Consider the following 205,189-nt stretch of genomic DNA (forward strand, 5'->3'; position numbering starts at 1 on the left):
AGATGAAAACTTTGCAGTTGATTAGTTTTTATTTATTTAGCCTAGCTCTCTAGTTTCAAATGCCTAATGAGTTAAGCTGTATTAATCTGTTGTATTGTGAAACTTATGTTATCTGTCATTACAAGGGAGAACTAGACCTTCTGTATCAGTAGCCAGAAATCACTTTTTTGTTTGATTTTTTTAAAACGGAGAAAAAATCACTTGAGGTTTCTCTTAAAGCTAAAAGTGAGGGTTGCATAGGGTAAGAACAATCATCGTGCTTCAGGGTTATAAGACACTTCAACCTCTTTGGAATTTTTATAAGTACTGTCACCTCTGCTTCATTGGAATTGATTAGTACCTTGGGAGGGTGATAATATGCTTTCTCAATTCAAGACACTTCTAATTGTGAGGGGGCACTAATTCCTTGAGACCCCAGGACAATAGGTATATAAACTGGGCCTGTCCTGACAGAATCAGGATTATAGGGTCTCCCTAACTTTAGGAAGTGGCAGGCTTCTGCTGTTTGTTTTTGTTTTTGTTTTTTTTTTTTTTGAGATGGAGTCTCACTCTTTTGCCAGGCTGGGGTGCAGTGGTGTGATCTCAGCTCATTGCAACCTCCGCCTCTGGGGTTCAAGCGATTCTCCTGCCTCAGCCTCCTGAGTAGCTGGGACTACAGGCGCCCACCACCATACCCAGCTAATTCTTGTATTTTTAGTAGAGATGGGGTTTCACCATGTTGGCCAGGATGGTCTTGATCTTTTGACCTTGTGATCTGCCCGCCTTGGCCTCCCAAAGTGCTGGGATTACAGGCGTGAGCCAGTGCGCCTGGCTTTTCTGCTCTGTTTTAACATGCCACCTCTAAATTATTTGTCCCAACCAGAAGGTAGAGGTAATAGTGAATTTAGCCTAGATAAAAATCTGTCAAACTCAGATTCTTTCTAAATGTAAATACGAAGTGGCATCCCTGTTTCAGGTTTTTTTTCCTTCATAATTTAGAAACACAAATGGCCATTTACTTTGGTCATAATACAGCCATGGTATATTAAACTTCTATTAAAAAATGTAGGTTTTGTTTTGTTTTTGAGACGGAGTCTAGTCCTATTGCCCAGGCTGGAGTGCAGTGGTGTGATTTTGGCTCACTGCAACCTCCACCTCCCGGGTTCAAGTGATTCTCCTGTCTCAGCCTCTCAAGTAGCTGGGATTACAGGCGCCCGCTACCATGCCTGGCTAATTTTTGTACTTTTAGTAGAGACAGGGTTTCACCATGTTGGCCAGGCTGGTCCTGAACTCCTGACCTCAAGTGATCCACCCGCCTCAGCCTCCCAAAGTGCTGGGATAACAGGTGTGAGCCACCTCGCCTGGCCCAAACATGTAGGTTAAAGGTTTTATATTTAGTTACTTTAGATATTGACCACATACAACAGATTATTCAAGAGTCATGTAGAAAAATGAGGTCCAAAACAAACTTTATTTACATAGAGATAATAAGGATCTCAATAACTCAAATGCTGAATAATTAAGCTGTAGGTTGACTAGAAGTCCGTGATTCACCAATCCTGTTTTATGGAAGTAGTATAAAACTACATTTGGTATTTTCCCTCAGTTCTCTGGTATTCTTGAAGCTTGACAGATTCAGAACACTTTAATGGTAACTTGTTGAACAGCAATAGAAAGGAGATGATGTACTTAGAAGTCAGTCTCTCACAAAAAAGACATTATATCCGAGTTCTGTTAAAGCCCCAGCCAGCAAGGCCCATAAAGGAATGAAGACATAGGATAGATTCATGGTAGTAAACTGTTCCAGTTTAGCACAGAGTGCGAGGCAGAAGGCTAATTTAAGTAACATTGCAATGAGGTACCAGGCTTTTTTTTTAATATTGTGTGATCCATGTCGAGGGTCAAAGCCAGACTTACACCGCCCAGCCATTTTCACAATCAGCAGGACAAGAAGGATAGTATCAAATATCCAGACTGGAATGAATATGAGGAACCAGTTCCAAGGTGCTTTCTCATCCAGTTTCAACACCAACATGATCAAGAAGAGTAGTGTGAAAAGCCAGGTGAGTAGTACTCTCTGAGCCAAGGACATTCTCATTTAAACAGTTTAAAGAGGCTGTTGCAGGATCGGAAAAAAGGAAATATACCCTAAGAGAAGGAGAAAAAGTCAAGATTGTTTTGATACCAGAAAAAAAGTATCACTTCCATTCCTAATGAACAAAACTGGTTCTTTCCCAACTGACTTCCTAATTTTGAAAACATTCTACTATTCTTCCTTTCAAATCCTCTAAAACTTAGTGATCATTGACATTATATCCACCATTCCTTACAGCCCATGACAAAATACAATTTTTATTATATCTACTGTATAAGCTCTATTCAAAATGTCAGGTGATTCCTTTTCAGTGCTATCACTCGAGTCCAGGCACTTACAACTTTATTCCTGCACCTCAAAGATGTTCTTAATCTTCCTATACATTTGCAAATCTAATTTTTAATTCAATTTCAAGGGGTACAAAGAAAAAAGCATTCAAAGTAGTGAAAAAGTGAAAGGTGGGTATCAAGCTGAGAAGAGAGAGAGTTTTAAAAGAAGGGAATGGGAAGGGTGCGTGGCTCATGCCAGTAATCCCAGTATTTGGGGAGGAGAAGGCAGGCATATCATTTGAGCCCAAGAGCTCCAGACCAGCCAGGGCAAGAGTGAAACCCTGCCTCTACAAAAAATAAAAAAATTGGCAAGGCGTGGTGGTATGCACCTTGTAGTCGCAGCTACTGAGAGGCTAAAGTGGGAGGATTGCTTGAGTCCAGGAGGTCGAGGCCGCAGTGAGTGCCCCGTGAGATCATGCCACTACACTCCAGCCTGGGCAAAAGAGTGAGATGCTGTCTCAATCAGTCAATCCATCAATAAAAGGAGGGAATGGTTAATAAAAATCACAAGAATATAAAGTAGAATTAATATTTTAGTGGCTGGGTGCAGTGGCTCACACCCACAGTCCCAACACTTTGGGACTCTAAGGCAGGTGCATCTCTTGAGCCCAGGAGTTCAAGACTAGTCTGGGCAACATGGCGAAACCCCGTCTCTACTAAAAATACAAAAAATTTAGGTGCAGTAGCACGTGCCTGTATTCCCTGCTACTCGCGAGGCTGAAGTGGGAGAATCACCTGAACCCGGGAAGTTGAGGCTGCAGTGAGCCGTTGCACACTGCACTCCAACCTGGGCGATGGGAGTGAGACCACTGTCTAAAAAAAAAAGATTGTAAAGAGGTTGTTGGGCTATATAATATAAAAGGCACTGATAACACTGGATTTTCATATAATTTGAAACATATTCTTAAATTCTCACTTATTTTCTCATAAAAATTCTTACAAATATCTTTCTTGGTATAATAGTTTTTTTCCTTTTAACAATAGTCTCACTGATTGGTGGTGTATATATGTATTTTTTTAAGCTACTTGTTATCCATTCAATAATCAGGACCACCTAATAAACTTTTGATGTTTTGTGATTATTAGATGCTAAATTTTGGGGGCTATTTCTTATATCACTATTCTGCCTCATTGATCTATATGTTTCTCTTTTGCACTAATACTATATGACTTAGTGTTGCTCTAGGAATGTATTAATATCTGGAAGGCCTAGTATCTACTCGTTGTTCTCTTTTCTAGAATTTTTTTTTTTTTTGAGACGGAGTCTCACTCTTGTCACTCAGGTTGGAGTGCAGTGGCACGATCTCAGGTCACTGCAGCCTCTGCCTCTCGGGTTCAAGTGATCCTCCCACTTAAGTTTCCCAAGTAGCTGGGATTACAAGTGTGCGCCACCACGCCCAGCTAGTTTTTGTATTTTTAGTAGAGATGGGGTTTCACCATGTTGGCCAGGCTGATCTCGAACTCCTGACCTCAAGTGATCCACCCACCTCAGCCTCCCAAAGTGTTGGGATTACAGGTTTGAGCCACCACGCCGGCCTCTTTTCTAGAATATTTTCTATTTTGCCCTTACAGTTTTTCAATGCTAAATTTGCTGATTCTTGAAAACCTAGAATTTTGATTATGAATGCATAAAACTTAGCTTGGGATAGCATTTATTATATTTAATCTTCACATATAGGTTTATGATATGTTCCTCTACTTAAGTTTTTTATACCAACCTTTATGGCCACTTGGAAAAAGGATAAGTAGAATGGGAAATCAGAAGCCAGACTGCATGCAGCTGGGTAAGGAGTTAACAGAAGACCAAGAAATGGAAACAATTGAGAACATTTTATTCCTTTGAGGCATTTGGAGAAGAGAAAAATGAAAGATAGGGTATATGAAACTGAAAGAAGAAATTTTCAGGAAAGGAAGAATTTATGACTATAAACAGAAATAAGCCAATGGGGAATGACACTGAAGATGAGAGAGGATACTTGATGGAAAGAGAAAAAGATCAGAAGGTGCTAGGGATAGGAACAAAAGCATGCGTGGTAGGAGGAAAGATGCAGGAAGATAACAGGGAAAAGGTGAAGGAACTGGCTAATTGAGCCAAATACCCTAGATTAGCGTGCTCAATTATATTTTAGAACTAACTTTGATGTACTGTGCAACATCTCTACTACTTTAAATAGTGGGTGGCTATCACAGTGCAAGAGGACACATCTGTTCTATTTCAACAGTTAAGTATTAGTCTCCTAACTCACCTCTTTTCCCTTATACCCATCTAGTGGCACTTAAACTTGTTTACTTAATTGGCAAAGGCTTCATACTGCAGTAATTTTGCTTCTAAGGAGGCATTTTTCTGTGTTGGTTTCCTTTCCCGGCCAGAGGCTGCCATAGAGTGGGATGTGGGACTGAATTTGGAAGCAGGGTTGGAGGGGTGTGTGTTGATTAATAACCATGGATGGATTTCATCCCGTAAATTGCACAATCCCCACCTCCAATCTATCAGGCCGTTTTTGTGAACCTCTGAAAAACGGTTTATGATTATACACTTGCTTAAACCTAACTGTTCCATCTGCTATCGGATAAGACAAGCTTCATTTTTTTCTTACATTTGGCTGTACTTACCACAGGTGCTTTAGGGCTGGAGGTGAAAGGATGCAAGTAACAATCTTATTGTGCCTACAAGATTTATAATGTGGGATGCAACAAAATTCTGTTATGTTCTTGCACGGAAATACCCTCAATGGGGAAGCACTGCTGATACTTAAATGACGATTGAAGGATTGTACGCCTGTATGCTGAGCTACAACGATGACATACGATCCCAGTTTTACATTTACGTCTTCATCAATTTGAGCAGTCGTTATGTTTCCTACTATTCTCTCCACAAGAAAGGGGGAGGTGCGTACTCCAAAAATGTGCTCAACTAAAATGTTTCCCATTTAAGGTGGTTATTTCTGGCACTAGGAAGACAGTTAAATATTTGTTAATGATTCCTTACTCATTTTTAAAACCTTCGGAGTTACCCCTGTATGGACATATATAGAGCCCCACCCACATAGCCCACGGCTGGGTATCAGCCCCCATTTCCCTTCTCTCGCCACTGCCAGTAGTCTACCAAGTGAACCTGCCTCATCCCAAAGATAATTTTGCTTCATGAGCCCACATATTTATTCTTCTTCATAATGAGTCGCTTTTGAAAAGCCCGTGCAGCAACAGCCTTGGCCAAAGGAACAGCGTTCTGCTTACAACTTAGCTCATCTGGGGGCCTATTTGCCCCTGGAACTTCAGGACGCTCCTAAACTATACTTGCCCTTCTGCAAACACCGACAGTCGGCTCGCGGCGCCCCACCGGGACGCTCCCCTTTCATGGGCTGTAAGCCCAGCACATGCTGGAGTTTAACACGGTTCCTGCTGGATGCGCACAGAAGCCCTGGAGCCAAGCAGGCGTGTGCGCGTTTGGGGCTGGCTGTGTGATGGGTTGAGGGTCGGCCGCACAGCCCACGGAAGCATCAGGAGACCAGCGCCGGCGTACGGTGCGGGCTAGGGCAGAGCCCCAGACTCACCTGGCAGCGCTGCCGGCCGGAAAGCGGAGAGGGACGCGAAGATCAGCAAATTCGCCAGTTTGGATCCTTGTCCTTTTCCGCCCTTTTCCCCCCATTAAATCCAGAACCCGTCACATGATAATTAAGAAAAAACTTCAGTTCCGCCTCCTCAAACGACTGCGGTAGAGGATCTCTCAGTTCTACCTCAGTGCCGCGCCCACATCCGGGGCTGGTTCTCACCGCCCCTGAGCCTACCCTATAGGTAGAGAGGACGCCAATCTGGATTCAGAGGTCCCTTTTCCGCGGTAATTGGACCATTTGTCCGCCAGTGCAAACCAACCGACCTTTCCTTACTTTCGGGTTCGACAGAAAGGCGGCAATAAAAAGACCCATTGGTCCCGCCTCTCTACTGTCACGGGTTAGTAGGGAAGTCAGTCCAAGATCAGCCTGGAGTTTCCGTGCTCCCATTGGGCCCACAGATGTTAATCAGAGCAGCCGGCGCTCAGCTCCGCCCTCTCGGGACGCCCCGCCCCTCCTCCCATCCTCCCTGCCCGCGCGCAGTGACTGCAGGCTCCGGCGCAAAATCCTGCGGGAGAGGGGGTGGGGCAACCCTCTGGAGGCAGCGCGCCCGCGGGCAGCCTCGTTGTGGCTCCTTGGGCTCTGTTGGCGGCGGCGCTAGCTTCGGAGTCTCCCGCGCGCACCTCAGCCGCCTCCTAGCGGCGCGGCGCTCGCTCCTACGGTAAGAGCGGCATCACCTCCGCGCTCGGGTGGGCAGTGTGGAGGTCGTCGAGTTCTGACAGAATTTCGAGGATGGATCGGGACGAGGGAGGAGAGCGGTCGTCGGGATGGAGGTGGGGGCTCCGGGGCCAACGCGTCGCCCTCCGTCGCCGGCGACTTTCCCGGCAGTCTCCCGTACCTGAGGGCCGGGGTCAGCCGCGACCCCTTCTCATCAGTCGGCCGGTGGCGGAGGCTCAGCCGCCTTCCTCCCGAGCTCGCGCGGTCCTCAAGTCTTGATGGTGACGGGCCGAAGCCCAGCGCGCCACCCGCCCCTCGGGCCCCGCTTCCAGGCCCCTGTCCTTTGCTTCCTTCCCTTGGCGCTGTGCTGAGGGGTCGTCGGGTCCTGGAAGGGCGTTCAGGGGTCTCGGGTGGCTAGCCCGGCTGGCGGGGAGATGTCAGCTAGCGGCCGGAGGAGCGGGCTCGGGAGGGGGCGGCGGCTCGCGCGCTGGAGGAGGTGGAAGGAGGGTCGCTGCCCTGCCCCCTCTGAGCAGGCGGCAGTCGAGTTTTCTGATCCCAACACGGCGGAGTGGGTGCTTAAGGCATGGGCCTTAAGGGATAGTTCCCGTCTGGAAACAATACCGTGCTCCATCAGCATGCTTCAGCTTTTCTTATTTTTATCTGCCCAGTGTTGACAGCCAGCATTCTGGTATTGTCCTTCGAGTCATGGCTTTCTAACTCAGCACCTCCTTGTGTAACTTCAGGGATCATTCTGTCACTAATCTGTCACCCTTCTTATTTTTAGCGTGGCGAAAACAAGGAACTGCCTTATACTAACCTGGGCAGTGCAGAATCTGGAACAATTTATTAATCTCAGTGTGTACTTTACATGCCAAGTAATTTTGAAATTCATGGTGAATATTAAATATTTTGTAGTTTTCGGTTGCTTTCTTTGTTAATAGTATATCCTCCTTGCTTTGAGACTACTTTTCAGGTGTGATACTTTAATCTTAAGGTTTTTGGTTAGCTTTTGCCATTTTTAAACGTTTCTTTCATTTTTTTTTTCTCCAAGACTTTGGCAAGAGACTTAGTATTTGATCTTGTTTTCAGGTATTTTTGTAAAGTTTATTTTCTTTCAAACTGGGCTTTTTTCACCATATTTTTAATATTGGAAGGGGAATTCTGAAAGTCTGGAAACTGCACACTTTAGCCTAAAGAGTCACAAAACAGTATAACAATTTGAAATCCTAACTTGGATATGGTGTATGGACTGCAAATTTTAAGAGAAGGAAATGGATATGCGTTATCAGTTGTAGTGGCTCCACCTCCATAACGTAGAGGAGAGGAATCTGGAGGTCTGCGGAGAATGAGCCATGTCTGGGGCCAGAAACAGTGGTTCCAGGAAATATTTTTGCCCCAGAAATAGCCTGCCTCCCACACAGACTGGCTGTCTGAATGCATCTGATAGTTTTAAGTTAGGTGTTAGTGAGGTGGAGAGTTTTCGTGTTCCAATTTTGACCACTTTCTGGTGGAGCATGAAAATGTGGTGAGTAAACAAGTATAGTATACAATGGGGGCACTCTTGCATAGATAGTCAAGCCTCCAAGAGTAAACTTTTTTTGAGCCCAAACTGGCACTGGACAGTTGGCCCTAAAAATGAAGAAGGTGGCCCACCCAATTTTTAAACCATGAACTTTTTTTGGCTGGTCCATTTAATGCAAAATTGCAAGGAATATGTAATGAAAAAAACCTTCACTAAACTGAAGAGAATTTAGGGTGTCATGTGGATAAAATGAAACTCGAAAATAGTTGGACTACTTGTATATTATTTAATCATTTTAGTCCTGTGAGATGGGTACTGATTACTGTCATTTTATAGATGAGCAAACCAAGACTTAGTTTAACTAATTTGTTCAAGATTTCTTCACAAATGAGTCAGTAGAGGTGAGATTCACACCTAAGCAGTCTGATTCCAAAGCCTACATTCCAAGCCATTATACTTTATTACCACAATAAAATTGGCTTCTTGGAGACTTTATAGTAGGAGACTACTCAGTGGAAAATAACACTGCAAAACCGTAAATTGAATCCACTATTGTACACAGTAACACTTTGAGATCATTGTATAATAGGCACTGTTGGATTTTGCTGAAGATAAAGGGATGGAGTCACCTTCTCTGTGTTTGAGGAGCATTCATTTGATGGGAGAAATAGATATTTGAACAAATGACGATAATACAATATATACAGATTGAGCATCTGTAAACTGAAAATCTGAAATGCTCTAAAATCTGGAACCTTTTGAGTGCCAAGATGATGCCACAAGACACTTGACTTCATGTGACAGGTTACAGTCAAGCTGGGTGCGGTGGCTCACGCCCGTAATCCCAGCACTTTGGGAGGCCAAGGCGGGTGGATCACCTGAGGTCAGGAGTTCAAGACCAGCCTGACCAATATGAAACCCCGTCTCTACTAAAAATACAAAAAAAATTAGCCGGGCGTGGTGGTATGCACCTGTAGTCCCAGCTACTCGGGAGGCTGATACAGGAGAATCGCTTGAACCCAGGAGGTGGAGGTTGCAGTGAGCCGAGATCGCACCACTGCACTTGGCCTGGGTGACAGAGCAAGACACCGTCTCAAAAACAAAAACAAAACAAAACAAAAAAACAGTCAAAACTTAGCTTCATGCACAGAATTATTTTAAAATGTTATATAAAATTACCTTTGGGCTATTTGTATAAGGTGTAAATGAAACATAAATGAATTTTGTGTTTAGACTTGAGTCCCATCTCTAAGATATCTCTTTATGTATATGCAAATATTACAAAATCCAAAATCCAAAATGCTTGTGGTCCCAATAATTCTTGAGACAAGAATTCAGTTAAAGTATAGACAGTCTGGATTTGAATTCCTATCAGGCTTTGTGACTTTGAACATAACACCAAACCTCTTTTAGCATCAGTTTCCTTATCTGTTTAATGGAAAGGGCAATACTTCAAAGAAGACATTAAGCCTTAAATAAAATATATAAAGTACGGGCACATAGAAAGCAGTGAATACAAAAGAAACAATAAATAATTTTAAGAGAGAACTAGTTGGGTTTCAGGGGAGCTACCACTGAAGCCTTAAAGGTCTGAAGGTGGTGTTTGTAGGTGGAGAAAGAGGGCATTCCATGCAGAACAGGAAGAGGCAGAGTCTCAGAACAGAAATATGGATTGTTTAGGGAATGGTAAGTAATTGTAGCTTTGTATAAAATGTATGTGTGAAGGCCAGCTTTAAATGATAATGGTATGTAAATGTGGTTGGGCAAAGTGAGTACTACCCAATTTTGATAATTGGAAATTGCATACTTAGATACTAAAATTATAGGAAAACCTCAGCAGTTTGTCCATTATTACATGTTTATTTAATATTCACCTTCCAATACTTACTTTCCCAGTTCAAATTAAGACTCAAAGAAGAATTCCAAAATGATGGTTGCCATCCCTTAACCCCTTTACCTAGCCTGTAGCCACATGGAGTCATTATTGTGAACTCCCCTTTGCATATATTTTGACTGTCTTTTCTTAATCCCTACTTGATACATGATAGTGGGACAGAGTTTTTTTATTTTGAGACAGGGTCTCATTCTGTCTTCCAGGTTGGAGTACAGTAGTGTAATTACTGTAACCTTGAACTCCCAGGCTCAGGCAATCCTGTTGCCTTAGCCTCCTGAGTAGCTAGACCTGCAGGCATGCACCACTGTGTCCAGCTAATGTTTTAATTTTTATTTTTTTGTACATACAGGGTCTTGCTATGTTGGCCAGGCTAGAGACCTCAAGTGATTTTCCCATCTTGGCCTACCAAAGTCCTGGGATTACAGATATAAGCCACCACTCCTGGCCAGTGTGTTTTAAATTGGGACTGCCCTTGAAAATCTGAGAAAGTCTCGTGCTTCTATCTTCTTCTCAGATTAATACCAAACCATAAATACGTTAAATTTACAAATCTGAAACATCACTTGATGACCAGAATCATATGACTAAGTGGAAAATATTAAGTGACATTTAGGAAAACTGCATTTTTAGTCCACTTTGTTATTCTCATGAAAATTGCTAATGTGACACAAAATATAGAAGTGAGTTTTCAGATGAGAACAACTGATTGCTTCCTGGAACAGGTAGTTTTAGAGCACTAGGAATGAAAATATGCTGGATTTTATTCTGGGTACTGAACAGGAACTGGGGCAGGAAATAGCTGTGGCTGAACCACTACCTGATAATAATCATAACATGATTAAATTTGACATTTAATGAGAGGAAGTAAAGGGAAAAGTGCATAGTATGCAGCTTTCCAGTTGCAAAAACAGTACAAGAAAGGGGCTGTTAAAAGTATATCTACAGAAATTTTAAAGACATGTAGGCATTCATATTTGTTGCATGAATGAAAGTACTTTTGTAAGACCTTTTGTATAGGATTTGTTACAGATACCAGAAAATTTATGAAAATTAGGTGGCACAAGTTTTGGTGCTCTGTAGACCTAGGTTCAAGTCCTGATACTGCCATCACTGGTTGTGTGACATTGGACTCATTATGTAATATTTTTGAGGTTCAGTTTTATTTATTCTTTAAATGGAGTTACCTACTTTGCGAGATTTTAAGAATTAAATGAGATAATGTATGTAAAGCACTTGACATATTCTTGATTTCTAAGACTAGCTCAAAAAGTGGTTGTTGCAGTTATTTGACTGAGTTGAACAGGCGTGTGTGTGTGTGTGTGTGTGTGTGTGTGTGTGTGTGTAGGTTTTAAAATAACAATTTCCAGATAGAATAAGAGAAGCCAGAAAATGGCAAACAAGCAAATAAAACCTTAAAGGGAGGCAATAGGATTCAACCGGCAGAGTTGAATAATCATTTTACCCACACAAAAGAAGGGAAAATATAGGAAGAGAGCTTCACATTATCAACTTTTTTCTGAAGAAAGTACATCAAACTCATTAAACCAGATGGAATGCATAAATAAGGTTTTGCTATTGGAAATGACAATGAAAAAAATAAATGAAGTAGGATTTCAGTGCTGTGAATTAAGTGTATAGGGAGAGGAACTTGTTTTCTCAAATCTCTTGACTACTTTCTTACTTATTTCTAAAATTCTTTGACAAGGAAAAGCTATTAATTGTATAGTTATGGGAATGCTTTAATGGCAAGTAATCCTGGGGGATAGAGCAAGCTGATTTATCTACACAGATTTCTTGTGTGTTCATTCCATATATCCCATTGTCTATTGTGTGTCTTTTGGGTGCTGAATGTATGAATATATCATTTGTTGAAAAATAAACCTATCTTCTTGTTCCTAAATCTATTTTACTCTTGTAGTCTCTGTCTTAATGAGGGGTTTTTTGTTTGTTTGTTTGTTTGATACGGAGTTTTGCTCTTGTTGCCCAGGCGGGAGTGCAGTGGTGCGATCTTGGCTCATTGCAACCTCCTTCTCCTGGGTTTAAGCAATTCTCCTGCCTCAGCCTTGCGAGTAGCTGGGATTACAGGTGCCTGTCACCGTGCCCGGCTAATTTTTGTATTTTTAGTAGAGATGAGGTTTCACCTTGTTGGCCAGGCTGGTCTTGAACTCCTGACCTCAGGTGATCCACCCACCTTGGCCTCCCAAACTGCTGGGATTACAGGCGTGAGCCACTATGCCCAACCTTAATGAGGGTTCTTTTAGTGTTCAAGCCAAGAGTCATGTGGTGTCCTTACTCTGTTCCTCTCCATATCTTTAATTGCCATTCAATCACTTCATCTGGTCCTCTATCTACTAATATCTATCTTTCAATCATGCCTCGTCCCAACACCCACAATTAAGAAAAAACAAAACAACCATTGGCACTTAGTTCAAACCCTCATTATTGTCCCCAAATTATTGTCATTTATTTCCTTTTAATTTAGCCTTATACGAATCAGTTCTTCCCACAGCTTCCTTCAGAATAATTTTGTTGAAATACCAACATACTGATATCAAAATTATATCCTCAGTGTCTGCACATGATAATTAATAAATATTTGATCCTTCCATGTATCTTAAACTTCAGACAATACTAAGTGACTTGCACATGTAGGCTTGGTAGGCTCTAGTTTTTCTTTGTGGGGAGGATTTTAACTGCAAATTCAATTTCTTTAGTAGATAAAGACTTAACTCAGTTTATTTCTTCTTGAATTAGCATTGATAGTTTGTATTTTCCTAGGAATCTGTTCGTTTAATGTAAAGTTGTTAAATTCATTGGCATAAAGTTACTCATGACATTTTCTTATTAATCTTTTTAATATCTGTAAGACATATAGTGCTGTCCTCTCTCTCTTTCTGACTCTGATGTCTTTTCTCTTTTCTCTCCTATTCTCCTGGCTAGAGGTTTATTGATCTATTTTATTGATCCTCTCAAAGAACCAGTTTTTCGTTTTCTATGTTGATTTTCTATCCTCAATTTGACTGGTTTCTATTCGTCTTTATTATTTTTGTTTCTACTGTTTATTTTGCATTTTATTTGCTCTTGATTTGCTAGAATCTTAAGTTGGAAGCTTAGCTCATAATTTGAAACATTTATTCTTCTGGAAAATGAGTGTTTAATTCTATAAAATTCTCCCCAAAATAGTGTTTTGACTACATCTCACGAATTTTGATATGTTTTCATTTTCATTGAAGTTCAGAATCCTTGATAAATTCCTTTGTGATTTCTTTGACTCCACTGGTTATTTAGAAGTATGTAGATGAGTTTCCAAATATTTGGGGATTTTTCAGATATTTTTTCCTTAGTTCTAACTTGATTTCGCTCTGGTCAAAGAACATACATTGTGTATTTTGAATCATTTTTAATTTATTGAGACTTGTTTTATGGCCCAGATTATGGTCTGCTTTGGCAAATGATTCATTCACACTTGAAAAGAATATTGGATGGAATAATTTATAAATGTCAAACAAGGTTGGGTGGAGTGGCTTACGCCTGTAATCCCAGCACTTTGGGAGGCCGAGGCAGGCGGGTCATTTGAGATCAGGAGTTCGAGACCAGCCTGGCCAACATGTTGAAACCTCGTCTCTACTAAAAATACAAAAAGTGGCAGAGCATGGTGGTGCGTGCCTGTAGTCCTAGCTACTCAGGAGCCTGAGGCAGAAGAATCCTTTGAACCTGGGAGGGGAGGTGGAGGTTGCAGTGAGATCGCACCATTGCACTCTAGCCTGGGTGACTCCATCTCAAAAAAAAAAAAAAGTCAAGTCAAGTTGGTTGATAGAATTGTTCTTCTATATATCCTTGTTGATTTTGTCTACTCGTTTTATCAATTTTTGAAAAAATGGTATTGAATCTCTATAAATGTGGACTTGCTGATTTCTCCTTGCGATTCTTTAAATTTTTGCATTATGTATTTTGAAGTTCTATTGCTAGGTGCATGCATATTTATGATTGTTATAATTACTTGGTCAATTGGATCCCTTTATCATTGTGAAATGGACCTCTTTAATCCTAGTAATATGTTTTGCTCTGAAATCTACTTTGTATAGCCATTCAGACTTTCTTTTCATTAGTGTTAACATGATATTTTTTTCCATCTTTTTACTTTCTACCTTTTTATGTTTATATTTAAGTGAGTTTCTGACAGATACACGTAAAAATAGGTCTTGCTTTTGGGTCTTGGGTCTTGCTTTTTAATATCCAGTTTCCTAATCTCTGCCTTTTAATTTAGACCATTTATATTTAATGTGATTATTGATATTATTGGGTTTAAGTCTATCGTCTTGCTATTTGTTTTTTGTTTCATCTGTTCTTTTTACCTTTTTTGGATTCTTTGAGTATTTTTATGACTTTATAACCTTTTTTGACTTGCCTATAGCTCTTTTTTCTTGTAGTTTTGTTTGTAGTAGCTAGTATACATCATCACAGTCTACTTTTGAGTAAAAAAACTACTTCATATATTTTATGAGAACCTTTTAACAGTATACTCTGTTTCCCCTTTCTGAAACTTTGTGCTGTTATTTGTGCTGTATATTATAAATCCCAAACAATATTGTTGATCTTTTGGCTTTAGTCAGTTCTCTTTTAAAGAGATTTAAACACACATACACACACATACATTTTATATACATATAATTTTTTAAAGACTCTTAGATTTGCCCCTTTTAAGGTTGAATAATATCCTGTCATATGTATGTACTGTTTTGTTCATCCATTGATGGACATTTGGGCTGCTTCCACCTCTTGCACATTGTGAATAGTGCTGCTATGAATATGAGTGTGTAAATATCTCTTTGAGACTCTGCTTTCAATTGTTTTGGATATATACACAGAAATGTGATTGTTGAATCTTATGATAGTTCTATTTTTAATCTTTTTGTACCATTTTACAGTTGCACCAACAGTGCACAAAGGCTCCAGTTGTTCCACATCTTCATCAATATTTATTTTCTGTTTTTTTTTTATGATAGCCATCCTAATGGATGTAAGGTGATATCTTGTGGTTTTGATTTGTACTTTTCTGATAATTAGTGATGTTGAGCATCTTTTTGTGTGCTAGTTGGCCATTTGTATATCATCTTTGGGCACATGCCCATTCAAATCCTTTGCCCATTTTAAAATCAGGTTATTTGATTTTTTGTTACTGAGTTGTAGGAGTCATCTATATATTCTGAATATCAACCCCTTACCAGATTTCTGATTTGCAAATATTTTCTCTCATTCTGCAGGGGAGAAAAATATATGCCTTTTGTGTCTTTTGATGAACAAAAGGTTTTAAGTTTGATGTAGTCCCATTTGTCTATGTTTGCTTTTGTTGCCTATACTTTTGGTGTTACAGCCAAGAAATAATTGCCAAGTCAGATGTTATGAAGCTTTCTCCTGTGTTTTCTTCTAGGACTTTTTTAGTTTTATTTCTTATGTTTAGGTATTTAATCCATTTTGAGTTAAGTTTTGTAGAGGGTGTAAGATAAAGGTCCACCTTCATTTTTTGTTGTATCCCATTTTCCCAGTACCATTTTTTGAAGAGATTGTTCTTTTCCTGTTGAGTGGTCTTGGTACCCTTGTTGAAGATTATTTGACCACATATATGAGGGTTTATTTCTAGGGTCTTTATTACATTTGTTGATTTATCTTTATACCAATATCACACTGTTATGATTACTGCTTTGTAATATGTTTTGAAATCAGGAAGTGTGAGTCCTCCAAATTTGTTGTTCTTTTTAAAAATTGCTTTGGCTATTTGGGGTCCCTTAAGATTCAATATATATTTTAGTATGAGTTTTTCTATTTCTGCCAAAAATGCTCTTGGGATTTTGATAGGGATTGCATTGAATCTGTAGATTGCTTTGGGTAGTATGGAAATTTTAACAATATTAAGTTTTTCAATCCATGAACATGGGATTTCTTTTTGGGTCTTTAATTTCTTTTAGCAGTGTTTTTAATAATAGATGTTTCAATGTGCTTGTTTACAAGTCCTGTCATCTTTGTCATTTGTGGGTCTGATTCTGTCTCCTCATCATGAATTATATTTTCCTGTTTATTTATATGCCTGCTAATTTTTGTTTGAATGCCAGACATTTTGTATTTTATGTTGTTTGAAGCTGTAATTGGTCTTCCTGCTCCTTTTGGTGATTCTTTCCCTTGCTTCAGGTAGTTTTTCCTACATTGCATATGCCAATCAATATTCAACTGAAGACTTAAGGGGAATCCTCTACAGAGCTACAGCACTCTCTTTGTGCAGCTCTCTCCTCTTTGGATACTTTGCTCTAGTAATTCTAGCCACCTTGGTATCTCAATACTCAAATCTGGCTTCTCAGTGTAGGGGTACTTCTGGTCTTTGGTTTTCCCCTTCTAGCACTGCATCCTGGAAACTTTGCAGACAGCACACTTGGACAATCATAGGGCTCACTTTTTGTTTCCACTCTTTCGGGGATGTGCTATCAGTTACCCAATATCTGAAAATGTTTCACTTTTTTTTCTAACTTTTTAGTTTTTAAATGGAGAGGAATAATCTGGTTCTCATTACTCCCATCATGTCTAGAAGTGGGAACTCTTGTATATTGAGTTTTGAAGTAATAATTTAAATGGAAAATATAAAAAGTACCATTTTGATTTTTATTATTTTTAAATCCCAAATTTGTGTTTAGGGTGCATAAGCATTGTATAGCCAGAACCAGAGTAGACTATAGGTTTGATTGGCTGAATGTGTTTAGGTTCATTGTTCCCTTGAAAGAAATGTAGGCATGTATGATGAGTTAAAAGGTAAGCAAATAATTGCATTTTCCTATATAAACCCAGTTCGTTGTTTTTTTTTTTTTTTTTTTTGAGATGGAGTCTCTCTTTGTCACCCAGGCTGGAGTACAGTGGAGCGATCTTGGCTCACTGCAACCTCCGCCTCCCGGCTTCAAATGATTCTCCTGCCTCAGCCTCCCAAATAGCTGGGATTACAGGAACCTGCCAACATGCCTGGGTAATTTTTGTATTTTTAGTAGAGATGGGGTTTCACCATGTTGACCAGGCTCGTCACGAATTCCTGAGTTTAGGTGATCCACCCACCTCAGCCTCCCGAAGTGCTGGGATTATAGGCATGAGCCACTGGGCTCAGCCATAAACCCAATTCTTATTGACAACAAAACTTTGTGTGTGTGTGTGTGCGCAAAATATGTCTGTATAATTTCTAAGGGAGATTAATAGATTAATGAGAAGTGTTTATTTCCTTAAGGGTATAATAATTCAGTTTTTATCGTCTTTGGAAAATATTTGCAACATTGACTGAAAATACTACTATGATCATATATTGAATGGTAATTTAACTTAACCTTGGACATAGTAGATATTAAGGACTGTTGAAAATCTCTGTAGGTGAAATGGACTTGAGATGGGCTTAACCTGTCTCTTCATTGATGATAGGCAACTGGAATGACCTTTAGCTTTTCTTCTGATGGAAGCAGATTATATGAATTGGTAAAATTGAAGCACCGGGCTAGTTTTCTTATTCCCACCCATTGCAACCACACTAAATGAAATTATGAGAGGAAGGTTGTATGTGTATTAAGTCAATAGTTGGTATATAGGAAATTAACGTGATAAAGGAGGTATTTTAAAATTGAGTTAAGCTTATCATTTATGTTCTTTTTATTTTGATGTAATTTTAGATTTTAAAAAAGTACAATAATAAGGAATTCCTGTATACCCTTCACCCAGATTACCTGTATTTTAACATTTCACTATATTTGCTTTATCATTTTCTTTCTCGATATATATATAGGTACATATGTATTACTTTTTTCTTGACTCATTTGAGTCATGATACTCCTTTACCGCTACTGAGTTTTTATTTCCTAAATATAAGATTATTCTTCTTCATAAAGACAGCACAATTATCAAAATCAGGAAATTAACATTTATAGTACTGTTTTCTAATCTACAGGTACTCACATTTTACCAGTTACCACAATACTGTACTTTATTGCAGAAGAAAATTCAGGATCACATTCTGTGTTTAGTTGTCACATCTCTCTAGTTTCTTTTACACAGAAACACTTGAACCTATGTTTTATTTCATGAAATTGACATTTTAAAAACTGTTGAGGCTGGTTATTTTGTAGAGTGACCTCCCATTTTTTTTCTTTTTTTGAGACGAAGTCTTGCTCTGTCGTCCAGGCTGGAGTGCAGTGGCACAATCTTGGCTCACTGCAACTTCCACCTCCCTGGTTCAAGTGATTCTCCTGCCTCAGCCTCCCAGGTAGTTGGGACTACAGGCACGTACCACTGCACCTGGCTAATATTTGTATTTTTAGTAGAGATGGGGTTTTGCCATATTAGCCAGGCTGGTCTCAAACTCCTGACCTCAGGTGATCCACCCACCTTGGCCTCCCAAAGTTCTGGGATTAAAGGCATGAGCCACCCCACCCAGCTGAATGACCTTCAATTTGAGATTGGTTGATTTTTTCCTCATAATTAGATTTGGGTTATGTAATTTATTTTTATTTTTTATTTTTGGGATAGAGTTTTGCTCCTGTGGCCCAGGCTGGAATGCAATGGCGCCAGCTTGGCTCACTGCAACCTCCGCCTCCTAGGTTCAGGCGATTCTCCTGCCTCAGCCTCCCAAGTAGCTGGGACCAGACTCCCACCACCATGCCCAGCTAATTTTTGTATTTTTAGTAGATACAGGGTTTCACCATGTTGGCCAGGCTGGTCTCAAACTCCTGACCTCAAGTGATCCACCTGCCTCAGCCTCCCAAAGTGTTGGGATTACAGGCGTGAGCCACTGCACCTGGCCCTGGGTTACGTACTTTAGGCAGGAATACCACAGACATGATGTTGTGTACTTTCCAGTGCATTATATGAGGAGGCAAATACTGTTATTTCTCCTGTTACTGGTGATGATAACTTTTATAATTTAGTTAAGGAGGTATCTGCCAGGTTTCTACAAGGTAAAGTCACTCTTTTATTCTCTGTAATTAATACATACTGTGGCTAGATACTTTTAAATTATGTTAGTATCCTACTACTCTCAAACTTACCCATTAATTTTAACATCTATTGATGATTCTTGTGTGAATCCATTATTAAGATGGGTGCCAAATGGTGATTTTTATAATTTTGTAATTTCTTTTATATTTATTAGCTGACTTCTGTGATAAAGAAAAGCTTCTACCTCTTTATTCACTTACTTATTCATATCAGTATGGACTCATGAATTCTTGTTTTATCATTTTGCCAATGTCTCTATGATTCTTTGAGCATTTTCTTACTTTCTGATCCAACAAGATATTCCATAATCATCTGGTACTATCTCTGTGCCAGCCCTAGCATAAGACATTTCTCTAAGCAGTGTTGATTTCTTTTACTATGAAGTGGTATTTAGAGATCTAGGTGTTAGATGTGCTTATTGCTACTGAGGAGTCTTTGTTTCTAGGCCCTCTCAGTGGACGTAAAGTATATATGTATACGGATGAGTATATATGTGGTGGGTGTGTGTAATACAGCTTTATTTTCAGAAAGAATATTAACTAGTGTCATGGCTGCTAAAAATAAAAAAGTGAATATAGGCATAGGCTACATGACCATGTGATCATATCCTTATCACAAGAAATTATAGCTCCAATGTTTTGCATTCTTCAAATACATTATTTTGTTGACTAACTGGATTCCAGGAATTACTTAGATCTTATCTGATGAGAAAAAGAACCTGGATGGTGAGGGGCCTGGAAATCATGTTATATGAAGAACAGGTGAAGGAGCTGAGAACATTTAGTCTGGAAAAAGATTAATGACAACATATGCTGATTATATTAAGTTGTTTGAGGCAGAAGAAATGACACACATTTATTCTGTGTTCACTTAGAGTATGTAATTAATACAGATGAATGTATTTGAAGAGAGATATAAATTTAACTCTGCATAAGGATAATTTTGAGGCAAGTTTTCCTCTAATGCAGTAAAATGACTTGAATACCTCAAACCCAATTATTATCTCTAATCAGGAGAAGCTTGCTTATTTTTACATAATTTGTGTGTACTGTAAGAAGTTAGAACTACTTGAGAGATGTCTAAGTATGCTATATTTAGTGGCTTAGTCAGTAGTATGCTTCACAAGATGAATCACAAGGAAAGGATTCTGTTCTAAATAAATGTAAGAAATAATGTGTACATAATCTTCTTTTTTTACTTTTTTTTTTTTTTGAGACAGAGCCTCGCTCTGTCACCCAGGCTGGAGTGCAGTGGCACAATCTTGGCTCACTGCAAGCTCCACCTCCCAGGTTCACACCATTCTCCTGCCTCAGCCTCCCAAGTAGCTGGGACTACAGGCGCACGCCACCACGCCCAGCTGATTTTTTGTGTTTTTAGTAGAGATGGGGTTTCACTGTGTTAGCCAGGATGGTCTCGATCTCCTGACCTCGTGATTTGCCCACCTTGGCCTCCCAAAGTGCTGGGATTACAGGTGTGAGCCACAGCACCCAGCCAATAATGTGTACATAATCTTCTATTGGATATTTATAATGCAGAGTAACGTGTTAAAAGGCTCTAACAAGTCCTCAAGTAAGGAAACTTGTTTGACTTTTTCTAATGTAGTGGATATAGGAACAGGTGAGGTTATAGGTATAATCTAATAGTAGTCATACAGTAGTCATCTATAGATGCATGGTATTTATTTATTTATTTAATTTTAAACCAGGCCTTCAAGCATTTTATCCTTTGAGTTACAATCCAATTACACTGATTTATACATGGTATTTAAACCAAGATATTAGATGTGATCACCAAGGGACTGTGTGAAGATAAGAGATGTGCAAAAACTGAGCTCAGGGAGAAGAGGAAAACTAGCAAAGAAACTGAGAAGGAGTGAATAAAGAGGAACAAACTGAAGAGAGTGGTTTCCCAGAAGCTAAGTGAATAAAGTGTTCCAGGAGAAGAGAACATAATCAGCTGTGCTTTATACTACCCGTAGATTGTATAAGATAAGCAACTGAGACCTGACCATTGCATTTAGCGACTGGAAGTCACTGGTGTCCTCAAAGAGAACTTTCAGTGGAGTATTGTGAGCAAAAGATGATTGGATTAAAGAGAGGAGATGGAGAAGTGGGAGTAGATAGCAGTGTTTTGCACTGTGAAAGGGAGAAGAGAAAGGTACTGTATTTAATGAGCACCTTGGGAGAAGAGAAAGGCATTGTATTTATTCAGCACCTTCTGTGTGTTATATTGCTGAAAATATTTAAGCAATAATGAAATGTATGAGCTATACATAGCTTACTTAGCTCATCATTCTGGCTTAAATAGTAGTTGCAGTATGTTTATTAAGTACTTTTCTCTGTGATGTGGAGTTGAATAGACTACAGATTGAAACATTGGTTTCCTGACTTACAGAAAATTTCTTCAGATTAAAAGAATGTTAGAGGTAGTGGCTGTTAAATTGTATTGCATTCTCCAGTTTCTAGGTGGTTTAGACCAGTTGGCTTAGTAGTTTTATCAATCATGAATTGATGATCTGGACATGTTGATAATGATGTTACATAAAATCGTAAGATTTGGTGTCCAGTCATATGTTCCTCATTTTTAAAATGACCTGGTATCAAGAATAATATTTAAAGCCACATACCCTAATTTTAAATTGGCCTCTGTAACCATAGGAGGAGAAAACTCAGGAAACACAATTCAGTCCTCATTTCTACTTCATTAACTTTCCATCTACCTTCTTGTAGCTAATTGCAAGCCCAGGCTGTAAATCCAATTACAGCAAATTCTCATTGTTCACAGCTGTGTTAATATAAGGTCGCTGCTAACACTGAATTAGCCAATAGTGAAGTGTTGCTCTTAGAGGAAATACAGAGTTGAGTTCCTGTGAGCCACTGGTCACAACATTTTTGTCATCAGTGATCAATACATAACCTTGTTTCATATGTGTTTCTATTTAAAGACACCTTATTTAATTTTATTGTTTATTTTGTTAACATTGAACTCACAACCAACAGCACTATAATTCATGTCTGAATGAAACTTACCTAACACAGTATTTTCTCTGTAAGACACATTAAATCGTTCTTGCACTTAGGAGCACTAGGCCGCACTTCAGCACTACACTTGGGGGGCATTTTTTTTTTTTTTTTTGAGACAGAGTCTTACTCTGTCGCCAGGCTGGAGTGCAGTGGCGCAATCTCAGCTCATTGCAACTTCTAACTCCCTGGTTCAAGCGATTCTTCTGCCTCAGCCTCCCAAGTAGCTGGGATTACAGGCACGCGCCACCGCGCCCAGCTAATTTTTGTATTTTTAGTAGAGATGGGGTATCGCCATGTTGGCCAGAATGGTCTCAATCTCCTGACCTCGTGAGCCACCGCGCCCGGTCTGGGGGGGCATTTTTAAACAACATCTAGGCCGGGTGCGGTGGCTTAGGCCTGTAATTCCAGCACTTTGGGAGGCTGAGGCAGGTGGATTACTGGAGGTTGGAAGTTCATGACCAGCCTGGCCAACTTGGTGAAACCTTTTCTCTACTAAAAATACCAAAAAATTAGCCAGACTTGGTGGCGTGCACCTGTCATTGCAGCTGCTCAGGAGGCTGAGACAGGATGATCATTTGAATCCGGGAGGTGGAGGATGCAGTGAGCTGATATCACGCCCCTGCAGTCCAGCCTGGGCAACAGCTACACTCTGTCTCAAAAATAAAATAAAATAAAACAGCAAAATCCCAACAAAAAGAAAAAAAAAGCCAAAAACAGGACACTACACCACAAAAAGGACCCTTGTTTATGGTATAATAGCTGTCTTATTTAAGAAGATAGTGTCATCTTGTTCAGCCTTTGCTGGGAACATGCGTGTTGGGAACCTCAGATTTTTCTCTGCTTTGTGCATATCTGTAAATGACTGCAAAAGTACCAGGAGTATTGATTTTAGCAAGCAGGCAGATTTGCATACGAAATCTATGAAAGTGGCTGTCCAATATGTTAAATGGAAATGTTGGAATATATTGCATAATTCCATCATATTTATGATGGTAAGAATTCCAGTTTACTGAAGCTATAACTATTTGGAAATTGAAATTTAAAACTGGTTTCAATTTGTAGTTTTTATCAAAGTTCTGCAGATAGATGTTTTCAGAGATAGTTATACAAAATTTAGGAAAATAGCGGCCATAGAGCCCCTTTTCCACAGTTTCTGTTTCCCAGGGACAAACAGGTTCAGCTCTTTCAATTGATATTTTATTTACCATTCATAATGATACATGTTTGACTTCCAGTCATCTGCAGGGTCATAGAGAAATAGTCACTCATTGGCATGGTGTGAGAGAAAATGGATCTTTTATTTTAACAGCTTTCAACTAGTCTGCCTAAAGATGGGACTAACTTTATTCCCGTTTCCAGGGGATGCTTAAACCATGAATCCCTGAAACTTTGTTTTATTGCATAAATTGGGTTAATATTCTCCTTTCTCTACTATTGCTGTCTGCTGTCTCGGATCTGCTAGGTCAGTTACAAGTCACATATCTTCTTTCAAGCTTCATTTTTGTTGTTTTTTTCCGTTCTCTCTGTTCTCATGTATGTATGCGTTTGCTGTCATTTCAGTTAGATATTGTAAGGTAGTAAAGTTAGATGCTTGTGTTTAGTCTGGCTTTTTGTATTCTCTTGGAAATTTGGTTATTCTTTTTATATATTGGAATAACTTTTTTTTTTTCTTTGAGACAAGAGTCATGATCTGTCGCCCAGGCTGAAATGCAATGGTGCAATCTTGGCTGGCTGCAATCTCTGCCTCCTAGGTTCAAGTGATTCTCGTGCCTCAGTCTCTCAAGTAGCTGGGATTACAGGTGCGTACCACAATGCCTGGCTAATTTTTGTATTTTTAGTAGAGATGGGGTTTCACCATGTTGGCCAGGCTGGTCTCAAACTCCTGACCTCAAGTGATCTGCCTGCCTCGGCCTCCCAAAGTGCTGGGATTTCAAGAGTGAGCCACCATGCCTGACATGAAATAACTTTTAATAGTTTGCCTGTTTATAGTACATGGGTCCAGGACAGATACATGTTTCATTTTGCTCAATTCAATTACATTATTTTAAAAAACTACTTTTATTAATTGACACATAATGTACATATTTGAGGGGTACATAATGATGTTTCAGTACATGTAATGTATAGTGATCAGATCAGAGTAATTGACGTATACATTATTTCAAACATTATTTCTTGTAGCTATTTGCAACTATATATTATTGTTAACTATAGTCATCCAACAGTGGTATAGAACACTAGAACTTATTCTTCCTATCTAACTGTGATTTTGTAACCTTTCACAAATCTCTTCTGATCTCTCTCTTCCTTATGCCCCTCCCAGTCTCTGGTATCCTCCATTCTACTTTTTACTTCTATGAGATCAGCTTTTTAGCTTCTACTTATGAGTGAGAACATGCAGGGTTTAACTTTCTGTTCCTGGCTTTTTTCGCTTAACATGATGTCCTCCAGTTCCATCCATGTTGCTGCGAATGACAGGATTTGATTCTTTTTATGGCAAAACAGTATTCCACTGTCTGTAGACCCCATTTTCTTTATCCATTCATCTGTTGTTGGGCATGTAGGTTGATTCCATATCTTGACTATTGTGAATAGTGCTGCAATAAACATGGGGTACAGATGTCTCATCAATATACTGATTTTCTTTCCTTTGGATAAAATTCCCAGTGGTGGGATTGCTGGATCATATGGTAGTTCTATTAGTAGTTTTTTGAGGAATCTCCATGCTCTTCTCCATAGTAGCTGTACTAGTTTACATTCCTACCAAATGTGTAAGAGTTCCTTTTTCTCTGCATTCTCATCAGCATTTGTTATTTTCTTGTTTTTTTGACAGTAGCCATTTTAAGTTGATGAGATGGTATCTCATTATGGTTTTGATTTGCATTTCCCTGATGATTAGTGTATTAGTTCGTTCTCACGCTGCTAATAAAGACATACCTGAGCCTGGGTAATTTATAAAGGAAAGAGGTTTAATTGACTCACAGTTGAGCATGGCTGGGGAGGCATCAGGAAACTTAAAATCATGATGGAAGGGGAAGCAAACACATCCTTCTTCACATGGCAGCAGGAGAGAGAAGAATGAGAACCAAGCAAAGGGTGAAGCCCTTTATGAAACCATCAGATCTTGTGAGAACTTACTATCACAAGAATAGCATGAGGGAAACCACCCCAATGATTCAGTTACCTCCCACCAGGTCCTTCCCATGACACACGGGGATTGTGGAAACTACAATTTAAGATGAGATTTGGGTGGGAACACAGAGCCAAACCATATCAATTAGTGATGTTGGGCATTTTTAAATATGTTTATTCGCTACATGTATGTCTTCTTTTGAGAAATGTCTTTAGATTTTTTGCCCATCTTTAAATTGGATTGTTTGTTTTTTGATGTTAAAAAGTTTGAGTTCCGGGCCGGGTGCGGTGGCTCATGCCTGTAATCCCAGCACTTTGGGAGGCCAAGGTGGGTGGATCACGAAGTCAGCAGGTCGAGACCAGCCTGACCAACATGGTGAACCCCCATCTCTACTAAAAATACAAAAAAATTAGCCGGGCATGGTGGCGGGCGCCTGTAATCCCAGCTACTTGGGAGGCTGAGGCAGGAGAATCTCTTCAAACTGGAAGGTGGAAGTTGCAGTGAGCCGAGATTGCACTACTGTACTCTAGTCTGGGCAATGAGAGCAAAACTCCGTCTCAAAAAAAAAAAAAAACAACAGTTTGAGTTCCTTGTATATTCTGGCTATTAATTCCCTGTCCCATGAATAGTTTGCAAATATTTTCTCCTAGTCTATAGGTTATCTTTTTACTCTGTTGATTGTTTCCTTTGCTATGCAAAAGCTTTTTGTTTTTATATAATCTCATTTATTTTTGCTTTTGTTGCCTATGTTTTTGAGGACTTATTCATAAAATCTTTTCCCAGAAACCAATGCCCTGAAGCATTTCTGCTGTTTTCTTTTAATAGTTTTGTAGTTCTGGGTTTTACATTTAGGTCTTTGATTCATTTTGGGGTTGATTTTTGTATAGGATGAGAGATGGGCATCTAGTTTCATTCTTCTGCATATCCAGTTTTCCCAGAAGTATTTATTGAAGAGGCTATCCTTTCCTCAATGAGTGTTCCTGACACCTTTGTCAAAAATCAGTTAACTGTAGATACATGGATTGATTAATTTCTGGGTTCTCTATTCTGTTCCACTGATCTATGTGTCTGTTTTTATGCCAGTACTATGCTGTTTTGGTTACTACGGCTTTGTAGTATATTTGAAAGTCTGGTGGTGTGATGCCTCCTCTTTGTGCTCAGGATTGCTTCAGCTATTCAGAGGCTTTTGTAGTTCCATATGTATTTTGGGATTGTTTTTTCTGTTTCTGTGAAGAAAGTAATTGTTATTTTGACATGTGCATTGACTCTGTAGATTTCTTTGGGTTGTGGGGTCACTTTAATAATATTCTTCTGATCCATATGCATGAGATGTCTTTCATTTGTTTGTATCCTCTTCAGTTTCTTTAATCAGCATTTTATAGTTTTCCTATAGAGGTCTTTCACCTCCTTGTTTAAATTTATTCCTAGGTATTCTTTTGTTGTTGCTGTAGTAAATAAGATTGCCTTTTTTATTTCATTTTCAGCTAGTTGATTGTTTGTGTTTAGAAATGCTACTGATTTGTGAATATTGATACTGTATCTTGCAATTATACTGATTTCATCTATCAGTTCTAAGAGTTTTTGGTATAGTCTTTAAGTTTTTCTATATATAAGATTGTGTCATCTGCAAATAGACATTTTGACTTCCTCCTTTTCAACTTGGTTGCCTATTATTTCTTTCTCTTGACTAATTGCTCCAACTAGGACTTTCAGTAGTATATTGAATAAGAGTTGTGAAAGTAGGCATCCTTGTCTTGTTCTAGTAGTCAGAGGAAACACTTTTGGCTTTTTCCTAGTCAGTATGATGTTAGCTTTGGCTTTGCCATATATGGCCTTTATTATGTTGAGATATTTTCCTTCTATCCCTAATTTGAGAGGTTTTAATCATGAAAGAATGTTGACTTTTATCAAATGCTTTTTCTGTATCTATCAAGATGACCATATGGTTTTTGTCTTTTATTCTATTGGTGTGATGTATGATGTTTATTGATTTGTATTTGTTGAACCGTCCTTGCGTTCCTCAGATAAATTCCCCTGAATCATGATGTATTATCTTTTTGATGTGTTGTTAGATTTGGCTTGCTAATATTTTGTTGAGAATTTTTATGTGTATGTGCATCGAATATATTAGCCTGCAGTTTTCTTCTTTTTGTTGTCTTCTTGTCTAGTTTTGGTTTCAGGGTTATCCAGGCCTCATAGAATGAGTTAGGAAGAATCAGTCTGCTTCAATTTTTTGGAATAATTTGAGAAAAATTGATATTAATTCTTCCCTAAAGGTTCAGTAAAATTCAGCTGTGAAGCCATCCAGTCCTGAACTTTTCTTTTATGGGAGACTTTTTGTTTTGTTTTGTTTTGAGATGGTGTTTTGCTCTTGTTGGCCCAGGCTGGAGTGCAATGGTGTGATCTCGACTCACTGCAACTTCCGCCTCCCAGGTTCAAGTGATTCTCCTGCCTCAGCCTCCTCAGTAGCTGGAATTACAGGCATGCACCACCACACCCGGCTAATTTTGTATTTTTAGTAGAGACTGGGTTTCGCCATGTTGGTCAGGCTGGTCTCAAACTCTCGACCTCAGATGATCTGCCCTCCTCGGCCTCCCAAAGTGCTGGGATTACAGGCGTGAGCCACCGCACCCGGCTTGGGAGACATTTTATTACTGATTCAATCTGGTTACTTGTTATTGGTCTGTTCAGGTTTTCTGTTTCTTCCTGGTTCAATCTTGGTAGGTGTTACGTGTCCAGGAACTTATCTAGTTTCTCTAGGTGTTCAAATTTATTTGTGTATAGTTGTATGTTTTTTTGTTTTATTCTGTTTTGTTTTTTTAGACAGGGTCTCACTGTCTCCCAGGCCAGAGTGCACAGGCGTGATCATAGCTCACTGTAACCTCAAACTTCTGGGTTCAAGCAATCCTCCTGCTCCAGCCTTCTGAGTGGCTAGGACTATAGGTGTGCACCACCATTCCCAGCTAATGTGTGTGTGTGCGTGTGTGTGTGTTTGTGTATACGTATATTAGAGATAGAGTTTTGCTTTGTTGCCCAGGCTGGTCTTGAACTCCTGGAATCAAGTGATCCTTCCTCCCCAGTCTCCCAAAGCAGTGGGATTACAAGCATGAGCCACTGCACTCATCCCAAGTTGTTCATAGTTCAGCATTTCTGTGGTATCTGTTGAAAAGTCTCCTTTTTGATTAAATGGGGAATTTAATCCGTTTACATTCAAGGTGATTATTGATAAGTGAGGCCTTCTCCTGTCATTTTATTGATTGTTTTCTTCTTGTTTTCTATTTCCTTTTTTCCTCTCTTATTGTTTATTTTTGTGGTTGGGTAGTTTTCTGTAATAAGATTTGGTTCTTTTCTCTTTCTTCTTTATCAACTCTACTGGTGAGTTTTATAGTTTCACATGTTTTTATGATGGTGGTTATCATCCTTTTACTTCCAACTGTGAGACTCCCTTGAGCATTTCTTATAAGGCTGGCTTAGTGGTGATGAATTTACTGAGTTTTTGCCTGTCTATGAAAGGTTTTATTTCTCCTTCATTTCTGAAAGATAGCTTTGCTGGATATAATATTCTTGGATGGCAGTTTTTTTTTTTTCTTTTCAATATTTTGAATATATCATCTCATTCTCTGCTGGCCTGTAAGGCTTCTACTGAGAAATCTGTTATTAGTCTAATGGGAATTCCATTGTATGTGACTTGATGTTTTCTCTTGGTTTTAGAATTTCTTTGTGTTTGTCTTTTGACAATTTGAATATATTTTGCCTTGGAGAGGATCTATTTGGGTTGCGTCTATTTGAGGTTCATTGAGCTTCCCGGACCTAGATGTCCATCTCTCTCCCAATATTTGGGAAATTTGCAGCTGTTATTTCATTAAATATGTTTCCTTACCTTTTCCCTTCTCTTCTGCTTGGCTGGCCTGTGGATGTATGTATCTGCTGTAGATGGCCCGTGGGGCTGTTTCTCAGGTTTGGGACATGGGTACAAGGCTGCTCGGGGAGCTCAGGAGTGTGTCCACCATAGATGGCCCTCAGAGCTGTTTCTCAGGCCCTTGACATGGCTTCACAACTTCTTGGCTGGTGTGGGACATGCCCCACATGGAGCTGTTTATAGGCCCAGGAGCAGGCACAGGGCTGCTCAGCCAGCCTGGGAATGAATCTGTCTACCGGGGGGGCCCACAGGACTTTCTCAGGTTTGGGATGCAGATGCAAGGCTGCTTGGCTGGCTCAGGGGTGTGGCTCAGGAGTGAGCCCTCCATAGGCCCACAAGTGATATGTTTGCTAGAGGTGGCCCACAGGGATGTTACTCAGGTCCAGTCATGGGCTCATGGCTGCTTGGATGGGCTGAGGGTATGCCTACCAGGAGCAGCCTGCTGTGCCCAGGGACAGGACTGTTTCTTAGACCTTGATTGCAGGTGGAGAGCTGAGGGCATGTCTGCAGTGGGGGAGTGCTGTAGGGCTGTGTCTCAGGACCTGAGTGCAGATGTGTAGCCTCTCTGCCAGCCCGAGGGATGTATCAGCTGCTTAGAGACGTGGGGGGCACTCTTCCACTTGGAGGGCATATAGCAGTTTTCTCTGGCTCAAGGGCAGGTTTGCCTTAGGTGGGAGTGCCAGACTGTTCCTCTGACTGGAAGTGTGGCAGTGGCAGCAGAGTGTTGGGGAGCAGAGGGGAAGGGAGGTTGGTTTCCCTGCTGTGCAGGACTGGAGTCACAGCCGATCCTGGGCCCAGGCTTTGCATAGTTGGGGTTGTGGTTTTCAGCCACCCATGTGAGTGTGATGGAATGAAGATGGAGCCCCAGTGCTAGAGAAGTTCACTGGCTACTAACCTCCAGAGCAGGGTGCACTCCAGAGGTGGCTCTGGTCTCAAGATGGCACCATGCTGCAGCAGCTTTTCTCACAGGGAGTGGTTGGGTGGGGGAGGGGAGTGTGCACCCTGTGCTCCTAATCTGGGGCAGCGCAGCTGCATGAATTCCTGGCAGCTCTCCAGACTGGGCTTGGGGCTTGCAAGGACTGTGGGATTCTCCTGTAGTAAGGATTGTAGGTGTTTGCAGTGGCAGTGGGGGCTGGTAGGGATCTTCTGCTTACCTTTTCCCTGAAATGGGAAGTCCCTCCTGACTCTGGGCTGATCCAGTCTGGGTTGGGGAGACAGGGCTGCAGTGGCCAGGTACTTCCATGCTGCCCTCCAATCTCATCACGTGCATCTCCAGTTTCTCGCTGCACCCTAGTACTCTCCCATTGACACTCAAGCTGAATCTTAGCTGTTTATGTGATGCCTAGGTTCTTTCTTATTGGGGGGATGAGTGCTGGGTGTCTCTAGTCAGTCATCTTATTGATGTCACCCTCTGAAATTAAAAATATTTAAATCTTTTTTTTTTTTTTTTTTGAGACGGAGTCTCGCTCTGTCGCCCAGGCTGGAGTGCAGTGGCGCGATCTCGGCTCACCGCAAGCTCCGCCTCCCGGGTTCACGCCATTCTCCTGCCTCAGCCTCCCGAGTAGCTGGGACTACAGGCGCCCGCTACCACGCCCGGCTAATTTTTTCTATTTTTAGTAGAGACGGGGTTTCACCGTGTTAGCCAGGATGGTCTCAATCTCCTGACCTCGTGATCCACCCGCCTCGGCCTCCCAAAGTGCTGGGATTACAGGCGTGAGCCACCGCGCCCGGCCAAATATTTAAATCTTAAATTACTCTCTTTTTTTTTGGAGACGGAGTCTCGCTCTGTCGCCAGGCTGGAGTGCAGTAGCATGATCTTGGCTCTCTGCAACCTCTGCCTCCCGGGTTCAAGGGATTCTTCTGCCTCAGCCTCCCGAGTAGTTGGGACTACAGGCACACGCCACCACACCCAGCTAATTTTTGTATTTTTAGTAGAGATAGGGTTTCACCATGTTGGCCAGGATGGTCTCGATGTCTTGACCTCGTGATCCACCCATCTTGGCCTACCAAAGTGTTGGGATTACAGGCCTGAGCCACCGTGCCTGGCCTGAATCTTAAATTACTCTTTAAGTAGTGGAGTTATTTGAACACCATGGCTTATATGTTCTCACAATTTAATTTCCTTAGAAGGAATTGAGGTAACTTTTCAAATAGATCAGAACAAGGAGAAAGTTATTTTAGACAAGGAATATTACCTGGAGTAGAAGGCAGGCATGAAAGTATATGGTATATTTGTGAACCTGTGTAGCTAGAATGTAAGGTATGTGTAGCTAGAATGTATGGATGGGAGGTTGGGGAGGGCGGGTAATTGAAACTGTGTGAAACAAAGTAGAGACGATAGATGCTACTGACTGGAGAAATAATAAATCTATGGTCAAATTGTAAAAGAAGGGTTTTGAATACAGTGTTGATTAAACTCTTTTCTTTGGCAGTGGGAGACTAGAGATTTTTAAGTGATGAGGTCAGTATTTTAAAAAGATAAGTAGTGAAAGTAAAGCAACAATAATAGATTGTTAGTGTAGTCCTGGTATTAGATATCAGCTTGTACCAGGTGTATGGTAGTGGGGCTGGAGAGGGATCATATGAGAGAAGTTTGGAGGTATGACAAATACGTTATATTAATTTATTCCTTCATAATTATTGAGTGGTTTCTGTGTGCCAGGTATAGAATTGATAGTGGTGGGAGGTGGGAAAGGGGAGGAAACAAGAAAGATTCTAGGGTTCTTTGTTGGAAAATTGAGCAGATAGTAAAAGATAAGATTTGAGGAGGGAAAATACATCCTGGTTTGTTTTTTTTTTTTTTCTTGGAGGTAGTTGTAACAAATTCACGGAAGAGCTTAGTTTATGATCTTGTGTTTTTTGCTTAGTATCTTGAGTTTATAAAAAGAATTGAAACTGGGTATCCTCCCTTTACTTCCTTTTGTTAGAAATAGCAGAAGTAAAAGTGCAGCTGTTGTTAGTTTAGAATCTCATCTTAGAATATTTAAATTTTACTTTTAGGCTGGAGTGCAGTGGTGCAATCTCGGCTCACTGCAACCTCCACTTCCTGGGTTCAGGCAATTCTCCTGCCTCAGCCTCCTGAGAAGCTGGGATTACAGGTGTGCACCACCATGCCTGGCTAATTTTTGTATTTTAGTAGAGATGTTTCACCATGATGGCCAGGCTGGTCTTGAACTCCTGACTTCGTGATCTGCCCGCCTTGGCCTCCCAAATAAATTTAACTTTTTAATTGAGTCAGTAATGTAAAAGATTAAGTACTTAAATGTTAAAAGAAGTAAAATGGCAAGCACAGTGGCTTACTCCTGTAATCCTAACATTTTGGGCTGCCAAGGTGGGAAGATTGTTTGAGACCAGGAGTTCAAGGCCAGCCTGGACAACATAGCAAGACCCCACCTCTACCAAAAAAAAAAAAACGTTAGCCGAGTGTGGTGGCACACACCTGTAGTCTTAGCTACTTGGGAGGCTGAGAAAGGGAGGAACACTTGAGACCCCAGGAGTTTGAGGTTGAAGTGAGCCATGATTGTGCCACTGCATTCCAGCCTGGGTGACAGAGCGAGCCTCTGTCTCTAAATAACAACAACAACAATAATATAAATGAGAGATTTCTGAGTAAAAATGAAGTGGGGTCACAGATTTTTTCTTCACTAAAACCAAATTAAGGAAAGAGTAGATGGTGGGTTGAAGAAAGAGGGCAGAAATGGAAAGAAGCAGACAAAAAAGGGGTATCTGTAGCTTTATACCAAATACTTCAAAAAGTGGAAGGTAAAGAAAGAATGAGAAGATACTAGTTGTATATGACAAGGCTTCTAATCCCAGCCCCGTATCCCAGAAACAAGACAAAGGAAAGAGGAAGCCTACAAAATATTGCGATATCTCATTCATACTTTTAGAGAAGTAGACCTAGGAGGTGAATAGGAAGCAAAAAGTCAAGGAAAAATCCTTGAGAAGACCCTACATACCAGCGCTGAGCCTCAGCAGAGGCAACAAGCACTGGCATTTTGAATGGTACTCTGAGTTAAGGGCAAGAGCCAAAGCCCATGAAGGTAGGCTAGATCCCTAACTAGGGAGATCAGTCTTGGTACAGGACATTTAAGGACACCTCAGCAATGCCTGTGCTCAGTCCAATTTTAGCTCTTCCTTTTCTGTGTCGTTGGATTATAGAAAAGTAGATTAAGAGTAGTTCCTGATTCTCAAACTGAAGTTTGTGTGTGTATGCATAAAGACGTGTACACAAAAATAAAAATGGCCCCAACTAAGATGAGAAAGGTGTTAGGGGTGGCCGAGCAGAATCTTGGATATCAGAGTGAATAGGAGCTGAGGATAGCAGTTTCTGTATTAAACGTGATAAAAAAAATAGCATGGCAACTCTACAAATATAGGAGAAAAATAAACGAAAGAAGTAACTCTGAAAAGACTGTCCTAGGTAAGAATAGCTGATATCCCTAAAATAGAGACTTCAACAAATGGAACAGAAAAAGTATTGAGAAATAAAATCCAGACAAAAGCTTTTGAAATGAAATGTGTATTTGCAGATTGACAGGCACACTAAATGCTAGGAAAAAAATATGAAATGATTAAAATTGACCATATCCTAGTAGTTTTTAACTTCAAAACTAAGGAGAGAATTATTTTGGTATCCTGGCCAAAAAGAGAAAAACATGACCTATATACAAAGAGAAAAAAATTCAAGATGGAGAATTATTTTGTTATCCTGGCCAAAAAGAGAAAAACATGACCTATACAAAGAGAAAAAAATTCAAGATGGCTGAATTTTAATTTCTCAATTATTGTCAATTCCAGAAGACAATGGAAAAATGTTTACAAAGTTTTGACGGTAGGAAGTTGTCAACCAGAAGTATTATACCCAACAGTATCAGTTAGATTTCTTTTGGCTGCTAATAACAGTGGCTTAAACTATAAGGATTTATAACCTTGGGTACAAAAAGTATGGAAATAGTCAGTCTAGAACTAGTATGGTGGCTTCACCCAAGGCAACCCAGGATCTTTCCTATCTATGAACACACCTGGTTTCTAGTCTCAATGTCACTGTCCATGGTGGCTGCTGGAGCTGTCGTCATTAAAATAACATTGAAAGGATCAGGAAAAGGGAGAAGAGAAAGAAAAAAAGTGCTTTTCCCAACTACAAGTACTACCCAACACTTTTGGTGGTGTTTGGAGCAGAACTTAGTCTTGGCCACATCTAACTGCAAGAAAGGTTAGGAAAGGTCTTTATTTTGGGCAACAGGGTGCCAGCACAATTTTCAAAGAGGATGATGGAATAATGGGTGTCAATTAGCAGTCTCTGCCATGCCAACCAAGTGGTTAATCAAATACACAGGAAGCAAGCAGATGTTCTCTAACATGTAAGAGCACAGAGAATATAGCACTCCTTTCTTGAAAAATACTGCTTGATGATTAAATCAAGTCAACCTCAAATGAAACAAAATTAAATAGTGATGACTTCAGGTATGGCAAAGCCATCTTAAAAGAATCGGGGGTGATCATCAGATCCATTTAAATACAGAAGAAAATGGAACAACTTTGAGAATGGTGGCTGTGGAATAAAATCTAAATGTTAGATCTTTGGAGAAGTATAAGCATGTTGATTATGTCTGCTTTCATAGCAGGAAGTCATGGATACCATGTAAAGTTGAACATGTAGATAAAAGTTAAAATCACTGTGGATTTATTAAAGAATGATTTTTGTCACTTTTTTCTTTTGTTTTGATGGCTCTATAAGCTAAGGAAACTTTTTTCTAAATGTTAGGAGGAACTTTTAAGACCTAAATAACTCGTGTGGCAAGACATCTGAAGTTCATGAGTTCTTCCAGTTTTCATTTTCTTTTCTTAGAATTCGTGGAAAATTAAATTAATATTTTATTTTTATTTATTTATTCTTTTTGAGACGGAGTCTCACTCTGTCACCCAGGCTAGAGTGTGGTGGTGCAGTCTCGGCTCATCGTGACCTCTGCCTCCCGGGTTCAGGCAGTTATTTGCTTCATCCTCCTGAGTAGCTGGGATTACAGGCACCTGCCACCACGCCCGGCTAGTTTTTGTATTTTTAGTAGAGATGGGGTTTCACCATCTTGGCCAGGCTGGTCTTGAACTCCTGACTTCATGATCTACCTGCCTTGGACTCCCAGAGTGCTGGGATTACAGGTGTGAGCCACTGCGTGCAGCCTTTTTTTTTGAGATGGAGTTTCGCTGTTTCACCCAAGCCAGAGTGCACTGGTGTGACCGCAGCTCACTGTCTGCTCCTCCCAGGTTCAAGCGATTCTCCTGCCTCAGGATCCCAAGTAGCTGGGATTACAGGTGCCAGCCACCATGCCTGGCTAATTTTTGTATTAGTTTTTAGTAGAAACTGAGTTTCACCATGTTGGTCAGGCTGATCTCAAACTCCTGACCTTAAGTGATCCACCTGACTTAGCCTCCCAAAGTGCTGGGATTACAGGTGCGAGCCACGGAGCCCAGCCTCAATAGTATTTTTGATGATGAGGTATTGTTAGCAAATTTTAATCTCTAAATTAAGTCATTTTTAAGGTCTGTTAACTCTTTAAGCCGTTTAGTTAACTCTTTAAGCCATTTAGATATCATTTAGTCCATTACTATTTTGATAAAGAGTACTTGGAACACTAATTTAGAACGTTTCTGCTGAAGACCAGTAATAACATGTCCATGTTTGAATTGAGCCTGATAGGTTGGTGGTAAAACTTTCCTGTGAGTAAATGAGGAAGTTAAACCATTTAAATGGATCATATTTCATTACTGATTTTTCTAAGCAGCACAGCAGTCAAATAAAACAAAAAGCCAATACATTATAATTAGCTATTTAAAGGACCTTTAAGTACTTAACAAAACAAAAAACCCAAAGAATGCTCAAGGAATGGTAGAGTAAATTAATTCATCTGTGGTGGTACTTTGGTTGGTAATAGTAATATTGAAGTTAAGGAACCCTGAAATTTAAAAAGTTGCTTTAAAAGACATATCAGGTGGGTTGATTGTGCCCATCAGGAAATTCTGCAGAGGGCTTTGTGGTTAGTATCAAGATTATAACTCTAGGCTGGGCGCAGTGGCTTACATCTGTAATTCCAGCACTTTGGGAGGCTGAGGCAGGCAGATCACTTGAGGTCAAGAGTTCAAGACCAGCTTGGCCAACATGGTGAAACCCTAAAAATTCAAAATACAAAATTTATATAGGAAAAAGATAGCAACATATATGTTTGGTACTATCTGCTAAAAATACAAAAATTAGCTGGGCGTGGTGGTGCGCACCTGTAATCCCAGCTACTCGGGAGGCTGAGGCACAAGAATTGCTTGAACCCAGGAGGCGGCAGTTTCAGTGAGCCGAGATTGCACCACTGCACACCGGCCTGGGTGACAGGGCGAGACTCCATCTCAAAAAAAATAAAATTATAACTCTAGGCTGGTCGTGGTGACTCACACCTATAATCCTAGTACTTTGGGATGCCAAGGCAGGAAGATTGCTTGAAGTCAGGAGTTTGAGACCAGCCTGGACAACAAAGTGAGACCCGGCCCCACAAGAAGTTAAAAAATAAAAAATATTAGCCAGGTGCGATGGTGTCCACCTGTAGTCCCAGCTACTCGAGAGGCTGAGGTGGAGGAACACTTGAGCCCAGGAGTTTGAGGCTACAGTGAAATATGATTTCACCATTGAACTCCAGCCTAGGTGGCAGAGTGAGACCCTGTCTCCTAACAAAGAGATTATAGCTATAGGGATTCACTTAGATTTTGTAACAGCACAAAACACTTTTATTTAGTACGGGTATAGAGAGATGTTACTTGCCTGTAGTTTTTTCTTCTTAGATTATGTATCATCTTCTAGCCCAAAGTACACAGACTATGCATTGGTTCCATTAAGGAAAATAAAAATTACAAATATTCTTTTTATGACTGGTATAATAGAAAATGTATAGCTGTTTATTAGACCTTATTTTGCATTTTGTTTAAAATTACAACTTTGACCATAAAACGTGTGGTGTTTATTCTTTCAAATATTTCCATGAAATATTATCCTCCTTCCAGATGAAGAATTAAAATTGTTCTTATAAGTTGTAATAATTTATAGATCACATGATTACAAAGTAGGAACCCTGAAACTAGTAGAAGATTTCATTCTTTTTGTTTAGCTTTTGTATCATTATGAAAGATGTGATTTGAACCTTAACATTTATTACCCTTTAAGGGCAGAGCAACTTTGTTCCCAGTTTTCAAGGTCTAAAAATTTCTTGTTTTGGTTGTGGTGAAGGCAACTGAGTTATATTTAACTTTAGCATTTAGGAATGGTGTTAGACTAGACTTTAACTTATTTTCATTAGACCTTTTAGATCTGCAATATGTAAAACCTTTTAAATCTTAATGTATTGGTGACTGAGTGACATGTCAGTAAATAAATGAACCATGTTTATTATACTTCATGATATCTTTGTACCCTTTAATGTTATGAAAAAGTATGTTTGTTTATGTGCATGTTGGGGGAGTACAGGAGTTGGACAGGTAGAGTTTTCAATTCTAGCCCTCAAATTCATCTGTGGTGGTACTTTGGCAACTTTTTAATATGGTGTGTAAACATTTGTGTTTAATATAGGCGAAAAGTTTTAGGAAAATTCAGAGATAATAAAGACATTGGACTGCTCTCAAAGAACGTGTGGGTGGGAGGTGGGGGCACATACAGATAAGTACACTAAAGTCTATATAAAACAATATAGTAAGTACACAGCAGTCCCCCTTATCTGTGAGGGTTATATTCCAAGATCCCCAATGGAAACCTGAAGCCACAGATAGTACCAAACCTATATTTGCTGTGTTTTTTTCCTGTATATACATACTTATGATAAAGTTTATATTATAAATTAGGTACAGTAAGACAGGGTCCCCAACCAGTTGGTCTGCGGCCTGGTAGGAACCGTGGGCTGCACTACGGGAGGTGAGCCAGTGGGCAAGTGAGCGAAGCTTCATCTGTATTTACAGCTGCCTCCCATCACTTCCATTACCATCTGAGCTCTGCCTCCTGTCAGATCAGCAGCGGCATTAGATTCTCATAAGAGTGCGAACCCTATTCTCAGCTGTGTATGTGAGAGATCTCGGTTGCATGCTTCTTATGAGAGTCTAATGCCTGATTGTCTGAGGTGGAGTTGAGGCAGTGATGCTTGCGCTGGGGAGCAGCTGCGAATACAGATTAACGTTAGCAGAGAGGTTTGACTGCACAGAGATCATAATAAATAAATTGCTTGCAGACCCATATCAAAACCCTGTCAGTGAGTTGAGTGCTTCATTTGTACAGCTGCATCTGGTGACAGGCTTTAAGTCAGAATCCAACACTTAATTTTAGTCCATGCATGACCCGCCCATTATTTTACTTACCTTATCCGTCCACATTTCTTTGTCACACTGGGCACTTACCTCAGTCACAGATTTGGTTAAGCCCACAAGCTAACCTTAGCCAAAATGAGTAAATAACAAAACATTACTAGAGAGCTTCTTTGTAAAGGGGGAAGACCCAATGATGAGACAGCAGAAGACTCTTAAGACTGCCAACAAAAAGAAAGCTGCATTTAAAAGAAAACACCAAGAGTCCCACTTAAATTATGGGTTCATTGCAACAGGTGATTCACATTCTCTAGGCCTGCTTTGTGTATGTGGTGACTGGCTATCCAACAAGCCATGAAACCTTCAAAAGTGCTTTGTCACGTGGAGACCACTTATCCTGCATTGAAAGACAAGGCTTTGGAGTTTTTCAAAAGAAAAAAACGTGAACATGAAGAACAGAAGCAATTATGGAAGGCCACCACTTCATCAAGTGTGTCTGCACTGAGAGTATTATTCTTAGCGGCTAAAGCATTGCTAAAGCTAAGAAGCCGTTTACTATTGGTGAAGAGTTGATCCTGCCTGCTTGCTGTTAAGGACATTTGTTACGAACTTTTAGGAGAGGCTGCAGTTCAGAAGGTGGCACATGTTCTTTTTTCAGCTAGTACCATAACTAGATTATTTGATGAAATAGAGGATATTGAGGCACAATTGTTAGGATTAATGAGTCACCATGGTGTGTAATCCAGGTTGACAAGTCTACTGACGTTGACAACAAGGCAGTAATGCTTGTTTTTGTGTGATACACTTCTCAGGAGGACGTGCATGAGGGTATGTTATGTGCCCTTTTGTTGCCAACCAATACCACAGCTGTAGAACTGATTTGGTAATTTTGTGTTGGTATATGCATGAACAGAGCACGGCTGCCATGACTGGACAGCTTTCTGGTTTCACTACTTGGGTCAAAGAGGTTGCTTCTGAATGCGAGTCTACGCACTGTGTCATCCGTAGAGAAATGCTGGCTAGGCACAAAATGTCACCGAAACTTAACCAACATTTTGCAGGATGTGATTAAAATTATCCACATTAAAGTACGTGCCCTTAGTTTATGTCTGTCTGTGCAGCTCTGTGAGGAAATGGATGCAGAGCACACACAGCTTCTCTTATATGCAGAAGTAAGATGGCTTTCTAAGGTAGATCACTGGCCAGAGGTTTTGAGTTACAAGGTCTCTCCAGAGATTTTTTTTTTTTTTTTAGAAAAATAGTTATCACTGGTAGCACATTTCAGTGATGCAGAATGGGTCACAAAACTTGCTTACTTGTGTGACATATTCAACCTGCTCAAAGAACTCAGCTTGTCACTTCAGGGGAGAATGACAAATGTGTTCGAGTCAGTAGATAAAGTGGCTGCATTCAAAGCCAAACTGGAATTGAGTGAACATTGAGGGATTTTTTTTGACATGCTTCAAACATTAACAGAGATTTTTAAAGAGACTCAGCCAGGACCTTCTTTCTCCCAGCTGGTGCATGATCACCTATCTCAGCTTTCAAAAGAGTTTGAGCATTACTTCCCAACCACAGAAGACCCCCGAACTGGGAAGTAATGGATCCACAAGCTGTTTGTGAATAAGCCAGCTGTATCGACTTTGTCCGTGCTAGAAGAGGATCAACTGCTTAAGGTCACAAATGATGGTGGCCTTAAAAGTATGTTTGAGACAACTTCAAATCTCCATACATTCTGGATTAAAGTCAAGGCGGACTATCCTGAGATTGCCACAAAACACTGAAAAGTCTGTTTCCATTTCTAACATCGTATCTTTGTGAAGCAGGGTTTTCTGTAGTATAGTTAACAGCAACCAAAATGAGATTATGGAATAGACTGGACATAAACAATACACTTTGGGTGTCACTGTCTTCCATCATCCCCAGATGGGACCATCTAGTTGCAGGAAAACAAGCTCAGGGCTCCCACTGATTCTATGTTATGGTGAGTTGTATAATTATTTCATTATATATTATAATGTAATAATAATAGAAATAAAGTATACAATAAATGTAATGCTCTCGAATCATCCCAAAACCATCCCCCCTACCCTGGCCATGGAAAAATTGTCTTCCACAAAACCAGTCCCTGGTGCTAAAAAAGGTTGGGGACTGCTGCAAGTAAGAGATAGATAATAACTAATAATAAAATAGGACAATCGTAACAGTATACTCTAATGAAAAGTTATGGAATTTGGTCTCTGTCTCCAAATATTTTACTGTACTGCAGTTACTGCAGTAACTGAAATGTGGAAAGCAAAGCCTTGGATAAAGGGAGTGCTACTCTAAGGGGAACACAGAACAGGATGAGAAATATTAAATGGAAGAATTTGGGAGAAACTTATGGAGAAAGTGGAATTTTGGAAGTCTTGTCAAAATCTTCCTTGTTTTAGAAAGAGAAGTGTTAATTTTGGCACAGAGGTAGAAAAATGTTGAAAGTATGGGATGGTTGAAACAAGACATATGAGAAGATGATGAGCAATAATGTTGGACAATTAAGGTCAGATTGTAGAGAGTCTAAATACTTGTGGATTTTATTTTGTAAGCAGCAGAGAATGATACAAGGTTGTTGGAATGGAATAATAATATGAGAGTCTGAGGAGATTTATAAAAACTACCTTTAAAAAATTAAAAGCTCTTTAGGGCCAAGCGCAGTGGCTCACACCTGTAATCCCAGCACTTGGGGAGGCTGAGGTAAGAAGATTGCTGAAGACAGCAGTTCAAGACCAGCCTGGGCAGCATAATGAGACTCCATCTCTCTCTACAAAAGATTTAAAAAATAGCCTAGTTTGGTGGCATGCAACTTTTTGTGTGATATACTTCTCAGCAGGATGTGCATGAGGATATGTTATGTGCCCTTTTGTTGCTGAGTCTAGCTACTTGGGAAGCTAAGGCAGGACAGTCACCTGAGCCCAGGAGTTTGATGTTACAGTGAGCTATGATCAAGCCACTGCACTTCAGTCTGGGTGACAGTGAGACCCTATCTCTAAAAATAAATTAAATAAGATATTTTTTATTTAGTTTAACAGTTTCTACTATGTTAAATTCCATATATGTAACACTAATTTAAGTAGTAATATTAATGTTTTTGGGTGTGTTAGAATTCAGAGAAACTTCTGTACATTATTGGAATTGGTGACCTGAAAGGAAGAAGCTGGAGCAAAATTAATACAATTAGAGGGTTTATTTGAATCAAGCTTGAGGATTGCAACTGGGAGCACAGATTTGAGTTGCTCTGAATATACCCTCTGATTAGCAGCAGTTAAAAGTGCATTTTTCCAGCCTGGACAACATAGCCAGACCTCGTGTCTGCTAAAATTAAAAAAAATTAGCCAGGCATCATGGTACATGCCTATAGTCACAGCTATTTTGGGGGCTGAGGCAGAAGGATCACTTGAGCTGGGAAGTCGAAGCTGCCGTGAGCCCTGATCGTGCCACTGCACTCCAGCCCGGGCAACTGAGTGAGACCTTGTCTCAAAAAAAAAAAAAAAAAAAAAAATTTTAAACGGAAGGAAGAAGCAGTTCCTGAGTTGTTTACTGAGAATTTATGTTAAAATAACATAAACTGTTGATTGGCTATACATTGTTCTTTGTATCACAAATTCCAGAAACATGAAGATAAATGAGTGAGGCAGCTAGTCAGGAAGAAAATGACTTTAAACAGTTGCCCCCAGGCTTGGGTGTAGGGGCTTGACTCAAGTCCTATACTCACGTGTCTGTGCTTGCCTACCTCACATGGCTCAGACTGCTCGGAGCTCTTTTTCTTTTCACACAATTGTTATTTAACCTTTATTGAGTTGTGGAATATCTGGCTAGATGGCACTTGGGGAAAACTGAGGTCCAGAGAACTCAGTAACTTATTCAAGAGCACACAGCTCTTAGTATCAGAACTTGGATCTAGAACCCAATTATCTTGATGCTTAGTCATTGCTTTTTATCTGCTGTACTTCCTGTACCATATATTACAGTGTACTGAGTACTTAGAGACAAAGAATGTTGCCACATTTTTTCCTTAAGAGTGTTTACATATGACCAAGTGACCTGTGTGGCCACATACTGCTTTACATTTCTATTTAAATTACAGATTTTTGAGCATATGTTGGTGCTAGAAGAGAGACATTAAGCTTCAGCATTTTTTAGTCCAAAGGAAAGCTGGCCGGGTGCGGTGGCTCATGCCTGTAATTCCAGCACTTTTGGAGGCCGAGGCGGGCGGATCACCTGAGGTCAGGAGTTCGAGACCAGCCTGGCCAACAGGGTGAAACCCTGTCTCTACTAAAAATACCAAAAATTAGCCAGGCGTGGTGGTGGGCGCCTGTAGTCCTAGCTACTGAGGAGGCTGAGACAGGAGAATTGCTTGAACCTGGGAGGCGGAGGTTGCAGTGAGCCGAGATCACACCATTGCACTCCAGCCTGGGCAACAAGAGCAAAACTCCGTCTCAAAAAAAAAAAAAACAAGAAAAAAAAAAGAAAGCTTCATCTTGGAGGAAGTAGGATTTGAGCTGATTTAGAAGGATGTATGAGTGGAGAAAAGAATGGAATAGGAATAATAATAACACACGCAAAGTGTCAGGGGTGGAAATACATTGTTTTCTGAGCCTAGTGAGAGTCATGCCAGAACAGACAAATTTGTTTCAGAATAATGAGAGATGTACATGGTAACATTTATGTAGTATTTGATAGAATTTCTGTAACATGGGGATTGGTTAAAAATCTGACAATGTGGGAGACCATATTTGTACAAAGAATACTCATAGGCATTATTATACTGTTGACCCTTGAACAATTGGGGTTAGGGATACTGACCCCTGTGCTGTGGAAAATTTGGCTGTAACTTTTGAATCCCCCAAAATTTAACTACTAATAGCCTACTGTTGACAGGAAGTCTTACTAATAACATAAACAGATAACACATATTTTATATGTTATATGTTTATATACTGTATAATTACAATAAAGTAAGCTAGAGAAAAAGTGTTATTAAATTGTAAAGAAGAGAAAATAGGCCGGGCACAGTGGCTCACACCTGTAATACCAGCACTTTGGGAGGCTGAGACGGGAGGATCACCTGAGGTCCGGAGTTTGAGACCAACCTGACCAACATGGAGAAACCCTGTCTCTACTAAAATTACAAATTAGCCGGGTGTAGTGGCGCATTCCTGTATTCCCAGCTACTCGGGAGGTTGAGGCAGGAGAATCGCTTGAACCCTGGAGGCAGAGGTTGCGGTGAGCTGAGATCACGCCATTGCACTCCAGCCTGGGTAACAAGAGCGAAAACTCCATCTCAAAAAAAAAAAAAAAAAAAGAAGAGGAAGAAGAAGAGAAAATACATTTACTATTCTTTAAGTGGAAGTGGATCATGATAAAGGTCTTCATCCTTGTCATCTTCACACTGAATAGGTTGAAGAAGAGGAGGGGTTGGTTTTCCCTTCCTGGATAGCAGAGGCAGAAGAGGTAAAGGAGGTGAAAGGGGAGGCAGGAGTATCAGGCACACTTGGTATAACTTTTATTGAAAAAATCCACATGTAAGCGGACCAGCGCAGCTTACCCACCATGTTGTTCAACTGTATTTGATTGAGATTCCGTAAAGGCAGACTTAACATACCATCTCTTCTGTACTCATCTTTTCCCACCACCCTGGTCTTTGGCATTTTGTGTGGAAATCAATACAGCAAATAAAGACACATGCACACATATGTTTATTGTGGCACTGTTCACAATAGCAAGGACTTGGAACCAACCCAAATGCCCATCAGTGATAGACTGGATAAAGAAAATGTGGCACAGGTACAACATGGAATACTATGCAGCCATAAAAAAGGATGTCCTTTGCAGGGACATGGATGATGCTGGAAACCATCATTCTCAGCAAACTAACACAAGAACAGAAAACCAAATGCTGCATGTTCTCACTCATAAGTGGGAGTTGAACAGTAAGAACACATGGAGACAGGGAGGGAAACATCATACACCAGGGCCGGTCGGGGTGGGGGGCTTGGGGAAGGATAGCGTTAGGAGAAATACCTAATGTAGATGACAGGTTGATGGGTGCAGCAAACCACCATTGCACGTGTATACCTATGTAACAAACCTGCACATTCTGCACATGTACCCCAAAACTTAAAGTATAATAAAAAAAGCAAAAAAAAAAAAAAAAGAATTTCAGATATTTTGTTAAGGTGTGACAATTAAATCTATGTCAAGGATAGTGTTAGCTTAGAGTTAACTGCCTAATGTTATGCCTGCAGTTAGCCCTATGGTTTTAGGATTGGATTATTTCTAAATAAATAAAGATTATGCATCATAATACCCATCCTTGTATCAGATCAGTTGATCAAAAAAGATTAAGATCCTCTATTAAAGGTCCCCAGTAGGTTTTTTATGCTTTTTTCTGTAAATAAACTTTAATATGATCATTTAACATTAAACCTGAGCTATCATGACAATACAGTCTATGAACCTGTATTCCTGGACTGTCATAGAATCAAAGAAGTTGGAAAGGCTTTAGAAATAATCTTCATTATTCCTGAAATAATTTGACTTGTTAATCCTTGTTGATTATACCCACGTGTAATTGGGTATCTTTGAGTGCTTTGTCAGATAGCTGGTTCAGAAATCTATCTTAGCATGCTGTAAAACCTGTTTTAAAAATAGGTATGAGCCATTCAGTGTGACTGAAAGGTTGTTGACACAATGGAAAAACTATTAAATGAGTTTGCACAGAAAATCACCATTACTGAAGAAAGGTTTTTTTATTTTAAACAGAAAATTCGTTGAATTTTTATTTCTATAGACCCAAATAAATACAGTTTAAAATATTTAGAACACTTTATATAACTAGAATACTGTTAGATTTTTGGTATTTATCTAAGTGTAGCTTGGTAAACAAATATATAAAGTCTTTGCGATTATTTTCTTGTGAGGCAGGCAGTGTTTTTCAAACTTTCATTTGAGCTTTTTCTTTTAAAAAATACTATTATTTATATGTGAACATTTAAATATTCCCTAAATATATTAAATATCTGATATGTTTAATAGAGTGATAAAATCCTTTCACGTTTTGTGTATGAAATGTATATTATTTACATTGTTGGGGGTTAGGAAAGAGGATCTTTATTTTGTTAGATAATCTGGAATATTTGTCAATAAAGATTGGGTAAAGTGAAAAGAGGGTAAAGTGAAAAGTTGATATTCTCATATTTTTGTACCATTTTTCATAGTTTGCTTGAGGGGATAGGTTATAACCAATCTGGAAAGCATTCACAGTTGTCATGACAAACAAATACAATGAAGGTGTAGTGTGTATTGAATAGTCCCCTAGCAAAATCAGTGGGGCAAACCTCTGGGATACAAGGTGGTTGAAGTTAATAAATCATACTCAAAGGCTTCCAGGACAGAAAAACAAAAATGGGAGATTTTAAGTCAGTAAGGGAAAGCTTCCTCAAAAAACCCTCGTGAGAGAAATGAAGATAGCCACACCTGACTGAGAAATTAAGTGGAGGTGAACTTTGAAATCTGTAAATAATCCATGTGTATGTAATTGAGAATTGACATTGTGACCTTATGATAATTGGATAGCTATTTTTATTTTCAATGTGAACAAAAACTGATTGCATGTATTTCTCCTTAAACTGCTATGTTTAAAAAAGGAAATATAAATACTTCTAGTTCCTAGATTGGGGAATTTTTTATATGAAAATTGATGTTAAAAATAATTATAATTGAAAACCTACTGTATGTCCTGGACTGTGGCAGGCATCTTATATATATTATTTATTGGTTACAAAGATCCTATAAGGGGTGGGGAGGTACAGTTATTTCTAGTTTATAAGTGAAAGAAACAGGTTGAGAGAAATTCCGTGACTTATTCAATATTACATAATAGATAGTAGAGCTAATATTTGAATTCAGGTATTTTGACTCTAACCTTCTTTTCTTTCCATTATGTTAGGCTGTTTGTCAGGAATTTCAAAACATAGTTTGCTTGAATTTGATCAGTTAGAGTCACTAATATCTTAGGAAAGGTTATAAAATAATTTGGTTTATAACAGTCAAAAATACAGGCATTGAATAAATTCTGCTTTAAATTTTAGAGGTTTATCGTCTAAACATTTGAACTTGTTGATAATTTTTATTGTATCTGAATCTTAATATGCTCAAAAAGCATGCATGCTCCCACTCATGCATGCTCCCACTCATCATGCATGCTCCCAAGAGTGGTATATAAAACCTCCGGTACTTTGTTTACTGAGGCAAACTAGTGGTAGCGTTTCTACAGTTGCAGATCTGTATGTGCTAGGATTGGCTCAGCAGGGTGCTTTACCCCCAGGATTTCCCTGAGATCATCCTGTGTGTCCTTGGATGATTTTGGTTTGTAATGAGTTCTGCAGCCAATAACTGCTTTTGAACCTGTTTTAGGCTCATCCTTAACACTAGACCAGAGGTAACCTCTATGCCAGTGTCATCTTGTGACTAAAATAGTATTCTGGAGTTGATGGGAATCAGTCTCAAATAACCTCTAGGGTTAAGGAATCATTAAGTTTAGTACCTATCCTGTTTTAGACAAACACAGAAAAGATGCTTATGAAATGGTTTTTGGTATTTGTCTTAGTTTGATTATTTTTAAAAGAGATTTGCAGAGTTATAGAACATATCAGCAGTTTTAATCTGTTTCTTGTAAGTTACAATTCAGTAGCTTAATTTTTTTCAATAAAATAAACTTTTAGGGACTGTATTTTATAAACTGAAATATTAAAGAGTTTTTTTGATCTTTGAGGATTAATTGTCATAACTACTTAAATGACAGTTAGCAAACTGTGATATCTGGGAAGTCTTTAGTGTTAATTATTCCTGTGTATTAACTCTAATATTGGCTTAGTATTTAACATAAATACTTTTTGGCTCTTGGGTTATTTTAATTCAGTTTTGTGTTTACTGAGTGTCAGGGAAAATTAAATATCATTATAAATTCTGTCATCTCTGTTAAGCCATCCTTTAGCAATGGTAACTGACACTGGTTTTTAGAAACAAACTACATTACTGATTGAATGAATTGGTTTCTTGTATGTGGATTTTTAGATGAACAATTTCTGGTATAACCTAGGAAATTCTGAAATTTCTTTAAAAGATTAAAAAAAATTCAATCTATTTTGTAAGAAAACAAGTGTTATTTATTCATGCAAATAGAACTTTCTATTATTGTGGCAACTGATTTTTGTTTACTTAAGAGAACCTGTTGCTAAAATAGTAATGAGGAAGAGTGTAATATAAGTCTCGTCATACACCCCTTGCTCTGCAAGTAACCAGAGTGCTATGTCTGCATGCTGTTCAGTCTCCTTTTGGAAGGTGGGAAATAAAGTCATTTGTATGTTTTTCTCTCTTGCACAGCCTAAAATGACCAATGTGTGATTTCAGTGGAATAAATGGCGTCCAAAGTCACAGATGCTATAGTCTGGTATCAAAAGAAGGTAAGTTGATAGTCAAAACTTTTAGCTTTCTAAATGTTTGAATTTCAAAAATACATGTTTATTTCATGCTATAGATGTTAGGATTTTGAGTGGGAAAGGAAGATTATTTTTATTTTTCTTGTACTTATTTTACTTCTAAATAAATTGGAAAGATGATGCTTAAACATATTTTTTCTCTACTTTTTACTCTACAATAGCAAAGTAGCTAGATTAATTATAATAGAAAGCAAATCTCCAGGAGTGGATAAAATTAGCATTTTATAAAAACATTAACACTTTCCTTAGTTTAATTTTTTAAAAGAAAGATTAGCAGAGCTGTTACATAACTTATATCAATAGTTTTTAATTTGTTTCTTGTAAGTTACAATTCAATAGCTGAATGTTTCAGTAAAATAAAGTTTTGGGAACTCTATTTTACAAACTGAAATATTAAAGTGTTTATTTTGATGTTTTAGGATTGTCGTACCTACTTTAAATAGCTGTATCATCTTATATATTTCAGAATAAGCTTTACCAATGTAATGTTTTTCTTTATAAAGTCCAAAAGAATATAGGCATTTTTTGACAATACAATAAACTGTTTGCTCCTAATGAGTGTTGTTTATATTCTTTAAAATTTATGTTGTTTTGTGTAATACCTTAGATCTTTTGTGTACATAGTGGATTATATTTGTGTTCACATTTTAAAACATTTTTATACCTTATTCTTCAGGTCTCTATTAACAAAATATAATGATACATTTAAAGCTTTTCTTATATAGGAGAAAAAACAGACTTTTTTTTTTTTTTTTTTTTGAGATGGAATCTCTCTCTCTGTCACCCAGACTGGAGTGTAGTGGCGCGATCTCGGCTCACTGCAACCTCTGCCTCCTGGGTTCAAGCGATTCTCTTGTCTCAGCCTCCCAAGTAGCTGGGATTACAGGCATATGCTACCATGCCTGGCTAATTTTTGTATATTTAGTAGAGACAGGGTTTCGCCGTGTTGGTCAGGCTGATCTTGAACTCCTAACCTCAGGTGATCCGCCCGCCTCAGCCTCCCAAAGTGCTAGGATTACAGGCTTGAGCCACCGCGCCCAGCCAAACAGATGATTTTTAAGTTTTGTTCAATTGAAAATAAGTGATAATTAAAACACTTTAAAAGTTAGACAAACTAAGAATATGGCCTTTTTAAAAATATTTTTTGAGACAGGATCTCACTCTGTTGCCCAGGCTTGAGTGCAGTTGCACACTCATGGCTCACTGCAACCTTAACCTCTTGGGCTCATGTGGTCCTCCTACCTAAACCTCCCTTAGTAGATGGCATGGGATTATGGTCTGTTTTTAGATGTGTTATTTGTTTTCTGGGTAGAACATGCCATAGGTATACAATTATATTTTTCATATGAGGTACTTTATTGGAAGTATTGATATTGATATACTATTAATTGTCTTTTGTGTTTGTTAGTGCCTCCTTTTAAACTTTTAAACTTCCAATCAAGTTAAAAATCAGTCTGCTTAGCTAAAGAGCTAAAGAAAATTGTAAGTTAAGGAAAACAAAACAAAACAAACTTTAAAAATTTTCCTGTCTATATCTTTGAAAGTTTTTCTCTTTCCTAATTTCTATCTACGGGAGTAATAAACATTTTCTCTGTTTGGCTTTTTACATTAAACACTTTAGACTTTACTGAAGATCATTTATAGAACATACTTGATTGACCTTTCTTGGGATCAGAGGGTTTGAAATATTATACTCAGATTCAGTTAGCCCTGTAACTGAAGTTAGCCCTGTAATTGAAATGACCCTCTTATCCAAGGGTCATTTACCTGACAGCTTTGGATACATGCAACCAAAATATTCTCCAGAGCAACTATAGGAAATGTCATAAAATATACTAGCAAATGTAATCACATATTCTATTATATATATATTTATTTATTTTTGAGACAGGGTCTCACTCTGTTAACACAGTCTGGAGTGCTGTGGCACAATCACGGCTCACCGCAGCCTTGACCTCCTGGGTTCAAGTGAACCTCTCACCTCAGCCTCCCAAGTAGCTGGGACTACAGGCATGTGCCACTATGCCCAGCTAGATCTTGTATTTTTAGTAGAGACGGGGTTTTGCCATGTTGCCCAGGCTTATCACATAAATTAGGGAGTTGCCAGAACCATTAACTGGATTTGATTTGCTCTATTTTTTTCCTTTTGCTTTTAAATTTAATTTTATTGAAGAAATACATGTGATACTTTGAAAGATTAGTGTTTCAAGGATTATTGCAAAAAAAAAGCAGCCTGCAATACTATCCATCCCTATCCTTACCTAACCTTTGAGTTTTGCTCCCCCAGAGGCAATCATTTTAAAGTCTTTATAGCTCATTGGTTCTGAAACCAAAGTTCTCCCACTCCTCATCCTAATAACTTTTGATGGAATACTGGCATTTATGGGTGGGAGTCAGAGATACAAAATGTCGTACAACATTCTAAACTAGGATTGGATTGACTGACTTTTTCTTTAAAGGGCCAGATAGTAAATAATTTAGGTTTTGAGTCATAGGTCTCTGCTGCAACCACTCAACCTTGCCTTGCCATTGTAGCACAAAAGCAGCCATAGACACTATATAAAATTAATGAGCATGGCTGTGTTCCAGTAAAACTTAATTTACAAAAGCAGGCAAGGGTCTAGATTTGACCTGTAGGCCTTGATTTGCTGACCCACACTCTAAGACAGCCTTTGTTGAATAACACCATTTTTAAAAATGATATTTCATGTTTTGAAGCATGCCTGCCTTGTTTTTTCTTGGTCATTTTATTGTAGATGTTACTTGTTGACTTCTGACTATATGATTAGGATTTAGCTTTTTTATAAGCTTCCCCTAAGTTTCCCCCCTCTATCATCCCAGTGACTCCAAATTTTGGTAAAATCAGTATTTGGTGCTTACATTATTATGTTTGTGTATGTATCATTTAAAGATATGTTATGTTGTAATATTTCCAATCTGTGTAACTTTTTTTCCCCTTTGCTTGGTTTTACGAATTCTTTTTCTAAGTCTCTGATGAAATTGTAACACTTCTCTTATTGCAGTCAGTCATATTCAGGTTTATCTCTTCCCTTTTTCCTTTCTTGGAACTGACTCTCCTAGAATTCTCTGTTCATCTAGTCCATACTGAATAGATTGTTCTTAAGTCATGTCTCCCGGCTGCCATCTTAGTATTTTCTTTTATCATTAGCCTGAGGGTTCCCCTCACTGGCTTAGGTCACACAGATCTGTTTTTCTCTTAAATATATGCTTACTAAAAAAAATTTTTAGAGGCATTTGTACTTCAGTGAAATGAAGGCAGGAGAACTGCAGCTGTACTTACTGATTATTTAACCACAGGTGAATAACTTTATTTCTTTGAGTCTCAATTTCCACTTTTCTACATTGACTAGCTAATGGTTCTCAGCCTCTTTTCAATCATGGACCCCTTTGTGTTGAAAGCCAAGGATCATATTTTGAGAAAAATGTATACAATATACATATACAGAAAATAACACATCTGTCTTAAAACCCAGGTTAAGAAGTCCTGGATTATATGATTTTTAAAAGTTTTAATATTATAATGTTCTTTGATTTTGTGACTATCATTCAATAGTATCCAGCTTATACTGAGTAGTATCCTTGTAAATAAAAACCAAAAACATTTATCTTCATTTTCTTGAATATTTGTTTGGTTAGTAACTCACTTCTTTTTATTTTTGAGGGAGGGTCTCACTTTGTCACCCAGGCTGAAGTGCAGTGGTGTGAACACGGCTCACTGCAGCCTCGACCTCCTGGGCTCAAACGATCCTCCTGCCTCAGCCCCCCAAGTAGCTGGAACTACAGGCTCATGCCACCACACCCACCTAACTTTTGTATTTTTTTGACGGGATTTCACCATGTTTCCCAGGCTGGTCTCAAACTTCTGGCCTCAAGCGATCCTCCTGCCTTGGACTCCCGAAGTGCTGGGATTGCAGGCCTGAGCCACTGTGCCCAACCATAACTCACTTTAGAGTCACCTTTCTCCACTAGAAAATTGTGACGTTTTTATATTTATGATTTGAATACTGAATGGCCAAAAACCATCACTTGATTTGTAGACTCTTTTGAACATGAGCTCTAATATCAGATGTGAAATTTCCAGGAGAAAATGAAAACAAACTTTGAAATTATTATAAATGCGTACAGAAATTCTACTTAATTATCAAGTATTTTTGAATAAGTTATTCTTTTGTTTTGTTTTTTTGTTGAGACAGAGTTTCACTCTTTCACCCTGGCTGGAGTCAGTGGTACGATCTTGGCTCACAGCAACCTCTGCCTCTTGGGTTCAAGCAATTCTCCTGCCTCAGCCTCCCCAGTAGCTGGGATTACAGGCAGGTGCTACTACGGCCAGCTAATTTTTGTATTTTTAGTAGTGATGAGGTTTTGCTGTGTTGGCCAGGCTGGTCTCGAAATCTTGACCTCATGCGATTTGCCCACCGTAGCCTCCTAAAGTGCTGGGATTACAGGCATGAGCCATTGCACCCGGCCTAAATAAATTATTCTATGCATGGTTTATTTTGACATTTTAAAAGTCCTTTAATATCCAATTTTAAACTTCATTTTATCCTATTGTAGCCTTCATAGTTATGAATAATTTTAAAATTCCTGTTGGTCCAGAGTAATTTTCAGTTATTAACTTGGAGGAACTGTTAATGCAACAAGAATGACAACAGGGGAGAAACCAGAATAGTTTTTAGTTAATAATGAGCTGTTGAATGTGTTTTGTGGCAAAATACTCTGCTTTCATATATCTAGTTTCTCATTTCCAAGGAGAGGGAATGGAGTTACTTATCTTTTGGAAGTTATTTGAAATAGGGACCTGAAATTACATGTATTGAAAGATAATTGACACACTAAGTATTCCTTTAAACAATATAGTGACCTGTAAGATTCCACTGTGACTGTGCAGATAAAATTATGAGAGAATGAGGTTCTATTTTCACTAGGTAAATATATAAGAGAAGAGTGGCTTAGAAAAACTCCCCAAATTTAAAAGGGAAAAAAAGCACTGGCAACATTGTATAGTCATAGTAAAACAGTGAATTTAGCTTATAGGGCTGAGGAAGAACTGTATGATACAGATCTTGGTCATTGTCTTTAAGGAGTCAGTTGCCAATGAGAAAACTAATGAATATGTTTAATGGCCTTTAAATATGAGCCAGCTTTGGGATTCATTTAGTAATTTAAATGAGAAACTAGCCTGAGTAACATGAACTTGACTGGTAACTGCTATCAATTGTAAATAGTTGGGAACTTTAAATTTTCCACCTTTTTGGTAAAGTTCAGCCATGTTAATGTGTGTGTGGGCATGCACACGTGTGTGTGTGTATGTGTGTGTACTTAAGTATGTGTAGGGCATTTCAGAGTACTAACTTGCCTAAGATTGCACAGATGGCTCAAAAGTATTAAGTCTCAGCTTTCAACTCCAAAACCATGTGCAGTCATTTAATATTATCCTTCCTCCATCAGTCTCCTGGATTCTTTCGCAGGTAAGACAAATCTAACTCAAACTATCTTAAAGGGGAAATTTATTGGCTTTCAAGCTAAACCGTGCTGAGTAGTGAAGCTTTTCTCAGGGTTTACTTAATCCCAAGACCAGAGCACCATCAGATGTGTCCGTCTGCCTCTTTTTTTCCTATTGCTTTTCTAGAGTTGGCTTATTCCTTCCCATCACAGATGCCTTTCTCCATGTTGTGAGAATAAGCCCCAAGGTCCCTCCATACCCCTTCTCTTTTAGCTCCTTGAGAAGAAAGGATGTGTGGAGGACCGCCATATGGGGGTTTCCTACCCAAAATTATTCCTGACCTTTTTTCCTGGTGGAAGAGCCTCTATTTTGTTAAGGAATTCATTCCTCTCCACAGGTCTTACAGCCAAAGAATGTGTATCCGAAGTCTCAGAGGGGGTGAATCCTGATAAGTCTAACCCAATCATGGCATTCTGTTTCCCTTGCCAGTGACTGGCATAGAATGGGGCATGTATTCCAATTATGGCTAATGAGAAATGAAGCCTTCTGGGAAAAGTCTCTCACATCCTAAAAACAACCAATAATAATAATAGCAAACCTTATGTGATGCTTATTATGTGCCACTTTTTCAATGCTTTACATATATTAAATAACACAGTATAATGATATGAAATAGAGGGTTGCCTTCCTGTCTTGGGACATTGGTGGGTGAGGCACTGTTGCCTGAAATTAGTTTCCCTTCCCTTCCCTCCCCTCCCCTCCCCTCGCCTCCCCTCGCCTCCCCTCGCCTCCCCTCGCCTCCCTTCCCCTCCCTTCCCCTTCCCTCCCCTCCCCTCCCCTTCCCTTCCGTTCCCTTCTCTTCCTGCCTATCTCGCTCTGTCACTCAGGCTGTTGTGCAGTGACACAGTCATGGCTTACTGCAGTCTCCAACTCCTGGGCTTAAGCAGTCCTCTTGCTCAGCCTTCCGAGTAGCTGGGACTACAGACTTGCACTATCATGCCCAGGTAGTTTTCTTCCTTTTTTGTAGAGGCTGGGTCTTGCTCTGTTGCCCAAGTTGGTCTTGAACTCCTGGCTTCAAGTGATCCTTTTGCCTCAGCCTCCCAAAGTGTCGACATTGCAGGCATGAGCCTGCAAGCCTGAAGCTTTTATAGTGACTTAGTTCCCATGAAAGGAGCTTTCTAATAGGCTGAGGATGTCAGAAATGAAAGATGGAAAGAAAACTTGAGCTTTTTAGGACTTTATGAACCATAAAATTAATCAGTTCTGAAAGTGACCTAATTTGGGATTTCTTACTGTATGAGAGAATAAATCTCTGTATTTTTTCAGTCATTTGAAGTTGGGTTTTTTAGTTTCTTGTTTCTGAAAGCATCCTAAGTGATACACAGAAGTGCTTTCTGATGGGGTATGGCTTTCTATACAGTCCTCTTGCCTTGGCTGGTTATAGTAGTAGAGAGAAAATTAAGATCTACCAAAAAGAAGTACTGAACCATAGACAAATGCGCTTATTACATTTTCACTTTTATGTCCTTTTCTTGAATGTAATTTTAAACTACCATGCTTTATAGTATGATAAGGTTAAAAGAGCACTGTGTATAGCATCGCGACCTCTATTTGATTTTGTGACATTTACCAGCTTATGATATTGAACATGTTATTTAATTTTTCTGAGCCTTAGTTTTTTCTTTTGTAAGCTGCAGATAGTAATGCTTCCCTTGGATGAATCACACAGGTTGTGACAGAATAAGTCAACTTTAAATATGATTTTTAAATCTATGTTCATGTTTATAGGTACATAGTAGGTTTAAATATTTGTGGGGTACATGAGATATTTTGATACAAACATATAATCACATCACTGTAAATGGAGTATCCATCACTTCAAGCATTTATCATTTCTTTGTGTTCCAAACATTCTAATTATACCCTTTTAGTTATTTTAAATTGTAGAGTAAATTATTGTTGACTGTAGTCACCCTGTTATGCTATCAAGTACTGGATCTTATTCATTCTATCTAACTGTGGTTTTGCACCCATTAACCATCTCTGTTTCCCATCCCTACTACCCTTCCCAGCCTCTGGTAATGATCACTCTACTCTACATTTTCATGAGTTCAATTCTTTTAATTTTTAGCTCCCACAAATTAGTGAGAACCTGTGAAGTTTGTCTCTCTGTGCCTGGCTTATTTCACTTAATATAATGTCCTCCAGTTCCATTCATGTTGTTGCACATGTCGGGATCTCATTCTTTCTTACGACGGAATACTACTCCATTGTGTATATGTACCAATTTTCTTTATCCATTCATTCATTGATGGACACTTAGGTTGGTTCCAAATCTTGGTTATCATGAATATTGCTGCAGTGAACATGGGAGTGCAGATATCTCTTCAGTATACTAATTTCCTATTTTGGGGTATATACCTAGGAGTGGGCTTGCTGGATCATATGGTAGTTCTATTTTTAGTTTTTCAAGGAACCTCCGTACTGTTCTCCATAGTGGCTGTACTAATTTGCATTCCTGTCAACGATGTACAGGGATTCCCATTTCTCCACATCCTTGCCGGCATTTGTTGTTGCCTGTCTTCTGGAGAAAAGCCATTTTGACTGAGGTAAGATGATATCTCACTGTAGTTTTGATTTGCATTTCTCTGATGATCCATGATGTGAAGCACCTTTTCATATACCTGTTTGCCATTTGTGTGTCTTCTTTTGAGAAATGTCTATTCAGACCTTTTGCCCATTTTTAAAATGGATTATTAGATTTTTTTCCTATAGAGTTGTTTGAGCTCCTTGTATATTCTGGTTGTTAATTCATTGTCAGATGGGTAGTTTGCAAATATTTTCTATCATTCTGTAGGTTGTCTCTTTGTTGATATTTTCCTTTGCTCTGCAGAAGCTTTTTAACTTGGTGTAATTGCATTTGTCCATTTTTACTTTGGTTGCCTGTGCTTTGGTAGTATTACTCAAGAAACCTTTGCCCAGTCCATTATCTTGGAGAGTTTCCCCAATGTTTTCTTGTAGTAGTTTCATAGTTTAAAGTCTTAGATTTAAATATTTAATCAATTTTGATTTGATTTTTGTATATGATGAGAGATAGGAGTCTAGTTTCATTCTTCTGCATAGGGATATCCAGTTTTCCCAGCATCATTTATTGAAGAGACTACTTTCACCATTTGTTGAAGAGAACATCCATCGTGATGTTCTTGGTACCTTTGTTGAAAATGAGCTTACTGTAGATATATGGATTTGTTTCTGGGCTTCTATTGTGTTCCACTGATCTTCATGTCTGTTTTTATGCTAGTACCATGCTGGAGTTTTTTTTGTTTTGTTTTTGCTTTTTTGAGATGGAGTCTCCCTCTGTCGCCCAGGCTGGAATGTAGTGGCGTGATCCCGGCTTACTGCAACCTCTGCCTCCTGGGTTCAAGTGATTCTCCTGCCTCAGCCTCCAGAGTAGCTGGGATTACAGGCATGCGCCACCATGCCTGGCTAATTTATATATATATATATTTATTTATTTATTTTAGTAGAGACGGGGTTTCATCAGTTGGCCAGGCTGGTCTTGAACTGACCTCAGGTGATCACTCACCTCGGCCTCCTAAGTTGCTAGGATTACAGGCGTGAGCCACTGTGCCCAGCCACTGTGCTGTTTTTGTTATAATAGCTCTGTAGTATAATTTGAAGTCATGCAATGTGATTCCTCCAGTTTTGTTGTTTTCACTCAGAATGTCTGACTATTCTTGGTCTTTTGTGGTTCCAAATAAATTAAATTCTAGGATTATTTTTTCTATTTCTCTGAAGAATGTCATTGGCATTTTGATAGTGCTACATTGAATCTGTAGATTGCTTTGGGTAGTATGCACGTTTTAACAATATTAATTCTTTGCATCAGTGTTTTGTAGTTTTCATTGTGGAGACATTTCATTTGCATGATTAAGTTTATTCCTAGGTATCTTATTTTATCTGCAGCTATTGTAAATGGGATTACTTTCTTGATTTCTCTTTCAGATTGTTCACTGTTGGCATATAGAAATGCTACTGATTTTTTTATGTTGATTGCATTCTGCAACTTGACTGAATTTGTTCATCAGTTGTAATAGATTTTTGGTGCAGTCTTTAGGTTTTTCCAAGTAAAAGATCATATCATCTGTAAACAAGGATAATTGGACTTCTTCCTTTCCAATTTGGATACCTTGTATTTCCTTCTTGTCTGATTGCCCTAGCTAGGACTTCCATTGCCGTGTTGAATAACATTGGTGAAAGTGGGCAGTGGCTGGGCATGGTGGATCATGCCTGCAATCCCAGAACTTCGGGAGGCTGAGGTGGGAGAATTGCTTGAAGCCAGGAGTTCAATGTCAGCCTGGGGAACATGGCTCAACCCTGTCTCTACAAAATTTAAAAAAAAAAAAAAAAAATCCAGGTGTGGTGGCATGCCCCTTTATTTCTAGCTACTTGGGAAGCTGAGGTGGGAGGATCACTTGAGCCCTAGAATTGAGGCTGCAGTGAGCCATGTTTGTGCCACCACTGCACTCTAGCCTGAAAGACAAAGCAAGACCTTGTCTCAAAAAAAAAAAAAAAAAAAAAAAAAGGCACGATGGCTCACACCCTAAGGCAGGAGGGTCTCTTGAACCCAGGAGTTCAAGAGCAGCCAGGCAACATAGTGGGACCTCGTCTCTAAAAAAAATAGAGAAAAAATAAGCCAGGCATGGTGGCATACACCTGTAGTTGCAACTACTTGGGAGGTAGAGGCAGGAGAATCACTTGAGCCCAGGAGATTGAGGCTGCAGTGGGCCATGATTGTGCCACTGCACACCAACCTAGTTCACAGAGTGAGACCCTGTCTCAAAAAAAAAAAAAAAAAAAGAAAAGTGATCTGTTTTCTTCCCAGAATGTGGGGGCTTTGGGGGGAAAAAAACAAAATGGTCATCCTTGTTGTGTTTTAGATCTTTGAGGAAAGTCTTTCAGCTTTTCCCTAATCAGTTTGATACCAGCAATGCATCCATCATATATGGCTTTTATTGTGTTGAGGTATGTTCCTTCTATACCCAGTTTTTTTAGTGTTTTTATTATGAAGGGATGTTGATTGATTTTGTCCTTCATTTTGTTGATATGATGTATGACATTGATTCATTTGCATATGTTGAACCATCATGCATCCATAGATAAATCCTACTTGGTCATGATGAATGATCTTTTTAATGTGTTATTGTATTCGGTTTGCTATTGTGTTGAGGATTTTTGTCTTTATCAGGGATACTGGCCCATAGTTTTCTTTTTTTGATATGTCTTTGTCTGGTTTGGGTATCAGAGTAATACTGGCCTCATAAAATGAATTTGAAAGTATTCCCTCTTTTTCTACTTTTCAGAATAGTTTGAGAAGGATTGGTATTAGTTCTTTAAATGTTTGGTAAAGTATAGCAGTGAAGCCATTGGGTCCTGGGCTTTTCTTTGCTGGGGGACTTTTTATTACAGCTTTGATCTCATTACTTATTATTGGTCTGTTCAGATTTTGGATTTCTTCATGGTGCAGTTTTGGTAGCTTGTCTGTGTTTAGGAATTTGTCCATTTCTTCTAGGTTTTCCAATTTATTGGCATATAGTTGCTCATAGCAGTCTCTAATAATCCTTTGAATTTCTGTAGAGTCCATTATAATATGTCCGTTTTCATCTCTAATTATATTTATTTGTGTCTTCTTTTTTTCTTAGTGTGGCTAAAGGTTTGTTGATTATTTTTTCAAAAAACAAACTTATTTCATTGATCTTTTGTATTTTTTGGTTTCGATTTCATTTATTTCTGCTCTGATTTTTTTTTTTTTTTTTGGAGACAGATCTCACTGTGTTATGCAGGCTGGTCTTGAACTACTGAGCTCAAGTGATCTGGCTGCCTTGGCCTCCCAAAGTGCTGGGATTACTGCTCTGAACTTTTATTATTTATTTTCTTCTACTACTGATTCTGGGTTTGATTTGCTTTTATTTTCTAGTTATTTACGATGCACTGTTAGGTTGTTTGAGTTTTTCAACTTTTTTGATATAGGGGCTGATTGGATTAAAGAGGATTAAACTTTCCTCTTAGTACTGCTTTCACTGTATCTCATAAGTTTTAGTATGTTGTATTTCTATTTTATTTGTTTCAATAATTTTTTAAATTTTCTTCTTCATTTCTTCATTGATTCACTGGTAATTCAGGAGCATATTGTTTAATTTCCATGTGTTTGTGTAGTTTCCAAAGGTTTTTTTGTGTGTGTGTGTGAGATAGCCTTGCTTTGTTGCCCAGGCTGCAGTGCAGTGGCACAATCATAACTCACTGCAGCCTTGAATTCCTGGGCTCAAGCAATCCTCCTGCCTCAGCCTCTTGAGTAGCTGGGACCACAGGCATGTGCCACCCACCTGGCTAATTTTTTAAAGTTATTTTTGACTGGGCATGGTGGCTCCCGCCTGTATTCCCAGCACTTTCGGAGGCTGAGGCAGGCAGATCACTTGAGGTCAGGAGTTTAAGACCAGCCTGGCCAACATGGTGAAACCCCATCTCTACTAAAAATAGAAAAATTAGATTTCTTGCTTTTTATTTTTTGTGTATCTGTTGTAGGTTTTTTGATTTGAGGTTATCATGAGGCTTGTGAGTAACATCTCATAACCCATTGTTTTAAACTGATGACAACTTAATACCGATTGCAAAAACTAACAAGCAAATGCCCCTTGCTTTTTAACTTTTTGTTGTTTCTATTTATATCTTTTTATACTGTCTTTATCTTAAAAAGTTGTTGTAGTTGTTAGTTTTAATACGTTCATCTTTTAGTCTTTCTACTCAATATGTGAGTGGTTTATATATCACAAATACAGTGTTACAATATTCTGTGTTTGTCTGTGTACTTAACTATTACCAGTGTGTTTTGTACCTTCAGATGTTTCTTATTGCTTTTTAACCTCCTTTCAGATTGAAGAACTCCCTTTAGCATTTCTTGAAGGACAGATCTGGTGTTGATGAAATCTCTCACCTTTTGTTTGTCTAGGAAAGTATTTTTCCTTCATGTTTGAAAGATATTTTTCCTGGATATACTATTAAAGGATAAAAGTTTTTTTCCGTCAGCACTTTAAATATGTCATGCCACTCTCTCCTGGCCTGTAAGGTTTCCACTGAGAAGTCTGCTGCCAGATGTATTGGAGCTCCATTGCATGTTGTTTCTTTTCTTTTGCCAGTTTTAGGCTCCTTTCTTTATTCTTGACCTTCAGGAGTTTGATTATTAAATGCCTTGAGGTAGTCTTCTTTGGGTTACATCTGCTTGTTGTTCTACGACCTTCTTATACTTGAATATTGATATCTTTCTCTAGATTTGTTATTATCTCTTTGAGTAAACTTTTTACCCCAATATCTCTCTCTCTGCCTCCTTTTTAAAGTCAGTAACTCTTAGATTTGCCTTTTTGAGGGTATTTTCTAGATCTTATAGCCATGCTTCATTCTTTTTTATTCTTTTTTCTTTTGTCTCTTCTGACTGTATTTTCAAATAGTGTGCTCACTAATTCTTTTTTCTGCTTGATCAGTTCTGCTGTTGACAGACTTTGATGTTTTCTTCAGTATGTCAGTTGAATTTTTCAGCTCTGGAATTTTTTTTTTTTTGAGACAGAGTCTTGCTCTGTTGCCCAGGCTGGAGTGCAGTGGTGTGATCTCAGCTCATTGCAGCCTCTGCCTCCTTGGTTCAAGCAATTCTCGTGCCTCAGCCTCTTGAGTAGCTGGGACTACAGGTGTGCACCACCATGCCCAGCTAATTTTTTGTATTTTAGTAGAGACAGGGTTTCAACATGTTGCCCCGGCTGGTCTCAAACTTCTGAGCTCAAGCAATTCGCCTACCTCGGCCTCCCAAAGTGTTGGGATTACAGGTATGAGCCACCGTGCCTGGCCACTCAGCTCTAGATTTTTTTTTCTCTCTCTCTCTTTCTTTTTTTTAAAGTCAACCAGTATATCTTGAAGCCCCAGAATTTGATTAACATTTTAAAATTATTTCAATCTTATTGTTAAATTTTTCTAATAGGATTCCAAATTCCTTCTCTCTTTTATCTTGAATTTCATTGAGCTTCCTCAAAATAGCTATTTTGAATTATCTGTCTTCATGGTCTCATACCTTTGTTACTCGGGAATTGGTCACTGGTGCCTTATTTAGTTCATTTGGTGAGGTCATGTTTTCCTGGATGGTCTTGATGTTTGTGGGTGTTCATTGATGTTTGGACATTGAAGAGTTAGGTATTTATTGTATTCTTTGTATCCTGGGTTTGTTTGTACCTATCCTTCTTGGGAAGGATTTCCAAGTATTCAAAGGGAATTTAGTTTTGTGATCTAAATCTTTGGTCACTGCAGCCATGTCTGCATCAGGGGGCAACCCAAGCTTGGTAATGCTGTGACTCTTGCAAACTTGTGCAGGTACTGCTTTGGTTGTCTTCAGTAAGAACTGGGAAGACTCCCTGGATTGTCAGGGAGAGTCTCTTCCTTTCCTTTAGTTTTCACCAAACAAATGGAGTCTCTCTGTCTGCTGAGCTGCCTGGAGCTGGGGGAAGGGTGATGCATGCACCCCTTTGGCTACCACTACTAGGACTGTGCAGGTTAGACCTGAAGCCAATATGGCACTGTGTCTTGCCCAAGGCCTACAGCGACTACTACCTGGGCTATCAGTAACATTCACTCAAGGCCCAAGAGCTCTTCAGTCAGCAGGTAGTAAATCCAGCTAGGCTTGCGTCCTTCCCTCCAGAGCATCAAGCTCCCCTGCCCTACTCCCCGTACCCCCCAACCCCAGCCCAGGGCAGGTACAGAAATGCCATCCAGGAGCCAGAGCCTGGAGTCAGGAATCTTAGAAATCTACTCCATGCTGTATTCTGCTGCAGTTGTGTTGGCACCCAAGCCACAAGACAAAGTTTTTTGCACTCTTCTTTCTCCTTTGCTCATGTAGGAGTTTCTCTCTGTGGCCACCACCGCCCCAGGCCCACAGCAAGTACTGCCTGGCTACTGCCAGTGTTCACTCAAGGACCAAGGGCTCTTCATTCAGTGTTTGGTGAGTAATGCCAGGCCTGTTCTCTCTGTTCAGGGCAGCAGGCTTTGCTCTGGCCCATGCTGGGTCCAGAAATGCTGACCAGGACCCAAGGCCTGGAATCAAGGAACCCAGGAGCCTGCCTGGTGTTCTACCCTACTGTGGCTGAGCTGGTGCCCAAGCTGCAAGACGAAGTCCCCCTTTCTCTTCCTTAAGCAGAAGGAATCACTCTTTGTAGCCATCACAGCTGAGAATGTGCTGGGTCACACCCAAAGCCAGCAGGACCCTGGGTCTCACCCAAGACCTGCAGTGAGTACCGCCTGGGTACCACTTATGTGTATTCAAGACCCAAGGGGTCTTTAGTCAGCAGGTGATGAATCATGCCATGGCTGCGTCCTTCTCTTCAAGGCAGTGGGTTCCCTTCTGTCCCAGGGTGTCTAGAAGTGTTGTCTGAGAGCTACAGCCTCGAATGGGCACTTCAGGACTCTGCCCAGTGCCCTATTCTGTTGTGGCTCACCTGCTATCCAAGTTCCAAGACAAAGTCTTCTTAGTCCTCCTTACTCTTCACTCTCCTCTCCCCAAATGGAAGGAAGGAGTCTCTCCCAGAGCTGTGAGCTGCACTCCCTGGAGTTGGAGAAGGAGTGGTGCAAGCATTCTCTTGGCTGCCCCAGCTGCTATCTCACTGGGTTGCATGCACGCCAAGTCCACTGGCTCTGAGCCCAGCACAGTACCAGGACTTGCCTAAGAATTGCAGTCCTTGTGGCCTAGAGTGCCTTTCAAGTTTATTTAGGGCCACAGAAGGCGGTAACCTGTGGTGGTAGGGCTAGCCGGAACGCAGTTTCTGACTGCTTGGCTGGATGATACCCCTCTGCCTAGGACTGGTCTAAATGCTCCCTCCAGGGGCACCAGCTGAATTCTGCCCCATGTTGCTTTCCACTGTGACAGGGCAGCACCGAGTTCCAATGCAAAGTCTCATAATCACTACACTTTCTGTCCCCCAAGCACGTTGATATACTCTGTCCACACCACGTGGCTGCTGCTGGGAATGTGGGAGGGGTGGTGTTGACAATTCAAGACTGTCTTTCCTACCCTTTTCAGTGTGTCTTTCCTTGATAAGGGTTAAAACAAAGTACTTTGTTTACTCACCTGATTTTTGGTTTTTATAGAGGTGCTTTCTTGTGTAGTTTGTTCAATTTGGTGTTTCTTCTGGTAGCATGATTGCTAGAGGTTTGTATTTGACCATCTTGCTCCAATAACCTAAATATGATTTCTTGAAAGTTTTTTTTACCAGGTGTGATGTTGCACACCTATAGTGTGCACACCCAGCTACTTACAAAGCTGAGGCATTGATTGAGTCCAACATTTTGAGTCCAGGTTGGGCAGCATAACAAGACCCTCATCTCTAAAAAATAAAAATAAATGTTTAAGTGGTTTATAAATTGTCAATAAATATGAAGTACAGTCAGCCCTCCAGGTCTGTGGGCTCCACATCTGTGGATTCAAGCAACTGTGAATCAAAAATAAATTTTTAAAAATTTTTACTTATTTATTTATTTATTTTTAGAGACAGTGCCTTGCTCTGTCTCCCAGGCTAGAGTACAGTGGTGTGCTCATATCTCACTGTAACCTAGAACTTCTGGACTCAAATGATCCTCCCACATCAGCCTCCCAAGTAGCTGGGACTACAGGCACGCACCACCACACCCAGATCATTTTTTAATTTTTTGTAAAGATGGGGTCTTGCTATATTCCCCAGGCTGGTCTTGAACTCCTAGGCTCGAAGTCCTGGGATTACAGGTGTGAGCTACCATACCTGGCTTAAAAGTATTTTTTAAAAATGGGTGGTTTTGTTTGTACTGAGCATGTGCAGACTTTTTTTTCCTTGCCGTTATTCCCTAAACAATACAGTATAACAACTATTTACAGAACAGTTATAATGTATTAGGTATTATAAATAATCTAGAGATTATATAAAGTATATGAGAGGATGTGCATATGTTATATGCACATATTACACCATCTTCTATAAGGGACTTGAGCATTCATGGATTTTGATATCTGCAAGTGTTCCTGGCACTAATCCCCCACAGATACTGAGGGATGACTTTATCACTCTTAAAAATAATAATAGTAATTATCTTATGACTTGCAATATAACAGATGACAAATTAGAGTATCTTTCAGTACTTAAGAATATCTCTAATGACCATGTTTTTGCTACTAATACTCTTCCTTTGATCTGGCCAAACTGGTGGGTATGTGGTTAAGGCAAGGCCAGAGATGGTTCTTCATCCCCTTGGCCACAGTGATCAGTCCAGGTATGCGCAGTGACCTAAGCTGTCCTTTCATAAACTTTTCAAAAATTAGAGCTGATAGGAAAGACTCTTGCTTCTTTCATGGGGGAGTTAACAAGGATGAAAGTCTGGAGCTACCTCTAGATGTGTTACTGTATTGGAGAAAGTTGTGGAAAGAAGGAGGAAATGAGATAGCCCCAGAGGTCATGAATAGGAAAAAGAGACAACCACAGGCCATCATGGTACTCTGGTCTTTGGATTCTCTCTACCCTGAGATTAGCTTTGCCCCAAGCTTTGAGTAGTTCAGCCATTATCCGCTAAGGAATTCTCCCTTTGTTGAAGCTAGTTTGAATTGGATTTTTTTTAAGAGCCCTGACTAAAACATGGAAGGAGTATGTATATACAAACACGTATTAATTTTTAAAGAAGTAACAGTATATATTCAGAAAATCACATGAAATATAAATCAGCCTGATGAATTTTTACCAGCTGAACACCTGTGTAAAATATGGCTCAGATCAAAAACCTTCCGTCACAACCATCTGATGGTAACCACCATATGAGGCAGTGTATCTTAGTAGTTAACAAGAACACAGGTTTTGGGTTTTAGAAAGCAGAGATTTGAATCCTTGTTCTTGAGAGTCTGTATAACTTTGGATAAGTTGCCTAATTTCTCTGAATTCCACTTTGTTCATGTATATAAAGGGATAACACTGTCTTTTATATTTATTTAAGGATTAATTATTGTTACATGGGTCAGCTGTCAACCCAGAGTTATTGCTTTATATTCCTTAAACTTATCAGAGTACTTTATTTCATGGATTAAAAAAATTCTCATGAGGCTTAAAATTTCTTGTAAATGAAAAATCTGAAATACTAGACTTCTAATATCCAAAGGTAGAAAAGTGGGTATTTAGTTGGTGTTTGTTGTCTAACATGCATACAGCAAAATCATGATTAAATAGCACTTATAAACCTCAATTTTGCTTGCTTCAGTCACTGATCATGTTTTCCATCTCTTCCTCTTTAATGTCACTTACTTGCCAAAAATAAGACTTATCCTAGCAGAAATAGATAGGTTAGTTTAGTTGCTGTAACATTTGCCTTTTCACTTAGGATTTTTCTTCCCTATTTTGGTTATGAAGTTCTTAATTTTCCTCCTACACACTGTCTCCAGTTTGGGTATCTGTAGCCTAAATAATTTGGGTTTTAGTTTTATTTGTTTACAAGGAAAAAAGAAACTATACTATGTGATAGTTGAGGGTTTGACTTTAGAGGTTATCTAGTTCCTGTTAAACTTTTTGCTTTATAGGCAAGAAATCGGACACCCTTAGAAGTTAATAACTTGATCATGAATTAGTGATTAAAACCAAAACTAAGGTCTGCTGACTTTTAGGCCACTGGTCTTCCTGTCCTAAAGTTTCTTTGAGAAACAGACCGAAGAGACTTTGATGTAACTCATTTGTTTAATTTGAGAGGTTTTTTTTGTTTGTTTGTTTGTTTTTAGGTGACCTCTGATGTCTCTGTCTTTGGAGAAGTATACACTTTTTTTTTTTTTTTTAAAGATAGGGTTAGTATTACAGATACATATGTGTTGATTTAACAATGACAGGAATGATGATGATGTTAGAGTACCACCATACATTTAAATAGCATTTTTCCCAAGAGTGCTTCTGTATATAGTCTCATGGTTTAATTTATTGTGATAATGAAATAAATTAACTCAGTGGTTATAACAAGATATAAGAAGTTATATTGGTTTTCTATGTCTTTCATAACAAATGACCACAAACTGGGTGACTTAAAACAATAGAAGTTTATTTTTTTCACCATTCATGAGTCCAGAAGTCCAAAATCAAGGTGTCAGCAAGGATGGGTTCCTTCTGGAGAGAGACTGTGAGGGAAAAACTGTTCTCTGCTTTCTCCTAACTTCTAGTGAACAATCCTTGTTGTTCCCTGGCCTGTAGATTCATCATTCCAATCTTCACCTCAATCTTCACATTGCCTTCTTCACACTCTTTCTGTGTTCTCTCCTTTTCTTATGAGGACAGTAGTCATTGGATTTAAGTCTCATCTAAGTTAAGATCTTATCTTGAGATCCTTAACTAATTACATCTGCAAAGACCTTATTTCCAAATAAGGAACTATTCTGAGGTTCCGGTGCATGTGAATATTTGTGGGACACTATTCAACCTACTACTGAAGGATAACTGAAGTATATTTACTGGTTTTAATGGATTTCGTGTGGAGATGTGTAGCTTTATTTCCATCTGTGTAGCTGTATCGTAGACCACCAGTGAAGAACTGAGTAAGAGAAGGTCAGGATCCCAAATATTTTCTTCATGTTCTTAAAAGTTACGATTGTCGAACACCTAGGTCCTCTTTTTTTAAAAAAAATTTTTCATTCCTTAAAGATACCTTGCAAAACAGGAAGTGAGAATTTCTTTTCTTTCTTTCTTCTTTTTTTTTTTTTTTTTGAAGCAGGGTCTCTCTGTGTTACCTGTGTTGGAGTACAGTGGCACAATCACAGCTTACTGCAGCCGCAACCTCCCAGGCCTAAGCGATCTTCCCGCCTCAGCCTCTGGAGTAGCTGAGGCTATGACTATAGGCATGCACTAACACACCTGGCTAATTTTTTTATTTTAATTTACAATGAGACCCTGTCTCACTGTGTTGCTCAGGCTGGCCTTGAACTCTTGGGCTGAAGCAATCCTCCTGCTTTGGCCTCCCAAAGTGCTGGAATTACAAGTGTGAGCCACCATGCCTGGTACCTAGCTCCTCTTATATGAAGTGTTAAGGAATACGTTTATGCAAAATTAAGCACAATTTTCTGCTTTCAGTTCTTATTAAATAGATATTTGGGTTGTTTAACCTAACAGTTATGAGGTTTCCTTTCTTACTTATTATAAATAATAATAACATTCTTTCACTTTTAAAAAACTGCATGTAAGTTAAACCAGAGTGTATATTTCTCAATGTCCTAATCTTGGAGGATTGTCAAACCTACTTTGTGATAAATTATTGATTGTCTCTTAAAATGCTGATTGTCTCTATTGGGACCAAAAAACATTGAATATAAAAGTTTACATTTAGATGTGTATAAAATATTAATCTGTTGTTTTTGTTATAAAATTGGAGCAGTTGAGTCGACATGTGCAGTTTAAAAAATTTATACTCTTATTGAAATCAAATGTATGAGAATATTATTTTTTCTATAACTGCTACAGGCTACCGAAAAGCCATTCCTGTCTTTGAGGCTACAGGATTTTGTATTTGGGGCTAATTATACACAACAATTTAAAGTGATTATGTACTAGAGGACATATTTGGCTGTCCTAGGTTAGCTGGTTTTATTTTTATTTAGCAACTTTGGGTGAGTTTCTTAACTTTCCTAAGCCTTGGTTTCTTTATCTGTAATATTGAGATAAGAATCCTTTTAAAATTGCTGTGATGATTAAATGACACAACATATATAAACACCAAGTACAGTGCTTGGTGTATAGTAGGTATTCAATAAATACTGCTATAGCACTTCCTCTCCCTTCTGTTCACTTTTGCTAAATATAGACTGTTGTTATTAATCAAATGTTAAATTAAAGGTTTTTGTTAATTGCTCTTTTTTTTTGAGGCAGGCTCTCACTCTGTTACCCAGGCTGGAGTGCAGTGGCACAATCACGGTTCACTGCAGCCTTGACCTCCTCGGCTCAAGCAATCCTCCCACCCCAGCCTCCCATATAGGGACGTGCCATCATGCCCTGTTAATTTTTTGTTTTGTGTATTGTAGTGATGGGGTCTCACTCTGCTGCCCAGGCTGGTCTCGAACTCCTGGGCTCACGTTATCCTCCCACCTCGGCCTCCCAAATTGTTAGGATTACAGTCATGAGCCACCTTACCTGGCCTTAATTGTTCTCTTAAATTGGACATTTCTATATCAGTTAAAATGGAAAAACACCATTAGAAGTGGTCAGTTTTCCTTTGTATTTTTGAAAATTATGTACTTACATTTAATTGCTCTCTCCCTTATTCTTTAATTTCTTTTTTTATTTTTATTTATTTATTTTTATTGTTTGCTTTAATTTCTAACACAATTTTTTCCTTAGGGTGTGTCATTCTTTATCTGGGATCCTTTGAAGTACTTTGTTTTCATGGTAAAGAGGGGTGTTTTAGGAAGGAACAAAACAAATGATGCATTAAAAAGTGGATAGAATAGATAGCTATAAAGGCAGATATAGTTTCAGTTATATCTTACACTTAATTCTACATGGTAATTTTGAGGAATGCACTATCCTACGTGGTGAATTTTCTGGGTATTTTTTTTTAAATGATCAAATTTTCTTTTACTTTTGACTCTTTCCTTTAACACTGCAAATAGAGTAGAAATGACCATTTTCTAATATTTTCCTGATTTGTGGTGGTTATTGTCTATTATGACTTTGGTTATAATACATTGTGATAGATCTGTCCTTTATTGTGAGTTCTCAGTTTAGCCTTATCTTGATTTGTTGTTTAATCAGTTTGCAGAATTGTAGGTAAATAGGCCAGGCACAGTGGCTCATGCCTGTAATTCCAGCACTTTGGGAGGCCAAGGTGGGCAGATCACTTGAGGCCGGAAGTTTGAGAAGAGCCTGGCCAACATGGTGAAACCTCGTCTCTACTAAAAATACAAAAATTAGCCAGCTGTGGTGGTGCATGCCTGTAATCCCAGCACTTTGGGAGGCCATGGCAGGTGCATCACCTGAGGTTGAGAGTTCAAGGCCAGCCTGACCAACATGGAGAAACCCCGTCTCCACTAAAAATACAAAATTAGCTGGGTGTGGTAGCGCATGCCTGTAATCCCAGCTATTCAGGAGGCTGAGGCAGGAGAATCGCTTGAACCTGGAAAGCGGAGGTTGCAGTGAGCCAAGATCGTGCCATTGCACTCCAGCCTGGGCAACAAGAGCGAAACTCCATCTCAAAAAAAAAAAAAAGAAGGAAAAATAGAAAAAAATACCTTTCACTCTTCCCTAGCAGTACCTTTTTAGGCTTCTACACAGTAATGTTTATAGACTCCAAGGGGATCCATCTATAGTTCTCCTTAGTATAAAAGTACTGAGTTCATAAAAACATTATCAGTAGAAAATTCTTTAAGGTTTTTGAAATGTCTTTTTTACAGTGTTAAGGCACTATAATACATACATTTCTACATTTTTAACATTTATTTTATATTTGTTCTCTTTAGAAGTTAAGTGTTTCATAATAGAATGTTTTTGGTTTTTGTTTTGCAAATACCTTGGTACATCAAGACTAGGAATTTCTATATAGTATATAATTTATTTGAAATACTGCAGTCATTTGCTTATGACTTTTTTTGGATAAAAGGAATAGTTTTTCCGTTAAAAGGAAGCAATCATTGGCCTGTAGCGGTTGCCAGATACAGCACCTAAAAATTAAAGTAGTAGTTTACACAGGTATGAGGAGATCCAAGAAATGATGCTATTTGAATAGAGCTGAAGTTCTTTATTGAATAAAGCTTCTTATACCTGTGGGGTATTGGAAAGAAAAATATTTTATGACTTACTGGAAAACTAGCCTGGAATCTTTTTCATTTTTTGATGAATAGGTTTAAAACAGAGATGTTCATCAATGATATAATATTTGCCGGTTATATTCCAAGTGTCTTGCAGTCAGTTTATTTTTAACCATAGCAACAGACATGATGGTGAAATAAAGTAGTAGATTACTGTTGGCAGCCTAAAATTAGGCAAATGTACCAACTTTGAAAGGCCTGGGAGTGACTAAAACACTGTAGTTAACCTGCTGTATGTTTACAGTTCTACAAAGAATGACATAAATGCCATTTAACAGGTAAACTTAGAAGCTAAATTGCTCTTTGCCTAATGGACCATAGAGTTTATTCAAATAAAAGCTGTAGATTCAGCACCAAGGATTGATTCACAGAGAATAAAATGCTGAAGATATACAACCTAAAAGTTTCCCATTTGAACTTTTGCCCTGAATCAATATCCTTATTGGCATATATTTGCCTGGCCATTTTAAGTGAAGTCTTGCTTTAGTTTGCTTTCTGTTTTTGGTGTCTTTTTCTCTACCCCTGTGATGGATTCGAATTACAAAGAGTTCTGGTTTACCTAGTTTGTGGAGAAGGGGGATAGTGTAATCTCTAATGAAGTAGGATGGTATATAAAGAGCTAGTTAGTAAGGTAGCCTTATTAAAATGTACTTCTTTTACAGCTTTGGGGAATCAGAGGAATGACGTCTTATTTTTCCAATCTCAAAATGGTAGGCAGCAGGGTGTATTTCTAATTACTGCTGTTTTGTCCACTGTGACACTTTATTATATGGTTCATTTTTATTTACTGGTAGAAAACCAAGGAGTAAATTACTAGGTAGAACCTCCTTACATTGATTTCATATAAGGAAAATTCAGTACATTTAGTTTTACCTATAGAGATTGATTTTTAGGATTAAAGATTTTTTTTTTCTTCCCTGTCCACCTCACCTGGTCTCAGTGTAGTTCTAAAGCTAAAGTTTATTACACATGGATTATTAAAGACTTTTTTTTTTTTAACCAAGACTTTCTCTTTCCAAAAAATCATGTCCTGATAGGATTTACACGCATTTATGTTTAAATAACATTTATGATGTGCCTACTATGTATCAGGCACTGAGTTCCCTGTTTTGTTTTGTTTTTTTTTTTTTTTGGAAGATAGGTTCTTACTCTGTCGCCCAAGCTGGAGTGCAGTGGCACGATCATGGCTCACTGCAGCTTCAACATCCTGGGCTCCTACCTCAGCCTTCCAAGTAGCTGGGGACTACAGGAGTGAGCCACCATCCCCGCTTAGTTTTAAAAAAATTTTCTGTAGGGATGGAGTTTCTCCATGTTGCCCAGGCTGGGCTCAAACTCCTGAGCTCAAGTTATCCTCCAGCCTCTGCCTCCTAGAGTGTTGGGATTACAGGTGTGAACCACCTTACCCAGCCCCACGGAGTTCTTATCTTTAGGAAACTCTGCATCATGGGGGAGCCAAGATGTAAACAAGTAACTATTATGCTTTATGGTAAATGCTACAGTAGAATTACCTTGAAAGTGTTACAGGAACTCACATAAAGTTCCCTGTAAATTTTTTCCTCTAGTCACCATTCTGTTACTGCTTTTGTCTTCTAAATATTTCTCAAATCTGTTGTGATCTCCCTACCTTCATTACTCTTTCATTCTTGTGCCAGTTAAATATTTTTTCTCACATCCACCAGAGTGATTTATCTTAAACAAAAATTTGACCTTGTCACTTATCTTTTTAACACTCGTCAAAGCCTTTCTTTCATATGTGGTATAAACTCTTTGCAAGGCCTATAACGATTTTTCTGGTCTAATTCCAGTTAGCTTTGTAGCCTCATTGCCTACCCCTTTCAGCCTTCAACTTTTCTTACCTTCTAACACCATCCCTCCAAATAAAACTGTTTGAAGTCTTCCCATGCTATTTTTCACCTTAGTGTTTAGACTGCCCACTTATGCTTTTAATTTTTTTTTTTTTTAACTGAAGTTGCTCCTTAAAACTCAAAGCTGGCATCTTCCCCTCACGGATATCTTTCATAATCCCCTGAAAACTGGATTAGGTATCTCCTCCTGCTAGTGCTCCTATGGGAAAGTTGTGTGTGTTCTTTTTGTGGCAGTGGTATAGCGCTTTTTTTTTTTCTTGATTCTTTCTCTTTACAGTTTACAGAGTAATATTGTAGTTACCTAGCATCCTCCAAAGGTCACCACTGTGTTGCTTGTTTGTTTAATTATCATTATGAACTTATGGCTTTAAAGATATTTCATATGTTTCCACCTGTTGGAGTTATTGTCCATAATAATGTCTTTCCCATTGTCAGACAGATTGTTCTGTCTTAATAATAGGAGCTTATTTAGGTTGGCTTCTGAATCTTTTTGACATGACCCTAGTAGTATGATAGTATTCACTGAGGAAAAAAATTTGAAATGGGAGCAATTGTTTCTGCATGGAGACAGGGAAAGCTACAGAGAGATCTTGATCCTCTTTTACCATCCTAGATATAAACATTCTGAGATGTTCCATATAAGCTAAATTCATTCTGCTCCATTTAACAATAATTACCTGGGAATCTCCTCTTTTTTCTTTTTTTTTTTAGACAGAGTCTCGCTCTGTTGCCCAGGCTGGAGTGCAGTGGCACGATCTCAGCTCACTGCAACCTCTGCTTCCCGGGTTCAAGCGATTCTCCTGCCTCAGCCCCCTGAGTAGCTGGGACTACAGGCATGCGTCACCATGCCTGGCTAATTTTTGTATTTTTAGTAGAGACGGGGTTTCACCATGTTAGTCAGGCTTGGTCTCAAACTCCTGACCTCATGTTCCACCCAGCGCAGCCTCCTAAAGTGCTGGCATTATAGATGTGAGCCATGTCACCCAGCCAATCTCTTTTATAATATCAATTATTATTCTACTTCTGTATTACAGTGGTATTTTGTTTATTCTACTGCTTATTACAGCCTGACTTGATAATTAATCTCCCCTGCTAATCCATGAGAGTAAGAATCATTATCTTTATATCGCCATTATTTCAGGGTCTTACTGTATACTTGGTACTTGGTAAATGTTTACTGCTTTGATAACAGTGCTGTCAGGAGACAGTATTTATATTAAACTTCTAATTTATATAGTTTTTTATTCTTAAATTAAGTACCTTTGATGTGCCATGTATCAAGCCAGGCACTTATTTCAAGGGACTTGATTTGAGTTGTCAAATCTGTGAAATAGGCTCTTTATACTGATTATTACATTAAGTATTAGGCTGGGCTCGGTGGCTCATGCCTGTAATCCCAGTACTTTGGGAGGCGAAGGCGGGCAGATCTCTTGAGGTCAGGAGTTCAAGACCAGCCTGGCCAATATGGTGAAACCATGTCTCTACTAAAAATACAAAAATTAGTCAGGCATGGTGGTGCACACCTGTAGTCCCAGCTATTTGGGAGGCCGAGGCAGGAGAATCACTTGAACTTGGGAGGCAGAGGTTGCAGTGAGTCAAGATCACACCACCACACTCCTGCCTGGATGACAGAGCGAGACTACCTCTCCAAAAAAAAAAAAAAAAAAAATTATTAAACGTAATAGTTTATTCTGTAGTAACATTTCCTGAAGTGTGCTCTACATGATGTTAATAAGTATTAGGAGAATAAAAGGATTTTGTAGTCAAATCAGTTTGGGAAATATTGAGTGAGACACAGGCAAACAAGTTATATGATTTCAGGATTTTCCAGTGCAAATAATGTGCAGTTGACTGTCTAAGAGGCAGACAGAGAAAATATCATTTCTCAATTTATTTGACTTAATTTTTTCCCCTGAGTATCTGTTGAACATACTTAGGAAAATACTGGCCTGTGGTTAACAAGTTACGTAAAAGAGTGTGGTGCAGTGGAAAGGGCATGGAATTGGAAGTCAGAAGCTGGGTTTTACCATCTGTAAAACCTGACGTCTCTTAAAGCCTCAATTGTCTCGTCAGTAAAAAAAAAAAGTTAATACTGGTCTGTACAGCATAAGATTGTTCTCTTTAATGGTCTCTTATTTGATTTCAAATGAATGAATAGCAATAATATGTTAGGTATTTTTAAAATAAGTAACCAAGTTATGTTAATATTTTTGGCATTTAAATTGCCTTAAAATATGACATAGCTTTTCTTGTTATAGTAAACTATTAGAAATATGTAAACAAGGATGGTGCTGTAGCCTTGATTTATATTTTGTACACATGATTTAGTCAGGGTTATGTTTTAGAATGATAAACCAGAGTATATGCTATGATGAGTAGTAAAAGAATGCAAATAGGCATATACATTCTTTCCTTGTCACATGCTGCAATATGAAGGAAAAGGAAGCATTAGGTAATAGCCAGATGACATAATGGTTAATTATTGAGCTTTTGCATGTCTGTTCCTGTTGTTTGCTCCATACATATTAGTACATTTAGTCCTTATAATTACCCTTTGATTAATAATACTAATTATTTTACATGTTGTTAAGGCTAAGTTGGACTTCTTGAAGAGTTTTGTGTATTTTTATTTGCTTTTTAAATAAGCCCTGACAGCTTGCCTGCTGGCAAGATAGCCCACAGAAGGTAATACAGGGAGAAGTATATGACAATGATTAGGGATTAAATGTAACCCTTCCCAGACATCTCTTAGTGATCAGAACCAAGGCAAGTGAACGTAGGGTCGTTTTTGTGGATGGATATTAATGAAATTACTGGTGGGTAAGAGCACAGCTATGGAGCCAGGTTGTCTGTGTTTGAATTCCTGTTTATTGCTACTATTTAACCTTGTACAGCCTAAGTCTTTATACTGTAAACATAGAGATAGCTGTAATACCTACTTAATAGTGCTGTGAGAATTAAATAAGTTAATACGTGGAAGGGGTATCAGCACTTGATAAATGCTGACTACTTATTATTGCTGTTATTGTAATATTGTGAACATTAACTGCCTCAACTGGCATTTGAGGAGTAAAAAGCAGAGACATTAGTATACTTCAGTAACTGTGGTTGGACTTTCTATCCAAGGTGGGGGAAAGGGCGCAGCTAAGGAGTTCTGGTGTATCATAGGAAAAAATTATCTAATAGTAGATAGCAGTTGACAAGAGTATGTGAGAGCTTTCATTTTTTTCTCCTGACATCATCTTAGATTGGGTGATAGACAGTGTAATAAAGTAAATACTTAATCTACAGCTTGATGCTGTAAAACATCTGTGCAGTTCTCCTTTACATACGATCTTTTGTTTTAGTAGATTGATGAATCCCTGTTTAAGGAATTTACAAAGTTGGCAGAACTTTAAAGCAAGTTGTATTCTAGGGGGCAAATCATGCCCAGTACCTTTTATAAAGTAGTTAATACAGATGAGAGGATATCATAAATATACCCATTAATGTTAAGAAACATTTCCTTTTTTCCCCCCATTCTATATAAAGTACCTTGGTGGAAACTTCCCAGTCTCCTTGGATGGCATTTAGCCTTTTATATGTGAAAGAAGTAATAAAATTGGATCTTTTGTTTTTTTTTTTGAGACAGGGTCTCACTTTGTTGCCAGGCTAGAGTAGTATCCTGCACTATCATAGCTCAATGCAGCCTCCAACTCCTGAGCTCAAGCAGTCTTCCTGCCTTAGCCTCCCAAGTAGCTGGAGCTACAGGCATGCACCACCTCGCAAGTGGCTAATTAAAAAAAAATTTTTTTTTTTTTTTTTTTTTTTTTTTTGCAGAACAGAGTCTTGCTTTGTTGCCCAGGCTGGTCTTGAACTCCCGGCTTCAAGCAATCCTCCTACCTCAGCCTTCCAGAGTGCTGGGACTACAGGCATGTGCCAACTCGCCCAGCCAAAATTGAACTTTTTATTACAATCATGAATACAAAGAAAAAGTGAAAGCTATTCTTCATATTCTGATTAATTAAAAACAAATTTCAGTAAGTCAAAGAATGGATATACCTGAAATGGGTAGCACATTTACTTAATTCTCATCTAAACAAGTAATTTGAAACGGTTTCTGCTACTAAGAATAGCAATTTCCACAAATTGCTATTATTTTGAGAAAAGACAAATCAGATTTATCCTAGGAAGGTAGCATTAGATAATGGAAAGCCTATGGGCTTTTATGCTTGCAGATGGAATCCAACTTCTGTGTTTTAAAAACTATCTGGCCTTGGGCTAACATCTCTGAGACTCAGTTTCCTCACGTTTAAAAGGGGAATGATAATGTTGACTTTTAAATGATTTTTGAGAAAGTTCTAGCACAGTATCTGAGAAATTTTAAAATAAATATTCCCTTTCATTTTGGCTTGAACAACTTGAATTTGTACCACACATAAATATAGATCCTATTCGTACTTTATTAATCTTAGTGACTTAAAAATCAAGCAGGAAAAAGCAAAAAAACAAAAAAGATCTTTGGAATAGAACATCCTGTCTTTCAGTCTGGTTCTGTCATTGGTTCTCTTTTGACTTTGAGCAAGTTATTGAAGGTCTTTACATCTGTTTCATTTTTTCAGTTTTTAAATTTTTAATTGATACGTAATTAATTATACATCTTATGGGATACATGTAATATTTTGATACATACAATGGGTAATGATTAGATCAGGGTAATTAGGATATCCATTACCTCAAACATTTATCATTTCTTTGTGTTGGGAACATTTTAAAACTACTCTTCCAGCTATATTGAAATATATAATAAATTATTGTTACCCTCCTGTGCTATCAAACACTAGAACTTAATTCTTTCTATGTGTGTTTTGCACCCATTAACCAAACTTTCTTTATCCTCCTCACTTCCCAGTCTCCTGTATTACTCTCTACCTCCATGAGATCAACTTTTATAGCTCCCATATATGAGAACATAGCAATATTTGTCTTTCTATGACTGGCTTATTTCATTTAACATAATGACCTTCAGTTCCATCCACGTTGCTGCAAATGGCAGGACTTCCTTCTTTTATATTGCTAGATCATATGGTAGTTCAATTTTTAGTTTTTTAAGGAACCTTCATACTGTTTACCATGGTGGCTGTACTAATTTACATTCTTACCAACAGTGTATTAGCATTCCTCTTTCTCTAGATCTCACCAGCATATGTTATTTTTTGTCTTTTCAATAGTAGCCATTTTAACTAGAGTGAGATGATATCTCATTGTGGTTTTGATTTGTATTTCCCCGATGATTAGTGATGTTGAGTTTTTTTGTTGTTGCTGTTTTTGTTTTGATTTTTTAACATACCTGTTGGCCACTTGGTTTGTCTTCTTTTGAGAAATATCTATGGCGATCTTTTACCCATATATTTGAATTGGATTATTTGTTTTTTTGCTGTTGAGTTGTTTGAGTTCCTTATATATTCTGGTTATTAATCCTTTGTTGGATAGTTTGTAAATATTTTCTCCCATTCTGCAGGTTGTCTCTTCACTCTGTTGTTTTCTTTGCTGTGCAGAAGCTTTTTAGTTTCATGTAATTCCATTTGTCTATTTTTGCTTTTGTTGCCTGTGCTTTTGGGGTCCTACCCCAAAATTCTTTGCCTAGATCAGTGTCCTGAAGTGTTTCTCCAATGTTTTCTTCTAGTAGTTTTATAGTGTTAGGTATTACTTTTAAATCTTTAATCCATTTTGTTTTTTTTTTTTTTGGTATGTTGTATTAGGGTTCTCTAGAGGGACAGAACTAATGGAAAAAAATTATATATATGAGTTTATTAAGTATTAACTCACACTATCACAAGGTCTCACAATAGGCCATCTGCAGGCTGAGGAGCAAGGAGAGCCAATCCGAGTTCCAAAACTGAAGAACTTGGAATCCGCTGTTCAAGGGCAGGAAGCATCCAGCACAGGAGAAAGATATAGGCTGGGAGGCTAGGCCAGGCCAGTCTCTCTTTTCACATTTTTCTGCCTGCTTGTATGCTAGCCACACTGGCAGCTGATTAGCTTGTGCCCACCTAGATTAAGGGTGGGTCTGCTTTTCCCAGCCCACTGACTCAAATGTTTATCTCCTTTGGCAACACCCTCACAGACACACCCAGGATCAAAACTTTGTATCCTTCAGTCCAGTCAAGTTTGCACTCAGTATTAAGCATCACAAGTCCACCCCTTGTCAACCTGAACCCATACACATCTCCTGAGATCATATATAATCTTCAAATAAAGACAATAATAAGCCTAACATAACACAGCTATCCTTTGTACAACCAGAAATGCACCAATCCCCATTCCAAATACTATTACATAAAGTTAACAATACTTAAATGCTGATGTGAAGTCAATAAATCTTTATATCACATGATAAAGGAGAAAGGAAATAAAAATGAAGATATTTTCTTAGTATAAGTGTATACATGCACAAACATTTTTAACAAAAGAAGGAGGAAACACTCATGACAGTTACAGTCCTTGTTTCTGCAGCTGATCGTGTGGTCGTAGCTGGTATTGATGACTACCTTCTTCTACTACCCATTCTGTATTCCCTTGGCCTTCAGCAAGCACCTCAGCAAGTCATGGTGTTTTCTCTGGTGGAGTGACCCAAACCTTCATTCCTGAATGGTCTCGGGGTCATTTGTAGTCCTGCCTGAATTGGGCTGTTGTAGTTTCCCATTGACCTTAATCACACGGCATGGTGATATTAAGAGACGCCTTAATGGATCTTGTGTATTCCATGAATACTCTTCCTTACCTCCGTTGTGGAGTAGTAGACTGATTTCATCTTGATAGTCCAGGCCAATCACTGTAACTCCCTTCTTAGCCTGTTGACTTAAAGGTAGGGGGAGCCCAAAGTGTCCAGGTGGCAATCTTAACTTCCAGTTTAATGGAGTTGTGTCTCCTCTTGGCAGTGTTCCTCCCTCTGGAACTAAGACCTCCAGGCCAGGAGAACGTAATGTCTCAGGAACAGGAAGCAAAAATTTTACTAGTGTATCACTAGGGGTGATGGTAAGTGGTGCTACTTCCAATTCTACCCCTTGATTCCTGAACCTGTGAATCCTGGCTATTGGAGAAACAGTACCATATATTGGATGCTGATTCAGAGCATACACTTTGCCCCAGCCCTGCAAAGTATTGTCACCTAGTTGCCGTTGTAATTGTGACTTCGAAAGGGTATTCCACTGTTGTGTCAATCCAGCTGCTTCAGAATGATGGGGAGCATGGTAAGACCAGTGAATTCCATAAGCATGAGCCCACTGCCACACTTCTGTAGCTGTAAAGTGAGTGCCTTGGTCAAAGGCAATGCTGTGTGGAATACCATGATGTTGGATAAGGCATTCCATGAGTCCATGATGGTAGTCTTGGCAGAAGCTTGCATGCAGGATAGGTAAACCCATATCTGGAGTAAGGGTTTATTCCAGTGAGGACAAACCTCTGCCCTTTCCGTGATGGAAAAGGTTCAATATAATCAATCTGCCACCAGGTAACTGGCTGATCACCCCGAGGAATGGTGCCATATGGAGGGCTCAGTGTTGGTCTCTGCTGCTGGCAAATTGGGCACTCAGCAATGGCTGCAGCCAGATCAGCCTTGGTGAGTGGAAGTCCATGTTGCTGAGCCCATGCGTAACCTCCATCCCTGCCACCATGGCCACTTTGTTCATGGGCCCATTGGACGATGATGGGGTGGCTGGGGAAAGAGACTGAGTGGTGTCATCCTCTCCACTTGATTGTTAAAATCCTGCTCTGCTGAGGTCACCCACTGGTGAGCACTCACATGGGGTACAAATACCTTCACAGTTTTTGACCACTCAGAGAGGTCCATCCACATACCTCTTCCCCAGATTTGTATAAACTAAGTAGGAATGCAATAGGCTTCCTATCAGTTTTACTTCTAGGAACACTGTGATTAATTAGCCAATGCCAGAGCTCTACATGAGTCAGACTATTCTGATTGCCGCTTTGCCTCTGCTGTCCATTATGGTAGCCACACCCACCTTGCCTTTGATGGTTGATTGCTGCCACTTGGCCCCTGCCACCTCAGGATCCAGTTATTCCCATTGTAATTTAAATTTTGTAGTTGAGTGACTGCACTTCCCACTGTTAGACCTGACATACCTGAAAGAGCAATTACAGGGCTCTTCAGAGATGCAGGTGCTGCCCTCACAAATCTAGTTCACAAGGCATTGGTCAAGAGTACCTCTTCTGGACCCTTCTAGCTGGGGAGGTCAGTAGGTCTAAAGTGACTAATCCGCTCCACCATCCCAGTCTCCCTAAGCCTTTAGATCCCTTCCTCTACATTAAACCAAGGGAGATCAGACATTTCTAGCTCACTCAGAGTGGGCCATCTTTTAATCCGGATTTCAGCAAACCAAGCAAATAAACTATTAGAACCTTTTTTTTTTTGGAGACAGAGTCTTGCTCTGTCACCAGACTAGAGTGCAGTGGCACGATCTCAGCTCACTGCAACCTCTGCCTCCCGGGTTCAAGCGAGTCCCCTGCCTCAGCCTCCAAGTAGCTGGGATTACAGGCATGTGCCACTATGCCTGGCTAATTTTTTGTATTTTAGTAGAGACGGGGTTTCACAATGTTGGCCAAGGTGGTCTCGATCTCCTGACCTCGTGATCCCCCTGCCTCAGTCTCCCATAGTGCTGGGATTACAGGCGTGAGCCACTGTGCTCGGCCTAGAACCTTTTTTAACTCCCGGAGCTGCAGCATTAAATGCAGAGTCCCTACTTAGTGGGCCCAAATCCATAAATTCAGCTTGATCCAACTCTGTGTTCCTTCCGCCGTTATCCCACACCCTTAACATCCATTCCCATGCCTGTTCTGCAGATTTCTATTTATATAAATTAGAAAACTCAAGCAGTTCTTTTTGAGTTTAGTGCACCTCCTCATCAGTCACACTATCAACCCCCCCATCTCTAGGGGCCGGCTGGGACTTTAGTCTAGTTATAGTTCTAGAAGCAAACAGGGGTGTGAGAGGTGGCACCTGAGGAGAATCAGTGTTATCTTGCCTCACAGCTGCCTCAGGGGAGGCCATCACTGTTGCCTCAGGCAGCACAAGGTTTATCTCTTCAGACAAAGGTGGAAAGGCTGATGGCAGCATGGGTCGGGGAGGGGATGTTGCCACTACTGGGGATGAGGAAGCTGTTCCTTCTGGCAAAAAAAGATTCATCAGAATTTACAAACTCAGTGTCCTGCCTCATCAGGGTCCTCCCACACGTCTCCATTCCAAGTTTCAGGGTCGCATTCTTTTCTATCAATGCCCTCACTTTAACAGTAGACACCTGGCGACGCTGTGCATGTACCTTTCAGTGAAGGTCAGCCACTTGCGTGATAATAGCTTGTGTCTGTTTTTCTACAATTTCAGCTATTTCTCTAGGGGAGATAAGACTCTCACCCAGGGCAATCTTAGCAGATTTGAGGCTCAGTATCTGCTTCTGAAGCCAGGAGATAGAATCCCTGAGTTCATAATTTTCTTTCATCACTTTGTCCACTGAACTTAGGAGCAACCAACCAACTTCATTATGTTCCTTGGTTCTCCACATATGGTCAAAGGTATTGTGTTGAGTCACTAAACTCCTTGCCTCTCATGAGTGATGAATCAGGAGTGTCAAATGCATTTATTTTGCAAAACTCTCCAAACAGTTCATGCCAAGGACTAACAGTGTTCTCCATACTATTAGAAATAGAGTCCTTAGCATTTTTGGGTCTAATCACATTAAGCAGCCAACTCCAGAAACCCCAAAACCAACAAAAGAACTCCATCCTTAATATTCTGTTCCTCTAGAACCACTCCTGGTACCAAAATCTGTTGGTCAAGGTTCTCTAGAGGGACAGAACTAATGGAATAACTATATATATAAAGGAGAGTTTATTAAGTATTAACTCATGATTACAAGGTCTCACAATAGACCGTCTGCAAGCTGAGGAGCAAGGAGAGCCAGTCCAAGTTCCAAAACTGAAGAACTTGGAATCCGCTGTTCCAGGGCAGGAAGCATTCAGCACATGAAAAAGATATAGGCTGGGAAGCTAGGCCAGTCTCTCTATTCATATTTTTCTGCCTGCTTATATTCTAGCTACACTGGCAGCTGATTAGATTGTGCCCACCCAAATTAAAGGTGTGTCTGCTTTTCCCAGCCCACTGACTCAAATGTTAATCTCCTTTGGCAGCACCCTCACAGACACACCCAGGATCAATACTTTGTATCCTTCAATCCAGTCAAGTTGACAGTCAGTATTAACCATCACATATGTGGTAAAATATAGGGGTCTAGTTTCATTCTTCTGTATATGGATATCAGTTTTCCCAGCACCATTTATTGAAGAGACTGTCTTTTCCCCAATAAACGTTCTTGGTGCCTTTGTCAAAAATCAGGTGGTTATAAATAGGTGGATTTATTTCAGAGTCCTCTATTCTGTTCCATTGGTCTCTGTGTCTATTTTATGCCAGGCCCATGGTCTTTTGGTTACTATAGGTTTGTAATATATTTTGAAATCAGGTGGTGTGCTGCCTTCAGCTTTGTTCTTTTTGCTTCCAGTCACTTTGGCTAGTGCTGTATGAATTGTAGGATTGTTTTTTTCTATTTCTGTGTAGGGGTTGCATTGACTCAGTAGATTATCTTTGGTAGTATGGTCATTTTCACAACATTCTTCTAGTCCATGAGCGTGGGATGTCTTCATTTTTTTGTGACCTCTTTGATTTCTTTCATCAGTGTTTTGTAGTTTTCTTACATAGATCTTCCACCTCCCTGGTTAGATTTATTCCTAGGTTTTTTAAAAAAATAGTTTAATTTTTAAAAAATCTATTCCTGTGTGTGTGTATGTGTGTGTTTAAAGAAAACAGTCATCTTCTTTAAAATTGGAATAACTCTGTCTATTTCCAGGCTTGTTATAAGGATTAAACAACATTGTTTAAGTAAAGTAGTTGGCCCAGAGCCTCCTATATCATGGTTGTTATATTTGTTGACTAATAATAACAGGTAATATTTATTTATTTATTTATTTATTTATTATTATTATTATTTTTTTGACATGGAGTCTCGCTGTGTTGCCCAGGCTGGAGTGCGGTGGCACCATCTTGGCTCACTGCAAGCTCCGTCTCCTGGGTTCACACCATTCTCCTGCCTCAGCCTCCCGAGTAGCTGGGACTACAGGCGCCTGCCACCACGCCTGGCTAATTTTTTGTATTTTTAGTAGAGACGGGGTTTCAGTGCGTTAGCCGGGATGGTCTTGATCTCCTGACCTCGTGATCTGCCTGCCTCAGTCTCCCAAAGTGCTGGGATTACAGGCGTGAGAAACCGTGCTGGGCCAATAACAGGTAATATTTATTGAACACTTCATGTGTGCCACACAATGTCTGAAAGTACTTTATATACATTTCATCATCACAAAAAGCCTATTAAATATATATTACTGCTATTATCCTGATTTTATAACTGAGGCAACTACGGTTTAGAGAAGTCTAGTAGTTTTCTTAAGGTCACACAGTGCCTGTGTGCCTGAGCTAGAATTCAAATCTAGTTGGTCTGGGCCATAGTATCTGCACTCTTTACTTAACAGTGATTCCACTCCCCACTTTACAACCAAATCTAGCCTATTTCTTTTACTTTTTTCTTACCTGGCTTTGGGTTCTTAGGTGGTTGAGAGAAATGGCATTAAATTTGTCATCTGTGTCTCATTCCCTGCCTGGACTGCCATCAAGGACCAGCAAATGCTTAATAAATGGTAGCAGCAGTTACTGATTATTAATACAACTATCACTTTTTAAGTGTTTTTAGTCTATTAGAAGTCTTGTACATTTACTGACTAGGTCGATTTTGGTCAGTGTTATTTAACTGAGTAAATTCAATTTTTATAAATGCGTCTGTGGCCAAAAGAATTATGACCAGTGTTGATTAATGTCTTAGATTAGGTGGGAAGATGAAGTTCATGTCTTTTGAAGTTTTTTTCTCTTTTAAGTTTGATATATAAAATATGAGCAACACTTTTATTAGTGGTAAAATGAAGATAATGTTTATATCCCATCTTTCACTGTGTTTCTTTGATTTAGAAGCTAAAGAAGTCAGCTGGGCTTGGTGGCTTACATCTGTAATCGCAGCACTTTGGGAGGGCAAAGAGGAAGGATCACTTGCGCCCAGGAGTTCAAGACCAGCCTGGGCAACAAAGTGAGATCCTGTCTCTACAAAATAAATAAAATAAAATAAAATAAATTATCCAGGCATGGTGGTACACACCTGCAGTTGCAGCTACGCAGGAGGCTGAGATGGGAGGATCACTGTGATTGCACCACTGCATAATTTAAGAGTGTGTTTTAAATAATTTTCAATGATTTCCACTCTATAATAATTCAGATAACACTTATCAAAAATTCCAAATAATTTTGAATTGAGTAATGTTAAATTGTGTGGGTTTGGCTCTAAAAGCTTTAACACTTGGGAATTATAGGTTTGTTAAATAGAACTTGGGTATTTACCCTTAAAGTATTTTCACCCTCTGTTTGATTTAAATAAGATATATTTGAATTATTTTCCCATGATTAATGGAAGTCAGTAATGATCTTTTCTCTCTCTTTTTTTTTTTTTTTTTTGAGACAGAGTTTCGCTCTGTCACCCAGGCTGGAGTGCAGTGGCACAATCTTGGCTCACTGCAACCTCCACCTCCTGGGTTCAAGCGATTCTCCTGCTTCAGCCTCCTGAGTTGCTGCACGTGCCACCATGCCTGGCTAATTTTTGTATTTTCAGTAGAGACAGGGTTTCACTGTGTCGGTCAGGCTGGTCTCGAACTCCTGACCTCATGATCCCCGCTCTCGGCCTCCCAAAGTCCTGGGATTACAGGCGTGAGCCACCACGCCTGGCCAATAATGATCTTTTCTTTCCTCACTAGCAGGGTCTTCACAGTTCATCATCCAAGGTTAGGTTAAGTAGAAAAGCAGAAGTTAAATTATCTTTGCTAAAATGACTTTTTGGAAAAGGTTATTAATCACATAGTAGCTTGATAAATAAATCCACTCAGAACATACTGCCATGTACCAGCAAGTTGGAAAATGAACAGTCTTCATAAATTATGCAGAATGGTATTGGTTTGCATGCATTAACAGCAATGTTCTCATTAAACTTGGGCCAGGAAAAACCACCATGGTGTTCTGCTTCTACTTTTCACCACATGCGTAAACTGTGCCAACATCAGCCAGCTAAGACATGGGAAGGAAAGGAAACCAAGGCTGTGTAGGGCCCCTTAGCATCAGGATTTCTGGAAACTTCTCTCTTAGGATCTGTAGTTAATGTTAATTTTATTCCTCTGTCTCAGCCGTCTGTCTCTGTTTCTCCTATTCATGTGATGTCTAGAATGGAAAGTCTGGCTCCACTTGAGTTGTGTGTCTGGCTTTGAATCACTGTTGGGGGAAGGGGATGTGCAGGATCAAATAACACAGATGTGGAGGTTGGTAGTCCCTCTCAGAGTATAGCAAGACTTCAGTACTTTATGCTTAGTGATGTAGTTGCCCAATTAATTCATCTTGCCTACTGCCCGGAAAAACCAATGCACTGAGAACAGCAGGTTTTTGCAGCAGAGAGTTGAAAAATCGCAGGGCCAGGCAAACAGAACAAGAGAGGTTATTATTATTCAAATTGGTCTATGAAATTTTGGAGACTGGGTTTTGTTTTGTTTTAGGATAATTTGGCAAGCAGTGGGCTAGGGAATAGGAAATGCTGATTGGTTGGATCAGGGATGAAATCATAGGGTGTTAAAGCTGTCTTCTTGCACTGTCAGTCCCTGGGTGGGATTACAAGACCAGTTGAGCCATTTTATGGGTCTGGGTGGCGCCAGCTTGTCCATTAGAATGCAGGGTCCGAAAAATACCTCAAACACCAATTTTAGTTTTACAATAGTGATGTTATCTGTAGGAGCAACTGGGGAGTAGGAGCAACTGGGGAGGTTATGAATCTTGTGACCTCTGGCTACATGACTCCTGAGCCATAATTTCTAGTCTCATGGCTAATTTGTTAGTTTTACAAAGGTGGTTTCAAAGGAGGCTGTAGTTTTGGGAAGGGCTGTTATCATCCTTCCTTTAAACTATAAACTAAATTCCTTCCAAAGTTAGCTTGGCTACTCCCAGGAATGAACAAGCACAGCTTGGAGGTTAGAAGCAAGATGGAGTCAGCTATGTCAGATTTCTCCTACTGTCATAATTTTGCAAAGCAGTTTCAGTGATTGATTTACTGATTTTACGTAAGTATAAATGAGAGATGGGTATTGAATCAACTAGATGTGTATTTTTAATCTCTAAATTAAAGATTTATTTCTTTAAGTATTAAAAAGGGTGGCTTGGCATTTGAGGGTTATTGAGGGACCCCTGAAGTGACACTGTATCTAGATAGATCTATCTAGATCTAGCTAGGTAGGTGGATGTTATCTAGTTCACCTGGCCGAATGGCCTTTTTTCAAACCTGCTTTTATTCTGTGATGCCGTGGTTAGTAGTAGCAGTGCAGTCCCAGGTACTTAAGCCAGAAACTGTCATCTTTATTTCTTATGCAACCATATCCAGTGAGTTTCCTATTCCTGTACATTTTATCTTACAGACATTGGTCCTTTCAGACCATCTCTTAGTGGTATGCAATAGTACTTAACTTGATTCGGCTTTGAATTTGACTTTTTGAATATTTTTTCTTTGTATTTATAACTTCTTAGAGGCAGATTCTACCGTAATCATAGTGTTACTAGCATTGAGGGCTAATCTTTTTAATATTTTTTGAGGACTGAAGGACCATAGCTGGGGAGGAGTCAGATGAGATGGTCCATGGCTGCTGCTGCTTCTCATATGGCCAACCCCTCATGGCTGCAGAGGCCTAAAGAACTCGTGATGGCCTTCTCTCCTTGGCTTCTTCCAGAAGTTGGAATTCTCCCAGCTCTACCACAAAGCTGTTTGCCGGGCTCCCTTTCTTCCATTCCCTCCCTTTCCTGTATGAACCAGTTGAATTATTTCCACAACCACCTAATGCAATTTAAGTTACTCTTCTGTCACAAAGATGGAATGTTTTTGTTTTCCTGGGTAATTGGCATATTTTAGCATTTTGGCTCTTTAACTCATTTTTTTTCCTGATGTCCAAGAATGGATGGATAATTGACATAGTCAATTATCTATCATCTATCTGCCTTTTTATACTACTAAAATTTCTTATGGTTTTGTTGTTAAAATATCTCTTTAGCTGAAAGTTTCTCTTATGTATCTTATAGGAAAAGCCAAATTTATTTTCATAAATTGATTTTGAGCAGTGGCAGTTGCTTTCTTAATAACTTGCCCTCTTCTACTCACAGTACTTTTCCATGAGAAATGTATACAAAAGCATCTAGCCTAACACCTAACACTTGATTGTTAGTTGAGGGTATTAGCTCCCTTTTCCTCTTGATTTGTAAAATATTGGTTTTTATTATAAATGTTAAAGTGATACATATTTATCATAGGAAAAGTGGAAAATGCAGGTTAAGTATAATGAAAGTTAGAATCACACAGTTGCTCTACTGTTGACATTATGACTTTTTCCCAACAATATTAGCATCGTATTTTTTATTTTCCTGTTTTCATGTAACATAACCAAAAGTATGTTCTCACATTACTAAATTTTAAAAACATAATTTTATGACCATAACATTTTATTCTCTGAGTATGCCATAATGTATTTATTAAGCCATTCCCCTGTTTACAAATAGCATTCGTTAAGTTGTCAAACTAATCTTTTATTTGTTTATGAGCTTTCTAGAGGTAGAGATTTCTCAGTAACTCAGTAAATAGGAACATTTTCAGGCTTTTAAGACATCAGTCCCCACATATAAAATCATTCTCCCATCTTAGCTGCCATCCCATCCTGTATGTAGATACCCTGTTCATCTCTCTCAAGATCTTTATTCTAGACCTTCTTTGTCTTTCTTGGGCTCCAACACCTCACACCAAGATGTCTTACAAGTGGATGCCCTCCTTACCCTGCTTGAGTTTCTGTACCCTGTGCTTGGTCATCCCCACATGTGGTCATCCTTCTCGCCCTGCTCAGGCTCTGACTCTCCTCACCCCCACAACGTCCTCCTTCACATCCCGCTTGGATTGATACCCCATGCCTGGCTACACACGTGCATCAGGCTCTCTCCACTGTAGCTCTGGCACCGTGCTTTAGGCCCCCATGGTTCTGCCCCATCTAATGGCTTCAGTGCTGAATTGTTCAGGAGAAGCAGAGGGAAAAGAGAAAGGAAACTATAAAGATTAAATGAGGAAACTTGCAAGTGCATATTATCATGCCTGGCATACTTGTAGGTGTTTGGTGGTAGAGTATGTGTGGATATTTAAATTCCGCTCCTGATCCTGGACTTTTGAACCTTGGTGGTAAAAGGAAAAATACAAACATAACCTACTTGACTGCTTCTAATACCAACTCAGCTGCTTATGCTCTATCTGGTATCCCTCCAATCACTCTCTCTAGTGGACAATATATTCTGTCTCTCCAAGTGGTTGTTTTTTTACCTTTTTTATTGTCCCCATTCCCCAAACTCCCCAGCTTCCAAATCTCATCTAATGACTGCCTCCTGTTTAAACGAGATTAAGGTCATTGACATTAATGTATTTAACTGCCATAACCACTTCAAAATATTTCAGTATTTTTAGCTCTTCTTGCTTTACCTTTTCTTGAAACTCTTTCCTTGTTTAGCCTTAATTAGTATATTGTCCCAGTCGTCTTCCTACCTATCCAATTTTTGTAAGTCTCATTACCTGCTTTTGATTCTTCTCCCCTCCATATATATGTTTATCCTTCTTAATATTTTGTTCTTGGTCTCCTTAATGTATTCAATTTCCTTAGGTGATCAAATTGACCACATAACATCCAAACACCCAGTTTATGCTGCTGAGGTCCAGATTTTGTACCTTCCCAACTCTCCTGATCTCTAGCCATAATTCTTGGCTGTCTTATGGCTCCAATGGCTGGTTTTGTTTTTTTTTTTTACTTCTTTTTTCTTTTTTTGTAGAGATAGGCTTTCGCCATGTTGCCCACGTTGGTCTTGAACTCCTAGACTCAAATAATCTGCTCACCTCGGCCTCCCAAAGTGCTGGGATTATAGATGTGAGCCACTGCACCCAGCCAAATGGCCTTTTTTCAAACCTGCTTTTATTCCAGGATGTCATGGTTAATAGTAGCAGTGCAATCCCAGGTACTTAAGCCAGAAACTGTCATCTTTATTTCTTTCTCATGCATCCATATCCAGTGAGTTTCCTACTCTTGTACATTTTATCTTACAAACATTGGTCCTTTCAGACCATCTTTCAGCGGTATGCAACAGTACTTACTTGATTCTGCTTTGAATTATGACTCTTTGAATATTTTTTTCTTTGGATTTATAACTTCTGAGAGGCAGATTCTACCATAATCACTTCTCTTCATTGAAATAAAAAATACCTTCAAGACTTTTTTCTAAACTTGAGTCAGTGTTTTACTATGTCATTAACTGGCTTTCCTTGGCAATAGGAGCTTGATCAGGATTCGTGATTTGATGATAGGTATGTGGTCTGTAGTATCCTTTTTTGGGGATTCATGCAGAGAATCGTGTCATTTTAGATGATGTTGGGAATATTTTAATTAGCTTTAGCTTTTATTACTCATAATGAATGGAATCTTTGATAACTAGCTAGCTTTTAGTATCTGCAGATGAGAATGTGTTTGGTGTTTTGATCCAAATGGCTAGCTAGATATATAAATTGACCGAATTCTAGAAATCTGTTTTCTTCCTTGAAAAGTCACATTGTCCCCCAACCAAAAGATTTCAAATCTTAAAAAAAAAAAAATTTATTTCTTTTAAAATTTGCCTTCTACTCAAGTAGCTTTACTTTTTTTAGTAACACTTTTTAATTATATTCCGATAATGATTTATAGAAAAATAAATAAATGATTGGTTAAAGCAAAGAGATTTGCAAGTGGTTGCAGAGCAAACTCTTTGCTTATAGTCAATAATATTTATTCCATGGTTTAGACTTCTTTTCCCAATTAGGATATCTTAAATTTGAATACTTACCCATTTAAGGTCTTCCCGAAATAACACTAGAATTGTAGGGCAGTATTTTTAATGATTGGGTTAAAGGTCTTCTATGGTTTGGCCTTTCATTATGTTTTTAGAGTTTTAAAAAAAGATTGATTCAGAAAAGTTAGAGATTTGGTAAAATAATTTGGTAGTTGTTATGCATTTGAAAGAGTTGCTAGCTTTGGACATTTTCTCAGACCACAGCTTTCTGTGTGACATTATCATCATAGTTTATATTGTGTAATTAAATGATTCATCTTCCTCATTTGATCCTCATCATTAAAGTCACCTGAGTATCTGACTTATACAAACTTCTTTAGAGGTGTGTGTGCATGTGTGTGTAATTGTCCATTGCACATGTGTGTAATGGACAACTAGAAACATTGAACAATATGTAGATTAAAATAGAATGTTGTAAAAACAAAAAAAGAATGGGGTAGCACATAAATTGAGTAGTAGGTTAGAAATAAGTCCTATTAGGAGCAATTTCAGGATTCAGAGATATTTCTAGGTGGTTCAAGAGACAAATTTGTTCGAGAAGTAGTAGTTATGAGCAAAATCAGTGAAAACCTATTTGATATCCAAAGGATTGAGAACTTTACTTTTGAATTAGAAGTCTTAAAGAATGTCAAAATAATTAGTTTCCACTATTTCTGGATGAGATTTGTCTGAAGGTTATTCATCATTCTAATGATTTGAAGTGGCCCAGATGTCTCTTATTTTTTGCAATATGAACAGAAGTACTGAGAATAATTGTCAAATGTTCATCATGACCACATAATTTTGGGGATTATAGATATAATTTTCTTTCATTGGTGATTAGTGTTTTATTCTCACATTCACTATTTTGTTCAGTAACTTAACTTTGTTATATCACTTAGCCCTCTCGGTTTTCTCTTTTTTACCAAATTTATAGGTAGATAATTATGGCAATGCAAACCATATATTTTTAGCTTTTATTAGTATATTGTATCTTGGCAAATGTGATCCTGTCAACAAAATGATTTTATTAGCAGCTCCATTTTATCTATAAACTGTAAGCAGTTAACAAAAATATTACACTGTCAATTAATTAGGAAAAAGACTTTTATCTGCACACCCGTTTTGGCTTTCTTCTTTGTACCTTCTCCCCACACCTTTCTAACTACTCTTATTGCTTCTATCTGATGTTATAGCATTGAATCTTTTGTCTCTCTGTAGCCATCCAAATCATTAGTGAGCATAAATATTGTCATAATTAAATATTGTTCAGCTTTAGCAATTTAAAAGTGAAATAATTGAAGCCTAGAGAGATTAAGATTTGCCAAGAAAGAAAAGAACTAATATTTTTACAGTGCACCAACTATATACAAGACTATCTTTTTACATTTCAGTTCTGTGAAATGTGTTTTATTGTCCCCATTATACGGAGGTTGAGAGGTCAAGTACCTTGTCCATGTCCATGAGGCTCTAGTTATGGTGGAGGTAGGATAAAAATCCAGGTATCTTAAACAGTCCAGGGTCTTTTCCATTTGTATCAGCAAATATTAAAAGCTGGGGAAAACAAAGTGTTAAAATCCAGCACTCCAAATATGACAAAGTGTATTTTCTTTTCCTTGTTTTCTCTGAGAATTTGTCTTTTTAAAATTAAAAAAGAAAATTTTCAGTAGCTTTTGGGGCACAAGTGGTTTTTGGTTACATGATGAATTATATAGTGATGAAGTCTGAGATTTCATTGTACCTGTTACCTGAGTAGTGTACCTTGTACCCAGTATGTAGTTTTTTATCCCTCATCTCCCCTTCCCACCCTACCCCTTCTGAGTCTCCATAGTCCATTATATCACTCTCTATGCCTTTGTGTACTACCCATAGCTTAGCTCCCACTTATAAGTGAGAACTTATGGTATTTGATTTTCCATTCCTGAGTTGACAAAGTGTATTTTCTGACTGATAACATTTATTTTTTTAAAAAGACTCAAAAAATTATCTTTGGTTGTACAGCTATTAAATCACTATTAAAATATGGAATGTTGGGCTGGGCGCAGTGGCTTACCCCTGTAATTTCAGCACTCTGGTAGGCCGAGGCAGGTGGATCACTTGAGGTCAGGAGTTCGAGACCAGCCTGACCAATATGGTCAAACCCCGTCTTTACCAAAAATGTTAAAAAATTAGCCGGATGTGGTGGTGGGCACCTGTAGTCCCAGTTACTCGGGAGGCTGAGGCAGGAGAATCGCTTGAACCTGGGAGGCAGAGATTGCAGTGAGCCAAGATCGTGCCACTGCACTCCAGCCTGGGTGACAAAGCGAGACTTCGTCTCAAAATAAATAAATAAATAAATAAATAAAAATATGGGATGTTTGCATTAGGTATAAAAGCAACATAAACTTTGCCTATTAACATCTTATGATTGATGATGCATACACCAAAAAAAGTAATGTTTTTAGAATATCAATTTAGAGATGGAAAGAGTCACCAAGGGCTTGTGCATCTACTTTTTTTAAAATTTTTTTTTGTTTTAAAGAGGTTATCTCGAGATTTTGTTGTTGTTGTTACCTAGGCTGGAGTGCAATGGTGCAATCATAGCTTACCGTAGCCTCGAACTCCTGGGCTCAATAAATCCTTGCCCCTCAGCCTCCCAAGTAGCTAGGACTACAGACACATGCTGCTGTACCTGGCTGATTTTTAATTTTTTTAAATAGAGATGAGGGTCTCACTGTGTTGTCCAGGCCAGTCTTGAACTCCTGGTCTCAAGTGATCCTCCTGCCTTGGCCTTGCCTTGCAAGGTGCTCATATTATAGGCATGAGCCACCAAGCCCAGCCCTATCTCAAGACATTCTGTAATCTCTTGCCTTGAGGGTATTATTGTTATACTTTTTTTTTTGACATGGAGTCTTGCTCTGTCACCCAGGCTAGAGTGCGGTGGTGGGATCTTGGCTCACTGCAACCTCCGCCTCCCAGGTTCAAGTGATTCTCCTGCCTCAGCCTCCTGAGTAGCTGGAACTACAGGCGCCCACCACCACACCCAGCTATTTTTTGTATTCTTAGTAGAGATAGGGTTTCACCATGTTGGCCAGGCTAGTCTGGAGCTCCTGACCTCAGGTGATCTGCCTGCCTCGGCCTCCCAAAGTGCTAGGATTACAGATGTGAGCCACTGTGCCTAGCCTTATTGTTATACTTTTAACAGATACTCTTGCTGACAAAATTAGACAGCATTTATCCTGGCACATGATTGGCCTCTGATGTTTGTTGCATGGGGTTCATCTAGGAATAAATTTGGGCTCTGTGTTTTCTTTTTTGTATGGCATTTAGTGTTTGTGAGAATTAATAGCTTGCTTTTCAGAGTTTCTTAAATGAGATTCAGAGAAAAGAAACTAAACATGGTGGTAGGAAAAATTAGGGCTTTGACATACAGTATTATGATGTATCTGTTCATTAGTTAAGGAAACTAGGTGCTTTAAATATGTTTGCAAATCTGGGTCTCTTTTTGCCTTGCTTATTTTTATTTGAGAATTCTTAATCTTTTATCTAAGCACTCAGTCTAATTAAACTATTGATAACTACCTTTTTGAAGCAAGACACCTTGTCTTTGGCCTCTTGATACCTGAGCCACTGCTGTTCTGAATGTGATAACCTAGGGGTAATTAGATAGCCGAAGAGTAGCTTTTCAAATTGTTTTTCAAAGATACTTCTTTTCTAAAATTCCTAAGTGATACGTTTCTCATTTCACCATCTAATTATCTAGGTTTTAACATTTGTATTTTTGATACCATCATATTCATAAGAAAGTTGTTTCATAGGAGCCAGAGCTGACCTTGGCAGATACCTAGACAAAGGCAGTCTTTTTCTCTACCTACCAATCCTCCCGTTTCTTTACGCTTTTCTTTCCTTCCCAGTTTTCCCTTCCTCCATTTCCCCCTTTCCCTTTTCTTCCTGTTTCCCATTTTGTTTGTCTCAGTGTATAGAAACATATAAAATTAGAGTAATGGTAGGAGGAGGTACATGATTCTCTATAAAGTTCCTATTCAGTGATAGTAACTTTACTAGTTACTATGGAATATATTAGTTTCTAAGATAGCTAGTTCAAATTACTTTGGAATCCAATAGACCTGGGTTCGAATCCTGGTTTATAAAAGTAGTACATCTCCATTGTGGTGAGGGGCAGGGGAGGAAGTGATACAGTGGCTGGGCGCAGTGGCTCACACCCGTAATCCCAGCACTTTGGGAGGCTGAGGTGGGTGGATTGCTTGAGCCCAAGAGTTCAAGGCCACATAGGGAGCAACATAAGGAGCTGTCACCTCTACAAGACATAAAAATTTAGCTGAGCAAGGTGGGGGTGCACCTGTGGTCCCAGGTGCTCAGGAGGCTGAGGTGGGAGGATTGATTGAGCCTGGGAGATCAAGGTTGCAGTGAGCCAAGATCATGCTACTACACTCCAGTCTGGGTGACAGAGTGAGACCCTGTCTTTAAAAAAAAAAAAAAAAGTGATACAGTAACAATGAATATAAGGCAGAAAGGAAAAGTGCTGTTGTCTTTGGTACTTCTCAGAGGTAATCATTATTAATGATTTTCATGTATCCTTCTAAATATCTGGTGTATATATTTACATATATTTAATATAGCATATTAGCTATGTTAATTTCAGTTTTTACAGCATGTATAAAGTGTTCATTTTCCTGTTAGAACAGTCTTCAGTAGGTCAGAAAGCATCTAAAGAATATTCATTTAGTTGAATTTTCATCTGTTTGATATTACTAAATTCCAGTATCTCAATTTCTTTTTTTTTTTCCTTTTGACTCTTACCCTTCTTACTGCTTTCAGGTTGCTGTTCCATAATTATTGTTGTTGTTTTTTTTTAAATCAGTTTTGACCTCTGTAATGGCTCAAACTTTAGATGAGAAAACATACTAGAAGTGGAGATGACAGAAAATGATGTTTGTATCTTAAGACTTCAGTCTTCTCAGGGAAGTAGTAACTGGCTAGACATTCTTCCAGGAATGGTGATGGTCACAGTAATTAGGAATTAAAGCTTGTGGGAAGAAAATCTTTAATTGACCTTGTTGTCATTAAGAAGAAGGAGTTATTCTAAGGCATTGGTATAGGATTGCCAGACATGTTACCAAAGATACAGGATGAGTTTGTAGATGACAAAGTGCTTGGTCATCTGGAACCAGGAATGGAAAAGCTGACTGTAGGTCAGCTCTGGGAATGAGTGCACCAGAGGCTTAAGCTATTCAGGGCGTCTCTGGGAGTAATAACAAGAACCTTGATAAAGTTGCTTACCATAGCCAAGCACCAGAGAAAGGACTTCACATTCTCACAATATACAAAACTATTGGCTACAGAATATAAATCAGGATTTCAGAGTCTCCTCTTACATGATGGAACAATGTTTTTCCCTCCTTGAAACAGATCATTACTTATGAAGAATATGGTTGGATATCTATACCATTACTTGTACGTTAATTACCTTGGTATATCTCTCTCTGTGTATCTATCAACAAAACATTATTTGAGTATATATCCTTTCAAAATGTTAGGTACTTTTTTTTTTGAGACGGAGTTTCACTCTTGTAGCCCAGGCTGGAGTGCAATGGTGCATCTTGGCTTACCGCAACTTCCTCCTCCCGGGTTCAAGTGATTCTCCTGCCTCAGCCTCCCAAGTAGCTGGGATTACAGGCGTGCGCCACCACGCCCAGCTAATTTTTTGTATTTTTAGTAGAGACGGGGTTTCACCATGTTGGCCAGGCTGGTCTGAATGGTCTGACCTCAAGTGATCTACCCACCTCTGCATCCCAAAGTGCTGGGATTACGGGCATGAGCCGCTGCGCCCGGCCTAGAATGTTAGGTACTTTTAAAGAAACCTCTTTTCTGTGAACCTATGGATTATGTTGAATAGGCCCTTTTCTAAACACACAAACACTGGAGGCATTGGGGGAGGGAGGAGAAAAAGAACAGTTAGGAGGTATCAAAAATTTCGAAGTCGTCAAAATATTACATAGTATTTATTTCTCAATTGAAGACATACCATCTTATTAAAATCACTGTACCATTAGACAAATGTTACCACTGATCTTCTTTTAATCTTTTGTATGCCATTTTTAAAAAAGTAGTTATTTTCTTCCTGAGTTTTCTTTCACAGAGAACTATAATTGAACTTGGCCTTGCGATTTAATTTTATGTAGAAGAAATTTGTTAAAAACCACCTGTCAAACTTATGTGACTCAATCAAGTCTGCCAAGTCTCTCTGAGCAACAGACTGAGACCCTGTCTCAACAAATTAAAAAAAAAAATAAGAGGGATACAGTAACAATAATATAAAGCAGAAGGGGAAAGTGCATTATTCGTGTTTAGAGGTAAAATGGAAAATGTGTGTTAATGGAAATATCTGTTAGGGGTAAAATATAAATGTTGGAAATGGTTTGGGTATATTTGTGTGTTAGAGGTAAAATAGTTGGAAAACCTGTCCCGTTATTTTTTAACTTTGGTAGCACAGCTCTGCAAATTATTCTTTATCCATGACCCTAAGTCTTGAGAAGATGGTTATTCTCTTTCCTAGTCCTAAGTGTCACTTCTTTTCTTGCCCTATAATGATTGACAGTAGAATTATGTTTCATTCAGGGAAGAGCTTGACTCCAGCCACAGGGGGTCTGATCTACTATCCTGCCAGCTGGGAATAAAGTGAGACTAAAGGCTGGAAGAGATCTTTAGAATCCCTTCACTCTCACTTCTAGGATCTGGCTACCACTCTGATTTCATGATGCCACTGGTGTACTACACACATATCCCAAGAAACAAACAATTTCAGAGATAATTCAGTCTGAATTCATATGTAAGGGTAATTTGTTAAAGGCATACACGTTATTAAGCAAAACCCTGAACATCTCCTTCTGAGACACCTGCATTTAGGTTAACCAGCGTCCTCACAAAAAAACTACCTCTCCAAAAAAGTAGTCTGTTTGCTTAAGTAACTAAAATGTTCATTCTGGTAGTATTTTCTTTTTTTTTTTTTTTCCTTTTTTTTTTTTTTTGAGACGGAGTCTTGCTCTGTCACTAGGCTGGAGTGCAGTGGTGTGATCTCGGCTCACTGCAACCTCCACCTTCTAGGTTCAAGCAATTCCCCTGCCTCAGCCTCCTGAGTAGTGGGGACTACAGGTCTGCACGACTACGCCTGGCTAATTTTTTTTGTGTGTGTGTGTTTTAGTAGAGACAGGGTTTCACTGTGTTGGCCAGGATGGTCTCCATCTCCTGACTTCATGATCCGCCTGCCTCGGCCTCCCAAAGTGCTGGGATTACAGGCGTGAGCCACCATGCCTGGCCTATCTGGTAGTATTTCCAAAACAGAAGAAGTCTGCTGCAAAGGAGAACTGATTCCTGCACTTACAGACATTTAATTGCTGTAATTGAGAATGAAATTTATCTAGTTTAAAAAAATTAAGACGCGCCCCCCCCCACCACCATGAGACATTCTATTAACAGTAAAAGTTGCCCTTCCTCTCACCTATCAAATCTTTGAATAAATGTGTCTTTCCAGTAAAACAAATCATTTTATCCTGTGGCTTTTTTAATAGGAATGTCTATCCACCCACCTTTAGGATTGCATTCTGCTATTTACAGTGAAATATGTCAGCTTTCAAGAAGCATTTCCACTTTTACCTACTGCTTCACTGTGGAGTTTCTTAGGCTTTCTGTACCTTTCTAACCTCGGGCCTATTAAGTACCATGCTGGAGTTGCACTGAACCTAGTTATGCCAAGGATTGACATCCATTTCTGATTTGGTCTATCGAATAGGATTATTTTATTTTTCCTGATTTTAGGATTATAGGACATGTATCTACACATTCACTTTCTTGAGTCGCCTAGAAATAAAAATAGTTACTTTGTAGACAAGTTAGGCACCCTTTTGTGTATGAAAACAAAATACTGCCAAAATAGTTATTAAAACATATTGGTGCCTATTCTTTATTAGTTTTAATTATTATTTTACTAAAAAGTATGTGGTGCATTGAAATAGTTACACTTTTTTTTTTTTTTTTTTTTTTTTGAGATGGAGTCTTGCTCTGTCGCCCAGGCTGGAGTGCAGTGGCGCAATCTCGGCTCACCGCAAGCTCCGCCTCCCGGGTTCACGCCATTCTCCTGCCTCAGCCTCCCAAGTAACTGGGACTACAGATGCCCGCCACCACACCCAGCTAATTTTTTGTATTTTTAGTAGAGACGGGGTTTCACTGTGTTAGCTAGGATGGTCTCGATCTCCTGACCTTGTGATCTGCCTGCCTCGGCCTCCCAAAGTGCTGGGATTACAGGCGTGAGCCACCGCACCCGGCCTTTTTTTTTTTTTTTTTTTTTTGAGACAGCATCTCACTCTGTCACCCAGGCAGAGTACAGTGGCATGATCATGGCCCACTGCAACCTTGACCTCCTGGGCTCCAGTGATCCTCCCACCTCAGCCTCCTGAGTAGCTGGGACTACAAGGGCACACTACCATGCCCAGCTAATTTATTGTGTTTTTTGAAGAGACAGGGTTTTGCCATGTTGTTCAGGCTTGTCTCAAACTCCTGGGCTCAAGCAATTTGCCTGCCTTGGCCTCCCAAAGTGCTAGGATTACAGGCATGAGCCACCATACCCAGCCTAAAAAAATAAATTACTGCACCTGGCCTAAAAAATAAATTTTTATTTGCATTTAAGCCCAGTTATTCTGAATTATTCTATTAGAGCAGAATTATTCATGTGGAATCTATGTTCCCATACTTACCTTTTCTGATTTTAAGGAAGATGACTGATTGATTGAATTTATAATTTAAGAGGATGAGGGGCAACTAGTCACCGCAGGTCACCTCTACCATTAGGACTAACCAGTTGGTTGTTGTTTACCTAGAGTTTCTTAATCCTGCTTCATAGAGACTCATGGCAGTTTTAGTTACATATAAGTATGTTGTTTGGTCTAGGTAGCTTGGTCTAGGTGTTACAATATTTTAATTTTGGGGGTATAATATGGTTTTTTTTTGTTGTTGTTGTTTGTTTTTTGTTTGAGGCAGAATACTCTGCTGCCCTGGCTGGAGTGCAGTGGCATGATCATGGCTCACTGCAGCCTCAACCTCCCAGGCTCATGCAATCCTCCCACCTCAGTCCCCTGAGTAGCTAGGACTACAAGCATGTGCCACCACACCTAGCTAATTTTTTAATTTTTTGTAGAGACAGGTCTCACTACATTGCCAAGATTGGTACCAAACTCCTGGGCTCAAGCGATTCTCCCACCTCAACCTCCCAAAGTACTGAGATTGCAGGCAAGAGCCACTCTGCACTCAGCCATAATATGATTTTTAAAATAAAAGAGTCACAGGAAAGTGGTGAAAAAGAGAATAGGATTTACAGGACCAGAAGAATTAATACGAGCAAGATAACGTATAAGAGAGAATAGCCGGGTGCGTTGGCTCACGCCTGTAATCCCAGCACTATGGGAGGCTGAGGTGGGTGGATCACGAGGTCAGGAGATCGAGACCATCCTGGCTAATGCGGTGAAACACCGTCTGTACTAAAAATACAAAAAATTAGCCAGGCGTGTTAACCAGGCGTGGTGGCACGCGCCTGTAGCCCCAGCTGCTCAGGAGGCTGAGGCAGAAGAATCACTTGAACCCAGGAGGCGGAGGTTGCAGTGAGCCGAGATTGCACCACTGTACTCCAGCCTGGGCAACAGAGCGAGACTCTATCTCAAAAAAAAGAATAACAGACATTAAAGGTTCTTATCAAGTCACTTAAGTTATTTTATTCTACCTCCTTTGTGTCTACTTTTAACCCATTTTGGTATTCTCAGTTTCTCAGTTCTTGAAATTGAGATATAAAAAATAATGTGTAGATTAAAGGACTTTAGGGTAAATTATGTTGTGAGTCAGAAAATACTCTTTCCTCCTGTATTTTCTTATAATATCATTGCCTATCTCTGGTCATTTTCTGTCTCTAGTCTCTTAAGTGTAGTTATCTGAAATATTTTTAATTTCTTAGGCTTCTAATTTTAAATTAATGCAAATAATGAAAATTCCTAGTCACAGTTATATGGTGTTGACCCATTTCAGTGTCCTTTTGGATATGGGGAATTAAGTGGAAACTGGAGACAGCAGGAGCTAATAGCAAATAACTTGGGTGGGAACAATAAAGAATGATTTGTTCATCCTGCCCTGGTGAAGGTATAGTTCAGAGAACTTTCCAGCATCTAAGAATAATAAAAATAGAAGCTGTAAGAAATTCTGCTTCATAATTATTTTCCTGTGTCTTCAATCATTTCACAACTTTGTTTTCCAATTTAAACTTTAAGTGGTAATTGCAGTCTGCATGTTTATAAATTTTTAATTGTATAGCATATTAGTACTTGTCTTCTTTAAAAATAATGCCATAAAGAATTTGTCACTTGGAAGTTTTTCCCCAAATATAACAGAGCTGTAGCAATTGTGTTTATTTACAATTAAGGATTCCCTAGGGCAGTGGTTTTCAACATCAGAATCATCAAGAGGGATTTTAAAAAGTTTTTTAATTTTTATTTTAGGTTCAGGGATACATGTCCAGGTTTGTTATATAGGTAAACTCATGACTTGGGGGTTTGGTGTATAGGTTATTTCATCACCTGGGTACTAAGCATAGTACCTGATAGTTTTTTGTTTTTTTTCTGAACCTCTCCCTCCTTTGAACCTCCTCCCTCAAGTAGGCCCTAGTGTCTGTTGTTCTCCTCTCTGTTCAAGAGGGATTTTTAAAACATAGGTTTTGGGGCCTCACTCTTGTATTTCTGATTCTGTAACTCTGGAGTGGGGCCTGAGAGTTTGCATTTCTAACAAATTCCAAGGTGACGCTAGTACTACTGGTCCTGAAATCATACTTTGAGAACCACTGCAATAATATGATACTGATCTGAGAAGTCTGAGATAGGGCTAAATCTAATCTGTGCTGAATGAATACTGAGTTGCTTGTATTTCAAGCAGAGTTATACCTATTTGATGGGTACCAGCAATGACCATTTAATGTAGTGTCTTCTTTTCATAGATTGGAGCATATGATCAACAAATATGGGAAAAATCTGTTGAACAGAGAGAAATCAAGGTAAGGAGTTTATTTCATTTTGTTTATTTTGAAACATAGTTCTATGAATTATTAATTACATTTTCTGTAGTGTTTTTTAATATACTTTTAAGATATAAATTACTATTCTATTGAAGCTTTTAAAGAAAGAAGTAAACTTTATTTACCATAGTCACGTTTACTCCTGATGTTGGTTTTTTCTTTTTATCATCTTTCTGTTCTTTTAAAATTGAATTTCTAATGACTATTTTTTTGTCAGCTTTTTTCCCCTTTCACTTGTCACCTTATACTTCTAGTTTGCTTTTTCTCCCTTTTGATGCTGTCATTGCTCTGTACAGTTTATTAAACTGGTAAGTGTTTCAGGATTTTTCCCGCCTGAGTGATCCTGTGCAAATGCTGGTCTGCTTAATTGAGATCTGCTTTTTGGTGCTACTAACAGATTGACTTGGACTCGAAAAGAGTCACTGAAAAGTTGGTCATTTTAAAAAAGAAGTTAGGACAGTAAAGCACTAATTAAAATGTTTTTGTAGTAGGCATTTTCTTCCTGAACATGTAATCATATCTCTTATGCTGATAAAATATTCTCATAGATTACCTTGCTAGCATGAAAACTGTTTTTCAACTGAATTTATTGTTTCCCAGCACTCTTTATTGGTAATAAGATTTATATTTTTTCATTTGCATAGATACTAATCAGTGTGTTTTTGCACGAGCTAAATTTAATCTGGGCACAGACAGTATTACCTTAGTTACTTGACATTTTCTATTTTGTATAGAAAAGTTTTCATTAGATTGAAAACCAGTGTCTATAGTTACTAAAGATCAGTCCAAAAATTTGTTAATGTTTAGACTACTTAGTCACTTGTAATAAAGAGCAAGATTCTTTCCCATTTGGCAATTATAATCTCTAAACTTTTGAGGAAGGATTAATACATTTAACAAAGTTGTGGTATGCGTTAAATATAGGATTAAGTCCTGGGACAGAAAGATAAAATAGATTATAGTTTTGTAGGGGAGATGCATAATTACACATGAGATAAATTCCTTTAAGAGAGGCATGTCTAAAACTCTATAGAAGAGCGAGAGGGGAGACAAGCCTGGGGAGGTTGGGAAAGATTTCATAGAGGAAGTGGTTCATTAACTCAAGGAAGACATTTCAGACAGATGAAGAGCAGATGGAAATATATGTAAAGGATGGAAGAAACATGATTGAGGCAGGACTCCCCAAGGAGTTTGATTTGATAATAGGTTGGATAGAGGAAGGAGACTAGTGTCATTAGGAGTAAAACTAGAAAGGAAAATGGAAGTCAGATTATGAAGGGGCTTGAATGCCTTGCCAAAGAATTTAGACATAATCTGGAAAACAACAGGGGAGATATTGGAAGATTTTAAGCAGAAGATTATATTTTGACAAATGTACACAGGCAGCACTAAGGATGATAGGAAATACTGGAAGAAGAGCACATTTAGAATTCTGTTATAGAAATATCTATTTGGTACTTGGGAGGGACATTTGAGAGTTCTCAGTTTATAAAGTGTGAATATGTATAGGTATGTGTTTGTATGTGATACATACATACATATATAAAACATTATATAGATATAGCTATAGGAATGAGTAGATTTCTGTTGAATGATGAAATAAAAGGACTGAGAACAGAGCATTGGGAAATAACTAACATTTAATGGGTAGGTAAATAAAGAGATGCAAGTAAAGAAGGAAAGAGAAGTAGGAGATCCATGAGAAAATAGTATGGAGAGAGTATGAAGAAGAGTTGGGATAGTCAAGCAAATAAAGAGCAGCAGAGAGGTCTAGTAAGATGCCATAATACCTTTTATCCTCTTTGACAGTTAGAAAGCCTTTAACTCATTAGACAGGAGATATAAGTACCTTGAGAGGTTATGTTATCAGGTTGACACATTTGGAATTTAAAAGCCTCAGAAAAAATATATATAAATAATTTTTTTAGTTTTTGGAAGCTATTCACAAATTACTATTTGTATTCACAAATTACTACATTACTTATGTAACCTCCTCTTTTTTAAAAGAACTCTTTTAAATCCTAAATGTATGTTAGGGTGAGGAAGGATTATATTAGTTACTACTTGGTGCTACTAACAGGATGATCTTAGGGAAAGTTAGGACCTACAACTTCTTTCTGAAGTGTGTCTCCCTTTAAAGATGATACCTTGTAATAGTAATTGAAGAATTAAAAACATAAAAACTTGCTCTTTTGGTAGGTCTGAAGGTAGCAAGTTATCTCGATCGTTCACAGACAGTTATAGATCAGATGAAGTCCTTGTTTCACTCTTTCCTTCTTTCCCACTATTGCACTTGACTAGTCTTTAAAAATAAAGATAAAAATGAGACAAAATTAAAGAAAAGTTGTTCTCATTATTTTTTTTTCCTTTTGGGGTGATAAAAAAATTTCTAAAACTAGATAGTGGTAATGATTGCACAATATTGTGGATGTACTTAGAACCACTGAATTATAGATTTTTATTGTTTCCTTTTTGTTTGTACAAAGTCATGGGGTACATGTGCAATTTTGTTGCATGCATAGCTTGCGTAGCAGTCAAGTCAGAGCTTTTGGGGTATCCATCACATGAATAATGTACACACTACCCATTAATCAATTTATCTGGCTCACACCTGAAATCCCAACACTTTAGGAGGCCCAGGTGGGAGGATTGCTTTAGTCCAGGAGTTAAGACCAGCTTGGGCAACAAAGTGAGACACTATCTCTAAAAAAAAAATTATTTTTCTTAATTAGCTGGGACATACCTGCAGTCCCACCTACTTGAGAGGCTGAACCAGGAGGATCACTTGAGCCCAGGAGTTCGAGGCTGTAGTGAGCCATGATCACACCACTGCACTCCAGCCTGGGCAACAGAGTGAGACTTTGTCTCTAAAAAATACATACATACATAAATAATAAACTTATCATCCTCCCTACTCTTGTTATTTTTAATTAAAAGGATCAATTTGTTAACAAGCCTAAAAGCACATTTCATTTTTACTAAACATTCTAGTGGAGGCAAATTATGGTGTAAAATAATTCCGTATTTATTCTAAGGAAGTTAGAGAGGTACGTAACTGTGGTGTATTAATGTTAATATTTGATTAAGAAAAAAACACTCTACCTGTTGTTTAGAGAACAGTGTACCAAATGTATTGAGTTTGTCCAATGTAATTGATTCTTTCATTAGTTGTCAAAGCAGTGAGCAGCTACTAGAGAAATCAAAGACATGAAAATATATTTTTTGGAAATGTTTATTTTTCAATTAAAGACCCAGAGTTGATATTGCTAAAGCGTAAAACCTTTTGTAAGTTGCGAATTATTTTTCCATAACCATTTTAGAAATTATAACTAAAAACTTTGATTTTTTCTGATTACCGTGACCAAAATTTAAAAGTAAATTTGGAAGTTTTTCCTGTTTTACTGTCTCCTAGACTTTTAAAGCTTCTTAAAAGACTAGACTTAAAAAGCTTATAAAGTCATTACAGAGAAAAAGGGGGTGGGGGAACTAAACAAGATTTCTAGAAAATGAAACTGTTTATGTACTTTGATGGAGTCTAGATATTAACAATACACAGAAGTCTAGATAACTGAACAGAAGCACTTTCTAAACTTAAACAGCCCATTTCATTTTTTTTTTTTTTTTTTGGCCCAACATTATCTGTGTACTTAGAGAGTTTTTTTTAAATAAAAAACTTTATACTACTGTGTTTGAGTCATTTCACTATAGGAACATACTATAAGAGTTTAAATTATATTTAATAAATAAAATATTTTTATTATTGGATATTAATTGCATTTGTGGTGCTTGTTTCTACTTTCTAGTTTGTGCATAAATTAGTAGTTTTAAAAATCTCATTTTTTAAAGAAAATGTTACTTTTCATTTTTTATTTGTTCATTTAAACTGTTTAACAGTTCTTGATAGTACTGAAAGCTATGCTACTTTGTGTGAATGTGGTTTACCCCAAGCCAATTGAAAATTTTCCAGTGTAAAATAGCTACTTAATTAAAATCAGATGTTATGAATGTTATATCTTGATGCTTTCTTTTATTTTTGTGAATAAAATAATTATAGATTTGATCGCAACTCACTGCATCCTCTGCCTCCCAGGTTCAAGCGATTCTCCTGCCTCAGCCTCCCAAGTAGCTGGTATTACAGGCGCCCGCTACCACGCCTGACTAATTTTTGTATTTTTAATAGAGATGGAGTTTCACCATGTTGGCTAGGCTGGTCTTGAACTCCTGACCTCAGGTGATCCTGCCCACCTCAGCCTCTCAAAGTGCTGAGATTACAGGCGTGAACCACCTTACCTGGCCTTCTGTTTTTTTTTTTTTTCTTTTTAAACCTTTAAATTATCTTGATAGGCTACCTTAGAGGGAAAATTTTATTGAAACTGGCTATTAGGGTGTGGCTCTACAATATAGCTCAAAATAAATATATTTTAATAGAATATAAAATTGGAAATGAACCCCAAATAAACAAGGTCGATTAGAAGAAGCATGTTGAAAAACAGTAGTTGCACATATCAAGACAACTTACTGTTTCTCCTGTAGGGACTTTTGATTCTTAAAACAATCTTGATAAAAATTTTAGGTATACAGCAATAAATTAGGATTCAGATTAGTCAGAAGACATTGGCAATAAGGTTACTTTCAAGTTGTTAGGGAAGCAATTTATAAAAAACAAGTAAATTAAAATGTGTTACTGTTTTCAAATATTTTTACAGTAATAAAGGTAAAATCTTACTGTAATAAACAATACTAAATCCAAATAGTGCTTTATTAATGAAGTTTTGTTTAAATATATGTATTATTACAGTTGCTTCTCCAATTTGCAAAATCTTGGGAATGATTTCTAATCCATCAGCCGCTTTATAGTGACATTAAAATCAGAAATAATGTACAGATACAGCCCATACTCATTATTTGGGGTAGCTATGTTCTATAAAGTCACCCATGAACACTGAATTAGTGCATACTGAACCATTGCTGCCTGGGGAAGTACCTTGTTTTATGTGTGTTTCTGTTTAAAGACACCTTATTTAATATATATTTTTGATTCATTAACAATTCATGGCCAACAGCACTGTAAATCATATCTGAACAGAGGTTATCTTTATTTATTTATTTATTTATTTTATTTTATATTGTTTGGGACAGAGTCTTACTTTGTCGCCAGGCTGGAGTGCAATGGTGTGACCTTGGTTTATGGCAACCTCCAACCCCTGGGTTCAAACAGTTCTCCTTGCTTCAGCCTCCCCAAGTTGCTGGGATTACAGGCGAGTGCCACCATGCCCAGCTAATTTTTTGTATTTTTAGTAGAGACGGGGTTTCACCATGTTGGCCAGGCTGTTCTCAAACTCCTGGCCTCAAGTGATCCGCCCACCTTGGCCCCCGCAAAGTGCTGGGATTAAAGGCGTGAGCCACTGTGCCTGGGTGAACAGAGGTTATCTAACACATTTTCTCTGTAAGACACATCACAGCATTCTTGCACTTAGGAACACGAGACACTGTTTTAAGCACTATACTTGAGGGCCATCTTGAACAACAGGATTGCCAACAAAAAGCACAAAAATGTGAAAAACATAACAAATAAAGGACACTGTTTACAGTAATCAGAGCTGAAACAGGAAGGTTAAAGCATCACCTTGTTCGACCTCAGCTGAGAACATGCACGTTGGGTGACTCAATTTTTTTTTTTTCACTCCATGCGTGTCTGCAAATTAGGGCAAAAGCACCGTGAACGTTGATTTGGGGGTACAAAGAAATTTTACCAAGTAGGTGTGTTTGCAATTATGGAATCTGAGAATATGAGGATCGACTATATATAAAATTATCATTGCTATTTCTTTAACTTTTACCCTGTCTCCTTCATTTTTGTTTTTGCATCTCTGGGTGGTTTGCAACTTCAGCCAGAACTATTTGAAGGGATTCAAAGATTAATTGCATATTGGTTTCAGGGCGCATTTTTGGTTTAGACACCTCAGTTAATTCTGACCTCAAATATGGTTCTCTTCTTTGTTTTAGATTCAAACAGAATACTTAATCAGATTTTTACTTTGATGGGGGGTGTCATTGTTACTTGGATTAGGACCAAAGACAGGATTTACTGCACAGTTACTTGCTTAATTGAATGAATAAAAACCAAATCATCTAAACACTTGTGTCATCTCGCAGTAATTGGCTCCTGAAGAGTTTAGCTTAAGCTCTTGCAGTTCTTTTTGTTTGTTTTCTCTTTTTTATTTTTATTTTTGTTAGCTCTTCCAATTCTTAACATTCTAGTCTTAAGTAATAATTTACTTTGTTATAGGTTTTTTTTTCACTAGTTTTGATCTACACCCCCCACTCCACTCTGTATACTGATAGCAGAAACTTAATTTTACTCAGTGTTCAATAATTTCAAGTTTAAATGAATTCAGTTTATGACAACTGCCTCTCCCTCCTCCCCTTCCTGGTTATGGTGTCTAAGTTTTGAGGTGATGAGGTGGCATTTATGGTCTGATGAGGGGTTGACATGTGAACATAATGGCAACCATCATCCTTGAGTAGTGCATTGTCCTCCCTGGGTCTCAGCTGATTGGCGTCTGCTGAGAAGTCTGCATCCTTTCTGGTCCTCAGCTGTGTGATTTACTGCTTTCTGAAATAATGCCTCCAGCACCACACCTTGAGGTTCCTTCAGGGCTGCTGCTCCCCTAGCTAGCCTCAACGCTCTCCAAATGCCAATATGGGGCCAATATAGTTCCCTCTACACCTAAAGCTGTACACCTAAATTTGCTTGGTAGTAATAGTATTTGTAGTAGAATTTTACTGTTGGTAATAAACCGGCCTGGCATGTTACACACATCTCTAAATATATCTTTTTGAACAATAATAAAATTTATTACAATACTGTAATTGTGTTCTGTTTGTAACAAATGCATAATGTGTTACATTTTGTTGGTACTATTAACAATTTTATTTTAAATTGAAAGCTTTAGAAATTGATTTTCTCCTGTTCTAGATTTAAGTATATATACAATTCCAATGCTTCTTTTGATATATTATAGGGGCTAAGGAATAAACCAAAGAAAACAGCACATGTGAAACCAGACCTCATAGATGTTGATCTTGTAAGAGGTGAGTCTGATAAATAAATGCTTAATACAAGTAGACATTGTTCTGGAAGAAACAGAATTCAAAATAGGTTTAAATATTGTATTAGGCTGTTTTGCATTGCTATAAAGAAATACTTGAGATTGGGTAATTTATAAGAAAAGAGGCTTAATTGGTTCATGGTTCTGCAGGCTGTACAGAAATCACAGCACCAGCACCTGCTTCTGGGGTAGGAAGCTTTACCCATGGCAGAAGGCAAGCGGGACCAGGCACATCACATGGCCAGAGCAGGAGCCAGAGAGTGGTAGTGGGGAGGTGCCACACACTTTTAAATCACCAGATCTCCTGAGAACTCACTCACTATCTCAAGGACAGCCTCAAGCCATGAGGGCTTCACCCTTATGGCCCGTATACCTCCCATGAGGCCCTGCCTCCAGCATTGGAGATTACAATTCAATATCAGATTTGAATGGGGACTGATATTCCAAACTATATCAGATATCTATCTGTCTGTCTATCTTTTTAGAAATAAAAACATTGTGAACCTTGATGAAGACAAGAATAGTATTAAAAAGAGAGAATGGGACCAGGTACAATGGCTCACACCTATAATCCCAGCACTTTGGGAAGCTGAAGGCAGAAGGATCTCTTGAACCCAGGAGTTTGACACCACCCTGGGCAGCAGAGTGAGATCCTATCTCAACAAACAAACAAACAAACAAACAAAACCAAAAAACAATTAAAGTGGTGATTTGTAATTCCTAACTAGAACTGACATTTGAATATTGTTCTATATTTATAAAATATGTGGGAGAAATTCTGTTATTTCAAAAAATGTTTTTTTCAAAATATTTAAAGTATCTATAAATTGGACATTTCTCACTCATAGTATAATACAGAATAAAATTATGTGGTGATGTTTTTCAAACATTGAAATTTTTTTCTTTAAAGAAATTAAAGAATAATATATAAATATACTCTGTTGTCCTATTTTACTTTTTTCAGGGTCTGCATTTGCAAAGGCAAAGCCTGAAAGTCCTTGGACTTCTCTGACCAGAAAGGGAATTGTTCGAGTTGTATTTTTCCCCTTTTTCTTCCGGTGGTGGTTACAAGTAACATCAAAGGTCATCTTTTTCTGGCTTCTTGTCCTTTATCTTCTTCAAGGTATAATTAAGTGATTTTTGCTTTTACTTTTCAGAATGTTACATTGTTAGGTTTAATAAGTCTTTGTTTTAAACATATGCTAACTACTACTGAGTATGATGTATAAGTATGTTAATAAAGGCACATAATTGATTTGGTATTAAAAATATTTGAGAAAACAAAGCAGTTATTTTTCAGTATAATTTTATGAATATTTGAATCTATAGATGGCTAAAGAAAAATAGAAATCGAGAAGATTTTTTAAAATTAGAAAAAAAACCTCATCAAAATGCATCTTCCACACATACATACATACCAGTCTTTTAAAAATACAACCTATACAAGTTTATTATTCCTGCCATAGGTATAGTTTCTTTTTTCTGTGCCTTTTACCACCGTGATGTGAGCTGTCCTTATACTTTATCAAAATTCTGTATACCGTGCACTCTGCTAGGTGCTTTCTAGATTCTCATTTCATTCTCACATCAACCTGATGAAGTACAGGGACTGTTACTATGCTTCGCTTATAGACGTGGGACCTGAAAGACCTGAGTGCCCAACGCCACATAGTCATCAAGTATGGTAGAGCCCAGATTCAATTCTAAGCATTCTGATCCCAGAACCACACACTTAACCGCTCTTATGGTGCCTCCTAAAACAACATTCTAGTGCATAGTCTTAGCAGCAGTATATAACACAACATGTATAACATTGTAGAGCATTTAGAAACTAAAGAAGAAACTATTCATATTCCATCACGTGAACAAAGCCGTTATTTTCATTTGGTTCATGTCCTTTCAGTCTTTTTAATATGTGATTAAAAAAAAAAACCATGATTACAATCCTGAATGATTATTTAAATTTGTTTTATCAACAGATTCTAAGAGATACTTTTTAAATAAATGAAAATATAATAAAAACTGCAGACTGTTATTTAGATAAAGTTGTTTCTTCTAAGCCAGGTTACATCTTATATACATAAAAGGGTGTGGACTATGATAATTTTGTGGTTTGTTGTTATTAGAATGTGTGTATGTGTTTTCTGATTAAAGATATAATAATATTTTCATGGCAGGAAATTTGGAAAATGTAGAAAAAGCTAAAGAAAAAAAGAACTACCCATCATCTTGCCTTTAAATTTATAATACTTTTTAAATAGTTGAGATTATTTTATATGAACAGCTACATTTTTTTTTACCTAATGTCATAATATCAAAGTCTTTGTAAATATAACTTCTAAGTTACTAGAAAATATCTTGTCCTACTTCAATATTGGGCAGTTAAGCTGATTGCTATTTTTTGCTATTATAATTACTGCTGAAGTGATCATATTTGCTTATCAGTATTTTCTAGTTATAGTGATCATAATTTTTATCATTTTCTTGTTTTCTTCTCAAAAGGACTTAAGAGAGCTTAATTTAAGTATAGTTATCTTCAAAGGTTTTCTGGCTTACCTAGATGAGAAAACTTTATTTGAATGTGGTCAGAAATTGCAATAGTTTATTAGAGTAATTCAGTACCATTGATTGTACATCACAGTGCATTGTGCTTTTTAAGATATTGCTGCTTTCTAGTATTCCACGACAAACAAGTTTCCAATGTAACTAAAAGTTCACTGACATTGTATAATTATATTGTGTCTGAAATTTACTTACTGGTTCCTCTAAGTTAAATAGGGAACACGGGTTAGATTGGGCATTAAATGAGATATTTTTAAGTTCAGAATCCAAGTTTAATCATAAGGCCCTTATGATGAACACTAAACATTCTCCTAGTAAAGCTTAGTTAGAGAAATGACTTAACCTTCTTAAAGTCACACAGCTAGTGCCAAAGTCATGATGTGACTCTGATGACCCTCGGCAGGCTGCCATTACCTTTGAAAACCACTGTATGTCTGTCTCCATTGCAGCACCCTGTGGAAAAGCAGGGTGCTGCAGTGCTCTGAGTTATGTCCTCATTCTTGTTCGCACTTCTTGAAAGGCAGAAAGAATCAAATGCAGTCAGATTTGGTTTTATATAACTATGTATAGTTTTTTTTATTTCAATTACATGCTTTTTAAGTATCTCAGCTATGTATTCTCAGCTCTATCCCCATTTCTGCATGTCTTGGTTGCCTAGTTTCTTGCCAAGATTACTGCCAGGAAACCTCATATCATCTTCTACTTTCTGTCCATTTACCTATTAAATGACAAATTCAAACCAGCTGCTTAAGATCTAAATTTCTTCACTAGTTATCATTGCTTTCAAGATGCAATCTGAGTTTTCAAATCCCTCCTTGAATTTCTATCCCACCTTAACCAGGCTAAACTAGCTCTTTGCTGTTTCTTAAACATTCCATGCTTTTTTGCCTATGTGTCTTTGGACATGCAACTCCCTTTGCGTGGGGTAGCCCTTTTCCCTTTTGTTTAGTCAATCCTCTATGTTCTCTCAAATTTAGATTAGACATCAGACATCACTTTCTTGAAGAATCCTTTCGTAACTCCCCAATGTAGTTACATATCTTTCTTATGTATATTATAGCAGTTAATCATAAGTGTTATATTAGTCACCTTGGGCTACCATAACAAAATACCACAGATTGGGTGGCTTATACAACAAAATTTATTTTTTCACCATTCTGAGGGGTGGAAGTGCAAGAGTGAGGCAATGTCAGAGTTGGTGTCTGATGAGGCTTCTCTGACTTGTAGATGTCCACCTTCTTGCTGTGTCTTCACAGGGCCTTTCTTGTGTGTGTGAGTGGAGAGAGAGAGTACTCTGGTATCTCTGCCTCTTCATATAAAGACAAGAGTCGTATCAGTTTAAGGCCTTACACTTACGAATCTGTTTAACCTTTACTACCTCCTTATAGGCCCTGTCTCCAAACGTAGTCACATTGTGGGTTAGGGCTTCATTCAGCATATGCATTTGTGTGGGGAGGATGAAAGGAGCACAGTTTAGTTCATAACAGGTATTTTCATTGTTTCTTTATATGTCTCTTCTTTCCTGTAAACCAAGCTTGTCCAACCCATGGCCCATAGGCCACATGCAGCCCAGGATGGCTTTGAATGTGGCCCAACCCAGGTTCATAAACTTTCTTAAAACCTTATGAGATTTTTTTTAATTTTTTTAAAGCTTATCAGCTATCGTTAGTGTTAGTGTATTTTATGTGTGGCCCCAGACATTTCTTCTTGCAGTGAGGCCCAGGGAAGCCAAAAGATTGGATACCCCTGGTCTAAACCAAGGGATAGGGAGCGGAGACTGTGTCTTGTCTTTTTTTCTGCATTGCCTAATTGCCACTGAATCTTAAAGATTAACAGTCCTAAAAATGGAAGATAATATTCCATTCTATTCTATTCTGTTTTTTAGACATAGGGTTTTGCTTTGTTGCTCAGGCTGGAGTGCAGTGGTGCGATCATAGTTCACTGCAGCCTTGAACTCCCGGGCACAAACAATCCTCCAGCCTCAGCCTCCCAACTAGCTAGGACTATAGGAGCACGCCACCATGCCCAGCTAATTATTTTTATTTTTATTTTTGTAGAGATGGGGTCTTAATATGTTGCCCAGGCTGGTCTTGAACTCTTGACCTCAAGTAATCCTCCCACTTCACCCTCTTAAAGTGCTGGGATTACAGTTGTCAGCCACCACAGTTTCTCTCTGTTGCTCAGGCTGGAGTGCGGTGGTGCAGTCATGGCTCGCTGCAGCCTCAACCTCCAAGGCTCAATCATTCCTCCTACCTCTACCTCCATAGCTGGAACTACAGGCATGCACTGCCATTCCCAGCTAATTTTTGAAATTTTTTTGTAGAGGCAGGGTTTCGCCTTGTTGCCCAGGCTGGTGTCAAACTCCTGGGCTAAAGCAGTCCACCCGCCTCAGCCTGTCAGAGTGCTGGGATTACAGGTGTGAGCCATTGCATCCAGCCTACTCCTAGAGTTCCCCTTGCCCAGTACGTGAAGTCCTGCCTTTGAAATATTTGTGCCCAACAACATTCTGTCTTAGTTGATCTCCAGCAGAAATCTCTAGCAGCACTGTCTAGTTCGTAGGACTTCATTAAATGCTCAAAAAGTATAACTCAGCATTATATAAAATAAGTGAATGTTTTCTCTATATATCTTCTTTTTTTTTGAGACGGAGTCTCGCTCTGTTGCCCAGGCTGGAGTGCATGATCTCAGCATGATCTCGGTTCACTGCAACCTCCACCTCCCAGGTTCAAGCAGTTCTTCTGCCTCAGCCTCCCGAGTAGCTGGGACTACAGGCGTGTGCCACTAAGCCCAGCTAATTTTTGTATTTTTAGCAGAGATGGGGTTTCTCCATATTGGCCAGGCTGGTCTCAAACTCCTGACCTCGTGTTCTGCCGGCCTCAGCCTTCCAAAGTGCTGAGATTACAGGCAGGAGCTACCACGCCCGGCTCTCCATATATCTTCTAAACCTTAACTTGAGAGGAAAACAAAAAGGGGAAGTGATACCAGAGTTACGGAGGAAAAGCTACTGTCTCAGGAACTGAGACCATGGGAGGGACATGATCACTTTTAGAAAGATACAGTCAGAAGAAAGAAGGAAAAAGAGAGGAAGAAAGTGGCTCCTCCTCCTTTTTCTAATGCCTTGTCGTCAGAATTTCACAGTATGTAATAACTTCCTGTTAAGATATACAGAAAATATAATTTGTATGCTCCCAGCCCTAGGATTACAGAGAATGGTGATCACAGGGCTGAAAGAGTTCAGATAAATAACCAGCAACAGGTTATATAAAACCTAAAGTTTTAAAAGATGTTCTCCTTTGTGTCTGAAACTCTGAACTTCTTAAGTAAGCATTTGTACTTGCCCCTTTTAAAATTAGAGTTAATGGCACGGTGAAACCCCATCTCTACTAAAAATACAAAAAATTAGCCAAGCGTGGTGGCGGGCACCTGTAGTCCCAGCCACTCGGGAGCCTGAGGCAGGAGAATGGCGTGAACCTGGGAGGCGGAGCTTGCAGTGAGCCGAGATCGCACCACTGCACTCCAGCCTGGGCAGCAGAGCGAGACTCCGTCTCAAGAAAAATTAAGAGTTAATGGTAGCTAAAAAAAAAAAAAAAAAAGCTACTATTCACCAATGTTAAGTATACATTTACGGTGTATAAGCAGCTTTTCAAAATGTTTTACATGCACTACCTCACCTAAAACCTATTATAGTGCCTATGTACTGTATGTATGCTGTGTACTATGTAGATACACAGAAGATTAAACCAAGGCTCAAAAACATTAAAGAACTTGATAAAAGTCACATTAGAATTCATATTAAAAACAAAAAAGACTCTCTGCTTTTCAAAATTCCAGACTGTTATGGAATAACTAGAGAATTTGGGTTAAATTCCAGGGTAATTCATAACGATGATTGGCATTTTAAATTTTTTTTTCTTATTACTTACAGTTACATACAGCTGAAATTTGTTTTCATGATACTCTTTAAGTATATTAAAGTGTATTAGCAGATTAAGTGATGTTTTAAGCGTTTGGTATATTGGACCAGGATTCTTTGAGTTGCAGGTGGCAGAAACTAAATGCAAACTAGCTTTTACAAGAAGTTGGTTTTTTTGGTCGTTAATTTTACTGTTTATCATAAAAGCTAAACAAAAAAAACCCAGGAAACTAGATAGAATAGTACAACAGCTGGGGTGGCCATATGTCCCAGTTTGCCTGGGATTGTCCAACCCAAGTTTACTCATGTTGTCCTGGTGCCTTTCACTCTCAAAAGTGTCTTGGTTTAGATGGTAAATTACATGGTCACCCTAAACACCTAAATACCCATCTCTTTAACAATGATTAACGTTTTGGGATGTTTACTTAATCTGTTTTGTTAAGTAAATTATATACATTGAGACATTTTACCCCTGAATACATCAATATATGTCTCTTCAAAATAAGCACATATAACCACATTACAGTGATAACACTTAACAAAATGACCAAAAATCTTATAATATTTACATTTTATTTTAGGTACTCCTTGGCCCTGGATTCAGGCATGGCTGGATTGAGAGGCTCGGATAATATCTTCACTTCTTTTTGCTGTAGACTTTGGTCTTGCTGGTCACATTCTTAGGTTGGCTCTTTCTAGGTGGTGGCTAAGGTGGCCCCTAGCAATTTCATTTTTTCATAGTCTTTAGTGTTTGTGATCTAGGAGAAAGGTCTTGAAGCACCTATATTAGTCCCTGAAAAAGACTGATTGGCCCTGCTTAGGTCACTTGCCCATCTTTTTATAAGCTTTTGTATTCAGACTTACTAAGACTGTGACAAGCCTAGGTTACATGTCTATCCCTGAGGTGGGAGAAATAAGAATGTATGATTGATGGATAAAGGAGGGAGACGAAGGTAAAGAGAGTTTATGTCCAGAAAGTCTAAGGGATGCTGTGTAGGCAAAACAAGATTTCCCTTCATGTAGTAATAGTTAGCATTGATGGATGTTTAGTGGTTTCTCTGGAAACTATGCCTAAGTAAATTTGTTATTAATTCTAAGGAGATAGACCTCTATTAATAAGAAGCTCTTTGTATCTGTATGATACACTTATCATAAGATTTCTTTATTTGTAAAACAAAGAAATAATGTACTTGAGGTTAGGGTAGTTCTTTGATTGTCTGTGATGTTACTTAGAAATGTCCTTTGATTCATATGCATCTAATTTACGTTGCAGCGTTGAGGTGTAGTTTAGAGACTATGTTGGGTGTTGTCTTGTTCCGAGAGTTTATTACTAAATACCATGGTTAGGCTGCGGCAGACAATAAAACAGTCTGAGAGAGCTTGTCTCTATAGTAATATTTTAAACTCATTTAAATTTAGAAAAATATTTTGGCAAAAAATAATGTAAAAACAATTTTAAAAGTTTTGAAGAGGTGACTATCAGATCTATAATTAAGCATATTTTCTTTCCCTTTTTATAGTTGCTGCAATAGTATTATTCTGCTCCACTTCTAGCCCACACAGCATACCTCTGACAGAGGTGATTGGGCCGATATGGCTGATGCTGCTCCTGGGAACTGTGCATTGCCAGATTGTTTCCACAAGAACACCCAAACCTCCTCTAAGTACAGGGGGTAAAAGAAGAAGGTACTGTTTTTTAAAAAGTAATCTTTTTGTACATTTATGTAATTTGAATCTACGATTGTTCTTGACTCCTCTTACCTTCATAGACTAAAATCTTATCTTGTAAGGTTGCTGTTTCAAAAAAACACTGAGCTTCAGAATCAATTACCAGATGATTTAGTTTCCATATTTGCTTCAAGGCCATTTTAAGACCACATGCCTGTGTTTTTGTTTCTTTTTTTTTTTTTTCCTTGAAGCTCATTTATAGTCACCTAATATCAATGTAGACAATATATGTTAGCTAGATTGTTAATAATTCCTACTACTTATAAAAATCTTGTATTTCTAATAGAAGATGCTTTGGCAAAAACAAAAACCTAGAAAAAATTTCAGCTAAACTGTATTTACTAAATGCTATTTGGTTTTGTTTTGTTTTTTTTTTTGTATTTTTTTTGAGACAGGGTCTCACTGTCTCCGTCACCCAGGCTGGAGTCCAGCTCACTGTGGCCTGGACCTCCTGGGCTCAAGTGATCCTCTCACCTCATCCTCCTGAGTAGCTGGGAATACAGGTGTATGCCACCCCACCTGACTAGTTTTTTTATTTTTTATTTTTTGTAGAGATGGGGTCTCACTTTATTGTCCAGGCTAGTCTTGAATTCCTGGGCTCAAGCGATCCTCCCACCTCGGCCTCCCAAAGTGCTGGGATTACAGGCATGAGCCACCACACCTGGCCACTAAATTCTGTTTGAATCTGTTTAATATTACCCTTGATTCAGTAAATATAGCATATCTCACTGGCCAATCAGCACACTGGAGTTTGTTTTAAGGTTCTTTTGGAGCAGGTCCTCTTTTGAATATCATTGCTAAGAGATTGTGACATTTGTAGTTTTTTGGTGCTGAGATTTAAGCCCATCTCATTTTTAAAAGATAATACATTAGATAAATAGCAATGTCCATAAATTAGATTATAATTCTCTCCAATCTAAATTTTCTTCTTTCTTCATCTGCAGATAAGTGGCATTCAAATAGGGAAGAAATGCTTTTGTAAATATCCATCCAATGCAATCCTTTCAATCTTCTGTCCACTGACCTGCCACTATAAGCAAGGACCAATACCTTAACATTTCTAGAAATTGGTCTTGAATATGCATCATGATATTTGGATTAAATTTTATCTAGTAAATCTAAATTTTATTATGTGTTAAGTAAAGTTCCTGTGTTTATGTTTTCCAAAATTTTGATTGTACTACTGAGAAAGTGGTTATTAAAATATTAAAGCTGCCTTCCATTCTTAATCTCTTCTGATGAAGGAAATTAAGAAAAGCAGCCCATTTGGAAGTACATAGGGAAGGAGATGGTTCTAGTACCACAGATAACACACAAGAGGGAGCAGTTCAGAACCACGGTACAAGCACCTCTCACAGCGTTGGCACTGTCTTCAGAGATCTCTGGCATGCTGCTTTCTTTTTATCAGGGTTTGTATTTATTTAAGGTTTTATATGGCATAGAGATGGCACTATCCTTTTTCTGGCACTTCAGTCTCAGGTAATGAATATTAATTACTTTAAATGTGACAGCCTCATTATGGATTTTGTTTTGATAAATTATAATAGTATAGATAATGGAAAAATAGACACTGTAAACTTTATTTGGCTCATGTGTACATACATCTATACGAGAATGAATATATCAAAGCATATTTAGCTAGGATTTCCTTTTTTTTTTGGGACAGAGTCTGGCTCTGTTGCCCAGGCTGGAGTGCAGTGGCACGATCTCGGCTCACTGCATCCTCTACCTTCTGGGTTCAAGTGATTCTCCTGCCTCAGCCACCCGAGTAGCTGGGCTTACAGGCACGTGCCACCACACCTGGCTAATTTTTTGTATTTTTAGTAGAGATGGGGTTTTACCATATTGGCCAGACCTCGGCCTCCTAAAGTGCTGTGATTACAGGTGTGAGCCACCGAACCCGGCCAGGATTTCTTGATTTTGGTTTCTTTTATATTTCTGAAGTACTATTTTACTTGTGTTAATTGGTTAATTTATTTTTATCACCGTTTTGGGTCAAAATTGGCTGTATTAAAATGTCATGTGAATTGTATAATTTTTTTCTTCTAAGTTCTTGCCTCAATTATCCAAAATTATCTGAAATAAAACATATAGGCATTGTTACTTAAGTGAATAAAATGTATATTATAGTATGTGATTCTACTTTTGTACAATGTACCATGAGCATTTGTGTACTATACAAAAATGGCTTTTTGCATACAACTATACAAAAATGGCTTTTTGCATACAACTATACAAAAATGGCTTTTTGCATACAACTATACAAAAATGGCTTTTTGCATACAACTATACAAAAATGGCTTCTTGTATAGTTTGTATAGTTGTACCATCAATGAAGACTTACCAAATAGGAAAATATAATTACAGCAAACATTAAAAAAAACCTAACTCAAGCTTGTATTATTATTATTATTATTTTGAATATTCAGAACACTTAAGGGTTGTATTACTAGTTTATATATACCTATAATAAATGTGAAAAAAGTTAAAAGGCTATGATCAAAATATTGAGTGTAACTGATGAAAGGTACTTAATCAAGAAAAGGGATATTGCAAATAACTATTCTGTCACTTTGTTAACTCCACTAATACCATATTTCATCAATTTGTGATTGTGCTCTTAGGATAAAGTTTATCATGCATTACAGAACTAAGCAGTTATATCCAGGGCATATTTTCGTTGATTGTAATTTTGGGGAAAGTTTTCCAGATTTTAATAGTTTACAGTAACATGGCATTAAGTGAAAATCCTTTCTATTCCAATCACCTATTCTTCCTCCAGGGACAATATGTTTTGTTTTCGTTTTTAAACTTGGGTTGAATTCTGTCTATATCTCTCTCTTCTTTAGTCTTTTAAAAAAAATGTTTTGCACATAACTAACTTGGATGTAATATAGCTCTCCTTTCTAACTTTGGCATGCAACAATTTAGTCACTGCAAAGTCAGTTTCTTGAGCATTTCCAGATAAGCAGTTATAAATAGCGTAATGGATATATTTCACTTTTTGGGAATCATTCTTTTGTTTTGGTTGTCTACAACTGATATTATGTGTAGTATTCAGAGTCCCCCTAAAACTAGCAGGGTTGATACCTTTGGAAGTTTACTATGTTTCTCTTATCAAATGAGATAGAGACTTAAATATTCCTCCTGTTGGGCAGCAGCATGACCATGATCATGACTGCCATTGCAGTGGCTGTCCATTATAGTGGCGAACTCACTCTGGATTTATTCTCTTTAATCATGACAGCTGTACATCTAAATATTTTAAAAGATGTACTGTGTTTATCTCATTTTGGGGCTGGTTTGCTAGCATATGAATGAGACTTTTATTAGGTACAAGTAGATCTTAAGAGAAGTGTTAATTTTAGAAGTCCTAAGCTGAGTTCAGAGATCTTGATGATATTTTCTTCTTTCAGGCTTTGTTAAGACAGGAAGTGCTTAAACTAAGCACTTATCAACTAAGCACTTATCAACTTATCAACTAAGACTTAACAAAATTGTTTCTGGTGATAAATTGAAAAGCTGGATACTTCCGTTAAGTTATCTCTGTTAACATAACTGATAGGAAAATAAATTAATAACCACACAGATACCTAAGCTTTGTGTATGGTATGTTGATGGTTTTCTAGATGTTAGGTTGAGAACCACTATTCTATTTTTGTATATATATATATTTTTAACCTATCTCACTGCACACTGAGAGAACCACCTTTTTTTTTTTTTTTTTTTTTTTTTTTTTTTTTTTTTTTGAGACAGGGTCTCACTGCTGTAGTCCTTGGTGGAGCGCAGTGGCGTGATCATGGCTCCCTGAAGCCTCAACCTCCCAGGCTCAGGTGATTCTCCCACTTCAGACTCTCAAGTAGCTGGGACTATAGGCATTTGCCACCATGCCCAGCTAAGAGAACCACTATTTTAAAACCCTGTATTTATAAGTTGGAAAGGTACTGTTTGTCATCTCTAAGTACATTTTATTCTCAAGATAAAACTATTATTTTTGAAACAAGACATAGTATTTTTCATTTGAAAAATTGGGAATTACTTTAATAAACCTTTATGAACCTGAGAAAACAAAGTCTAAGAAAATGTCAATTTAAAAAGAGATAGAGGCTGGGCACGGTGGCTCATGCCTGTAATCCCAGCACTTTATGAGGCCAAGGCGGGTGGATCACCTGAGGTCAGGAGTTCAAGACCAGTCTGGCCAACATGGTGAAACCCCACCTGTACTAAAAATACAAAAATTAGCTGGGCGTGATAGTGGGTGCCTATAATCCCAGCTATTTGAGAGGCTAGGGCAGGAGAATTGCTTGAACCCAGGCAATGGAGGTTGTAGTGAGTCAAGATTGTGCCACTGCATTCCAGCCTGGGTGACAGAGCGAGACTCTGTCTGAAAAAAAAAAAAAAAAAGATAGAAATCAATTATATTTCCTAAGGATTTAGTACTTTAATTTCAATTAATTTTTAATTAATGTAATTATAGTTTCTATTAAAGAGATTGAATAGGATGAATTACATCTTGATTGTGTGTCGTTCAGCATAGTACTTACTTCAGAAGTCACATGGATCCTAAGTTTTCTTTCATGTCCTCTAAGATTCATTTCACCGTGACAATATCACTGAAAAACAGCAAACAGGAATTACAGCTCTCACTATGTTGCCAAGGCTGGTCTCAAACTCGTGGGCTCAAGCAATTCTCCCACCTTAACCTCCCAAAGTGTTGAGATTACAGGTGTGAGCCACTACACCCAGCTTTATTAAATCTTTAACTTTCACTTTAGTGTTAAAAACAGTAAATACTAAGGCTAAAAGTGACAGGAATCTTAAAGGTAGATCAGTCAGGCATATTAGTTAACATGTGATCTGGTTTTATTCTGATTATCTGTCTCTAAATCACCAGGTCAAATTAAAATACAAAAAAATTAGCCAGGCATAGTGGCACGTGCCTGTAATCCCAGCTACTTGAGAGGCTGAGGCAGGAGAATCACTTGAACCTGGGTGGCAGAGGTTGCAGTGAGCTGAGATGGCACCACTGCACTCCAGCCTGGGCGACAGAGCTGGACTCTGTCTCAAAAAAAAAAAAAAAAGGAAAAAAAAAAGAAATATCTAATAAGTACCATCCTAAGCCAGGCATTGAGTCACATGCTGGGAGTACAATGCTGAAGCTCATAAGCTAGTGGGGGAAAATCACATATAAACCCACTGAAATACAGTGTTAGAAATGCAAACAAAATATCCTAGGAGAACAAAGGAGGGTACAATGATCTCTGCCAAGGAGAGTCAGGAAGGCTTCACATTTCGATTGGGTCTTGAAGTGAATTTAAACAAGGAGTTGGATATGCAATATTTTTACAAGAAGAGTAGTTCTCAGAAATCTGATAAGGTCATAGAAACTAAGCTAAACTCAAGAAGCTAAGAATAGGAGAGTGAGCAGCTAAGGCACAGTGGAGGAGGAGAGCGGCAACCTTATGATGGTTCACTGACTGGCTGAATGACTAAGTCTGGATTGCTGGGCCTTCTTCGAGGTCCTTCCCCCTCAGCTTGGAAAGATATTCCTAGGAAAAGCCCCTAGTTGTCCCTACAAGCTTCTTTAACACCCAGACCAGAATTAAATCTGAGATTTTTTTTCTCAGAGAATCATGGAATGATAGAGTCAGAAAAGATACTGAAAATCACAGTTTTGTTGTCTCTAACATCCCTCAGAATCTTAGGGATTCTCAAAATGGGAAATGAAAGTCTGTAATCAATTTTCAATATTCTGAAAAACCTACCAGAAATTTGACATTTTCTGGTAGTATTAAATCACAGCTTTCCTTGGTTTGTGCTAGAGTTATATCGGATCCACATTAAACTGAGATTCTGACTGAGCTGTCTTCTAAATATAAGCTGTTTCCTCATTATTATTGTTATTATTATTATTAGTTTTTTTGGGGTGGAGGATGGAGTCTCGCTCTGTTGCCAGGCTGGAGTGCAGTGGCACGATCTCGGCTCACTGCAACCTCCGCCTCCCGGGTTCAAGTGATTCTTCTCCCTCAGCCTCCCGAGTAGCTGGGACTACAGGCACGCACCACCATGCCCAGCTCATTTTTGTGTTTTTAGTAGAGGTGGGGTTTCACCGTGTTGGCTGGGATGGTCTTGATCCTTGACTTCGTGATCCTCCTGCTTTGGCCTCCCAAAGTGCTGGGATTACAGGCGTGAGTCACCGCTCCTGGCCATTATTATTTTTTATTTTTTATTGTTTTTGAGATGGCGTCTCACTCTGTTGCCAGGCTGGAGTGCAGTGGTGCAATCTCGGCTCACTGCAACCTCCGCCTCCCGGGTTCAAGTGATTCTTCTGCCTCAGCCTCCCAAGTAGCTGGGACTACAGGTCCCACGCCCAGCTAATTTTTGTATTTTTTAGTAGAGAAGGGGTTTCACCATGTTGGCCAGGATGGTCTCAATCTCTTGACCTCACGATCCGCCCACCTCGTCCTCCCAGAGTGCTAGGATTACAGGCATGAGCCACCATGCCCGGCTTGTTTTCTCATTATTTTTATGCTCAATTTGGTAAAAAGCTTTTCAAAATCTAGGAGTAAGGTAATAAATTACTACAATATTTGCAATTTACAAAAAAACATTTTCACTGATTTCATCTTAATTTATTCTTCATAACACTGCAGTCACTAATAACAGCAGAGCCGGGAGGCCACCACTCTCGGGCCAGAGTTCTTTTCAACCGCTCCAAGCTTCTAGGGTTTTTTCCTTGCCAAGGGTGTTGCTAAGGGTGCACTGTGCATGTCCAGGAAATACTGCTTCTATCATGGAATAAATAAAAGCGTGTATAGAGATATATGTCTCCTGTTTTCAAGAAACTACTAGCCTTGCTGTCCAGGTGCCTGTGATTCATGGTGTTTGGGTTGATCTAAGAAAATAGCATTAACTCTGGTTTTATGAAATGAATATTACATGCATGAATTGTAAATATCAGAAGGTAGATTTGTGTGTCTGTGTGTGTGTGTGTGTGTGTGTGTGTGTGTAATACTAAAAAGTATAATTTCTTCCTATACGGTAATACTTTAATTCCTAATATCAGCTTCTTTCTGCTTTCCATTTTTGCTGAGGAATGGTGATTTCAGTATATATGTTTATTTTAAAATCAAAATGCTTTTTATCTTGCATTCTGTTTATTTTTGTGCATGTTTTGAAGTTGACAAAATAGAATTAACTTCCCTTTTAAAAATGTAAGTAGAATTTTACAATATTTGTTTTTTAAATAAGTCTCTCATCCCCACTGCCTTTACTGTATTTTTATTCCCTAAAACAAGGCAACAGGAGGAATTATTTAAACATCTAAGTCTCAGTAACCTGTGTTCCTTTTAATAAATTAATTTTACCAATACTGTCCCTTTGAGGTAGTTACTTTTGTTTATTAATGCCAACATGAGTCATATAGCAATCAGTGGTAAAACTAAACCTGCCTGGAGCAACCACGTTTTTGACCCTCTTTACCTGCAATAATTGGAATTTAGCTCTCCTACCATTTACACTCCAGCTTGGGAGACAGAGTGAGACCCTGTCTCTCTTAAAAACAAAACAAAACAAAACCACAGTTGTTTCTTGGTATCCATGGGAGATTGGTTCTGGGATACCTCCACCCACCACCACTCCCAACCACCCCCCCACCCAGGATACCAACCTCTGAGGATGCTCAAGTCTCGTGTATAAATGGTATAATATTTGCATATAACACATGCATATCCTCTCATTTACTTTAAATCCTCTTTTAATACCTAATAATGGTATAAATGTTATGTAAATCATTATTATACTGTATTGCTTAGGGAATAATGACAAGAAAAATACGTCTGTACATGTTCAGTACAGGTGCAAGCATAGTAAGCCTAACTGCATTTTCAATTTGAGGTTGGTTGAATCCACAAATATGGAACCTGTGGATATGGAGGCCTGGTCGTGACCCACTTATTATCCTGCTTTCACCTTCTAGCTTTAGCATCTATAGATTATTCTTGCCCTAATTATTGTTATGATTCCCAAGTGGTTATTTTTCTAACTCCATCATTCCTTCTACATTTATTAGTCGGCATTCTGCTTTAAGGAGAAGTTTTCCTTTATTTATTTACTCATATATTTCTATTTTATTCAATTTTTTATTGTCATTTATTTTGATGATCAGATCAACCTAATTTTGGCCATGGAACCCCTTTGAGCAATTAACCTTGCTATCCGACATATCTGTATCAGTCTTTGAGCATTTCCTTACTTTCTGGCACAACAAAATGTTTTGGGTTCAACTTGTATTTCCTCTGTCCCAGCCTAGAATCAACTATTGTTTCAAGAAGAGTAGTATATAGAAACCAAAATCTGAGTTCAAGATACACTTGTTGCGATTGGGGTGTTGTTAACCCCAGTCCTTTTCAGTGAGCACAGCTAGAAAATGTGTATTTGGTCCTTTACAATTACATTTATTTCTATAGCTATCCAGGTATATTATACACCATCAATTTGCATTGATAGCTCCAATTCAAATACAATCCTGCGGGGTTCATTCTATCTCTTCTTTTTATATTTATATCTTCTTTCTGTGTCAGTGAGAAAAATCTGATTCCCATTATCCTCAATATGTTTACTTATTCCATTAGTCACCTTTATATAGATCAACTTCTAACCCTGCCAGGCTGCACCTGGTACTTTTCTCTAATATTGTCCCTAAATGGGCTTCCATTATTGACTATCACTGGGCTGCTTTTGCTGTCCCACTCCACTGATATTCTTGCAAGTGCTTTCATTACCAGCTACTGGCAGGCTGCCTTTGTTTGTAAACTCTGAGAGTAATACTTACATTTAGCATTTTTCTTTTGCCACTGCAGTTTAGTTTGCAACTTACCTTCATAGGGTTCATGAGAAGCATCAAATACCTACTACAGCTTAGTAAATTACTGTTCTTGTCTGCTGAGAGTGTAGCATGAACTTTGAGGAGATAGTGGGGAGAGAAACAACCCAGAGAAGATTGGAGGGAAGCAGAGGTAAGGACAGGAGGAAGTGAGAGATAGCTGAAAGGTATCATATGGGATGAATGCTACCAGTACTCTTTCCCCTGCTTTCACGTAGTATTTACCCTGCCCTGTTAAGGAAAGAATACATTCTCCTTAGAAAAATGGTTAAAGCAGCAGTTATTACAGACTCAAAGACCCTTTTACTGGCCTACCCTCACCCCCCTACCACCACCCTTTTTTTTAACCCTATAGAGTCTGGTTCATTCTACACATTCCCAAATTTTCAGCCACTATTTCTACTTTGACTGCTGGCCTCCAGGCTCATGTTTTCAGTTGCCTACTAACATTTCTCAGAGTGTTCCATCTTTCTTCCTAAATAAATTTCTCTTCTTGCATATACTGTCTGATTAATGGTTCTACCAACTTTTCCATCTTCTTTCACCTAATTTATCCCCCTTTTCCTCTCCCTTCTCAGCCCAGTCTGATTTTCATGAACCTTTATAAATACCTTTCCAGTACATTCTCTCTTCCTTATCTTTGAGTTTCTGACATTTTCAGGATATCAAGTAACAACTTCACTTGGTCTTTTTCCACATCTGCAGGTTGCACAGTGTTCAAGGGAGAGGTAAAGGAGACAATTAATAACTAATGTTTCTATCACTTTCTTTCCCAGACAGAGGAAGTAACAAGTTTCCTCTGCGTCTTTTATTTTCTATTTTTTGCCCATTTTCCTCTATCCTATAATTCATGTTCCTCCCTCTCTCCATCCTCTTTATCCTATGGCTTATTGTTCCCTTGGTCTCTCCATGCTTCTGAGGATCATACAGAAAGTAAAGGATCTGGAGATTTGGCTTTTCAGTCTTGCAACTCTGTGGAGATGTGCTCTGAATGACTAAAAAGCACTGGAGCTCTGTAGAGCATATGGGAAATAATGGTCTTTCTGCCCCTTTAGGAACCTTGGAGAAGAAGGACAAGGAAGGAAAGGGGCCTGTTTGCATAAGACAGAAACTTTCTAGGTTGATGAGTGTGTTAAAAAATCCTAACAGGCAGTTTCCCAGAGAGTAGGCAGTTTGAGGTAGTATGGAGAATATAATTAACTTAATAGTCAGAAGGTCTGTACTCTAGTGCGAGCTTTGCTTCTAACTGACTGCATGACCTTAAATAAGTCACTTAGACTGGTTCTTCGTCCTTGTTTCCAAAATGAGCATGTAGAATAGGTGAGTTTTAAGGTCCTGCTCAGTTCTAAAATACAGATTCCAATAGAACTGAGTAACTTAGTGTTAAAACTAATGTGGGGTTTTTTGGTATGTGTGCATTTTTAAAAAACTTTTGGTTTTTGACCTAACTGAAGGCAATATACTATTTTTATTTTTCCTTACTTGCAAAATTGATACCTCTAACAAAAATTCAAGGGAATTTATTTAAATATAATTGCTTTAAAAATGTTTTATGATAGATAATCTGCATTGAGCACATTTTAATTTTGTGTGGGACTAACTTTATATTTCTACTAACCGTTTCCTTTGGATAACTGTTCTTTCATCCACTGTAGTCTTTGAAGAGGACTCCTCAAGTGTTTGCCTGTTAGTAAAAAACATCTTATTTCCCATGTTGTATTTTATGTGTTGAAAAAAAAATTTATTCTTATAAATTCCTCAATTCTAGCCCTTTAGATATTTATAAGCTGCATGATTGCTAATATCTTTTCCAGAGATTATTTCAGTGGGTGAAAGAGGTTACTTCTTTATTTTCTTTGTGTTGTTCTTTTTCACTTCTTCCATTATTTAGAAACTTATTTAAAATTTTCGTTTTTTTATATCTTTTTATGTTGCAAAAGACCTGTGTCTTCACTGTATATTAAAATGAGTTGTATACTAAAAGGAATTTATCAAACTAAGTTAAACCATGAATTGCAACTTAACCTGACAATTAGATCATTTCTTAAATAAAACTTCAAAATATATTTTTAACCATAATAAAATGGGCAAAATTTTGTTTCTAGATTTTGTTCAAAGACCAGATGATTTACTAAGAATTTTTTGATAAGTTAGGGCATGTCTCCTAGAATTGTTATCTGTAAGACCTCAAAACCTTTAAGCTGAAATAGGACATTAATTTACATGTTTATTTTAGCTGTTAGATATATTTCTAAATTATTATACAAATAGGGTGGTCATTAAAATTTAGAGAAATAGCTATCTGATGTAATTATTAACAGATTATAATTTCTATCAGTAACCTATCCAAAATAAGCTAAGTCCAAACATTCTTCTGCATATTTTAATTTTTAGATCAAAGAAAGCAAAGAATTCAATTGATAAATCAACTGAAACTGACAATGGCTATGTATCCCTTGATGGGAAGAAGACTGTTAAAAGCGGTGAAGATGGAATACAAAACCATGAACCTCAGTGTGAAACTATTCGACCAGAAGAGACAGCCTGGAACACAGGAACACTGAGGAATGGTCCTAGCAAAGTACGTGTGATTTTTAAAATAGTTTGCCTATGTGATTTTATATTAGCCAATGTAAAGTGACTTAGATATAGTAGTTGCCCTTGAACTAAGTATTTTCTCCAGAATTAATTCTGTGAGCGTTTATAACACTGATGAAACTGTAAATGAGATAAAGTGTTGTGATTAAACTTGATTGACAATATAATCTGACACCTTCTGAATTGATGGCTTCAGTTTTTCCAAAATGCTTTTTTTGAGACGGGGTCTTACTCTGTTATCCAGGCTGGAGTGAGGTGGTGCGATCTTGGCTCACAGCATCCTCAGCCTCCCAGGCACAAACGATCTTCCCACCTCAGCCTCCTGAGTAGCTAGAACTACAGGCATGCGCCACCATGCCCGGCTAATTTTTTTTTTGTTTTTTGTAGAGACAGGGCTTAGCCATGTTGCCCACGCTGGTCTCGAACTTCTGGACTCAAGCAGTCCACCCACCTCAGCCTTCTAAAGTTCTAGGATTACAGGCATGAGCCACTGTGGCTAGCCCCAAAATGTTAAAAGCACTTTATAATTTACAGTTGTTGTTTGTTAAGCCTTACTTTTTCTTTCCCTATTTCTGTGTGTGTAAGAATTTGCACTAAGTGGAACATGCGAATAATTCAGGAAGCTGAACAGGGAAACCAGTTTTCCATTCATGTTCTCTATAAGAAGATATCTTGTTTTTCCTGCATTCATTACCTGTGGTGTCAACATACCTGTTTTGTTTTCTTTTGTTTTGTTTTTAATCTGGAAAAAATCTTACTGGGGACATATTTGTTAAAGAGAACAATTATTTCTTTACTTTTCCAAAATAGAGAGACTCTGGTTTTATTGTAACAAAGCTTAATGTGATGTCTTCTATTTCTTTGCTTCACTGAATTTTTTTTGGTTGAACAGTTTATTCTTTAGAAGCTGTTACAGTAAAAAAATAGAGAGAGAGTCAAATTAAAAGATGTTACCTCTCTTACATTTGGGAATGTGAGCATGAACATATTGTGTTAAGGAAAATAAAGAAAAGAGGATTCTCTAATTTTGGGTAAAGTATATGTTACTACTTGAACGTTCATGTATTTTCAGTACCAGTAGCCATAGAAGAGCATGGGCCTGCAATGAATGTAGTCCCTTACTCTGATTTTAGATTTTTTTCAGCATTTAGCTCTGATAATGTGAGCCTCTCATCACTGTTATTCAGCAGATAAATTTTCAGTCATATGCTTTCAAACACGTTTTCAGGCTTGTATTAATATTACCTAGTAAAGTTGTATGAGGAACATGAAAATATCAATAAAACGTATGCTCTAGAGTCATTTAATTTCGTAATTTCTAAACTCTGGATATCTTTTACAAATTGATGTGTGTAGAATGTTGTCTGACGTGCGCACATGCAGTTGCTATTTACTTCCTCTTATCCTGTAAACCATTATTAAATTAGTGGTGGGTCTTACAATTGATGGCTTTTTCAGTTTGAAAAAATAGTATAATATGTTCTTTCACCTTCTTTTAAGTGGTCTCTGTTCTGCTTTTCTCCTGTTTATATTCCTTTTTTTTTTTTTTTTTTTTTTTGAGACATGGTCTCACTATGTTGCCCAGGCCAGAGTTCAGTGGTGCGATTATAGCTCACTGCAGCCTAAAACTCCTGTGCTCAAGTGATCCTCTCACCTCACTCTCCTGAATAGCTAGGAGTACAGGTGTGCACTGCTATGCCTGGCTGATTTTTTATTTTTATTTTTTAAGAGACTGAGTTTTGCTATGTTGCCCAGGCTGGTCTCGAACCCCTGGCCTCAAACAGTCTTCCCACTTCAGCCTCCCAAAGTGCTGAGATTACAGGCTTGAGCCACTGTGCCTGGCATATTTCTTATTTTTGGATGCTGTTTCAAATCCTTTTCTGAACAGAAATATTACAGGATAATATTTGACAAATGGCTGTTGAAGTACTTTTAAAAGTAAAAATGCCTTAAAAGTATAGTCACTGATTTAAGATATTTTTTCAGAAAATCAGGTAATACTAATTAGTTACTTTGTGGTAGTTGAGGATATTTTGAAGTTGTGTGTATATATGTATGTGTAATTTCAAATTTCATAGTTTAAAAGCTAAAAGGTTGGTTAGAAATTACCTATAATCCTCTTTGTGTACTCCCAACTTAGGATACCCAAAGGACAATAACAAATGTCTCTGATGAAGTCTCCAGTGAGGAAGGTCCTGAAACAGGATACTCATTACGTCGTCATGTGGACAGGACTTCTGAAGGTGTTCTTCGGAATAGAAAGTCACACCATTATAAGAAACATTACCCTAATGAGGTATATACTTTGTCCTTAAGTGTATACATACGTATCTATTTTATATGTTACTAATTTATAACTTCTTTCAACAATTAAAAATTGTTGAAATAAATATTTCACATTATTATCAATATTTATTATTGTTGTATGATCTGGATTTATAAAATAGCAGTTTTAGGTTTACGTATTGCACATGTATTGATAGATAGCCACACATTTGAGCTCATTTTATGCATTATCTTTGAAGACTCATACATTGTTTGTTGTTTGCTTTTAAAGAAGAACATTCTGGAGAGAGAATCTGCAAACTCCTGTGTTCACTTTTTCCACAATTTGAAAGGCTTTATACATTTGATCATAGCAAAGTTATTTTAAGTAACTTCCTTCATATTGCTGTCACCAGTTATTAAGTCCCCATACTTCAAAATTCAGTTCTTTTTTCTTTGTTTCTATTTTTCCTTATTAATCTTTATTTTCTCTAAACCCTTTTCAACTATATCATATCTCTTGAGCTTCAAATTGTTTAAATAAAGAATTTCATTCAATTGTATTTTCAGTTTCTAATCTAAGGGTAGAACATTTGGCTTTAAGGCAAATAAATTACACTGTTTATCACTTTTTTATAAACATTACCTTCTACTCTTTTTGAGCTATGTTAGTAATTTTTTCCTTGATGGTTTTGGGTTAAACTTGTAAAACAAACACATGTTACGCTGTGCTGGAATATGATTGCCTTCAGAGTATTAAGATTAGAAGAGTTACTATTCTTTGCACACTCTTCTTTGTGGTTGTGTCTCTGGTTAATCTTTCTGGTGATTGTGGTTTTGTTTCTTTTCCCAGTGGTTGCCATACAGACACTAATGCCAGTGTGTCTGCTCTATTGCCTCTTCACCCATGTCATTTGATGTAGTGTTTCTTGTTCCTAAGCCAGATAACCAAGCTTGTAAAATTTTGTCTTACTGTATGTACTGTTAGAAGTCAGTTGGTGCTGGAAGGGAGACGGAGGGCTGTTTGACCCCTCTCCCAGAATAAATTATTTAGCAGTAGCAGTATTTTTCTCACTCCATGATCTTGGCTTTTGTTGGTTTGCAACTGTATTTTAAACGATTGAGTTTCTTGAAGCGCAGAACATTATTCTACCTATTAACTTTTAAATTAAAAGGTTGTTTAAAATCTTGATTTCCAGCTAAGTAAGGCTGATAGTAAGCATTGATTTACATCTTTTTTAATGATATAAGAAATTACATAAATATAAAATATGGCTATAAAATTCTTCGTCTATAAAGTGAAGAATGTAGACTAGGTGATATTTTAAAAGCTGCATTCAGTTCTCAAAAATTTTTACTCTTAAACCAGCTTTAAAGGGCGTTTCTAAAAAAAAGCAAAATAAAGCCTCCTTTGAATAAATAAAATGGAAACAGAAGATTTGTAGTGCTCTTTTGCGTTTTTATTTATAAATTTAAATTTATTTTATAAATTACTGTACTCTCTCCAATTGCTAGTAATGTTTTTTCTTTAAGAGTGAGGCATGAAAAAATCATTTGGACCCACTCAAACACAATGAGCAAGCATCTCTAGTACCTAGATTGTGCCATTTATCACTAAATAACCAAAACCAAAAAAAACAAAAACAAAACAACTTCTTGAAGAAGTGGCTGATTCCTGATTGTCGTTTGTTGCAGGAAATATACAAAATGACTGTGGAACCTCTTATAATATGATAGAGGGCAAGGAAGCTATCAAAGACTACCAAGGTCTTTTCAGAAAGACTTGGGAGCCAAAGATAGAATAGTTTGAACTTTAATTTTTCTTGATAAAAGTATTCCAATGATAAATGAAAAGGAAAATTCTTTGGGGAAGTATTTTGTGCATGGATGGGATTGGTGGGTTTTATTGTAAGATAATGGGTCAGGAACCTAGCCATTTGTTGTAAGCTTCCCAGATGGCAATATCTGTAGATAAACTTTTTAGGGGCATCTATTTTTTAGGGAAGACTTATCCAGTCTTCTGGTGGGATGGGGGTAGTAGATAATAAAACAGGCTGCTCTGGTGTTTGGCACCAAGGGAACTGGGGATGAGATGGGGATTTTGTCATTTAATGTGTAGACTTTCATTTAATCCCCGGTTTTTGCCTTTTTCTACTATCTACTGTATCTGGTTGACTTCTTCCAGTGTTCTGTTGGGAGGAATTACTTGGTTATCTGGGATGCAGGAGGCGTCCTAGGGAACTGACAGCTTCTTTTAAGTGTTTCTTCTGTTACCTACTCTGTCCTGCTTTGTTCAGCTCTACAAATATTGTTCAATTTTTACTCCCAATTGTAGGTTAGCTTTTCATCCCAGAAAGGTAACATTTGATGAGAAGCGTAATGAAGAAACCATGGGCTTGGAGTTAGATTATTAAAATGACCTTGGGAAAATTATTTAACTTCTGAGTTTTTTAAAACAATTTTCCTTCCACCCCCCAAGAAAGCATTTATAAGTCCATATTCCCTTCAAATAAATACTATGTGTTCTCTAAATCTCATTATATGTTCAGTTTTAGGCGTCTAAAGATTTGACATGACTAGCAGTAGAAACCAAAACAAATGTGTTTTAACTTGAACTGTTCAATTCTAAAATTTTCTTTTTTTAGACTTTATTTGGTAATTTTTAGTGATATTCACTATTAATCACACAAATATTGTAGGTAAAATTCTATTTGAAATTTAGGCAATTATAGGCAATAGTTTTTAGGGTTTTTTTTTTTTTTTTTTTTTTTTTTTTTTTGAGACAGAGTTTCACTCTCCTTGCCCAGGCTGGAGTGCAGTGGCGCCATCTCGGCTCACTGCAACCTCCGCCTCCCGGGTTCAAGTGATTCTCCTGCCTCAGCTAATTTTTGTATTTTAATAGAGATGGGGTTTCGCCCTGTTGGCTAGGCTGGTCTTGATGCACCCACCTGGACCTCCCAAAGTGCTGGGATTATAGGCGTGAGCCACCACTCCCAGCCAGAGTTTTAAATGTATAAAATGACCCACTTGGCCGGGTGCGGTGCTCATGCTTGTAATCGCAGCACTTTGGGAGGCTGAGGCGGGCAGATCACGAGGTCAAGAGATCAAGACCATCCTGGCCAACATGGTGAAACCCCGTCTCTACGAAAAATACAAAAATTAGCTGGCTGTTGTGGCACGTGCCTGTAGTCCCAGCCACTTGGGAGGCTGTGGCAGGAGAATCACTTGAACCCAAGAAGCAGAGGTTGCAGTGAGCCGAGATCACGCCACTGCATCCAGCGTGGTGACAGAGTGAGACTCCATCTCAAAAAAAAAACAAAAACAAAAACCCACTTACTAATCTGCATTTGGCAAAAAACACTTCTAAAGAATTATAGATATTTTCTTAATCCTGAAATCATTAATTAGTTTCCGTTAAAGTCATCAGGCCTTTAATCCTGATTAACAAGTCTGCAACAGACGTTATATATAATAAACTATCTTTATCACAAGTTTTAAATTAGCAATTATTAAAAGCTTAATGTGTTCTGTGCCTTGCTAATGAAAACTGGTGACATTAGAGAACCTGAAATATTTTTGGAGTGCTGTTCATAAAACAGAGCAGAGTGATTTTTGTCCTCTTTTTCTTTGTATATTTGTTTTTACTTATTAATCATTTTCTTCTCTTTTGAAAGTTTTTCTTTTTACTTCTTTCTAAATAAACAGCCCTCCTCCCACAAACACTCTATTAACACACTGTAGATTCACAGTCCCCATTCTAATATCAGTAGATTAATTATTAATAATGTACCTCATTCACTCAAGGTATTTTGTTACCTGTGGTAAGGAGATGGCCAAAAAAAAAAAATCTGTCTTTTGTGGACTCGTAGTATATTTAGATTTACAATCTATTTGAGAATATTAAACACATGAATATTTAATTGAGACAGACAATATTGGCCGCACATTCAGTGGCTCACGCCTGTAATCCCAGCACTTTGGGAGGCTGAGGTGGGCGGATCCCTTGAGCTCAGAAGTTAGAGACCCGCCTGTGCAACATGGCGAAACTCCATCTCTCAAAAAAAAAACAAAGTACAAAATTTAGCCAGGCATGGTGGTACACGCATGTAGTCCTGCTTCAAAAAAAAGAGGCCAGGGCCATGGCTCACCCCTGTAATCCCTGCACTTTGGGAGGCTGAGGTGGGCTGATCACTTGAGGTTGCGAATTCCAGACCAATCTGGCCAATATGATAAAACCCCATCTCTACTGAAAATATAAAAATTAGCCCGGTGTGGTGGCGGGCTCCTGTAGTCCTAGCTACTCAGGAGGCTGAGGCAGGAGAATTGCTTGAACCCAGGAGGTGGAGGTTGCAGTGAGCTGAGATAGTGCTGCTGCACTCCAGCCTGGGTGACAGAGTGAGACTCCATCTCAAAAAAAAAAAAAAAAAAAAATATATATATATATATATACATACACACACACACACACACACACACAAACACACACATACACATAAAGAGAGAGATTGATTGTGGAAAGCAGTACAAAATTTATTATCAAATGAATATAAATAATAACTCACTTCAGGCCGGGCTTGGTGGCTCACGCCTGTAATCCCTGTACTTTCAGAGGCCAAGGTGGGTGGATCACCTGAGGTCAGGAGTTCAAGACCAGCCTGGCCAACATGGTGAAACCCCATCTCTACTAAAAATACAAAAATTAGCCAGTCGCAGTGGCATGTGTCTGTAACCCCAGCTACTCGGGAGGCTGAGGCAGGAGAATCACTTGAACCTGGGAGGTGGAAGTTGTGGTGAGTGAAGATCACGTGCCACTGCACTCCAGCCTGGGCGACAGAGTGAGCCTCCATCTCAAAAAATAGTAATAACTCACTTCAGGAACAAAGTGATCACTCTAGGTAGGTGGCTTTAAGGTAGCATTTGTTGAGCCCCTGCTTTGTGCCAGGTTTGTATTCAAAGTTCCCATGCTCATTTAATTTTTAACAGCTTTTTAAAGGAGTGCAGGATTAATGATAAGAGGTAGGAGCATAATTAAGGCCTAGGGTGGAACATAATCAAAGCAAAGAACAAGCCATGCTTAGGGGCTCAGAAGTAGCCTACTGTCACTGGAGTAAAAGGTTACGGTATGTAGTGGAAGACAAGGTCAAAAAGTAGCACATATGAAGATGAGCATGCTAGGTGAAGGAATCGGAACTTTATCCAGGAGAGCAGTGAGAAGCCAAGGAAAGATTTTGACTAGAGGAGTCAAAGAACAGCTGTGCTTTAGGAAGGTTAATCTGGAAAGAAGAGGAAGGCCTTTTAGGCAAAGATCAATTAGGAGGTGCTTATAGCAATGAAGGTATAAATGATAAAGTCTGAAGTCGGTGATAGCAAAGGAAAGACAAAAGGATAAATATAATGCATTTTAAAGGTACATGACAAATCTAGTCACAGAGGACAGCCAAAAAAAAAAAAATTGAAGATACCTGGCCATAAGGATGACTATGACCATGATTTATTCAGTAAAAGTTTTTTAATTAATTTAAATCAAAATTTTACTCATCTTTATTTTGTACATTGCAAACTCCCAGGATAAAGTAAACTGATTAGAAATTACTTAACTTGTTTTAATTTTTTACTTTTATACCACAGATTATCTCAAGAACATGAGTTGGCAGTTACCTTCTTGGTTTAAATATCAATTTTATGTTGATTTCACTTCCATTTGTGAAACAAAAACAGTAGATAAATCCACTCTTGCTTAAAAAAAAAAAGACTAGAATAAGAAAATACAGTCATTCCTGGGTATCCACGTGAGATTGGTAGATATCCGGCCCTTCTATAAATACCAAAATCCAAGGATTCTCAAATCTCACAGTCAGCCCTGTGGAACCTGATGACACATAAGTCAGCCCTCGCCCTCCATTTCTCCAAAACTGTGGGTTCTGCATCTCAGGAATATTGTATTTTCTATCTGCAGATGTGGAATGCATGGATATGGGAGGCCAATGGTATTGCCATTAATAACATCAATTAAAGTCAGTTAATGTTCACCGTGCAGACCGTATGAACTTAGACTACTTAGACTACTCTCTCTGCCTACCTGAGTTGTGAACTTCATATAAAATTTAAGAGAAAATAGATACAACCTTTGTATGCAAAGTAATATCTGAGCTGAAATATGAAATCAAATAAATTTTGATGTGAAGGTATTTTGTTACTGAATAAAAGCTAATATATTTTGTAATGTTTTGCTGTCTCACTATCTTTTGAGGGTGTATTTGTTGTTTTAGCAAAAAGTATCAATATATGGGTTCTGATAGTATCCTTTGAGTTGGAAAGAGTACATAAATTGTATTAATGTCAAAGAATATCTTGATTTCAGGACGCCCCTAAATCGGGTACTAGTTGCAGCTCTCGCTGTTCAAGTTCCAGACAGGATTCTGAGAGTGCAAGGCCAGAATCTGAAACAGAAGATGTGTTATGGGAAGACTTGTTACATTGTGCAGAATGCCATTCATCTTGTACCAGTGAGACAGATGTGGAAAATCATCAGATTAATCCATGTGTGAAAAAAGAATATAGAGATGACCCTTTTCATCAGGTTGGTTTATGGTTTTGGCTTATGTGGAGCTATGAGTCAAGCTCCTTTGAATTTATGTTCAAATGTTACAGAGGTGAAGAAAAAGCTTACATTCAAGCTTATATTTCTATAATTTTTTTTCTTTTTATGTGAGCTGTGGTCTGGCTTCATCAAAACATAGAATCTCAGTACTTATATTGTGGTTATGTATGTTCCTGAAAAGTTATTGGTAACTGGAGTTTCGTAAGTCAAATCGTGTGTTAGGTGCAATAGTACTTTCTTACTGAACATACTTTGTGGCCAGATGCATGTACACCTTGGTCTAAACTCCACCTATAAGATTATATTCACAAATCTACATCTCATGAATATCAAATTTGTAGCTCCAAGTGCCCATAGTAATGCTATCCAATGGAAATATTATGAGAGTCAGATGTATAATTTTTAATTTTCTGGTAGCCTCATTAAATATTTTTTAAAGGGGAAATTCAAATATGTTTTATTTAGACCATTATATTCATAATATCACTTTAACATATAACTAATATGAAAAAATTAATGAAATATTTTACATTTTTAATACTAAATCTTCAAAATCTGGTGTAAACACTTAGAGCACATCTCATTTTGGACTAGCCACATTTTTTTTTTTTTTTTTTTTTGAGATGGAGTCTGTCCCTCTTGTCACCCAGGCTGGAGTACAATGGCACGATCTTGACTCACTGCAACCTTCGCCTCCCAGGTTCCAGCGATTCTCCTGCCTCAGCCTTCTGAGTAGTAGGGATTACAGGCGCCCGCCACCACACCCGGCTAATTTTTATGTTATTAGTAGAGACAGGCTTTCACCATGTTGGCCAGGCTGGTCTCGAACTCCTGACCTCAAGTGATTCTCCCACCTCAGCCTCCCAAAGTGCTGGGATTACAGGCATAAGCCACCCTGCCCAGTCGGACTAGCCACATTTCAAATGCTGAATAGCCACATGTGAGGAGGGTACTATATTGGACAGCACGATTTTATAGGATATCTTTATTTGAATGTCCCACCAATACCTCAAATTTAACCAGTCCTCCCTCATAAATCTGTTTTTCTTATTCCATTCAAAATTTTGGTGAATGACATCTCCATTCATCTACTCACTAGTCCAGAAACTTGGTGGTCATTTAAAATTCCCCTCTTCTTCACCTTCTCTCTCTTATCCAACTCCTTATCTAATCCTGTCAAACCAAGTAAAGTCAGAAAACTCGAGAAAAAAAAGAGAACTTTCAATCTGATAAAAGGGTGATGCATAGCTATCAAAGAACCTTCTGCTATAACAATCCCAGAGGCTGGGTGGCTTAAACAACAAACATTTATTTCTCACAGTTCTGAGGCCTGGAAGTCCAAGATCAGGGTGCCAGCATGATTGGTTCTTGGTAAAGGTTCTCTTCCTGGTTTACAACAGCTATCTTATCCTTGTATCCTTACACGGTGGAAATAAGGGAGCTCTGGTCTCTTTACCTCTGTCTGGTTTTGGTTGGAGTTAGGCTGATTTAAAGTCCATATTAAAGAGCAAAATATCAAGAATAGCAAAAACAATTTTGAAGAACAACAGGGATCTTTCCCTACTGGATATAAAAATTTACTTTCAATTTAATACTCAAGATAGTATAGTATAGACATATAAACATATATACCGATGGAACAGAATAGAAAACTCAGAAATAGACATTTGTTTATAATGGATCACTAATACATGACAATAAGTGGCATTACAAGTCAGTAGAAAAAGAACGGACTATATGGTTGTGAGTCAAATGATTATACACTTGAAAATTTATTCCAAATAGTTTCTAAAGGTGAAAAGCGAAACTTTAAAGCATTTAGAAGAAAATACAGGAGAAAAATCTTTATTACTTCAGGTTAGAGAAGAATTTTTAAAAACAAGATATAAAAAGCACAAACAAAAATGGAGAGATAAATTTGAATATCTTAAGATTTAAAACTTTGGGCGTGTTAAAAGATGAGCCACAGGCTGGGAGAAGATATTTCCAATACATTAACTATCACAGTGTTACTACATACAGGACATAAAGAACTCCTACAGATGAATAAGTAAAAGACAAATGACTCAATAGAAAAATAAAAGGATGTGAACAGGTCCCCTGATGGCTAATAAAATATAAGTGAAGATGGTCAGCCTTGCTATTAGTTAGGGAAATGTAAATTAGAACAATTAGATACTACTTAATATTGATCAAATTGTCAAAATTTAAAACCTGATAAATTTCAATGTTGGCAAGAATGTGAAGAGAGAACTCTTTAATACTGATGTTTGTTTGTACAGCTACTTTGAAGAGCAGTTTGTCATTATATAGTAAAGTTGAAGTTCTATATATTCTAGGACCCTTTCATTCCAATTTAGAATGAAACTTTAGAAGATAGGCACTATCATTGCATTGTGCATGATAGTGAAAGTTGAAAATATAATAGCCAATAATAGTGGAATTAATAAATAATGTTGTATGATAAAACAGTATACAGCAGTGAAATTGAATGAACTCGGCTGCATGTATCAACATGAATAAGTTTTTGAATATAATTTTGAATGAAAAAGGCAAGCTGCCTTTACTTTAAATAACCCTGTCTCTACTGAAAATACAAAAATTAGCCAGGCGTGGTGACAGGCACCTGTAATCCCAGCTACTCTGGAAGCTGAGGCATAAGAATCACTTGAACCTGGGAGGCAGGGCTTAGCAGTGAGCTGAGATGGCGCTATTGCACTCCAGCCTGAGCGACAGAGCGGACTCTGTCTCAAAAATAAAATAAAAAATAAAAAGGATGGCTATGAATGTTTAGAAAAAACAAAGTGGTAATTAGGGAAATTGAGCTGGAGTGTTTTGGTGTTGACTCCCTAATATATGAGATATTTGAAAACATTGATATATACAGGAGAAAACAGGTAGGGAAGAATCAAAGAGATACGGAAGAAAATGTTGACTGGTGGAATGATTTCTTAGGATTCTGGAGGGGAATCATAATCAGGAAGCTTAGCATTTGACAGGAAGAGGAAAACATCCTCTGCTGAGATAGGAGGATAAGGATGAGTGCATGCAGCAAGCAAGATGGTAAGAGAGTTATTGCCTGATGATCTTTTTTCCGTGAAGTGCAAGAGTCCAAGGGATCTACTGGCAATAAGCGAGATGATACAAGAGGAGGCTTTTGGATGGTGGTGAAGGCTTTAAGTTACCATTTGTGGAGAATGGAGAAAGGGGACAGAGAGAGGGAGAGAGAGAAAGAGGAAGAGAGAGAGAGAGAAAGAGAGAGAGAGAGAGAGAGTGTGTGTGTGTGTGTGTGTGTGTGTGTGTGTGTGTTCAAGCCAATGAACACATCAAAACAATCATACTGCCTTGCCACATTGTTGAGGGTCCAGCTGGAATCTGAAACCATGAATTTGTAGTTGCCTATTCTACACAGCTATGTGATGTTTTCTGGAATGTAGTTGTTACTATATCTGACATTTAATAAGCATTTACTTATGCCACACACTGTGCAAAGTAATCTAGTTGCATTATCTCATGTATTTAACCTTTACAACCTGTGGTAATGTAGTTTATTTTCATTTTACATTGCTCAGAGTTGAGTAATGTGCCCAAAGTCACACAGAGTAAGTGTTCAATAAATAGTTGCCACGCCTGTAATCCCAGCACTTTGGGAGGCCGAGGCGGGTGGATCACAAGGTTAGGAGATCGAGATCATCCTGGCTAACACGGTGAAACCCCATCTCTACTAAAAATACAAAAAATTAGCCGGGCGTGGTGGCGGGTGCCTGTAATCCCAGTTACTCAGGAGGCTGAGGCAGGAGAATGGCGTGAACCCAGGAGGTAGAGCTTGCAGTGAGCCGAGATGGCACCACTGCACTCCAGCCTGGGCAACAGAGCGAGACTCCGTCTCAAAAAAATAATAATAATAAAATAAATAAATAAATAGTTGCTCTTCAAGGGACAGGAGAGGGGATGATTGAAATGGTGGATCTGGTGGCAGTCTAGTCATTAAATTGTTAGATTGAGAAGGAAATGAAATCAGGAAGGGACTGATAAATTTAAGGATAGGTGTGTTCAAGGGAACAAGTGTTTCAGAATTGAAGCTTTGAGAGACCAGGTAAGATGGGAAGTTGTAGTAGATTCCTTTCAGAAGTAGAGCAGTTCCGTATGGTGACAAGGTCTAGGGTGTGGCTGTGGGAGTAGCGTCCTTGGGATTGAAGAAATGAAAAAGTGAACAATCCATGAAAGCATAGGGTGTTGAATGAGTCATCTGCATATTCATCTAAGTCACTGAGACTAACAACTGGAGTTAAGATTGAGGGAAATGCCTGTGAGCTATTTTCCCAGAGATAACTATAAGCAGCATAAAAGCAGGGACCATGTGTTTTTTTTTTTTTTTTTTGCTCAGTGTTGTATCACACAGCGTGAGGTACACAGTAGGTATTTAATAAATATTGAATGCCTGAAACAAAATTAAATTTTTTCAAAACATGCCAATTAGGCCTTTCTTAAATGATTTAAAAAATTGTTTTATGATGTCTGTGCAGAGTAAATTGCTCCTAAGTCTGTCACACCAGTCGGCTACCTTTTTGGTAAGATAAAATTTGTTAATGCTCTACTCTGTATATCTAATTATGGTATCCTAGGCTTATATTGGTTTTGCTTTTAGATTAAAGACTTGATCTTAAACAGATTTTTAATTCTCAGGTTTCAAAAAATAAGCTCATGCTTTTAGTTTTACTAGTAGCTAAGTAATGGAAATTAGCTCCCTTTTACTAAAAAGCTACTAGTTTTTTTTCTTGTTTAACCAGTCTGTTAGGTTTGGAAGACCTTTTTCTGTCTGCTATACAGATGGAAAAATCCCTTCTCATGAAAAAACACTGAGCATTTGAATTAGTATGTTCTAATCAGAATATTCCCAAATGTGTATCTTTATTTCATTGTTTTATTTTGTTTGTAAATAGTAATTGAAACATTTCCACAGAAGAAAATTTTTCTCCTATAGCCCTCCTCTATAGCTGAATATATACTAAAATATAAAGCTATATTCAGCTGAAATTCAGTTTTTAGTAAGTGTAAAGCTTTAAATGGCTGCATTCCCACAGTTGGAAACACGAGTATGTGGTTGGCATGGTGAATTTATTTGAAATAAAACATGCCACCATTTAAGCAATAAGGTTTTCAGGTAGTTTTGAATGAATAAGGAGCAAAGCAGTTGAGATTTTAAGTGAGGATAAAGTATAATCATTTTAGAAGTTCTAAATTTTTGGATCTGTGATGCTGTCTTCAAAGGTAAAAAAAAATTTTAAGTTCTAAATTTTAGTTTGAAAACATATATAGCGGCCGGGCATGGTGGCTCACGCCTCTAATCCCAGCTTGGGAGGCCAAGGCGGGTGGATTACTTGAGGTCAGGAGTTCGAGACCAGCCTGGCAACATGGTGAAACTCCATCTCTATTAAAAATACAAAAATTAGTCGGGCATGGTGGTGGGCACGGTGGCAGGCACCTGTAATCCCAGCTGCTCAGGAGGCTGAGGCATGAGCATTGCTTGAACCCGGGAGGCGAAGGTTTCAGTTAGCCAAGAACCACACTCCAGCCTGGGCAGTGGAGCCCAACACAGTCTCAAAAAAAAAAAGAAAAAAGAAAATGTATTTAGAGTAACCTATGTGATAAAATTATAAAATGAAATTATTTGCTCTGATGTTTTCCCTGAACCTTTTAAAAAAAATTTCATGTGATGCTGTTCTCCACACTGCAGACATGATTCAACAAGACTGTTTTTCAGTGTACATTCCCCCCCCCCACACACACACACAGAGGAATATAGCAGTCTTTTTTATTTATTTTTTCAAGTTTCTACACACAACATTGAACATGTAATTTACCCTTTTTTTTTTTTTTTTTTTTTTTTTTCAGACGGAGTCCCACTCTGTCGCCCAGGCTGGAGTGCAGTGGCGCGATCTCGGCTCACTTCAAGCTCTGCCTCCCGGGTTCACGCCATTCTCTTGCCTCAGCCTCCCCAGTACCTGGGACTACAGGCACCAGCCACCATGCCTGGCTGATTTCTTTTTGTATTTTTAGTAGAGACGGGGTTTCACCGTGTTAGCCAGGATGGCTACTATCTCCTGACCTCGTGATCCGCCCACCTCAGCCTCCCAAAGTGCTGGGATTACAGGCGTGAGCCACCGCGCCCGGCGTAATTAACTCTTTTAAAATTCACCAGTTTCTAGTTGCTGTCTTCTCTTTTGCCTTTTGGCATTCTAGAAATAATGTAATATCAGATGCTGGATAGAGTAATTGGCAAGGTAGCTAGATGTAAAAGGAGTGCTTTTGGGAGGACAATGAGAATGTCCTGATTTCCTATTTCTGTCTCTAGATGGGCTTTCTTGGTATTGATATTCCTTTCTTCATGTAATTAGGAAGACCTTAATTCACTATTCCAGACTGAGAGTTTAAAAATGTCTGTAAATCAGTGGTTGAAATCTGTTGGCTCTCAAGCTTAAACTTCTTTCCTTTTAGCTTCTTGCACTTCCTGTTTCTGGCTTTTTGGTTTCCTTACGCTTAACAATTGTAAAATTTCTAGTGAAAGTTTGATACATATTTTGGTACAGATTATTTCTTTCCCAAAACAGAATATTTTGTTTGGAGATAAATGAGGAAATAACATTTGAGAAATTAAGTTGGTAGTTAATAACTAGTATCTTAGCACTCTTCAGGACCTCAAGTAGTGAAATGTATACCATGAAAGTTAAAGTATATTAAAATCCTTCATCTCTAGAAAAGATAAAAATTTCCCACCTCTTTTTTTTTACATTATTGAATTATTATTATTCAACTTTAGTTGAAATTAATCAATGCAACTTTACTCCCCCTAGAGGAAAGTGTTAAAAGTTTACAAGAAACATTTTTTTTACCATATTTTAATCACATTTTTGTCCTCTAAAGAATAAATGTACCTAGAGTAGATTCTTCTGTTCATTGTTAGAAGTTATATTTAATGAAATATTTTATAAAATTTGAGGTTGCTACGAATGCCAAAACTATTGTTTTTAGAAAATGTGGGAAGTGGCCAGACACCGTGGCTCACGCCTGTAATCCCAGCACTTTGGGAGGCTTAGGTGGGCAGATCACAAGTTCAGGAGTTCGAGACCAACCTGGTCAACATGGTGAAACCCCGTCTCTACAAAAATTTAAAGATTAGCTGGGCGTGGTGGTGGGCGCCTATAGTCCCAGCTACTTGGGAGGCTGAGGCAGGAGAATCACTTGAACCTGGGAGGCGGAGGTTGCAGTGAGCTGAGATCGCACCATTGCACTCCAGCCTGAGTAACAGAGCAAGACTCCGTCTCAAAAAACAAAATGTGGGAAGTATATGAGTCCTTAAAAATACACTAGAAATACTGCAATATAAACAAGCAAACTGATCTCTATCTGGGTTTAATCTTTTAGTGTTACTTCTCCTCTTGAAGTCTGATTATATAAAGGTTTAGTGTTTCATTAATTTTGTTGCCATCATTAACTCAACTGTTCTGTTTTGGGGCTGGGCGCAGTGGTTCACACCTGTAATCCCAGCACTTTGGGAGGTAGAGGCCGGTGGATCACCTGAGGTCAGGAGTTAGAGACCAGCCTGGCCAACATGGTGAAACCCCGTCTCTACTAAAAATAAAAAAATTAGCCAGGCATGGTGGCAGGTGCCTGTAGTCCGAGCTACTCAGGAGGCTGAGTGCTTCAGTTTTGTAATATTTGCTTTATCTGGAAAAAAAAAAAAAGTTAAATGGGTCCTTTGGAGAAATGCTGGATTAAAATATCAGAAAAGTAACTAAATCAGATATTAAACGTTAAATATGTAAGGAAGAGTCTTTTTTGGGATAAGACTAGCACTATATGGTCTTTCAAAGAGATTCAAATCTCAGCTGTCATATTCTTTTTTAATGATCATAAGTTGGACAATGATTACTATGAACAAGTTGATATCCATTTGTCTTTTAGCATTAGTATATTGCAGCTGTGTAGACTGACAACTAAGTACTTTTGCTGACATGTTTTAGTATATTTTTGAACATAGGTTGACTAATACTTGTTACAGAAAGTTCTCAACTTGTACAGTTTCATAACCATGTAACTTCTTATGATATCTGTTCAGTGTATATGCTAACTAATTTTAAGATAGAATTTTAGTGTCTTAGAGTTGTGTGTATAAATATATTAGCTGTGCACAGATCTATATATTCCATTTATAAAACATGATAAATATATTCACCAATTTTTATTTTTAGTGTCATTAAAATTGTGTGTGTATATAGAGATATATATACAACTTTATATACACACATTTTATTTATTAAATGTGATCTATATATTTACTAATTTTTTTTTTTTTTATAGAGTCATTTGCCCTGGCTCCATAGTTCCCACCCAGGATTAGAAAAAATAAGTGCTATAGTATGGGAAGGTAATGATTGTAAGAAAGCAGACATGTCTGTACTTGAAATCAGTGGAATGATAATGAACAGAGTGAGTTTTTAAATTTTATTCTTGTAGTTCAAGGGTAAGACTTAGTAATTATATATAAGATAATTACTGGAATATTATATTAGTAACCTTCTGACCTCATTTCTTCACCCTGAAAAAAAAGTTACATGTGTGTATTTGTTTCTGTCTGTAATTTAAACAGTGATTTGTCACCAAACCACTCTCATCTTCTAGTGTTTTCACTTATCTGACCAAGAATAGATGATACGGTCTATAATTTTTCTCTTTTATCTTTTTCTTTCTTTTGAAATTCAGGAGCTTGTTAGATATATACAGGTGTTAATAAAGACTTTTCTTTGGACTAGAGATTGTTGTTACAAGAACTTTAAAAATAAAAAAATAATTAAAAAGACTTATTTTTCTGTATCATTCTTACTGGTTCATTTGTTTAATAGGACTTAAGACATGAAAAAATCAAACTAGTAAATTTGCATTCATACTTGCTTACCTACTTAAATATATAGAAGTAATGCAGATAGTGGTAAAAGTCTTGAGTAGTTCAAAGAAGTCTAATTGAAATACTGTGGATTAAAATTTTATTTTCTATTATTTCTTTTTTCAGATAATTACTGATTTTTAAAATGTGTTGATTGGCCGGGCGCGGTGGCTCACGCCTGTAATCCCAGCACTTTGGGAGGCTGAGGCGGGCGGATCACAAGGTCAGGAGATCGAGACCATCCTGGCTAACATGGTGAAACCCCGTCTCTACTAAAAATACAAAAAAATTAGCCAGGCGTGGTGAAACCCTGTCTCTACTAAAAATACAAAAAATTAGCCGGGCGTGGTGGCGGGCGCCTGTAGTCCCAGCTACTCGGGAGGCTGAGGCAGGAGAATGGCATTAACCTGGGAGGCGGAGCTTGCAGTGAGCCAAGATCACGCCACTGCACTCCAGCCTGGGCGACAGAGCGAGACTCCGTCTCAAAAAATAAATAAATAAAAATAAAATAAAATAAAATGTGTTGATTTCTCTGGACTTGTTTTTAACTTGCAATTTCTAAATTTCTTTGGTGCATTATTGTGCTTGAACTCTTCTCCACACTTTGTGTAAGACAGGAATTATAATAACTGGGTCTAGAAATTGATAATACTCCCTATAACATATCTCAGTGTGAGCAATTAAAAGCAGTTGACGGGGAAGTCTCTGGAATCTTGGATCTAGTTTGTGCTCTGTAACTTAATTACCTGTGAATTGGCAGATCACTTAACTTACAATGGTCTCATTTATCTAATATATATTATAAAAAGTTGGCTACATGATAGTTAAGATCTCTTTTAGTTCTGCCAGTCTAGCATACTGGAAGCTTTTATATTGTCCCATTATCTAATTTCCTTTTTTAAAATAATTCCCTCACCTTTTTCCCTTTCTGTTTAATTTCTTCTTCCTTCTATCATCTCTCTTCTAAAATGCTTTTAGAGTTTAAGGAGACACTTATTTATATATTGGACTATTCAAAGAGAAATGTAAGCGGCTGGGTGTGTTGGCTTATGCCTGTAATCTCAACACTTTGGGAGCTAGAGGAGGGATGATCGCTTGAGCCCAGGAGTTAAAGACCAGCCTGAGCAACATAGTGAAACCCTGTCTTTACATCTCTACAAAACCCAAAAAATTAGCTGGGGGCGGTGGTGTATACCTGTAGTCCCAGCTACTAGGAATGCTGAGTTGGGAGGGATCACTTGAGCCCATTATTGTGCCACTGTACTCCAGCCTGGGCAATAGAGTGAGACCCTGTCTCAAAAAAAAAAAAAAAAAAAGAAAACAGAAAGAAAACCTCAAGTTACAAATGTACAAACGTATGAAATAAGTGTAATGCTGAGTTTTTTCTTCAATGAACTGAATTTCAGTGGATATGAGATCTCATTCTCTTTAATATTGCAGTATTTATGAATATTTCTAACTTGAAATAATGAAATACATAAATTTTTTTCAAGATCTGGATGACAGTCCTTTTGCCATCTACTTAGTAAATTAGCGATCTGATAATTGTTTTTAAGATCTGAAGAATTAATGACATTTTATATGTAGTAGGCTCTCAAACTTGAATGGGATTCAAATTACTCAGAATGAGTATATTTTAACAAATGATTTCATATTGCTATAAATAATTCTACTGTAGATAAAATTTATGGTATAATTTTATTTTTCTTTTCTCTCTCTTCCCCTGGCTCCCTCAAGGTGAACAGCCATATACCAGGAATAGGATACCAGATTTTTGGAAATGCAGTCTCTCTCATACTGGGTTTAACTCCATTTGTTTTCCGACTTTCTCAAGCTACAGACTTGGAACAACTCACAGCACATTCTGCTTCAGAACTTTATGTGATTGCATTTGGTTCTAATGAAGATGTCATAGTTCTTTCTATGGTTATAATAAGTTTTGTGGTTCGCGTGTCTCTTGTGTGGATTTTCTTTTTTTTGCTCTGTGTAGCAGAAAGAACTTATAAACAGGTGGGTATAATGTAGACTTCCGAATAAGAATATTTTATCGTTTTCATAATATTAAAAGTATTCCTGAAGTACTTTATTATTTCATTATATCATTTTTACCTAATTATTTTTTATTTTGCTTTTATAGTACCTAACCAAATAAAATCTTAACAATTCATATTTTGTTAATTTTGTTTTTCTGTGGTAATCTACTTGAAAATTAATCCTCATCTTAATCTTTTTTAGCGATTACTTTTTGCAAAACTCTTTGGACATTTAACATCTGCAAGGAGGGCTCGAAAATCTGAGGTTCCTCATTTCCGGTTGAAGAAAGTACAGAATATAAAAATGTGGCTATCTCTCCGTTCCTATCTTAAGGTAGAATGGGAGTGATAAAAGTAGCTTTAACATGCTGGCCCTTTCTGATAGTTCCAGTTTCTTTATCAATATATATTTGTCTCTAGATGTATAGTAACCAGCTTTTACTCATTCAAAAACTGGATTAGGGATTTTGTTTCTACTAGCCTGGTTGTCACAAGCCAGCAGAGGGAGCCCACTACTTAAAAAAGAATTTAAAAAAAATAACCAATGAGTTTCCTCACAGAAGTGACCTATTACTATTTTAAAATATTAGTTTGCAATTCAGTGTCATTCTTTTCATGTCATTATTTTCCTTTAATCTTTTGAGTAATTTTCCTAATTATGGAAGTATGATATAAAAACTCTGGAGGGAAGAGGGAAACATCTAAATTGGTTTTAGGAAAACACTTTTTTTCTGAGGATTACTTCTTGTTATTGCATTAAGTAGCAGTAGAATGTCATTATATATGGAGTAATCATGCAAATTCCAATGATATTTATTCACAGCACTGTCTGTATCTTAGTAAAGTTGACCTGAAGACCAATCATCCTCTGACATACCTAGATCTTTAATGCTTTATATTTTGAAATAATAATCAAAGAAGCCCTAATAATAATAATGCCCTATTTCTCTACTCTTATATTTAAAAAATTCATTGTTCTGTTTATTAATTTAACTTGTTAAATTTAGCTTACTTAGTGTCACTGCTGCAAATTGGCATGGATATTTTTTTCCTATGACATATCTGTTGTATGGAGGGATGAATCTGATCGCTTGAATTCGTCCAAAATTTCCTCCATTGTCAACCCTAAGCAGGTGTTACATTCTTTTGTACATTGATTATTTTATTCCGTAAACACTTATTTATGTTAACCATGTGCCATTCATTGTTGATGAGATGAAAGCCCCTACCCTCATACGTAAGCTTATACTTCAGTGAGGGAATGTAAGCCCAGACCTAGGAATTATCCTAGTTTAATCTCTAGTCTCCAATTTATCACCAATTCCTATCTTTTCTGCTCCCAAAATATATCTTGAATCCATTTGCTTCTCTTTGTTCCATTTCTGCCACCCTCATTGAAACCATCAATCATCTTCTACCTCATGCTACTTCAGTTACCTCTTACCTGGCATTCCAGCATTCACATTTCTTCTTTTCATTCCTTTCTTCAGTCTGCCACCAGTGATCATTTAAAAATGTATATTTGGCCCTATATTCTTAAAACTTTTTGGAGGTTCTTCATTTCTCTTAAGATAAAGCACAAAATCTTAACAAGGTTTATAATGCCCTTTATGATCTAAGTTCTCCCTTATTCACCTGTCTTTTGTTTCATTTTGAAACACTCTCCTTCCTAGTCCACTACATTCCAACCATTTTAGACTGCTTCCGTTCTTTACATGAGCTGTGATCTGTCCTGCTTTATGTTCTTGCACATGCCCTTCCTTCTACCTAGAACACTGCTGTGTGCCATCATGCCCCTGCCCCTCCCCCTTAGTTTGGTGTAAATATCACTTCCTTAGGGAGATCTTCACAGGCCCGCACTCCTAACCCTCAAATCTAAATGAAGTCTCCCTGCCAAGTATCTCAAAGCATCCTATGTCTTTCCCTTTTAGCACTCATCACAATTTATCACATATATCTGTGATTATTAACTTGATGTCTCACTCCCCTCCTAGTTCCTGTGAAGGTAGAGGGACCATGTGTTGTTCTCTGTTGTATTTGTAGCACCCAGCACAGTATCTAGTGCTAAGCAGGTGCTTAAGAAATATTTGTCGAATAAATGACTTGTGTTTGACAAAATGAAGTATTTGAAAGTTATACCAATAATTTTATGCTATATAAATATAGATACCCTTTTAACTCTGTTGCAATTCCTCAGGAAATCATAACACTATCATTAAAATTTGCCTAACAAATTAGGTATATTCAACATTGTGGGCTGTGATCAACTGATGGTGATGAGTCAACACCTTTATTGAAACCATGGAAATTATCTGCTGATTAGTAAATATATTTTAAAATGTTTCCTTTTCTCCCTTCCACCCACACCCTGCAGCGTCGAGGTCCTCAGCGATCAGTTGATGTAATAGTTTCATCTGCTTTCTTATTGACTATCTCAGTTGTATTTATCTGTTGTGCCCAGGTGAGTTAACTCGCTCCATGTAGAAATTAACCAGATATATAAATATTAACTTTCAGATTAATAAATAATCAAATAATAATATAAGTAAGCCTAGTTAGAAAGTAAGTTTTGAAGTTACCTTTTTGCAGTTTTTTTGGTAGAATAAATAAGTGCATCTTATCTCTGTGCCATGAACAGTGAGCATGTATGCTCAAATGTCTGTTGAATGAACACAGATTAATTAATTTTTGCCTAGAATCCTTCTCATTATCTTTACTTCCCAAAAGAAACGTATGAGTTATGAAATTGTCCCATGAATATCCAATTTATTCATGTTTACTATTCTTTTCTTTCTTTCTTTCTTTCTTTTTTTTGAGATGGAGTCTCGCTCTGTCGCGCAGGCGGAGTGCAGTGGCGCGATCTCGGCTCACTGCAACCTCCGCCTCCCGGGTTCACGCCATTCTCCTGCCTCAGCCTCCTGAGTAGCTGGGACTACAGGTGCCCACCACCACACCCGGCTAATTTATTTTTTGTATTTTTTTTAGTAGAGACGGGGTTTCACCGTGTTAGCCAGGATGGTCTCAATCTCCTGACCTCGTGATCTGCCCGCCTCGGCCTCCCAAAGTGCTGGGATTACAGGCGTGAGCCACAGCGCCCGACCTATTCTTTCATTTTTTATACCTGAATTGTTACTGTGACTTAACTGCTGCATACTCTGAAAAAGAATTTTTAGTGACCCAGCTTAGTTAGGGAGTACAAAAGTATCTCAGGATATGCACTGCTATAATGCAGGGGAACATGTTCTCAGGGTCTCCTGAGGGTTGTGTCATGGGCCGTGTAATATTAAAAAATAAGTTTAAACGTATTAAAATTTTAAAAACAAAAATAATAAAATATATGCAAACCTCCATTCCAAGTAGTATGATGTACTAGATTATCTGAAAATTCTTCTACTTTAAAACATCAAACAGGCCGGGCACAGTGGCTCACACCTGTAATCCCAGCCCTTTGGGAGGCCAAGGAGTGCGGATCACCTGAGGTCAGGAGTTCGAGACCAGCCCGACCAACATGGTAAAACCTCGTCTCTATTAAAAATACAAAAATTAGCCGGGCATGGTGGTAGGCGCCTGTAATCCCAGCTATTCAGGAGGCTGAGGCATGAGAATTGCTTGAACCCAGAAGGCGGAGATTGCACCACTGCACTCCAGCCTGGGGGATACAGCAAGACTCTGTCTCCAAAAACAAACAAATAAAAAAAAAAATCAAACAATGCTCGGGGGAACCCTCAGCTTTTGAATGTACATATTGTGTACATATCTGAGTTCATAAGATAATAAAGGGCCAAAAATGAAGACAAAACTGAAAACCAGAGCATTTAAGAATAAGCATTAATGCTATGGCAGCATGAGAATAAGAGAGTGAAGTACATTGCCAGTATTAGTATTGTATCCCAGAGACTTGAAATTTTATGCCCACGTAGGACAGGAGATGAGGCCTTGACCTGTGTACCTCCCTACTCACACCATGAAGTCAAACCCTCAAAGATCTACAGCCTCAGTGAAAAGTTGGATAAGAAAAACAGTCTGCTCACCAGCACTGGACGACAAGAAGGAAGCTTATCTGACTCTGGATGACAAGGACGGGGGAAAAGTCTCTTCTAAGAATATATAATTATAACTCTTCCCTTACTACAGGTTTAGGGTTCATATTGACATTATACATCTTGTCCTGTAACCCTCATGTCAAAAAGTTAATATAAAAAGTGGTCCTAGGCCCCTGGATACCTGACAGAAGCAAAACCAAGGCTGTTTGGAGGCATGCGACTTCAGCCTAGACCTCACGGGAACCACAGATAAAGCTCCTTCCGGTATCAAAACATAGGAAGAAACAGTCTAACATGAAGGAGTCAACAGATAAACCCATAGCAGGATTAGATCTCCAGCTATTTCAGTTTGATCAGGTGGAAACTAAGTTTGTTTACAGTGATGAAAGACATAGATAACACTGTGAAAAAAGAACAGATAAGTTTGAAAAAGAACTTCAGACAAATGAAAAATACAGTTATTGACTTTTGACTTGTTTTTTGCTTTTCACTGCTGGAACAAAGTCACTGACTTTTAAAACACAATGAACAGAATAAATAGCAAATTAAAGAAAGCTAAAGACATAGTGAACTGGGAGGTGAAAGAAATGACTAAAATACAGGACAGAGATAAAGAGACAGAAAATGCAAAATGGATATTTAGACATCGTGGGAGATCCAACATAGGTCTAATAAGAATTACAGGAGGAGGCTGGGTGTGGTGGCCCACGCCTGTAATCCCAGCATTTTGGGAGGCTGAGGCAGTCAGAGCACTTGAGGTCAGGAGTTCGCAAGCAGCCTGGCCAATATGGTGAAACCTCTCTCTACTGAAAATACAAAATTAACTGGGCATGGTGGCTCGCGCCTGTAATCGCAGCTGCTCGGGAGGATGAGGCAGGAGAATCGCTTGAACCTGGGAGGCAGAAGTTGCAGTGAGCCAAGGTCACGCCACTGTACTTCAGCCTGGGCAACAGAAAGAGACTGTCTCCAAAAGGAAAAAGAATTCCAGGAAGAAAGAATGCTGAAAAACAACATTTGGAGAAATAATGGCTAAGAATTTTTCTGAATTGATGACTTTTTTTTTCAGATACAAGGAAGTTTATAAAACTTTCCCATGTATTAGGCAATAAAGTAAAAACTAATACCAAATGTCTGATACTATACAGACCACAATATCTGGCTGTCGTATAGTCAAAGTAGAAAAGAATGATAGCAACAAAAAAATCTTATATATTTGGAGATTTAAAACCATACAAATAATACATTCTTTAAAAGAAAGAGCACACTATTAAACTGTAAACAGTTTAATACTGGCACAATTGAGAATTTTTTTTAAGATACTAGTATGAAGTGCTTTATGTCATTAAAGTTGAAGGCATCAGTGGCCAATTTTATAGAAATGCATAATCTATTAAAACGGACTCAAAAAGTAATTGAAAACCTGAAGAGATCTGTAACTGTAAGTAGTTTAAAATTTTAGTAGTTTAAAATATGCCACCAACAAAAATCCTCCATACCCGTATGGTTTTACAGATGAATTTTGTCAAATATTTAAATAGATAATCCTAAACTTACACAAAAGATCTAGTCAATAGGAAAAGGGGATATTCTTCAACTCATTTTGTGAGGCTAATATAACCTTGATGCCAGTACCATAGAGCTAGTATGAAAATGGGAAACTGAGCTGGTTTCATTTATTAGATACAAAATTCCTCAACAAAATACTAAGAAGATGAAGCCAGAAAGTGAATTACAGTAAATAGGCCATGACTATGATAGTTTGTGCCTGGAATGCAGATTTCAACTTTAGAAAATCCATTAATGCAATTTAAGCTGATTAAAGGCAGAAAACATGCAATCATATCAATAGATGCAGAAAACAATTTGTAAATTTTCAGTGGGCATTCATGATACAAGGACTAGGAAGTATTGTCCTTAATCTGATAAAGTATATCTTTTAAAATTTGGAGCAAGCATTATACATAATGATATCACCTTAAGAGTTATTTACTTTAAAATTGGGAATAAGACAGTTATCTGCTTTACCACTTCTAGTCAGCATTTGATGGAGGGTATTAATCAGCAAAGATGGAAAAAAAAGTGGTCTAAAGTTTGGGGAAAAACAATCGTAAACTATATGATTGTTTATATAGAATATCCAAGCGACTTTACAGACACATTATTTAAAATAGATTTGTTATATGAAGATTAACAAAAATAGATACAACAACATTTTAAAAATTAATTTTGTTTCTATAAACCAGAGATCAGCAAACTTCCTCTGTAAAGGGCCAGATAAATATTTTAGACTTTTGCCTGACACATACAATCTCTGAAATACATTCTTTTTCTTCTTCCTTTGAAGTAATATAAAAATTTCCTTTAGCTATGGGGCGAGACAGACAGAGGCCTAAAGCTAGATTTGGCCAGTGGACCATAATTTGTTGACATCTGTTATATACAGAAATAGATAATTGAAAACTGTAAATACTGGCCAGGGACAGTGACTCATGGTTATAATCTTAGCACTTTGGAAGGCCAAGGTGGATGGATCCCTTGAGCCCAGGAGTTCAAGACCAGCCTGGGCAACATGGTGAGACCTGGTCTCTACAAAAAAAAAAAAAAAGCCAGACATGGTGACACATGCCTGTGATCCCAGCTACTTGGGAAGCTGAGGTGAGAAGATCACCCGAGCCTTGGGAGGTCAAGGCTGCAGTAAGCCATGATTGTGCCACTGCACTCCAGCCTGGAGTAACAGAGTGAGACCCTGTCTTTAAAAACAACAACAACAAACGCATATGTTATTTTCAATAGCAACAACAACAACAACAACAAAAGATTCCCGAGAATAATTCTAACAAAAGATATGTAGGACCTTATGGAGAAACAGGATAAAACTTTATTGAAAATTTTAAAAGAAGGTACACAATGAGGCTGAGCGCGGTGGCTCACGCCTATAATCCCAGCACTTTGGGAGGCCTACGTGGGCGGATCACCTGAGGTCAGGAGTTCAAGACCAGCCTGGCCACCATGGCAAAACCCTATCTCTACTGAAAAATACAAAAATTAGCCCGTCGCGGTGGTCCATGCCTGTAATCCCAGCTACTTGGGAGGCTGAGGCAGGAGAACCACTTGAACTCGGGAGGCAGAGGTTGCGGTGAGCCAAGATAACGCCACTGCACTCCAGCCTGGGCGACAGAGTGAGACTCAGTCTCAAAAAAAATTAAAAAAAGAAGGTATACAATGTTAGTCACAATGTTAATAGGTGGGAAGGCTCAATTTCAATTTCATATTGATTCTCCTGGGGGAATTGTTGGAATCCCTTGTAATTAAACAGAATGCTTTGTTTATTTAAAAAAATAAGTAACTCATCAAGCTCCCTAAAACTCATCTGGAAGCACAGAAAGACAAGAGTAGTCCAGATAATTTTGAAGAACAAGTTGCTGTACCAGAAATATGAAGATTTATTTTCTTTTTTCTTTTTTCTTTCTTTTTTTTTTTTTTTTTTGAGACAGAGTCTTTGCTCTGTCGGCCAGGCTGGAGTGCAGTGGCACGATCTCAGCTCACTGTAGCCTCTGCCTCCCCGGCTCAAGCAATTCTCCTGCCTCAGCCTCCTGAGTAGCTGGGATTACAGGAGTGTGCCACCACGCCCGGCTAATTTTTGTATTTTTAGTAGAGACGGGGGTTTCACCATGTTGGCCAGGCTGGTCTTGAACTCCTGACCTCAGGTAGTGCACCTGCCTTGGCCTCCCAAATTGCTGGGATTACAGGCGTGAGCCACTATGCCTGGCCTAATTTTTCTTTTTGTTTTTCTTTTTTAAATTTCTCTTAGAACCTTCAGATGAGAGACTTATTTTAAAATTACAGAAAGACTTTATGATTTTTGCCCAGGTATAGAATGACCAATGGGATGAAATAGAGTTGTAAATAGCCATATATATGTAGAAACCTAATATATGATCAGATGGCATTATATATCAATGTGGGAAGGCTTTACATAATGGAAATATGAGGTAAAAATGGAGCAAAACCAAATGACTTCATGCTATACATAAAAATAAATTCTAGGTGGATTAAAGATCTAAATATGAAAAAATTTTTAATATGATCACAAATGAAAATTAAAATTTTGTGTCCTGCAAAGACACCATAAACAACAAACCAGAATCTGGGAAAGATAGTGGCAAAATGACTTAAATAGGATTGTTAGTCACATTATAGAACTAAGTTCTACAAATCAATAGGAAAAACGAACAACATACTAGAAAAAAAGTGGATGTAGAATATAAAAAGATAACTCACAGGAGGAAATTCAATTACCAATAAGCATATGAAACATACTGATCCTCCCTAAATATCAGGAAAAGTAAAATTAAGGCAATGAGAGAACACGTCACGCCCATTAGATTAGCAGGTATTAGGAAGTTAGATAATAACAAGTATGAATGAAAATGATGGCAAAGGGAACTCTGATACACTGCTGAGAGTATAAATTGGTGCAACTATTTCAGAGACTAACTTACAATATCTAATATAGTTGAAGATGTAATATCCAAGAACCCAGTGATTTGGCTCCCAGATATTAACTTCTGGAGAAAGTTTTGCATGTGCGTACAAGGAAACACATACAAGAATGTGTATTGCAGCATTGCTTGTAATAATGGAAATTGGCAACAAAATATTAATGATAGGGTTGACCAATAAGTTGTGGTTGATTGTTTTACTGGCCAATAAATTGTGGCTGATTTTTTTACTTTAACATAGGAGTTAGAATGAATAAATTTAGAGCTAAATCTATCATCATGAATCAACCTTGAAAACAACATTCAGTGGAATAAAAAGAAATTAAAGAATGATGTAGATAATGTAACATTTATATAAACTTTTTCCTTTTTTTTTCCAACTCCCAAGTGCTTAGAAAATAAATTTTAAAATATACAAAAAATTATATAGTTCAAGGATGTATATGTAGCTAAACTATAAAAACCATTATGGAAAAGATAAACATAAAATTCATTACTTCTGGGGTGGGAAGGGGAAGAAAAATGAGATGGCAAAGTTTAAAGTGATTTCAACTGAATCTGTAATATTATTTTTTAATCTGAAAGAGATGTTGCAAAATATTAAGATTTGACAAAACTGGGTAGAGGCCCCATGGATATTAATTACCTTATACTCTATACTTTTGATATGCTTAAAATATTTCATAATTAATGTAGAATGTTTCTAAAATGTAATACTAAATTTATGAACAATCTATGTTTATTTCTTTTGAAAAGAAATTGTTTGAATCACATTGCTGCTTTATGTTACCTTTTTCATACTTTTAGCTACTTCATGTACACGAGATCTTCCTTGATTGTCACTACAATTGGGAATTGGTAATCTGGTGCATCTCGTTAACACTTTTTCTCCTAAGATTTGTTACCCTTGGATCAGAAACAAGTAAAAAATATAGTAATACCTCAATATTACTTACTGAACAGGTGAGTGTGCCTACTTATTATGCTACAAATTAATGTCTATAAGTTAAAATGTTTTCATTTCCTTTATGTTTTTCAAGAATGTGTTCTATTTGATTAAGGTCATTTGTGCTATAAAGCAAAATGTAAAATTTAATAGGACACAAGCCTTTCTTCAGTGTTCCTGCCTTGACTCATATTTCAAATCCAATCTGCTTTTTTAATGTCCCATTTTTATTTGACAAGAAGGAAGTACCATTTGTTAAATTAATGTATTTTAAACTATGAATGGGACATGTTTGCTTTGCAGTGTAGCAGAGCCGCATTTGAGTAAGTATACATTTTTACTCAGTAGAAAGAATAAAGTATAATTGGTTAATTTTATTTTGTATGAATTTGTTAAATATTTTCCTCCCGCCACTTTATAGGAATTTTGTAAAGAAACTTATTCTCATGAATATTTTAGTTAGGGATAGTTTGATTTTAAACAATCAATAAACCTGTCAAATGAGCTCAAACAGGAGAGTAACCCACAAAGATAAAGATCCCTGAGAAAGTATACTTGAGCCCGCCAGGCACGGTGGCTCATACCTGTAATCTCAGCACTTTGGGAGGGTAAGGCAGGTGGATTACTTGAGGTCAGGAGTTCAAGACCAGCCTGGCCAACAAGGTGAAACCCCATCCCTACAAAAAATACAAAAATTAGCCAGGTATGGTGGTGCGTGCCTGTAATCCCAGCTACTTGTTAGGCTGAGGCAGGAGAATCGTTTGAACCCCGGAGGTTGCAGTGAGCTGAGATTGTGCCACTGCACTCCAGCCTAGGCAACAGAGTGAGACTCCAACTCAAAAAAAAGTATACTTGAGCCTTATGAAATTGGACAAAATCAACCACTTCCTCCAACTCGCTCTGAGGCTAATGGTTTCTCATTTCCACCCTTCTAATCACCTTTCTTTCTGTGGCCTTTCTGTAGACTTGTTACCCTATGATTTTGGTTTACACACGGTTTTGGTTTGGCTTAGCACGAGTTCTGGCTTAGACTTTTACTAACTTTTCAGTTCATGTTCCTACAATATCTGATAGATATATCATGTTAGTCTCACCAGTCAGTATATTGACTAGCTTTGGTTTGGGTGTACATTCCAGCCTAATCAGCGATGGCTGCCAGATTGGGGGTAAAGGTGAGATCAAATGGGGATAAGCACAGTTGCCTAGGCTTGCTTCTTCCACTGGCTTGGGGTTAGAGCATTTTTCAAAGAAAGGAACTGTGGATACCCCAAAATTATCTATTATAGAGTGGATAATAAAAATACACAAATATTTTTGAGTGACTTTCAAATAAATCATAAAACAACAAGGCATTGTGACTGCCTATAATCCCAACACTTTGGGAGGCTGAGATGAGAGGATCACTTGAATCCAGGATTTCAATACCAGCCTGGGCAACATAGCAAGACCCCATCTCTAGTAAAAAAGAAAGAAAGAAAAATTATAAACTATTGGTTTAGTTTATTCTAATTATTATTTATTTTTTAGGTTGATTTGGCTCCGATAATAAAGTGTCTCACCTTTTAAATAATGCCATCCAGTCTTTTTTATTTTGGCTTTTGATTACATTTCAAAAGTGTTTGAGAAACAGTTATTATTTTCCTATTATAAAATAAGTATAGGAAATTTGGAATATATAGTATAAAGACTATTAAAATCACCTATAATCTCAATAACCAGATACTTGAGTGAATATCTTTCAAGTCCTTTAAAAATGTGTATTTATTATAATTTGAAGCATTTCTATTCTTTTTATAAAAGATAAACCTCTACTTGAAAATGGAGAAAAAACCTAACAAAAAGGAGGAACTGACACTAGTGAATAATGTTTTAAAACTGGCTACTAAACTGCTAAAGGTAAGAATAGAACTGAAAATGGTTATAATGTCAAATATGCTGTTCTGACATAATTTTATTTTTTTGTTTATAGATATTACTTTGTATGTGGTTTTCATGATTATCCAAGTTGTTTCCAAATTATACTTGTGCACATACATACAATTTATATTTTACTTCTCATTGCAAAAGTGCTTGAACTAATCCAAATAATTTCTTTGGAAATTGTATATTAATAATAATATGTCTGGAGTATTGTAGAGGTTGGCATCTTTGGAAATGTATGCCTCCTACACCTTAAAATAGATATCAAAAAAGAAAATTTGTTGTTTACTTGGGAAGTTTTTTATTTTGTATTTCTCAGAGAAGTCTTCTGGTTGGCCTGAGTTAGCTTAAAAAGTAATAATACATAATTATCATAATAAATATGTGTCATAAATAAACATTTAATTTTTGATAACAAAAAGGAATACAATTTTGATGTATTTTATCTCATAGTAACTCTTTGGGGGTAATTTAATAAAACATTTTTTATCACTGCTTACAATATTCATTATGTTTTTAGTTCTTAAAAGGAAAATATTTTTTAAAATTTCAACTTCTATAACCAATTGAATATAATTGTTAGAGTTATTTATGTTTTCAGAGAATGGTATGAAATTAGTTGTGTTTCAGTGTTATAGTTAATTCTTCAGTCAACTAAACAGTGTGAATTGGGTATAGACTATGCACCACATAGTATTGAAGGGTTCAGAAGAAGTGGGTGGGGGGATAATAAAAAGCAATTACAGATTGCTTTCTTTTTCAAATCCCTTTAATTATCCTGAGGAAGATGATGACATTTAAATAACAAGCAAGATAATAGAGGCAAACTCCATTTTTGACCAAAATGCTCAATGGGAAAAAAATATCTTGAATTAATAGTTTTGTGTTTGCTTGACACATGTATATTGCCTATCTTCAGAGTGTAGGCACTGTGTAGGAAGGGGCTACAAAGGTGAGACTCAATGAGCAGCCACAATCTCAGAGCAAAGTATAAAAATGACTAGAATAACAAAGCATAATAGTATGATTCTTTTTGATCATACATAGTCTCCTAGTCAGAAATCTGGGACTTAACATAGATCGTACCTTCTTTCTCTCTCTCTTTACAGCCAAGAAATTCTCAAGTCCGCTGATTCAGTCTTTTAAATATCTTCCAATTCATCCTCTTCTCTATTAGTACGGCCCTATGTGAGATCCTTGTCTCTCACTTATGCTTTTGATACACTGAACTCCTTACAGATATTCTTGCTTCTGATCTCATTGCTCCCTAGTCTTTCTTCTACATTGCTGGCCCAATGATCTTTCTTCCTTGTACTTGGGCCCTAACAATGCTGAGCAACCTGTAGCAATTCAGATGTGTCATGTTCTCATGTGTCTTTTAGAATATTTACTCCCCACCATCCACAAAGTTTCAGGAGCACCTTCCTCTATGGCCCCATTATTTGCTTTTTATATGTACCTTTGAAATGGGACTTTCATATTTTAATTATTTGTTGCATGTCTACTAAACTGTAAGGTCCTTCAGTTCAGGGACTGAATCTTAACTTCCCAGAGCCTAGCACAGGGCTTGGCATATGATAGAACTTTAAATGTTTGAATTAACCAATTAATTAATACATGTATTTGAAAATGAATTGACTCAAAGAGGAGTTTTTACATGTTATAATCTTGTCAGAAAATTTGGCCAATTTCTAATTGTTCTACCGAAAGGTATTGTTCTCTTTCGGTTTCTAGTCTAGTTCTTATATTAAAAAATGTTCTCTAGCCTCTTTATAATAGCTTAAGGGACAGAAATTGGAGTTACATATTTAGTCACAGAGTTCTTTTAAAGGAAGTTCCTTTTTCCTTTAAAACCATTAAAACTATTATTGAAATTTACTTCTTTCAAGTTTAACCAAGTTTATCCTTTCTAAAAGCATCCATAATTGGTAACTTTTTTGAAAGTGTTTTTTAATTCTCATTGTATATTGTTCTGAATTAGCTTAGTAATTCTTTTTGAATCTGGGACTGACTTTTTTTTCTCTTCTGCTAGGAGTTGGACAGTCCTTTTAGATTATATGGGCTTACAATGAATCCGCTGCTTTATAACATCACCCAGGTTGTTATCCTGTCAGCTGTTTCTGGTGTTATCAGTGACTTGCTTGGATTTAATTTAAAGGTAAGAGGTTGCAAGTACTTTTTATTTCTTAGTTTCCTGTTGCATTTTTGTTGCGCCCATTTTACCCTCACATGCACAGTAATGCGGTCATTTTGGTAAGATTGCAATTATTGAACATTTCACATTTAATTTCAAAGAATTATATGTATTTATGTTTTATAATACTGCAGGAATTTCTAACTTGGAACAGTATTTATTATAAATAGAAGTCTTGTGTAGGATAAGTAGAAGTATTTGGTTTTTTTTATTTTTTATTTTGAGATGGAGTCTGCTCTGTTGCCCAGGCTGGTGTGCAGTTGCGCGACCTTGGCTCACTGCAACCTCTGCCTCCCGGGTTCAAGGATTTCTCCTGCCTCAGCCTCCCAAGTAGCTGGGACTACAGGTGTGCACCACCACGCCTGGCCAATTTTTGTATTTTTAGTAGAGACAGTGTTTCACCATGTTAGCCAGGCTGGTCTCGAACTCCTGACCTCAAGTGATACACCCACCTTGGCCTCCCAGAGTGCTGGGATTGCAGGTGTGAGCCACCGCGCCTAGCAAGAAGTATTTATTTTTACTAATAAAGCTTTAATTTAGGTGATAAAAAAGAAAAAAGCCTTATTTCTATTTTTGGCCAAAAGTTGTATTATTTATCTGTATAGCAATGCATACATCTTCCAATATATGCACAACTAACTGTTAGGAAGGTGTAAGATAATCATATTAAACAAGTACTGTGTATATATATATATATATATATATATATATATATAGCCACTTCTCAAGAGAAAGCAATAGAAATCTGATTTTCACATTTTTGTTTGTGTTTAAGGTGAGTTCTTCTTAAAAGGATAAAGGAGTTAAAATATTAGAAACTGCACTTGTTTGTGAATGAAATTTGAATTTAAAAATGGTGTTATATGATATAATTTAAGCTTTGATATTAAAACTGGCTTGTCACCACTTCTATTTTTTTTTTTCTAGCTATGGAAGATTAAGTCATGACAATTCAAAGAAAAGAAGATGTAGCCTCTTTTCCAGAATAAGAGTACTGACTAAGCTGCCTGAAAGCTTGTCACTGATTCTTTGCTTCAGGAGTCTCAGCTAGGGAGTTGAAGTGTTTACATCAGACTGTCTTGTGCAATTCTTATATTTATTTTACTGGTTCACTTTTTTTTACATTTATTTTAGTCTTTATATTTTTATTTTTAAGCATTGATGTACTTAGTTGTTGAAAGGGTGATGAAACTGATATCCAGATACTTGAGATCCTGGTAATTGGTCATAAATAATTGGCAAAATAACAAATTGTGAAAATAGAAGCCATTGCTCAGCACCGTTTCTCCATCAATGCCGTGAACTTGCCTTACTTGAGGAAAAATTCTTTAACTTTGGAATATTGCATTGAACTCAGCTATACACATAAAACATTTTCTTTGGTAAATCAAGATCCAGTCAGGGTTTCTCTTGAATTATTTTGGAACAATGCCAGGATCCAAACTGATTAAGTTACAGTTTAAGCACCCTTCAGTATTAATATATACGGTATTATATAACAGGTCAACAAGTGCTCTTTGATGATAAAACTTGTAATAGAGCAATAATTGTAAATGGTTACCATACTGTAAGATATTTTGATAAAAATTAACTAGTAATACTTGTATTTATTTGAAACACTGGGCTGTTTGCACAGCTCCAACTGTGCATGCTCAAAATGTGCACTTTTTAAAATTGTTACTTTTAATGCGTATCTTTATATGGGATCTGTTATAGTATACTAGGGCATGATATGGTATCCTTTTGAGTGAGGTATATACTCATCTCACAAGTGAAGTGCCTACTGATATTACTAAAGTACATTATGTTTACTCAAGTAAATAATTTTCTCCCCATGGTACACTCTAGTGTAGGCTATTCATACCACACTGAAATGAACAACTGAAGAATAAGGCTAAGAACCAATAAAATATTTCTCTAATTGCTAGTTGTAAAACTGTATCCAAATTTTCAGAAAAGACAGCTTCAGCTTGCAAATTCTATCCTCTAAACTTATCTGGTGCATTCTCCCCACCCCACCCCCATTATATAAGGGCTATTTTAGATGCTTTTAACCTCCCCAACAAATAATTTGCCAAGTGTCCAATGAGAACTTATCATGTTGGTGTGTTAGGTAAATCGGGCAAATATGATAGTGTCTTACATTGGGCCTTGATTTTAAGTTGTTATATTTGTACAATCGAGTATTTTAGAAATTACATGAAACATGAAACAGTTTTTGCAATTTTTTTTAAACTGGGCATCTGGTTTCTAAAAATTTATTTGAAACAATCTAGAATTTTCTTGGTGCAAAGTGTATCATGTGGAATATCCTCATATTTTTACCATATTTTAAGAACTTTAAGACGATTAATTGTAAATAATTTATTTGATTGGTGCAGTTCTAATCCCTAAATCATAATCTTAAAATCAGGAATGTGTGGAGAACAGAGCCATGTCATATCACTTTGCTCTTACCATTCCTTTTGATCAGCCTCAATTCAGCCTCATTGTGTAGTATGTTTTTTCTTTCTATGAAAAACAACAGAAAGCATTTCATTTTATTTGCCTATGTTCAAATATGTTTAATAATGACCAAAGTGCATTCTGAGTTTTTTCAAGGAATGTAATACTGGAGCTTTAAGAACATACTTAGTTTCTCATGTGAAAACTTAGGCTTTGTCTGATGTTTTTCCTTCCTCTATTGTCTAATGTTGAGGTTGTTTTTAGGAATTATGTTTTATAAACTTTTTCAATATAAGGTACATGCCTATACAGAACTTAACATTTTGCACAGAATATATCAAATATATTTTGAGAAAAAAAGTACGGCATGAGTTCTGTTAGGAATAAAAGATGAAACTATTGTATCTCACAAAAAATCTTATTTCAGAATGGAAATATTTTTGAGAAAAGTAGCTGAGTATACTGGTTTAAGAAAATGCTTGTTTTAGATTGAGGTTAACTTAGAGTTGGGAGTTGATTTATTAAGTACAGTATACCTCTCAACAGTTTATAAATAATATGTTGAATTATGTCAGTGTGGGCAGCAGTAGAATACTAAAAGGAAAATGTCATGTTAAGCAATTTCAGAACATTAACTGAACTATTTTCAAAGCAGAAAAATTGACATTGCTGCCTTTAAGAATACCATGAATGTAAGAAATTGAAAGAAATTGTAAAATATCACATAATATAGAAATGGCAGTTCAAAGAGAATTGTGGCAGATGTTGTGTGTGAACTGTTGTTTCTTTGCCACATGTGTTGTATTTGAAAGTTTTACAGTAAGTTTAAAATAAAACATTCTGTGACTGACGGTGTTTTTTTTTTTAATTTTCAGGTCATATACATTTCTATGGTAATTTTGTGTTTACTTAACATAAAATTTAGTTAGATTTGGGGGGAGTGAAAATAAATTTTTTATAACTTTCCAACATTTTAGATTTTGTTATGATTCTTAGAACATGAAAGAATAATACACAGGTTTTTCATCACCAAAATGATATTATATCATTAATGTTTGTTTGCTTCTTTGTTTTTGAATACAGCAAACTGGCTGTGGCCTGAAATATTAAAGCTCATTGTGAAAAGATAGTGGTTTTTTTGGTTTGTTTGTTTGTTTTGAGACGGAGTCTCACACTGTCACCTGGGCTGGAGTGCAATGGCACAATCTTGGCTTACTGCAACCTCTGCCTCCCAGGTTCACACCATTCTCCTGCCTCAGCCTCCTGAGTAGCTGGGATTACAGGCGCCCACCACCACGCCCTGCTAATTTTTTGTGTTTTTAGTAGAGATGGGGTTTCTCTATGTTGGCCAGACTGGTCTCAAACTCCTGATCTCATGATCTGCCTGCCTCGGCCTCCCAAAGTGCTGGGCTTATAGGCGTGAGCCACTGTGCCCAGCCGATAGTGGTGTTTTTAAACAAATGATTTTGCCACATGAATTTAGCATGAGAGATTATGATCAACAGTAGGATGGTTAAACATTCTAATATTTCTGTTATCTGATTGGTCCAAGTGTTCACTGGGCTTAAATTAATCTAGGACTATTAATTCAAGTGCACTTTCAAACTTACTTTAAGCTTACAAATGGCTCTTTTAATGAATCTCCCTTCATACTTCAAAATAGCAATATGACTGGCACTTCTTAATTGTTTGCTGTATCACTTAGAACATAATTCTCAACTTTTTTTCTGCCAAGCCTATACAAAAAGACACCACAAATGCTTAACAGTAGCACTGGCTCCCCAAAGTACTTACTGCCTGGGGAATCTAAAAGGCCATTAGGGATGGGAAAAACCCAAGTGTTTTTTTCTACTCTCACACCATTCAGCATAACACTTCTGATACCAGATTCTCTGGCAGACACCAACTGGGTGTTTTAGAATTTAACTCAGCTCTAACACTACACCCAAAAGAATGTCAGATCCCACAGGTTGAGGGCTCATTCCCACCAGACTGCCCCCACTTCAGATGCCAGGCACAAGACCCAGGTTGTGATCTGCCTCCCCATCAGGGTTCCTACGACCCTCTTCTTGGGTTCAGTTAATTTGCTAGAGAAACATTTAACTTTTACAGGTTTATTATAAAGGATACAGATGATGGAGGAGATGCATAGGCAAGGTATGGGCGAAAGAGTGTGGAGCTTTCATGCCCTGTCCAGAGTGTGCCACACTCCAGGAGGCTCCATGTGTTGTGCAACCCAGAAACCCTCCAAATCCCATGGTTGAGGGATTTTTATGGAGACTTCAAATCACATAGGCATGATTAATAAACTCCACTTCCAGCCTCTCTGGAGGGAAGGTGGAACTGAAAGTTCCAAGTTTATAATCATGGTTTGGTTCTTCTGGTGACTGGCGCTCATTTAGGAGCCCACCAAGATTTGCCTCCTTGCAGTAAAAGACATTCCTATTACCTGGAATTTACAAAGCTATTAGGAACTGCGTGACAGGAACTAGAGTCAAAGACCAAATATTAGAAGAAAAGATTCTCCTAGCACCCTTGTCATTCAGGAAATTACAAGAGCTTTAGGAGCTCTGTGCCAGCGACTGGGGGCAGAGACCTGTGTATATATATAATTTCAGAGAGGTGGTACAGATACACTTTCAAGAAAGTATTCCCCAAGTGACTTGTAAAATTTGTTCCACTTAACCATTTGTCACCACCCTGAGAATTATTGGCTTAAGATACAAAATTTTGTAGAATGTGTAAAAGAAAATAAAATTTAAGGACCCTCCAAACTTACTATGCCCAGGGGAAGTTAAGTCCTAGAGACAGAGTAACGTAGCATATTTGCCCCTTCTGCTTCTTAGATTATAGATTAACTTTCTTCCTTATTGTTCTTGTTCTGTAAATGACTAGGAAAGACCAGAGACCAGACTTCTGCCTCTTCTAGTCCCTAATCTTCGTTATAGGTTAACTGCCTCTTTTATTGTCCTATACCTAAATCAGACCAGGTGGAGCAAAACACCCCCATGACTGTTACATCTTCAGTGTGGAATATTAAATATACCTTTTAAGAGAAAGAAAGACCACCTCAGCTAATTAGATCATTGAATTATGCATTAAACCTTCTATAGAAAGATGTAGAAATTCTGTTAAGCTCCCCTAAACTTTGTCTATATAAATGATCCCAAACTTCTAGACTTCAGAACACTGACTTCCATCCTTTGGAATATGTTCTTCTCCGGGGACTGTTGTCAAACTTCGTGCTTGGGTAAACTTACTCAAACTTAGATTTTTTTTTTTTTTTTTTTTTTTTTCCTTGAGATGGAGTCTCACTGTATCGCATAGGCTGGAGTTCAGTGGCACGATCTCAGCTCACTGCAACCTCCACCTCCCAGGTTCAAGTGATGCTCATGCCTCAGCTTCCCAAATAGCTGGGATTACAGGCATGTACCACCATGCCTGGTTAATTTTTGTATTTTTAATAGAGATGGGGGTTTCACCATGTTGGCCAGGCTGGTCTTGAACTCCTGACCTTAGGTGATCTGCCCGCCTTGGCCTATGTGCTGAGATTATAGGCGTGAGCCACTGCACCTGGCCAATTTACTGGATTCTAACCCTTTTGATTATTTTAGGTTGACAAATGTAAATTCCATGAGATATTAACTGTATTTACCACTATTCTCAGCACCTGGAACAGTGCCTGATACACAGAAATATCACAATATATTTACCTAATGTGTGACTTGAGTCGAATAGGACCTTCGACACCACTCATTCCAAAGTCCCCATTTTACCACATGAAAAAAATAGGACCCAAAAGAGGTTAAGAAGCTTGTCCAAGGTTGCACAACTACTCAATGATAGAATCCAAACTCTCCGTATCCCCTTTGCAGGTATACATTCTATAATCGTATCTTTGTGTAAGCATTTGGCACCTCTTGACTGATCAAAATTGTTCATCATAGGAAGAATACCCTGGGAAGAACAAATATATTGATAAATTATCTGTCCATTTTTTTAGTGAGGTCATATACAAACTAATAAACCTTGGCAATAGGAAAACGTCAGAATTCATCTTGACATCTCCCTGTTCAACTCTCTGCAGTGTGCCCTAGTGGAAAGAACATATGCTTTGGCATCAGGCTTCTTTTACAATCTTGAGCAAATTACTTAACCTCTGTGAGCTTTGGTTTTCTCAGCTGTAAATTACTAACAGTAATACCTATCTTACAGGGCTATTAGGAGGATTAATGAGATAACATATGTAAAGCACCTAGCAAGGAACTGATGTGTTAGTTATGCAGGAAAATTGGTTCTCTTCACCTTTCTTACCAAGAAAAACAAGTAACGGCCTAGGGCAATTAACAAAAATTTCCAAGCTAAATCATTCATATTACATAAGATATCATATGCATCCCCACCAAATGTGAGAACTATTAAGAATCATCCTTCTTATAAACTATCATTCTTCTGTATGTGAAAAATTCTTTTACAAGAAGTTGACATTTAATTCCCTTTCTTCCTAAGCAGGCACACTAAAATGTGGGAGGAAAGTCTCATCCTTTTGCAAGCCTATGTGTTACTGTATATCCAATTATGAGCAATTTTGCTAAATTCTCAGATGCATATTCCATTCATATCTCTTCATTTTTTTATCTCTGGCTCATTTATATGTGGATACTCTCACTAACAGTACCCTAGAGTCCTTTCATTTTCAACCTGCTTCTCAACTTTAAGTTGTCTGCTCACTGTTCATACTTGGAGTTGCTGGGAGAGCATTGAACTTGACTTTCTAGAAATCATGCTTATCAAGATGTAGCTGAAATCTCTCAGCTCTATATTTGGCAACGTGCCTTTTAATCCATTTCATGTCCATTTATATGCTGCCTACAATGGCTCTTTTGAACCTCCTTTATCACCCTCAAGTTTCTCTCATCTGTATCTGTTTCCTCTAACTTTACTGAAAAGATAGAATTCATTAAGCATGAATTCTACCATCTTCTCCCCACTACAGCTCTGTCAAAAAGATGTTGCTCTCTGAGCCCAACTCTCCCTCAGTCCCCAGGATTCTGTCCCTGTCCACCTTTAATCTTTTCCTTTCCTGATTTTATGTTATAAGTTATTTAGATTTCGATGAGAGATAATCGTACCTAGAGTATGGGAGAACTATTTAAGGTTTACAGGTTGGGTGGAACCCTTGTATATACTAGATGGTACTGTGAGGGCTTGCCACACTGTCAGCCTTCATCTGAACAGAGCAGAAAGTGTTTCTGCATGTTCACCAAGCCCTGCTGGACTGTATCACTTTTCTCTGTGGGCCGTAACTCAGTGGTCAGCGATTGGTGCCTTGCTCTAAAGCAGCCAGCCATTTTATGTGCCTGCAAGTAGCCTGTAGGGTTGGTTTTGGCATGAGAGCTTTGCCCAGTAGATGCACTGTATCCTTGATGGTGACTTGCTAACTCAGTGTGATTCTCTCTTACTGCAAATTTGAATTTAGGACACAGTGTTAGCAGGAGGAGTTGCTAGAAAAGCAGAAACCCAGGAGAAACCATGAATTGAGCAAAGCCATAAAGTAAAAAGGAGGTAGTGATAGTGGAGAAAGGAGAAGAAAGTAACAGAAACTGCCCAAAACTGGCAGGAGCAGAGAAACCGAGCAATAGCTTGGGTAGTAACTTTTAGACCTTTAACATATCATTACAATGCTAAAATCCCTGCCCCTAAATGAAGATGGCCACCATGTTGTATACATACAATGTATGAAGAAGCATGTGTGGGGACTGCACCTGTGTGGAACTCCACCCTGAGCATGTTATATACCTCCCCTGCCTCTCATCTAACTCTTTGCAATCCCCTGACTCCTATTGCTCCAGGAGAAGGTGACTTTAGAGCAAGAGCTCCCCTTCTCTATTCTCTGGCCACTGAATAAAACCCAACTGCCTTTTCCAGTTGGACCTACTTTCTTTGCAGCTGATACAAAGTAGGGAAGGTACTCAGTTTACTGTATCACATGTGAACAGTTTAGTATGGCTGGGGAAAATGATGTGTAGGCAACAGTAGAAGATAATGCTGGAAGATGACTTTGTGGAGCCAAGAAATTTGAATTTTATCTTCAAGATGAAGACTGCCTAGCACAGTGCCTGATTTCCTAGTTGCTTGGTGAGTACAACAGAGATGTCACCATCTTCACTAGGATACTTAGTAAACAGCTCCAGACTGAGATTGATTGATTGATTGATATTTTGAGGCAGGGCCTTGCTCTGTTGCCCAGGCTGGAGTGCAGTGGTGCAATCACGGCTCACTGCAGCCTCAACCTCCTAGACTGAAGTGATCCTCCCACTTCAGCCTCCCAACCAGCTGGGACTACAGGTGTGTACCACCACACTCAGCTCATTTTTTATTTTTATGTAGAGACGGGGTCTCACTAGTTTTCAGGGCTGGTCATTTTTTTTATTTAAAATTTAGTATATATTAAGGGTTCTATTCACTATGCTAGAATTTTTTATGTAACTAAAATATTGACATGGTACAAGTTTGTATCCAAGGGTGTCTCAGTCCATTTAGTGTTGCTATCTAGGAATACCTCAGACTGGGTAATTTATTTTTAAAAGATATATTTGGCTCATGGTTCTGCAGGCTGTAAAAGAAGCCTGGCACCAGCATCTGCTTCTACTGAGGGTCTCTGACAGCTTGCACTCATCAGGGAAGGGAAGAGCCAGCATGCACAGAAATCACATGGGGAGAGAGGAAGCAAGTGTGGGGAGAGAGGTGCCACGCTCTTTTTAACAACCAGTTATCATGGGAACTAATAGAGTGAGAACTCATTGCTAGGAGGATGGCACCAAGACATTTAGGCGGAGATGAGTAAATCATGAGTAAGACATTCATGATTTGTCCTGTGACCCAAACACCCCTCATTGGCCCCATCTCCAACATTGGGAGTCAAATTTCAACATGAGATTTGGAGGGGTCACACAAACGATAGCACAGGGTATGTATAATTAAGTTGACCTCAGTTTCTTTCTCCACCTTTGTTGTTGTTTTTGTTTGTCTTTTGAGAGAGGGTCTCGTTCTGTTGCCTAGGCTGGAGTGCAGGGGTGCGATTATGGCTCACTGAAGCCTCCCAGACACAAGTGATCCTCCCACCTCAGCCTCCTGAGTAGCTGGGACCACAGGCACAGGCCACCACGCCCGGCTAATTTTTGTATTTTTTGCAGAAACGAGATTTCCCCTGTTGCCGAGGCTGGTCTTGAACTCCTGAGCTCAAATGATCCACCCTCCTGCCCTGGCCTCCCAGAGTGCTGGGATTACAGGTGCGAGTCACTGTGCCTGGCCTTTCTTCACCTTTGAATGATACAGTTGATTTCTAATTATTAGCAAAGTGACACCATTTTTAAAAAATTTACAGAATAGCTCAAGTTAATCTTGCACTATGGTGAAGATCACAGGCTCTGGAATCAGGCAGAGCTGGGACTGACTTGAAGCATGTATATGGCCTTGGGCAAGTTATTTAACCTCCATAATCCTCATCTGTAAAATGAGATAGGAAGCAACTAATACTGGAGCCTCATGTGGTTCTTGTGAGTGTGAAATTGAGAGATATCTGTGTAATGGGCAGGGACTTGTTCCACAACACTCCCTAAATCTGGCTTTGAGTACCTATTCAAAAGGTATCAGGTCAGGCTGGGCACAGTGGCTCACATCTGTAGTCCCAGCACTTTGGGAGGCCGGGAGTTGGAGACCAACCTGGGTAACATAGCAAGACCCTGTCCCTATGAAAAAATGTAAAAATTAGCCAGGTATGGTGGCATGGCATATGCCTGTGGTCCCAGCTACATGGGAGGTGGAGATGGGAGGGTCGATTGAGCCCAGGAGTTTGAGGTAGCAGTGAGATACGATTATGCCACTGCACTCCAGCCTGGGCAAAAGAGCAAGACCCTGTCATAAAAAAAAAAAAAAAAAAAGAATCAAAAAAATGAATCAACCTGTTATGTGTGGAGGAGCCCCTCCTTCCTAGATTGGCACAAAAGCCCAGGGGCTTCAGCTAATGCCTGAAAAACATGGAATTGGGTTGCTCTTTGTTCTCTGGTGGCATCTGTACTTCCATCTTGGTGCTTTCTGGTGCCCAGCCAACTCCCCCTGCGCCTGCTGGGTGTGGATACTGCAGCCCGCTCAGCAGTGCTCCTCACAGAGGTCCTCCCTGCTGAACCCAGGCTCAGCCTCAAGATCCTCACCTCTGCTACAAGGCCTCAGATCCCAGAATCCTTCCACACATACCTCCTAGCCGTGCGCCATTAGGCACACCTGCAACCTGTCTTGGGCAGGAGCGCCTCTACCAGCAACTCCCACCTCCTCAGTCTCCACCGCCTCTTCTCAATTCACCAGACTTTCAAACCAAAGCCTGGGTGAGTAGTTGTCCTCGGGGGACTTGACAACTTCTGTTTTCAGCCTAGAAACTCCAAAGGCAATAATACCCTTAGAGGGGAGGGAATTAGTCTCAAAATAGGATTGTATGACTATCTTCTGGTCGTCTTGGAATAGGGGAAAGAAAGATATTGCCCATTCTTTTGAGTCTCTTCCAATAGCAAATTATCATGCCATTTAGAGAAATGCTTAGTTCAGAGTTTGACACATAGTAATCCTACAACTCTCAGAAAGTATTAACTATTAATACTATCATTTTTATTTGGCTCCCCTTTGGACAATAGGCAAGAATTGAAAGTGATTTCAGTAAATAAGACCAACTAGAAAATGAACTTGGAGAAACCAAAGCTATCTGAAGAAAGAAATCTAAGTTGTTAAAAGGATGAAATATAAAGGCTTTGGGAGAAAACACTTGGATTACTTGATATGGAAAATTTTTAAAATGGAAAGCCTACCTTTGTGTTTAAGCATATGACAATTTATGGCAAAGACCTGATCATTCTTCATCAACCCTAGGATTTAAAATAACACATAGTCATTTGACTTGTATCGTTAGATCTGGGCTAGCCATTCAGAAAAAAAACTATCAATTATTCCCTCAACATGGAGTGTTTTTTGTTTTTGTTTTTGTTTTTTGAGACGGAGTCTCGCTCTGTCACCAGGCTGGAGTACAGTGGTATGATCTCGGCTCACTGCAACCTCCACCTCCTGGATTCCAGCGATTCTCGTGCCTCAACTTCCCAAGTAGCTGGGATTACAGGCACATGCCACCACACTCAGCTAATTTTTGTATTTTCAGTAGAGACGGGGTTTCACCATGTTGGCCACGATGATCTCAATCTCCTGACCTCGTGATCCGCCTGCCTCGGCCTCCCAAAGTGCTGGGATTACAGGCGTGAGCCACTGCCAACGTGAAGTGTTAATAGAAGCTGTGGATTCTCCAACCCTAATGATGCCTTGGGCAGTTTTGAAGTTCACCTTCTTGCAAAGAAGATTGGCTTAGTGGATGCATTCAGGTCCTACTCAACATTGTGATTCTACATATGCTTTTCCACATAGCAGGTGATCCTGAAAATCATATTTTTTACAATGGTATATTTTTCATGTCAGTTGACTATGCATAGAAGGAAGGTCCTGCTGTAAATATCAAGAACCTAGGTTTGTACCTTTGCATTCAGACAGATTTCCTGGTGACCTGGAGTAGCCATTTATCCCATCTGAATAAAGATGGGACAGAATTAGAATTACTTGATTTAATCCTCATTCTGCTTTAACACTCAGAGATATTTTTCCTTCAAATATTCTTTCTCTATTGCTAATAAGCAGTAGAATTAAGAATTCTTTTATTCTCAGAAAGTAGACTGTGGTCATAATTTCCTAATGTAAATATTTAATTTAAATTTTTTTTTCTTTTTTTGGAAACAGAATCTCGCTCGTTGCCCAGGCTGGAGTGCAATGGCACAATCTCGGCTCACTGCAACTTCTGCCTCCGTGTTCAAGCGATTCTCCTGCCTCAGCCTCCAGAGTAGCTGGAACTACAGGCGCCCGCCACCATACCCGACCAGTTGTTTTGTATTTTAAATTTTGTTTCTAAAAGGAAATTAAAAAGCTGTCTTGTGGAGGACTTCAGCTACCCCATTATTCTAGCAGAGTGTTTTCATCAGTTGTCCTAATTTGAGGAAGTCTATTTTTTTGTGGGGCAGGTAATTTAAGACACTTTTGTTTCTTACCATGCCCCATCACTTTAGCAAATTAGGCTTTTTCACTGCTTCCTGAGTGAATTTTCACTTGTTTTGGGTTGGTAGGATTAAGCAATCATGCTTTTAAGCAGGGCCTTGGTGTTCAGGCGTGACCCTCTTCAGTTTCAGGTTTTCTTAATTCCTTGAAATCAGCCTGTCTTAATTCAGCCATTTTACCAGGAGTTAATCAGACTGCATCTCATTAGTAGGCCCTTGTTTTAAAACTCTGGGAACAGAAGTTTCTTCTCCCATTGATCTTCTACCCATCTCTAAAATGTAGCTCTTGGTGGCAGTTATTTGTCTTATTCTAAATAGTGAATCCCAGGATTGGGACGCAGGACCCTTGACTAATTTTCATTTCATTTTTCCGTCTGTGCTCCAGTCCCCACCAGGTACTAGACTCTGATTGCCACCCTGAGATCTGGTGACAAAACCTCTGCCTTTGGCTCTTTGCGTATTGTTTAGCTTGGCCTTCTCTTTCCAATTTACTCTTTTTATCCTCTTCACGCGTCTTATAAAATCGCTAGGTGGACATATCATTTAAGCCAGCCTAACTTTGCCACTCTAATGGTGCATAACATTTATGTAGCAAGGTTGTAAGATGCTCATCAAAGTCTATGTCTTACCATTTTTATTTTTGTTATTTATTTTATTTTATTTATTTTTTTATTTTTGAGACAGGGTCTCTCTGTGTTGCCCAGGCTGGACTGCAGTGGTGTGATCATGGCTCACTGTAGCCTCCACCTCTCAGGCTCAAGCTGTTCTCCCACCTCAGCCTTCCAAGGAGCTGGGACCACAGGTGTGTGCCACCATGCCTGGCTAATTTTTTAATTTTCTGTAGAGACGGGCCTCCCTATGTTTCCCAGGCTGGTCTCGAACTCCTGGGCTCAAGTGATCGTCCTGCCTTGGCCTCCCAAACTGTTGGGATTATAGGTGTGAGCCATTGTGCCAGGCCCATTTTTACATGTTCCAAAACATGTAGTGTAGGTCTTTGAACATAGCTACTCATTGAGTGGAGGGTAAGGGAGAGCATTAGAAAGAGATGAGAGGTTTGCTTAGAATATGATATCTTCATAATGGTCTTAACACTGGCTGCCTTTCAGAATGACTTAGATTATCTTTAAAACCATACTAACAACTCTGCCCCACCCCCAGAGATTCCAATTCAATTTGTCTGAGAAGACTTTTTTTTTTTAAGCCCCAAAGCTATTCTTGGTGAGCCAGAATTGTCATTATTAAAACACTGATCAAAAACATTTTTGGACAAATGATGAAGACATTGTGAGTGGGTACAATGATTGAGGAGGCTGGGACAAATGTTTCCGTTATGTTGACATCTTAAAAGTTTTGTGCCCTAAATAATGTGGCAGTATTTTCCTTTTGACACTTCTTAGGCCCAGAGACCCTGGTTGATATAGTTAGGCTTTGTGTCCCCACCCAACTCTCATCTTGAATTATAATCCCAAGGTGTTGAGGGAGAGACCTGGTGGGAAGTGACTGGGTCATGGGGGTGCTTCCCCCGTGCTGTCCTCCTGATGGTGAGGGAGTTCTCACGAGATCTGATGGTTTATAAATGGCAGTTTCCCCTGGGCTTTTCGCTCTGTCTCACCTCCTATCATGTAAGATGGGCCTGCTACCATTCCGCCATGATTGTAAGTTTCCTGAGACCTCCCCAGCCATGCAGAACTGTGAGTCAATTAAACCTCTTTCCTTTATAAATTACCCAGTCTTGGCTAGCATCTTTATAGCAGTGTGAAAACGGACTAATACACTGGTGATCCTAGTTATATGCTGACAGTAAATGTAAATAATGCTGTTCCTTCCTCAGGGACTTAAGATAGATGATTTGTTCCAACAGAATATGTCAGCTGAGTGGTGTCAGTGACATTTAACCCCGTTCCCCTGAGTGCTCATATGTGGCAAACAGTTACAGCAGCAAGTCTTTTAGGAACTTTGTTTCAAGAGGGTGTTAAAGAAGAAAGTAACAGTTGGTGCAGAAATGGAAGTGATCCAAACTACCCAGCGTATCTAGTCCTTAAATCAGCACAAAGCCTGCCTTCCTCCCTTCCTCACTTCTGTATGGTCTGAGCTCAGTGAAGAGAGCTGCCTACACTTCAGTTGATTATTCATTTATTTACTTATTTATTTTTGAGGCAGAGTCTCACTCTCACCCAGGCTGGAGTGCAGTGGTGTGATCTCGGCTCACTGCAACCTCTGACTCCCAGGTTCAAGCGATTCTCTTGCCTCAGCCTCTTGAGTAGATGGGATTACAGGTGCCAGCCACCACGCCCAGCTAATTTTTGTATTTTTAGTAGGGACGGGGTTTCACCATGTTGGCCAGGATGGTCTCGATCTCCTGACCTCATGATTTGGCCCACCTCGGCCTCCCAAAGTGCTGGGATTACAGGTGTGAGCCACCGCACCCGGCTTGATAATTTAATCCTTAGAAGAGAAAACTTTAAAAAAACGAACAATCCACACCAGCGATTGTCAAAATGTGGTTCAGGGATCTCCGGGGGTTTTTCAAGACTCTTTCAGGGGTCTGCAAGGTTAAAATCACATGTAGGTAAAAGACCCATCAAAGTGTAGTAAGAAACAATGGGTTTTAATGTAACAGAATGAAAAGTATATTGTATGGTTTTGGATTCTACTCAATGACTTAACCTACCACATGTCAAGTTTTGGTATAGCATAAAAGAACACACACAGTTATCGGAAGGGGCTAATAAAATATTTTTCTTTTCCAACAACATATCTGTGTAAGGCTGGGTTTTCTTCATGTACTTTCAAATAACAGATCAAAACAAACTGAATGAGGAAGCACAATAAGAACATAGCTATCTTCTTTATTTGCTAATATCTTTATTGAAGCACAGTATAATGAACATAAACTGCACATATTTAAAGTGTACGATTTGGTAAATGTTGACATATATATGCAATAAAACCTCAACATCATCTCCATAGGTTTCCCTATGCCCCTTTGTATCCACTCGCTGCTGTACCTCTGGACATCCTCCCATATCCAGACAAATACTAATCTGCTTTCTGTCATAAATTAGTTTAGAAGTTTATATATATTAAGTTGTATTCATGTTTGTCAGGATTTTTACATTCAGCTAATTATTCTGGCATTCATCCACATTGTAGCATATATCAATATTCCATTCCTAGTATATTAGTGCACAATATTCCATTGTATTAATATATCAGGCCAGGAGGTGTGGCTCATGCCTGTATCCCAACACTTTAGAAGGCCAAGGCAGGAGGATTGCTTGAGGCCAGGAGTTCAAGATCAGGCTGGGCAATATAGCAATACCCTGCTCTACAAAAAAATAAAATTAGATAGATGTGGCGGCATGCCCCTATAGTCCCAGCTACTTGGGAGGCTGAGGTAGGAGGATCTTTTGAATCCAGAAATCAGAGTTACAGTGAGCTATGATTGCACCATTGCACTCCAGCCTGGGTGAAACACATATATTTTGATATATATCACATTTGGTTTATTCATTCACCTTTTCATAAACATTTACATTTCTCACTGGGGCTATTACAAATAAAGCTGTTATGAACATTCATATATAAGACTTTGTATAGACATAAGCTTTTATTTCTCTTGCTAAATACTTAGCGGTAAAATGGCCATACAGTAAGTGTCTGTTTAATTTTTTGAGGAACTATTAAACTGTTTTCTAAAATGGTGATGCCATTTTACATTCCCAGCATCAGTGTATGAGGCCTCCAGTTGCTCCATATGTTCACTAGTGCTTGGTGTGGCCAACCTCTTTATTTTATTTTATTTTATTTTATTATTTTATTTTTGAGACAGGGTTTTGCTCTGTCACCCAGGCTGGAGTGCAGTGACGTGATCGTGACTCACAGTAGCCTCGACTTCCCTGGCTCAAGCAATCCTCCTGCCTCAGCCTCCCAAGTAACTAGGACCACAGGTGCATGCCACTATACCCGGCTAATTTTTAAAATTGTTTTGTAGAGACTGCGTCTCACCTGCTTGCCCAGGCTGGTTTCAAACCCTGGGCTCAAGTGATCCTCCTGCCTTGGCCTCTCAAAGTGCAGGAATTACAGGCATGCACCATGGTTGAAAAAGTAACCCTTTCTCCACCAAATTGCCTTTGCTCTTTTGTCAAAAATTAGTTGTCCATGTGTGGTGGGTCTGTTTCAGGATTCTCTCTTCTGTCCTGTTGCTCTGTTTATCTTTATGTCAATGCCATACTCTATTGATTACCGTAGCTTTATAATAGTTCTTGAACTCAGGTAGTTAAAGTCCTCCAAGTTTGTTTTTTTTTCACAGTTGTTGCCTATTCCAAGTCTTTTGCATTTCTCTACAAATTTTGAAATCAACTTGTCAATTTCTACAACAAAAACCCCATTAGGATTCTGACTCTATAGATCAATTTGGGTAGAATTGATATCTGTACAATATTGAGTCATTCAATCTGTAAACACTATCTCTTAATTCATTTAGTTCTTTAATTTCTTTCAGCAATGTTTTAATAGTTTTAATATACAGGCAGGTCTTGCACATTTTTTGTCAGATTTATCCTTACATATTTCATTTTTGGATGCTATTGTAAATGGCATGGTAAAAGTTTCGGTTTCCAATTTTCAAATATTTGTTGCTAGTACTTAAAAATACAATTGATTTCTGTTTATTAGTCATGTATTTGGCAACCTGGCTAAACTCACTTAATTATAAATGCTTTTCTGTTGTTGTAGATTCCACTGGATTTTCTACAGAGCAAACATGTTGTTTGTGATTAAAGATAGTTTTTCTTCTTCCTTTTCAACCTGTATGTCTTTTGTTTCTTTTTCTTTCTTTATTACACTGACTAGAACCTCCAGTACAATGTCACATAGAAGTGCATAGAAGTGGTGAGAACAGCCACCTTGTTTCTGACATTAGAGGGAAAATATTCTTTTTCACCATTAAATACAACATTAGCTGTAAGTTTTTTATGGATGGACTTTATCAGAATGAGGAAGTTGCTATCTATTTCTCATTTGCTGAGTATTTATCAAGAATTGATGTTGGATTTTATACAAAAAAAGTTTGCATTTATTGAGATGGTTGTGTGGATTTTTTTTTTAGTTCATTAATATGGAGAATTACATTGTTTGAATCTTGAATGTTAAAACCAACCTTGCAGTCTTGGGATAAACCCCACTTGGTTGTGTATTATCCTTTTGTTTATATTGATGTATTCAATTTGTTAACATTTTGTCAAGAATTTTCATGTCTGCATGCTCATGAGAAATATTAGATTGTAGTTTTCTTTTCCCATTATAACTCATCTAGTTTTGGCATGCTGGTTTCATAAAATGAGTTGGGAAGTTTTCCCACCTCTTCATTTTTTCTTGAGGGGACTTGTGTAGAATCATATTATTTCTTCCTTAAATGTTTGGCAGAATTCCCCAGTGAAACCATCTGGGCTTTGAGTCCTTGTAGGAAAGTTTTGTAGCTACAAATTCAATGTATTTAATGAAAGTGATTTTGGGGAGCTTGTGACTTTCAAGGAATTTCTCCTTGAGTAAGCTTTGGTGGTTTGAAAGACAAACCACCAAATTTTTTAAAGTTTTATTGGCATTAATAATTGGCATAAAATTTTTTTAAATTTCCCTTATTATCTTTCTTCTTTAATTTTTTTTCAAAGAGGCAGGGCCTCACTCTGTTGCCCAGACTGGAATGCAGTGATGCTATCATAGCTCACTGCAGCCTCAAATTCCTGGGCTCAAGCCATCTTCTGAGTAGCTGGGACTACAGGTGCACAACACCATGCCTGGTTTATTTTTTATAGAGATAGGGTCTTGCTATGTTGCCCAGGCTGGTCTCAAACTCCTGGCCTCAAGTGATCCTCCCATTCAGCCTCCCCAAATGGTGGGTTACAGTTGTGAGCCATCATGCCCAGCACACTGATTGTCTTTCTATTATCTGTGGAATCTATAGTGATGTCACCTCCCTCATACCCGATACTGGAAATTTATATATTCTCATTGCCCTGTTTAGTCTGGCTAAAATTTTATAAATTTCATTGTAATTTTCCAAAAACTAGCTTTTGATTTTACTGAATTTCCTCTGTTGTTTTTTATTGTCTATTTCATTGATTAACATTCTCATATTTGATTCTGCTCTTCTGCTTTTTCCCCTCAAGTTTTGTAAAGTGGCAGCTGAGGTCAGTGAGTTGAAACCTTTCTTTTTTCCTAATATAGGCATATAATGCTAAAAATATTTACTAAACACTGCTTTAGCTTCATCGCACAAATTTACATATATTTGTTTTTAATTTCATTTAATGCAAAATACTAATTTCCCTTTTATTATCTGACACATCAGTTATTTACAAATATGGTGTTTTTTTGTTTTTTTTTTTTTTTTTTTAGTTGGTGTCTTGCTCTGTCACCCAGGCTGGAGGTTGGAGTGTGGTGGCGTGATCTCAGCTCACTACAACCTCTGCCTCCTGATTTCAAGTGATCCGCCTGCCTCAGCCTCCTGAGTAGCTGGGACGACAGATGCGCACCACCGCGTCCGGCTAATTTTTGTATTTTTAGTGGAGACAGGGTTTCACGGTGTTATCCAGGCTGGTCTCAAACTCCTGACCTCAAGTGATCTGCCCGCCCTGGCCTCCCAAAGTGCTGGGATTACAGACGTGAGCGACTGCACCCGGCTTTAATTTCCAAGTACTTTGGGATTTCCAAACATTTGAGATAATCTTTCTGTTGTTGATTTCTAGCTCAATTTCACTGTGGTCAGAGAACATGTTTTGTGTGAGTCAAATCCTTTTAAATTTATTGAGAATTGTTTTATGTCCATGAATATGGCCTATCTTGGTAAATGATCCATGTACACTTAGAAAGAATGTATAAAATAATTTGGTGAAGTATAAAATAAATGTCAATCAGGTCAAGTTGGTTGACAGTGTTATTTAAGTTTTCTGTATACTTACTAATTATCTGTCTACTTTTCTCATCAATTGTTAAGGAAAGGATATTGAAATATCCAACTATATTTGTGGATGTGTCTATTTTTCTTTTTAGTTCTATAAATTTTTACTTTATTTATTTTGAGATCCTTATTAGGTACATATATGTTTAGTATTGTTATGAACTCTTGAGGAGTCGATGTCTTTTTCATTATGAAATGACCCTCTGTATCCCTGATAGTATTCTCTAGTCTGAAATCAGCTTTGTCTAATATTAATGTAGCCACTCCAGCTCTTTTGATTAGTGTTATCATGGCATATATTATTCCACCCTTTCACTTTCAGTGAACTTGTATCTTCGTATTTAAAGTGTGATTTTTGTAGCCAGGATATAGTTTGGTCTTGTTTTTTAAATTCAGTCTCTCAATCTCTGCCGTTTAACTGAAACATTTAGATGATTTATATAAAATGTGATTTTTTTTTTTTTTGAGGCAGAGTTTCACTCTGTTGCCCAGGCTGGAGTGCAATGGCCTGAACTCAGCTCACTGCAACAACCTCTGCCTCCTGGGCTCAAGTGATCCTCCCAGCTCAGCCTCCCAGTCGCTGTGATTACAGGTGCTTACCACTACACTTGGCTAGTTTTTATATTTTTAGTAGAGACAGAGTTTCACCATATTGCCCAGGGTGGTCTCAAACTCTTGGCCTCAAATGATCCACCTGCCACTTCATCTGGCCAAAATGTGAATACTGATATGGTTGGGTTTGAAATGTGATTATTGACGTGGCTGGATTTAATACATTGTTGGTATTTGTTTTGTATTTGTTTCATCAGTTATTTGTTCCCTTTTATCTTTTTGCTGTCTGCTTTTGGATTGAACATTTTTATAATTCCCTTTTATCATTTTTGTTGGCTTATTAGCTATAGCTATTTGTTTTATTTTGTTTTGTTTTAGTGATTTCTTTAGGATTTATATAATACACCTTAAACTTACCATAGTCTGCTTTCTATTGATGTTATACCACTTCACATATAGTAAAATAATTTTATAATACACTTGCATTTCTAGCCTCTGAGCATTTGTGCTATTGTCATGCGTATTGCTTCCACATATGTTATAAATGCCACGGTGCACTGTAATTATCTTTAAATAATTTGTTATTGTTTCAAGACATTTAAATGATTTAAAAAAACTATATTGATTGACATAATTACCAGTCTGGCCTGCTTCATCCATTTGTGTAGCTCTAGATTTCTAGCTATTGTTCTTTTGATTTTGCTTGAAGCACTTTCTTTAGTGTTTCTTTTAATGCAGATCTGCTGGTGACAAATTCTTTCAGCTTTTGTCTATCTGAAAAAGTCTTTATTTTATTTCGCTCTTACTTTTGGTAGATTTTTTAATGAACTAAGACTTACAGTTTGGAGGCTGGGTGCAGTGGCTCACGGCTGTAATTCCAGCACTTGGGAGGCCGAGGTGGACGGATCACTTGAAGCCAGGAGTTCAAGACCTGCCTGGACAACTGGGCAACATGGCAAAACCCTGTCTCTACTGAAAATACAAAAATTGGGCCGGGTGCGGTGGCTCAAGCCTGTAATCCCAGCACTTTGGGAGGCCAAGGTGGGCGGATCATGAGGTCAGGAGATCGAGACCATCCTGGCTAACGCGGTGAAACCCCGTCTCTACTAAAAATACAAAAAATTAGCCAGGCATGGTGGTGGCGGGCGCCTGTAGTCCCAGCTACTCGGGAGGCTGAGGCAGGAGAATGGCGTGAACCCGGGAGGCGGAGCTTGTAGTGAGCCGAGATCACGCCACTGCACTCCAGCCTGGGGGACAGAGCGAGACTCTGTCTCAAAAAATAAAAAAAAATAAAAATAAAAATACAAAAATTGGCCAGGTGTGGCGCGCATGTGTAACCCCAGCTATTCAAGAAGCTGAGGCATGAGAATCACTTGAACCTGGGAGACAGAGGTTGCAGTGAGCAGAGATCATGCCATTGCACTTCAGCCTGGGTGACAGAGTAAGACTCTGTCTCAAAAAAAAAAAAAAAAAAGACGTGGTTTGGTAGGGTTTTTTTTTTTCAGTCCCATTTTTCTTTTACCTTGCACTGTTCATGACAAGAAATCCACTGTCAGTCTGGGTACCATGGCTCATGCCTATAATCCCAACACTTTGGGAGGCTGAGGCAGGAGGATTAATTGCTTGAGCCCAGGAGTTTGAGTCCAACCTGGGCAACACAGTTAGACTCTGTCTCTACAAAAGATTTAAAAAAAGATTAGCCAGGCATGGTGGCATACACTTGTAGTCCCAGCTACTCAGGAAGCTCAGGTGGGAGGATGGCTTTAGCCTGGGAGGTCAAGGCTGCAGTAAGCTGTGACTGCACCACTGCACTCCAGCCTGGGTGACAGAGCAAGACCTGTTTCAAAAAGAAAAAAAGAAAAAAAAAGTCCACTGCCATGCTTCTTTTTGTTCCTCTATGTATAATGTGGGGTTTTTTTCCCCTCGGTTACTTTTAAGTTTTTTTTTTTTTCTTTAAAACTGGTTTTAAGCTATTTGAATATGAAGTCAGTTGGGGTAGTTTTTGTCACAGGTGTGACTGGCTGGGGCTGGCATCATGGATAGTAAAAGAACTTACCAAGACAGTAGTGGGTAAAGAAAGGCAGATTTATTAGAGAAAGTACAAAGATACATTGTAAGAATGCAATGGGCAGCACAGCAGAGAAGGGGCTGTCTACAAAGAGGCAGGGGCAGGAGGGAAGTTTTATAGGGTTGTGCTGAAGGGGCTACTTGCAGAGCGAGGTATTTGGAAATAGGATGCTGTGCCAACAGGTTGTTTGTGGTAAGCCATCTCTCAGAATAACTGTTCTCCCCCACCTGGGGCCCCTTCCTCATTGTTGCTTACTTATCTTATCAAGACTCCACAGTTTTCTTTATGTTTCCTGTGCTTGGGATTCATTGAGATTCTTAGATATATGAGTTTATAGTTTTTACCAAATTTGATTTTATTAAAATCTTGACCATCATTTATTTAAAATTTTTTTTCTGTCACTTACCTGCTTCAGGGACTCCAAAGGCATTTGTATTAGGCTGCTCAAAGCTCTTCTGCATCTCACTCTGATGTTCTGTTTGCTTCTTTTCATTCTTTTTATCTCTGTGTGTTTCATTTGGTATGGCTTCGATGGCGATATCTTCAAGTTTACTAGTCTTTTCTTCTTCAGTGTCTAATTTGCTGCTAATCCCCAGTTAGTGTATTTCCATTGTAGTTTTCATCTCTAGAATTTCAAGTTCAGTCTTCTTTATAAAACTATGTCTCTACTTAACCTGCTCAATCTTTTAGCTTGCTCCTTGAATATATGGAATACAGTTAGAATAGACTATTTTAGGCCGGGCGTGGTGGCTCACGCCTGTAATCCTAACACTTCGGGAGGCCAAGGAGGGTGGATCACCTGAGGTCAGGAGTTCGAGACAAACCTGGCCAACATGGCAAAATCCCATCTCTACTAAAAATACAAAAATTAGCCGGGCCTGTAGCGGTGGTGCGCGCCTGTAATCCCAGCTACTCAGGAGGCTGAGGCAGGAGAATTGCCTGAACCTGGGAGATGGAGGTTGCAGTGAGCTGAGATCGCACTACTGCACTCCAGCCTGCAAGATAGGAGTGAGACTCCATCTCAAAAAAAAAAAAAAAAAAAAAGAATAAACCATTTTAGTGTTCTTTTCTATAAATTCTATTATCTGTCATTTCTGGTTCAGTTTCAATTGACTGATTTTCCTCCTCATTTTATGTTATATTTTTCTGCTTTTTTGTATTGGTGATTATTTACTGGATTTCAGACATTGTGAGTTTTATTTTGTTAGGTGTTGTAATTTTTTTTTTTTTTTTTTTTTTTTTTAGACAGGGTCTCTCTCTGTTGCCCAGGCTGGAGTGCAGTGGCATGATCATGGCTCACTGCAGCCTCAACCTACTGGGAGCAAGTCATCTTTCTGCCTCAGCCTTCCCACTAGCTGGGACTACAGGAACACGCCACTATGTCTGGCTAGTTTTTTAAAAATTTTTTTACTAGAAACGGGGGTCTTGCTATGTTGCCCAGGCTAGTCTTGAACTCTTGGCTCAAGCAATCCTCCCACCTTGGCCTCCCAAAGTGCTGGGATTATAGGTGTGAGTCACTGCACCTGGCCCTGTGTGGGGTATTTTTGTATTCCTATAAATATCCTTAAACTTTGTTCTGGGAAATAATTAAATTACTTGGAAACAGTTTGATCTTTTGGGGTCTTGCTTTGTAAGCTTTTTAAAGCAGGACCAGAGGATGTTTAGGTTAGTTTTGTGTTAATTTTTTCTCCACAATTGAGACACTCTCTTCTGAATACTCTACCTGCTCTTCCATTATGAGGTTTTCCATTCTGGCTGGTGGAAATAGACACTATTTTCAACATTGTGTGCCCTTCCTAATCTTTTCAGGTTATTCTTTCATTAACTTTGGTTAGTTTATTTTCATGCATTCACTGACCAGTTCTCACCTGAATATTTGAGAGGTGTCCTCTAAGATCTTGGGAATTTTCTGTCTGTTGAGTGCTCTCCTTTTTTGGTATTCTTCGCAGGTTCTCTATCCAATTTGACCCACCTCCACGCCCAGCTTTATCTCCTCAACTCGGGGAGACCACAGAGCTTTACTACGTTTCTCTCCTGGCACTGCTGCCTGGGAACTCTCTCAAGGCAATTGTACAGTTCATCTCGTTCTCCATCTCTCCAGAAATCACTATCCTTCATTTCCTAATGTCTTAAGAACTATTATTTCATATATTTTGCCCAGTTTCTTTTCTTTTCTTTTTCTTTTTCTTTTTCTTTTTTTTTGAGACAGAGAGTTTCCCTGTGGTTGCCCAGGCTGGAGTGCAATGGCATGATCTCGGCTCATTGCAACCTCTGCCTTCTGGTTTCAAGTGATTCTCCTGTCTCAGCCTCCGGAGTAGCTGGGATTACAGGCGCCCGGCACCACACCCAGCTAATTTTTTTTTTTTTTTTTAGTAGAGACTGGGTTTCACCATGTTGGCCAGGCTGGTCTCAAACTCCTGACCTTGTGATCCGCCCACCTCGGCCTCTCAGTGCTAGGATTACAGGCGTGAGCCACCATGCCTGGCCCATTTTGTCCAATTTCTTAGCTGTTTCAAGCAGGAGGGTAAATCCAGTTCTTGTTATTCTATCTTATTTTAAAGCCATCTTTTAGTAAGTTCTATGTTAAAGATACTTGCAAAGATTTAAAACAATTCTATTCTTTAAGTCATTTGTTTTGGAAAATATCATTATTTTCATAAAAATATTTCTGTTAACATGTTGGCTGGGCGCCGTGGCTCACGCCTATAATCCCAGCGCTTTGGGAGGCCAAGGCGGGCAGATCACCTGAGATGAGAAGTTCAAGACCAGCCTGGCCAACACGGTGAAACCCCGTCTCTACTAAAAATACAAAAAAATTAGCTGGGCGTGGTGGCAGGCGCCTGTAGTCCCAGCTGCTTGGGAGGCTGAGGCAGGAGAATCACTTGAACCCAGGAAGTGGAGGCTGTAGTGAGCTGAGATTGCGCCACTGCATTCCAACCTGGGCGACAGAGTGAGAAAAAAAAAAAAAATCTCAAAAAAAAAAATTTTGTTTCATGTAATTGGCTTATTGCTATCATCAAATAAATTAACAAATAAATCTTTAAAACATTTTTAGGTTTAATTCTGAATATGGTAAATCTTGATAAAAATAACTATGTAAACAAAAGGTCTTTGGGTTCCTCAACAATTTCTGACCATAAAGGACTCCTGAGAGCAAAATGTCCGAGAACAACTGATCTAAATGAACTGATGGGATTTCTGTTTGGATTGAAGGAAACTAAAATATTTTTCTTTAAAATACTGAGGATTGTTGAGCTGAACGAAGTTAAAATGCGGGGGGACACCCTGCCCTTCCTTCTGCTTGCCTGATGATAGTACAATGACTCACAAAGATGAAAGTCCTCCCCACCTCCTCTGCCCCTTTCCTGCCTAAAGACAGAGATGTAAATTCTCACTGGCTCATCAGCCCAGAGACGGCACCACAGGGCCAGGGAAATCTGGGAGCAAACTATGCTACCTTCCCACAGTTTTCCCACCTTTGAGAGACTCTCCTTTGTCTTGTCACTCCTCTAAGAGTTACGGCTCTTTGTTGAAATACGATTTGAGGCCGAACTGCAAGCCATTGCCTTGAAAGATACCCCTGATCCGAGGTTCCTCCTGTGCGATGTGCACTGCAAGCGTTAAAGTAAAACTTGCTTTTCTCTTGTTAATCTGTCTTTAGTAACATAAAGTTTTTCTCAGCTGTAAACTTTTAAGGGTTGAGAAATTTATTGTATTTTCTCTCCTTAAGGATGCATGAACTGGGCAGTTGGGTAACCCAGGTGCTGGGGAAGACATGAGTATCAAAGATGAGAAGGCCCATAGACAGGGAGAAGAAGGAAGAAGAACAGAGAAAAGCAAAAGTTAAGAAGCCATGTAGCCCCCAAGAGACACAGAGCATAATACAGATTCCTAATTTTCCAATGGCTGTCTAGACATTTGGGTGACATTTGGGTGGCCCAGTTATACTTCCTGCCCTTGGGATCTTTGAGATAATCTTAAAAATAAAATTCCATATTTTTTCCTTAAAGAGAAAAAAAAATACAAAAGGGAGAAAGTAAAGCGCAGTGGTAGACTTGAAAGGAAGATATTAGTGTTTGGAGAGTCCAGGATCATTTTGGCATCCAGAGATTCCAGTGCTCTGACAAAGACTGACACTGTTCATGCTGATCAGACAGGGATAGAAGATCACATGGCTGGGGTGTGGAAAAGGGCTCCCCAACCCTGTGATTCTGGGGTTATTTTTAGTACACTGGTTAATCCGTTGGCATTGTCTAATCTTGGCCAACACTCTCCAGGGTTTACTTTCTCCACATTTACAAAATGAGGGTCAGAAGACTTTGTAGGTCTTTGTCTCCAAGTGACAGAAACCTACATCAAATTAGCCTAAGGACAAAAGAGCATGTATTGACTCCTGTAACTGGAAATCAAGTTAGGCTAGTGCTGGCTCTGGCATAATTGGATCCAGGCGTTCAAATATTGCCATCATGACCTCACTCTGGTTTTTCTTTCCTCCTTCTTTTCTTTCCCATTCAGCCAAGTTTTCTCCATTCAACTGCAAAATAGCCCCCAGAAGCTCCAAGCTCTTATGTACCTTTGAGTTTATGATCCCAGAGATAGAGACAGATGCACTGCCTCCCAGCATCCAGTTCCAATACCATAAAGATGATTTTATTGGCTTTACTTGGTTGTACACCCATCCTTTGAACCAATGACCTTAGCCATAGCTATGGAGTGCCAAGATGGGCCAGACTGGGTCATGTGCCCACTCCTTAGGCAGGGGGTGGAAGAGGAATTGGAATTGGTGGTCCTACCAGAACCACATGGAATGAGCAGGAAGTGGGGGGCAATTTAGAAAACAGAGGGGTGCTGGACAATGGTAACCTGCACCCTTGAGGTGTGAACTGAAGCAAACTGTGTCTGTATCGAAGATTTTTAAAAGAAACACAACCACGTGGCCACAATATCATTGTTGGGAGTTTGACATTTTCTTCTGAGTTCCCCCAATCTCTTCTTAGGAACAGTTTCATCTTTTTCTGTTGATTTTCAGGTATTTCATCTGCTTGGGTAAGATTTCATTTTTTGCTCCAAGGCCTTTTACCAACTTCTGTTATGTCAAGAATAGAGTCAGCGGTATCTACAGCATTTGCAGGCAGTGACTCCAGTCCCTGCCAACACATTCATGCTTCCTTTCCAGTCTAAGTGTTTTCTACCCAAAGAAAAGTTTTTCTTTAATTCTGATGTATAACAGAGATGTAGAGTCAGAGTCAACATAAAAAAGACAACAAGTCAATAAAAAAGCGAAGAGGAAGGCTGAGCGCAGTGGCTCATGCCTGTAAACCCAGCACTTTGGGAGGTTGAGGCGGGCCGATCACTAGAGGCCGGGAGTTCAACACCAGCCTGGCCAAGATAGTGAAACCCCATCTCTACTAAAAATACAAAAATTAGCAGGGTGTGGTGGCGCACGCCTGTAATCCCAGCTATTCGGGAAGCTAAGGCAGGAGAATTGCTTGAACCCAGGAGGCAGATGTAGCAGTGAGCCGAGATCGTACCACTGCACTCCAGCCTGAGCAACAGAGCAAGACACTGTCTCAAGGGAAAAAAAAAAGAAAATGCGAAGAGGGTGATTTCTTGATATGATGTGCTCATCAGATTTAATTTTTAGTTGACTAATCACATCCAGTCTCCTTGGGAGTGCAAAGGACAGTGAACACATAGGTAAAGGGTTTACTCACTGTGCCAGAAATACTTGGTATGCAAGACGTAGTCTCCTCTCCTCAAGGTAGCTGCCCTTAGTAAAAAGCTCGCTGTACTAATTCACCTTTGAATCTTCTTCCTGTGTTTTTCTCCTTTTTTTTTTTTCAGAGAACTGAACAAAAATGTAGAGTCTGCATCTCTTTACTCAGGAAAATAAGGTCTATAGTATCATTATAGTTTCAGAATGTACTTATCACTTACATGTTATGTTAAAATGGTGCTATCAAAATGCAAAGGCAACATGTCAGGTGGCTATTATATTCTAGGATACTCAAGCAAATAAATTTGCATTTAGGATTAACATATAAGGGGCTGCTTCACCTATGGAGTAGCCATTCTTGATTCCTTTACTTTCTTAGAATTAAAATACAAGGGTCTTGACCTTCCACAGACCCAGCTGAGTGACAGTTCAGTGAGGAGCAAGAAGCTAGTGTTCACTTGTTATGTGCCATTAAATGGGTGGGCTCCTGTTAAGAAACATGCCAAAATGTTACCAGAAGTTGTCTCTGGAATACATGCAATATTGATTTTATTTTTTCTACTCTTCTATGCAAATTTTCTGCAATGAGCGCATACTACTTTCACGATAAAAATAATGGAAAGAAATTACGTCTATATTCAATTATATTAGGTTGGTGTAATAATCGCAGTTTTCATCATTAAAATATGGTGGAAACTGCGATTACTTTATTAGAAACCTAATAAAAGTGGTTGGTCTATACCAAAGTTTGTTTAAGCAAGATCTACCTACTGAATGAGACTGGCTGGCAGCCAGCAAATGCCTCGGCTTGAACCCCACTCGTGACATTCTGTCCTGAGTCTGGAGAAAGGGTCCTGGAAGAGCTGGACTGGGTACCCACATCAGACCCTTTGCCGTGCCATTAGGCCATGAGCACCAGAAGGTCTCTTAGGACAAGCCCAGAGGAGACTCTGGAGTGTAAGTAAGGTCTCCAGTGCCCAAGGTTTCAGACTGAACCAAGAAGAAGGGAATTTTCCCCAACTTACAGGAGTGAGGGCTGGGGTGGGGATGGGAGCGTGTCCATGTCGGTGAGAAGGGGCAGCCACAGGTGTGCCACCCTTCTTAGGAGCCTCAGGCCCCTGCCCTGAAAGCAGATGCTTCATTCTCAACCCTCTCCTCCCTGTGCCCTCCCCCAGCCATTTTCATCTGGCTCAAAACCTGTTCTTTAAGTTTTCCATCGAGCCTGTTTATAAGACCAGCAAGAGTTTGTTGCTTATCTCTGAATCAGCTATTAATTGTCCTTATGATGCCTCAGCGACCACACACGAGCTGAAAATGACTTGGCGTCATCTTTTGGATTCTCAGGATGACTTTTATCACCTTGAGAGACTTAAGCATGCTTAGTCATAGGATGTGCTAATATTGGGGCAGATCATTATCACTAGTGTTGAAATTTAAACATATCGGAGTATAGTTTTCTTTCTTTTTCTTTTTTCTCTCTTTCTTTCTTTCTTTCTCTTTCTTTCTTTCCTTCCTTCCTTCCTTCCCTCCCTCCCTCCCTCTGTCTCTCTTTCTTTCTTTCTCTTTCTCTTCCTTCTCTCCCTCCCTCCCTCCTTCCCTCCTTCCCTCCTTCCCTTCCTGCCTCCCTCCCTCCCTCCTTCCCTTCCTGCCTCTCTCCCTTCCTCCCTCCCTCCTTCCCTCCTTCCCTTCCTGCCTGCCTCCCTCCATCCCTCCCTCTTTCCCTTCTTTTTCTCTTTCTCTCTTTTCTTTCTTTCTTTCTTGACAGGGTCTTGCTCCGTTGCCCAAGCTGGAGTGTAGTGGTGCGATCACAGCTCACTGTGGCCTTGACCTCACTGCAGCCTTTAGTGGCTTGAGGTGGCTCCAGTGATCCTCCCACCTCAGCCTCCCCAGTAGCTGAGACCACAGGTGTATACTACCATCCCTGGCTTTTTTTTTTTTTTTTGGAGAGACAGGGTCTCACCTTATTGTCCAGGGTGGTCTCAGACTCCTGGGCTCAGGCGATCCTCCTGCCAAAGTGCTGGGGTTATAGACATGAACCACTGTGCCCAGCCTGTTTGTTTGTTTGTTTGTTTTAAAGAAGAAAGAAAAGAAGAACCAACCCTACTGAGCCTACTGATCCTATAGTTGAAGTTTGCATACTTTTCTATAGCTAGATTAACTTTCATATTTTACTCTTTTTTGGTTAATAAGACCACTTTTGATGAAGACATGATCACCAAATCAGTCTGTTTCTATACTGGAGCAACACATGTGGAGATAACGGAAGGCTTAGAGCGACTGGTCTTACCAGAAGCTAACTAAAGTGGGCTGCCGTGGAGTGAAGCAAAGGAAAGTTTCATTAGGAAGCCTGGAATTTTCATTACGTCATAGACACTATGGATAATCTTATTTGCCACATGTAAATGTTAAAATAAGGAAATGGCTACAATTTATTTTTCCCCAAGATTGTAAATCAACCAATAAGTTCATATGAACAAGTAGCTTGCAATAGTGTTTTATTGAATCTAAGGTGCCATATATTATAAAATACATCATTGTTTTATGTATTACTAAGAAAGAAAAAGCACTGCCATTGATCGCGAGATATTAAATGTGAAAAAGTGAGTCTTGGAATTAACAAAAGATGGTATGTCCTTCTATGTTTGATGAGCCCATTTTAACATCCTTCCTGTCCCCCTCCGATTAATATTTAAAGGTATTAGTTGACTACTTTGAGAACACTAATCACAATTAAAATAGATGCTCCACTTTAAGCAACACAAATATGCCATTCACCGCTCAATGCCCTAATCATAATGACGTTTTAAGCACTAATGAAATGAAACTAGTTTGTTTTTTTTTTTTGAGACGGAGTCTCGCTCTGTCGCCCAGGCTGGAGTGCAGTGGCGCGATCTCGGCTCACTGCAAGCTCCGCCTCCCGGGTTCACGCCATTCTCCTGCCTCAGCCTCCCGAGTAGCTGGGACTACAGGCTCCCGCTACCACGCCCGGCTAATTTTTTGTATTTTTAGTAGAGACGGGGTTTCACCGTGTTAGCCAGGATGGTCTCGATCTCCTGACCTCGTGATCCGCCCGCCTCGGCCTCCCAAAGTGCTGGGATTACAGGCGTGAGCCACCGCGCCCGGCCTAGTTTGTGTTTCTTGAAGTGATTAAACAAAACAAGGGCTCAGTCATTAGGCAGATCAAGACAGCCATCACCAGGAGAAACGGCTGGGTCTTAAAGCATTCAAAGGATTTGTAAATGAAAATGTCATTTTGTCTCACTCTTACCTTCGTGAGTACTTGTTCCTAACAAATCTTGGGATAATAACAGATTTTTTTTTTTTTTAGAACCATCGCAGAAGGACTCCAAACTTAGGCTTATATTAATCAGTTCACCCCAGGCAGTTACGGCATGTTCTCCAGGAATATAACAGGCAGAGTTGTTCAGCAAGAGACTTTTCCTAGCAGAAGCTAAGAAAAAACTTAGCGGAGAAAATGTAGATGGAAAATGTCAGGAGAGAAATTGGGTTTCTATTTTGAGGCTAGTAAAACCATTACGTCTTAATACATTCAGGTTCAGACTGATTCATAGCCAATGACCATGCAAGTTAAAGCCCGAGGGAGCACACCCCCACCACGGTGCAGTGGATTTTGGCTGTGTCAGGAGTCAGAGCATTGGAGGTAAGGGCTTGGTCTCAGTTTCCTCACCGAGGCTGTTGGACTGGGTGGTCTCCAAGCCCCCGTCCGTCTATGATGCTATGGTCTCTCCAGAGGTCACTGTTGGGCCGCAAGCTGAACCCTGGGTCAGCCTCCCCTGCGAGGAGGTTTGGACTGAGCAACTGTGTCATGGTGCCAAGGACTTCTGTCTTCACACGGGCACAAGACCTCACACTTAAGGTTCCTGGGCCTTACAAAGTGGTCCCTGAAGTTATTCATCTTCCTTATGGGCTGTCACTACTCCCACAGAGATGCAGGAAACTCTGGCAGCACAAGATTTGCACCGAACTTGACAGGAGGCAGCCTGGGACAGGGAGACAGGGTGCCGGGAGCTCTCTTCTTGGCCTGCTTCCCTTGGGGGTTTTCAGTGCTTATCTCTTAAGTCAGTGAGGTTCTTTCTTCTTTTTTGTTTTTATTTTGTATTTTTTTTTAAGTCAGTGAGATTCTTGTTGTGTCCCCCCACCCCAATCCCCAACATAGAGAATGTCCTACATCACAGTGCTGGGGTAAAGTGGATTTCTTTCTTTCTTTTTTTTTTTTTTTTAAAGTCACAGTATTTGGGCCCTGGGGAATATAGTTCCTGGCATTCAAGAGAGGCTGCCTGTTAACTTCTGAATCAAGCCATTTCCTCTGCAATTAGAGACTTTTGGCTCAAACAAGATCTCTTCCGAGAAACTATAAGCCCATATTCTGGTACTGTGACATTTCATTCCTCATTCTGCCCCCACTCCTCACTGGAATTCATATTGACCTACAAATTCAACACCACCATGAAGCAATCGCCCAAACCGACTCTTCCATTTTGTAGGCTTAAGAAAATGAAGTTACACACACACACACACACACACACACACACACACACAAAACCTTCAGTAAAGCTTTAGCTCGAATATATGAGGAGCCATTTTCAGAAGGAATAATAACTAGAAGGCACAAATAAAGTACTGAAATAAAATCCCCCTTTGAATTATGCATGAGAAAAGTAAATTAGTAAAATCCAAGTGCACTTTAAACATAGAGATTTGCCATTTGCTGGGACTGGGACTTATTTCATCACTGAAAAGGAAGGGAAAAAACCAGAAGTAATAAAGTTAGCTGTGCTTAGTGTTGATGACAAATGTGCTTCACATTTCTGATGATCGTCTCTCTGCTCCGTCAATGTGTTGTCTCAGCTGCACCTGGGTTAAAATTGTCAGTAAGGGGGCCGAGCATGGTGACTCATGTCTGTAATCCCAGCACTTTGGGAGGCTGAGGCGGGCAGATCACTTGATCAGGAGCTTGAGACCAGCCTGGCCAACACGGTGAAACCCTGTCTCTACTAAAAATATAAAATTAGCTGAACATGGGCACCCGTAGTCCCAGCTAATTGGGAGGCTTAGGCCAGAGAATCACTTGAACCCGGGAGGCAGAGGTTGCAGTGAGCAGAGATTGCGCCACTGCACTCCAGCCTGGGCGACAGAGCAAGACTCCATCTCAAAAAAAAAAAAAAAAAAAAAAAAGCAAAAGAAAAAAAATGTATATATATATAGAGAGAGACCAAGAAATCCACCAAGAAGAACCTGTTTAGCTCTTAAGGTGCAGGCTTCCTCAATTCCCAAACACTTAAGTTGTGGAGGAGATGACTGAATAAAGAGGTATCTTTCCCAAACTCCATCAAGGAGAGCACCCATATACATCCTGGAAAACCTAAAGGTTCCCACCAGCAGTGTAGAAGTGTTCCCTGATCACCGCATCCATGCCAACATCTACTGGTTTTTGATTTTTTGGTTATGTCCATTCTTGCAGGAGTAAGGTGGTATCGCATTGTGGTTTTGATTTGCATTTCCCTGATCATTAGTGATGTTGAGCACTTTTTCATATGTTTGTTGGCCATTTGTATATCTTCTTTTGAGAATTGTCTGTTCATGTCCTTAGCCCACTTTTTGATGGGATTGTTTGTTTTTTTCTTGCTGATTTGTTTGAGTTCATTGTAGATTCTGTATATTAGTCCTTTGTCAGATGTATAGATTGTGAAGATTCTCTTCCACTCTGTGAGTTGTCTGTTTACTCTGCTGACTGTTCCTTTTGCCATGCAAAAGCTCTGTAGTTTAATTAAGTCCCAGCTATTTATCTTTGTTTTTATTGCATTTGGTTTTGAGTTCTTGGTCATGAAACCCTTGCCTAAGCCAATGTCTGGAAGGGTTTTTATAGCCACTATGGAAAACAGTGTGGAGATCCCCTAAAAAACTAAAAGTAGAGCTACCATTTGATCCAGCAATCCCACTACTGGGTATCTACCCAGAGGAAAAGAAGTCATTATATGAAAAAGATACTGGCACACACATGTTTATAACAGCACAATTCACAACTGCAAAATTGGGGAACCAGCAGGAGTTGATTTCCAGTTTTAGTCCACTGTGGTCTGAGAGAGTGCTTGATATAATTTCAATTTTCTTAAATTTATTGAGGCTCATTTTGTGGCCTATCATATGGTCTATCTTGGAGAAAGTTCCATGTGCTGTTGAATAGAATGTGTATTCTGTGGTTGTTGGATGAAATGTCCTGTATGTATCTGTTAAGTCCATTTCTTCCAAGGTATAGTTTAAATCCATTGTTTCTTTGTTGACTTTCTGTCTTGATGACCTGTCTAGTGCTGTCAGTGGAGTATTGAAGTCCCCCACTATTATTGTGTTGCTGTCTATCTCATTTCTTAGGTCTACTAGTAACTGTTTTATAAATTTGGGAGTTCCAGTGTTAGGTGCATATATGTTTAGGATTGTGATACTTCCCTGTTGGACAAGGCCTTTTACCATTATATAATGTCCCTCTTTGTCTTTTTTAACTGCTATTGCTTTAAAGATTTTTTTGTCTGATGTAAGAATAGCTACCTCTGCTTGCTTTTGGTATCCATTTGCATGAAATGACTTTTTCCACTCCTTTACTTGAAGTTTATGTGAGTCCTTATGTGTTAGGTGAGTCTCCTGAAGGCAGCAGATAGTTGGTTGGTGAGTTCTTATCCATTCTGCAGTTCTGTATCTTTTAAGTGGAGCACTTAGGCCATTTACAGTCAATGTTAGTATTGAGATGTGATGTACCATTCCATTCATCATGCTATTTGTTGCCTGTGTACCTTGGTTTTTTGTTCTTGCTTTTTAAATCGTATTTTTGTTTTATAGGTCCTGTGAGATTTATGCTTTAAAGAGGTTCTGTTTTGATGTGTTTCCAGGATTTGTTCCAAGATTTACAGCCCTTTTAGCAGTTCTTGTTGTGGTAGCTTGGTAGTGGCGAATTCTCTCAGCATTTGTTTGTCTGAAAAAGACTGTATCTTTCCTTCAAATATGATGCTTAGTTTTGCTGGTTACAAAACTCTTGGCTGATAATTGTTTTGTTTGAGGAGGATGAAGATAGGGCCCTAATCCCTTCTAGCTTGCAGGGTTTCTGCTGAGAAATCTGCTGTTAATCTGAAACGTTTTCCTTTATAGGTTACCTGGTGCTTTTATTTCACAGCTCTTAAGATTCTTTCCTTCATCTTAACTTTAGATAACCTGATGACAGTGTGCCTAGGCAATGATTTTTTTTGTGATGAATTTCCCAGGTGTTCTTTGTGCTTCTTGTATTTGGATGTCTAGGTCTCTAGCAAGGCTGGGGATGTTTTCCTTGATTATTTCCCCAAATATATCTTCCAAATTTTAGATTTCTCTTCATCCTCAGGAACACTGATTATTCTTAGGTTTGGTCATTTAATATAATCTCAGACTTCATGGGGGCTTTGTTAATATTTTTTCATTCTTTTTTCTTTGTCTTTGTAGGATTAGGTTAATCCTACAAAGCTCTGAATTTCTTTCTTCTGCTTGTTCAACCCTACTATTGAGACTTTCCAGAGCATTTGTCTATAAATGTGTCCAATGTTTCCTGAAGTTTTGATTGTTTTTTCTTCATGCTATCTATTTTCTTGAATATTTCTCCCTTCACTTCTTGTATCGTTTTTTGGATTTCCTTGCATTGGGCTTCACCTTTCTCTGGTGCATCCCTGATTAGCTTCATAATTAACCTCTTGAATTCTTTTTCAGGTAAATCAGGGATTTCTTCTTTGTTTGGATCCATTGCTGTTGAGCTAGTGAAATTTTTGGGGGTGTTAAAGAGCCTTATTTTGTCATATTACTTGAGTTGGTTTTCTGGTTCCTTCTCATTTGGGTAGGCTCTGTCAAAGGGAAGGTCTAGGGCTGAAGGCTGCTTGCTGTTCAGATTCTTTTGTCCCATGGGGTGTTCCCTTGATGTAGTATTCTCCCCCTTGTCCTATGGATATGGCTTCCTGAGAACCAAGCTGCAGTGATTGTTATCTCTCTTCTGGGTCTAGCCACCCAGCAAGCATACCAGACTTTGGGCTGGTACTGGGAGTTGTCTGCAGAGTCCTGTGATGTGAACCATCTATGGGTCTTTCAGCCATGGATACCAGCATCTGTTCTGGTGGAAGTGGCAGGGTTGTATAATGGACTCTTTGAGGGTTCTTAGCTTTGGTGGTTTAATGCTCTATTTTTGTGCTGATTGGCTTCCTGCCAGGAGGTGGCGCTTTCCAGAGAGCATCAGCTGTGGTAGTATGAGGAGGAACTGGCAGTGGGCAGGGCCCTAGAACTCCCAAGAATATATACCCTTTGTCTTCAGTTGCCAGCGTGGGTAGGGAAGGACCAGGGCTAGGTGTGTCTCAACTCAGACTCTCCTTGGTTGGGCAGGTCTTGCTGCGGCTGCTGTCAGGAATGGGGATGAGGTTCCTGGGTCAATAGTGTTGTGTACCTAGGAGGATTATGGCTGCCTTTGCTGAGTCATGCGGGTTGTCAGGGAAGTGGGGGAAAGCCAGCAGTCACAGGCCTCACCCAGCTCCCACGCAATCCAAAGGGCTGGTCTCACTCCCACAGTGCCTCCCCTAACAGCACCAAATCTGTTTCCAGGCAGTGGGCAAGCAGGGCTGAGAATTGCCCCAGACTACCCACCTCCCAGCTGCAAAGGAAAAGGGCTCAGTTCTTCCCCCACCTGTGGAGTCTGCATGCTGGATTCCCGTTCTCCCCAGAGTTCTGGCCAGGAGGCTTCTTGCCTGGTTCAAATTGTTATGAAGTTCAGCTGGAGACTTCCTTCTCCCTGTGGCATTTTCCCCACACCTCTAGCTGCCCTCCTGAAGGATCCTGGTGGTGCCAGGTAAGAATGGCCTGCTTGGGGTCCCAGCGAGCTCCCAGGGCCTTTCCCACTGCTTCCTTTACCCTTGTAGTTCACTCGGCTCTCTAAATTGACTCAGCTCCAGGTAAGGTCGGAAACTTCTTTCGCAAACTAGGCCTTCAGTTTCCCCAGTGGGGGTGTGTGTTCGGGGGCGGAGGGTCTCCTTTTCCCACTTCCACAGTTGGGGCACTCACAGGATTTGGGGTGTCTCCTGGGTCCTGCAGGAGCAGTCTGCTTCCTTCAAGAGGGTCTGTGGGTCCTCTCGGCATTCCTGGTTTATTCCTGCAGTTGTTCTGGAGCTAAAATTCATGATGTGAGCCTCCGTATGCTGCTCTGTCTGTCCAAGTCGGAGCTGCAATCTGGTTCTGCCTCCTGTCTGCCGTGGTGATCCCTGTTGTAGTTTCTGTGTGTCTTCTTTTGAGAAATGCCTTGCGCCCTCCCGCTCTTCCAGGATAACTCAGGGCCTCCATCTCCTCCTTTGAAAACTGTAAGTGACATCTACCTCCAGGTCATATTTAATACCTTTCACAACTGGTATGTCCCAGGCCACTGAGAATAGAAGTGGATTATAAATAATTCATTAGGACTTACCGGTGCCAACCATCTGAATATCAGCCCTCTTGGGGTTAAATTAAGTGAGTTAAGTGAGAATTAAGTGAGGTAATGTGCTTGGCACAGTAATATGAAGTGGCTATAGGGTTATCCTCATGGTCCTGGATGCCCAGAACGTGAATGGTCTCACTGAGATTACATGAGGTGCCAGTGGGCAGCAGCCTGCGATGAGACTCTGTGAACACACCCAAGGCCTTAAAGGAGAGAGAATGCTGTGGCACTCTCAGAGAAGAAACCCAGGATGCTTTGGGGAAGAGGCTGGCAGCCTGGTCTTGTTTTCTGCACGTGGAGGCCTCTGGACCATGCACCTGACTATCAAGCCTGTACAGAAGGCAGAGGCGAGGCAGGAGTTAAGCGGTCTGTGAAGGAGGAGACCTGCTCTATTTCTCAGCTGTTGTTCTGTTGAAACAGGTGGATGAGTTTGAGCCTGAAAGGTAATAAGTAAAGGAGAAAGACTGGGAGCACTAGGCTCTGGGATGCCCTCTGCATGAGAAAGATGGGCACTAAACCTGTCTGAGGGGAAGGTGTAGACAGAAATAAACACGCCACAGCCTGGAGTCCAGAACCTTGAAAGTTTAATGAGAACAGTTAGTGAAGCACTGCCCTGTGATTCATCTCCTCACAAACAACACTTAAATCACGTAGGATCAGGGTAGACAACGATCATTTCATTTAGCTACTTAAAGGTTATTTGGAACTCTTAATAGCATGTTGTCAATAGGACCTGGCTTCTAAATCCAGGCAGATAAAAGTCCATTCGTTCCCCAGAGTGGAGGACTTAGGATCTAAGCCAACTCCATAAGCCTGATGCACCTGAATACGTGAGAAAAGGCAAAAGGAGATGGGAGTGAAGGGAGTTGAAGGGAGTTGCTGTGGTTTTGTGGGGTTTTTTTTTTTTTTACTTTTAAAAAATTATTTTATTTTTTCATGATCGCCTCCCAATAAGTCTTAGAAAAGTAATATTGAGGCCAGTGTTATTTTATTTTTTCATGATCGCCTCCCAATAAGTCTTAGAAAAGTAATATTGAGGCCAGGCGCAGTGGCTCACGCCTGCAATCCCAGCACTTTGGGAGGCCAAGGCGGGCAGATCACTTGAGGTCAGGAGTTTGAGACCTGTTCGAGCCTGGCCAACATGGCAAAACCTCATCTCTACTAAAAATACAAAAATTAGCTGGGCATGGTTGTGGGTGCCTGCAGACCCAGCTACTCAGGAGGCTGAGGCAGGAGGATCACTTGAACCCAGGAGGCAGATGTTGTAGTGAGCTGAGATCGTGCCTGTGCACTCCAGCCTAGGTGACAGAGTGAGACTCCATCTCAAAAAAAAAAAAAAAAAAAAGGAAGAAAAGTAATATTGAGAAAGGCAGTCACTGAATAGAAGGTTGCTGTTAGAGGGAATATTGCTATTGTGTTTTGTGAGCAAAGGAACATATTATACAAGCAGCAAGTTATAAGGGCTGTGCACACAAGGGCAGTTTAGTGTTATCAGAAAATAAAGCTTGCAGCCGAATGTGTCTGATGCATATTTAATAAGATCCTAACCAAAGGATATTAGAGCTATAAGGGACCTTGACGATTATCTAATTTAACCTTCTCATTTGCACCATGAGGGAAAGAAATGCAGAGATAACGTGTCCTGGGTTTACACAGTCTACAAGGGGTAGGGCAGGGATTGGCAATCGAGGACTCAGCCCCTCAACTGTCTGTCCAGGGCCATGCACTTCGTCATTACTGTGCTTCAGAGGCCTTGACTGTCCATAGAGAAACATGTCATGATTTTGTTGCAACTAGACAAAGCCCTCGGGGAGGCAGCTAGGGAAGGGAGAATTGAACAGAGCCAACATAGCTCAGGAGATCTTAAAACGCATGAATCTGGAAGCCAAAGGGCAGAGTCTTCCTCTTCCCTGAGAAGAGGTTTCTAGAGGTGTCAATTGCAACTGTATGTTAGCTATGGATAAAGGATTTGACAAAGCTCAATGAAAGCATATGTGAGAATCAATTGGCTGCATGGAATTTACAATACAGAGTATTATGTAGTTTACTGTTATTTGCTTATTGTGGGATATACATCATTTATAGCAGCAAAATGTATAATAAATGTATACATGTATAGGCATTTTTTTCAGAGAACTAGTTGTGAAACACCAGCATACCTCTGCTTACAGAGATATAAAGATAAATAAGATAACACAAATTTGAAGTGGATGAGAAAGAAAAAGGAACGAAAAGAAGAGGAACATATTAGAATAGGAAATAACAGTAATAGAAAATTTCATCTCCTTGTGTGCAGCTATATGACATGGTTGGCCACAGATTTTGTATCTAAGCTTCCTAGCAGATCTTGTATAAAGAACATTTGATTAGGTACTCAAGCTTTAGTGTTTTGGTGAGAAATTGTGAAGTTTCTCCTAAGCACAGTCCAGGAGGAATTTTATCCTGAGGATCTGGGGAGAGAAACAGTGTGTTTTTATAAAAGTCAGCGCTGTCCTTAGAGTAAACCATCATTTAGAGACACACGGGGCTGGGCAAAGTGGCTCCCACTCCTGTAATCCCAGCACTTTGGGAGCCTGAGGTAGATCACTTGAGACCAGGAGTTTGAGACTAGCCTGGGAAACATAGCGAGACACTTTCTGTACAAAAAATGAAAACAGCCAGGCATGGTGGCACATGCCTGTAGTCCTAGCTCCTTAAGAGGCTTATATAGGAGGATCACTTGAGCCCAGGAGTTTGCAGCTGTAATGCACTCAAACTTCAGTGGAGTGCCACTGCACTCCAGCTTGGGTAACACAATGAGACCTGGACTCTTAGGGAAAAAAAAAAAAAAAAAAAGGCACAGGGTTGCTTCCAGTAGAGCCCCTTGTCAAAGGCTGAAAACATTTTGCCGAAGTGTACTTGTAAGTGCCATACATTAAAGTACTTACGGATGAAACAATAGAAACTCTAGGATTTACTTTAAAATATTGTTGTTTTAGTCTGTTTTGTGTTGCTATGACAGAAACCTGAGACTAGGTAATTTATAAAGAACAGAAATGTATTCTCTCAAATTCTGGAAGCTGGGAAGTCCAAGATTAAGGCATTAGCATCTGATTAGGGACTTCTTGCTGTGGCCTCACATGATGGAAGGTGGAAGGGTGAGAGAGGAGGAGGACTGTGTTCTCACGTGCAGAACAGCGGAAGAGGGAAAGACAGAGAACTCACTCCCCAAGCCCTTTCCATAGTGGCATTAATCCAGTTGCAAAGGCAGAGCCCTTGCGACTTACCTCCTGAAAGGCCTTACCTCCTAACACTGTTGCATTGGGGAGATTATGTTTCCGACACATGAATTTAGGGGGACACGTTGAGACCATAGCTACTATACACAACACAGACACACACACACACACACACACACACACACACACACACACGCACGCACACACCTGTTGGAATGAATAATTGAAGCAAGAAGAACAAAATATTGATAAACATTGATGGTGAGTGATGCACAATTGGGAATCCACTATACTCCTGTCTCTACTTTGAGACAAGACTGAATCTGACTAATGTCTTTCATCTCTTATGTTATAGCCGTTCCTCCCCTTCACCTCCACCTGATTATTCATGTCGTGAAGAAACTGGTCTACTTGTCCTGTAGAATCGCCCGTATTGTGGATTTGGCCATTGCTTCTACATGATGATAAGAGAATGTTACATTAGCAGAGACATCCATTAAACAGGAGAGCTGAGGCCATCTGACGCTGAGAATCACAATAACAGGGACAAAGCCAAAAGGGAAGGAAAATGGGGGCCAAAATGGTGAGGGGAGCCAAAAAGCGTGAGAAGAAGCACGCTCAGCCTCACTGGCTCCTGACTTCTCTCTGAGTGAGTTCCGGCTTTCTGCATCTCCCCTCCTTGCCCTGGCACCTCGGCCTTCAGGCAGGATGGTGGGGTGAAGCCAGCGAGGGAGGAAGGTGCCGGGGCATCTCCCCCTCTGCCTGCACTGCTGGGCTAACACTTACAAAGGAAGATTTGAAAAAGTCTCTGAAACTGCAGGCTCAAAGAAAGGACAAATGCACTTCCAATCAAATCAGTGTTGAAGGGGCAGCATCTTTATCATCTGCCATCCTTAAGATTCATTTCACATTCAAATAAATAGAAAACTACTTGCAAAGGCAAATTAGACCCAGATTTACCCGCAGGTGGCATTTCATGCCATAACTTGATGGCACTTCATCAACATCGGCTTTTCTGGGCTCACTGATTAGTTCATGCTGTATGAAAAGTGCTTTACCATAATTTTTCATTATCTTCACAAGTTATGCCATTTGGAATCATGTAAGGTGGCTAATGTTTCAGGGATTCTTTTAAACACTTTACAATAAGAGATTCAAAGGCCAACTGCTGGTGACTCAGGGACCATTAAGACATCTGAGACATGACCATGATTAAAGATTAGTTGCGATAGTTATTTGGATATTATAGAGTCTTTGAAATATAGAAACACTCACACAAACTAATGACGATGAGCATCCGGGGCTTGGTGTTTCTCTGTGTCAGCTGCAGTAGAGGTGGGCGGCTCTCAATTCAGGCTCACTCCATGTCAGTTTCACAAGAAAACGCCAGTGCTGCCCCCAGCTCCCCTAGCTGCTAGGGCAGGTATTTCTATTTTCCATGCAGCACAGAAGAGGGGGCCTTACCACAGACACCAGGAAGAATAATGTCAAACCCATAGCAATCCAAACCTGGGAGAAGCTTGAAAACTGAGGATTGGTCTTGTCAATCCTACTGGCGGGTCTTGCCAGTTTTAAAAAATGAAATACAACAGAATGCAACAGAATGGGAAACAATCAGAGCACATTAAAAGAATAAGTACTACTTTGTGATACTTTTCAGTTATGTATGTGGGTATCAGTGTGTACTGAGGGTTGATGAGAAATGTATTTTTAAAATGTGAGTCAAGTTAAAAGACCTCAAAGAATGATGCTCTAAGAAATTATATACTGGAGACAGTCACGATTATATATTGGATGACGAAAAACAAAATAAAAATTAAAAATTAGAAATTTATAATTTACCCCTGGAATAAGCCACACTTGTAAGAAGTGATTACTTGGAAACATCACAGTGGTCTTGAATCAATGCTTTTTTCCCCCTGCTGCTCATGAGCTGTAGAATCAATGCTTAAACATTTCCTTAACAACAAGTTGAAAATGAAACAAACCTGTTATCTTTTCTGTCTTACCTCCCTGAGGTATATATAAGTTTGATGAATTTCTCTGCTCAGGTAATAGGATTTAGCATCCATTCATGTATTCATTCACTCAACAAACATTTACTGAGACTGTTGAAGGTGCTGAGACTATAATGGCAGAGAAAAAAAAAAAGATAAAAATCCCTGTCTTAGTGGAACTTTTGTGTGGGAGTCATGGGGGAAGCATAGGACATCAGCAAGGGAAATTGGTGAAATAGAAAATATGTCAGAAAGTGGTAAGTGCTAAGGTGAAAAGATAAATAATAGAAAAGGGTCCCAGGGAGCAGCGTTTGGGCTGTATTAGCTTTTATTTTATTTTATTTTTTTTGAGACGGAGTCTTCTCGCTCTGTCACCAGGCTGGAATGTGGTGGTGCGATCTCAGCTCACTGCAACCTCTGCCTCCTGGGTTCGAGCGATTCTCCTGCCTCAGCCTCCCTAGTAGCTGGGACAACAGGTGCGCTCCACCACACCCAGCTAATTTTTGTATTTTTAGTAGAGACAGGGTTTCACCATGTTGGCCAGGATGGTCTTGACCTCGTGATCCACCCGCCTAGGCCTCCCAGAGTGCTGGGATTACAGGTTTGAGCCACCGTGCCCAGCCTAGGGTATATTGGATTTCTATTTTTCTGCATAACAAATTACTACATACAGCAGGTTAAAACAACACACACACTTATTGTCTCACAGTTTTTGTGGGTCCAGGAGTCTGAACGTGGCTTCACCAGGTCTTCTCTCCAGGGCCTCACAAGGCTGTGATCAAGGTGTCAGCAGATGCATTCTCATTTGAAAAAAGGACTGGAGAAGAGTCCTCTTCCAAGCTCATTCACGGTGTCAGCAGAATTCCTTCCCTCCCTCCCTTCTTTCTTTCTTTTCTTTTGTTTCTTTCTTTTCTTTCTTTGTCTCACTCTGTTGCCCAGGCTGGAGCACAGTGGTGCGATCTCTTGGCTCAT

The 205,189-nt window shown here is 38.7% G+C and overlaps 2 protein-coding genes and 2 long non-coding RNA genes across 28 annotated transcripts, besides 7 other annotated features; 2 read left to right on the plus strand and 2 right to left on the minus strand.

The window, feature by feature from the left end:
• Positions 1–1,431: 1,431 nt before the first annotated feature.
• Positions 1,432–6,138, minus strand: TMEM60 (transmembrane protein 60). The gene is made up of 2 exons (NM_032936.4): positions 5,958–6,138; positions 1,432–2,127 (listed from the first exon to the last, which is right to left on the minus strand). Exon 2 carries the CDS (start codon positions 2,075–2,077, stop codon positions 1,676–1,678), a length of 402 nt encoding a protein of 133 aa, NP_116325.1. The 5' UTR covers positions 2,078–2,127; positions 5,958–6,138; the 3' UTR covers positions 1,432–1,675.
• Positions 5,898–6,007: an enhancer, noted in NCBI's record as "active region_26208". NCBI's record gives its function as "activates an Ori minimal core promoter by ATAC-STARR-seq in GM12878 lymphoblastoid cells {active_cell/tissue: GM12878}" and the evidence as "EXISTENCE:reporter gene assay evidence [ECO:0000049][PMID:35858748]".
• Positions 6,418–6,557: a silencer, noted in NCBI's record as "silent region_18330". NCBI's record gives its function as "represses an Ori minimal core promoter by ATAC-STARR-seq in GM12878 lymphoblastoid cells {active_cell/tissue: GM12878}" and the evidence as "EXISTENCE:reporter gene assay evidence [ECO:0000049][PMID:35858748]".
• On the plus strand, positions 6,477–165,208 carry PHTF2 (putative homeodomain transcription factor 2). Of its 24 annotated transcripts, none has more exons than NM_001395272.1 (19): positions 6,477–6,675; positions 47,925–48,004; positions 101,312–101,368; positions 101,686–101,697; positions 108,415–108,484; positions 109,466–109,624; positions 116,497–116,662; positions 117,949–118,113; positions 127,983–128,169; positions 130,327–130,482; positions 136,813–137,031; positions 145,414–145,542; positions 147,734–148,006; positions 148,232–148,363; positions 150,404–150,490; positions 157,382–157,537; positions 159,321–159,416; positions 161,473–161,598; positions 162,562–164,929. In NM_001395272.1, the coding sequence occupies exons 2-19, from the start codon at positions 47,960–47,962 to the stop codon at positions 162,580–162,582; spliced, it is 2,256 nt and encodes a 751-aa protein (NP_001382201.1). In that variant the 5' UTR covers positions 6,477–6,675; positions 47,925–47,959; the 3' UTR covers positions 162,583–164,929. The 24 variants fall into 24 exon arrangements, with proteins under 24 accessions (NP_001382201.1, XP_011514724.1, XP_011514725.1 ...); XM_005250509.5 differs by having other exon boundaries at positions 6,675–6,787; positions 162,562–165,208; NM_001366089.1 differs by lacking the exon at positions 6,477–6,675 and adding an exon at positions 62,437–62,538 and having other exon boundaries at positions 47,832–48,004; positions 162,562–165,208.
• Positions 32,030–32,129: an enhancer, noted in NCBI's record as "active region_26209". NCBI's record gives its function as "activates an Ori minimal core promoter by ATAC-STARR-seq in GM12878 lymphoblastoid cells {active_cell/tissue: GM12878}" and the evidence as "EXISTENCE:reporter gene assay evidence [ECO:0000049][PMID:35858748]".
• Positions 38,598–38,657: a silencer, noted in NCBI's record as "silent region_18331". NCBI's record gives its function as "represses an Ori minimal core promoter by ATAC-STARR-seq in GM12878 lymphoblastoid cells {active_cell/tissue: GM12878}" and the evidence as "EXISTENCE:reporter gene assay evidence [ECO:0000049][PMID:35858748]".
• Positions 42,621–43,121: an enhancer, noted in NCBI's record as "H3K27ac hESC enhancer chr7:77464234-77464734 (GRCh37/hg19 assembly coordinates)". NCBI's record gives its function as "activates a minimal SCP1, AML or CMV promoter by ChIP-STARR-seq in naive H9 embryonic stem cells {active_cell/tissue: H9 hESC(naive)}" and the evidence as "EXISTENCE:reporter gene assay evidence [ECO:0000049][PMID:30033119]".
• Positions 79,988–80,559: an enhancer, noted in NCBI's record as "OCT4-NANOG hESC enhancer chr7:77501601-77502172 (GRCh37/hg19 assembly coordinates)". NCBI's record gives its function as "activates a minimal SCP1, AML or CMV promoter by ChIP-STARR-seq in primed H9 embryonic stem cells {active_cell/tissue: H9 hESC(primed)}" and the evidence as "EXISTENCE:reporter gene assay evidence [ECO:0000049][PMID:30033119]".
• On the minus strand, positions 118,708–126,409 carry LOC124901682 (uncharacterized). The gene is made up of 3 exons (XR_007060398.1): positions 126,200–126,409; positions 121,249–121,317; positions 118,708–118,780 (listed from the first exon to the last, which is right to left on the minus strand). It is a non-coding gene; the product is annotated as an uncharacterized LOC124901682 (long non-coding RNA).
• Positions 197,569–198,768: an enhancer, noted in NCBI's record as "MED14-independent group 3 enhancer chr7:77619182-77620381 (GRCh37/hg19 assembly coordinates)". NCBI's record gives its function as "activates an origin of replication core promoter dependent on BRD2, BRD4, P300/CBP and CDK7 cofactors, and independent of MED14, by STARR-seq in HCT116 cells {active_cell/tissue: HCT116}" and the evidence as "EXISTENCE:reporter gene assay evidence [ECO:0000049][PMID:35650434]".
• Positions 198,095–204,070, plus strand: DDX3ILA1 (DDX3 interacting lncRNA 1). 2 transcript variants are annotated; one of them, NR_183362.1, is made up of 3 exons: positions 198,095–198,381; positions 198,688–198,886; positions 202,576–204,070. It is a non-coding gene; the product is annotated as a DDX3 interacting lncRNA 1 (long non-coding RNA). The 2 variants fall into 2 exon arrangements; NR_183361.1 differs by lacking the exon at positions 198,688–198,886.
• The last annotated feature ends 1,119 nt before the right edge of the window (positions 204,071–205,189 follow it).

Source organism: Homo sapiens, chromosome 7 (assembly GCF_000001405.40).
Source record: "Homo sapiens chromosome 7, GRCh38.p14 Primary Assembly".
Taxonomy (NCBI): Eukaryota; Metazoa; Chordata; class Mammalia; order Primates; family Hominidae; genus Homo; species Homo sapiens.

Excerpts from the sequence above, each read along its gene's own strand:
- TMEM60 (NM_032936.4), bottom strand. The coding sequence starts at position 2,077 with ATGAGAATGTCCTTGGCTCAGAGAGTACTACTCACCTGGCTTTTCACA.
- PHTF2 (NM_001366089.1), top strand. The coding sequence starts at position 47,960 with ATGGCGTCCAAAGTCACAGATGCTATAGTCTGGTATCAAAAGAAG. Across the intron at positions 137,032-145,413 it reads GAGATGACCCTTTTCATCAG|AGTCATTTGCCCTGGCTCCA; the intron begins GTTGGTTTATGG and ends TTTTTTTTATAG. Across the intron at positions 159,417-161,472 it reads TGGCTACTAAACTGCTAAAG|GAGTTGGACAGTCCTTTTAG; the intron begins GTAAGAATAGAA and ends CTCTTCTGCTAG.